The following is a 288358-nucleotide window of genomic DNA, read 5'->3' as shown; positions in this document are numbered from 1 at the left end:
TCAGGCAATAGTAGTCATGGATTTTAGTATTAATCAACCTGGACTATGTTGCCCTGCAGTAATAACCAGTCCCTAAGTTTTAGGAGCTTAAACTCAAGATTTGTTTCTTTCTTGTGTTCATTGGCTAGATTTACTTGCAGGTTTGCTGCACATGCCCTCTTCATTCTGCAATGCAGCCTGCATGGGTGCTCCTCTCAGGACGTCCGATTCTTGCTGTAGACTGTGCTTAGTCACTCAGTCGTGTCCAACTCTTTGTGACCCCATGGACTGTTGCCCACCAGGCTCCTCTGTCCTGGGGATATTTCAGGCAAGAATACTGGAGTGGGTTGCCATTTACTCCTCCAGGGGATCTTCCTGACCCAGAATTGAACCTGTATCTCCTGTGTCTCCTGCGTTGCAGGCAGATTCTTTATCCGCTAAGCCATTGAGGTAGCTCATTTTGCTGTAGATAGTGAGGTGCAAAGGGAAAACTGATGGGTCTTTAAGTTTCTGTTCAGTTAAGGAAATTTTCCCTCCTGCTCATGTTCCACTGGCCCAAGCAAGTCACATGGCCAAGCATCAGGTTGATGCCAGTAGAAGATATTACATGTCTTCCACCAGGAAAGAAAGATACATGCAAGGTGGCGGTGGGTGGGGTGGGGGGAGCGGGGGGTGCACATAATGCTACCATTCCAAGTGTAGAAAATAACAAGAAAAAGATTAAAATCTGCCATACAAATAGGAGCAACAATAAAATCTGGCAACTTGTCACTTAAGGAGGTGTCATAGTGCTAATATACATATGATTACTTAGTATAGAGGTCATGTAAGCAGCCTTGGTCCCTCTATACGTGCAACTGATGAGGTGGTTGTTTTTGAGGAGAGGGAACATGGGTTTTAACACAAGAGTCACACTGTCTTAGGGGAGAGGTGCACATTTGGGGAAGGCAGTTGGGAACCGAGACTGAGTTTCCAGGAGATGCATCATTCTCGCTTCATTCTATCCCCAGGGATAATCTCTACTGATGGGAACAGCAGCCAAAATCTTCCACACTATTGAATTTGGTATTGTTTTTCCTCCCTCTCTTTTAGTGTCAATCATATACAGTGAAATTACAAAAGTTAAATATTTGCCTAATGAAATTCCATTATTGTTGAGAGGTTATGCAAGCGTGTCTCCATAGGTGTGTCAACCGTGACACTTACTAACTCTTCCTACTTGACCTAGACCTGGAGAGCACAGAACAGTGTTTGCCACGTCTAATGGCTCAAAACATACGTGTGTGCTGGTACGTTCTGTCCTGTGGTATAGTGCAGCGTTTAAGGTGTGTACACTGGAGCCAGAGTGCTTAGGTAGCGTTCTGATTTTACTACTTACTACGTGTTTCTTAAGTTTTTTATGTCTCATTTTTCTCACCTGCAAAATAGTTTCTATTATATAACACTTATTAAGGGTTAAGTGAATTTATAATCATGTGTGTGTGTGTGTGTGTGTGTTTGTAAATATATATAGGCTTCCCTGATGGCTCAGTGGTAAAGATCCCACCTGACAATGCAGGAGACATGGGTTCAGTCTCTAGGTTGGGAAGACTGCCTGGAGAAGAAAATGGCAACCCACTCCAGTATTCCTGCCTGGAGAATCCCATGGACAGAGGAGCCTGGTGGGCTCAAAAAGAGATGGATCAAAAAGAGTCGGGCAAAACTGAGCAATGGCACATACACACACACACACACACACACACACACACACACACACACACTATCAATAATTACAGTGCTTCAGTTCAGTTCAGACGCTCAGTTTTGTCCAACTCTTTGCGACCCCATGAACCTCAGCACGTCAGGCCTCCCTGTCCATCACCAACTCCTAGAGTTCACCCAAACTCATGTCTTGAGTCAGTGATGCCATCCAACCATCTCGTCCTCTGTCATCCCCTTTTCCTCCTGCCCTCAATTTTTCCCAGCATCAGGGTCTTTTCCAATGAGTCAGCTCTTTACATCAGGTGGCCAAAGTGTTGGAGTTTTAGCTTCAACATCAGTCCTTCCAATGAACACCCAGGACTGATCTCCCTTAGGATGGACTGGATGGATCTCCTTGCAGTCCAAGAGACTCTCAAGAGTCTTCTCCAACACCATAGTTCAAAAGCATCGACTCTTCTGTGCTCAGCTTTCTTTATAGTCCCACTCTTACATCCATACATGACTACTGGAAAAACTATAGCCTTGACTAAACGGACCTCTGCTGACAAAGTAATGTCTCTGCTTTTAATATGCTGTCTAGGTTGGTCATAACTTTTCTTCCAAGGAGTAAGCGTCTTTTAATTTCATGGCTGCACTCACCATCTGCAGTGATTTTGGAGCCCCCCCAAATAAATTCAGCCACTGTTTCCACTGTTTCCCCATCTATTTGCCATGAAGTGATGTTACCAAATGCCATGATCTTAGTTTTCTGAATGTTGAGCTTTAAGCCAAATTTTTCACTCTCCTCTTTCACTTTCATCAAGAGGCTCTTTAGTTCTTCTTCACTTTCTGCCATAAGGGTGGTGTCAGCTGCATATCTGAGATTATTGATATTTCTCCTGGCGATCTTGATTCCAGTTTGTGTTTCTTCCAGCCCTACATTTTTCATGATGTACTCTGCATATAAGTTAAATTAGCAGGGTGACAATATACAGCCTTGATGTACTCCTTTTCCTATTTGGAACCAGTCTGATTTTCCGTGTCCAGTTCTAACTGTTGCTTCCTGACCTGCATACAGGTTTATCAAGAGGCAGGTCAGGCGGTCTGGTATTCGCATCTCTTGAAGAATTTTCCAGTTTATTGTGATCCACACAGTCACAATATGCTTTATTGACTATGCTTTGGCATAGTCAATAAAGCAGAAACAGATGTTTTTCTGGAACTCTCTTGCTTTTTCAATGATCCAGCAGTCGTCGGCAATTTGATCTCTGGTTCCTCTGCCTTTTCTAAAAGCAGCTTGAACACATGTATACCTGTGGTGGATTCATTTTGATATTTGGCAAAACTAATACAATTATGTAAAGTTTAAAAATAAAATAAAATTTAAAAAAAGAAAAAAAGAAAATAAAATAAAAGCAGCTTGAACAGCTGGAAGTTCTTGGTTCACATATTGCTAAAGCCTGGCTTGGAGAATTTTGAGCATTACTTTACTAGCATGTGAGATGAGTGCAATTGTGTGGTAGTTTGAGCATTCTTTGGCATTGCCTTTCTTTGGGATTGGAATGAAAACTAACCTTTTCCAGTCCTGTGGCCACTGCTGAGTTTTCCAAATTTGCTGGCATGTTGATTGCAGCACTTTCATGGCATCATCTTTTAGGATTTGAAATAGCTAAATTGGATTTCCATCAACTGCACTAACTTTGTTATAGTGATGCTTACTAAGGCCCACTTGACTTCATATGCCAGGATGTCTGGCTGTAGGTGAGTGATCATCTGGGTCATGAAGATCTTTTTTTGTACAGTTCTTCTGTGTATTCTTGCCACCTCTTCTTAATATCTTCTGCTTCTGTTAGGTCCATATCATTTCTGTCCTTTATTGGGTTCATCTTTGCATGAAATATTCCCTTTGTATCTCTAATTATCTTGAGGAGATCTCTAGTCTTTCCCATTCTGTTGTTTTCCTCTATTTCTTTGCATTGATCGCTAAGGAAGGCTTTCTTATCTCTCCTTGCTATTCTTTGGAACTCTGCATTCAGATGCTTATATCTTCCCTTCTCTCCTTTGCTTTTCGCTTCTCTTCTTTTCACAGTTATTTGTGCGGCCTCCTCAGACAGACATTTTGCCTTTTTACAGTGCTTGGGACACATTAAAGAGTCATAAGTATCAGGCATTATTATTCCAGATACATGTCTCTATTTCAGATCCAATCACCTAGAATGGTGCTTGGCATATAGCAAGTATTCAATATGTATTTGTTGAATAAATGCATAAACCCCAGGCTTGGTCCAGGTTATTACTTCTCTGACTCACTGCTTTTTAAGCCAGAAATACAGGAATTATCCTTGAAATCTCATTCTTCCTTATTCTCCAATTCCATCTATTTTTCCTCTACAAATAAATGTTTTTGTACATTTCCACTCCCACTAAATTGGTGCACAGTTCCATTATCTTCTCCCTGGACTAAGGAAGAGTCTCTTTCTTGGTCTCTGCTTCCTCCCTTGCCCCTCCAACCAATTCTCCATACAGCATGGAGGGAGATTTTCTTAAAGAGGTAGATGCTGTAATAGCATTGCCTTGCTTAAAACCCTCAATGATCCCCTATCTCTTAGAGTATCGTCTGAAATCCTCAGTATCTCTGACAAAGCTCTGCCCGCTCCAGTGTCTATCAGCCTCCTCTCATGTTTTTCTCTTCCTTTGTTTTTTCCACATTAGTCATGGACTTTTATTCCATTTCTTAAACTCTTTATACTGCATCTTTCTCCCTGATCTTTACAATCAAAGACTGGATTATAATCCAGGCAATATGGCTGGATTACTACTGCTTTATCTTTTCCACCTGTCTCCCCCTTAGCTCATCCAGAGCAATTTATAAAGACCGAGATTAATAGTTGATTCCCAAGAAAAACCTTCTGTCTTTAACAGGTAAGATGTGTTTCTTCAACACCTCTAGATACTTCTTATCATTTTCTTCTCTGACACTTATGCCAGAAATACTCATTTAAGTCATTTTTGAAATTTATTGAATAGATTGTTGTTGTTGTTTAGTTGATAAGTCATGTCTGTGTCTTTGTGATCTCGGGGACTATAGACCCCAGGCTCCTCTGTCCATGAGATTTCCCAGGCAAGGATTCTGGAATGTGTTGCCATTTCCTTCTGCAGGGGATCTTCCTGACTCAGGGATGGAACCCATGTCTCCTCCATTGCCGGCAGATTCTTCACTCCTGAGCCACCAGGGAAACCCATTGGATAGACCAATGTGGCTGTTTATTTATTTATGTTTTAAACCATGATTTAAAGCAGGGAGGCCTCCAAAATCCATATTAAAACCTTTCCCACTTTGATATAAACCTCTTCAGTGAATTCCCCATAAGAGTTTGTGCTGGATATTGCAGGAGTCCTCAAAACAAATATTTGCTGGAGTCCTAGATGTAAAGATTCAAAATGCATCTTCTAGTATAGCAGTTTGAAGACGATTAAGACATAGTGGTAAGCACAAATAATTTCCTAAGTAGGCTTATTCTCCTTTGCAATTAGTGTTTCCACGCTAGGTAACAGGAGACAAATAAAACAGATTTAACCTAGAAGTGTTACAGCAACTCCTGGGCTTGGCAGTGGATTGTGGAAGGACTCATCTGGGCACATTCTGAATTGTCTAAGCTATCAAGGAAGAAGACCTTTGGCAGACAGCCTCTAGGTCCAGAGCTGCACTAAGTTCCTTTGACTATTATCATGAACTTTTCCATAGGCTTCTTATAAGATATGCACTTGTATTAATGAATATTCATTAATATAACTTATGAGCATTTGGTATATGCCTACATTGTGTTTTCCAGAGCAAGAGCCTATTCCTCAGGTTTAATAACTAACAATATTTTAATAATTCATACTAGAAATATGGTATGACTGGCATGGATTAATGCTGTGTGTTCTTTTCTCAGCCCCCCATTTTTTGTTTAATTTTAACCAGAGAAACATCAACAAATATTTTTCACTGTACCTGCAAATATGGGAAATATGGGTCTCGAGTGAAGTTCTTCCTCAAGATGGAAATAGCAATGAACAAACTTTTAAACTTCTAAGAAATTACTATGTGCCAAGACATGGCAGTAAGAAAAAGACAAAAGATACCAGAAAATTATATCTTTAAGGCATGACCCTTTAAGTTCTCAAGAATAGTTTACAGCAGGGAGTCTGACAGTTGACCATTTTAGGACAAATGCAGCTGAGACTTGGTAAAGAGGTTATTTGAAAATTATTTCCCCCAATATTTGCTTTTTAAGTTAAAGGACCCAAAGCATATACTTTCTCCCTGCCCCCTTATATAAAATATTCAGTTGATCTACTTTTTAAATACACAAGTAGAATGTTATTGGGAAAGAAAAGTGACTAAAGCCTGTAACATCTTTAACTGGTGCTTAAGTTCAAGCAACTGTCTTTTCGCAGATAGCCTGGGTCTGAGAACCTCACTTAATGGAATGCTCAGGCTTTTGTTCTGAGCAGTCTCTCCCACTCTATCCTGGGAGCTAAGATTTGCATGCTTCTCCCAAATTAACTTCCCCTTTTAGAAACAGAAGTATGCGTGAGAAGCTTCTAAGATAAAATGCTCTTCTTGTTTCCTGAACTGAATTAAGTCCTGACTGAAATATTAGTTCATAAGTTTATATCTCAAGCTAATGGGGGACAGAATTTAGCCCCAAGCCCAACAGATTTCAGAAGCGTGGATGCTTACTGTCTTCTTACCTTCCTTTTCACTGTGGAATGGTCATGAGCAACGTCATCCTATTATGCAGTTTTTCTCTGCATTTTGAAAGGCAACGAATGCTTTTTAAGTTACTACATAAACCGTGTTTTGGTTGTCTCTAAGTGTTAAACCATGTTGATTGCGGAAAGATTTTCATCAAACCATAACATTTAAAGGGGTTCATTCCATCTTACTGTCTTGAAGAGGTGACAGTGTACTGCACTGGACTGCATTTTGCAATGAGGAGTTCATGGTCTGAGCCACAGTCAGCTCCTGGTCTTGTTTTTGCTGACTGTATAGAGGTTCTCCATCTTTGGCTGCAAAGAATATAATCAATCTGATTTCCGTATTGACCATCTGCTGATGTAGATGTATAGCGTCTCCTCTTGTGTTGTTGGAAGAGGGTGTTTGCTGTGACCAGTGCATTCTCGGGCAAAACTCCGTTAAACTTTGACCTGCTTTGTTTTGTATTTCAAGGCCAAATTTGCATGTTACTCCAGGTTATCTCTTGACTTCCTACTTTTGCATTTCAGTCCCCTGTAATGAAAAGGACATCTTTTTTGGGTGTTAGTTCTAGAAGGTCTCATAGGTCTTGATAGAACCGTTCAACTTCAGCTTCTTCAGCATCTACTGCATAGACTTGGATTACTGTGATGTTAAATGGTTTGCCTTGGAAATGAACAGAGATCATTCTATCATTTTTGAGATTGTATCCAAATACTGCATTTCGGACTCTATTGTTGACTATGATGGCTGCTCCACTTTTTCCAAGGGATTCTTGCCCAAATTAGTAGATGCAATGGTCATCTGAGTTAAATTCACCCATTCCAGGCCATTTTAGTTCACTGATTCCTAAAATGTTGATGTTCACTCTTGCCATCTCCTGTTTGACCACTTCCAATTTACCTTGATTCATGGACCTAACATTCCAGGTTCCTATGCAATATTGCTCTTTACAGCATTGGATCTTTCTTCCATTACCAGTCACATCCACAACTGGGTGTTGTTTTTGCTTTGGCTCCGTCTCTTCATTCTTTCTGGAGTTATTTCTTCAATGATCTCCAGTAGCATATTGGGCACCTACTGACCTGGGGAATTCATCTTTCAGTGTCCTGTCTTTTTGCCTTTTCATGCTGTTCATGGGTTTCTCAAGGCAAGAATACTGAAGTGGTTTGCCATTCCCTTCTCCAGTGGACCACATTTTGTCAGAAATCTCCACCATGACCCGTCCATCTTGGGTGGCCCTGCATGGCATGGCTCATAGTTTCTTTTAGTTAGACAAGGATGTGGTCCATGTGATCTGATTGGTTAGTTTTCTGTGATTGTGGTTTTCATTCTGTCTGCCCTCTGCTGGAGAAGGATAAAAGGCTTACAGAAGCTTCCTGATGGGAGAGCCTGACTCAGGGGAAACTGGGTCTTGTTCTAATGGGCTAGGAAATGCTCGGTAAATCATTAATCCAATTTTCTGTTGATAGATGGGGGCTGTGTTCTCTCTCTGTTGTTTGATCTGAGGCCAAAATATGGTGGAAGTAATGAGGATAAAAGAGATCTCCTTCAAAAGCTCCATGCTCACACTGCCGGACTCAGTGCCCCAACTCTGCAGCAGGCCACTGCCAATCCACTCCTCTGCCAGAGACTCCTGGACACTAATGGGCAAGTCTGGGTCAGGCTCTTGTGGGGTCACTGCTCCTTGCTCCTGGGTCCTGGTGCACAAGGTTGTTTGTGCCCTTCAAGAGTCTGTTTCCCCAGTCCTGTGTAAGTTCTGGTGGCTCTATAGTGGGTTAATGGCAACCTCCTCTAAGAGGGCTTATGCCATACCTACGTGTACTGCACTCAGAGCCCCTGCCCCTGCAGCAGTCCACTGCTGACCCATAGCGCCACAGGAGACACTCAAACACAGTTCTGGCTCAGTCTCTGTGGGGTCTCTGGGTCCTGGTGTGCACAAGGTTTGTTTGAGCCCTCTGAGCATCTCTGGCAGGTATGGGGTTTGATTCCAAACATGGTTTCACCCCTTATTCCATCCTCCTGGGGTGTCTCCTTTGCCCATGAACATGGGGTATCTTTTTGTTTGTGGGATCCAACATTCTCCAGTCGATGGTAGTTCAGCAGTGACTTGCAGTTTTGGAGTTCTTGCAGGAGAAAATGAGCGTACCTCCTTCTACTCCACCATCTTACACCACTCACTAGACCATTCAGGTATGACCTAAATCAAATCCCTTATGATTATATAGTGGAAGTGACAAATAGATTCAAAGGATTAGATTTAAAAGAGAGAGTGCCTGAAGAACTATGCACAGAGGTTCGTGACTTTGTACAGGAGGCAGTGATCAAGAACATCCCCAAGAAATAGAAATGCAAAAAGACAAAGTGATTGGCTGAGGAGGGCTTACAAATAGCTCAGAAAAGAAGAGAGGCTAAAGGCAAAGGGGAAAAGGAAAGATATACACATTTGAACAAAGCTAGTGGAGGTGATGGAATTCCAATTGAGCCACTTCAAATCCTAAAAGTTGATGCTGTGAAAGTGCTGCACTCAATATGTCAGCAAATTTGGAAAACTCAGGAACAGTCACAGGACTGGAAAAGGTCAGTTTTCATTCCAATCTCAAAGAAAGGCAATGCCAAAGATTGTTCAAACTACCACATGATTGCACTCATCTCAGACACTAGTAAAGTAATGCCCCAAATTCTCCAAACCAGGCTTCAGCAATACGTGAACCATGAACTTCCAGATGTTCAAGCTGGTTTTAGAAAAGGCAGAGGAACCAGAGATCAAATTGCCAACATCTGCTGGATCATCGCAAAAGCAAGAGAGTTCCAGAAAAACACCTGTTTCTGCTTTTTTGACTATGCCAAAGCCTTTGGATGTGTGGATAACAATAAACTGTAGAAAATTCTTCAAGAGATGGAAATACCAGACCACCTGGCCTGCCTCCTGAGAAATCTGTATGCAGGTCAGGAAGCAACAGTTCGAACTGGACATGGAACAACAGACTGATTACAAATAGGAAAAGAAGTATGTCAAGGCTGTACATTGTCACCCTGCTTATTTAACTTATACACAGAGTACATCATGAGAAATGCTGGGCTGGACAAAGCACAAGGTGGAATCAAGATTTCCAGGAGAAATATAAATAACCTCAGATATGCAGATGACACCACCCTTATGGCAGAAAGTGACAAAAAACTAAAGAACCTCTTGATGAAAGTGAAAGAGGAGAGTGAAAAAGTTGGCTTAAAGCTCAACATTCAGAAAATGAAGATCATGGCATCCAGTCCCATCACTTCATGGCAAATGGATGCAGAAACAGTGGAAACAGTGACAGACTTTATTCTTCTGGGCTCCAAAATCACTGCAGATAATGATGGCAGCCCTGAAATTAAAAGATGCTTACTCCTTGGAAGAAAAGTTATAACCAACCTAGACAGCATATTAAAAAGCAGAGACATTACTTTGCTGATAATGGTCTGTCTAGTCAAAGCTGTGGTTTTTTCAGTAGTCATGTATGGATGTGAGAGTTGGACCATAAAGAAAGCTAAGTGCCAAAGAACTGATGCTTTTGAATATCACTTTTTTTTTTTTCAGTATTACAGCTCCATTTTATTTATCACTCTTGAGTGTCCCTTGGACTGCAAGGAGATCCAACAAGTCCATCCTAAAGGAGATCAGTCCTGAATATTTATTCGAAGGACTGATGCTGAAGCTGAAACTCCAATACTTTGGCCACCTGATATGAAGAACTGACTCACTGGAAAAGACCCTGATAGTGGGAAAGATTGAAGGTGGGAGGAGAAGGGGATGACAGAGGATGAGATGGTTGGATGGCATTAGCGACTTGATGGATATGAGTTTGAGAATCTCCGGGAGTTGGTGATAGACAGGGAAGCCTGGCGTGCTGCAGCCCATGGGGTCAAAGAGTCAGACACGACTGAGCAAATGAACTGAAGGTACCACACTGGACTGATGTAGCTTTTTCCCTTCACCCAGTGATGTTCCCAACCCTGGGATCAAACCCAGGACTCCTGCATTTGCAGGCGGATTCTTTACCATCTGAGCCACCAGGGAAATGCAAAGATCTTTAGTGAAATGATTTTAACTGCACCCCTGCCCTCAAACATTGTTTATTGTTTGGCATGAAGATTAGAAGGATCAGCTCCAGCTGAAACTCTTTTTTTTTTTTTTTTTTTGTGAGAAATGCAAATTCCCTGAGCTAAAATGTCTCTGGTGGTGGGCCAAAAGATGTGTTTTAACAAGACTTCCTGATTATTGTTTTGTTTGTTTAAGTGTGGGGAACAATGGGCTGTAAAATACATACGCTGTGCACTGTGGATGGTTGAGTGTATGACTGTGGGTTTTAGAATGCCTGAATTCAAATTCTGTTGGGGAGTCTCATTAAATTGTGAACCTGCCTGGGTAAATTACCACTCTGTACTCCATGTTTTCTCATCTGTAAAAATGAGGTGTTAAAAACATCTAAACTCATGGATTTAAGTGAGTTAATACCCAGAGAACATATGGAATTGCACTTGGAATGTAGACAGTAAGTCCTCGTAAGTAGTTCTCATTATGAGAAGCTGATTTTATTTTACACAAATATTTGGCAACAATTCTGTGTTCAGCATTTATGGGAAACTCAAATAAAAATAAACCTTCACTAGAAATCCAAAGAAATCAGAAGGCTTTTTGAGAAGTGAAAAATATTTTGTCATTATTTATTCTAATGAAGAATAGCCTGTCTTCTGCATGTCCTGAAGTTCATGTGAAACAGAAATAAAGAATAAGAAAGAGAAAAACCAGAGAAAATGTGTATAATATTGCAGACTTAATTTTGGGAGTCAGAGTAAGTTTGAGTACAAGTTCTAACAGTTTGTTATTCATGAGACTGTTTATTTTATTTTATTTTTTTGCTTTGTTTTCTTTGTAGGAAGTGCTTTTGTATCCTTAGAAATATTTATTTATCTTCTAGGTTGCAAATATTTTTTTATGTTTCCTTCTGATAATTTTATAGTTATAGTTTTTTTTTTAATCTATAACCCATTTCAGTTAATTTTTGTGTACGAGTTGAAATTATGGTTAATGGTCATTTTTTTCCTTGTGAATATATAACTCTTCTTCATAACGTGTTGAAAGAAGACTCACTGAATTACTTTTCATCCTCAGTAGAGTATTTGTGCCTTTCTATTTCTGACCTCTTTGTTGATCATCTACACATCTTCTTTACATGAACACCACTCAGTCTTGAGAACTTTAGCTCTACAGTAAGTTTTGAAAATTAGTAATATAAGTCTTCTAATTCTGGCCAGACTTTAACATGTTTTTGGCTCTTTATCTTCTAAGTCGCTTCAGTTGTGTTCAACTCTTTGCAATTCTGTGGACTATAGTCCAGGCTGCTCTGTCCATGGGATTTTCCAGGTAAGGATACTGGAGTGGGTTGCCACTTCCTTTTCCAGGGGATCTTCCTGACCCAGGGATCGAAACCACGTCTCTTGCTTAATAGGCAGATTCCTTATCACTGAGTCACCAGGGAAGCCCCTCCCTCTGTTTACTTAGGTCTTCTCTAGTTCTGTCACCGATGCTTTGTATTTATTAATGTGTATCCCCCTCACATAATTTGTTAAATGTTCCCCTTGGTATTTAATATTTTGGGTGCTTTGACATTGGTATTTTTTTTTACTGTAAGTTTTTAAAAAAATTTATTTATTTTAATTGGAGGCTAATTACTTTACAATATTGTGGTGGTTTTTGCCATACATTGACATGAATCAGCCATAGGTGTACAAGTGTCCCCTATCCCGAAGCCCCCTCCCCATCCCATCCCTCTGGGTTGTCCCAGTGCACCAGCTTTGAGTGCCCTGTTTCATGTCTTGAACCTGGACTGGTGATCTGTTTCATATATGGTAATTTACATGTTTCAATGCTATTCTCTCAACTCATCCCACCTTCACCTTCTCCCACAGAGTCCAAAAGTCTGTTCTCTATATCTGTGTCTCTTTTGCTGTCTTGCAAGTAGGGTCATCATCACCATCTTTCTAAATTCCATATATATGTATCAATATACTGTATTGGTGTTTTTCTTTCTGACTTACTTCACTCTGTATAATAGGCTTCAGTTTCATCCACTTCATTACAACTGATTAAAATGCATTCTTTTTAATAGTTGAGTAATATTCCATTGTGTATATGTTCCACTGCTTTCTTATCCATTCATCTGCTGATGGACATCTAGGTTGCTTCCATGTCCTGGCTATTATAAACAGTGCTGCGATGAACATTGGGGTACACGTGTCTCTTTCAATTCTGTTTTCCTTGGTGTGTATGCCCAGCAGTGGGATTGCTGGGTCGTGTGGCAGTTCTATTTACAGTTTTTTAAGGAATCTCCACACTGTTCTCCATAGTGGCTGTACCAGTTTGCATTCCCACCAACAGTGTAAGAGGGTTCCCTTTTCTCCACAGCCTCTCCAGCATTTATTGCTTGTAGACTTTTGGATAACAGCCATTCTGACTGGAGTGAGATAGTACCTCATTGTGGTTTTGATTTGCATTTCTCTGATAATGAGTGATGTTGAGCACATCTTTATGTGTGTTTGTTAGCCATCTGTATGTCTTCTTTGGAGAACTGTCTGTTTAGTTCTCTGGCCCAATTTTTGATTGGGTCGTTTATTTTTCTGGTATTGAGCTGCATGGGCTGCTTGTATATGTGTCAATGGTAATTTTAAAATTTCATTTTCCAAATATTGCTCATTTATACAAACAAAAAACTCATTTTTTACCTGCTACCTACTAAAATAATTTATTCATTCTAGTAGCTTTTTGTAGATTCCTAAGGATGTTCTATAAGTACAAAAATATCCTCTAGGAAAAGATAATTTACTTTTTTCTTTTTAGTACATATTTTTTTCTTGGTTTACTGCACTCGCTAGGACTTTCAGTACAAAGATTAATGCAGTAGTAAGTGGCTGTTCTTGTCTTCTGGTGTTCCCACCTTGGGGAAAAATATTTTTTGTTTTTCCTTATTAAGCAAGATGCTAGGTCTAATTTTTTTTTAAATACTCTATCAATTTAAATGGATTATCTTCTACTCTTAGTGGGGAATTTTAATCATGAATTAGTATTAAATTTTCAAGTGTTTTTTCTACACTGATTGAGATGGTCATAGTTTTTTCCCTTCTATTCTGTAAATATGGTAAATAACATTAATTGATTCCCCAATGCTAAGCTAACCTTGTATTTCTGGGTGTCAACTGAAAAGTAAAATGCACAATGTGAGAGTTGAGAGTTAAGATTTATTTGAGTCAAAATGAAGAGATCACTTTGAGGAACTGCTCAGAAGAGGCAAGGGAAAGGTCAGTAATATATCTGAGTTTAGTGAAGGGGCTTACATGTGGTCAAGCACACCTTTTGGCAGAGGCTTGCTGCGAGTCGTGTCTCCATTAATGATTTAGTGCTTTTCTAGATAGGAGTAGATTCAGGAATTTGGACTCATGAAATCTTCTCCAGATATTTAACTATCTGAAGGCCCATTCTGCCAGTTTTTCCCTGAGCAAAAAGTGCCTCATACCTGATATCCACCCTGAACTCCTTTAGGGGGCTGTTGAAGGTCAGTGACTGCAGTGGCCGGTGAGCTAATCCTTAGAGGGGCAGATGGCAAGTGACAGGTTTTATTTGGCATGGAATAAACCCAACTTGTGTTATAATTTTTGTTGATCTGGAAGTGTTCCATTGTGTCCTAAAGTTTTATGGATCGTCAAAATGTTCTGGCATGTATCCTTTCATTTTATTAAATTTTGGTAACTAAAAAGGTGAATTTTCTCTTTTGTGAAAAAGTTTTTCAAGAAGCTGTAACCAGAAGCCAAGTAAAATGAAAGGTGGCAGCAATATATATTCTGAAGTAATAATCACCTGTTTATTCTCTCAAGAGACTTATTATGTCTATTGCTTTGTTCTTTAGAAAATCATTTCAGGACTTGGAATCTATAATTTTGTAGGCATATAAATTTCAACTTAACTCATAACTAGTTGAGATAATCCATGTAAGCCAGTGTAATTGATAGCCATCAAGGTTAGAGAAGGGATATATATATATCGCTGTTGTTTTTCAGTTGCTAAATCATGTCCAACTCTTTGTGACCCCACGGACTGCAGCATGCCAGATCTCCCTGTCCTTTACAATCTCTCAGAGATTGCTAAAACTCATGTCCATTGAGTTGGTGATGTCATCCAACCATCTCATCCTTGGTCGTCCCCTTCTCCTCCTGCCTTCAATCTTTCCCAGAATCAGAATCTTTTCCAATGAGTCAGCTCTTTGCATCATCAGGTGGTCAAAGTATTGGAACTTCAGCTTCAGTATCAGTCCTTCCAATGAATATTCAGGGTTGATTTCCTTTAGGATTGACTGGTTTGATCTCCTTGCTCTCCAGGGGACTCTTAAGAATCTTCTTCAGCGTCACAATTTGAAAGCATTAATTATTTGGCACTTAGCCTTCTTTAAAGTAAAACTTTCATATCTGTACATGACAATTAGAAAAGCCATAGCTTTGTCTATACAGACCTTTGTTGGCAAAGTGATGTCCCTGCTTTTTAGCATGCTGTCTAGGTTTGTCATAGCTTTTCTTCTAAGGAGTGAACATCTTTAAATTTTGTGGCTGCAATCAATGCCTGCAGTGATTTTGAAGCCCAAGAAAATAAAATCAAACACTTTCCATTTTTTTCCCCATCTATTTGCCATGAAGTGATGGTGCCCGATGCCATGATCTCAGTTTTTTGTATGTTGTATAAGCCAGCTTTTTCACTTTCCTAGTATATTAACAACTAGCATATCAATATTAACTAGTACATTGATAAGCTCTATTTATTCAATTTTAATTTGGAAAAATAAACATAAACCTATCATCAATAGCTTTGCCAAAACCATTAAGAAAGAAACAAACAAAACAACAAAAAATTCTTAAACGATCAAAGTAGGATCTACAACGGAGAAGCAAGCTATACAATATTCCCTCAAACAACCACTTTAGATAAATATCAGTTAATTCATATGTTGTCACAGAATCGCTAACTCCTAGATTTACTACATCAAGCATATTTCTCTTGGCCTTTAAAACAACAACATAAACCCTTAAAAGAACTAAAAGAAGTTAGCCTTAAACAGATATAGTTAATCTCATAAGACTTGTTCTATTTTGTCAAAAGCTACCACTTTAAACATTAGTTATAAATTTTTTTTTATTTAGAACAACATAAATTAAAACTGTCCATAGATGATATAGTCCTCCTTTTAAGTATCATGAAAGAGTGACCAGGCCTTTCTTTCCACTGTTATTTCTCCATCACCTAGTACAGTCTTTGGATGTAATGGAAGTATAACATTTATTAAAAAATGAATGAAAATGTATCCATTTTTTAAAAAACAAATATAGTTTAAACTAACTACTGTACTAAAATTTTTAATTTTATTCATTAAAAAATAGTTACACTAAATGTATATACACATATAAGTGATATATAAATGTTGTTTTGCTTGATTTGAATACTTAAAATTATATAATTAATATCCAATTATACAGTCCTCAAGTGACTTTTATTTGTTCACTCTAAACATTATATTTGTGAGATTTATTTGATATTTATTTGATATGATTTATAATCATAGCTCTAATTTATTAATTTTTACAGCTATATGCTGTTCCACTGTGTGGGTATTCCAGATGCAGTCATATAATTCCTAAATGAGGTTCCCTCTAATCTTTCATATCACCATTATCATCATCAGTATCATTCTCCTCCTCATTTTTGTATTAATATGATATATAAACAAACTTGAAAGATCTGTGATAGATTGTCCCAAAATTACCCCCAATGAACCCCACTTCTCTGTACTCACACTCTTGTGTAATCTCCCCCTGCACTGTATCTGGCCTAGCTGTTGGCATGGTTTAAGCTATTGGAGTATTATAGATACGATGGTGTCTTAGTTCAAAAGCCCAAACTTTATGGAACACTGTGATTTCTTCTTTTTGCCTCTTGAGGTCCCTGAAATGTAATGCCAATAAACCTGAGCTATGGAAATGGTGAGATCCTCTTATTGACTTTGAAGAAAATACTTCTAATGTGTTACCTTTTTCTCTCTCTCTTTTTAGAGGCAATCATGATAATTTAGTTTACTTCTGAGTATTTTAAATACAATGATGACAAATATAACAATTTTGTTTTCAAAACTCTCTTGAGGTATCAACTATTAAAAAATGGAGGTTTTATTAAACACACACACACACACACACAGGTTTACTGAATACTTACAGTGTTTACACCTTCAGTATTAATTCCACTTAATTTTAAAGGACAGAAGTGCACAAAACAAGGAGCTGGTGGAAACATCTTCAAAGTGGGAACAACCACAGGTGGAACCGTGGTGCCAGACACCAGCCCACCGTACGTGGTGGTGGTGGTGGTGGTGGTTTAGTCACTCAGCTGTGTTTGACTCTTGGCGACTCTTTGGACTGTAGCCCACCAAGCTCCCCTGTCTGTGGAATTTCCCAAGCCAGAATACTGGAGTGGGTTGCCATTTCCTTCTCCAGCTAGCATTTTCCTTTTAAGCGTAGTACTTTCTGTAATGCTCGTCGGGTAGCATCTAACAAGTTAAGACAGTTTCCAATAGACCATAGCTTACAAAAACTTTAGTTCTTTGGCCCATTTTTTTTATTGGTTCATTTATTTTTCTGGAATTGAGCTGCAGGAGTTGCTTGTATATTTTTGAGATTAGTTCTTTGTCAGTTGCTTCATTTGCTATTATTTTCTCCCATTCTGAAGGCTGTCTTTTCACCTTGCTTATAGTTTCCTTTGTTGTGCAGAAGCTTTTAATTTTAATTAGGTCCCATTTGTTTATTTTTGCTTTTATTTCCAATATTTTGGAAGGTGGGTCATAGAGGATCCTGCTGTGACTTATGTTGGAGAGTGTTTTGCCTATGTTCTCCTCTAAGAGTTTTATAGTTTCTGGTCTTATGTTTAGATCTTTAATCCATTTTGAGTTTATTTTTATGTATGGTGTTCGAAAGTGTTCTAGTTTCATTCTTTTACAAGTGGTTGATCAGTTTTCCCAGCACCACTTGTTAAAGAGATTGTCTTTTCTCCATTGTATATTCTTGCCTCCTTTGTCAAAGATAAGGTGTCCATAGGTGCATGGGTTTATCTCTGGGCTTTCTATTTTGTTCCATTCATGTATATTTCTGTCTTTGTGCCAGTACCATACCAATCAAAAAATGGGCCAAAGAACTAAATAGACATTTCTCCAAAGAAGACATACAGATGGCTAACAAACACGAAAAGATGCTTAACATCACTCATTATCAGAGAAATGCAAATCAAAACCACAATGAGGTACCATTTCACGCCAGTCAGAATGGCTTCCATCCAAAAGTCTATAAGCAATAAATGCTGGAGGGGATGTAGAGAAAAGGGAAGCCTCTTACACTGTTGGTGGGAATGCAAATTAGTACAGCCACTATGGAGAACAGTGTGGAGATTCCTTAAAAAACTGGAAATAGAACTGCCTTATGATCCAGCAATCCTACTGCTGGGCATACACACTGAGGAAACCAGAAGGGAAAGAGACACGTGTACCCCAATGCTCATCGCAGCACTGTTTACAATAGTCAGGACATGGAAGCAACCTAGATGTTCATTGGCAGATGAACGGATAAGAAAGCTGTGGTACATATACACAATGGACTATTACTCAGCCATTAAAAAGAATACATTTGAATCAATTCTAATGAGGTGGATGAAACTGGAGCCTATTATACAGAGTGAAGTAAGCCAGAAAGAAAAACACCAATATAGTATACTAACGCATGTATATGGAATTTAGAAAGATGGTAACGATAACCCTGTATGCGAGACAGCAAAAGAGACACAGATGTATAGAACAGTCTTTTGGACTCTGTGGGGGTGGGGGGATGATTTGGGAGAATGGCATTGAAACATGTATAATATCATATAAGAAACGGATCGCCAGTCCAGGTTCGATGCAGGATACAGGAAGCTTGGGGCTGGTGCACTGGGATGACCCAGAGGGAAGGTATGGGGAGGGAGGTAGTAGGGGGGTTCAGGATTCGGAACACGTGTACACCCGTGGCAGATTCATGTTGATGTATGGCAAAACCAATACAATATGGTAAAGTAATCAGCCTCTAATTAAAATAAAATATTTTTAAAAGCTTTAATTTTTAAAAATCTTTTCCCCATATCTATTGTAATGATACTTCTTTTTTCTTTCATCTTTTAGCATGGTTAGTTACATTTTCAAATGTTAAATAGTATTTTCATGTCTAAGATAAACCAAATTTTATGTACATTGCTACATTGTCTTTGCCAATATTTTATTTAGGATTATTATGTGTATGCCTGTGAATATAACTTTTGCATTAGTTTTCTTCAGTTTTTCCATATCTACTCTTGTGTTAAGACTGTATTGTCCTCATACAATTATTGCAAATACAGACATCCTTTGTTATTAATATCTAATACATACCTGGAAATATGTTGGACAGAACATATTTGCATGTTATGTGTGTGTTATATTCCATTTTTAAATGGTACAAATGCATTCTTGGATCATCCTAAGCTCTCACTCAAGTTGCTTCACATATCACTAAAACTTACTTTTTTTCAAAATCTTGTTTATAAATGTATTTTTGGCTGTGTTGGGTCTTCGTTGCTGTGTTCAGGCTTTCTCTGGTTGCAGTGAGTGGCGTCTCCTTCCCAGCTGCGGTGCCCAGGCTTCTCTTGTTGCAGAGCACGGGCTCTAGGGTGTGTGAGCAGTAGCTATGGTGTGTGGGTTACGTTGCCACAGCTTATGGGATCTTCCTGGACAGGGATTGCACCCATGTCCCCTGCACTGGCAGGTGGATTCTTCCCCACTCAACCACCAGGGAAGTCCCACTAAAGCTTTCTTGATTCTAAGCTATTCTATTCTATTCTATTCTAATCTAAGCTATTCTGTTCTATAATAGAAAGCATCTGAAACCATTTATTCCACTATTTTCACTGTTCAGTGATGACTCTTGATGCTGCTGCTCCTAAGTCGCTTCAGTTGTATCCGACTCTGTGTGACCCCATGGACTGCAGCCTACCAGGCTCCCCCATCCCTGGGATTCTCCAGGCAAGAACACTGGAGTGGGTTGCCCTTTCCTTCTCCAATGCAGGAAAGTGAAAAGTGAAAGTGAAGTCGCTCAGTCGTGCCTGACTCATAGCAAGCCCATGGACTGCAGCCCACCAGGCTCCTCCATCCATGGGATTTTCCAGGCAAGACTACTGGAGTGTGTTGTCATTGCCTTCTCTGCAGTGATGACTCTTAATCAGATATAAATGATACTTGAAAAGTGTACATTACAAAGAATATGTTCTAGCATATTAAAATAGTGAAATAATAGGTTAATTTTAGCAGAATCCATTTGCTTAGCATAATAAAACTATAATGCCCAGGGAATATGTGGGAACATGTAATGGTTAGGCAGAATCTTTTAAAATAATAGGAGATTAAAATACTATCCTTAGGAGACACATTGCTTTCTATGACCATGGGAGTGTACAAATTCAACATTTTTTTTTCCTGGTGTATAAATGTAGATTTTTAATAGAAAGTTTTGACTCAGATAATGAATTTGAGCAAAAATTTGTGGTTCATCATGTTGAATATTCATATCAAGAAAACTTGTGTAGTGAGGTAAAACTTGTAAAGCTTTAGCTTGTTTCACAGAGTTTTTTTTTTAAATTTTATTTTATTTAACTTTACAATATTGTATTGACTTTGCCATATATCAAAATGAATCTGCCACAGGTATACATGTGTTAACATGTGGCAATTTCATATTTGAATATTTTAAATTTATTCTAACTTCTATTATTTTTTGATTTAGTTATTTAGAAATGCTTTCTAAACTTTTCAGATGTTTCTTTATTTTTAAAATTGTCCATAAGTACACTGCTTTATCATTAAGAATGTGCTCTACATGTTACCTCTATCCTTTGGTATTTATTTCAGACTCATTTTATTATTTGATGCTTGATAATGTTTACGTAAATCTGTCTCGTGAGTTTGAAACATTGTGTAGTCTTTAATCTTGGCATGCAGTGTTCTATACATGTGTCTTCACGCCAAATTTATTAATTGATATGTTCAAATCACCTATGTTCTTATAGACTATTTGCCAAATATTCCAATTACTAGAGAAAATGTGATTTTTTAAAATGTCCCACTCTGGTAGTACATTTTTTAATTTCTCCAAATAATTGCCTCAGTTGTATTCTGAGATGTGTTCTTGGATACAAGATGATTTTAAACTTTGGTATTTTTCTATTAAGTATTACTTTCATTATTATGTAGAGAACATTTTTTTTCTTCTAATTGTGCTTTTTACCTTAAAGCATATTGTGCTTAGCCATGCTAGCTCTCTTTGGGTTAACATTTTCATGATATTTTAATACGCTTTTTCAAGTTTTGCATCTGATTAATTTTACCATCCAGTCCTCCTCATTGGTCAAAATTAGCTTCTAAATGATTTCCTTTAGTTGACTCTTCTTCTCTCTGGGAGTTTTAATTTTCAGCAAAGCTAAGACAGAACTTGTCACTCTGTTTTGAGTCAAAGGATTCTCTCAATATACTACTAAATCTTGCTTCAGAGGAAGCTTCTTTTTTCCCATTTAGTGGCCCTAATCCTAATTTTACCCCTCAGCTGAACCTCCTGACGATGACCCATTCTGTAACCCCATAGCAAAATCTCATGGGTTAATTATTGTTCATAAAAAAAAAAAATTACTTTTTAGATCTTAAGAAGCTTTACCTCTTAGAATCTTGGTTTTCTAGATGGATATAAAATTATGCCACTCCTTTTCCATTCCTTAGTAGATCTATTTGCCTTTCTAAACTGTATTCCCCTTATACAAAAGTCTATGGAGTCTATGAACTGATTTTGCTTTTTATCTTAAAGTTTAAAATTCACAGTACTTGGACCCTGCTCAGCATTACATATTTGCATTTGAGGTTCTCAGTGCCTTTGGAGTTAGACGGACTGGTACCAGGCTCGGTTGTTTTCTCATATGACTCCCTGGTGCCATCCACGGTGTTTTCCTTATTTCAATGTTATAGCTACCGTTTTCCATAGTAAATTGATTTACATACTTATCTCCATGTTTTTCTCCTCCCTCACACATTAAGTTTCAATTTCTCTTGATTAATTTATTTAGCCTCAAGGCAAATACATTCTCCAAAGAGAAAATTGTTTGAGCTTGACAATGCTTAGAGAATAAGATGGAAATAAGGAAGGCATTCTAGACAAAATGAATGGTGCCGAGGTAGAAATATAATATGTGACTAGGGAATATTACATGGAAATTGTAGGATTTCTGAAAGAAAGCAATAAAAGTTTGGGTAAAAATGGTTAGAATAGGGTACAAAAGTAGCCTTAAATTTCAAGTTGAAAAGTTTAGCTTATCCTATAGATTTTTAAATTTCATCTGAATTTGTTGAGCAGTGGTACTCAAAATGACATTTTAAAATGGATTTTAAAAGATTTTCAATCTTTAAAAAGATTACTGTGGAAATGACATGAAGAAGAACATGGGAAATAGACATCAGATACATAGATTTGCATAACAATCTGGACTACAATTCTAGAGAAGTGAGAAATACAAGAGATCCTAGAAAATGGGTGAGAATGAAGTGAGACAAATATGAAAAAAGAGACTTTGGTAAGATTTTTTTCTGTTCTTTGAGAAAAACAGTAAGGCTGATACACACAGGAAGTTACATTGGGAAAGTCGTGGCAGAATAAAGAATGCACTTTTGTTACCTGTGGGGAACTAGAGGCACTTTCAAGTAGTTTTGGATGAGGAGTCTATTAAATGATGCTTTATACTTGATAGTGGAGAAGGCAATGGCAACCCACTCCAGTATTCTTGTCTGGAGAATCCCATGGGCAGAGGAGCCTGGCAGGCTGCAGTCCCTGGGGTCACAGAGAGTCAGACACGACACAGTGACTAACACACAGACATACTTGATAGAGTTTGAAAGATACAATCAGCATCTTCCTTAATAAGGAGCAGAAATGTGTGATAGTTTAAGAGGAATGCTATATCATGACTTTCTGTTGTTTGAGCGATAGTAACCTAACTTGAACTAGTTTAAGCAATCAAGATTTATTGGAAGTGGGCTAGGGTAGCTCACACAATGAAGGAACAGCTTTGCTACAGAGCAAGGACTCACTGCCTGACCACCTAGAAGCCAGTACAGTGGCGCTGACTTTTGAAAAAAGAAAGGGCTTTAATGCAAGGTCAACGGTCAAGGAGACAACGGTTAAGGAAAGTGTGAAAGTGAAAGTGTAAGTCACTCAGTCGTGTCCGACTCTTTGTGACCCCATGGCCTATACAGTCCATGGAATTCTCTAGGCCAGAATACTGCAGTGCAGGAGGCATGGCCCAAATCTGTTTCCCCTACCTGGCGTTGGTCAAACTTTTATGAGTTAGGGAAAGAGATTACTATGCTGAAGTGCTGATGGGCAGGTTTTGATTGGAGGGCTCTGGAACATGGCCCTTTATGGTAAGGTATGGTTAAGAGACTTCCGGATTGCATCTTCTTGGACATTAGGCCCTTCACTTCAGAAAGGATCTGACATTCAGTTCCAGTGGCACCCTGGTCTTTTGATTCCATGAAGGGAGAAACCTTGGTTCTGGGTGTTATTTGAGGTCAAAATGTTCTCTTCTGCCCATGCTTCAGCTGTATGCCTTGCAATTGTGCTCTGTTGTCTCTGAAAAAGAAGGGCTTCCCAGATGGCATTTGTGGTAAAGAATCCAGCTGCCAATGCAGATTAGACATAAGAGACATGGGTTTGATTCCTGGGTTGGAAAGATCCCCTGGAGAAGGGCACGACAACGCACTCCAGTATTCTTGCTAGAAACAGGATAGGGCCAGATTGCGCTGGTTTTGTGGTTACAGTTTCAGGACTTGGACAGTTCTAGAGGGCTGAGGAATAAAGCTGGGGCTTGGCCATGACCAGAACTCTTGTCACTCTATCTCTGCGTGTTTTTCTCCCTTTGGTCCTATTTCCTTCCTTTGTAGACAAACTTTTCCCTTGTGGTAAAAATAGTAATTGCTGAACAGCTTTGGAATTACATCATGAGAGAATTTTTTCTAAAGAAGAATTTCTAGTTCCATAAAATCTGTGAAAGGACTCTGATTCCTTTGGTTTGGGTCATAAACCCATTCCTGGGTCACTCAGTGTGCTCATAGGTGAAGGACACTCTGGTTAAGATCCATCTCTGTGGACAGTGTTGGAGACCAGGGTAGGTCACTGTAAATATGCCTCAGTGGCATATTGATTATTTTAAATTAAAGTGACTAAAGAATGACCATCTCATGAGAAACACTGACTCTCCTTTCTGTCTTCCTGAGAATAGGAAATAGATATATTATGTGAAGGGTGGACTCCCTGAATCTGGGGGTAGAAGGAAACCTTATTGCCACATACAGGGAATTTGGGGCCAAGAGGTCTATGTAAACAAACCTTGTTACTTCTTTAACTTACTACCTGAAACCTACACTGTTTAGATTCTTCACTAATGGGGCATCCAAAACCTAAATTTCTTTGTTCTAGTAATTCCTCACAAATGTATTGTTTCTTTCTAAAAGCATAAAAACTGCCTACTTTGGCAACTTTTTAGGATCTGTTACTGAGGGGCATTAATTAAATTAAAATTAGTTTCTTTTTCTCTTATTAATTTGTCTGGTGTCAATTTTATTGTTAGTCCAGCCACAATAACTCAAGAGGGAGAAATGTCCCCTTCCTCAACAACAGGAAGGTAGAATGTATTACTAGAAGTGATGGAGGGAAATATGTCTACAGAGAAAAGAAACTACAGTTTGATTAAGGTGGCTTAAATTGTACCTCCCAGTTTTATGATACAGCAATGAATAAAAGGGATATACACCTGTATAATTGTGCTGATGTTAATCCTAATGCATGTTATGCTAGTTGACTGGCAAACTTCTCAGTGATGATTAAAAACATAACCATAAAAAACTTATGGGCTGACACTGAAGTTAAAAAAAAAAAGAACTAAGCAACTCCATACTGTGTCTTATAGCAAATGTATGTGCCTCTAAAGCAAGTAAGGGTATCATCAAAGGCATTGTCTTTCTTTGAAATAATTAGGATCAAGCATGATGAAACATCAAAGAAAGGTTTCAGGATGAGGCAGAGAAAGTCAGCTTCAGAAACAAACACAATTCATTTGGTATATATACCATTAGAGTAGGATGAAGTCAAAAGCATGAAGACAATAATCCATCAACCTGTGACAGGTTGACTCTGAACAAGTCAGAAAGCCGATGATGTAAGATGGGTTTATCTGTTACAAAAGCCATGAGGCAACTGATGTCTAGGGAAGGCAGAAGTTATGAGGCAGCCAGGAGCCGAATAGGAAGAAAGGGAGCATGTGGAGAGAGAGAAAAACAAATGGAGTTATCATTATGTCAGGGCAGAAGATATTTGAGTTAATTGAGGTGACACTGGAGCTGTTTGTAAAATCAGCATCTCACTTCTCTATGAAATTTGACTGCGTGCACACGTTAGTTCTTACTTTCCTATGGCGTTCCTTAGGATAGACATCTACTCACTAAAACAATCTCTTGGTATCTCCGTTCTTTCAAACCTTTAAGAATCCTAGTCTTACGTATCCTTTTCCAGGCAAATCTTTTGTTAAAGACAATAGGTTCCTAATAAAAATCTGTGAACTTTTCAGTGCTGTATCCTTGATTAATATGTATCTATGCAAATATGTATTTGCATATTTTGAGATTCAAGCAACAAGTACAGGTTGAATTAAGTTGACTTCATTTTCCAAATAATTTCTCTAGTTTTACAGGAGCATGCTAAAAAATATGATTTTGATATATTTAAATATATAATATGATTTTAGAAATTTTGGTTAAATAGACTTGGTTTTCAATTGGGAAAGAGTTCTTCTATGTCCTCAAGCACATTTTCTAAGCTTGAATTTTAACTTTTAAGTGGAGATAATAATAGTACCTCACTTCAGGCTGTTTTGAAGATTAAGTAGACAACATGTTTTCCATAGAATTATCATCATTATTAGTGCCCAAGAATTCTAGCTATTAATTATCATTTGACTGCTATTACCTCACATTAAATTATTGATCTGGAATTAATAAAATGAAATTTTGCAAATACTAATGTCTTATTGTATCTTTGAATAGGTTATTCAGATAATTGCTTTTTCATGCTAAAATTCTTATATGACAGACTGGCTGGTGAGAAAGAAAGCATGAGAAAAGAATGGTTTTCTTTCAGGTCCCTTGATTATTCCAAACATATAGACATATAGTAATGATCTTTACATTATTTATTCTCTTTAGTGATAAACAAATTTAGTAAAATATATTTTCTTCAAACTTGCAGGGCTTGGGAAGCCTAAGAAGCAGTACTATCAATTTCCTACCTGCAGATTTGAACTGACATATAAGGCAAAAGAATAAAGCAACGTTATTGGTAATACTGATAATGCAGATGGTGGCTTATGTCTGCAGGAAGGTGGGATGTCTAACATACAGCCACAGAATTATCTAAACCCACCCATAGGCAAGCCTGGCTCTGGGTCAGAGCGCATAAAAGCAAAGCAGAATGTCTTTTCCTGAAACCACGCTGGCTCCAAAGAGGAAGAAAAGGGGAGTCTCCACTTTTTCATTGCAAAATCACCAATCATTTTAAGTCACCATTTATACCTGGGGAAAAACAAGTAAGGAGACAGAGACGAGGAATGTTACCTTACTGGAGTCTCTTTCATATGAAAGGAAACACCAAGAGAGTGAATAAGTAGCGACTCACAAAACACATTTATTTACTCTGTTTTAGTCTTATACTTTTTTCCCTAAATACTTTTATCTTATATTCTTGACATGAGTAATTGCCAGAAAATATCATAGTATTACTGATTCAATGGACATGAGTTTGAGCAAGCTCCAGGAGATGGTGAAGGGCAAGGAAGCCTGGCGTGCTGCAGTTCATGGGGTTGCAAAGAGTTGGACACGACTGAGCGACTGAACAACAACAACCTTCTGGCTTAGACATGATCTAACTCAAATTTGATGCTGACACAGTCTATTTTCAGCTTGTCAAATATATATTGTGCATGTGTTTTAATGATTAAGGGGAACATAGACCAGAAGTAAAAATATTCATGTTAAAAATGAAGAGTGAATGCCTCTCTTCCTGGGATGTGGATGCTGCTGCTGCTGCTAAGTCACTTCCGTCATGTCTGACTCTGCGCGACCCCATAGATGGCAGCCCACCAGGCTCCCCTGTCCCTGGGATTCTTCAGACAAGAGTACTGGAGTAGGGTGCCATTGCCTTCTCCAATGTGAATGCTAGTATTCTTTAAATAAGAAGACTCCCTTCCCAGGTATCAAGGCCACTCTGACTTGTGGACATGCTGATCTGTTTTATAAAACCTTGAAATGATGTGTCCCTGACTTGTTTGATGTTATTTGTTCTAACGAGGTATAAAACTGTACTGAAAACCATACTTGCCCTGAGTACTTCTTCTGAGTTACCTGAGACGTTGTCTTCTGGGATAGCATCCGATATGGCTCAAAGCAAACTCTTTTATATTCCTATTACACATTGCTTATCGATGATTTCTATAGATAAGGCAATTTGTGGAAAAGTAGATCACTGTTTAGAATAGAAAAAAAAGAGTGATGATAGTGTTAAGTAGACTTTGGACAGATTACAAAAACCACCACCAAAACATAATAGCCTTAATGTCATTAATAGCAAAGTGAACAGGGTCAGAGTGGCTGAGGCAGGTCAGAGTGCATTGAGTTCTGCTGAGCTCCTGCATGACCAGGATCAGGGGAAAACTTAAACCTAGATCCCATGGAGTAAAGTACAGGTGCGTGAGTTGGAGAGAGAGTTTTAGTTTTGAATTTTCCTCCTTAGGAAATTCATTTAAATGTGACTAATTTTAGAGCAACACTGTCTTACCCAAAGTTGCCAAAATATCCATTTCCTCTAAAGCCAAGACTTTACCAGGGGCTGGGCGCTAACAGATGCGGGTAATGATTTGCATTGGGAACATGAGATGGTGTAGAAATGTATGGGAGAATCATTGATTCTTGGTTGAGGGTAATATTTCAGTATGGTGTGGTACTCATGCAATGGCAAGTGGCTAACAACTCACCAACAAATTTCCTCTTCTTTGATTATGCTATTTTTAGATTTAGAAAAGCTTGGGGCTTCTTTTACCTAACAAGTGGGGCCTTTTTTTCTTTTTCTTTTTTTTTTTACAACTTGTGAAAAATGTGTTTAGATGGTGAGATCTCAGCTAAAGGAGGCCTGGCTCCAATAGAACAGCCTCTGTGATGTGGAGTTTCCATCTTAGACATTGTGGGAAATTGTTAATAGATGAGCCTGTGTACTGGTGGTTAATACTATAAATTTCTCCCAGCTGTAATAGCTTAAGCTTTATTTCTCTTCCAATGGACCCAAATAGAAATGTCAAATTCATAGAGAGGTAAAATTGAAAAGTTCTAAAGGGTGGAATACATGAATTAAAACCTAAATTAAAGTCCTGCAAGAAATAAGAGGATATTGTGTTGTATGTAGTGAATTTTTTATTTTATTTTTTTCAGTGAGAATGAAATTGTTAGGTAATTGTTGTATTCTAACAATGATATTGCTTCCCTAGAAATTGTCTGGTTCTTAGTACAGAGGGAAACATGGTTGCCCTAAAAAAGAAGCATTATTAGAAAACATCAAATCTTTAGGGGAATTAGAAGAAAAGTTTTGAAAGTCACTTCTTGTAAAAAAAAAAAAAAAAAGACAATGTGATTTTCACTTGGATTTTGCTTTGCTGCTGAACTCACATTTCTAGTTTTTTGGGGTGACTCATGGTTTATTTTAGAAATGTACTGTTTAGACATAGATGAGATGCAGGGAACTTTCTTAGCAGAGCTGTTTTTCACAGCTGCATTGATGTTGAGAATTATTATGTGAGTTTTCCTCAATAATTAATTTTGATGATGTTAAATGTTTCTTTCTTTTTTTCCTCCAAATCCAATGAGCCTTCCATAATGAGCTCAAGTACGGTGCAGAAGGGGCTCTTCCATAAACCTAATGAGAGTCTGGGGAAGCATTTGTTATGCATCATTTCTGGTTTATGTGGAAGGATATTAGATATTAATTTCCTATTGACAATTATTTAATCATGGAATACTTACTATTATTTCACTTTTTTCAGAATTTAAAATTCCTACCTTCTAAAAATGTCAGTCTTTAACACCCAAAGTTGTATTGAAATAAATGGGGACAGCCGGCTAAATAGTAATACATAAAACTTGCCTCTTTTTGTATATGAAGTATTTATTTGATATAACTTTTCATTAATGTTGTTTGAGAAGATATTTAGCACACAGTCCTCTATTTTTTAAAGTTGAGAGGGTCTTTTATTTGGAAAATAAAATAATAATAATAAAAGCATAACTGTGCCATACTGTGGTGCTCTCTAGGCTGTCAGGTGACATAATTCTTATACAGAAAATACTAATTTAGACTGTTGTCTTATTTTGTGGGTCTTACAAGAGTATGGACTTAATAAACCCCAAAGGAAAACTGAGATAAGTGGATAGGTTATCAACATCTACTTGGTGTATATTCCTTCCTTCTTTCATCAAGACCCTATTAAGTTGTTTTATCTTTTTAAGATAGAAGAAGAGTCAGAGATCAAAATACTACTACAACTTTATTATTAACAAACTGAATTGGAAAATGTATTTCAGATTCATAACTCCAATCAGGCTTCCTAATATTCTTCCTTCAGAATAAAATCCATACACTCAGAAGTATAGTCATCTCCCCTTGACAGATGCAGCACCTGCCTTCCAAAAGAAAAGAAAGCCTGCATCCTGAAGCAAAACTGTTGGCAAGAAATACAGGAGCAGGGATTTACAGGCTCTGGTTCTTCCTCTATTAAGTCACCTCTCCTTGAGAAGGAAAGGGAGGCCCCCATGATCCTCCCCTTTTCTCTCCACGTTGTGCATTCTCCTCCCTTTGCAGAAAAAGTGTGAGACATGGAATTGAATCCAACACCCCTGTGTCTGCCCTCTCCATTAGCATTCATTCTGGGCAGGCAGTTTGCCAAAAGCTAAGATATCACAGCTAAAAAATTCAGCTTCCTTGGCCCTCAAACAATCTCATGTAGATGGGAAACTGATACCTAAAGTGCTAAGTGTCAAAGAGACATAAACTCTTCTTCCTTCTGGCCCAGATATTGGAAGAACATCAAGGTAAGGAGAGCTTGAAGCTGGGCTTTGGAAGATAAGTAGGATTTTGTCAGAAAGAGAAGGATGAAAAGGCATTAAAAAATAAGAGTGAACAAAAGGTGATTAAAAATCAGAATAATAGTTGGACTAGGGAAAAAAAAAAAGATGGTTGCAAGGCATTCTGAAGGAAAAATAAAGTAGTCAGGTATTCAATAGAGAACACAGAATAAGAATATACTCAAAGAAATGGGTCTTTAGAAGCTTAATATTTCTGGATTTAGTATTCTTGATTCAAGTATTTAAGAACTACTCCTAACATTTTGCGACAAAATTTGAATGGAATCAATTCTACTTCATAGGCTTATTGTGAATTTCACATGTGCTTATACACGTAACACCACTTAAAATAAATAGTAATTCTGTGGCCTGTAAACTTGGGCTCAGATCACTTAGCTAAAGACCAAGCCCAAAGCTCACTTCCAAAATAGTGGTTGATAAATAAGTGATTGGATGAATTCCCAAACATTTTCAATAAACCAGTTTCAAATGTCAAAATAGTGTACTCTCCTCAAAGAAGAAAGTGAGGATCTTGTTCCCTCAAAATCTCTGAACATTCTGAGTTTCATTCCCTTTGCAAATATTTAAATTGAGGCATATAAGAAAGAAAAGATGATACCATATTAAATATTCTTTAGTTTTTGAACTATTCAATTCAGTTTCAATCTCAACCCCTTGCCTTTTAGGAAAGCAAAATTTGTCACCCCAAAATGTGCCTCTCTGGCATGAGAATTAATTTACGCTGACTATTTTTAAGACCCAAAAGACTCAGGAAGAAATGTTAACCTTCCCCCTAGTCGCTAAGAGTCAGACACGACTGAGCGACTTCACTTTCACTTTTCACTTTCATGCATTGGAGGAGGAAATGGCAACCCACTCCAGTGTTCTTGCCTGGAGAATCCCAGGGATGGGGGAGCCTGCTGTCTATGGGGTCGCACAGAGTCAGACAGGACTGAAGTGACTTAGCAGCAGCAGCAGCAGCAGCTGCTTAAAGAAATGTAGATAGAAGACCTGTTCCAGGAAGGGAGCCATCACCACAGATAATTACAGTATGAACTAGGTGTATAAACAGGAGGAACCCAGCAAGGTCTATTACTTAAAATTCCTCTCTATGCCCCATTGTCTCTGCTTGGCCCAGCAAACATTCGGTTACCAAACATTTGCTTTTCCATCTCCATGTCAATTGCCTTCCTCCCCTTTGAAGTCCCAAACCACTACTCCTAAGATCCTTTTTTGTTGTTGTTGTTTAATTCTTAGGCCAGCCAGGGGAACCTATTAATAGAAGCAGAGGAAAATTTCTTCCTCCCTGGCCCTTTCTGCATGGACTGCTTCAAATTTTGCATGACTAGCTCCTACACACCATTCATGTCACAGCTCAAATGACACTTTCTTAGAAAATCCTTTCTTTTTTTTTTTTTTTTTTTAAATTTTATTTTATTTTTAAACTTTACATAACTGTATTAGATTTGCCAAATTCTAGTATACCACTCTGGGCTTCCCTAGTGTCCCAGATGGTAAAGAATCTGCCTGCAATGCAGGAGACCAGGGTTTGATCCCTGGGTTGGGAAGGTCCCCTGGAAAAGGGAATGGCTACCTACTCTAGTATGCTTGCCTGAAAACCCCATGGACAGAGGAACCCATTGCTCTAGAGTAGTTATTCTAAACTACTCAGAAAATTACTTTCTCTCCTACTTAAAGCATGGTATTGCAGCGGCATCTTTTATTTCATTCAGAGTACTTATGAAATTATCTTTTTTTTTTTTTGTCAACTTACATATTTTCTGTTTTCTTCCACTAGATGGAACTTCTTTGGGGTTGGGCAATATTTCTGACTCTGTACACTATTTCATTCTCAGCAAACAGAAGAATGCCTATCAGTCAACATGTATCAATAGCTTTTGGATGAGTGAATGAATCAATGAATATATCAATACGCCATCACTTTGAAGAACTGAGAGGTGTAAATCCTAAACCTTGGCCGATTTTGGTACCAATTAATCAATCTTTAATATATCTTTAAGAAAATAAGAATCCTTATACAATCAGTCCTGAGTATTCATTGGAAGGACTGATGCTGAAACTCCAATACTTTGGTCACCTGATGTGAAGAACTGACTCATTTGAAAAGACCCTGATGCTGGGAGGGATTGAGGGCAGGAGGAGAAGGGGATGACAGAGGATGAGGTGGTTGGATGGCATCATCGACTCAATGGACATGAGTTTGAGTGAACTCTGGGAGTTGGTGATGGACAGGGAGGCCTGGCGTGCCATGGGGTTGCAAAGAGTCAGACACGACTGAGCAACTGAACTGAACTGATGTAGATGGGTGGGTCAATGGCTATCCCGTGAGTTGCTTTCTTAACCTGATGCCACATATCCAATAAGGAGAATGGTTCCTGTAGGGACCACATTCCTTTGATTCACTAGGGTACTTCTGCTATCTTGTTCTGTGGCTGTAGAGCATTGTCCTCTGAGAGGACTATCAGAGGATGAATAAAAATATAGGAAAAACAACAACAAACAAACAGAAAAACTTGTCTGAGCTTTCAAAAATTTTGTTCTGGTGATTCGTTTCTTGAAACAATTGTGGAAAAACTTGGTAATTTTAAGTAGAGTTTTTAAGCCTGTATTACATATCTTTGATCACCCCAACTTCTACAACAATAGGATCAGATTCATTTGAGGAAAATATTAATTTGAAAAATTTGAATAACCTAGCATTTTAACCTAATTTTATAATAAATATTCATTTTAAAGTATCCAAAGAACTGCACTGATCCTGAATGGGTCAATTCACAATCACTATCAGTTTTTCATGTTGCTGCTTCCTCTGTACTGGGGAGCTAGAGACAAAAATTGTGATTCTAAAGCTATAGAAGCTATTTGAAGCTATATTTTCATCAGAATACAAAATGGGAGGTGTTTTTTTTTTCTGTTTTAACAAAACTTATTTTTTAAGAAACATAAATAGTAGTAATTTAAAGATGTTTTCTGATGCCCAAATATATATATATTTGGTCACTATATCTGAAGACAATTAACTAAAATCTATTGGGTAACTAATAATGCTTGTTCTAAATTCTCACAAATAATGTTTATACTTTCTCAAAATGTTGAGCTATCCTGATATGTCGTGATGTGAATTCACATCTCAGAAAAATTACTATCTTTACAGTAACATAATCTATTACATTGGAGCCTTTAAAAATGCAGAGGTAGTTCCATGACCCTTTGCATAGTAGAAAACCTTTGAATAATTTATAGTCAGCCATACAGGAGGAGCTACCCCACGCCTGAGGTCAGGGGCGGTGGCTGGGAGGAGCAACCCCACGTCCAAGTAGCAGTGGCTGGGTAGGCGCAGGAGGGCCAAGAGGAGTCACTCCATGTTCAAGGTCAGGAGGGGTGGCCGTGAAGAGATATCCCTCATTCAAGGTAAGGAGCAGTGGCTGTGCTTTGCTGGAGCAGCCCTGAAGAGATCCCCACTTCCAAGGTAAGAGAAACACAAGTAAGACTGTAGGTGTTGCAAGAAGGCATCAAGGGCAGACACACAAAACATACTCACAGAAAACTAGTCAATCTAATCACACGGACCACAGCCTTGTCTAACTCAATGAAACTAAGCCATGCCATATGGGGCCACCCAAGACTGGCAGGTCATGGTGGAGAGGTCAGACAGAATGTGGTCCACTGGGGAAGGGAATGGCAAACCACTTCAGTATTCTAGCCTTGAGAACCCCCTGAACAGTATGAAAAGGCAAAATGATAGGATACTGAAAGAGGAACTCCCCAGGTCAGTAGGTACCCATATGCTACTAGAGATCAGTGGAGAAATAACTCCAGAAAGAATGAAGGGATGGAGCCAAAGCAAAAACAATACCCAGTTGTGGATGTGACTGGTGATAGAAGCAAGGTCCGATGCTGTAAAGAGGAATATTGCATAGGAACCTGGAATGTCAGGTCCATGAATCAAGGCATATTGGAAGTGGTCAAACAAGAGATGGCAAGAGTAAATGTCGACATTCTAGGAATCAGCAAACTTAAATGGACTGGAATGGGTGAATTTAACTCAGATGACAATTATATCCACTATTGTGGGCAGGAATCCCTCAGAAGAAATGGAGTAGCCATCATGGTCAACAAAAGAGTCCAAAATGCAGTACTTGGATGCAATCTCAAAAACGACAGAATGATCTCTGTTCGTTTCCAAGGCAAACCATTCAATATCACAGTAATCCAAGTCTATGCCTCGACCAGTAACACTGAAGAAGCTGAGGTTAAATGGTTCTATGAAGACCTTCAAGACCTTTTAGAACTAACACCCCCAAAAGATGTCCTTTTCATTATAGGGGACTGGAATGCAAAAGTAGGAAGTCAAGAAACACCTGGGGTAACAGACAAATTTGGCCTTGGAGTACAGAATGAACCAGGTCAAAGGCTAATAAAGTTTTGCCAAGAGAACGCACTGGTCATAGCAAACACGTCTTCCAACCACACAAGAGAAGACTCTACACATGGACATCACCAGATGGTCAATACCAAAATCAGATTGATTATATTCTTTGTAGCCAAAGATGGAGAAGCTCTATACAGTCAGCAAAAACAAGACCGGGAGCTGACTGTGGCTCAGATCAAGAACTCCTTATTGCCAAATTCAGACTTAAATTGAAGAAAGTGGGGAAAACCACTAGACCATTCAGGTATGACCTAAATCAAATCCCTTATGATTATACTGTGGAAGTTAGAAATAGATTTAAAGGACTAGATCTGATAGATAGAGTGCCTGATGAACTATGGATGGAGGTTCATGACATTGTACAGGAGACAGAGATCAAGACCATCCCCATGAAAATGAAATGCAAGAAAGTGAAATGGCTGTCTGGGGAGGCCTTACAAATTGCTGTGAAAAGAAGAGAAGTGAAAAGCAAAGGAGAAATGGAAAGATATAAGCATCTGAATGCAGAGTTCCAAAGAATAGCAAGAAGAGATAAGAAAGCCTTCCTCAGAGATCAATGCAAAGAAATAGACAAGAACAACAGAATGGGGAAGACTAGAGATGGCTTCAAGAAAATTAGAGATACCAAGGGAACATTTCATTCAAAGATGGGCTTGATAAAGGACAGAAATGGTATGGACCTAACAGAAGCAGAAGATATTAAGAAGAGGTGGCCAGAATACACAGAAGAACTGTACAAAAAAGATCTTCATGACCCAGATAATCATGATGGTGTGACCACTCACCTAGAGCCAGACATCCTGGAATGTGAAGTCAAGTGGGCCTTAGGATCACTACAAACAAAGCTAGTGGAGGTGATGGAATTCCAGTTGAGCTATTTCAAAGCCTGAAAGATGATGCTGTGAAAGTGCTACATCAATATGCTAGCAAATTTGGAAAACTCAGCAGTGGCCACAGGACTGGAAAAGGTCAGTTTTCATTCCAATCCCAAAGAAAGGCAATGCCAAAGAATGCTCAAACTACCGCACAATTGCACTCATCTCACACACTAGTAATGCTCAAAATTCTCCAAGCCAGGCTTTAGCAATACGTAAGCCGTGAACTTCCAGATGTTCAAGCTGGTTTTAGGAAAGGCAGAGGAACCAGAGATCAAATTGCCAACATCCTCTGGATCATGGAAAAAGCAAAAGAGTTCCAGAAAAACATCTATTTCTGCTTTATTGACTATACCAAAGCCTTTGACTGTGTGGATCACAATAAACTGTGGAAAATTCTGAAAGAGATGGAAATACCAGACCACCTGACCTGCCTCCCGAGAAACCTGTATGCAGGTCAGGAAGCAACAGTTAGAACTGGACATGGAACAACAGATTGGTTCCAAATAGGAAAGGAGTATGTCAAGGCTGTATAATGTCACCCTGCTTATTTAACTTATATGCAGAGTACATCATGAGAAATGCTGGGCTGGAAGAAGCACAAGCTGGAATCAAGATTGCCAGGAGAAGTATCAGTAACCTCAGATATGCAGATGACACCACCCTTATGGCAGAGAGTGAAGAGGAACTAAAAAGCCTCTTGATGAAAATGAAAGAGGAGAGTGGAAAAAGTTGGCTTAAAGCTCAACATTCAGAAAACTAAGATCATGGCATCTGGTCCCATCACTTCATGGTAAATTGATGGGGAAACAGTGGAAAGAGTGTCAGACTTTATTTTTTTGGGATCCAAAATCACTCCAGATGGTGATTGCAGCCATGAAATTAAAAGACGCTTACTCCTTGGAAGGAAAGTTATGACCAATCTAGATAGCATATTGACAAACAGAGACATTACTTTGCCAACAGAAATCTGTCTAGTCAAGGCTATGGTTTTTCCTCTGGTCATGTATGGATGTGAGAGTTGGACTGTGAAGAAAGCTGAGCACTGAAGAATTGATGCTTTTGAACTGTGGTGTTGGAGAAGACTCTTGAGAGTCCCTTGGGCTGCAAGGAGATCCAGCCAGTCTATCCTAAAGGAGATCAGTCCTGGGTGTTCTTTGGAAGGAATGATGCTAAAGCTGAAACTCCAATACTTTGGCAACCTCATGTGAAGGGTTGACTCATTGCAAAAGACTCTGATGCTGGGAGGGGCTGGGGGCAAGAGGAGAAGGGGATGACAGAGGATGAGATGGTTGGATGGCATCACCGACTCGATGGACATGAATTTGAATGAACTCCTGGAGTTGGTGATGGACAGGGAGGCCTGGCGTGCTGCAGTTCATGGAGTCGGAAAGAATTGGGCATGACTGAGCAACTGATACATAAATATAGGGCTTCCTTGATGGCTCAGTGGTAAAAAAAACCCACCTGCCAATGCAGGATATACAGGTTGGATCCCTGGGTCAGGAAGATGTGCAGGAGAAGGAAATGGCAACCCACTTCATTATACTTGAGTGGGAAATTCCATAGACAGAGGGGGCTGGTGGACTGCAGTCCATGGGGTTGCAAAAGAGTTGGACATGACTTAGCGACTAGACAACAACAATACATAAATATGTGGTCTCTCCCTATTCGAATGTCCATATCAATGGAAGTTTCAAGCAACCTCAGGTCATGAAATACTGTGAAGTGAAGTGAGTGTTAGTTGCTCAATCATGCCTTACTCTCTGAGACCCCATGGACTGTCCCCACCAGGCTCCTCTGTCAGTAGAACTCTCCAGGCAAGAATAATTGGAGTGAGTTGCCATTCTTTTCTCCAGGGGATCTTCCTGACCCAGGGATCAAACCTGGGTCTCCTGTCTTATAGGCCATTATTGACCATGTGAGCCACCAGAGAAGCTCTCATGAAATTCTGTATTATGTGTTATCAACAAAAAAACCCACTGGTAAGTGGATCCATGCATTTTAAACCTGTGTTGTTGAAGCATCAGCTGCACTATGTATGTTAGTCAGTGTGTTGGAAGGAAGAGAAAGAAATTTTCATAAGATATTTGAAGAGTTTTGAATTTGATTTTCAGTTCGGAGAATACCAAAATATTTATTCTTGAAATATAAGCAGCAAGAATAGAACATAGAATTTTAAATGTTTCAAAAGGCATAAAATATAATACAGAAGAAAAAATGAGAAATGTGTTTTTGACCAGTGCAATTTTATAAATCATTGATAGAATTAAAAGGGTTAATTGGACTTTATGTGTTATTTCATATTTGCTATTTTTCTGTAATAAAAAGAAGGATGAGAAGCATGGTTACAAAAGAGAAGAAATTTATTTCGTTTACAGAAGAACTTAATTACAATGTATTTGCTAAATCCAAGTTTACTGAAATTTAAAGTCAGCTTTTAGTTTTTTGTACTCTAGATCCATGATAATCTTTTAAATCAATTGGAATTGAATTCTTAAGCAACAGCGGTTTGCTGGGAAATGCAATTTGGATGAGGTGTCTAGAAATCAATGTGCTAGCATTAAACCAGTTCTCATCTTTCTTTCCTTAGGTTTCTGTTTTATTTTCTCTTTTCCTGAACTTGTGATTTTCCCCTTTAGCTTGTAATGTCACTGTACTGTATTGGCATGTTCTATGAGGAAACAATATTGTTATTAGAAAAAAACATTGCTACGTGCATTAAACGTTCCTCACTTGGTTATGTAAGCTTGGAGATTTCAGCCTGCTCTCAGCTCTCAAATTGTATTTGCTTCACTGAATTATCTCTCTTTCCCAAAGTCCCTTGTGCCAAAGTACAGCTCCAAGATGGAAGTTCTGAAAGAGCAAACCATGAATCATAGTAGTTGGTACAGCTTGGAATAAAATGATGAAAACTTATAAGCAGCACCTTAGGGTTACTATAGAAAACAAGAAATGGTCTTGAATATGTGGTTTGACTTTTTTATTCTTACGTTGATTGGCAACAAAATATTCACTAGAGCTAGAGGGTAAAAAAAGAAATGAAAAAGGAAAGTCTGCCCATAAAATCTTGACAACTTCAGGGAAGAAACTTGGCATTTTCTTTCAGTATTCATGGAAGGGAATCTTGAGTTGCTCAAAGGCTGGTTGTTATTTTACAGTTCATTAATCATTGAGTGTTAAAGGGCTGTGGAGGAGCTGGGGGAAGCTGGGGTCAGCCAGCCTGTAGACAGCCCATAATAACGACAGGTGGCAGAGGTCTTCAGCTGAGGGCGGCCAGCCCAGGCGCAGGGACTGGGGTGACTAGTCACCATGACATGCCCTCTGATTTCAAAGAAAGCAGTGCTGAAACTTGCAAGTCCACTGATGTAATTATGTAATGCAAATGGCCTATTTTTCTAGATTTTTCAAAGTAATAAAAGTTGAGATGGACTGAAGAGATAATGACTAAATCAAAATGTACAAGAAAGTTTCCTCTCCTTAAATAATTGCCAGTTGATCTACAAAACCATTTCAGATTTGGCAAAATAATTCTCACTTGTTCAGTATTAAACATACTATTACAATTGTTTTACCACAGGTTTTTTTTTTTTTTAGTTGCCTTCCAATTCTTTTTCTTTTATTCTTCCCTAAATTCAATCTGCAGGCCTTGGCAATAAACATTATATAGACTTGATTTGCAGAGTTCTTATAGTAACAAATCCTGACTATAAATGAATAACAAATTGTACTGTAATTTAATCAATATAACAGTTGAATGTTGCTTATAAAAACAATTTAAAAACAACTAGCACTTTCTTTGTAAGAGTCTTGTAATAAACATGCCTTCTTTCACAGGGAAATTATTTATAAGTACCTAGAATTGAATGCCTTTCAAATGATAATCAGACATTTTTGTGTTTATTTAAAGGATTTGGTGATACTTTTTATGTTTTAAAATTTTACTCATCAATAATTATTTTATGTCTTAATGTAAAAAAGTGAAAGTGAAAGTCGCTCAGTCATGTCCAGCTTTTTGTGACCCCATGGACAATAGAGTCCATGGAATTCTCCAGGCCGGAATACTGGAGTGGGTAACTTATACCTTCGGAGAAGGCAATGGCAACCCACTGCAGTACTCTTGCCTGGAAAATCCCATGGACAGAGGAGCCTGGTGGGCTGCAGTCTATGGGGTCTCTAAGAGTCAGATTCGACTGAACAACTTTCACTTTCACTTTTCACTTTCATGCATTGGAGAAGGAAATGGTAACCCACTCCAGAGTTCTTGCCTGGAGAATCCCAGGGATGGGGGAGCCTGGTGGGCTGCCGTCTATGGGGTCACACAGAGTCGGACAGGACTGAAGTGACTTAGCAGCAGCAGCAACATCCTATACCTTCTCCAGGGAATCTTCCTGACCCAGGTTTGAACTGGGTCTCCTGCATTGCAGGAGGATTATTTACCAACTGAGCTATCAGGGAAGCACTTTAATAGAAAAACTCAGTATTACATGTATTTAAGTGGAAATTTTATTCATTTAGAATATATTGTCTTTCATATAGTACCTAACCAACATGAAGCTTGATTTTGCATTTCATGATTAGAAACTTCACTAAACAAAATGAAATATGCACAGTTAATTGCCAAGACAATGTTTTAAAAGAATTAGAATGTAATAATGAATGTTGTTTTTAGACATATGAAATTTGGAAGCATTCATTTACTTATAAATAATTGAATTCCTAATTATAAAACATTTTTCTATATATTCTATATACCTATAAGGAAAAATGCTAGCCTTTTATGGTCATTCACTTTGCTTGAAATGTATGACTTTTTGATTTATGAAAAAATTCTAATGTTTTCTTTCTTTTGATTAATCTTTTTCTTCATTGAAAGTGAAAGTTGTTCACTTGTGTCCGACTCTTTGCAACCCCGTGGATTATACAGTCCATGGAATTCTCCAGGCCATAATACTGGAGTAGGTAGCCTTTCTCTTCTCCAGGGGATCATCCCAACCCAGGGATCAAACCCAGGTCTCCCGCTTTGCAAGCAAGTTCTATACCAGCTGAGCCACAAGGGAAGCCCAAGAATACCAGAGTGGATAGCCTATCCCTTCTCCAGCAGATCTTCCCGAGCCAGGAATCCAACTGGGATTTCCTGCATTGCAGGCAGATTCTTTACCAACTGAGCTATCAGGGAAACAATAAACAAGTCTATTTATAGACACATTTAAAACTTATTTTGATGTGTGTCTTCCCTAAGGGAATTGGTTTAACTGTGGTAGCGATAGGGCATATTACCTGGATTTTGTTTCATTGCATCTTGGACACTATCAAGCCTTGATTCAGATCTTCTATCTACCATACTGATCACCCCAAGATGTACATGAAAGAAAAGTCTGATAAAAACTAATCTTAACAACTCAAAACCACATAGATACAAGGGTAATCTTTATTAAATAAGTCAGGAGAGATGCAGATTTACATAGGGGATGAGCATTGCATCGACCGTAAAGTGGTACATAGGTAGACTGACTTTAGGCAAAGCTGGCCAGTACAATCAAGCTGCTTCCAGGTAAAATCATCTTGTTTACTCGATTCTTGATTGGAAGAGCTCCGGCTTCTTATTGGAGCCCCCGCTTTGTCTATCCTTCGTCTCCCTGACAACTATTCAAATTATTTGCTGACATCCTGGTTAAGACTTACATAACTGATTATAGCAAGTGCTTTTGTCTTCCAAATTCTGCCTAGGGCAATAGGAAAACCCAGCAGATAAATTATGGGTTGAACAAAGGGAGACTTATTACATTTCTAAAAGGTTTCACCTCAGGATTTATTTAAATATTGGACTTCTCTAAGGCAATTGAAATAATTCAATTAACTTAAAAAGGACTTTCAGAAAGATATTCATGTTTAGTTTTGGTTAATTCTTGTCATGTAGCTATTAGCACAGTCGTGATGTTTTGAAATACCATTACAACCAAATGAGAGCTTTCCAAGTTCCTTCAATGTTCATAATTTCTCATAATTAAAAATATCATGAAATTATTCAGAAGTATTTATGGACTATCTAGCAAGTGAAAGGCAGTGAAAGAATGTAGAATAAACAATATATACTAACAATAAGTGAACATTTGGCTTCCTATATATTTATTAACATTAGTAAATAAATATATATTAAAATGCATGTGTCAGTAATTAAAGTGAAAGGTAAAATATAAGGATAATAAAATAAATGCATCCATAGGAATAAGAAAATGAAGGAAATAATTATTTATCTTTGAAAATAACAATGAAGAATAACTGAAAATCCACAGTATTGGTGGCATATATGGGTGAAAACTAACAAAGATAGTGCAGTAGAATGGACATAAGTTTGAGCAAACTCTGCGAGATACTGAAGGACTGGGAAGCCTGATGTGCCACAGTTTATGGTATCGCAGAGTCAGACATGATTTAGCGAATAAACAATAGGAGAATTTAGGAGTCTTAAAAATGTGATAAATTAATGTTTATTTCTGGAAACTTTCTACAATAGATTATTAAAAATTTTTTATGCCAGTTAATATTGTGTTTGGCTGCATAACTGAACTCTGACTGCTGTAACTTAATGTTCAGTTCAGTTCAGTCGCCCAGTCATGTCTGACTTTTTGCAACCGCATGGACTGCAGCACGCCAGGCCTCCCTGTCCAGCACCAACTCCCGGAGTTTACTCAAACTCACATCCACTGAGTCAGTAATGCCATCCAACCATCTCATCCTCTGTCTTCCCCTTCTCCTCCTGCCTCCAGTCTTTCCCAGCATCAGGGTCTTTTCCAGTTCTTCACATTAGGTGGCCAAAGTATTGGAGTTTCAGCTTCTACATCATTCCTTCCAATGAATATTCAGGACTGATTTCCTTTAGGATGGACTGGTTAGATCCTTGCAATATAAGGGACTCTCAAGAATCTTCTCTAATACCACAGTTCAAAAGCATTGATTCTTTGGTGGTCAGCTTTCTTTATAGTCCAACTTTCATATCATACATGCATGACTACTGGAAAAACCATAGCTTTGACTAGACAGACCTTGTTGGCAAACTAATGTCTCTGCTTTTTAATAAGCTGTCTAGATTGGTCATAAATTTTCTTCCAAGGAGCAAGCGTCTTTTAATTTCATGGCTGCAATCATCATCTGCAGTGATTTTGGAGCCCAAAAAATAAAGTTTGTCACTGTTTCCACTGTTTCCCCATCTATTTGCCATGAAGTGATGGGACCAGATACCATGATCTTCATTTTCTGAATGTTGAGCTTTAAGCCAACTTTTTCACTCCCCTCTTTCACTTTCATCAAGAGACTCTTTAGTTCTTCACTTTCTGCCTTAAGGGTGGTGTCATATGTGTATCTGAGGTTATTGATACACATCAATATTGTTTCTCCCATCAATCTTGATTCCAGCTTGTGCTTCATCCAGCCTGGCATTTCGCATGATGTACTCTGCATATAAGTTAAATAAGCAGGGTAACAGTATACAGGTTTGACCTACTCCTTTCTTGATTTGGAGCCAGTCTGTTTTTCCATGTCTGGTTCTAACTGTTGCTTCTTGACCTGCATACAGATTTCTCAGGAGGCAGGTCAGGTGGTCTGGTATTCCCATCTCTTGAAGAATTTTCTACAGTTTGTTGTGATCCATACAATCAAAGGATTTAGCATAGTCAATAAAGTAGAAATAGATGTTTTTCTCAAACTCTCTTGCTGACCACAAGACAACCCTGTCCACCCTCGCAGAACATAAAGTGTTTACTCCCTTTTTGTTGCTGACTTCCTCTTACTTACTGCTTTGTTGTCATTCGGTCACCAAGTCATGTCCGATTCTTTATGACTCCATGGACTGTAGCATGCCAGGCTGCTCTGTCCTCCACTATCTCCTGGAGATGCTCAAATTCATGTCCGTTGACTTGGTGATGCTCTCTAACCATCTCATCCTCTCCTGTCCTCTTCTCCTTTTGCCTTCAGTCTTTCCCAGCATCAGGGCCTTTTCTAGTGAGTTGAATCTTCCCATCAGTGGCCAAAGTATTGGAGCTTCAGCTTCAGCGTCAGTCCTTCCAATGAATATTCAGGATTGATTTCCTTTAGGATTGACTTGTTTGAACTCCTTGCAGCCCAAGGGACTCTTGAGAGTCTTTTACAGCACCACAGTTCAATAGCATCAATTCTTTGGCACTCAGCCTTCTTTATGGTCCAACTCTCACATCCATTCGTGACTACTGGAGAAAATACGGCTTTGACTATACATATAGACCTTGGTCAGCAAAATGATGTCCTTCTTTTTAATAGGCTATCTAGGTTTGTCATAGCTTTCCTTCCAAGGAGCAAGTGTCTTTTAATTTTATGGCTGCAGTCACTGTCTGCAGTGATTTTGAGCCCACAAAAGGAAAATCTTTCACTGTTTCCACTTTCCCCCCATCTCTTTGCCGTGAACTGATGGGACTGGATGCCATAATCTTAGTCATTTTAATGTTGAATTTCAAGCCAGCTTTTTCACTCTCCTCTTTCACCCTCATCAAGAGGTTCTTTAGTTCTTTTTTGCTTTCTGCCATTAGAGTGAAATCATCTGCATGTCTGAAGTTGTTAATATAGCTCCTTGGCAATCTTGATTCCAGCTTGTGATTTGTCTGGCATTTCACATGATGTATTCTACATAGAAGTTAATTAAGCAGGGTGATATACTCCTTTCCCAATTTGGAACCAGTCACTTGTCCCATGTCTGGTTCTGTTGCTTCTTTACCCACATACATATTTCTCAGGAGGCAGGTCAGGAGGTCTCTTTAAGAATTTTCCACAGTTTGTTATGATCCACACATAAGTCAAAGGCTTTAGCATAGTTAATGAAACAGAAGTAGATGTTTCTCTGGAACTCCCTTGCTTTCTTCATGATCCAACAAATGTTGACAATTTGATCTCTGGTTCCTCTACCTTTTCTAAATCCAGTTTGTACATCTTTAAGTTCTCAGTTCATGTACTGCTAAAGCCTAACTTGAAGGATTTTGAGCATAACAATGCTAGCATGTGAAATGAGAGCAGTTGTGCAGGAGCTTGAGCATTCTTTGGCATTGCTCTTTTTTGTGATTGAATAAAAACTGACCTTTTTCAGTCCTGTGGCCACTGGTGAGTTTTCCAAATTTACTGACATATTGAATGCAGCCCTTTAACAGCATCATCTTTTGGGATTTTAAATAGCTGGAATCCATCACCTCCACTAGCTTGTTTGTAGTACCACTTGATCTCACACTCCAGAATGTTCAGCTCCAGGTGACTGACCCCACCATCTTGGTTATCTGGCTCATTAAGACCTTTGTATAGTTCTTCTATGTATTCTTGCCTCTTCTTTTTCTTTCTTTTTAATTTATTTTTCTTAATTGAAGGATGATTGCTTTACAGAATTGTGTTGTTTTCTGTCAAACCTCAACATGAATCAGCCATAGGTATATATATATATATGTGTGTGTGTGTGTGTGTGTGTGTATCCCCTCCCTTTTGAACCTCCTTCCCATCTCCCACCCCATCCCACCCCTGTTTGAGTTTCCTGAGCCATACAGCAAATTCCTGTTGGCTATCTATTTTACATATGATGATGTAAGTTTCCATGTTACTCTTTCCATGTATACCACCTTCTCTTCCCCTCTCCCAATGCCTGTAAGTCTATTCTCTATGTCTGTTTCTCCATTGCTGCCCTTTAAATAAATTCTTCAGTACCATTTTTCTAGATTCTGAATATATGCATTCAGTTCAGTTCAGTTCAGTTGCTCAGTCATGTCCAACTCTTCATGTCCAATTCTTCCCATGAATCACAACACACCAGGCCTCCCTGTCCATCACCAACTCCCAGAGTTCACTCATACTCATGTCCATCAAGTCAGCGATGCCATCCAGCCATCTCATCCTATGTCGTCCCCTTCTCCTCCTGCCCCCGATCCCTCCCAGAGGCAGAGTCTTTTCCAATGAGTCAACTCTTCGCATGAGGTGGCCAAAGTACTGGAGTTTCAGCTTCAGCATCATTCCCTCCAAAGAAATCCCAGGGCTAATCTCCTTCAGAATGGACTGGTTGGATCTCCTTGCAGGCCAAGGGACTCTCAAGAGTCTTCTCCAACACCACAGTTCAAAAGCATCAATTCTTCGGCCCTCAGCCTTCTTCACAGTCCAACTCTCACATCCATACATGACCACTGGAAAAACCATAGCCTTTACTAGACGGACCTTTGTTGGCAAAGTAATGTCTCTGCTTTTGAATATGCTCTCTAGGTTGGTCATAACTTTCCTTCCAAGGAGTAAGCGTCTTTTAATTTCATGGCTGCAGTCACCATCTGCAGTGATTTTGGAGTCCCCCAAAATAGTCTGACACTGTTTCCACCATTTCCCCATCTATTTCCCATGAAGTGATGGGACCGGATGCCATGATCTTTGTTTTCTGAATGTTGAGCTTTAAGCCAACTTTTTCCACTCTCCAGTTTGACTTTCATCAAGAGGCTTTGAGTTCCTCTTCACTTTCTGCCATAAGGGTGGTGTCATCTGCATATCTGAGGTTATTGATACTTCTCCCAGAAAACTTGATTCCAGCTTGTGCTTCTTCCAGTCCAGCGTTTCTCATGATGTACTCTGCATATAAGTTAAATAAGCAGGGTGATAATATATAGCCATGACGTACTACTTTTCCTATTTGGAACCAGTCTGTTGTTCCATGTCCAATTCTAACTGTTGCTTCCTGACCTGCATACAAGTTTCTCAAGATGCAAGTCAGGTGGTCTGGTATTCCCATCTCTTTCAGAATTTTCCACAGTTTATTGTGATCCACACAGTCAAAGGCTTTAGCATAGTCAATAAAGCAGAAATAGATGTTTTTCTGGAACTCTCTTGCTTTTTCCATGATCCAGTGGACATTGGCAATTTGATCTCTGGTTCCTCTGCCTTTTCTAAAACCAGCTTGAACATCAGGAAGTTCACGGTTCACGTATTGCTGAGGCCTGACTTGGAGAATTTTGAGCATTACTTTACTAGCATGTGAGATGAGTGCAATTGTGTGGTAGTTTGAGCATTCTTTGGCATTGCCTTTCTTTGGGATTGGAATGAAAACTGACCTTTTCCAGTCCTATGGCCACTGCTGAGTTTTCCAAATGTGCTGGCATATTGAGTGCAGCACTTTCACAGCATCATCTTTCAGGATTTGAAATAGCTCAACTGGAATTCCATCACCTCCACTAGCTTTGTTCGTAGTGATGCTTTCTAAGACCCACTTGACTTCACATTCCAGGATGTCTGGCTCTAGGTGAGTGGTCACACCATCATGATTATCTGGGTCGTGAAGATCTTTTTTGTACAGTTCTGTGTATTCTTGCCACCTCTTCTTAATATCTTCTGCTCCTGTTAGGTCCATACCATTTCTGTCCTTTATCGAGCCCATCTTTGCATGAAATGTCCCCTTGGTATCTCTAATTTTCTTGAAGAGATCTCTAGTCTTTCCCATTCTGTTTTTTTCCTCTATTTCTTTGCATTGATCTCTGAGGAAGGCTTTCTTATCTCTTCTTGCTATTCTTTGGAACTCTGCATTCAGATGCTTATATCTTTCCTTTTCTCCTTTGATATTCACTTCTCTTCTTTTCACAGCAATTTGTAAGGCCTCCCCAGACAGCCATTTCACTTTCTTGCATTTCATTTCCATGGGGATGGTCTTGATCCCTGTCTCCTGTACAATGTCACGAACCTCATTCCATAGTTCATCAGGCACTCTATCTATCAGATCTAGGCCCTTGAATCTATTTCTCACTTCCACTGTATAATCATAAGGGATTTGATTTAGGTCATACCTGAATGGTCTAGTGGTTTTCCCTACTTTCTTCAATTGATCTGAATTGGCAATAAGGAATTCATGGTCTGAGCCACAGTCAGCTCCTGGTCTTGTTTTTGCTGACTGTATAGAGCTTCTCCATCTTTGGCTGCAAAGAATATAATCAATCTGTTTTCGGTGTTGACCGTCTGGTGATGTCCATGTGTAGAGTCTTCTCTTGTGTTGTTGGAAGAGAGTGTTTGCCATGACCAGTGCATTTTCTTGGCAAAACTCTATTAGTGTTTAGAATATGATATTTATCTTTCTCTTTCTGACTCACTTCACTCTGTATAATATGTTCTAGGTTCATCTACCTCATCAGAACTGACTCAAATGTGCTCCTTTTTATAGCTGAGTAATATTCCATTGTGTATATATACCACAACTTCTTTATCCATTCATCTGTCCATGGACATCTAGTTTGCTTCCATGTTCTAGCTATCATAAATAGTGCTGCAATGAACAATGGGATACATCTGTCTTTTTCAATTTTGGTCTCAGGGTATATGCCAAGGAGTGGGATTGCTGGATCATATGGTGGTTTTATTCCAAGTTTTTAAAGGAATCTCCATACCATCTTCCATAGTGGCTGTATCAATTTACATTCCCACCAACAGTGCGAGAGAGTTCCCTTTTCTCTACACCCTCTCCAGCATTTATTGTTCATAGACTATTTGATGATGGCCATTCTGACCAGTGTGAGGTGATATCTCATTGTAGTTTTGATTTGCACTTCTCTAATAATAAGGCTTCCCTGGTGGCTCAGATGGTACAGCGTCTGTCTGCAATGCTGGAGACCCGAGTTCTATCCCTGGGATGGGAAGATCCCCTGGAGAAGGAAATGGCAACCCACTCCAATATTCTTGCCTGGAAAATCCCATGGACAGAGGAGCCTGGTTGCAGTCCATGGGGTTGCAAAGAGTCGGACGTGACTGAACGACTTGACTTTACTTACTTTCTCTAATAATGAGCCATGTTGAGCATCTTTTCATACTCTTGCCTGGAAAATCCCATGGACGGAGGAGCCTGGTGCGCTGCAGTCCATGGGGTCTCTAGGAGTTGGACACGACTGAGCGACTTCACTTTCACTTTTCACTTTCATGCATTGGAGAAGGAACTGGCAACCCACTCCAGTGTTCTTGCCTGGAGAATCCCAGGGACGGGGGAGCCTGGTGGACTGCTGTCTATGTGGTCACACAGAGTTGGACATGACTGATGCGACTTAGCAGCAGCAACAGCCATCTGTATGTCTCCTTTGGAGAAATGTCTGTTTAGGTCTCTTTGCCACTTTTTGATTGGATTGTTTGTTTTTCTGGTATTGAGTTGTATGAGCTGCTTGTATATTTTGGGAATGAATCCTTTCTCAGTTGTTTCATTTGTTATGATTTTCTCCCATTCTGAGGGTTGTCTTTCACCTTGCTTATAGTTTCCTCTGCTGTGCAAAAGCTTTTTAGTTCCCACTTGTTTACCTTTGTTTTTATCTCCCTTACTCTGGGAGGTGGGTCACAGAGGATCTTGCTGTGCTGTGTGTCATTGAGTGTTCTGCCTATGTTTTCCTCTAAGAGTTTTATAGTTTCTGGTCTTACATTTTGAGTTTATCTTTGTGTATGGTGTTAGGAAGTGTTCTAAGTTCATTCTTTTACATGTAGCTGTCCAGTTTTCCCTGCACCATTTATTGAAAAGGATGTCTTTGCTGCATTGTATATTCTTGCCCCCTTTGTCAACAATAAGGTGCCCATAGGTGCACAGGTTTATTTCTGGGCTTTCTATCTTGTTCCATTTGTCTGTATTTCTGTTTTTGTTCCAGTATCATACTGTCTTGATGACTGTAACTTTGTAGTATAATCTGAAGTCAGGAAGGTTGATTCCTCCAGCTCCATTCTTCTTTCTCAAGACTGTTTTGTCTAGTCAGGGTCTTTTGTGTTTCCATATGAATTGTGAAATTTTTTGTTCTAGTTCTGTGAAATGGCCATTGGTAATTTGATAGGGTTTGCATTGACTCTGTAGATTGCATTTGGTAGTATAGTCATTTTCACAATATTAATTCTTCCTATCCAGGAACATGAAATAACTCTCCATCTGTTTATGTCATCTTTGATTTCTTTCACCAGTGTCTTATAATTTTCTGTGTACAGTTCTTTTGTCTCCTTAGGTAAGTTTATTCTTAGATATTTAATTCTTTTTGTTACAATGGTAAATGGGATTGATTCCTTAATTTCTCTTTCTGATTTTTCATTGTTAGTATATATAAATGCAAGTGCTTTCTGTGTATTGATATCGTATCCTACAACTTTGCTAAATTCACTGATTAGCTCTAGTAATTTTCTGGTACTATCTTTATGGTTTTCTATGTACAGTATCATGCCATCTGCAAACAGTGAGAGATTTACTTCTTCTTTTCTGATCTGGATTCCTTTTACTTCCTTTCCTTCTCTGATTGCTGTAGCTAGGACTTCCAGAACTATGTTGAATAATAGTGGTGAAAGTGGACACCCTTGTCTTGTTCCTGATCTTAGGGGGAATGCTTTCAGTTTTTCTCCATTGAGAATAATGTTTGCTGTAGGCTTATCATATATGGCCTTTACTATGTTGAGGTAGGTTCCTTCTATGCCCATCTTTTGAGGAGTTTTAATCGTAAATGGCTGCTTAATTTTGTCAAAGACTTTTTCTGCATCGAATGAGATGATCATATGGTTTTAATCTTTCAATTTGTTAATATGGTGTATCACATTGATTGATTTACATATATTGAAGAATCTTTCAATTCCTGGAATAAACCCAACTTGATCGTGGCATATGAGCTTTTTGATGTGTTGCTGAAATCTGCTAAAATTTTGTTGAGGATTTTTGCATCTATGTTCATCAGTGATATTGGCCTGCAGTTTTCTTTTTTGTGATGTTTTTGTCTGGTTTTGGTATCAGGGTGGTGGTGGCCTCATAGAATGAGTCTGGAAATATTCCTTCCTCTGCAATTTTTTGAAAGAGTTTTAGAAAGATAGGCATTAGCTATTCTCTAAATGTTTGACAGAATTTTCCTGTAAAGCCATCTGGTCCTGGGCTTTTGTTTTTTTGGGAGATTTTTGATCACAGCTTCAATTTCGGTGCTTGTAACTGAGTTATTTATAATTTCTATTTCTTCCTGGTACAATCTTAGAAGACTGAACTTTTCTAATAATCTGTCCATTTCTTCCAGGTTGTCCAGTTTATTGCCATATAGTTGTTCATAAGAGTCTCTTATAATCCTTTGTATTTCTGCATTGTCAGTTGTAACCTCTCCTTTTTCATTTCTAATTTTGTTGATTTGATTCATCTCTCTTTTTTTCTTGATGAGTCTGGCTAAAGGCTTGTCAATTTTGTGTATCTTCTCAAAGAACTGGCTTTTAATTTTATTAATCTTTACTATCTTGCCATCTCTTCTTAATCTCTTTTGCTCCTGTTAGATTCTTACCATTTCTGTCTTTTATCATGCCCATCCTTACATGAAATATTCCATTGATATCTCCAGTTTTCTTGAAAAGATCTGTAGTCTTTACCATTCTATTGTTTTCCTCTATTTCTTTGCATTGCTCACTTCAGAAGGTCTTCTTATCTCTCTCTCTTTGCTCTTCTCTGGAACTCTGCATACTTATTGCTTACCCACTCCTTATAAAGTAAACCTATTTTTAAAAAATTTGATTTAAAAATTTTGATTTCTAAGATTGAAGAGCTCTCCCTATTGCAATAGTCTTTCTTTTAAATAACATCTATTGTTATCTAAGTCCAGATTTGTTTCTATTTGACACTTCACTGTCTGGTTTGAGGGAATAAGGAGAAAGGTCAATATTGGTATTGGGTATTAGGTCAACATTCAGAAAACTAAGATCATGGCATCTGGTCCCATCACTTCAGGGCAAATAGATGGGGAAACAATAGAAACAGTGAGAGGCTTTATTTTTGGGGGGGCTCCAAAATCGCTGAAAATGGTGACTACAGCCATGAAATTAAAAGAAGCTTGCTCCTTAGAAGAAAAGCTATCATCAACCTAGACAGCATATTAAAAAGCAGAGACATTACTTTGCCAACAAAGTTCCGTCTAGTCAAAGCTATAGTTTTTCTAGTAGTCATGTATAGATGTGAGTTTGGACCATAAAGAAAGCTGAGCACTGAAGAATTGATGCTTTTGAACTGTGGTGCTGGAGAAGACTCTTGAGAGTCCCTTAAACTGTAAGGAGATCAAACCAGTCAATCCTAAAAGAAATCAGTCCTGATTTTTCATTGGAAGGACTGATGCTGAAGCTGAAGTTCCAACACTTTAGCCACCTGATGAGAAGAACTGACTGATTTGAAAAAATCCTGATTCTGAGAAAGATTGAGAGCAGAAGGAGAAGGGGACAACAGAGGATGAGACGGTTGGATAGCATCACCAATTCAGTGGACATGAATTTGAGTAAACTCCAGGAATTGATGATGGACAGGGAACCCTGGCATGCTACAGTCCATGGGGTTGCAGAGAGTCAGACTTGACTGAATGACTGAACTGAACTGTTCAGGTCATATGGGGTACCTGTGAAAGTTTATAAGCACTTTGCAGTGCTTAAGCAGAAGCTGGCCTATTTGCTGGTATTGTTATGTAAGGAAATCATTTATACATTGGGAAGAAGCTTTGGCTGTATGATCCGAGTGTTCTCTTCAAATCTAGCAGAGTGGGATTCTAAGCATGGTTCTCACAAATCCTGAGATTAGCTTTCAGGCAGAAATTCATGTCTTATTTTAATCAATTGGGAAAACATTTAGAGACAATAAAGTTTAAAATTAAAGTTTAATCACATGTAGGATTTTGATCATTGAGATAATAGCAGGACACATTTAGGCAGGATATGCTCAGGATTTGTAGTTCTTTGTCATATGGCTATCTGATATCTTGTATCTAGCCACTGGTGACTTCTCAACTCCCAACTTTGGTGAGGAGAACAACTAAATTCAAGATTCCTATACATGTTGATATTTTACCCCCAGATATACATTCTTTGGTTTAAAAAAAAATAAGAAAATCTACTCTATTATTCCCATTTTAGTTTAATCTAGTCTTGGTGAGAAAATAAAACCGGTTTGCAATTTTGTTTTCTCTTGATTTGATCAAAAAATGTGATAAAACTGTATCTCTAGCTCATCAAAAGTAATTTAAATCATCCAAAGTGTCAAATATCTAATAATGTTTGGAAATAAGATGTAAAAAAATGTCCTTCACTAATTCTCATGGAAAAAATAATCCTGGTTTATGGGTACTCTGAAAGGTGTTACTACAGCTTTCAGAGAGAAAATATATGTAATTCAGTGTACTAGCAGAAACCCTATGAGTAAGACAGAGGTTGTTAAGAGAAAGACATTGATAAAACTTGAAAATATTATTTTCCTGAAAACTCACCTCCCTTTTGTTTCATAAACACTTTTCAATCACATTAGCTTATTTGTTTTTTTCTGAAGAAGTGAAAAATTATCACATTTTATCATATGCTCATCTTAATAGTATACATTGACATAATCATTTTAATAAAAAAGGGAGCAGAAAATCATTTTGGAAGTTTTTGTCTAAGGTTTTAATTCTACTGTTCAATTCTCTTTACATACTTTTAAATAGACTTTTATTTCCTGATCTCAATCAGCAAATATTTTTAGGCAGGCACCCCACATGAAACATTTGTCTTGGTTCTAGGAATATAATAATTCTGTTAAATTTTACTTCTAAAGTAGCCTTAGTAGGAAATTTCTGCATTTTTAATTAAGTAAAATATATTTTTCTTTGTGGAGATATAAAGTTTCTTTTACTGATTTGTCTTTGTTTTGAAAAGTAAATAAATAAATGAATAAAAAGGCAAGATACACTAAGTAACATAACAAATACCAAGTGCCTACCATACAAAATTGGCCAATACTGACATGGTAAAAGTTTTGCTTTCTGTCTAAATAGGAATATAATGTATTTCCTCACTTATTCATCTTTTGTGTTCTTTAATAGTTTGTAATTTTTTCTTTGCAGGCCTCATACAATTTTTATTAGGCTTACTCCTAATGGGTACTAAGATAATTTTCTTTGCTTTGCAAATGTCTACACGTTACATAAAAATGTTCAAATTTGCTATTGCTTGTTTCTAAAAATTCTAATGATTTTAGTATTTTTTCATATTTGACAGATTTACTAAACTCTTTATTAGACTGAGTGATGTCTAGGATTGTCTTGATTTTCTGTGTAAATAACAACTATTTTGTGAATATTTTTTGCATTCTTCATATTTATTTATTTTTTAAATTATAATATTGGCCAGATCATTTAGTGCAACATTCAATAATTGAATGATAATAAAACCCTACTTTAAAATTTTTGATGTTAGTAGGAGTGACCCTTACTTTTTACTTTTAATATTCCTATAGATTTTTGTCAAAACTTTATTAGTTAAAAATGCACCATTTGATTCTTAAATACTAAATATTTTTCAAATGCTATTTTTTCTGCACCTATTTTTTGTTCATCATATAACCTTTCAGTTTAATAGATGTGTTATTTTGAAATGCTAATTTTTAAGATGTATCAACCTTGCATTCCAGAATAAAAACATTTCTTGGTGTTTTAAAATGCTCTATTCGGTTGAATTTGATTTCCATGTTTTCTTTTAATTTCTTCATGTATCTTTAAAAATGAACTTTAATTTTTATGCCATTGCCTAATTTCCATATATGTTATACTAGATACAAAAAATGATTAAGATTGTTTTTTATATATTTTTAAAGTCTAAAATATTTTAGTAATATCAGATCAGATCAGATCAATCACTCAGTCATGTCCAACTCTGTGGCCCCATGAATCGCAGCACACCAGGCCTCCCTGTCCATCACCAACTCCAGGAGTTCACGCAGACTCACCTCCATTGAGTCAATGATGCCATCCAGCCATCTCATCCTCTGTCGTCCCCTTCTTCTCCTGCCCCCAATCCCTCCCAGCAGCAGAGTCTTTTCCAATGAGTCAACTCTTCTCATGAGGTGGCCAAAGTACTGGAGTTTCAGCTTTAGTACCATTCCTTCCAAAGAAATCCCAGGGCTGATCTCCTTCAGAATGGACTGGTTGGATCTCCTTGAAGTCCAAGGGACTCTCAAGAGTCTTAGTAATATAGAAATTACTTATACTTACGGTCTGGTAAAACTTAACTCTGCAATGATCTGAATTGAATGACAATTTTAGACAAAGTTTTTTTTCCACATGATTACATTTTAATGTCTACTGATTTATTCAGCTTTTCTACTTATTAAATCAAGTTTTGTAATGTATTCTTTTATTTATTTATATACTTTTAAATTTACTTTTGGCTGTGCTGGGCCTTCATTGCTGTGTGGGGGTTTATCTAGCTGCAGTTAGTGGGGGCTACTCTCTGGTTTCAGTGAGTAGGCTTCTCATGGCAGTGGCTTCTCTTGCTGCAGAACATGGTCTCCAGGGCTTGTGGGCTTCAGTAGCTGCAGCATATGGGCTCAGTAGTTGGGGCTCCCAGGCTCTAGAGCACAGGGTTAGTAGATGTGGTGCACCCGCTTAGTTGCTCCTCAGTACAGGGAATCCGCTCTAATCAGGGACCAAACCAAGTCTCCTGCACTGGCAGCTGGATCCCTCCCACTGAGCCACCAGGGAAGCCCCTGTAATGTATTCTTTACACACGATTGCTCATCTATATTTTTAGATATATTGGCATAAAGTGGTTTATAATATTCTTTTATCAAAAATCATTCTCTAATGTACTATCACCATATTGCCCCTGTGAGAAATACTGTTTATTTGTATGCTTCTTTTGTTTTCTTTTTACTATTACATACTTTATCAATCTTGCTAGAAGAACTCACGTCTAAGCCTGTGACACATGTAACTTACCCAGCCACAATAATTATTTTAGGAATGGACATATTGCGGAAGGAGAAATTTTCGAGCAGTCTTCTAGGTTCTTCTGGCTAGCCTAAGAAACTGATGTGAGACAGATTAATAGAAAACCACACAAAAGTTTAATAACATGTATCTATGGGAGAGATTCAGAAAAGCTTAGTAACTCATCAAGATGGTTGAATCCCTCCCTTAAATACCATCTTCAGCTAAGGACAAAAGGGAATGTTGAGGGTAGTCATTTAGGAACTCAAAGGGGTAGAAGGCAATGGAAAAGCAAAATGTTTGGTAGGCAAATGTTTGCTGGACCAAGCAGAGACAATGGGACACAGTAAAGAATTTTCAACAGCAGACAGTGCTGGGTTCCTCCGTGTTTACACACCTAACTCATATGACAGTGATTCTATGGTGACAGCTTCCTTCATGGACTAAGGCCTCTGTATCCTTTAGGCAGTTAGAGAGATGGTCAGAGTTACTCCCTCAGTCTTTTGGGGCTTGATTGTTTTCATGTGGAAATAATCGCCATTCCAAAGAGATATTTTGGGGTGGCAAATTTTGCTCCCCTATAGACACATACTCTGATATACAACCCATGATAAAGGGGGACGGGCTTTCTGGAGCTTTTGGAAAATGTGTTCTTTCCCTTAAGAAACAGCTACAAAAAGAAATCGTTTCTTCCTTGTGAGCACTTTCAAGCACAGACGTGTTGCCCCAAACTGCTCTACCTCATTCATATTATCCTAATTAGAAAAGGCACCCAAATATGATGAAAGAGTTGAGCATGATTCAGGGAGAGTTAATCTTAGCTACTGGATTAAATCAACAATCTACCTCTGAACTCCAACAAAAGTCCTGCACAGTTTAAGCCACTTTGAAGTAGGGTTTTAGGCTTCCCTGGTGGCTCAGTTGGTAAAGAGGTAGGCTTTTACTTATTCAAATTCTAACTGTTCCACTACTGCTGTAAGAATGATCAAACTACCGCACAATTGCACTCATCTCACACGCCAGTAAAGTAATGCTCAAAATTCTCCAAGCCAGGCTTCAGCAATACTTGAAATGTGAACTTCCTGATGTTCAAGCTGGTTTTAGAAAAGGCAGAGGAACCAGAGATCAAATTACCAACATCCGCTGGATCATGGAAAAAGCAAGAGGGTTCCAGAAAAACATCTATTTCTGCTTTATTGACTATGCCAAAGCCTTTGACTGTGTGGATCACAATAAACTGTGGAAAGTTCTGAAAGAGATGGGAATACCAGACCACCTGACCTGCCTGTTGAGAAACCTGTATACAGGTCAGGAAGCAACAGTTAGAATTGGACATGGAACAACAGACTGGTTCCAAATAGGAAAAGGAGTATGTCAAGGCTGTATATTGTCACCCTGCTTATTTAACTTATATGCAGAATACATCATGAGAAACGTTGGACTGGAAGAAACACAAGCTGGAATCAAGATTGCCGAGAGAAATATCAATAACCTCAGATATGCAGATGACACTACCCTTATGGCAGAAAGTGAAGAGGAACTAAAAAACCTCTTGATGAAAGTGAAAGTGGAGAGTGAAAAAGTTGGCTTAAAGCTCAACATTCAGAAAACGAAGATCATGGCATCCGGTCCCATCACTTCATGGGAAATAGATGGGGAAACAGTGTCCGACTTTATTTTTTTGGGCTCCAAAATCACTGCAGATGGTGACTGCAGCCATGAAATTAAAAGACGCTTACTCCTTGGAAGGAAAGTCATGACCAACCTAGATAGCATATTCAAAAGCAGAGACATTACTTTGCCAACAAAAGTCCGTCTAGTCAAGGCTATGTTTTCTCCTGTGGTCATGTATGGATGTGAGAGTTGGACTGTGAAGAAGGCTGAGCACTGAAGAATTGATGCTTTTGAACTGTGGTGTTGGAGAAGACTCTTGAGAGTCCCTTGGACTGCAAGGAGATCCAACCAGTCCATTCTGAAGGAGATCAGCCCTGGGATTTCTTTGGAAGGAATGATGCTAAAGCTGAAACTCCAGTACTTTGGCCACCTCATGTGAAGAGTTGACTCATTGACTCATTGGAAAAGACTCTGATGCTGGGAGGGACTGGGGGCAGGAGGAGAAGGGGACAACAGAGGATGAGATGGTTGGATGGCATCACTGACTTGATGGATGTGAATTTGATTGAACTCCGGGAGTTGGTGATGGACAGTGACGCCTGACGTGCTGCAATTAATGGGGTCTCAAAGAGTCGGACTCGACTGAGCAACTGAACTGAACTAAACTGATGGGGCAGGAGCTTAGACAACTTTTGATGGTCTTTTTCTACAATAATAATTTCATCTCAGTAATGCCTCTTAGGATTTTATTTTCCATCTAAGCAGAAATGCTGCTGTGAGCCCTAGGGCATAGCTGGTGCATGTGATACTCTGCATAGTGTAACAGCCTTTGTTCTCTGAGCTTAGAGCTGGTGGAGGCTCATGCTAATTATGTATGAATTTCCTTAATTTTATCATTGGGAGTGCAGTGTGCATTGCCTGCTGGTTTCATAAATGATGGTGTTTTTTCATCTTACTTGCTAATAATTCAAGCTATGTATTTTCTATAGAAAGTGAACTAATTGAGATATTTCTTACTCAACTGTTATTTTCAAAGTAGAACTTCCAACTATAACTTTGAGGGGGAGGCTATTTAAAAGTTATGTCTTTTATTTTTATTCAGTCAATCTTTGTTTAATATGCATGTATCGGGTTTGATCCCTGAGTCAGAAAGATACAATGGAGAAGGCAATGGCAACCCACTCCATTATTCTTGCCTCGGAAATCCCTTGGACTGAGGAGCCTAGCGACCCAGAGTCCATGGGGTCATTAAAGAGTAGTACATGACTTAATGACTAACCAACCAACCAACCTTTGGGTGCCTATTATGTTTTAAGCACTGAAACAAGTGCAAATGATACCAAGATAAATAAGATTGATTCCCTTCTCTGAAGGAATTTACAATGTAACTGAGGGGTACAGACATTTAAACCATTCATTGTAAAAAAAACAAAACAATGAGTAAAATAGAAACACTAAGAGGGATCCCTGGCTAGAGACAAAAGTGCAATTCTGTGTCCTTGATATTGAAGGAGGGATAACAAACCACAGGGTTTAATTGGAACACCAAGACTTTTGATGCTCCTTAAGTTCTGATTCTAAAGAAGTCAGATATAGGGAGTTGGTTAAAACAAGTATCAGTCGTATTCTACCCAAGTAAATCAAACTAAAATTGTGAAAGGTTCACTCAGAGTACCTGAAGAACATTATGCATTTCAATGTACAGTGATGAAAGACTTATTTTCCAAAGTAATTTCTGTAATTTAGAGCTGTTAGGCATTACAATGAGGAATTATGGAATAAAGAGTTTCCAGAGAATGACTAAAGATCCATGGTTTCCTTATTTTGAAAAGGATGGGTTTAAAAAAATAATAAAAAGATGGTTTGTGTCAATAGACACATTAAGCAGTGGATGACTAATGAACTAGGAAGCAATTTTTAAATTATAAATTTAAGGTATGACAAATTTAGGCAATTTTATAAATTATGATAAAATTTTAGAGTATAAATATTCCAAGAACTTATTCAGTGTTTACTTGATAACCTTTCCATAAATGCCTTATTATTGTTTATCTCTCCCCCATCCCTGTTGTGATTCTTGGTAATCTTAATGTTCTTGCCTGCCCATTGATTTTGGATTGGCCATCTGACTTCCTTTGGCAGTGAAATGATGGTCCGTGAGAATGTACGGACTCTGAGGTGAAGCCACAAGGAACATTAATTAGTTTCTCTCATCCTTCTTGGAGATTCTTCTACCCATAAATGATAAGCACTCACTCTGGGTATTTGGTAGACTAGAATGAGAAATGCATGGTCCCAACCCTAATCTTAAATCTGAAATAGAGCTTTCCAGCTCATCTATAGAGCTGTAAGCATGAAATAAATTGTTTCTTTAAGCCATGGAGATTTGATGGTACTAATAAAGCATATGTCAGCAGAAATCTGAGAAATACAGATAGTTAACTCACTCTCTCTCAAGTCTATCTTTGCATGAGGATGATGAAGAGAAAGAAATTAAGCTGGTATAAATTAAGCTGTGCTAGATGCTACTTTGGGTATATAACACTTATTACTTCATTTATAGTATAGCTCAGTGATTACAGTCTTAAAAAGTTCAATTCCAAGATTTATCACTTACTATCTGTTTGTCCTTGGCAGTTACTTAATATCTTGCTGCCCAGATTCCCTGTTTGATATATAGGAGAAAAAAAACAGTCTCTGTCTCATTGGTTCTCTTATGGTTTATATGAGATTTTAAAAATACTAGAAGAAAATTGTCTAATACATAATAAGTACTCACCAAATGTTAGCTAGTATTACATGAATACCCTTTATCATAGGCCAATGGGACAAGTTTTGGTAAATCAGTTTTAAGGATTTAAAACAAAAAAAAAAAAAGAGGGTAAGTAATAGTACCAGTTCTTACGTGGTTTCAAACTCAGGTTTGCTTAATTATTGTCTTTCCTGGTGGTTCAGATGGTAAAGAATCTACCTGACATGCAGGAGACCCATGTTTGATAGCTGGGTAGGGAAGATTCCCTGGAGAAGGGAATGGCTACCCATGCCAGTATTCTTGCCTGGAAAATTCCATGGACAGAGAAGCCTGGTGGGCTACAGTCCATTGGGTTGCAAAGAGTTGGACATGACTGAGTGACTAACAGTAACTCTGGCTTAATTTTAAAGTTAATACTTACTACATAGATTTCTGATCTAGAAATCATCCCTACAAATCCTACATTTAATAAAAATCTATTAAGGTTTTTGCTGTTGTTTGATGCTATGTTGCTCTTGGGCCAATGTATCTAATTATTTCAATATGCTTTAAACCAGTGGTCCGCAACTTTTCTGGCACCAAGAATCCGTTTCTTGGAAGACAATTTCTCCAGCGACCATGGGGGTGGTTGGTTTTGGGATAATTCAAGCACATAACATGTATTGTGTACCCTATTTCTATTATTATTATATATAGTTCCACCTCATATCAGGCATTAGATCCCAGGGGTTTGAGACCCCTGCCCTGAAATATATGGAAAAAAATAACTAAGAAGTTGAGGAACAATTCCTCTGAGAAAATGTAAAAGGAAATGATGTTTCATCTGAGGAAAAAGGGGAAGGGGAAATGTGGATTCTCTCTAATGATATACAGCATTTTAAGAACTTTTATGTGTGTTTTTTTAAATATACAAAGGTAAAGATTGTCATAAACTCCAGTATACTCATACCCCAAATTTAACAATGAATGTTTTCTAGGCATATTAAAATTCAGTTAATTATAAGATGTAATAAAACACGTTAATTGCACTTTGCTATGGATATAAAAAAGAATTTTAGTATATATTGCTGTGTGAAGAATTGCCTCAAGCCTTTGTGGCATAAAACAACAAACATTTATTATCTTACAGTGCCTTTGGATTTATTTTCTGAGCTCAACTTAGTTGGGCGCCTATGCGTTTAGTTCTCTCCTGATGTTTCAGTCAAGCTGTCATTTGTGGTCTCATCTGGAGGCTCAAGTGGGCAAAGGTTTATTTATTTTTTGTTTTGAAGCTCAGTAGTGTGGTTGTTGATATTGGAGGAGGAAATGACAACCCACTCCAGTGTTCTTGCCTGGAGAATCCCAGGGACAGGGGAGCCTGGTGGGCTGCCGTCTCTGGGGTCGCACAGCGTCGGACACGACTGAAGCAACTTAGCAGTAGCAGCAGTGTGGTTGTTAATAGGATCAAGTTTCCCACAGAAGTCAATTGTTTGATGGCTTGTTAGCAAAGACTTTTCTCATTTCAGGTGGCAGAATTTAGTTCCTTAACATTTGCCAGCCAGAGAACTTCTTTATTCCCTTGCCTCGTGGTTCTCGCCATAGTATAGCTTGCCATAGTGTAACACATTGTGGGCAAGTGAGTGAAAGAACCAAAAAGAAGAGTTACCCAAGGTGGAGGCCACTGCCCTTTTTACAGCCTAATCTCAGAAATGAAATTCCTGTTACTCTTGCTGTATTTTACTAGTTAGAAGTCAGTAAATAAGTCTAACCCACACACAAGGGTTAGAGTGCAGGAATATCAGGAAGCAGGATGTTGGCCCCATCTTAGAGGCTGCCTCCCACAGGTGAGGTATAACTTTAAAGTCTAAGATGTCCAAGACACCAGGTCTATAAATACGGGCATTAAGCATTAATGAAAAATTCTTCTCTGACGTAAATGGTAGCTGTGTGATTGCCAGGCGACAACAGGGCTCTGGACATGGTTATAGAGTCTACATTCTCAAAACTCTTTAAGAGGATATCATTATTTATCTTTAACCAACCAGACCAGTGTTTTTCAATCAGTGATCTACAAAATCCTTGGGTGTTTACAACTATTTTCAGGGTTCTCTACTTTTAGAAACATGAGGTTTATAAAATCTATTATATACATTTTAAATCTATTATATTTTTATGGAAAAATTTACACAGCTAAATCTAAAAAAAAAGTTAAATGAATCACTGAATGAATGAATAAGTGAAACTTACTCATTTGTCTGTTAGACATGCTGATATGATGGTATAATTTCAGAGTCTTTGCTCTGATATTAATCCTACGAAGAAGGAGGTTCTCCTTGATTGAAAACTAATCCTTATTACTATATACCGCCTTACAAATTTTCCATGGACTAGAATATCTAGCAATTGACACTGTATTTTTAATACTAATTTTCTGTATGCATTTCTATACTTTTTTTTCAAATTATATTGACATTTTAGTTATATTTGAATGACATAATGATTTTCTATGAATTGTGAACAGCTAAGTTTTACATTCAGGCCTTAGTTGCATTTTCCCAATGATTGATGCCATTGTGAAGTTAGGTTTTTACCTTCCAGTGCAAAATCAATTTTTCAACTAGAGTAACCTGCAAATGTAATGAGTTTGGAAAAGTCTTTTCTGGTTTCATGCTGAGATGCCATTAGCTGCATTTAGAGACTGCTATGTACACAGATGCACAGTACCAATGGAATGCTGTGTATCTGTAGTTGCCCCAAACAATTCAGTGATGCAAAGTTTGAATGAATGTCCTGAAATTACAGCCTTTGGAGAGCCTTAAAAGCCTGGGAACAAATGGTGTAGTGTCAGTTAGTGTAGATACCTTCAAATCTGGGATTTTATTCTCCAGAGTAAATGTTTTACTTGGGAAACTTCCAGAAATACTAGGATTCTAGTACTCACTGAATTCTCCAACAAAAATATTCCTAAAATGTCTATGTTGAGAGGAAGTTAACTAATTCTTCATTTTTTTTTTTTTTTGGATATTCAACAATGCCAAAGCAAAATAAATGTACTGCATTTCATAAACTAGAAGGAAATTAGTATAAAACTTTATTTGCAAGTTGCAGTATTTTAGCATGAATATTTTATTCACATTGCCATGCTCTTTAGTGTGAATTAGTTAATTTAAAAATATTTGAAGTTGAGTCATTCAAGGGTTTTACAAGTAGCATTTATAGGAAATGTTATAATTTCCATAAGAGAAAATTTAATAAGTGAAACTTCAAATCTCTGTAGTCATGATAAGTACATTTTGCATAATTTTCCCCCCCATCTCTTTTTAAGGCTTTCTCTCTTTGATTATTGCATCCTCATGACACTAATATGTGTTTAAAAGCAAAATAACTTACTTGATCAATTAGTCTCCATGTTTACATAATGGCAGAATAATCCACTGATTATTTTTTTTTCCACAGAATTTCTGAAATCACTAGTATTCTCCATCCCATATGGTATTCACAGACTTAGAATGTTCAAAAAAATTGTTCCAAAGTTGACAAAAGGAAAGTCAATTTAGTACCTCTGAGGGGAAAAATAAATCTAGTGCAAAGCATACAACAAGAAGGAAAACCTGTGAAGAAATAATGTTAAAATATCCAGAGGTGAGAGCAGAGAGAAAATTGTATATGACCTTGCATTATCCATCCAACTGACGCAGGACTGCACAAAGTGCCGTTGAGTTTTCCCACTGGATACAACTCCCATCATGTTATCTATTAGGGAGGTGACAGACTCTCTCCTTATGCTGCCCTTGTGAGAAACCCCCTAGGGTCTTAAATTCAGTCCTGGACAGCTGAGTATTAGAGAAACAGATCAAGGGTTTAAACACACACACAACACATTGTATGAAATATCTTAGGATCCTGGGGCTGACAGGGACCCAGAAAGGGCATTTAATCTCCCAGCTTGCCTCTGGGCATGATTGCCTTTAAACCACTGAATCTCCTTTGAGAAAGTAAACTACAGAATTTCTACTGTTTTAATATTTCAGATGTATATTTGGCATAATAAACCTAAAATCGGGCCTCCCTAGTAGCTCAGATGGTAAAGCAGTTGCCTGCAGTGCAGGAAACCCCAGTTTGATTCCTGGGTCAGGAAGTTCTCTGGGGGAAAGGATAGGCTACCCAATTCAGTATTCTTGGGCTTCCCTGGTGGCTCAGACAGTAAAGAATCCACCTACAATCCAGGAGACTGGGATTCGATCCCTGGGTTGGGAAGATTCCCTGGAGAAAGGTGTAGCAACCCTCTCCAGCATTCTTGCGGGCTAGACATTAGGATCGCAAAGAGTCTGACATGACTGAGCCACTAACACACAGAACCTAAAATCACTAGACTATAACTTTTTTGTAAACGTTAAAAAAAAATTACATTGAACAAATTTTAGGTTTAAAGCTCCATGAATTTTTACAAATAAATGCACCAGTGGGATTACAACCCAAATCAAATAAAATACCACATTATCAGCATTACAGAGGCTTTTATCAATCCCTTACAATTCAGTATTTCCCCACCACCCCACAAATACACTGAATGTGTGTTTATATACCTATTAATTAGTTTTTATAATTATTTATATATGTATTATTATATACCTTATTTATATACATATTAATTTGTTTTCCTATGTTTGAACTTAATATAAACTTAATTACATATGTTGGTCTTTGTTTTGGGGTGTTTTTGTTCAATATTACATAATTCCACTTTGACTAAAGAAATTTTTGGTTCTATCATACTCCATTGTATGAAAATAGTATAATTTAGCCATTCTACTGTAGATAAATTTTTTTTCCATTTTATTATGAATAAAGTTGTTTTGAGCATCCCTATGTAATTGTTTGGTCAAGCTATGTGTGCATTTCTGTTGGGGAAATACATAGAAGGATTGTTAGATCATAATATTTATATATAATCACACACACTGAATTTATTAGCTTCAGTAGCATCAATCAAACTCTTTTTCAATTTATACCATAATTATCAGTGTATAAGAATTTCTGTTCTTTCACAATCTTACCACTATTGGTTTTATAAGTTATTTTAAAATCATAGCCATTCTGGCAGTGTATAAAGATATCTCATTGAGGTTCCAACTTGCACTTGCTGGGTTACTAATGCCCTGGAAGTCATTCCATGACAGTTAATTAAAGATGAAAAAAAAAAAGAGAGAGAAAGTAGGATTGCATGAAGATACATTTATTGGGAAGACCTGAAATTGATGTCACTTCTCCAAATATTGGGTTGGTCAAAATTTAATTTGGCTACAGGAGTTCCATTAACTGTAAGATGTTATAATTTTGTTGATTAGACAGGATGTAGAGACCACAGGTTTGAACACCTAGGTAGTCTCTCATACTAAAAAGTGATCTATAGAAAGGTTTTAGAAAGCAAGGCATCTCAGTATCATTATTAAATCAGCTTATCTTGACTGTCTCCCTATTAAAATCCAAAGCCATGTCTGTGCTTACCATTTATTTCTGATTTTGATACTGTGTATATATATACACATATATATGTATGTATGTGTGTGTGTGTATATATATACACATACATATGTATGATGAATTGATTCCATCTAACCTTTGTTAAATTGAATTCATCTCATATGTATTTTGTTATATTGATTCCACAGTTTTTTTTTTTTATAGAATCTCAGAGTGGAAAAAGACCACAGAGGTCATCTGGTACAATCCTTATCCAATGCATAAATCCCCTCCAGCTGGTTAAACTCATTTTTAATTCCAAAGCTATTCTCCAAGCGTCTAGTCATTTCATCAGCAAACTTAATTAACAGGGACTCTATTGACTCACGAGGCCAGCTTAACAAAATTAATAAATATATAATTTGGCTGACTGCACAGTGTGGTGAAAGATTTGGGAGTAATGTGCATGACTTCAATGCCTGTAATGCCTTTCATAACATTACCAAGCAATATTAGATAATCCTAAATTCACTTTGCTGTGAGAAAAATTTATCTAGTTACAACAGCATGCTATGGGGAGATCAAAAATATTGTGCTTATAAGTAAAATGTGCTACATGGGCAAATTAACATTTCAGACGAACTAGATGAAGCAAATAACATTTAAATCAGTAACTTTATTAAATTTTTCTTGAAGAATATACTGTTTTTAAAAGTTTCCATGACTATGGATCAAGCTGCAAATCTGAGGTGCCACGGCTTGTATAAACTGCAATGTGAAAAATATTTCCTGGGCTTGTGCAGTTCACAAACATTTGATCCTAAACAGTACATTCATGTATAAAACTCAACAAAGAGTAAAATAAAAAAATTTGAATCTGTATTATATAAAATTTCAAATTTAATTATGGTAACAAAGATGCTATTGAAAATACTTGACATCTACCTCTAAGGCAAATTGGGTAACTTTATTTCATATTGATGAAAGTATTTCCTTTTTCATTAGCATTATGAGTTTTCATAGGTCATACCATATCCAGTGAAGATGTCTGATTGATCAATTGCGTGTGAAAACTTGTTTCTCTACAGAGGCACAGTAAAACCCACACTGTGATGAACAATAGCTATCATAAATTACCTAAGGTGCAGATTATAATAATGAAAAAATATATTATCAACTTTGAAGTTTCTTATTGGTAGAGTGAATTTTTGATGGATTCAAAATGACTTTTGCAGACACAAAAGATTATTCAAAGGTCAAATTTAGTTTTAAAAATATATATTTCATCTTAAAGAAGCTAGATTTAAGCATTTAAGCTTACTTTACAACTATTTCTATTCTGTTTGGAAGTCTAGCAAATGTGAGCAATCACTTATAAGATGATTTGTTATTAATATGTAGTCTCCTTCCTCAACTTGAAAAATTAAGAATTATTATAAAAATTATAATTATAAACATTACAATATTAAATTTTTTTCTTTATGTACTTTAGTTCCCTATAGATAAGTCTTCTAATTCATTACAATTAATTTAAGAGAATCTCCACATGGACCGTTTTTATAGGGTAACTTTCTTAGATAACAAATATTACTTATTGACCAGAGATTTAAACCAGGAATACAACTTGAAGATGTTCAGTACCAGAGGGTCTTGTTTTTTTTTTTTTTTTTGTAATATTCTTTTGACAGCTCTAATGAAACCCTTCTTACAGCCCAAGACTTCAAAATTTACAGAGAACACTGGTTAGGTAGCACAAAAAGGAATGTTTGAGCCTTATTGTTGCCAAAATTCAGATTAGAGTCTAATCTTACTCAAGGTGATTATGCCACTGGTTTCATATGACTAGTGAATTTTCTAAAGTATTCAGCTCTGAATGCTGTATGTATTTTCTTTTTTATCTGTTAGAATCTTTCCAAAGATAATAAAACAGTATCTTGTGTTCTCAGTGGCTCAGTCATGTTCAACTCTTTTGCGATCCTCTGGACTATAGCCCGTCTGGCTCCTCCATCCATGGGATTTCCCAGGCAGGAATCCTGGAGTGGGTTGCCATTTCCTTCTCTAGAGGATCTTCCCCACGCAGGGACTGAACCCTGGTCTCTTGTCTCCTGCACTGCAGGAGGATTCTTTACTGCTGAGCCATCAAGGAGTAAACAGTTCCTTGTGTGTGTGCTTAGTCGCCCAATCCTGTCCAACTCTTTGAGACACCATGGACTGTAGCTCACCATGCTCCTCTGTCAATGGAATTCTCCAGGCAGGAATCCTGGAGTGAGTAGCCATTCCCTTCTCCACTGGATCTTCCCAGCCCAGGGATGGAACCCAGGTCTCCCACACTGTAGGCAGATTCTTTACTGTCTGAGCCGCCAGGGAAGCCCAAACAGTATCTTACTGAATTAAAAAAAATTTTTATTGATATGCCTGTGCTTTATAGTCCCAGATTTTAAAGTCATTATGCTGCTGCTGCTAAGTCGCTTCAGTCGTGTCCGACTCTGTGCAACCCCATAGACGGCAGCCCACCAGGCACTATAAAATTAAACATTTTGAATTAATTTTACATATATCTGATCTACTAATTTCATATTGTATGCCTAAGGTTAGAGTAAGGTAGATTAGAGAGTAATGATAGAGAAATGAAGTCACTCTTGGTCATCAAAACCTCCAAGTTATTATTCTTAGATTCCCTGGTATTTCATCTCTCTTATTGCTCCAGGTATATCTTCCAACTGGAGAAGGCAATGGCACCCCACTCCAGTACCCTTGCCTGGAAAATCCCATGGACGGAGGAGCCTGGCAGGCTGCAGTCCATGGGGTCCCTAAGAGTCAGACATCACTGAGCAACATCACTTTCACTTTTCACTTTCATGGATTGGAGAAGGAAATGGCAACCCACTCCAGTGTTCTTGCCTGGAGAATTCCAGGTATGGGGAGCCTGGTGAGCTGCTGTCTATGGGGTTGCACAGAGTTGGACATGACTGAAGGGATTTAGCAGCAGCAGCAGCAGCATATCTTGCAACAAACTTTCATGAAGTAGTGTAAGTTTTATATCACAGTAGCTCAGTGGTAAAGAATCTGCCTGCATTGGAGATCCCTAAGATGAGAAGATCCCCTGGGTCAGGAAGATCCCGTGGGTCAGGAAGATCCCCTGGAGAAGGAATGACAACCCACTCCAGTATTCATGCCTGGGAAATCCCACAGATAGAGCAGCCTGGGTGGGCTGCATTCCATGGGATCGCAAAAGAGTTGAATGTTACTTAGTGACTAAATGACAACAAAAAGTTGTAGCTAGAACACATCCACAAAGTATACTCAAACCCTCCCTGTTTATTCAGGGAAAACATCATACCAAAGCTCAGTCTGAGGGATTTCCTCGCAGTCCACTGGTTAAGAATTTGCTTTCCAATGCAGAGGGTGTGGGTTTGATCCCTGGTCAGGGAGCTAAGATTCCACATGCCTTGTGAACAAAACAAACATTAAAGAAAAGAAGAAGCAATATTGTAACAAATTCAAAAGAATTCTGAAATGGTTCACATCAAATAAAAGTCTTAAACACACACACAGAAAGAAAACAAAACTCAGCTTGAGTAGAGACCAAACAGAGCAAGGGAACATATTCCATGCAGCTGCAGTGACCTGGATTCATCTAAAAACAGACTTCAGAGTACCTGCAATCTTGCATTTCAAACTAGAGTACTTCCAGATGACAAATCATACAAGCACGTCAATGAGTTTTCACAGCTGTAGACAACCAAAGCACATTTCAGTTCAATGCCAAATTTTCCTGAATATTAAGAGGCAAAGAGTTTTGAGTGTGTACCCTCTTGAAAGGTATTTTAATGCATGCCAACCAATTTGCAAATCAGTAGAATCCCACTTCACTATGTCAGCCAATTTCATAGATATGATTTGACAGTGGGTTCTTTTATAATACTAGGAATTCCATGGGACAGTTGTATCAGTGTGAATAGAGTGTACTGTTTTAGAATAAGCAACACATAGCAATTATGGCATTATTTGAATTGAATCGATGCTGAATTGATGCTTTTGGATTGTGATGCTGGAGAAGACTCTTGAGACTCCCTTGGACTGCACAGAGATCAAACTAGTCAATCCTAAAGGAAATCAACCCTAATATTAATTGGAAGGACTGATGCTGGAGCTGAAGCTCCGATACTTAGGCCACCTGATGCAAAGAGCCAACTCATTGGGAAAGACCCTGATGCTGGGACTGAAGGCAGGAGGAGAAGGGGGTGACAAAGGATGAGATGATTGGATGGCATCACTGACTGAGCAAACTCTGGGAGTTGGTGATGGACAGGGAAGCCTGGCATGCTGCAGTCCATGGGGTCGCAAAGAATTGGACATGACTGAGCAACTGAACAATAACAACAAATGGGATGGAATAGCTATGCTGCTGCTGCTGCTGCTAAGTCGCTTCAGTCGTGTCTGACTCTGTGCGACCCCTCTCCCCCGTCCCTTGGATTCTCCAGGCAAGAACACTGGAGTGGGTTGCCATTTCCTTCTCCAATGCATGAAAGTGAAAGTGAAGTCACTCAGTCGTGCCTGACACTTAGCGACCCCATGGACTGCAGCCTACCAGGCTCCTCCTTCCATGGGATTTTCCAGGCAAGAGTACTGGAGTGGGGTGCCATTGCCTTCTCCATTGAATAGCTATAATAACTGCTTATTGAAGCTATCATATTGCAAGGCTATTTTAAAAATTTTATCACCTTGTAAACCAGTCTAATTATTATTTTTACTTCAATTACTTAGAGAAAAACTTGATTCTCAAGTATCTACTCATCTTTCTGTTGCAGTTACTGTAGATCAGATCATTTGTTTACTGTTGTGTTGCTTAGTTCCACTTTCTCAGTGTGATTTTGTTGCATCCATAGTTTACCATTTTACTATACCTTATTTTGAAAATATGTGTTAATTTGCAATGATAATTCAGGAATGAAGAAACTAAACAATGTTAGAAGTATGAGAATAGATTTCCTAAAATAAATAATTTATCAAAAGGTTCAAAGGAACATTAAATTATTAAGATAACAGCACAGACGTTACTGTCATCATTCTAATTATAACATGTGACTTGATGGTAGATGGTGATAAATAGTCAAGAAGTAGTAGGATATACTCTTGCCTGGAAAATCCCATGGACGGAGGAGCCTGGTAGGCTGCAGTCCATGGGGTCGCTAAGAGTCAGGCACGACTGAGTGACTTCACTTTCCCTTTCATGCATTGGAGAAGGAAATGGCAACTCACTCCAGTGTTCTTGCCTGGAGAATCCCAGGGACGGGGGAGCCTGGTGGGCTGCAGTCCATGGTGTTGCTAAGAGTCGGACACGGCTGAGCGACTTCGCTTTCACTTTTTACTTTCATGGATTGGAAAAGGAAATGGCAATCCACTCCAGTGTTCTTGCCTGGAGAATCCCAGGAACGGAGGAATCTGGTAGGCTGCCGTCTATGGGGTCTCACAGAGTCGGACACGACTGACACGACTTAGCAGCAGCAGCAGCAAGAAGAGGTTAGAGCTTCCCTGGTGGTTCAGACAGTAAAGAATCCACCTGAAATGCAGGGATACCTGGATTTGGTGCGTGGGTTGGGACGATCCCCTGGGGAAGGGCATGGCAACCCACTCCAGGTTGCCTGGAGAATTCACGGACAGAAAAGCCTGGTGAGCTACAGTACATGGGGTCACACAGTCGGACAGGACTTAACAACTAAGCACAGCACAAGAAGGTTAAGTTCTAGACTAGTATATGAGATTACCTTTTTAGGTACTTATTGTTGTAATTATTATTAACCTATTAAAGAAATGGACAAAAATATTTGGGTCAAAAAGAAGCAGCAAAACTGAAAATATAGAGTGTTTGTTAAACAATGCTATCTAATTACAATTTAAATGTAGTAAAAAACGTGGTTACAAATGTGATTCTGAATCTTTATTTACAGTTGGGTTACACTATTAATATAAATTACTTGTCTATTTTATCTATTTATATTTTTATAGTGATATCTGTGAAAACATGAAATTTTAAAGAATGGTGGATGATAAATTATATGATGAAAAAAGATAGGTTATGTAAAGATAATATTGAATCTTTAAAAAATTTATTTACTGAAAAAAAAAAGATAAATTTGCATAAAAAAGATTGGAATGGTAACTAACATTAAGATCATTCAGTTTGAGTTCAGTTCAGGCACTCAGTCGTGTCTCACTCTTTGTGACCCCATGGACTGCAGCACGCCAGGCCTCCCTGTCCATCACCAGCTCCCTGAGTTTACTCAAACTCATGTCCATTGGGTTGGTGAGGCCATCCAACCATCTCATCCTCTGTCGTCCCCTTCTCCTCCCACTTTCAATCTTTCCCAGCATCAGGATCTTTTCAAATGAGTTAGCTCTTTGCATCAGGTGGCCAAAGTACTGGAGTTTCAGCTTCAGCAACCCTTCCAGTGAACATTCAAGACTGATCTCCTTTAGGATGGACTGGTTGGATCTCCCTGAAGTTCAAGAACTCTCAAGAGTTTTCTCCAACACCACAGTTGAAAAGCATCAATTCTTCAGCGCTCAGCTTTCTTTATAGTCCAATTCTCACATCCATACATGGCCACTGGAAAAACCATAGCCTTGACTAGATGGACCTTTGTTGACAGAGTAACGTCTTTGCTTTTTAATATGTTGTCTAGGTTGCTAATAACTTTTCTTCTAAGGAGTAAGCATCTTTTAATTTCATGGCTGCAGTCACCATCTGCAGTGATTTGGGAACCCAAAAAACTAAAGTCTGACACTGTTTCCACTGTTTCCCCATCTATTTGCTGTGAAGTGATGGGACCAGATGCCATGATCTTCGTTTACTGAATGTTGACTTTTAAGCCAACTTTTTCACTCTCTTTTTTCACTTTCATCAAGAGGCTTTTTAGTTCCTCTTCACTTTCTGCCATGAGGGTGGTGTCATCTGCATATCTGAGGTTACTGATATTTCTCCCACCAATCTTGATTCCAGTTTGTGCTTCATCTAGCCCAGCGTTTCTCATGATGTATTCAGTATATAAGTTAAATAAGCAGGGTGACAATATACGGCCTTGACGTACTCCTTTTCCTATTTGGAACCAGTGTGTTGTTCCATGTCCATTTCTAACTTTTGCTTCCTGACCTGCATACAGATAAGATCATTGTGTATCTTCTTTACTTTTCTTCTTCAAAATTGTCTGACTATTCCTGTCTCTCTGCATCTTCTCTTCATTTTAAAAATCAATTTGTTATATGTCATGGAAAAATATGTCTAGAATTTTAATTGATTTCATTGAAATTATATATAAATTTGAAGGAAATTGATATTTTTGCATTATTGAGCCTTCCAATCTATGAAAATCCCTCCAACTATTTTTGCATTCTATAGTATCTCTCAGTAATATTTTGTAGTTTTGTGTATAAACTGGTTTTCTGTATTTTCTTTCTTTTACTCTCCTTACTTTAATCTTTTTATTTTTTTTAGTATAAATTTATTTATTTTAATTGGAGGTTAATTACTTTACAATATTGTATTGGTTTTGCCATACATCAACATGAATCTGCCACAGGTATACATGTGTTCCCCATCCTGAACCCCTCCTCCCTCCACCCTCCCCATACCATCCCTCTGGGTCATCCCAGTGCACCAGCCCCAAGCACCCAGTATCATGCATCGAACCTGGACTGGTGATTCATTTCATATATGATATTATACATGTTTCAATGCCATTCTCCCATATCATCCCACCTTCACCTTCTCCCACAAGAGTCCAAAAGACTGTTCTATACATCTGTGTCTCTTTTGCTGTCTCGCATACAGGGTTATCATTACCATCTTTCTAAATTCCATATATATGCGTTAGTATACTATATTGGTGTTTTTCTTTCTGGCTTACTTCACTCTGTATAATAGGCTCCAGTTTCATCCACCTCATTAGAACTGATTCAAATGTATTCTTTTTATTGGCTGAGTAATACTCCATTGTGCATATGTACTACAGCTTTCTTATCCAAAATCTTATTATATTCTACTAATTTATCTATCTCCAACTACACTTCTCTTTAGTTTGTCTAATGTGCTGTTAATTCTACCTACTGAGTTATTTTGATATTTACTGTGTTCTTTAACTCTTGGTTTTCCATGGTTTCCATAGTAATTCTTCATAGATCCTGGTTATGTGCCAAAATTAACCATATTACCACCCCCCAATTTTATTAAATATTTTAATTATAACTATCTCAAAGTCAAAGTCTGATATCTCTAAGATCAGAATCTCCAGTAGACTTTTAAAAGTCTTGACTGTAATAATTCATATGTCAAATGTAGTGTAGTCTATTGCTGTATCACATTATTTGTGATAGCATGCTGAAAATTGTATATGAAAAGTTATAGATACAATTTGAATCTTTTGAAGATCTTATGTTTCTTCATTGAGGATTTCCTCTGGCCTGTAGCAGGAGTTAGATTTGGAAAAATCATTGAAACCTATCATAGATTAAATTGTCTTTCTGTCACTGTGAAGACTGTATCTGATTCTCCATTAATTCTTTGGTGTAGCCATTTAAGAATCCAACTGAAAATTTGAGAATTTCACCAGGTTCCCTCCTCATTGATAGACTCTAGTTTTTCTTTTCTTTCCAGGCTTTTGAAACTGCTCAACCTACTCAGTGGCTCATCCATCACTGATGAAAATATGCTAAATGCCAGACTGTCCCTCTGCACTTCTCATCAGGATCTTAGGTATAAACTAGAGTTTTCTATTCACTCTCTCATTTTTTCAAAAAGGTGTTTTTAATGTGTATTATCCATCTTTTCCTATTGTTACTGGCGAGAGGATTGGTCTGATGCAAACTAGTTCATTATAGCCAGAATTAAAAGTGGTGCTTTTACCTCTTCATTTCAGATTTCAAGGAGTATTTATGTGAGACAGTCTCCATGACTAATCAATGGTTCCTAGACACTCATAGCAATAATATGTAACTTATCTCCTTACAAGAAGATGTACATCAAAATGTCTGCTATTGGTGATCTGTGTTATCAATATATCATGCTTTCAGTCATACTCTAGGCATCCCTTCTATGTGATCATATAAATCTCTAGCCACTTTTCCCCTCACATACTGAATTTTATTGTGGTTAAGATAATATCAATTTTAAAGAATAAAATTTTATATATTATAATTTTCTTAAAAAATACTATGAGTTATAATTATCACATCAAAGATATAAAAATGCCTCCTGATTTTAAAAATGCCAATATGTTAATAATATGAAACTGTAGGAAATATAAAACTACATTTAGTTTGATAAAATAGGAAAAAGTTTTTTTTTTTAATTAAACTTGGGATATCAAAATATTGGAAAACAAAGCAATAAAAAATCGCCTGTCATAAAAATCTGATACATAGTGTAGATTTTATTAATTCAGTCATATTTTTTGCAGTCAATGATGAACTAAAAAGCATTATTAGCTAATGAATTTTTTTAAAAAAAATTAATGATAATTAATGTAAAATCTTTGTGTTTTAAAATATATACGCAAACATATATTACGGAATAGGGTCCAAGATTTTTTAAAAACTACATACTGAAAGTTCTTTTGTGAAGGACATGAGAAATACTGATTACATGTTATGGATCAATTTTGAATCCTTCTAGAGATTCTTTAAAATCATGATCCTTTAATATGTATCAAGTTGTGGCTAGTCAAACATTATTATATCCCCCAATGAATGAAAATTTGTCTGAATGAGTGAGGATACTATAAGCATATATATATGTGTATCATTTTAGTTTCTAATTTTCATTAATTCAACACATGTTTAGTACCAGTGCACCAACCAGTATAATGAATGCTGAAATAGCTGAAATAACAATTCTCACTTTACTACCTGGTGCTGGTGGTATAGTTTTTGCTCCCAAGTATTTAACACATGGACCAATCATAGAGTTAATATCTATTCTAGAAAACTGTATAATAAAGAGTACTATAGCAAAAAAGAAAAACAAACAAAAAAACCAAGATGGTAAAGGTATAATTCCATAGAAGATACTCTAGTTCTCCACTGGGAGGTAAAATTCACTGGTCAAACATGCTATTTTTCCAGAGTTCTAATCTCTTGAAGGCAAAGAGATATGAGAAAGCATTGCCTATTTAGTATGAAATTGTTTGATCTGGCTAAAAGATTAGAATGTCTGAGAGTGAGAACTAGAAGTTAGCATTAGAGGAATTATCACAAGCCAGCTTAAGGTTTATGACCTTGTCATAAAACAAGGGATTGAGAATTTATCACATAGACTTAGTGAGTCTATTAAAGAAGAGTAGCAAGGGGTAACCATAGATATGATGGGATATGGCAGGCATTTTCCAAGATGTGCTAATAATAGAATTTGGCCCATGTGGCAGCAGTCTTCTATTCAAGGAAGAATACTACTGAGACTGTGACCGCCTTATCATCTTTGGCTTTGTTATAAGAGATAGTGTGAATTAAGGGCTTCATAAGTGCCAGGTATAGTTCAAAGTGTTTTACACATATAAACTCATCTGTTTGGCGTAACAATCCAGTGGAGCAGCCCCCATTCTTTCTTATCCCACTTAACAGATAGGACAGGCTGCAGGAAATTATATAAGTTGTCCATATTCACATAATTTGAAAATGTTGAATCTGGCATTCAGTAGACATTAAAACTCCAAAGCTTGAATTCACAGCCTGTCCCTTAACTACACACTTGCTACTCCATGGAAGTACATTAGCTTATCATTTCTGACACATTCACTGACATCTTTTCAAAGTTGTGGGAAATATAAAATTTCAGGCGCTGCCCAGACCTGCATTTTAAAAACATCTGCAGACTATGTACATGAACATGAAAGTTTGAGAAACTTGGTACCTCACTTCTGCACCCCAAGCTCTTTTTGAAGATCATTCTGGGATAATAGGCCCAAAATGCCATTTAATCCTATGGACTTTGTTCCAGTTTTTCAGTCATAGCCAGAGATTACAACTAAGTAATAAATATCAAGGAATCTGGATGAAAATTGGAAAACTCACTTTGGATATTTGTCTGCACAGTAAAAATGGCTGTCATATCTGCCTTATCTGCTTAAGTAGGAGCACCATATTTGGAGGTAAAATGGGCTCAAAAGATACATCGTGAAAAAAAATATAGCACTATTGTACTTCCCAAAGGATATGTTAAGTATCGCTGGATGTCAGACAGATCTTTTTAGGTGGTTCATGGACATGATGTTATACAGCAATGGTTGAGGAACATAACTCCATTTTCAATTCTCTCTCAATCCTCCGATCAACTCAGATCAAGAACTGTTGACACTCTATTTATCATAACATCTTTCCACCACTGTCCCTTTTAAAAAGATAGAAAACGAGCTTTGGGGCATGCAATAATAATAAAGTGGAATTTTTATAACTGTTTTGGTTTCGTTGCATTTTTATATACAATCATTTTATATTTATAGTTTTAAAGAATGATGGGTTTGAAACTCCCTTTGAAATAAAAGCTAAGTAAAAATCTATTTTAAACAAAGAAATTAAGACGCTAATAACATAATTGATGCATAGATATAACAAACACTGGGACGAATGTGTGTCAATCCTGAAGATTACAGATGTTCAGGAAAAACAGTGTTAAAATATTTAGGAAAAAAATCTAAGCATGTAAATCCATGACAGAGTTTATTATCAAAGAGTTTTAAGCAAGTCTAAAAATCACGTCAGTTCACAATGGCTTTTATTTCCCTTTGTCTGGAGCGTGGTGTTAGCTGAATGTCCTGCCAGGAGGGCAAAGTGTCTGGGTCACCCTGTGACTCACCGTTCTTCCTTCCAACCGAGGCGACACCTGAGTGGAAGAAGGAGCATGATGCGGTTGGTTGAGATAGGAACACATATTTCCTTTTGACAGGAGCACAGATTTTTTTCCCTCTCTGGGAGAATCCCTAAAGACAGAAGCTAGTGGCTGCTCAGCTCACCTCCATCACATTCCTGACCTTGTCTTTGTTGGAGGAGGACCAAGAAATTCCGGGATGAGACAAAGAGATAGATACACTATATGAAAGATCCTTATGTAGAAAAGTGCTATACAAATATTGCTGACGCATAATATTATTTTAAGGAGAAAATTATCTTCCCCGTATGTAGGTACTAAATGGAATAAGGGGCTATTTGGACTGCACTCTACAATCTTTTTTTTTAAATCCAAAACTTATTTAAATAACAACTAACTCCTTCTCAGAGCCACTAAGATCTATAAATCACTATATTTTTTAATGCTAAGTAAAATAAAATTACCTCTAAGTGCTTCAAATCCCAGCAGTGTTTTTAATGAACCAAGCTTGTTTTTAATCAATACTTAAGCTGCAGGGGTTTTATTTATTTATTTATTTTTATGGTATTGCTTTTAGATTTCTGTGCTTACAAAGAGAAAATAGCAGATGTCGCGCTTGGAGAAGGGAAGTGACTTTGATGCCACAAATCAATAAGAAGCATTGTTCAGCTAAGTATGACAGATAAACGTGGAAAAAAAAAATGCCGTTTCCCAATCTTAAAAGAAATCACCATCACGAGGCATCCTCAGGTAAGCACCAGAAAAGGTAGCTTTTGAGCCTGGAGCTTTAGGTTGTTTGCAGGAATCTTTTCAGGTTAATATGAGTCAAGTCTAATGCATTCCAGAATATTAAACCTGTCTTTAATTGTTAATCTCTTTTATTTGTAGACCATTCTATTTTGTACAAACTCCCTTTATCTCACATTATATCCTTTAAATCTCACAACAGTTCTGACAGGTAGACAGAGTGAGGTTTTATTATACTCATCTCGCAGATGGAAAATTGGAAATTCTAAGATATTAAGCAATTAGCCTAAGGTCATGCAAACTGGTAAATGGTAAAGCACAATGGGTACATAATTCATGTAGAGTGTTGAGAGAGAGGATTGTTCTTACTTCATAGCCAAAATGTTCCCACTGAGTATATTGAAGAGAAGGGGTTCAGTTTCAAATCTAAAAGTAATTAGATGCAAATTAAATTCTTTAAATCCCACATAATCTCTATTAATTTAGTCAAGGAATATTTACTGTGTGCTGACTGTATGCTAGATGTAGTTACGATGCTGAGAATGGGGTAAAACCCAGGACAGTAGCAGTCCCTGAGTTTGAGAAATTTACAGTTCCCTGGTGGCCCAGACAGTAAAAAATCTGACTGCAAGGCAGGAGACCTGGGTTCGATCTCTGGGTTGGGAAGATCCCCTGAAGGAGGGGATGGCAACCCACGCCAGTATCCTTGCCTGGAGAATTAAATGGACAGAGGAGCTAGGGGAGCTATGGTCCAGAGGATCACAAAGAGTTGGACATGACTGAGCAACTTCCACACACATACACACAGTCTAACAAATTATGGTGAAATGGGTTTTTTTTCACCACTTATATCCAGTTTTCCTGTTAATTAATTTGAAATTGTACATTCAAATTTAAAATAAATAAGATTTGACACAACAATTCTACTTTTAAGAATTTACTGCGTGGCCAAGGTTTTGGTATAGGAGGAGCCTGAGCTCATTTCCTCCCATAAGCACACCATAATTACAACTATTTACAGAATAGCTGTATGATAATGACCTAAGGACTAGCAGAAAAGATTTTCTGTAACTAGAAATATAAAGAAGGAACTATAATTAGATAGGTAGGAGGGGCAGGGATGTGAAATAGTCAAGACCTACACTCTTAAGTAGGCAACCCATAAATGGGAGGATAGTCATAATTGTGGACGAGACCTCTGAGTGACACTTAGAGTTATTTTATTTTTTTGTGAAGGATTATATATATTCATGGATCTATTAGCCTATGTCCTGCATAGAGAGTCTCGGAATTCCAACAGTCACCTTTATTTCATCTCATTTCTGCTCCTTTCTGTCCAAGCTGGCAGCATTTCTGCTTAAATGACTGATTGGATCCATGGGTTGCATGTCTAATCTCTCCAGAAAAAACTTGTACAGTCAGACCTTGGCCCTGTCTCAGATCATACTATCTGAACAGGCTGAAACTTTTCCAAATTATAAAGTTCCTTTTTGCTTAACAGTTCCTTTTATTTTTTTTTAATTTTATTTTATTTTTAAACTTTACATAATTGTATTAGTTTTGCCAAATATCAAAATGATACTGGATGCTTGGGGCTGGTGCACTGGGACGACCCAGAGGGATGGAATGGGGAGGGAGGTGGGAGGAGGGTTCAGGATGGGGAACACATGTATACCTGTGGTGGATTCATTTTGATATTTGGCAAAACAGTTCCTTTTAAAATTTATCTGTTGCTCTCACATTTGCTATAAGCAGCAATGAGAAACCAGGTTACATCTTCAACATTTTGCTAGGAAATCTCCTCAGCTAATTATCCGAGCTTATTGTTTAAAGTTCCACTTCCTACTCAACAGCAGAAAATAATTCAGCCAAGATTTTTGGCACTTTACAAAAGAATATATATTTTGAAGTATAGCCAAGATGGATTCAATGTATAATTCAGTGGATAAATTCCTGGAAATGCACAGTCTCCCATGACTGCATCAGAAAGAAATGTATAATATGAACACACCAATTTTAAAAAGTTTGCTTAAACTAATGTCCATTGAAACAGAGATGCTATCCAGCCATCTCATCCTCTGTCATCCCCTTCTCCTGGCTTCAGTCTTTCCCAGCATCAGGGTCTTTTCCAAAGGACCGGCTTTTCACAAGTGGCTAAAGTACTGGAGCTTCAGCTTCAACATCAGTAATTCCAATGAATATTCAGAGATGATTTCCTTTAGGATCGACTGGTTTAACCTCCTTGCAGTCCAAGAGACTCTCAAGAGTCTTCTCCAGCGCCACAGTTCAAAAGCATCAGTTCTTCAGTGCTCAGCCTTCTCTATGGTCCTTCTCTCACCTACGTACTTGACTATTGGAAAAACCATAGCTTTGACTATATGGAGCTTTGTCAGCAAAGTAATGGCTCTGCTTTTTAAACTCTGTCTAGGTTTGTCAGTCACTCAGTCATATCAGACTCTTTGCAATCCATGGACTGTAGCCTCCCAGGCTCCTCTGTCCATGGAATGCTCCAGGCAAGAATACTGGAGTGGGATGCCATTTACTTCTCCAGGGTATCTTCCTGATCTTCCAGGCCTGGGTTTCCTGCACTGCAGGTGAATTTTTTACTTTCTGAGCCACAAGGGAAGTCATAGCTTTCCCGGTTTGTCATAACTTTCCTTCCAAAGAGCAAATGTATCTTAATGTCATGGCTGAAGTCATTGTCTACAATGATTTTGGAACCCGAGAAAATAAAGTTTGTCACTGTTTCCAGTTTTCCCCCTTCTATTTGCCATGCAGTGATGGGACTGGACCACCTAATCATTTTTTTGAATGTTGAGTTTTAAGTCAGCTTTTTCACTCTCCTCTTTCACCCGCATCAAGAGGATCTTCAGTTCCTCTTCATTTTCTGCCATTAGAGTGGTATCATCTGCGTATCTGAGGTTGTTGATATTTCTCCCAGCAATCTTGATTTCAGCTTGTGATTCATCCAGCCCAGCATTTTTCATGATGTTCTCTGAGTATAAGTTAAATAAGCAGGGTGACAATATACAGCCTTGTCATACCCCTTTTCCCAATTTGGAACCAGTCTGTTGTTCCAACGTCTGGTTCTAACTGTTGCTTCTTGACCTGCATACAGGTTCTCAGGAGACAGGTAAGGTGGTCTCTTTAAAACTTTCTACAGCTTTTTGTGATCTACACAGTCAAATGTTTAGTGTAGTCAATGAATCAGAAGTAGATGCTTTTCTGAAATCCGCTTGCTTTCTCTAAGATACAATGAATGCTGGCAGTTAGTGCTGGGAAAACTGGATAGCTAAATGCAAAAGAATCAAACTGGACTAGTTTCTTATGCCATATGCAAAAATAAACTCAAACTGAATTAAGGACTTAAATGTAAGACCTGAAACCACAGAAAAGTGAAAGTGTAAGTGCCCAACCCTTTGAGACCCCATGGATTGTAGCCCACCAGGCTCCTCTGTTTATGGGATTCTCCAGGCAAGAATACTGGAGTGGCTTGCCATTTCCTTCTCCAAGGGATCTTCCCAACCCAGGGATGGAACCTGGGTCTCCCACATTGCAGGCAGATTCTTTACTGCTGAGCCACCAGGGAAGAACTCTTGAAGAAAATCTAGGCAATATGCTCTTTGACATTGCTCTCAGCAATATTTTTTGGCTCTGTCTCCTCGGGCAAGGGAAATAAAAACAAAAATAAACAAATGGGACTACATCAAATTTAAAAAACGTTTTCATAGTGAAGGGAACTATCAACAAAACAAAAAGTTCTCCTGCTGAATGGGAGAAGATATTTGCAAATGATGTATCTAATAAGAAATATTTAAAATATAAAGATAACAGATAACTCAAAATCAGAGAAACAAAAACTTGGTAATTCCTTCAACTTCAAAATATTCTCTTCTTATGGTTAGTTTCTTGCTATCAAAATTTGCTAAAAACAATAAAAAGTAAAGCTTCTTTGTCAACCACTCTCAGAACCATGGAAAAACCTATGTGAAGAATGTTGGTTGAGTGTTTAATTTATATTTCTTTTCAGGTAGAATTTTCCCATAGACAAGCAATTATTCCTCCTTAACTCCATCTAAGTTTCTTCCAGTTTCTAAAACCTGATCTTAACTTACACAATAAAAAAAATGCCAGCTTTGCCTTATCTGAGATGAATGCAGAAAAAAAAGATAATCTGTTTATTTAATACTTTGATTTATATGATTCAGATTTCCTGAATATTTTATTCCCCCTTTGGGAGCCTTTGGGTTTGGAAAAGTAGTTCCAAACTTCTACTCAGTAGAGGCTTCTGTAAATTCTCGTGTATTGTGTTTAGATTGTGAAAGGTGAAGCCTGCATCATTCTTTATATAAATGAACAGATTCTCTTACTGACATGGTACAATACATCACCAAAGATTATCTACTATATCTATGCCAGGGACTGGGAAAGGGGGGGCGGTGTAAATAAAATTAGAGAAGTGATAACTTCGGACTCCCAACCTCAGGACTCTGGACAGTGAACTGTTTACTCTCTGTGTTGAAAAGAGTCACAGTATATTGAAGGGAAATAAATGAGTGGTCTGAATTGCCGACTCCTCATCCAGGGAGTGGCACACATTTTGCAATTTTGACTTGGTCCAAAAGGTCTATGTTTTGTGGCTGACTTCTCCATTCATTATGGGTGCTTTAAACGGGAACCAGCAATCATTATTTGCTTTGATCAGAGCCATGTAATTATCATATTAGAATGACATTACTAACACTTTATTGGCTATTGGAGCTATGAGGAGGAAGACACTGAGGTCCAGCACAAGCTCATTGGCAGAATGCTAAACTCCATCAGTGGTATCTGCCATCTGCAAAAATAGCCCACATTTGCCCTCTGTTGAAGTTGCCAATTGGCACTCTACATTCTGGAAAGTTACACCAACCAGGCTTCTCTGGCTGGTGTATAAGAGAAATCCTTAAGAATGAAGATACTAGTGAGAATTTTCATTTTAGGAAGAAAACAAGAGGCAATTTGCTGTGGTAAGAGAAGACTCTAACCTAGGTACTTTTAATCTGTGTGACTTGCACAAGTTATTATAATTCTCTGTATTATTATTTCTTCACTGGTAAATGGGATTGTGCTTGTCTTTCCTCAAAAGGTTGTTACAAAGGCATTTTCCAAGGTTTTACTCTGAATCAAGTACTTTGCTATACATTGTATCTAGTTGAATAAACTGAGTCAAGTCCTAATAGATAAATTCTAGTGGATAATCTAGTTCTAATGGATTAAAAGTTTAGTGATATAGTGGGTTTTACTGACATAGCAAGGGTGGCAAATGGTCTTTTACCATCAGGCCAGATGTGTTACTCCTTGAGGCTTGTGGTCAAAGTATTACATTAATATCATCTCCGTAAACCTGGTGGCTTAGATGGTTAAGAATTTGCCTGTAGTGCAGGAGACCTGGGTTCAGTGCTTGGGTTGGGAGGATCCCCTGGAGGAAGATATGGCAACCCACTCCAGTATTCTTGCTTGGAAAATCCCATGGACAGAGGAGCCTGGTGGGCTACAGGCCATGGGGTCGCAAACAGTCAGACAAAACTTGGTGACTAACACTTTCACTTTCACAATAATGAGCACACTGGTTCTAGACCTTGGTTACCAAGGATTCTTGAAGAAATGGTCAAATCTAGAACTTGGTCAGGAAACATACAAGATGAGCCTGGAGCATCTTTAATTTCAGAAGCAGTACTACCACAAATGGAATGTATGATACAGGAGGCAGCTAAAGAGCTCCCAGTAGCCAGAGCTGGAGCAATTTGATCAGCCCGTTCTGGATTTTCATCCAAATCATTAATTAATATGTATGAGTTCATACTTATGTAAATAAATGAATAAATAAATAAATGGGGAATAGACAAATCTCTCACATAGGAAAATCTGAATAATCTATGTAGATATCTTGTCCTGAAGGAAGTGGAGTATAACTCCCCATTCCCTAAGTGTGAGCTGTACACAGGGACTTCATCCCAAAGAGTTAGTGTGGAAAGAGGGGAAAAGAGTCATTCTACCATAGAGAAGCCTGACAAACAATACCTCAGTCAGGTGATCAAGACTAACGTCAACAGTGATGTATTGACAGTATACACCCTTGAAGAACTCTGATGACAATGGTCTCTTTAAAAAATATTACCTCTCTGGTCTTTCTCCCCAAAACCCATAGCCAAGGTCAGACAAATCTCAATGAAGGCACGTTTGATGAAAAAATCTGGCAGTACTCTGCAAAATTACCAAGGCCATCAAAAATAAGGAAAGTCCAAGAAATTGTGACAATCAAGAAGAGGTTAAGGAGACATCTTAACTACATGTAATGTGCATCCTGGATGGAACCCTGAAGCTACAAATAGGCATTTGGGAACAACTAAGGAAATCTGAAAAAAATGGAGAGTTTAGTTATTAAGAACCTATCATTATTTATTCATTAATTGTAAGAAATGTATCATACTGATCTTCCTAATGGGGAAACGGAGGGTGAGGTATATGGAAATGCTTTGTACCATCTTTGCAATTTTTCTGTCATCCAAAACTATCCTAAAATTAAAATTTATTTTAAAATCATATTAATAGTAATATATCTTCCCCATGGGGATATAACAGAGTTCTTCACAATAAAATGAGAAAAACCAATGAAAGCCAGGACTAAAGTCAACAATTCTCATCCCTAAAAGCTAGACCAGAATTCATTCACTGCTTTCTCTCTTTATCTTACAGAACAAAGCAAGACTGAGAAATGAATGCCTGTTTCTGTCTTCACATATAATTTGCTGGGGGATTTTTGCAGAAGCTAAGGCCTATAGCTGGTGATTTGTTATGTAAGTGAATACTGAAACATCTCTGGTCAATATCATTTGGGTAACAAAAGATATACGTCTTTGGTCAGTCAGTGGTCAATAAGAGACGGCAGAAATTATGTGTGGATATTTACCTAACACTTGAAATTGAAAATTTTAAGGCAATAGGAAGTAAGACCTGATGAATTTTCTATAGAAATGTATCATAACATCTAAGGAGAAAATGAGGATTGGAGAGATCTTTTCAAAGTAAAGGGCAGAGACATAATAAGCAACACACCCAAATGACATTCCAGGATAAAGGAAGGAGTGAGGCAGCGGGGTCTAGCTCAGGGTGTGGAGTAATATCTTACACCCCTCCTCTTGCTAAACCTCTACATCTTAGGTAAATTGCTTACATCTTTGAGTAAAAAAAAAAATGCATAAAACTTCATTGGAGTCCTGTGTGTGTTCAGTCAGGTAGCAGTGACCCTTGAAGTGATAAACTTGCCCACCAAAAACTGTTTACGTAAAGGACATCACAGGCTACTCGTTGCTCATGACTTGCCTCTGCTCAAGATGATGCAACTTAAGGTGTCGGAAGTTTGATTGCTCATCCTCCAAGGATGCTTAGGGACACTTTGTGGGTCAGAAAATAACTTCTCAGACAATTTCCTCTCAGAAGGAAAAAAAACAGGAATACTTAAATAATACTTTGTCCTTTATTAATAGTTCAAGTAGGTCCTTGGTTATTTAAATGGCATCATGTACTTATCACCCTGATGGTAAAATTGAGCTGAATAGAAAGAAAGCAGGGCATACCCACAACCCTTCTACATCCCCAAGGACACAGAAACCCTTGGAGGTGCAAGCAGTCACCCTCAGAATGGCATGGGGCTGAGTCAGCTCTCCTGCCCAGCAGTCAGGCAGCAGGATTTGGCTTGTACGTGGCAGCTGGGAAAGAAATATAGATGTTCAAGTTTTACATGATGTGTTGAGTTTCCTCTCTCACTCAGAAACTTGGGTGTCCCTTTTGTCCCTTTTTTGCTTGATTCTTTTAGTTTGCAAAGAAAAGGGATACATAAAGGAGGTTTATTATATGAATATGCAGGAGGAAATAGCAGCTAGAACTTGTGAAAGGCAGCAATTGCCTTTAAGGCAGGCCTTACAGAGACTGGTTTGACATTTGGAAGCTGGAAGATTGTTCAGAGGAACTCACTGATTCCTCAGAAATAGGCTTTTTTTTTTTTTTTTTTTCCAAAGTATACTAGTGTTCTATGATTTGGGTGACTTTCTTCTGTTCTCCCCATCTCTCTGCCTCTAATATTTTGGGGTCTATGATTACTTTTTCACTATTCATCACACTGCTGCTAACTGCTGCTAAGTCACTTCAGTCGTGTCCGACTCTGTGCAACCCTAGAGATGGCAGCTCACCAGGCTCCCCCATCCCTGGGATTCTCCAGGCAAGAACACTGGAGTGGGTTGCCATTTCCTTCTTCAACTCATGAAAACAAAAAGTGAAAGTGAAGTCACTCAGTTGTGTCCAACTCTTCGCGACCCCATGGACTGCAGCCTACCAGGCTCCTCCATCCATGGGATTTGCCAGGCAAGAGTACTGGAGTGGGTTGCTATTGCCTTCTCCAATTCATCACACTAGCCTATTTTTTTCATAACATCTGCTTTCTCAAGGTTTTTGCAACCATTATCTGAGTCTCTCTGCATGCCTTAGAGTTACAGGAGAATCTGGTTCATTTGGAAATTCACCATCTGGTTCAAGGAATGCCCACTGGGCAGGGCTTTTTGTCACAGGAGACCAGTGACCATCCTATGTTTTGGTAAAGTCAAGGGGCATAGACAACATGCTTGTGGAAAACTGGACAGTGAGCACTAGCTGTTCAATATAATTCAGCTGAAGAAATTCCAGATTGATGCCTGCCCCTCAGAGAATACTTAAAGATGCTCAGTGCGTCAGAAAATGAAGGGAGCCTGTTAGGCGCAGTCAACTGTGGTTAAAGGGGAGGGCAGAACTGTCCATGGTCCTGGATGCCACTGTCTCAGGCAGAAGGCAGCAGTGGACATGTATATTTTCCTCAGGATGGCCTGTGTGCATAGCAGGCACTTGGGTTCTTTTTTTTTTTTTCTTTCTTTCTTCTTCCATTCCTCCTAGACTAGAAATAATTCAAGAATGCAATAATGAAATGTCTATAAAGTTTACTAAGATTAAGGACCAAACTGTGCTTAGAACAGAATTTTGTGGTACATGTACAAGGAAGCTTCAATTCAGTTCAGTGCAGTTACTCAGTCATGTCTGACTCTTTGTGACCCCATGGGCTGCAGCACACCAGGCTTCCCTGTCCATCACCACCTCCTGGAGCTTACTCAAACTCATGTCCATCGAGTAGGTTATGCCATCCAACTATCTCATCCTCTGTCATCCCCTTCTCCTCCCACTTCAAACTTTCCCAGCATCAGGGTCTTTTCAAATGAGTCAGTTCTTCGAAGCAGGTGGCCAAAGTATTGAAGTTTCAGCTTCAGCATCAGTCCTTCCAATGAATATTCAGGACTGATTTCCTTTAGGATGGACTGGTTGGATCTCCTCGCTGTCCAAGGGACACTCAAGAGTCTTCTCCAACACCACAGTTCAAAAGCACCCATTCTTCGGCACTCAGCTTTCTTTTAGTCCAACTTGAGAGGCTATGCATGACTACTGGAAAAGCCATAGCTTTGACTAGACGGATCTTTGGTGGCAAAATGACCACATACTATGGAAATAAAAGTTAATAGCCTCAGGACCCTCTTGACTAGTGAGACTAGTATGGCTGGGAAGAGGCACCCAGTGAGAGGTAAGTGATTTTCTTTCTTCTTTTTTTTTTTTTTTTTTTGCTTTGACTTCTTTTTCCTAAGTCAAGTTGCATTCCTTTCATTCACATTCTTTTTTTTTTTTTTTTTTGGCACTAGCAGTTAGTAGTTTATCAGGAGAAGGCAATGGCCCCCACTCCAGTACTCTCCCATGGACGGAGGAGCTTGTTGGGCTGTAGTCCATGGGATCGCTAAGAGTTGGACACGACTGAGCGTCTTCAGTTTCACTTTTCACTTTCATGCATTGGAGAAGGAAATGGCAACCCAGTCCAGTGTTCTTGCCTGGAGAATCCCAGGGACAGGGGAGCCTGGTGGGCTGCCGTCCATGGGGTCGCACAGAGTCAGACATGACTGAAGCGACTTAGCAGCAGCAGCAGTTTATCAGTGGTCTCCCTTACTTCTGATATAGTTTCCCTGCAAATTCTTAAAGATTCTAAACAGAGCTCTGTGGTTTATTTCTATCATTTAATTTCAATAATTAGTATATTACTTTTTTGTAATTGCAATTTTAGAATTTTAGGTCCTTCTTTTAATAAGAGTTGGATTGCCCCTGTTTGCATATGTGACTAATACTGTTTGGTGTGCACTGAGAGTATTTCTTAATGTTTTAATTAAAAACCATGCAAATAATTTTCATCCACTATTATATATAATAAATATTGGTATTAGATTAAACTGTGTTGTACAAACATGCCTTCAAAAGAAATTCCCTGTAATAGAGATTGGTTTCTCGCAGAATTTGTGTCAAAGAATACAGTAGTCAAATCTGAAATTGAAAAAACTCACCAAAAGTCAGAAGTTGTAGTTTCCTACCAAATCTTTCTAAATTATACTTTGTAAAATAATGCATAAAATTTAAAGACAAATGAGATATTATAACATTCAATAGACATGTATCTCAAAAAAATACTAAGTAAAAATAAGTAAGAGTGAGATACAAAAAAAAAAATTCTGTAGATATTCAAAGTACTTTGGACAACTTTTTGTTATTTTTCATAGGTAAAATTCTAATGCTAAGAATATAGCTTCATATTTTTGTAATGTAAAAAAGTTATACTTGTAAATTATGCCTGTAATGATATTACTATGGAGACATGAATCTCTTCTCTTTGTTTCTCTTTATATTCTATTCCACCACTGCTCAGAGATAATAAAGACCCCGGGCACTGCAGTACTTATTAACCTGTTTCTTTTAAGTGTGGAATTGGAAACAGTTCCAATTCCAGTTTGAGATGAATATACATACACATATCAAATCCAGCAAGTGTTTCACATATGAATTTACTTGTGATTGTTAACTGAAAGTTGATAATAATTGCTTTCACTGTTATTGTTAAAGTTGAGCACTTGAAGCCCTATTAACAATGTCATATTGAACATAAGGGTATTTTTCAAAGTCTTGATGGATGTGTTTCATGTTTTAGCTAGACAGAACACTTAAATGCAGACAATTTAAATGGATGAGCTGTTTGAATACTTTCCTTTCTAAAACTATATTCCTTCTAAAGCTTTTTCCACTGCTGCTGCTAAGTCACTTCAGTCGTGTCCAACTCTGTGTGACCCCATAGACGGCAGCCCACCAGGCTCCCCTGTCCCTGGGATTCTCCAGGCAAGAACACTGGACTGGGTTGCCATTTCCTTCTCCAATGCATGAAAGTGAAAAGTGAAAGTGAAGACGCTCAGTCGTGTCCGACTCCTAGCAACCCCACTACCAGGCTCCTCCTTCCATGGGATTTTCCAGGCAAGAGTACTGGAGTGGGTTCCTTTTTAATCTCTGACAGCTAGTAGTTACTTTGTATCCCTAAGCACTTAACCAAGGGTAGAAACCCTTCTAGGCTTAACTTCACACAAGTTCTGGTTTAGGAAACTGCTGCCAAGTTGGACCAATTCCCTCTTGGTGATTACATTTGTGTCCCCCTCTCTGTTCTCAGTGGACCAGCCTAGTTCAGGTCTTTACAGCCTTTTTCCTTGGAGTTTCAGTAGCCTTCTGGCTGAACTGTTCGCACTGTCTTACTCATGGCTGCCAAATAATGTTGTTCAAAACACATTTCCTGATCATGTCAATTTCATATACGTGAAATTAAAATGACTACTAAACAGTAGTCATTAAATTTATGTAGTCATTTAATTAAATTCAATGACTACTTAATGGTTTAAAAGATATAAGTATTTACTCAGTTCAGGAATTGAGCAGAGCCCTGCTAATACAAAGATGAATAAAACAGCATTCTTGCCTATAGATATTTACAGATTTCTAGGGAACAATTATATATATTATTTACTAAGTGGAATTTACTAGAAATTAAGTGTATAAATTTATAGCCCTATTGACATTGATGGGAATACCAGACCACTTGACCTGACTCTTGAGGAATCTGTATGCAGGTCAGGAAACAACACTTAGAACTGGACATGGAACAACAGACTGGTTCCAAATAGGAAAAGGAGTATGTCAAGGCTGTATATTGTCACCCTGCTTATTTAACTTATATGCAGAATACATCATGAGAAACGCTGGACTGGAAGAAACACAAGCTGGAATCAAGATTGCCGGGAGAAATATCAATCACCTCAGATATGCAGATGACACTACCCTTATGGCAGAAAGTGAAGAGGAACTAAAAAGCCTCTTGATGAAAGTGAAAGAGGAGAGTGAAAAAGTTGGCTTAAAGCTCAACATTCAGAAAACAAAGATCATGGCATCCAGTCCCATCACTTCATGGGAAATAGATGGGGAAACAGTGTCAGACTTTATTTTTTTGGGCTCTAGCATCACTGCAGATGGTGACTGCAGCCATGAAATTAAAAGACGCTTACTCCTTGGAAGGAAAGTTATGTTCAACCCAGATAACATATTGAAAAGCAGAGACATTACGTTGCCATCAAAGGTCCGTCTAGTCAAGGCTATGGTTTTTCCAGTGGTCATGTATGGATGTGAGAGTTGGACTGTGAAGAAGGCTGAGGGCCGAAGAATTGATGCTTTTGAACTGTGGTGTTGGAGAAGACTCTTGAGAGTCGCTTGGACTTCAAGGAGATCCAACCAGTCCATTCTGAAGGAGATCAGCCCTGGGATTTCTTTGCAAGGAATGATGCTGAAGCTGAAACTCCAGTACTTTGGCCACTTCATGCGAAGAGTTGACTCATTGGAAAAGACTCTGATGCTGGGAGGGATTAGGGGCAGGAAGAGAAGGGGACGACAGAGGATGAGATGGCTGGATGGCATCACTGACTCGATGGACGTGAGTCTGAGTGAACTCCAAGAGTTGGTGATGGACAGGGAGGCCTGGCGTGCTGCGATTCATGGAGTCACAAAGAGTCGGACATGACTGAGCAACTGAACTAAACTGATTGACATCTCAATATGCATATTTAAACACACATGTGTTATAGAATCACACAGATAGGTCTCGGATATGTCAGTTCAGTCACTCAGTCATGTCCGACTCTTTGTGACCCCATGGACTGCAGCACACCAGGCCTCCCTGTCCATCAACAACTCCTGGAGTTTACTCAAACTTATGCCCATTGAGTCGGTGATGCCATCCAGCCATCTCATCCTCTGTCGTCCCCTTCTCCTCTCACCTTCAATCTTTCCCAGCATCAGGGCCTTTTCAAATGAGTCAGTTCTTTGAAGCAGGTGGCCAAAGTATTGGAGTTACAGCTTCAACAATGAATATTCAGGGCTGATTTCCTTTAGGATGGACTGGTTGGATCTCTCTGCAGTCCAAAGGACTCTCAAGAGTCTTCTCCAACACCACAGTTCAAAAGCATAGATTCTTCAGTGTTCAGCTTTCTTTATAGTCTGACTCTCACATCCATACATTACTACTGGAAAAACCATAGCTTTGACTAGACAGACCTTTGTTGGCAAAGTAACATTTCTGCTTTTTAATAAGCTGTCTAGTTTGGTCATAACTTTTATTCCAAGGAGCAAGTGTCTTTTAATTTCATGGCTGCAGTCACCATCTACAGTGATTTTGGAGCCCCCCAAAATAAAGTCAGCCACCGTTTCCACTGTTTCCCCATCTATTTTCCATGAGGTGATGGCACCTTATACAATGATCTTAGTTTTTGAATGTTGAGCTTTAAGCCAACTATTTCACTCTCCTCTTTCACTTTCATCAAGAGGCTCTTTAGTTCTTCTTCACTTTCTGCCGTAATGGTGGTGTCATCTGCATATCTGAGGTGAGTGATATTTCTCCCGGAAATCTTGATTCCAGCTTGTACTTAATCCAGCTCAGGGTTTCTCATGATGTACTCTGCATATAAGTTAAATAAGCAGGGTGACAATATACAGCCTTGATGTACTCCTTTCCCTATTTGGAAGCAGTCTGTTGTTGATATCCAGTTCTAAGTGTTGCTTCCTGACCTGCATACAGGTTTCTCAGGAGGCAGGTCAGGTGGTCTGGTATTCCCATCTCTTGAAGAATTTTCCACAGTTTATTGTGATCCACACAGTCAAAGGCTTTGGCATAGTCAATAAAGCAGAAATAGATGTTCCTCTGGAACTCTCTTGCTTTTTTGATGATCCAGTGGATGTTGGCAATTTGATCTCTGGTTCCTCTGCCTTTTCTAAAACCAGCTTGAAGATCTGGAAGTTCACGGTTGATGTATTGCTGAAGCCTGGCTTGGAGAATTTTGAGCATTACTTTACTAGCCTGTGAGATGAGTGCAATTGTGCGGTCGTTTGAGCATTGTTTGGCATTGCCTTTCTTTGGGATTGGAATGAAAACTGACCTTTTCCAGTCCTGCAGCCAATAAAGATTCAAACCTCCTTAAAAGCACAGAGCGTAGAGCACGCCCTCTCCATCAGGCCAGCTGGGCCTGATGTCCTAGGGCCCTTGTCGGGTGCAGACTGCGCATGTGCCGCAGCTGACAGCGTTCAGGCCCTCGGGGTCCGTCCGGATTCCGGACAGTGTAGCAAGAGGACCTGCCACCGGCAAGAGAGCGAGGTGGGCTCTGTAAGCCACACTTGGCTGCCAGGGTCCAATGTCTTTTAAAAAGAGAGAGAGAAAGATTCCATGAGAGCTCCCGTGTTCCTTCTATCATGTGAGGACACGCTGAGAGACGGCCAGTTGTTGAACCAGGAACCTGCTCTCTCCAGACGCTGAATCTGTTTATTCCTTGTTTTTGGACTTCTTGGCCTTCGGAAATGTGAGGAAATCTTTTCTTTCTTTCTTTCTTTTTGCTTACTGGCCACCCAGTTTACGGTGTTTTGTTGCAGCAGCCCGAGGTGCTGAGCCAGGCCCTGTGAAGGGAAGGTGCTCACTCTTGCGTGTTGCCTAGTGTGCAGGCAGTCACTGAGGTGCCCTCCATCCTGTCTGGTCCCCTCCCATCTCCGATAAAACATGCTTTATTCACATCTACATGGCCATTGCAAATGTGGTTCCGCCTTCCTCCAGTTTCTGTTTGTTACTTCAAATTCTGGAACCTCTTCAAACGGTCTTTCTTAAGTGTTTTGTTTATATTTAATTTTTTCCCCCTTAACATGACTGCTAAGTGTTCATAAGTCAACACTAACTGGCTCCTTTTTCACCTTGCTTTCCATGTCCACAGTGATTGCCAAATAGCCCAGTCACGGTTCATAGAAGGGGGTGGTGGGGGGGAGCTGTGCATGAGGGAAGAAACAGGGCCAAGCAGAGGGCAATAGAGGGGACTAACAAGGGGGAATATCTACTGTTTCAGAAGTATTCTACCCCTTATGACACAGGTGATAGACATTAGAGCTATAACTGTGTGCTGACCCTGGTGTGGTAGTGGTAAAGAGTCTGTCTGCCAGTGGAGGAGACGCAGAGACACTGGCTCTGTCCCTGGATTAGGAAGATCCCTGGAGGAGGCCATGGCACCCCACTCCAGGATTCTTGCCTGGAGAATCCCATGGACAGAGGAGCCTGGCGGCTACAGTTCATGGGGTCATAGAGAGTCAGAGACGATTGACTTGACTTAGCACCTGTGCTGCAAAAGGAATCATAACACACTCCTGTTGCTTACACCACTTTTCAGATCCCATGGGCATGAGTAGCATGTGCAGAAATGCAGGGAGAGCCTCGGGATATACAATAATGGCAAACATTAACAGTATTTAGGTTTTTTCATCTAATTACATTGAACTCATGCTATTCGTTTGGGGCTGATATTCTAGACAGTATTTAAAAAACGTTTTTCAGAAAACCATAATGTGATATGGAAATCGAGCATTTCACTTTAAAATCAGTATCCACTCTGGTATATTATAATAGACTTGCCAGTTAAATATGAGCGGAACTCTAAGATTTTGATGATCTATGTTGCTGTCTAATCACCTATCTAAAATACATAATGATGGTAATTGATAATTCTTTTACTTATTGAGTGTTTATTTTGTTGCAATTATAAATGAAATTTTTAATATGAATTATCTTACTCAGTCCTCCACAAGCATAATATGATATGCATGCTCAGTCGTGTCCAACTCTTTGCCAACCTGTGGACTGTAGCTCTCCAGGCTCCTCTGTCCATGGAATTTCCCAGGCAAAAATACTAGAGTGGGTTGTCATTCCCTTCTGCACGGAATCTTCCTGACAGAGGGATCAAACCTGCATCTCTTGCATTAGCAGGCAGATTCTTTACCACTGCGCCACCTGGGAAGCCCTATAATGTGATATACTTGATTTTAATATATCCCTTTTGGAAATTAAAAATTAAACCTTAGAGAGGTATAAAACTTATCCAGAATTACACAGTTAATTGTGTGAGTCTTACCTGAGACTCTGGCACATATGTCAGGTTTTGGGGGGACAGAGTAGGGACAAATGGAAAGGAGTATGATAAAGCAAGCCCTGTGTTGCATGCTTTCTTTATCCCCAAACTGGCATAATAGTGGTATGTATCTCATAGAGTTTTGTGTATTAAGAATAAGTAATGTACCTAAAGCATTTAACATGTTGACTACACTTACAAAAAGCAATAAATGCTCTTCTGTCCATGGGATTTCCCAGGCAAAAATACTGGAGTGGGTAGCCATTCCCTTCTCCAGATGATCTATCCAACTCAGGGATCAAACCCGGTCTTCTGGTTGCAGGCAGTTGCTTTACCCTCTGAGCCACCAGGGAATCCCCAACAAATGCTAATTATTATTCTTATTAAAATTTTCATGAAATGAGTTAGAGGTAACTATATTTGGAATAATAAATGTACAAAGGTTTTATTTAAATATAAATAATGTGGTGTAAACATCACTGAGACATCACAAGTGGCATCTTACCAGTGACTAGCTATGGGACAGACTATAGTGCCACTGATGGGAATATCCCTTGACTATCTCTCTATTTTCGAATAATTTTTGTTATCTCTTTCTTTTCTTCATATACTCTATGATCCTCCTTACCACCTCCCTCTCATATCTTGCTCCATACTCTTCAAATGATCCAACAATTTTCCTTTATGTTTTTCTATGTCATTTACCTACCAGGCTGTTAACAATTGGCTAAAATGTTGCACTTAGGAGCCTGCCTGAGAGTTGTTGTTCTCATATAGGTCCTTAGGGATTGACCTCTCCCACCAAAATGTTAATTGAGCAAGACTGTATTTAACAGGCTAACATGAAAATATGTAGGAACACTCTCCTGCATTCAAAATCATGAGAATTCAGGATGAAAATTTTAATTTACTTGTGGGAAAATTGTTTTTCACTGTGGAGTCACTTTTCTCAAAATTATATTTATGTAAAGATATGTTTCATAATGACAATGACATATTTTGCTAGTAGATAATTTTATGATGTCACTTCCTGAGAGCAAGCTCCAGCTCTTGTCCTTGTGTTTCCAGTGCCTAGCGCATAGTAGGTGCTTAAAATTGTTGAAAGAATAGGGACGTAATTAATAATAACTAGTTATTCAGTTCAGTACAGTCGCTCAGTCATGTCCAACTCTTTGTGACCCCATGAATCACAGCACGCCAGGCAGCCCTGTCCATCACCAACTCCCAGAGTTCACACAAACTCATGTCCATTGAGTCGGTGATGCCATCCAGCCATCTCATCCTCTGTTGTCCCCTTCTCCTCCTGCCCCCAATCCCTCCCAGCATCAGAGTCTTTTCCAATGAGTCAACTCTTCGCATGAGGTGCCCACAGTATTGGAGTTTCAGGTTTAGCATCATTCCTTCCAAAGAAATCCCAGGGCTGATCTCCTTTAGAATGGACTGGTTGGATCTCCTTGCAGTCCAAGGGACTCTCAAGAGTCTTCTCCAACACCACAGTTCAAAAGCATCAATTCTTTGGTGCTCAGCTGTCTTCACAGTCCAACTCTCACATTCATACATGACCATAGGAAAAACCATAGCCTTGACCAGGTGGACCTTTGTTGGCAAAGTAATGTCTCTGCTTTTGAATATGCTATCTAGGTTGGTCATAGATAGCATATCCTTCCTGCCAAGGAGTAAGCGTCTTTTAATTTCATGGCTGCAATCACCATCTGCAGTGATTTTGGAGCCCCCCAAAATAAAGTCTGACACTGTTTCCACTGTTTCCCCATCTATTTCCCATGAAGTATAAGTATAATTATAGTAATAATTATGGTGTGTGAACCTGTACTCCTTTTTTGGAGAATATACCCATTGACAGTGTTTCAGCTCAGGCCTCATTGATTCTGGGAGACATATGTACGGAAACACATACACACTGCACAAACACAACCCACATCTAATTAAATCAATAATTGAAATATTTGCTTCACTCTGGAAGCCTAACATTGATGATGCTATGCATAAATCTATTTGACTTTCTAAAGAAGCCCAATGATGCTTTTCAGAACTGCTTTACTCCCTAAAAATGTCCTAGGGATAAAGCCTTAGTAGACTTTTTTTTTTCTGTTTGCAGGCATATTTTAACTGGCCTACTTGAAATACTGTTATGAAGCTTAGGGAATCCACGGTTATTATCTGTGAATTTCATGTTTATATCTTTGGTTATAGCAGAGAGACTTTAAAATTTGACTTATAAAGAAAGACTTCTGAAAAACAGATGATTAATATTTTTTTACAAAAACAAGGATCAAATTGAGACGCAAAGGAATTCATTACCCTTAGTAAAATAAAATGACTAATGTGCAAATATGGGAAAGGTCATTGTATTTGATGCTCGCATTATGCATAAAGAGATGAGACTTCTTTTGAAGTGTTTATTATGGTGATTTGCCATGGGACTGAGTTTTGAAATCAATGCATGTAATTAAAATGCAAAGTGTCTGAGTCCTGTGGTAACACAGTAGTGGCTTAACACAACCTAGGACACACACACTTGGTTATTTGTGACCATACTTTTTGTTTAGAGAAGAAAAGGAATTAGCCATCTATGGACAAGATGCGTAACCTCATAATAAAACAGAGACAGTTGACATCTCAATATGGTTTGACTTTCTCCTGTCTAGTGAAAGATCATTTCATGGGCTTTATCATGGGAGTGTTAAACTAAAAATTTATTAAAGGGAGCAGAGAGTGGTGACCTAAGGATTTGAGTCAGAACATAGGAATTCACATTCTGGCTTGCTTCCTTCTCCTTTTAATAAAACTAGGCCAGTATCAACCTCCTTCAGCCAGTGATTCTTCATCTTCAGTGAGGACTGGGAAAGCAGTATCCACTCTCCTATCACCAAATAATTTAAATATATATATATATATTTATTATATAAAATATAATATATTTAATTATATATATTTATATAAAATATAATGTATATATATAATTACATAAAATGCTAGTTAAGCTTCAAAAGTAATGATTTTCTGTATTACAAAGGATTGATAGGAGTGAGACATGCTTAATGACCACAGTGAGCTGGGGATGGATCTTAGGGCGCTTACTGACTTCTCTACAGCTCTTGCACAACCTTTCACAGTTGTGAAAGATGTTTGTGCAAATATGCCTTTAGTTTCAGTTCTTCTAGCACATTCATTATTTTTTATGTCACTTCTTGAGGGCCAGGTTTCCCAAGCATTTTACAATTTAACTTTTATGCGTCTATGCAAGAGATTTATGTGTGCTATTTTTGAATGTTTTTAAAGGAACTATTTGGAATAGTTTTATTCTTTCTATTGATTTTTTTTTTTTTTTGGCTCAGTTAATAGGTTGCCACATTACTTAGTGAGTCTAAAATTGAATATCCTGTTTGTATATCTGAAGCAGGTAATGGGTAATTATTGTCATTTTGAGGCTGGTAATGTTCACTTGAAAGTAAAAATTACATTGATTCTCTGACTTGAGTAAAAATACTTTCTACAGAAAATGTTCATGACACTTTGTTCTAAACTTTTTTAAAAAAAAACTCTGTAACAGTCTTATCTAAGTTCCACCAAAAAAATGAGTTTATAGTTGTACTGAAAGCAGTTATCTTCAAATATTATGTGTTTAGTTATTTAAATAATTTCTATAATTGAGAATATGTGGATTGGTTTTAGCTAATGACATAGTTTTCTAAATATTTTAATGGAAAAAAAACCTCTCCATGCAGTTCAGATATAACTAGATTATTTAATGAACTATGTGGAGAAAATGGATTCAGCAGCTTGTGTTACCAGCTGTGTAACCCTGAGGGAGTTAATCTCTCTAGCCCTCAGTTTCTCTTCCATGAAATACTGACCTAAATGATAATATCTAATCTAGTTGTACAGATTTATGGTTGAAATCAAATGATGCTTATATATTGTGTAAGGATGTACTATAAAGCATAAAATATTATATACTTTTTAGTACTAGCAAATATCTTTATCACACTAAAACATCATTTAAAGACATTTCAGTGTTGCAGGCTCTTTTCTTCTTGAAATGCCTTTGTTAAAAAAAAAAAGGCTACCAATTTCTATCTTTTTTTTAAAATTTTATTTTTAAACTTTACATAATTGTATTAGTTTTGCCAAATATCACAATGAATCCGCCACAAGTATACATGTGTTCCCCATCCTGAACCCTCCTCCCTCCTCCCTCCCCATACCATCCCTCTGGGTTGTTTGGTTTCTTTCTATTGTCTCCTCTCCTCTGTATGTCTCTTCCTGTGTAAATGTTAGTATCCTTTGGTATTTGATCTGCCCTCTTCACTCCTTATAGTCTACTGGTTGGAATTGTTCTGTAATTCACTAATCCATCTAGGGCATGACTGTCTCCTGAATCATATTTCTCATTGTGGAAAAGTGTAATAGCACTCATGCAATCACTGATCCCGGATCTATTTCATCTTTAACTTCTGTATCCAGCAGATTACCAAGGTTCGTTAAATTCACCACTCAGGTATTTCCCAGATCTCCCTACAGATGCTATCTTTGCTCAAGTCTCCCTCATTTGGATTGTTAAGAGCCAGTTAGTTTTGCTGGCCTCAGTCTCACCTCAACCCAGTCGAATACTCCACCACTCTGTTTGGATGAGTCTTCTCGAGTACTTCGTGGACCTTATTTTCACATGGTTTGTAATTCCACATGGTTTTTGATGGGTTCCTGTCAGGACAAAGTACAAACTCCGTATTAACGCAAACATTTTTCATGCTGTGTTCCCATATGCACCTCACTCCAGGTAAACAGATCTGATAGGATTTCCCAAAATTCCAACATTCGGGAATAGAGTATGAATTCCAAAACTCTGTGCCTTTGTGCACATCCTTTCCTTGAAATGGCCCTTCTCGTTTTCATCCCTCATTGCCTGAAAATGTTCACCTCAAACATAACTTTCTCTCTTGAATTTTCCTGTGCAAAATCACTACATTCCTTTGTGATTTTATGAACTCCTTTATAGTCAGGATTACAGCCTTTAAGAAGATACCTTTAAAATTATTTTTTTTAAGATTTGTGTTCCTCAGTAGGCTGAGCTTCTGGTCTGTTTTTCCTAATAAAAATGCTCGTTGAAAATGTTTATGAGAGAATGAATGAATGGTAATGCTGTTTTGGGTTTCATTTCTTATCACTTCCAAAATAATAAGGCAAGGAGAAGGCAAGGAAACTCAGGAAATGGGAAGAAGGCGAGGCCTGGTGATAAGCTGCCATCAGCCTTGACAGGAAGAAACCTCTTTTGCTGTTGGCTGTGTGCTTCAAAAGACATTCTTTATGACTCATGTTGTTTGTGACAAGTTACGGCCTGTCCTCTGTTCGTCTGTTTTTTCTTTAAAGTATATTTGTAGACACCATTGTGTAGTGAATATAATAAGTTTTTCTAAGTTTTTCTGAGGATTCAGATTAGTAAATAGTTTTCTTTTCATGCAAACATTAAAAGTTAGTGATTCTGACAAACACTGCTTCTCATTTTTGAACAATAGATTTCCTTTCTCCCTCTAATTTAAAGATCTTGTGAGCAAATTCACAGTTACTACGAACATCAGATAAAAAGATACTCTGAAAGAAATATACATAATATTTTTTTTATTCATGCTAGGTTATTTGTGACATTATATCTATGTTTAAGACCAAAAACAAATGTCTGATAGGACATTAATAAGATTTAAAAGCAGCATATGTTATCAGAGAAACCTGATAGTACTATGGTGTGATCATATTCCTGAAGCCCACGATCCATCAAGACAGGGAGCTGGTGTATCATATTGTCATGGCAACGGGATGTTGTCTTAGGTTTAAATTTGTTTGTGTTGCAGATCCATAACTTTAAAAGCTTATCCAAAGCTTTTAAAGAACAACTTGTATTGCTTCCGTGGTTCATGCTTATGCTAAAAATTCATGGCTATTTTGCAAATGGTAATTTGAGTATTCTTTACTTTTGTTCTCTTTGTGTCTAAAGTGTGCAGTTATCAGACTAAAATGATTATGCCTGAGTGTTTTGTTTTGTCACTTGCGCGGCTTCAATATAGAGGTGTGGAGGTAAAGATTTTCTTCCCTATCTTTGCCATGCAGAGACTCTGGCTTTAGGCTTTTGGATGTAAGCACATATATGCTTTCACTGAGGCAATAATGATGAAACAGAGACAGCTATTTTAACCTCCTGAATATTCCGAACCTAATAAGCTTATTGTGTTGTTCCAAAAAGCCAAACCTTGCAACACTCTCACTGCTTTCTGCACGGCAAAGACACCTCTCATGCCCAGACCTCCGTAAACACTGAAGAAAAAAGTGATCACTGGTCCTGTTCATTGCTTAGCAGAATGCCCTTGACACCCCTCGAGTTGCAGCACAAGGCTGACAGCTGGGTTCCCATTCGGAAGCCGGAAGCCGGGAACAGAGAATCAGGGGAGCAGGAATCACAAAGAGTGAGAAGGAGACAGTGAGGGAGGGCGGAGGGAGGGGAGAGAGACAAACAGCAGGAGAGACAGAGAGAGAGCTGGTTGTTGTTACTGTCTTTGCACCTGTTAACCCCTTGGAGTTAGAGGTGGAAATTTCCCACATCAGCTTGCCCTGTATTATCGCCTCCAGTGAAGCAAATTGTTTTTATAAGTTAGCTTTATTTTTAAAGACGCATACAGATGAAGGTTATGAAGTGAATGTGAAATAGAAAAGGCATTCTGTGATGGTGCTGATACCAAATTGAGAGGAAAAGCATCTGCAGAAGAAAAAAAAAAAAAACAAAACTAGGAACTAGACTCAAGTGGGTTCTGGTTTGTTGTTGTTTTTTTTTTTCTGCTACCAATTATTTGTCTCAGTGTCTTCATATTTGGGTGACAAAAAAGACGAGATGAAAGACATTCTGTAGGTTTTTCAAGTGGACCTCAGATGTTTGTTTTGTTCCTATTTTTGTTGTTTGATATTTTTTTTTTTACTTCTTCCTAGATGTAATAAAGATTACAAGAGTTAAAATCTTGCAATTTTTATGCCTGTGTATCTACTTTCAGCTTGCCAAGAAACATGATGACTTTTATAAAGTCAGTTCAATTATTTATAATTTGATTTTAGAAAACTCAATTTGTGGGTCTAATTGTAATTCTTTAGTATTCATAACTCCTTCTGGAGCCCTGGGTCATATGCTTTAAGAAAGAAAATGAGGAGTATTGAATAAAAAAAGCAACCCTTTGTTTGGTCAGCAAAAATTCGTCCTTCACTTCTATTGTTGGGAAATTGAGCTTCTAACATCCCTGGTGATTATAAAATATGCCTATTGCAGAAAGACAGACAATAACATTTTAATATCCCATCAAGCCAGATGTTAAAGGGCATGATTTACTCCAGCTGTGTGTTGGACATTTTTCTTTTTGTTTACTCAAGCCTAGGATTATTTATGACTATCAGAGACCCTCAGTTGATCTCTGGTAACTTGAAAGTGTAGAGCCTTGGTGTAAACTTCAACTTGTCCTAAGAAAATTGCTGTTGGTAATGGAAAACTTTTTTTAAAAAATATTTTTCTGTGGGGAATAAGTATCTGTTTGGAATATCTTGATAATATTAGGTATGCATCCTTAGAATTTTTTTCACAGAGCTGGGACTGGCTGTGAGCAAAGTCAGCTGGAGAAAAGGCCCGATGATGTGGTAATTGTGGAACTGCTGTCTTACATAATAGTTGAAAATTATTTTACTAATCCAGCACTATTATACGTTTCAACAGGACTCTGCCTAATAATTAAACTTGTGATTTTTGGAATTAGATAGACAGCTTAAAATTCTGGCTCTGAAACATATTCCTAGACTTGTGTGTTATCAAGCTTAATTTATCCGTACCTCATTTTCCACATTATTATTGGGATAGTTATAATAGCTACCTGAAAGAGTTATGAAAATTAAAGGAGGCCATGCATAGCAAACACTTAGAACAGTGGGTATTATGTACCAAGTGCTCACAATATGTGTTTTATTGCTACTTCTCTGTATCAAACCTTGGAAATCTTTACTATATTTTTTAGTATAAACCCAGAGAAGATGAAGAGGAACATGTAATAAGTTGGTATGAGTTGAGCATTTCCTGCCCTGCAATCAAGGTCTTGACAGAAATCTAGGGAAGCAATGAAATCTGGAAAAAAGGAATTGATTAAGATGCAAAGGAAGAGTGGATTTTTACATGAAGTGACAATTTTAACTTAAAATTTAATCAATAAAAATAAGGACCAAATAAAAGTCAGCTTAGAAAGCTAATAACATTAAAGAATTTTCATCAACAGAGGTCCTGAATTTACAATTACACTGTTCTCCAGGATAAAAGTTGTTGCTTTCAGTCACTTAGTCGTGTCTGACTCCTTGTGACCCCATGGACTGAAGCTTGCCAGGTTTCTCTGTCCTTCACTATACTCCGGAGTTCGCTCAAATTCATGTCCATTGAGTCGGTGGTGCTATCTGATAAAGCAAAACAACACTGCCCCATAATTTGCTTTTATGAAGTATTAAGATAATCAGAGGTAGAAGGAGGATTAAGAGCCATTAGCAGTATTTTGCGGCTTGGTGATGGGAAACACTAGTGGTTTCGTTCTTCTGAAAATACGAGAGACGAGTACCATTATTCTCAATTTATAAGTGAAGGTGTAGGGGAGGAAATTTTTTCCTTAACCCTTCTGAGTTCATTTGGCTGATCTAATTAAATTCACAAAGGACTGATTTGGGCTTCCTTGGAGGCTCAGACTATAGAGTCTGCCTGCAGTGCAGGAGGCCTGAGTTTGATCCCTGGGTCAGGAAGATCCACTGGAGAAGGAAGTGGCAATCCACTCCAGTATCCTTGCCTACAAAATCCCATGGACAGAGGAGCCTGGCAGGTTACAGTCCATGGGGTCGCAAACAGTCAGTCGGACAGTACTGAGTGATTAAGCACACAAGACTGATTTATAGGAGAAAACAAATTTAATTTCGTATATACAGGAGCCCTCCATACCTGAGAATCTCCCAGATGGTCAGGCAAATGAGGCTTATATGCCATCCTGAGCTAAGAAGGTAGGGATCAGGGCCTCAAAGGAAAGGAAGATAATTCACAAGAAGATGGGAAATGAGAATGTTTGCAGGACACGCAGAAAGCATAGGTTTGATTCCTGTATTGGGGAGATCCCCTGGAGGAGTAAATGGCAACCCACTCCAGTATTCTTGCCTAGGAAATCCTATGAACAGAGGAGCCTGGCAAGCTACAGTCCACAGGGGCATGAAGGATTGGACTCAACTGAGCGACTGAGCACTCGACACACACATGTCCATCCCAAACTCCTTAACTGTCTCTTCCCCTCAGCAACCATAAGTTCATTCTCTATGCTTGTGAGTCTGCCTCTGTCTTCTAAGTTCATCTGTATCATTTCTTTTTAGATTTCACATATAAGGAGTGCCATATGATATTACTTCTTCTCTGACTTGCTTCACCCAGTATGTCAATCTCTAGGTCTGTCCATGTTGCTGCAGATGGCATTACTCCATTCTTTTAAATGGCTGAGTAATGTTCCATTGTATATATGTACCACATCTTCTTTACCCATTCTGGCTGATGGGCATTTAGGTTGCTTCCATGTCTAGGCTGTTGTAAACAGTGCTGAGTTCTGTGGGCAGTTAAGGGGGAGGTAAAAAGCTCTTTGAGTCTGTAGATCCTTGAGTATCTTTAGCTCAAAGAAATCCATATTCCAAAGTGGCACAATCTGAAGCAGCCTGCCTAGACCCCATCAAAGTAATGGAAACTCAGAGAGGTTAAAAAAACTTGTCCAGTATTTCAGACTATAAGTGGTTTAAAAAGTGCTGACCACTTTACTGGAGTTTAAGGTTGAATTGATAATAATCGATAAGAAATCTGGTAGAACTGTTTTTTCTCTCTTTTGATCCCTGAGTTTAGTTGTCTTAGTGTATTTATTTGTGTTCTGGATGGTGTCATGGGGGAGAAAACAGAAAATCTACTCTACAAGGAGAGAAAGAGGTTGCAGAGGAGCTGTTTTCTCTTCCTTGGATTAAAATTCCTAGGGAAACAATTCAATGTGGATGGCATATTAAGTCATTAAGGCTCATCTCTGACGTCAGTTCAGATATCCTGTTACTTTGGATAATTTAGGCAAGTAAGCTAACAGATCTAGTTTCACTGGAAGCAGGAAATTCCAAGCTTCTGAAATTTATGCTCTTATTTTAGAGGCCATAAAACATGTAGTCATTAAAAATATACTTACAAGTGTGAAGATAATTTTAGACTTGGTTCTTGATATAAGCCATGAGATCCTTAAGCTGTGATCCCCAGAACAACAGCATCAGAATCTCCTGGGAACTTGTTAGACATGCAGATAATGGGCATGTCTCTAGAATAAAAAATCTCTGGGGGTGGGGCCCAGCAATCTGTACATTAACAAGCCTTTCAGGTGATTCATTAATGTTTGAGAACCACTGCCCTAAAGCTGCAAATGAAGCTTAAATAAAGGGACTGAGAATGGGGAAGATCTCCTGATGGGGTTGCAGAGAATTCTAAGGAAGAAACAGTGATAGAAAAATAAGCTTTAATTAGAGATGCGTCCACCAGAGCTAGCACATAGCATGCATTTGTTGTCTGCATGTATGTGTCCTGTGATCAGTCTTCCTTACTATGGAAAACAAGCAGTTTTTATAATTCCCCAGAATGAAAGCATCTGCTGAAACCCTACTTAGAAAGGGTTTATCTCCTATAGAATGTGCAAAAGCTCAAATGATACCCTCACTTCCCTTCCCCATGTGTAACATGCATCAATAGTTACCCAAGGCCTAAAAATTTCTTGTTCTGCCACCAATAAATCTTTGTTGGGCATTTCCCTGGTGGTACAGTGGATAAGAATGAGTCTGCCAATGCAGGGGGCATGGGTTCAATTCCTGCTCAGGAAAATCCCACATGCTGCAGAGCAACTAAGCCTGTGCATTGCAACTATCAGAGCCCATGTGCCTAGAACCTATGCTCCACAACAGAGAAGCCACTGTGATAAGAATCCCATGCACTGCAGCAAGGAGTAGCTCCTGCTTGCTGCAACCATTAGAGAAAGCCCAGATGAAGCAAGGAAGACCCAGTGCAGGAAAAAAAAAAAAAACACACAAAAAAACAGGTTGGAAACTGCAGAGGAGACAGGGCTTCCTGTACTGCAGCCAGCACCGATGTTATGGACTAAACTGTGTGTCTGCCCCACTCCCCCTAACCCTCATATTCATATGCTAAAGTGCTAACCCTCAATGTGACTGTTGGGTGGGTCTTTTAAAGAGACAATTAAGGTTAAATGTTGTCATAAGGGTGGAAGCCTAATCCAATATGACTGGTGTCCTTATACAAGGAGAAAAAGACACCAAGAATGCCAATGCACAGAGAAAAGGCTATGTGAGGCACTGAGTGTGATCCATAATGGCTCCTCCATATGGCAGGAAATATCCAAGATGCAGCCTTTATCCTGAAAACAGAGATTAAAGTAACTCTTATGTCACTGAAAAGGTCATACGTTTCCCTCTTTGCTGCTCTATTATTGCACATGAGTTAAGAGGGAAATTTAGGTCATGGTGGAGAGTTCTGACAGAATGTGCTCCACTGGAGAAGGGAATGGCAAAGCACTTCAGTATTCTTGCCTTGAGAAATCCGTGAACAGTATGAAAAGGCAAAAAGATAGGACACTGAAAGATGAACTACCCAGGTCGGTAGGTGCCCAATATGCTACTGGAGATCAGTGGAGAAATAACTCCAGAAAGAGTAAAGAGATGGAGCCAAAGCAAAAACAACATCCAGTTATGGATGTGACTGGTGATGGAAGCAAAGTCCGATGCTGTAAAGACAAATATTGCATAGGAACCTGGAATGTTAGGTCTATGAAAAAGGCAAATTGGAAGTGATCAAACGGAGATGGCAAGAGTGAACATCAACATTTCAGGAATCAGGAAATTAAAATGGACTGGAATCGGTGAATTTAACTCAGATGGCCATTATATCTACTACTGTGGACAAGAATCCCTTAGAAGAAATGGAGTAGCAATCATGGTCAACAAAAGAGTCTGAAATGCAGAACTTGGATGCAATCTCAAAAATGACAGAATGATCTCTGTTCGTTTCCAAGGCAAACCATTCAATATCACGGTGAGGCAAGTCTATGCCCCACCAGTAATGCTGAAGAAGCTGAAGTTGAAGGGTTCTATGAGAACCTACAGGACCTCTAGAACTAACACCCCCAAAAAGATGTTCTTTTCATTATAGGGGACTGGAATACAAAAGTAGGGAGTCAAGAAACACCTGGACTAGGGTAAATTTGGCCTTGGAATACGGAATGAAGCAGGGCAGAGGCTAATTGAGTTTTGCCAAAGAACGTACCAGTCATAGCAAACACCCTCTTCTAACAACACAAAAGAACACTCTACACATGGATATCACCAGATGGTTAATACTGAAATCAGATTGATTATATTGTTTGCAGCCAAAGATGGAGAAACTCTATACAGTCAGCAAAAACAAGACTGGGAACTGACTGTGGCTCAGATCATGAACTCCTTATTGCCAAATTCAGACTTAAATTGAAGAAAGTAGGGAAAAACTAGACCATTCAAGTATGACCTAAATCAAATCCCTTATGATTATATAGTGGAAGTGAGAAATAGATTTAAGGAACAAATCTTATAGACAGCGTGCCCAATGAACTATGGACAGAGGTCCATGACATTGTACAGGAGATGGGAGTAAGACCATCCATCCCCAAGAAAAAGAAATGCAAAAAAGCAAAATGGCTGTCTGAGGAAGCCTTACAAATAGCTGTGAAAAGAAGAGAAGCAAAAAGCAAAGGAGTAAACAAAAGATATACCCATGTGAATGCAGAGTTCCAAAGAATAGCAAAGAGAGATAAGAAAGCCTTCCTCAGTGATCAGTGCAATGAAATAGAGAAAAGCAATAGAATGGGAAAGACTAGAGATCTCTTCAAGAGAATTAGAGATACCAAGGGTTCATTTCATACAAAAATGGGCTCAATAAAGGACAGAAATTGTACGGGCCTAACAGAAGCAGAAGATATTAAGAAGAGGTGGCAAGAATGCATAGAAGAACTGTACAAAAAAGATCTTCATGATGTAGACAAACAGGATGGTGTAATCACTCACCTAGAGCCAGACATCCTGGAATGTGAAGTCAAGTGGGCCTTAGAAAGCATCACTACAAACAAAGCTAATGGGGGTGATGGAATTCCAGTTGAGCTATTTCAAATCATGAAAGATTATGCTGTGAAAGTGCTGCACTCAATATGCCAGCAGATTTGGAAAACTCAGCAGTGGCCACAGGATTGGAAAAGGGCAGTTTTCATTCCAATCTCAAAGAAAGGCAATGCCAAAGATGCTCAAACTACTGCACAATTGCATTCATCTCACACGCTAGTAAAGTAATGCTCAAAATCTTCCAAGCCAGGCTTCAACAATACGTGAACCATGTACTTCCAGATGTTCAAGCTAAATATAGATAAGGTAGAGGAACTAGATATCAACTTGCTAACATCTGCTGGATCATCTAAAAAGCAAGAGAGTTCCAGAGGAACATCTATTTCTGCTTTACTGACTATGCCAAAGCCTTTGACTGTGTGGATCACAGTAAACTGTGGAAAGTTCTGAAAGAGATGGGTATACCAGAGCACCTGACCTGCCTCTTGAGAAATCTGTATGCAGGTCAGGAAGCAACAGTTAGAAATGGACATGGAACAACAGAGTGGTTCCATATAGGGAAAGGAGATACATCAAGGCTGTATACTGTCACCCTGCTTATTTAACTTATATGCAGATTACATTATGAGAAATGCTGGGCTGGATGAAGCACAAGCTGGAATCAAGATTGCCGGGAGAAATATCAATACCCTCAGATATGCAGATGACACCACCATTATGGCAGAATGTGAAGAAGAACCAAAGAGCTTCTTGATGGAAGTGAAAGAGGAGAGTGAAAAGTTGGCTTAAAGCTCAACATTCAGAAAACAAAGATCATGGCATCCAGTCCTGTCACTTCATGGCAAATAGATGGGGAAACAGTGGAAACAGTGACAAACTTTATTTTTTTGAGCTCCAAAATCACTGCAGATGTTGACTGCAGCCATGAAATTAAAAGACACTTACTCCTTGGGAGAAAAGTTATGACTAACCCAGACAGCATATTAAAAAGCAGAGACGTTACTTTGTCAACAAAGGTCCGTCAAGTCAAGGCTATGGTTTTTCCAGTAGTCATGTATGGATTTGAGAATTGGACTATAAAGAAAGCTGAGCTCTGAGAGCTTTTGAACTATGGTGTTTGTAAAGACTCTTGAGAGTCCCTTGGACTGCAAGGAGATCCAACCAGTCCAGCCTAAAGGAAATCAGTCCTGAATATTCATTGGAAGGACTGCTATTGAATCTGAAACTCCAATACTTTGGCCACCTGATGTGCAGAGCTGACTCACTGGAAAAGACTGTGATGCTGGGAAAGATTGAAGGCGGGAGGAAAAGGGGATGACTGAGGATGAGATGGTTGAATGGCATCACTGAGTCAGTGGACATGAGTTTGAAAAACTCTGGGAGTTTGTGATGGACAGGGAGGCCTCGCATGCTGCAGTCCATGGAGTTGCAAAGAGTTGGACACGATGAAATGGCTGAACTGAACTGAACTGAATTATTTAAAATGTTTTTCATTAACAAATAACTATCTAATGTGCATCCTGGGATAATTTTCAAACTGCATATAATCCATACTACTTGAGAAAGACTTTCATTTTTAATAATTGCATCACACTTTTTGTAGTACAAAGTGAATTAAAAACTTTTAAAAATAGCCCCAAGGTAATGCAAATTAAGTATACCATCTTTATAATAGAAGCCCTACACAATTTTAAAACAATCCTTTATCTAAATGGTTAAACTTAGCAAACACCCAAAGTGTACCAGCTTATGTAATAAATGCAGAGACAGTAAGAATCTGAAATATGTGCTAAACAAAGAGGTGAAATAGCATCACACCACTGAGGCAGAGAGATTCACTTGGAATGATGATGAGTAGGTTCTGTGCTTGTATCTTTTTAGCTGTCAGTGTTTTGACTTTTAGTGCATTATTTTTAGCAAAACATTCAATACAAATTTCAGAATGACAAAAGCCACTCTTTACATATAGATCTATAATTCTAGACACCAGCAGGATGAAAAATAATAGCCCTTGGGTACCATTCCTAAAGGTTGTCAACTTTCAAAGATTCAAAGCATGCTAAAGATGTCTTTTCCTAGGTTCCTTGAAGTGAAGTTTTGCTAAAGTTGGAAATAAAGTTGCTGTGAAATCCTACTTCTGGTGAGTCATTGTGGTAGAGTAGGCAGTTTGACAATAACAAAAAGAGACCATTTTAATTCCTGTCTTGCAAGGAGATATCATGAACCCAATTCCTAGTTAAGGATACAGGGTCTGAGAGTTCAAATGACTTGATGAGGACCACCCAATGATAGGAAAGAGAGAATTCAGTCTCAAGCATATCTAATCTAAAAGTCAGGGCATTTTCCTACTCTTATCTGCCATATGGCCAGAAAGTTCTGATGTTAATTATTGTTTTTGTTCAGTCACTAAGTAGTGTCTGACTCTTTGTGACCCCGTTGACTGCAGCATGCCAGGCTTCCTTATCCTCCATCTCCCAGGGTTTGCTCAAACTAATGTCCATTGAGTCTGTGATGCCATTCAACCATCTCATCCTCTGTTGTCCCTTTCTCCTGTTCCCTTCACTCTTTCCCAGTATCAGGGTCTTTTCCAATGAGTCATCTCTTCGCCTCAGGTGGCCAAAGTATTGGAGCTTCAGCATCAGTCCTTCCAATGACTATTCAGGGTTGATTTCCTTTAGGATTGACTGGTTTTATCTCCTTGCTGTCCAAGGGACTCTCAAGAGTCTTCTCCAGCACCACAGTTCGAAAGCATCAGTTCTTCAGTGCTCAGCTTTCTTTGTGGTCCAACTTTCACATCTGTGCATGACTGCTGGAAAAACCATAGGTTTGACTATATGGATCTTTGTCAGCCAAGTGATCTCTCTGCTTTCTGATGGTACTTAGGAGGGTATTAAATTGTCAAAGGGCTCCTGGATGGAATGCTTTCCTGGTGCTTCCCTGGTGCCTCAGATGGTAAAGCCTCTGCCTGCAATGCAGGAGACCTGGATTCGATCTCTGGGTCAGGAAGATCCTCTGGAGAAGGAAATGGCAATCCACTCCAGTACTCTTGCCTGGAAAATTCCATAGACAGAGGAGCCTGGTGGGCTACAGTCCATGGGGTTCCAAAGAGTCGGACACAACTGAGTGACTTCACTTTTCTTTCTTTCCTGAATGGAAAATATGCAGCAAGTGTTAAAATTCATCCTTAATTCACTAGATATGGAAACAGTAAACAGCCACACCAAAACATAGAAGATCTTCACCATGAGGACTTCCCTTTCTGGCTTGAATGATAACTGTGTAAACCACCTGCAGAAAAGCAAATAAAAGGAACCTGCCTCTGAATATTCTTGCATACTGAATGTGTCCCGCATCCAAAGGAGCAGTCCTAGTCCATTAAATAGACACACCTATGGAGACACGTAAATCCACCTCAGTCATCTTCACACGACTTCCCTACATTGGGGAAGGAGGAGGACATTCCGAGTGGGGACTTCAGAAGTGAGGTCCTAAACAACTTAAAAATTTGATTTTAAGTTTTTCTCAATGTTCCTTGACCACATGGGCCTTGTATTGCTAAAAGGCTGTTTAAATGGGATGATTGAAGTTTTTAAGAATTAAAACCAGAAATTTCAGAAATTACAGCCTTGCATAAATATCAAAGTAATTAATCTAACATTAATTTTGCTCTAAAATGTGCTATATAGAATATGGTTACTGAGGACAGTGTTATGCTTATTAATGGGAAAGAAGGGATAATTATTGATATGCTCAATGATAAAATCTTATTCATAACCTAGAAATTATAATCTGGACTCTCACAGAATAAGATATGGCTGCTGCTGCTGTTAAGTTGCTTCAGTCATGTCCGACTCTGTGCGACCCCATAAATGGAAGCCCACCAGGCTCCCCCATCCCTGGGATTCTCCAGGCAAGAACACTGGAGTGGGTTGCCATTTCCTTCTCCAGTGCATGAAAGTGAAAAGTGAAAGGGAAGTCGCTCAGTAGTGTTTGACTTTTAGCAACCCCATGGACTACAGCCTACCAGGCTCCTCCATCCATGGGATTTTCCAGGCAAGAGTACTAGAGTGGGGTGCCATTGCCTTCTCTGAAGATACGGCAAATTCACCACCCATAGCTAATTTCTCCCGTTTCTTTATTAATATATCCCAAATTTGTTCCAGGAAGCAATATGCCCAGTTCAGATCTTTGCCTCCTGCAATTTCCCTTTAGCTATGGGTAGCTATATGATGAAGTTCTGGCAGGCATCTACTGGATGGGGCTCATGGGAAAACCTTGTTATCCTGAATAAAAGGGGGTAGACACACTTGTATGTCCCCTTGTCCTGTTCTGTGTGTGTGGCAGCTTTCTTTCAATAATTAGGGTAATGGACCCACTCAAAGAATGGCAAGGCAAAGCAAAACAAAACCAAACAAAAATGAATAGAAGTCTGGCATGTAGAATGGCTATGTTAATCAATTGATTCCCTTATTCCCTTCCTAGGCTTATTTTTAGGTGAGAGAAATAAACCTATCTGATTAAACCAAATTGTATTATTTGGAGTTGAATGCAGTCCCTTAAGTAATTCGTTTGTTGATATCCAGCAAAATCACAATATTGATAATTACCAGTGGCTCTGGATCAACCTCAGTAACATTTAAGACAGTAATTCACAGAGCTCTTTCCAAAGTTATTTGATGGTTTATGAGAACCTGGTAAAATAAATCAAAATCTATGGTATATGTGGATAATAAAAATGATATGATTCCATAAAAACACAGTGGAATTCAAAAGAAGACATACCATCAAGTAGGTACTAATAGTAAGGACAGTGATTTATAGCAAATACATAGCTTAGAGAAACAGTAGAGCTTTTTTTTTTTTTTTTGCATCATGAAGTAAATATAAATTGTTGTTATGATTCTGAGGTGAACAACTAATCTACTTACTAAGTACTTCCTACTTCTTACTAATATACTAACATATGCCTGAATGTCACAGGGAGGGATTGGAAGATACTCTTTCCATTCGAATTTGCATTACTCAGACTCTTCCTGGATTACTTCAAATTTCTTAGGGTTTTTCAACTGGGCCTGATATAAAACAGATTAGCAGGCAAACAGTACACAGGTTTATATTGTTTTACATGACATGGAAACCTTCATAAGGATTGAAGACCCGAAGACATTGTAGAACCTAACTTTTATCTTAGCTTGAACAAAGAGAGGAAATTGTGGAAAAGTGATAAACTATATGGGGAATGTAAAGAAATATGAGAATGATTTTCACAAAGTCTGTACAGAATTCCCTAAGTCTCAACCCCTCATCCTTAATAATACTACTGTCCTGGTAAAAAGACAGTATTTTTCATGTTGAAATGTCATCTCCTGGAAAGAAGATCCAAGTATTGTTCTTGTATTTGCTATTTTTCAAGTGTCTTTAACTCAAAATTGTCAGTATGCCCATGTGGGATATTTTGTGATGACATGCTCCAAACTCCTTCACTGTACAGCTTATGCGCATATTTAATCATTATATTTTAAAGAAATTCTGAGAAACTGAACAGAATCCAGAAGAGAGTGACAGTGACATAATGATTAAAGTGCTGAAAAGTAAGTCTTTCAAAGAAAGGTTAACAGAATTGGCATTTAGCCTGGAGGGGAGTAAGTTGATTACTGTGCTCAAACAGATGAAGTTTTTGGTGTGACGCTGTGGTAGACTAAAAAAGCAGTAGTCACTCTTAGAATTCTTCAGCGTCTATTCAGTATACATTTCTTGAATGTCAGTAAGAGTCAGGCCCTGGACTAAGTAAATAAGTCATTGTTCTTTGAGAATGTCACCGTACAGGATGAGGATAGTTGTATGTCTGAGGGTAAAGGCTAAGTTGCCCTATCAATAAGATCCTCAAATACAGTTATTCAAATACTATACAATGCAATTATCCAGACACAGCTGCTGTAGCTGACCTGCTTCAAGAGTTGTTAGGGAAATGGTCCTTCCCCCATGTCTCCCGCCCTCAGAGGTAATATGTTCATCTATGTGATTGAAGCTGAGTCATCGCCCACCCACAGAAGATGATGACCCCAAATGGAGGGCATTAGTTTATTAGGAAAGTGAGGAGAGGCTTGCTGTTAAGTTCACTGCCCTTATTATGAATTTAATCACCTATCGAGTTGCCAGGTGAATGAGAAATATTCTGTCTAGCTGGGCAGATGTATGGTCAGCTGCAGTCGTATTATTATGGAGGAGAGAGAGAAAGAGGTTCGGAAACAGCTAGCAGTTTTCCACAGATAAGAAATATTAGCATACCAGTATTTCCAGTCTTAAAAATTGTGTAGCAAGTAGCTGCAGTGCTGCTGGGAAGTTAAGTTATACTTTGCCTAAAGTCCAAAGGGTGAGTTGATTTTGTCTATAAAATGTGTTACAGAGTTGGAATTATTTTTAGTCATTTTTGACAACTTGGTTTTTAGTCTTTTTGGTCTCTGAGGATTGATCTCTATAGTAGTCGAGAGAATATCTAAAAGTCCTTAAATTCTGTAAGTGAAAAATAGGATCAAAGAGTGGATTTGGTCTTGAGTTTCTGTGTTTGTCTTCTTGCTATGAGGTTTCTCGTCCTGGGGAAACTCTTTCCCTAACCACTGTAGAATATTAAAAGCCAGTTATGTTCTACTCGCCTGTTTGTGTTGACAAGGCATTTGGGTCATCATATTCTCTTAACATCTAGTAAAGCTCAAACATAGAACTTTATTGAAGTCTCCCTATAGTGGATCGTCTTTATCTTGTGTGTATTTAACTTTTTCTTAAATTTAAGGAAAAGTTTAAGTGGTTATTTTCTACAAAATCCTATCTAATAATCCTGACATCATATGCAGTACATTGGAAAGGTCTCATATGATCTAATAACATTGTCAATCAGATTTATGTAGTTCACTTCTTACAGTTCAAATTCCATAAGCATTGTAACAAGCAACTTTATAAAACATGGCAAGACTTTTAAAATAATCAGTCCAAAAACCAGACTCTCAAAAATACTTCTAATAAAATTACTTGTAATTTATCCTTAAGAAGATATTATTTCAAACAGAATAAATCACATTCTGCATCATCATGTGTTGTATTTTTTTGCAGAATGACATATATACCCTGTGACTCCATCTTACAATAATAATTGGAAATAGGAATTCTTTCAAAGAAAACACTAATTATCAGATTAAATAAATGCTTAATATTAGATTAAATTATTAAATCCCAGTTGAGTATTTCTAAAACGCAATGATTTTTAAAAAAACTATTGTATTCACATAATATTCTTGAATGAAGTATTAATTTAAATAATCATTTTTCTAAAACAAAGGTTTTAGTAAAGACAAACAAAGTTAGTTTGATTTTTTTTTCTGTACAGATTGGCTAATTGATTATAGTCATTTGAGTCAAGCTGTTCATATTTATGGTGTGTACAGATAAAGCCTTTATATCTTGAAGTTCCAATTTTACTAATTCCCATCTAGTGCAGACACAATGTATATAAAGTCTTAAGGAATTGAGATTCAAATTATGTATTACTAAGTGATTTAGCCAATCGGATTTCTGCAGCTAAAATATGGTCCCCTGAAACTTTATATATTCAGAAATTATAGCCTTAGCCCTTGCGAGACTATTTTAAATAACCACAGAGGAGACAAAAACTTCATGTTCTGGGTATAGCTGGAAGTATACACATTGAAAAATTCAACCTGCCTTTTATGCACAGTTGAAGTGGTTCTTTTCAAATTTGTTTGGTAATTTTTAAGACAACTGCAACAAAATTCTTAATAATTCAGATCTGCCACTACAACATCCAGAATATGATTGCTGTCCAATTGTTTCCCCATCTTTTTGATTGTTTGACTATTGCCTAGATTAATGCCAAGATGATTAGAATAAGAGTGAGTGTTTCATGCTGGGGTTCACTGCTGAGAATAAATATTGTCACTACTAGTTTCTTGCATTTATGGTATTGTAGATAATTGAAGTATGTCCCTATACAGTGTTGAGACCAACTATAAAGATTTCTGGAGAGAACCGTGAGGCCTGGCAGTCCAGTCTGGCAGCATCTCAGTGAATCTGTTTTGTCATGGTTGAGGATAGGAAGGAAGGTTGTATTTGCTTGTTTACTTTTTTACCACCTTTTGCATGGGATATTTCTTATCTCCTCAGGTCTCTGAAAATACTCCCAGTCTTTTGCTGAAGCAAACTTTTCAGCAAAATTATCTGATGTAACCTTTTCTCTCTTCTTCCTCATCATCTCAGGACCTGAATATGGTTCAAATGATTCTTTCATCTCTTTCTTCTCCTAATGCCATGACCTCAGTCCTCTCCTTTACTAATTACTGCCTGGACTTGGCTCACGTTTTCTTCCCTTCCTCTGGCTTGGCGCCTGTGCTATGCTGGACTCTCTCTGGAGCAGGGGGATCATGTGAGTTCTGTTCTCATGCTCAATCCGGGTCTCATGTGCTCCAAGAATTCCATGTTATTATAGCCCAGTCTGTGTTAATTCTTTTCTAGGACATGCTTGGGACATGTAAAATTATGGGGGGAAAAAGTGAAAACAGGAAAAAAAAATTGCAACTGTAGGGTTGTGTTTAAGTCAATTATATGTATTACTGTATTCCCTGAAATATGAGCACTAAATATTCTTTGGAAGGACTGATGCTGAAGCTGACACTCTAGTACTTTGGCCACTTGCTGCAAAGATTGAGGGCAGGAGGAGAAGGGGGTGAAAGAGGATGAGATGGTTGGATGGCATCATTGACTCAATGGACATGAGTTTGAGCGAACTCCAGGAGATAGTGAAGGAGAGGGAAGCCTGGCACGCTGCAGCCCAGGGGGTTGCAAAGAGTAAGCCATGACGGAGAGAATGAATTAACAACGAATTCCCCCAACTGATAGATGTTTTCTGTTGTTTTACTTTCTCAGATTTTTGCAATTACAGAAAAATATTGCAGTGATTCGGTTCAGTTCACTCAGTCATGTCCAACTCTCTGCGACCCCATGAATCGCAGCACGCCAGGCCTCCCTGTCCATCACCAACTCCCGCGGTTCACTCAAACTCATGTCCATCGAGTCAGTGATGCCATCCAGCCATCTCATCCTCTGTCGTCCCCTTCTCCTCCTGCCCCCAATCCCTCCCAGCATCAGAGTCTTTTCCAACGAGTCAACTCTTTGCTGAAGTGGTCAAAGGATTGGAGATTCAACTTTAGCATCAGTCCTTCCAATGAACACCCAGGACTGATTTTCTTTAGAATGGACTGGTTGGATCTCCTTGCAGTTCAAGGGACTCTCAATACTCTTCTCCAACACCACAGTTCGAAAGCATCAATTCTTCAGCACTCAGCTTTCTTCACAATCCAACTCTCACATCCATACATGACCACAGGAAAAACCATAGCCTTGACTAGACGGGCCTTTGTTGGCAAAGTAATGTCTCTGCTTTTTAAAATGCTATCTAGGTTGGTCATAACTTTCCTTCCAAGGAGTAAGAATCTTTTAATTTCATGGCTGCAGTCACCATCTACAGTGATTTTGGAGCCCCCCAAAATAAAGTCTGACACTATTTCCACTGTTTCCCCATCTATTTCCCATGAAGTTATGGGACCAGATGCCATGATCTTCGTTTTCTGAATGTTGAGCTTTAAGCCAACCTTTTCACTCTCCTCTTTCACTTTCATCAAGAGGCTTTTTAGTTCCTCTTCACTTTCTGCCATAAGGGTGGTGTCATCTGCATATCTGAGGTTATTGATATTTCTCCTGGCAATCTTGATTCTGGCTTGTGCTTCTTCCAGCCCAGTGTTTCTCATGATGTACTCTGCATATAAGTTAAATAAGCAAGGTGACAATATACAGCCTTGACATACTCCTTTTCCTATTTGGAACCAGTCTGTTGTTCCATGTCCATTTCTAACTGTTGCTTCCTGACCTGTATATAGGTTTCTCAAGAGGCCAGTGAGCTGGTCTGGTATTCCCATCTTTTCAGAATTTTCCATAGTTTATTGTGATCCACACAGTCAAAGGCTTTGGCGTAGTCAATAAAGCAGAAATAGATGTTTTTCTGGAATTCTCTTGCTTTTTCGATGATCCAGTGGATGTTGGCAATTTGATCTCTGGTTCCTCTGCCTTTTCTCAAACCAGTTTGAACATCTGGAAGTTCATGGTTCACGTATTGCTGAAGCCTGGCTTGGAGAATTTTGAGCGTTACTTTACTAGCGTGTGAGATGAGTGCAATTGTGCAGTAGTTTGAGCATTCTTTGGCATTGCCTTTCTTTGGGATTGGAATGAAAACTGCCCTTTTCCAGTCCTGTGGCCACTGCTGAGTTTTCCAAATTTGCTGGCATATTGAGTGCAGCACTTTCACAGCATCATCTTTCAGGATTTGAAATAGCTCAACTGGAATTCCATCACCTCTGCTAGCCTTGTTCATAGTGATGCTTTCTAAGGCCCACTTGACTTCACATTCCAGGATGTCTGGCTCTAGGTGAGTGATCATATCATCGTGAATATCTTGCAATGATTGCACTGATTAGCCCTATAGATTTGTCATATTATACATATGCTTGTTAATTTGCAAAACAAATTATTGGAACTAGAGATAGATGCATCACACGGTAAATGCATTTTCATTTTAATAATCATTGTCCAGTGGCCTCCATAGACATTGCATAATTTTTTACTCTAGTAGTAGTTTATAAGAGGAATTATTTTCTTTCAAATAACCTAACAGAGCTTATTATAAATTTTAGATTTTTGCCATATCTAAATAGGTTAAAATTATATCATTGTATAGTTTGCTGTTCTTTTATTCTGACAGAGATTGATTATGCTTTCATAGTTTAAGAGACTTTTATTTCTTTTATCCTATAAATACTTGGTTTATATTATTTGTCCATTTTTCTATTGAATCTTGGTTTTTTACTTAATTTTTAAAGTTTCTTGTATATTCTTTCTGTGATGTTTATTAGGTTTGTTTGTAATTTGCTTTTCTTAGAGTGATTTTAATCTTGCAGAAGTTGAATTTACAGAACTTTCAATGGCTTGTGGAACTGAGGTCATAATTTGGAAGGTTTTTAGAGCTCCAGGGGTACAATCAGTGTGCAGTGTTGTACTTATCTAATTTGGAAGCTTTCTCTGCTTCAAGACTTTAGAAAACTTTGCTCATGTTTTCTTCTAGTATTTACATGATCTTGTTTTCCCTTCTAGACTTAGGTTACCATCTGTTTCATTGCTCTGTAACAATGCAGCAATTTATACTCTGACTCAATTTAGGTTCTTATTAAGAAAGAAGTCAATTCATAGTGTAAAAAAAAAAAATGGACTTCAGTTAATAAATATGCTTTTAAATCCGTTTAACATTGGAAAAGTAAGAAAAGGCTCCAGCATGCTGTAAAAAATGAAAGAAATTATTTCTTGTTGATTATTTTTGGATAACTAGTGGGAAAGTAAGTGTATCTTTGAAGTCTATTATAGAACTACACACACTGTTCTTTTCAAAATAGCTGTTTTCTGTGAAAGAAAATGGAGTCTATTTTCAGACAAGAAAAGACTAGAACACTTTTAACCACCTCCACATATATTCCTAGCTAGGCATAAAGAGAATGGTTGAGAGTATGGCACACCAGGCACGCCTCCCTACTGGTTATGTTACTTTGGGAAAGTCATTTACCCCTCAGCTGCAGTTTCTCAGAGGTGAGCTATAGAAAATAATGTCTTTTTCATAGCACCGAGAGGATTAAATGAGATGAAATAAGCACAGTGCCTGGAACATATATAGTTTGTGTGTGTGTGTGTGTGTGTGTGTGTATATGTGTGTGTGTGTGTGTGTATATATATATATATATATATATATATATATATATATAAAATAAGCAGCTTTCATTGGATTTTGAAATTAGATTTTATTTTAGATGACTCCATATTTTTAAAAAAGATTTTGATTTTGCCATACATCAAAAAAACCAATACAATATTGTAATTAGCCTCTAATTAAAATAAATAAATTTTTAAAAAAGATTTTGAAATATTAATATGAATATACACATTTATGTTAGCCAAAAGTAGAGGCAGCATTGGAAAATATGGGAATGTGCATCTTCGGACTGTCTCATTTCCTGATTGAAACTGGCAACATTGCTCTATTGGATGAGGCCTTGGAAATATTTCCAAGGTATCTGGAGACTATCCTGGCAAGAACTCACTTGCTGGTGACAGTTCAGTTGGTTCCACATCTTTCTAGTGGAATCTTGAGTAAAATATACAAAACCAGGTGGTAAATTTTGAAAGAGGCTCTGGTATGATGGCATCAGGCATTAAGTGTACATCAAGCTTTCTGGAGGCAACTCAAGATGGATGTTCAGTATGTTGGGGTCACGTTTGTAGACATGTTCCCAAAATCTCATTATTTTGTCTCTTCATTCTTAAATGTCAGCAGTTAGAAAAGCCCTCTCTAGTTCAAAATCCTGTGATATCTCTTTACCAGAAATTTAGATTCTTCGTGCCATTGTCACTTGCTGAATGCCCGTGTAAGAAATGTGTAAATCAGCAAGAGTTTTTGAAGTGTATTTTGGCTAAATTATCTTTATTTAATGAATAGTTCCAAAACAAAAGGCATGGGTGATAGTCATTATCCTACTTTTGTTCTTGTTGCCTTGGCAAAACTACAGAAGACGATCGGAAGCAATCAATTGTTCTAATGCATGAATAGTAATGGGTCTTTGTTACTGTGGCTTCTAGAATTTGCCTTTGTTAAAGCTACTGTTGGAGAGCTGCTTGCTGCTGCTGCTGCTAAGTCGCTTTAGTCGTGTCCGACTCTGTGCAACCCCATAGTTGGCAGCCTACCAGGCTCCCCCGTCCCTGGGAGCTATAGAAATATAAAGGTTACAGTAACAGAGCAAAAATGCATTCTCACATAGACACAGATTACACCTTGTGCAGACAGTGATTCTCTGTACTGAAATGTTGAACAGCAATAGGAAAACATTCTTAAAACTGCTATGTAAATACAAGAAGGTTTGCCAATTATTACTGTTAATAAAGACAACACAGCATTCAGCTTTAACACTCATGAATTGAATGAATTTGAAAAAAAAAAAAAATTGCTGTGAGCCTCCATGTGTTCAATGTGGCTAACAGTACCTGTCTCCTTAGATGATTATGAGAATAAAGTGAGAATATGCATCTGAAGCTGTAAGCCCAGGGTCTTGTCTATAGCAAGCACACAATTCTAGTTATTCGTGTAAAGAGAGAAAAAAGAATGCTTGCTTATATTATGGGCACAGATTCTTACTTTATACCTCTGTGTGCCTTCACGTGGGCTTATTTTAGACATGAAGCTTATTGACATACTTTTCTACTTATAGGTAGCTGATTTAATAACCATTGTCAAAATTAAAACCACATATAAATTCATATTTACAGCCAGTTTTTGGTTCTGAAAGTCTCTTTTTAAGTCTGTTCAGGGATTCAAGATTTGCAAAGGATCATTAAAGGTTATAGTTCTTTCTGCAAGTATGAATGTGACTGTATTCTCTGAAGCTTTAAAAAAATTCATGGTATTTCTTGCAAATACATGTTTTACATGGCAACTTTATCTAAAGTAGGCTACCCACTTTATCAACATTGAAAATGTGTGAAATCAGGTAATGTACCAACATGACGTTCTTTCACTTTAAGTCAGTGCTATCCAGGAAGATAGCTACTTACCACTTATAGCTATTTAATTTATTAACATATAATGATAATATTGATTTTTAAAATATTATTTATTAGCTAAGTAATATTAGAAATTTATTATAATCAGAAATGACCTTAGTCGTACTAGCTCCGTTTCTAATTCTCTCCAGTCACATGTGGCAAGTGGTTATTTTATTCACCACAGATGTAGAATATTGCAGGTACCATGGCCAGTATTATAGAATCTTAGGATCTACTCCATTATAGATGGAGTAATAAACTCTGACCCTCTGTGGCTTGAGATGTTTCTATAATCAGACCCTTCTCGTATCTTAAATTTAAGGTTTTGAATGAATTCCCAACCTCCTGCATTAACATTATACAGCTGGCATCTGGCAAGGATGCTGTTACCTTAATTCAGGGATTCTCAGTCTTGGCTGCACGCTTGGAGAGATTGGAAAAAATCTAGATCTCCAGGCCACATGCTACATCACAGACCAATTATAGTAAAACCTCTGGGGAGGGGTGAGTAGACATCAGGATTTTTAATGGCCTCTCAGTGAGTCCAGCATCTGGCACAGTCTGTGACTGCGGATCCAGCGACACAGATCTGGGTTTCCCTTTTGTAACTCATTCTTCTTCTCACTGGTGATTGTGTCGTATTGCAAAGGTCCACAGCTCTTTCCACACATTGCATGGGCTTACTGTTTTACTTTAAAGTAATGCTCCCTACTATTCTTTATGTACACGCATTATTTTTTCACAAATTACTTAATTTACTATTACTATTTTCATTCCAAATCAGAAGTCTTCTTTACTTGGAACTTTTCACATGCTCACTGCTTCTGTATTTTTGAAGTGCTGGTGAACTTAAGTTCACAAAATACATAACAACAAATCTAAACAGGAAAAAATGCAAAAACCAAAAATAGAATGAAGAAAATAATATGACCTTATACCACCCTCCTTCCAAATGCTTATGAAACCAGAATTAAGGTGCTTTGCCCTAGAAGGAGCTTTTATACATGCACAAAAATTCTTAATTTAAAAATTTAGAAATGTAGGAGCATCTGTATTGACATCCTTCCAACCAAAATGATTTTCTAGGAGTAAGTTTTAAGCTACCTGATTATTTTGGGAAGGCTCATGATGCAAAGAAAAGTTTATATTGAGAACTTTGGGCAAATGCTAACACTTTCTTAAAATAACAGGTGAGGAAAATCTGTGGATGGTGATAATTGAGAAATAAACTTCTTAAATAATATTTTAGGCCAATGTGCCACTGAAATTGTATTTTGTTCATTTACCAAAATAATCTAGTATGACAGAAACTGCTAGTTGTTCCCCAATATCTAGTCTTCCTTTTTTGCTAGTGATAACACTTTTAGATGACTGTATTAATCTTTCAAGAGAGAACAAAAAATAAAATTAAAGTTTTATTTATTTAAAGGACCAAATACTATGTATGTGTGTGTGTGTGTGTGTGTGTGTGTGTGTGTGTGTGTGTATGTATATATATATATATATGGGGGGGGAGGGGACAAATGCTGATTCTTTATGAGGATGAGTGAATACGTTAGTTTGAATGTTGGTTCATCTCAGTAGTAGAGAGCAAAGGTAATAGTGTTTTGATCAAAACGGAATTTTTTCTCTTTCATGTGAATGCTTAGGAAATTGGTCCAGGCTAGAATGGTAATTCTATAAATATGCAATATTCAAGCTCCTTCTGTTTTGTTGCCCTTTCATCTTTAACAAACAACTTCCATCTCAGCGTATAATATAGGTTTTGCTAGTCAGAAGAAGGGAGAATAAAAATGGAAAACAGAGGCTACATTTTTTTCCTTTATGGATGTGATTTGCAAATTGTCCATGGTAGCACCATTCATATTTCATTGGCCAGAACTTAGTCACAAGGTCCTGCCTCTCTGTGAGGGAAGTTGGGGAACATTGTTTTACACTGGGCGGCTTTGTGATTAAACAAAAATCCTATTACTATGTAAGAAGGAAAAAGTGGTTTCGAGAGGGAAATGTTAGTCTGTGCAGTAAGTCATACAAATACACAGATATTTCTCCTTCCTCCTTAAGTAGGCTGCCCCCAGCCTCCTCCTCAAACAAGAGATCTACCTACTGAACTCAGCTCAAAATCAAGGATTTCTAAAAGCTCTACAGTCTTCCTCTTTAGATCTCAAGCCACAGTTTAAAATAAAGATTTTATCTGTGGCCAGTTTCAGGGTCTGGCTTATTGTTAGCAAGAACCCATACAGAGTTAATTAGAAGGGAGAAAACATCAAGTGTTGCTGTTCAGACTTCTGAAAATAGTATTGTCCTTCTTGAGTTGCCTTTTGATATTTCTTATTAGAAAGTGGAAGTTAGAAGCAGTGGCAGTGAGACACGTAAGAGTTCAGTTGTCAAATCACATTTACAAAATCTGGAGATGTGACCCTATGTCAAATTTTTCTAATAGTTTAGAGGAAGTAGAGGTGAAATATGGTGAAGTTTGGGACTAATAGCACAGTATTCTATTAGTATGTCTTTCCTCATAGCACGGATATTTACCCTAGCCCAGATTTAATATATAAAGTCTCTAAGAATGTATATGGGGCCTTGCTTACACAAAGGGTGATGAGATGGTTATAAAGCTCTTCATTTTATACTGTTAATTATGTAACTGAGATGGCATTTTGTATTTGGCCAAGTCTCATAAGTGATAAATTCCAGGTTTATTTACCATTAACAATCTGCACGATCAAGATAGAATCTGTTAAAAACATGAGGAGATAAGAATTCTCCATTACGTTTGTGCTTGTAACTACTAGTAAAATGTAGTAAAATGTTTAATGAACATGTTTACTTAGAGATTTAATCAGCTCATTATTTGCGAATAAAGATAAATTATGCAAGGGAAAAATGTAATAGACCATATAATATAAAGCATAAATGTAGAGTGACTCCAGGCTCAGTTTAGATACGTTATTATAACACTGGGGACCCAAGTTCTTTGTTTCTGATCCGCAATTTCAGTGTTGACATCTATCCATAAGTTTGTTTCCTCATTGTCACCAGAAGGCTCCATAGCTCCAGGCAGGACATCCTCTTTTTATGAAAAACAAAAATGCTTCCCAGGAACCTATCAGCAAACCTATGTGTCCCACTGATGAAGATTTGGTCACATGTTCATGCTCTACCTGAAAAGGATTGAGTGACTATGTGGCATTTTCTGTGTCTATAGCAGAAAGTAGAATATACTAGCAAAGAATAGGGCAGAGGAAAGAATGACTGTTGTGTGAGCAACTGAAAGTGTCCTCCTATACATTTCATTTCTAGCAAAAAATATAAAGAGCAAAACTAGTGTCTTTTCTATAATTTTGCACAAGGCTTCCAAGCCCAGGGCTAATTTGCTGTACTGAACTTAGATGAAATTTTATTTAAAACTGCCATTGACTGGAAACATGGAGGGCTACACCCAAGGACTCACTTATGGATTTAACTCGGGAGATCCTTAAATTGAATGGATTTCTAAGAACAGATAAAAAGCAAGTCCAAAAGGTGGCTAAGGGGGATTTTTAGAATTGGGTATTATATTGTCCCTATTAGAATTCACCACTGTGAAAAGATCTATAATTTAAAAATCATGCTGATATAAGGTATGTAAGCTTACACACATTATGTGAAAAATAAACTCTAGATAGCTTTGTCATCATTGAACAAAGTAACCTGAAAATATTGTAAAATTCACAAAACTGTTATGCTGTAGATAATGATCCATACTTTTTAAGTAGGTCATATAAAATATTTGTTCAGTTATTTTAAAATATTTTAATCATTTTTATTCTTCATTAGTGTTACAGTACCCCTGGCAACTAAAAAGTTCATTATACTCAGCAGTAATTTTGCTCATATTAAAAGAGAAACTCTGTGACTTTCTCTTCTCTGTAATTGGGGCTCTCAGCTGTATAAGGTTACCCATGAGATATACCTGCAAATCAATATATAGTATAATAGTGATTCTTTAGCACACCTTTTTTTAAAATAAATTTCTCATTTTGATCAAGTTATCAACCAAATAATTCTACCTGGTTGCTTTCAAGCAAATGATTGCTTACAATTGAGGCAACACTTTTAATTAATCCCTGAATCGTGCCCCAAGATTGAGGGTTTCTGACAAGAGAACTAGAGAGACAGACAACTCTAGTTAAGCGGCTGTGGCTGGCTCACTGGAAGTAAGAAGGTACAACCATCTTAATGTAGCAATTGTGATAGAGATGCAGGACAAGAAACGACAGTGGAGGGAAGAGTGTGCTGTAAGAAAGGGCTTTTATGTTCTGAGCCTTTGAAATCTTTGTGGAAGCTGAAGAGATGATAGTTGTTATAAGATTCAGTGAGAAAGTGGAAGACACCAGTAGCAGATTTGGTAAAGAAAAATAAGAGGCGATTCAGAAAGTGACCTTACTTGTTACGACAAATGCTGTCTGTGGGATATAACATTGCGAGGTGGAAGACGTAAATGATGGGCTAAATCAATCTTGCCTTCCCACCTGCATTTCCTGTGTTCATCTGTTTGTCTTGAAGCACCTATTGCACTTTTTGCTCCTGCGTAGCTGATGTTCTGGCTGCTTTAAACTACCCTCCCTATTCTTGGAGCCCATTGCATAAAAAGGGAAACCTCTCTCTCACCTCTGCCTGCCTGAGTTCTGAAGTGCTTTCACAATGCAAATCTGCTACATCTTTTGCATAAATGACTTCATTGGCTTTCCATTGGTCTTCTGATAAAGAGCAAAATATAGAAAATGACCTACAAAATTCTGCATGACCTAACTCACTGCCCAGCTTCGTCACCCTTTTCTCCTTCCCTTTCTCTCTTCTGCTCCACTGGCCTCTCTTTGGTTTCTCCAGCACTGGCATCAAGGTCATTGTGCATGCTCTTTCTTCTGTTTTGCCTATCACCCTTTTTCCTCAGACTTCAGCTCAAATTTGCCTCCTTTTTTCACAGCACTTATCAGTATTGGTAACCATGCATTTGTGTATTATCTGTCTCACAACCAACAATGAGCCTATTTCTAGATACCATAAAAGCCTAGACATGCCCAGCAAGCAGTGAGGACAGGTCTAGTAGGAACTTACTTTCATGGGGCAGAGAGTATCCTTAGAGAAAAACTCATTCTAATGGATTCCTAATGGAGGTGGGATAAGGCATCATTTCTCTGAAGAGGCACCTCTGAAGTGCATGGTGGGGGACGGTCTTTAGTTGTTGCGTATTCTGGCATACCCTTCTCCAGAGATATGGTCCAGTGGATGCAAATACTGTAGAGAATTATTGTTTGTCAATGGTGCGAAGATGGTGTAAACTTTAGGACTTTGAAATGGAAAAGATTCAGTACCTCGTCCCCATTCTGCAGTCTTGGCTTCTTATTACCCTGAAGAAAATAGAAAGCAATCAGGAAATAAATTCCACCACATCTACCATGACATACCTATTCCTGTATCCCTGTGATCTATGTTCCCTGCTGTTACTGTGGATAACATGCTCCTGCTCCTGTCTAAAACTAATTTCTCCTGTTTGCTCACTTGATCTCACTCGGTCTTACTCACTGAAGAACATTTCCACACTTACTTCCCTCACTCTGTCCAGTATCTTTATTGTTCCTGATTGAGTGGTTTAATCCCACAAACATGAACACATACTGTGATACTAACCATGTTAAAAATAAAATGACAACTCCCTTGACCCAGTATCTATTTCTAGCTGTCCTCCCAATTCTCTGCTCATTTATACAACTCTTTGAAAAAGTCATGTGACCCCATGGACTGTAGCCCATCACGCTCGTATGTCATGGAATTCTCTAGGCAAGAATACTTGAGTGGGTAGCCACTCCCTTGTCCAGGGTATCTTCCTGACCTGGGGTCTGAACCTGGGTCTCTGGCATTGCTGACAGATTCTTTACTGTCTGAGCCACCTATACACTATGATTTTGTTGTTGTTCAGTGGCTAAGTTGTGTCCAACTCTTTCTGACCCCATGAACTGCAGCACGCCAACCTTCTCTGTTCATCATTATCTCACTAATTTTCCTCAAACTCTTGCCCGTCGAGTCAGTGATGCCATCCAACCACCCCATATACACTATACTCTGTCTGAAGTTTCTGTCCTCCCATTTTCTCTTGAATTCTCTCCAACTACTCTTTTACCCACACTACTCCACTAAAACACATTTTATCAATGTTACCAAAGACCTCCAAATTGCTAAATCCAGTCAACCTTATCATATAAAAACCTTGAAGAGAATTCAGCACTCGATTATCTTTTCTTTCTCAGAGGAAAATTTTCACACAGCTTCCAGAGCATTAGGGTTCTCCTCTTTTACTCATGGCTCCTTCTGAGCCTCTTCTATTAGTTCCATCTCATTACCCTCACCTCCCGATGTTGCTGCTCCACAGAGCTCGGTCATTGCACCTTGCTGTCCTTGCCCACTCTCTGGAGGGAGCTCATGGAGTCTCATGGCCTTAAAAAATCATCTGAAAGACCCCAAAGATTTCCAGATATATAGAAGCAGATTTATGTAACAGCCCAGTCTTTGGACAGGTGTACCTGGAGGTCTAACAGACACCTCAAACTTACTAAGTCCAAGACCAGACCACTAACGTTCTTTTCCCTTTTCCCAGCATGTTTCCACCACAGCCACCCAGCGGCCACAGAGGTCCCTTTAACATGTAAGTCAGGCAGTCACTCCTCTACTCAATGCTTTCACTACTTTCTTATCTCATGGAGAATAGCATGCAGAATACTTACAAGGGCTTATAGACACCTGTTTCAGTCATCTGCATCTTTTCCTTTTCTGGCCTTGTCTCCTACCACGGTATTTGAATTGTGTTTTCATAAATTTTCTATTTGTCCATTTGGCATCCATTAATCACAGGGCCAGTCTAACGATCAAATTTGCTTATATCTCCCTGTGATCCAGTTATTGCAGGCACTTAAAAACTGTATTACTAACCGTCTAATCTATACTGAGTCGATGCGTCCAACCACCTCTTTTATCTAATTCTCACACAGCACTTCAGGATTTCTCCTGCCCAGACCGGGGCCAGATACCAGATAACTAGATTAAACCCTAGTGTTCCAAAGTCCACTGGGATTACTCAGACCAGCCAGTCCTGAACTGTGCACCCTGCTTCCTTTGTCTCTCCCCCAGAAGCCCCGGGAAAGGCTGCATGCTGTGCTTCCCCTTCACTCACGCTCTGCCTCCTGACCAAACGCAGTGCTTACCCCTGTGGCTCTGTGTGATGTGGCAGCTTGTCTTTTCTCTGGAACTGTCAGCAGTAAATGCTTCTTTCAGTGACATTAGCCAACCTGTGTCACTCACTTATCTTTCTGAACCCAGACCTGGACACACATCACACTGTTCCCCTTGTCTATTCCCTTCCAGCCTCACTGGTAAGTCCCCTTAATGTTCCTTCAATGAACCAAGCATGCTCCCGCCTCAGGGACTTTGCTTTGCTCTGTCATCTGCCTGCAGTTCTCATCCCACAGTTGTCCATGGGGTTCAGTACTTCCTTTGCTTCAGGACTCGCTCAAACAAGTCATCTTACCAGCAAGGCCTTCACTGAGTCCTTTTCAAAGATTGTGTTTACCTCTCACCTTCCCTCACCCTAAATGGACACTGTTCCTCTTAATCTGCTTTATTTTGTTTTCCCAGAGAATGAATCCTCACTGCAAATATTACCTATTTGTTTTTCTAGAAACATAACTAGAATATAATCTCCATGAAGGAAAGAAGTATGTTCACAATGTGCAGGGCCTAGGACAGTATTTGGAATCAAGTAGACATTCAGGAAATATTTATCGCTTGGAGGAATGAGGGAGTGAATGGGTATGGCCACTCCCAGGTTAGTCCCATGAGGCTGTGGACAGGAACATCAGAAATTAAATATTAATACTTGTCTGCTTGTCTTTCTGTCATAATGACCCTACCTTGCCCCAGTTGCCATAGATACATACATGCTGCAAACTAACTGGAGAGGGGATTGGCTAGTCCATGACCATAGGAAGATGTATTATTCCCATTATGAAGGAATAACTAAAAGCGGCAGAATGGAACCTGGAAAGGAAGACCAACAGTCCGCATGGGGCTGCTCTGAGCTGTCTGATGCAGGGGCAGGAGAATCTGGTGAGCCCCATGGGGCCCAGGTGACATGAAGACACTAGAGGTTGACTTCAATTTTATCTGTCCCAGTGTCTTGCAACACGATATTGAATTGACCTGTGTTCAAAATGATTACATGTGATGAAACAGAAGTCTAATGGAAGTCTTAACTCTACCCAGTTTCTGGAGGTCTTCCTCTCATCAGAGATGCTGGACTCTCTGACAAAGAGAAATATGAACTGCTCTGATACTTTCTTTCAAAAGAAAACCCTGATTTGCATGTAAATTTTTTACTCTTTCTAGATGGTAGCAAGTTGGTTATCATATGATTTCTTCAGTTTTTCACCCAGATATAAAATATAATTTCTGGATTAATTTTCCTGCCTGTTTATTTGCAAAACAAACAAACATTTTCTGCCTTTAAGAACTTATGTTGACTCCAAAGATACACATTTTCACCTGTTATTCCTACCTATGTATTTTATATGTGAGCACCGAATGATTCTGTAAATTCCTATGGAGATAGGCCTTTTTGTGGCTGTGGTCTTCAGTTGTTCCTCAGCAGGGTCACAAAAACCTAAAACCAAGGCAAGTGAATCCCATTATCTTGTTAGTTAACACAGTGTTTGCAGCCTACAATTTCTTCCACACTTGATCTTTAAGAAAAACCCACCAATGACTATGTTGTGCCAAGCAATGTTACATACTACTTTATGGCAGTGAGAGTGAAACAGTCAGTGTTCATCTGTGCTGTTATCCAGGGGATGTATTTTTGGCCATTTAATATTACATAACACAGAAACTCACACAGAAGTTGAAACACAAAAAACTGATCGACGGAAAAGTGGAAACATCAAACTGATGTGGCAGGTGGTTTTAAGCATTGTGTAGTCATGGCTTCATTGTTTCTTTCTTCAACTCTCTTGTTCATTGTTCCCTCCATACTTTAATTTCCCTCTTCAGAGGTTGGTTGCTTTTCTTCCCATGCCCACTCTTTTTCCCTTTCAATTGTAATCTTTTCTACAGCTATAGAAGGATCTCTCTGCATTAGTGTATTAGTATGTATGTCCCTTCTAAAAACCCTTTGAAGATATACTATTGTCAATGACATGGAGCCTCATTCCCTAGCACAGAATCCAAAGCCCTCCCAACTTCATCCCACTGAATGTTTTTTTCTTTTTTAAGATTTATTTTATTTTGGCTGTGCTGGATCTTCATTGCTGAACATGGACTTTGTCTAGTTGCAGTGAATGAGCGCTACTCTATTTGCAGTGTATGGGTTTCTCATTGTGCTGGCTTCTCTTGCGGGGATTCTAGACACATGGGCTTTAGTAGTTGAAGAACACCGGCTTAGGTGCACTGCAGCGTGTGGGGTCTTCCCAGATCAGGGATCAAACCTGTGTCCCCTGCATTAACAGGTGGATTCTTAACTACTGGACTACCAGGGAAGCCCCATCCAACTGAATTTTGATCTCTTGTCTTTATCCTTCCTCTCGGTTACTTTTTCCTTAAACCGTGACATTCATTGTCCCCTCTAGAGAATGTGAGCTTTTTCTTTTTTAAAACTCTTTATTTTGCTCAAGCTGTTTTCTCTGCCTAGAAGGCCTGAATCCTATTCATCCTTTAAAATGAAGGATGAAGTAAGTCTTTCTAACTACCTCTGATTAAAACTAGCTTGCTAGAGTTTTTGCATAGAACATTTTAATAGCATTTATAACATTATCTTAATCGTTTGTCTCAATGGTTTATCACATTTCACCTTGACCTACATACAGTGAAGTTGCTCAGTCGTGTCCAACTCTTTGTGAACCCATAGACTGTCCATGGAATTCTCCAGGTCAGGATACTGGAGTGGGTAGCCTTTCCTTTCTCCAGGGAATTTTTCCCAACCCAGGGATCAAACCCAGATCTCCCAAATTGCAGGTGGATTCTTTACCAGCTGAACCACAAGGGAAGCCCAAGAATTCTGGAGTGGTTAGCCTATCCCTTCTCCAGCAGATCTTCCTCACCCAGGAATTGAACTGGGGTCTCCTACATTGCAGGTAGATTCTTTACCAACTGAGCTATCAGGGAAGGCTAGTTATATGTAATATAATGAAGTTAAATAATCTTCCCTTTGTTTATGAGTTTCCATATGTTCATTTAATTTTTTTATTTTTCCTGTCTTTGGAACAGCCTGGCTAGAAATGAGTACATACACCTCCCTGACAGGCCTTCTGTCAAGATTTTCTCACAGAGATCTAATTTTGAATGTTTAAGGTCTCAGTCTAGTGTTGTACTGAGTAATTCTTAGTGCACAGACCCAGGCTTCCCTTATAGCTCAGTTGGGAAATAATCTGCCTGCAATGCAGGAGACCCAGGTTCAGTTCTGTTTGGGAAGATCCCCTGGAGAAGGAAATGGCAACCCATTCCAGTATTGTCGCCTGGAGAATCTCATGGACAGAGGAGCCTGGTGGGCTACAGTCCATGGGGTCGCAAGAGTCAGACATGACTTATCGACCAAACCACTACCACCAATGCACAGATCATAAGGATCTTAGTAATTAGTGAAGGATGAGTGAATAGAAACACAATCCCCATGGGCGATGGCTTCATCTTTAAGTTTCCTGTGTTTGGTCTCAGTTTCCTCTTCTGTAATATGATGCGGATGATCCCTACCATCATTAAAATAATTTCCTACATTACCTGTGTATCCTGTTTGCATAGCGTTGTCCATCAAGACCCAGTCCAACTTCACCACTCTGATTTTCATATTTTAAAGCTGATTATTAAAATTGAGTGGGCTGTCTCTGGTAGCAGCACTGCATTCATTAGAGAGACAGTCACATCACCGCCATCAGTCCCCTTCTACTGGAGAAGAACAGATGGCTCTCAGGTAGGAACACGTCCATCCCCAGGCACCAGCCAGCTTGCCGGCATTGCTCTCATCTGTCGAGGGAACTGAATGAAACTGAGGATGTGAAACTGCTTAGTAAGGTCTAAAGCAGTAGTCACATCTAGTGGATCACTATTATTCATTTTGTCACCAGCTTTATAGTGAGATTATAAGGCCGTGACACTTTTGTTTTAAGCAAATTTACTATGAGTTATACCTCTGAATGAGTTTTAGCCTCTTCAAATAACATTTGGGAAGTTATCCACTTATCACAATGGTGTGGCTATAATGCTCAGACATGATTTAGAATCCATTCAAAAATAGACTCACTGATTATGGGCTTACTGGGATTTTAAAGAAGACTAGCTGTTCATGTTCATGCCGGAGAAGGCAATGGCACCCACTCCAGTACTCTTGCCTGGAAAGTCCCATGGATGGAGGAGCCTGGTAGGCTGCAGTCCATGGGGTCACTAAGAGTCGGGTACGACTGAAGTGACTTAGCAGCATTAGCAGTTGATCATGTGGCATAATTGCAAACACTTAAACTATATAATGCTAAGAAAATACATAATTTTGGACTATTAGACAGGTAATAAAGAAGAGGAAGAGGAACTTCACGTAGGAGAGACTATTCAACATTTTTTGCTTCTGGTTTGATAGAATCAGAAGAACTAAGAACTAAGTATACAGTACCACCTATGAACTATTTTTGCCAAAAAATGTGAATCTAAGTCTTATCAGCATCTAAATATGAAATTAAATGATATGGACAGGAGAGAGAGACATTTTATTGTAAGGTAATATAGTTAGCAAAATCTGTAATTTAGAAATTTCTATACGATTAGTAACTCAGTTTCTTTGACCGATCAAATAGATTATGGAAAGAAAGAGGATTTGGGAATTATTATAGATTGAAACATATTTGAGTGACAGATCAACCAAGTGCTAAATGTTGAACTTGTTTGGAGTCTAATTTAAGCAAATCAACTATTAAAAGGCATTTATGACACAATCAAAGGACAGTTAAACACTGATGGCATATTTGATGACACTAATAAATTTACTTTTAATTTACGTGTGATAATGGTTTTATGATTATATTACTAAAAAGAATGTATCTTTTAGTGGTGTGTACAGATATATTTGCTACAGAAATGTTATAACAAGTCCAGAATATGCCTTAATATGTTCTAATAATGTGGAGTGAAAGAAGAAAGTAAGAGATGAAATGGGAATGACAGAATATTTTAATTGATGAAGCTAAGTTATAGGTGAACTGCTGTTAGCTATCTATATCCTTTCCTCTAATTTTGTGTATAATTGAAAATTTTCATAGTGAAAAGTGTAAGAGAAAAGCATACAGTAGACCTATAAAGAGAAAGAAGAGGAGTGAGATCATTTCTGGACTGTACATTACCCCAGCTTACAGAAGACAGACCAGCTGCTATGCTGCCCTCGGGTTATACGAGATATCCTCAGACTTGTCTGTCTTTAAATTAAATTTGTACTAAGATTCGATTTGCAACTGCGATCCCTAATACATCAAACCAGCCAAAAAGAATGCTAATGAGCCTCCTTAGTAATCATATTAGAGAACTAAAAATATTTCAGGCCACTTTAAAAATACCCTGAAAAGATGTGCTTTTTATAGATATCACTGCTTCCATTCAAGTGTCAGTCATTTTCTTAGCTAAAGTTTCCTGGCCTATATATTGAGCATATTTATAACCTAAAGTAAAATGAAATACAATTGGGACTATTGAAGTAACACTAAGAAAAAATAATAATAAAAATAAGCTAGGAATACTCAAATCAGTGATTCTCAACCAGCAATAATCTTGCCTCATGAGAGACATTTTGCCATGTCTGTAGACAGTTTTGATTATTGTCGTGACTTTGGGGAGGGGATGAGAGGAAGCAGGGCGTCCTGTGAGGCACAGGACAGGCTCCCACCTTCCTCCTGTATACAGCTGGGGATTACCCTAATTTATTCAAAATAGCTTTTGTGATGAAACCATCACTTCACACATGGGACAGTCAGATACTCTTAGAATTCTTTTTTTTTATTTTAGCATTCTTAATTTAGTGCTATTTTATCACGATTTAGCACTGTTTCCATTATGTACTTCATACCTGAAAATATAGAAAAACTTTTTTATCTTTTATTTAATTTGGTAAACAGATACAACAACAATCTGAAAAAATTGATCATTTAAGGTTTCTTTCTGGCAAATCAAAAAATGTTATTTTCTATCTTTACACTCATTTGAAGTCACTAATTCTCTGCTAGCTCAATGACCTACATATGGTAATGTTGGTATCTGTCATATCTGTAGTTTGTATATATCTATGGTTAATTTCTATATTAATTTTCAGGTGACCTAGACATAATTTATCAAAAAAGTAAAAATATGGATTTTCGATGTTCCTAGTTGAAATTTTATTAGATTTTGCAGTCTCTAGATAAACACTATACTAATAACTTAATGAATATCAAAGTTTCTAGAAAAGTTATTATTTTAATGAGTATAATATTTATACGTGGTACAGAAAATGTACTAGTAAGGCTGTATCTTGTCTTTGTGGAGCCTCATTGTTTTACTTAAAATCCAATATATTTTTTAGATATTAAAACAAAAGGAAAAGAATGAATGTTTTCTCCCTGATTACCTATTATTACATAAACAATACATGCCACCTGTTAGTGACATGGGAAATGCTATTACTTAACCTGATTTTAAAAATGGTTTATAAAAATATGCTGTGGCATTTTAACGATATACCTAAAAATATTTTACTCTTAATTTTCTTACAATTCTTTTTCCAAACTACTTTTCAGCTGTACTTTTAGGTATATATTTTGTAAAAGTTATTGCTAGATTTTAGTTATTTAATCTTATCTATCTTTTCTACTCAACAGTTGAGTTTAGTTCATTTGATTTTTTAAAATAAATGGTATATTAATATTTGCAATTATTTCTGCCATCTCACCTGTACTTACTATGTTTCAGCTTCCTTTAGGTATTGCCTCATTATTTATTGCCTTTTTTTGAAATTGAATTTTTAAATTCCATTTTCTCCCTTCAATTAATTTTGGAAGTACACTCTCCATACCCATTATTTGTTCATCAGAGTTTTCACATACATACTTAAAATCTGTTGTCACTATCTCTATAATATTCTTAAACCTTGGAAAGTTTTAAAACCATCCACATCAGTCTTCTGTCATTCATTACAAAACTGTGATTCTGTTATTTTTTACCACAGCCTGGCTGGCTTAAATAACAGAAGTTCATTGCCTCACAGTTTTGTGTCTTGGTGTCCAGAGTCATGGAGAAGGAAATGGCAACCCCACTCCAGTACTCTTGTCTAGAGAATACCGTGGACAAAGGAGCCTGGTGGGCTGCTGTCCGTAGGGTCACACAGAGTCGGACACGACTGAAGCGACTTAGCATGCATGCATGTGCTGGAGAAAGCAATGGCACCCCACTCCAGTGTTCTTGCCTGGAAAATCCCATGGATGGAGGAGCCTGGTGGGCTGCAGTCCATGGGGTCACGAACAGTCAGACACGACTGAGCGACTTCACTTTCACTTTTCACTTTCATGCATTGGAGAAAGAAATGGCAACCCACTCCAGTGTTCTTGCCTGGAGAATCCCAGGGACGGGGGAGCCTGGTGGGCTGCCGTCTATGGGGTCGCACAGAGTCGGACACGACTGAAGCGACTTAGCTGTAGCTGTCCAGAGTCAAGGCATCAGCAGGGTTGCTTCTGTCTGAGGGTCTGTTTCAGGCCACTCTCCTTGTCTTACAGATAGTCATCTTCTCCCTGTTTCTTTGCATTATCTTCCCTTTTGCATGTCTCTGTGTCCAATTTTCCCCTTTTCATAAAGACTCCAGTCCTGTTAGATTAGAGCCCACTCCAATTTTTTAAATTGATTAGGGCCCACCTCATTTTAACTTGATTATCTCTGTAAAGACCCATCTCAAAATATGGTCACATTCTGAGCTACTAGGGGTTAAGGACTTCAATATATGAATACCAAGTAGTGGGGGAGATACAATTCAACCCATAACACTACTCAAATTTGACATATTATCATTATTAATTTTTACTGTCAAGATTTAATTTATCCATGTTTATAATTTTCTTTGTTCTAAAACGAAGTGTTAGATTCTGAAATATTTTTCAATATGACTCCTTACTTCCTCAAAAGAAGTTATTTTAAGGAGGCTTTATTTGTAATAAACTGCCTACCTTTATCTGGAAATGTCTTTATTTAGCCTTGGCTGTTGAATGATAATTTATCTGAGTGCCTGACTCTGGGATGACAGTTACCTTTTTACCTTTTTCAGAAGTCTTTTGGCTTCCTCTGTTTCTTTGTGAAGTCTCATGTTGGTGCCATTTTTATTTCTATGTACATATTACATCTTTTGCCTGTAATTGCTTTGAAATCCCCCCCTTTATGCATTTTTTACTGTAAAACATTTGTTTTGATTTTTATGTATCTAGCTTTGGATTTGTTAAGCTCCTTGAACCTGAAGAAATGCATCTCTAAATTCTAAATGTTTTCAGACATTATTTCTTTGAAAATTTTGGTTCTCTTTTCATTTCTCCTCTTTGAACTGGAAGACATTTCTCATTATGTCTCTCATATCTTTCCATCTTTCTTTTATATTTCCTATCTCTGTTCTTCTGTGACTTTGGAAATATTCCTAACCTTCTTGTGAAAGCATTTCTGTATTTGTAAGTGTTTGAATTATATCCGAAGTAGGAATTTTGTTTGATAAGGTTTTTAAAGAAAATTCATGTTTCATTTCTAATCTTTCCAGGGCTCAGGACAAGTATAAAATAGAGGTCTACATGGCATATATGTACATATTTAAATATCATGAGTTAAGCCATTAAATAAAATATGTGCTGCCATCCAGTCTTGACAAGTAAACATTTATAATGATGTGAAAAGCCAAGTTTGAATTTAGAATTCTTGGACTCATCATATATCTTTGCTAGAACGTGGTGGTACAGAAAAAGCCGTCTCCTAGCCCTAGGGTCCCTGGTCTGTAGCCTGCTGCCTACTCCCCTTCTCCATTCACCATTGCATGCCCTCATAGACAGTTCCCCCACTTGCATGTAGACGTGACATCCATAGATCCAAGCTCCATTCCTGCCCCCATAAACAGCTCTCCCTTAGTCACCCCTCCAGGCTGGGGATGTGCCTACCAGTGGTTCAGTCTGTTCTTAGGATAATCAACCCAACAAAGAGACACAAGATAAATGAGGTTTACGTGGGCATGGAATTTGGTTTCCTATTTACTGGGAGCATGAAGTAGAAAAGGAAGGCTAGAGACTCTGGCTGGGTAGGTCTCCTTGAATCTATATTGCTTACACTTTGAAGATGGGCTCAGCCAGAACAGGATCATTTCTTGCTGCCAAAGTGCGGAACTTGGGCATAAGCCTCTAATGGTTAGATCTGTGGTCATTATTGCTCTAACAGTCACTGACTTTTCCTTGGCCTCTGATTCTACTCAAAGTAATCTGCTTGTGGATGAAAAAATACACCAATGAATATAGCAGATATGTATCTAATCATGTGCTTCCCAGGTGGCACTAGTGGTAAAGAACCCACCTGCCAGTGCAGGAGACGCAAGAGATGTAGGTTCAATCCCTGGGTTGGAAAGATGCCCTGGAGTAGGGAATGGCAACCTACTCCAGTATTGGCTGGAAAATTCTATGGACAGAGGGGCCTGACAGGAGTCCATGGGGTTTGCAAAGAGACATGAATGAGTGACTGAGCACAGCACGTATCTAATCATTTCTCTTTACCAGGCACCAAGCTAGTGCTTATATGTATTTTCTCATTAAAGTCTTTTAGTTTAACCATTTCCTATCCATTCTGTTACTGATTCATTTAAGTGTTTATTATCTTTCTCCTGGACTATCGGAATGGGTTTCCCTGTCATACCTATTTTTAATTTATTTTCATGCTCTTTGTTGACTTAAAGATGAGATTCAAAACTAATGTGATTTCTAAAGACATGTGTGACATCAGCCTTAACCAGCTTTCCTACCCTAAATCCATGTCATCCCTCCCTTACATCTTCCAACCATATCAACAAAATTGTAGTTCCTCAAGTTTCTCTTTCCTAAGGCCATCTCTTTCTTTTCTCTGCTGCTTTTACTGGAGAAGGCGATGGCACCCCACTCCACTACTCTTGCCTGGAAAATCCCATGGATGGAGGAGCCTGGTGGGCTGCAGTCCATGGGGTCATGAAGAGTTGGATACGACTGAGCGACTTCACTTTCACTTTTCACTTTCACGCATTGGAGAAGGAAATGGCAACCCACTCCAGTGTTCTTGCCTGGAGAATCCCAGGTACGGGGGAGCTGGATGGGCTGCCATCTATGAGATCACACAGAGTTGGGTATGACTGAAGCGACTTAGCAGCAGCAGCAGCTGTTTTTACAGTTCTATATTTCATTTGTTCTATGAAGCATTTTCTTGACAAGCTGATAGAAATCTTTGTGCCCCCATTATATGCTGAGGGACTCAATCCAGTTCATTCGCTCAGTTGTGTCCAACTCTTTGCAACCCCATGGACTACAGCAGGCCAGGCTTCGCTGTCCATCACCAACTCCTGGAGCTCACTCAAACTCATGTCCATTGAGTCAATGATGCCATCCAACCATCTCATCCTCTGTTGTCCCCTTCTCCTCCCACTTCAATCTTTCCCAGCGTGAGGGTCTTTTCTAATGAGTCAGTTCTTTGCATTGGGTGGCCAAAGTTTTGGAGTTTCAGCTTCAACATCAGTCCTTCCAATGAATATTCAGGGTTGATTTCCTTTAGGATGGACTGGTTGGATCTCCTTGAAGTCCAAGGAACTCTTAAGAGTCTTCTCCAACACCACAGTCCAAAAGCATTCATTCTTTGGTACTCAGCTTTCTTTATGGTCCAACTCTCACATCTGTACATGACTACTGGAAAAACCATAGTTTTGACTAGATGGACCTTTGTTGGCAAAGTATGTATCTGATTTTTAATATGCTGTCTAGGTTTGTCACAGCTTTTCTTCCAAGGAGCAAGCATCTTTTAATTTCATGGCTGCAGTCAGTATTTGCATTGATTCTGGAACCCAAGCTGAGGGACTGCTGAGTGTTAAAAAATGGATTGTGTACTGCTACGTGTCTGTCTCCCCCTAGTGGACACAAGCAACCTGTCTCCACTGACCGGAGTTGCAGGGGCTTAGACCTTGTGAGTCATATACCACTCAGTAATTATTATTTAAGCAAGTGAATAAATCAGCCGTTGAAGTCTATCTTGCTGCCTGATTAATTCTAAGGTAGTATATTCCAGACTGTTCCTTTTCTCTCGATTTGAGTCCACCTTGTAGCATGGTATAGGGTAGTGCAAGATTAGGCAAAAGCAGCTGGTTATAGGAGTTGAATTCCTTAGGGCTTCTTGTACTATATAGAATCGGCAGTGACTTTGCAGCTGGGTTGGTTCTTGTGGACTCCTATGGAATAAATTTAAGATTCTCTCAAATTATTGTGGTTTATTTTTTTCCCCAAATTCTCTCTGTCTGATATTAAGGAAAAAATTATCAGATATATTACAAAGAACAAAAGTGAAAAATGTCACCTCTTTCAAGTCTAACTTAGAAAAAGCTTCCAGGCAAATCTTCCCAAGAAGAAAACAGTTATAATTGCCTTTAAGCCTCCAGAGAAAATGAGACCAAAGTATGCCTTTCCATTGCTGTTCCTTTTTTTCTTGTATATAATATATAACTGTCTGAGTGCCTTTTGCTATGTGCTATGGCCCATGTCATTTCAGTGCAAATGCTAAAAGTCTTAGTTCTTATGGATTAAATCCTATCTTAGAGACAAAAGTACATAAATGATAGTTGTAACTGAAGAGGATTTAGAAATCAGAAAAAAAAATTTTTTTTTCAGTTGAAAGAGTTTGAGGGGCAAAAAAGTAATTCATTTATTGCTTTCTTCTATTATATATTATATTTTACTAATAAACTCTGTGCTCAACCAAATATTATTTTGTTACATTTTTGTCAGAACATAAAGGGCCATTCTGTGACTTCTCCACACTGCTTTATAATGACCAATTTTGGGCTCTTATGAAAGGTTTTTGGGTGGCTTGGAAAATAGATGCCCATCACCAGGAGCTGTGAGCTATTAGAGGTGCTCTAGCTCCCAGCCCATAAAAAGTCAGGAAGTAGAACTTGGTTTAGCATCAGAATCAGATACTTAAGGATGCCTGTTACTCAGCTTGAGCACAATCACAGTCTTTACAAATTGATAGAATGAAAATGTTTACCCAATTCAATACTTCTGTATTTTATAAGCATGCTTGTAACTGCATCTGAGTCAACTGGAAGTGTGGAAAAGGCCAGTGAGCCAGAACAGAAGAGGTGAATGTTTACTGGTGACTTCCCAACAGCACTGCATTTGTTGAAGTCCCCCTTCGTGCTCCCGGCCTCTCGCCTCCTTGAGTTCACACTCCCGTGGCACCACGCATTCTGGCTGCTATGAGCACCTTCATTTTCTTGTGCTTACGAGTTCATTTAGGAAGCTTTTATTGTGGTGGTGTTATGCGTGGCACTGTTCTAGATGCTGAGATAATTAGGATGAACCTGGGAGAGGCAAGATTCTTAAGGTACTCACAATCTAAAAGGCCAGCTATGAATGCAAACAATTACATTGCCTGTAAGTGTCCTTAAGGACAAACTCTAGGTGAGCATGAGATTTCAGGAACCACGCAGGAGGGAAGTAGCAGTGGGATTACTGAAAGCAGATACCATGACCAAAATGTGGGCTTAACTCTCATGTTTAGGTTGATTGAGCAGCACTCAAAGTTCAAGTACAAGAAAAAGAGGAAGGGGATTTGGACATAGCTTCAAACCCCACACCAACCTGCATAGTTTGAACTCATGTGGATTAATGTGCAGATCATATGAGCCAAATCACACAGCTAAGTCAGCCCGACTCCTCTCTGTGGTGATCAGAGGGCAGCATCATGCATGTGTGCGTGTGCTCAGTAGCTCAGTTATGTCTGACTCTTTGTGATCCCCTGGACTATAGCCCAGCAGGCTCCTCTGTCCAGGCAAGAACACTGGAGGAGGTTGCCATTTCCTTTTCCAGGAGATCTTCCCAACAAAGGGATCGAACTCATGTCTCCTGTTCCTTCTCCGTTGACAGGAGTATTCTTTATAACTGAGCCACCTGGAAAGCCAAAGGGAGGCAAACGTAGGGTTAAAGGAGAGGATGAAAATAAAAGAGAAGCATGCTTCTAAAATATAATCATTTAAATGCCATCTGTTTGAAATAACCTGTCTTTTGGCTTCCCTGGTGGCTCAGATGGTAAAGTGTCTGCCTGCAATGTGGGAGACCCAGGTTCGATCCCTGGGTTGGGAAGATCCCCTGGAGAAGGAAATGACAACCCACTCCAGTACCCTTGCCTGGAAAATCCCATGGACAGAGGAGCCTGGTGGGCTACGGTCCATGCGGTGGCAACGAGTCAGACACAACCGAGCAACTTCACTTCACTTCACTTCTTCACTTTGCCTTTCAGTAAATGTTAGTAGAAGAATTCCCTCGGTGGCTCAGCAGTAGAGAATTTGCCTTCCATGCAAGAGCCATAGGAGACGAGGGTTTGAGCCCTGGATTGGGAAGATCCCCTGGAGGAGGGTATGACAACCCTTTTCAGTATTCTTGCCTGGAGAATCTCATGAACAGAGCAGCCTGGCAGACTACAGTCTATGGGGTCGAGCAACTTAGCATGCACTTATGAGATACCATCTTGTAAGGACAACACTGGTAAATTTGTTTCAGATATTACACTGTTTTATGCCAAAATACTGGAGATATCAGATTAATGATAATCAATTATGGAATGTGATTCAGCAGAAAGTAGAACGTGGCAAATGTGTTACAGTCCTCATTACAGGGTTTGATGTAGTTGGAGGAGGAGCATAGGATCTTTGTTAGGTTGTCGCATTAGGCAGAATAACTCCTGATTACTCTGAAATGAATTTACTATTTTATATTTGCTTTGGAAATACTAATGGGAGGTTGGGTTTGTTATTTCTGGAATGAAAGCTCTTAATAGCATATTGCTATTTTACAAGCAATTTTATTTAAATAATAATAATTAATGAAAAACCCAGAAGCATCAAAGTTTAGCACCACCACCTTCTCTGAAGAGTCAGTGTATTGCCTCAAACCACATTTTTAAAGTAAAGCTTTGTCTCAGATTCATTTTTGTTTGAACACTTGCAAAACCTTGTTCACTGTTGAAATTTTTATCCGCTGAGAATCAGTGTTTATTTTCTTCTAGACTTCATGTAATTCCAAAATGGAAATTAAAAAAAAAAAACCCAACTTTCTAAAAGGAAAGTAATTCATTTTTTAAAGATGTACATTTATTTTTTTTTCTCCTGCGAAGCCATATGGAGTACACCCTCAGACCTGTGCTAAGAAAAAGACAGCTGCTTTTTCCTATCCTAGTCATGTGCTGGGGATAAATGCAGTCTGAAAAGGGTGTGACTGTGAGCTCAGAGAGATCCTTAGAATTTGAGGTATGGTGATGGGGTATTATCATTTATTTTGAATAGCAAAGTAGTAGGCTGTAGTTAACCCTGCAGGGTATGAAACCCGCTGAAAGTATTCAGAGTCATCTGTTAAGATCTGCAGGTGCTTGGATCTCTGAGCTTTTTATCTCTGATTGTGAAAGACTTAAGTCTCCAGTTAAAGGCTGTTGGGAGTTTAATTTCCCTTTTCTTCTCCTTTGTCCTTGTTATTTTGTCATATATCTAGGAGTTGGTTTGTTTTCTGTTCCTGACAGCATCCAATAACAGAGATTATCATCAAATATAAGCCTCCTTTAGAAATCTAGGATGCAGAAGTGTTGCAAGAAGGCGGACCCCTTCCAGGGCCCGAAACTGGGCTCTTATCTAACTCTCAGAAATGAATTGTCCGAGGAGACACATGTGCTGACAAAGCAAGAGATTTTATTGGGAAAGGCACCTGGGTGTGGAGCAGTAGGGTAAGGGAACCCAGGAGAACTGCTCTGCCGCCTGGCTCACATTCTCGGGTTTTATGGTGATAGGATTAGTTTCCGGGTGGTCTTTGGCCAATCATTCTAATTCAGAGTCTTTCCTGGTGGTGCAGGCATCGCTCAGCCAAGATGGATGCTAGCCAGAGGGATTCTGGGAAGTGGACGGACACACGGTGTCTCCTTTCGACCTTTCCCGAACTCTTCCGGTTGGTGGTGGCTTATTAGTTCCGTATTCCTTATCAGGATCTCCTGTCATAAAAGAACTCACGCAAATGGTTACTATGGTGCCTGGCCAGGGTGGGCGGTTTCGATCAGTGTGCTTCCCCTAACAGACTGATGGATGTAGAACTTAAATTTGTCTTCTAGACCCATGGATTTAAAACTGGTTTTGATGCGTTAATGAATGGAGAAATTAATTTATGGGCTTGAATATCACTTTTATTGGAATAGACTAACAGAAAATATCACAAGGTATTACAAACAGAGTAGATTTCTTGTCAAATTTTTCTTTCAGTTATACATACAAATGAATGGAAAAGACTGCTGCATTTTCTCCCGATACCTATTCTCCTCTTCTCAAATGATAAGCAACTGCATTTTAACTAGTTTTCACAGTTATCCTCTAGCAACGTGGTCATCTAACTTTGAAGGGTACCAGAATATGCCTCCAGAAAATATGCCATTTTTATTTTGAGCTGAAGGCCACTGAAAACCAGGAGAGGCAGTAAAAGCTCTAAAAACAGGGTGCCTGTTTTTCCCTTTGTAAAGGAAATTTCCATTTTGTGAAAGATGTCTCCCTCTCACATAAAAGGAAGAAGAGAACTCTTAACAACCCATCCACTGAGAAGGCACCCACTTACATCTGCACAACAAGGCTTAAAAACAACCCGTTTACTCTACTTGTCTGGTTACCTTCTCTTAATCCACCTGCCCTACCTCAAAGCAGAAGCTCCTTTTCCTTTGTTTAGCCTTTGGGCTTCTCTTGTGTTTCAGCTGGTAAAGAATCCACCTGCAATGCAGGAGACCTGGGTTTGATTCCTGGGTTGGGAAGATCCCCTGGAGAAGGGAAAGGCTACCCACTCCAGTATTCTGGCCTGGAGAATTCCATGGACTGTATGGGGTTGCAAAGAGTTGGACATGACTGAGCGACTTCCACTTTTTTATCCTAAGATGGTATATATGCCAAGTTCTAACCAGTCCTTTGGGGTTGTGCCTCAATGGGAAGTCCTGCATGTATATGCACAACACACACATTCATAAACTTCTGGGTTGGTTTTTTCCTCTCTTGTTAATTTGTCTTTGGTCAGTGTAATTTACATGGTCCCAGTAGGTAAACCTAAGGTAAGTTGAGGATAAGATTTCTTTTCCTGCTTTACAATCTAGTTCTGGCTAAAGGGATAAGTCCAGTGCCCTGCTTTGGGATTGAGTCTTTGAAGGAATGAAATGGTACCTCTTCCTTCCTCTGACTCCTCCCTTAGCTGGAAAACAAACATTGGTGACAGCTGGAGTAGCCAAGGCACTAAATAGAAATCACATATTGTGAATGACTAGACAAGGAAGTTAAATGAGCCTACACCCTTAATGGTTACAGAACTTTCATATCAGCCCTGGACTTCCTCACTGTCTCCTAATTAAGAGATAAATAACCCATCTCCTGCTTCAACTTTTATTATTTCAGATTCTTTCTGACCATGATTGAATTGATATTCCAACTGGTGGCTCAGATGGTAAAGGATCTGTCTGGAATGCAGGAGATGCCAGTTCAATCCCTGGGTTAGGAAGATCCCCTGGAGAAGGAAATGGCTACCCACCCCAGTGGTCTTGTCTGGAAAAATCCATGGACAGAGGAGCCTGATGGGCTACAGTCCATGGGGTTGCAGAGTCAAACACAGCTGAGCAACCAACACACACACATGGTAGGCAGGAATGGGACTATAGGAGCAGCACCTAAGGACAGTACATGGCTTCAGCATTGGATGGGATGGAACGAAGACACAAATATTGGACTGGAAAGCTGTTGATAATATGTTGTGGTGAAACATTGACCACATTTCATGTGGACAGATCTTATATATAAGACCATGTGCCAGTCAAGCCTTTGATACATATTCTTGTTGCCTATTGGCTATTTTTTCCATATATATATATATATATATTTAAGTTTGCCATGTGACAAGGCCTATCAGAGAGGTGACTTCAACTTAGAACAAGCAAAGAGTAAAAAAAAAAAAAAAAATAGAGTGAGGCTCTGGGAAGGTAGGCTTTCTGTTTCTTTGGCCTGCAAACTAAATGGACTGAGAGTCTTAAAATACAGGGTTTTATAAATCAGTCCTGACAAGAAACAAAGATGTTTGTGCCCAAACTGAGGCAGTGATCAAATGAGTCTCTAACTCCAGAAACAGCCTTAGCAGGAGATAAGACTGGACAAACCATTAAGACTACCAGACAATGGGAGCCAGCCCAGGGGGAACATTAAATTAAGGACCTTCGCTTCCTACTGAAGCCAATTGTTTTATTTGGCCTTAAGGTGGCCACTATTAAATTGAGCAAGAGAGTGAATTATAGGGCACAGAGGCAAGTAAACAAAAGACCAGAATTTTGGCTAAAGAACTAACATACAGATGATAATTTTGTTTTTATTCGTTTGCAGTTAGAATTAATGGAAATAAGAGTCCAGGGACCCTCTAAATTTTTTGCTACAGTATGTTACCAAAGAAATCATGGGCCAGACTTGTAGACTTCTGTTACTTTTCACCCTTTAAAGCAAACTTTGTCTCCATAAACCTGTTTGTCTCACCAGCAGGAATCAGAGTACCAACATTCTGCAGTCCCCAAGCTGGGAACATTCTCTAATGCCTACTTGGTATGTGGCCATATAAAAACCTGTCTGAGGACAAAATCAGATACCGGCAGGACAGTGACCAAGGAGGTATGCCCCACAGAGTGGAGTCAAGAGCTGCCGGGTAGCATATTAACATAGGAAATTATTCCATGGCGCTAAGTCCAGTTACTATGAGCTATTCTTGTTCCTCTCCTTTTAGAGCTGATTTTTTTTTTAATATGTTCTTTTCTTATCAGCACTTTATATTAGGTTGGAGATGGGGACAGATAACTCCATTTTGGCTTCTAGACATCATGAAAAACCACTGCCAGTTTTGATAGACATGCACAGTACCCAGAGATGCTAGACTTGGAACAGGATGCATGACTCAGATGGGACTTTGGGGTTGTCTCTCTTGCAGAGTGCGAGGACAGGAACCTAGTCTAGCTATGAAAGTAAAGGAAACTGTGACCTGAATGGGTCATGAGGACAAATACATCTACTTTCTGTTACAAAGAAAACTCCCTTTCCACTGAAATCCATGCTCCCACGTATAGTAGAGTGTTGATCTTGGGAAGTGGATGCTTATCCAGGGACTACATTTTCTAGTCCTCTTGTATCTAAATGAGATCATTTAATGACTTGGTAAAAAATGCAAGCCCCTGTGACACATGGAGTCTGTCATTTCTTGGCCAAGTTAAGAAACACAAATACCTTTTTCATCCTCCTTCCTCACTATCCCATGGCTGGAAAGGAGATATAATCCTGTACCCCCAGAAGTAGAGTCTATATACTGAAGATGGCAGAGCCATCTTTCAACTAGTTTCTAAATATGGGCCAAACATAAATGGGAAGTGAATTTTTATTGTGTTTGTCCTATTTTGCATTTAGAGGCGCATCTCTTTCTCTCCCTTTTTTTTTAAATAGCAGCCAGTGTTACCCTACCTAACCCACCTTTTTAAATATAATAGAATATTATTTTGGCACATGTCTACCCAACTGAGGCCTGCATTTTCCAGCCCCTTTTGCATCTGGATGTGGCACATGACCAAGTCCTGCCTGTGGGGTAGGGACTGACGTATGTGTGTAACTATAACTTCTGTGACATGCCTTTTAAGAACATAGGCGTGTCTTTCTCTTGCCTTTTTTCACACTGAGTGTGGGGATGATGATAGGAAGTAAAGCTCCCATCTTAGACAAAAAAGTGGTCTGATCAGGAAGGAGGGACACCAAGATAGAAGGATGCTAGGTCAACATTTCAGGCCTGGGCGTCTTTGGAATTTTACATGAGAGAAATGAACTTTCTTGTTTAAATCATCATTATATAACATGTGTCTGTTATAGCATATGAACAGATAGCTTTTCTAATGCATGTACATATGTATGATTGACAATACAATGTATATGTGCTTTGGGTTATAGTTTTAAAATGTTTGAAGAGGCCATTGCATTGTATTAATTCTGTTAATATCCTTTTACTCTGATGTCCATTCATTCCTCCTAAGCATTCGCTTCTTTATGCCACCTCAGGAGATCAATGACTCATGCACTCTGTCTCCATGGCAATTATGCTGACCTCCTCCCCTATAAATGATCTTTAGTAAATGCATGGAAGAAAAGATAATCTTCCCTTTGCCCTTCTAAGTTCTTGGCTGAATCCTCTCCCCCTGTAATAAAATACATTAACAAGAGAAAGACAACCAGAACTTTAATAACATATATACCTTCTGTATACTTGGGAGATACCAAAGAAAACTGAGTAACTCCTAGAAGGTGAAGTTGCGGTGGCCCAAATCACTGCCTTAAATACTATCATCTCCAGCTAAAGACAAAGTATGTTGGATGTTGAGGGAAGGCAGTTATGAGAGGTTACCAGGGAAAGCACAGTAAGTCAGGATATGGTGATTGTGCAGATTTAAATATGTGCCTTCTTCATTGATAAGACTTTCTAGGGGTTTGATCATCCTCTTCTTCCTGGTGCAGAAAGGGAGATAGCTTTGCAAATGGAGATTTCCTTTATAAATGCAAGAAAAAAGTAACTTTAGCTTGGTTTTCAAAGCTTCTCCCTTGTCTGCAGTTTATTAAAAATAGCCCAAGATAAAATCTTATACCCTTATATTTGGGGGTGGCAAACCCTGCTTCCCTTCAACAGTTATTCCAAAGGCTTGGCTATGGAGAAAGGTTTCTATCTATTATGCCTAAAGGATTGGACTAGTATAGTAAGCTATGGGCATATTCAGAGGAATCTCCCCAGATGTTCCCTGTATGTAGGGGTAAGACCCTTGGAGATCCCATTCAATGATGAGTATAATTTAGGACTTCTGAATTCTAATGCAAGTAAAGCTGACTTAATTTTAGCTTATATCAATAAATTACCCAGCCCTTTTGAATAGGAATAAATAAATATTGATGAATAAATTAATAAATGAGTAGTGTTAGTGATGCTTATATATATATATAGCAAATAAGTTAAAAAACCTAACAGAAAAAATACTTGACTATGTGAAGCTATACTTCCTGCTAATTTATGATTTATTTATACTTTCTATATAACCCATTGATTGGCTGTCTTACTAAGCAGAGATCAAACTAATGTGGTTTAGTTTTTTTTTTTTAATTATAATATTCACTATGCAAGGACCAAAGCTTTTTTCCTTTTAAAATGCAGCAACAGCTCTGAACCTTATGGGAAATAAATATCAAAGGCTCATAAAGAATAAGTAGGCTAGTCTATAAACTAAGCACACAAATCAGTCAGTGCCCCTCACTCTTCCACCTTAATATCTTGTCTTCTACCAAAGGTATGTATGTACCTTAACATCAACACTTTTGTTGACTCATTTGTAACATGTGTTTTTCTACCTGGAGACTGGCCAAGTGATTCTTTACAAGATTGGGAAGCTTCTATGGCCTGATGTTACTGGGAACAAGATCTTGCAGAAATGAGGACATTTAATTTGGAGACAGGAGACTTGTGCCTTTTGGATCTGCCATTAGTAAGCTATAAGACAGGGCAACCTTTAGCAATATTGGACCCCCATTTCCTCATCCTTGCAAAGAGGGGCTTATGCTAGGTGAAATTTTGACTTACAGGCAGTAAAATAAAGTCAAAAAAGAAAGTGATACAGCATAAGGGCTGAATCCTATTTTGAAAGAAACAAATGTATTTAGATGTGTATGTATTTTGCTTTAGGGGAAAAAAAAAAAACCAAGGGTAGGAACAGGACTTCACACTTATCTGAGAAGCACTTTTATCACTCTCAATTTTTTCAGATTGTTACGGAATCTCACCTCTTCCTCTCAGCTCAACAGCAAATGACTGTTAAAATTATACCCCCAGATGGCAGTGCAGTATTCCAAGTTTAGAATGGTGTGGTCCAGCGCTCTGGAAAAAGGCAATGCAGACTGTCCCTGGCACATTGACGCTCCATGTTTCTTCCTTCTGGAGGAAATATGCTGTAATTCGGGCTTCCCAGGTGGAGCTAGTGGTAAAGAACCCACCTGCCAATACAGGATGCATTAGAGACTCAGATGTGATCCCTGGAGGAAAGCATGGCAAGCCACTCCAGTACTCCTGCCTGGAGAATCCCCATGGACAGAGGAGCCTGGCAGGCTTCAGTCCATGGGGTCACACAGAGTCGGACACAACTGAAGTGCCTTAGCACACCCACACATGCTATAATTCTGATGCAGCAAGACTTGAGTAATCAATCATTTCAAAGCGAGCACAGCAGCCATCTATTTTAATGCTTGTGTGGCCCCATGTCAAGTAAATAGGAAGTGAAACAGTCTCACCAGTCTAATGAAATGCTAGGAGTTTAAAATGTGTAAGTCAAAGAAATCCCCTATATTTAAATTTTTATTTTACATATTATTTTATCAGAATTAGGAAACATTTACTAAATGTAATAGGATTAAGTAACTTTTATCAGCAGTTTCTTTGAAAAGGTACAAATGAAGTGGTAGCATCGACTGTAACCATCATTCAAAGGACCGTATGCTTTTTGTTCTACTATGGTTGCTGAGACCTGCCTATGAGACATGTAAAAATAAACAAAATAGCACCACATGGAAAGCATGAAAAGAAATCAGGGAAGGAAAAGAGATACATTTCCATTTTATAGTAAAAATCCCACAGAACCATTTGGATCAAAACTGTATCTGGTCATTTGTATGATGGTCAAAGAGATTAGAGTGAATCCTTTAAGTTTCTACTGTTCATTGGAGACATTAAATTTTATAGATTTATAGTACTAAGGCAGTATTCATTGGTAATTCCATGAAAGCGGTGTAAGATAGGAAAGTAAAAAGGCTATGAAAGATCATCTTGAAAATATTTTATTTTCATGGCTGTGGAATGTGGTTACATTTTTATTTTCTAGAGATTCCTTTACCTTTAAGTTCTGTGAAGTCTTCTCTCTAGTTTTATGTTTCCTAGTAAGAAAAAGGATTCATGCCACAAAGATTATGAGTGATAAAAATAAGTTATTTTTTTTATCCACAGAGATGGGTTATTTTATTGGATCTACTGCTTAGGAATTGACTGTCTAACCTTTACCAGAAGCATCCCAAAGGAATAATCAATCACAGTATAAACTCTTATATATTTCCATATGTAGTTTTCTAAACTACTTCTTTATTCAGTTCAATTGAGGAAAAATTCATATATGCACTGTAATATTCTAATCACTGACAGGAATGCAGACAAAAATATATCTCTGCCTTTGGTGAGCTTGTACTCTAGTGGGATGATAGGCAAATTTCAAATAACAATGAACAGAGCAGAAATTGTAAAAGAGGTAATGTGGTAAGAATAGCAGGCTCTGGAGCCAGCGTGCTTGGATTAAAACCTTGGCTCTTCCTCCTGATGTCTCTGTAGCTTTGGAAAGATTATTTTTCTGATTCCTTATAAAGAAGATGATTGGATATTTATCTGAAGGAAATGAAAACACCAACTCAAAAAGATATCTGCACCCTCACATTCATGCAGCGTTATTTACAATATCCAAGATCTGGAAACAACCTTAGCATCCAGTGATGATGGATGAACAGATAAAGAAAGGGTTACAGAGAGAGACACACACACACATGCAGTGGAGTATCATTCAGACTTAAAAGAAGGAAATCTTACCTTTGTGATAATGTGAATGGACCTTGAGGGTATTATGCTAAGTGAAATAAGTCAGACAGAAAAAGACAAATACCATGTAATCTCACTTTTATGTTAAACCAAAAAAAAAAAAAAGAAGAAGAAGAAGGAAGGTACAATCTCAAAGGTACAGGGATTGATGGTTACCACGGGCTATGAGTGGGGCAGAAGGTGGGCAAGACGGGTGAAGGTGGTCAAAAGGTAAAAACTTGCAGTTATAAAATAAGGCATGAAGATATAACGTACAGCGTGGTGCCTGTAGTTAATAATACTGTATTGCACCTTTGAAATTTGCTGCAAGAGTAGATCTAGTTCTCATGACAAGGAAAAAAAATAATTATGGTGATTGACTTAGTATGGTGATTATTTTGTAATATATAAATATTAAATCATAATGCCATGCACCTGAGACTAATGTAATATGTCAATTATATCTCTTTGGCACCTGACAAATTCATTAACAGTTTAGAAAAAAAAGTTCCATCAGGTTAAGAGGAGGGAAAGAGCAGTAAAGAACTAACAGTGGAAATTAGACTTTAAAAATACTCTTTCAGGGCTGTCCGTGATTTGCTAAAGTGTGGGGAATGGAAAGGGCACTGTGGCCTAAGACAGCAATATACTGAATGTCAGAAGAAGAGACAGGAGCTTGGTCTGACTGCATGTGGAGTAGGAAGAAGGAAAATATAGGCTCAAACCTACAGGTAAAGGGTGATTGCACTAGGCTAGATCCCTGGGGTGGGAAGATTCCCCTGGTGTGGGACATGGCAACCTACTCCAATATTCCTGCCTGAAAAATCCCACGGACTGAGGAACCTGGTGGGTTACAGTCCCTGGGTTCACGAGAGACGTACATGACTGAGCAGCTGAGCATGCACACACAATCTGGAGATGCTTCTTATTGACAAAATAGGGGACAGCATTGAAGATTTTTTACACAAGTAATGGATAGTCAGATCGATGCTGTATACATATCATTCTGGTAGCACTGTGAGAATTTGACCCTAGGATGAACTAGAGATGGGGATATCAGAGATGAGAAAGGCAACATCACGCAGGAAGATAGAGCGGCCACAGACCTGGCTTAAGAATCATGACTGATTCGATTGCCACTGATTTAAAAATTGCATTATCTATCTTAAGGCCTTTTCAGGAGTCTACACATTTTTTTCTCTCTTTTCCTATCAGGATGCAGAATTCTATTCCTTTTCCCATATGCGTAGCATTTTAGATGCAGAGTTTAAAAATTCTGCTCACAAATAACTACATTTATCCACAGGCCTTCTCCCCTGCTCTCTGAACACTTCAAACCCAAATACAAAATGAACCTCATCTTTGCTTCAAACCGGTTTGTTTTGAAGAAGCTTGAACTGGTCAAGGCTTCTAAGAACAGTCTTATTTTTTGGCCACTTAGTTCGTTGTGGAAGTCCCATCAGTGAAACTGGACCTGCCAGCAAGAAACGTGTTAAATGGAGAGATTACAGGGTTTGCCATCCTCATTTTCTCTTCCTCTTATTTCTTTTTGTCTGCTTAATTTTCCCTTTCTATCTGCCTCTGATACGTTTCTTACAGATGCATGGAGACACCATCCACTTCTGTTTTCCCTGCTTCCCAAAAGTAATTAAAATGTTTTAGCACTTTCCTTCTTTCTCCCCACCACTGAAGCCAGAGGATCTTCATTTAGCTAATGGGCCTTGCTCTTCTGAACAATGTGATCTGAAATAAAGCAACAGGCCGTCCAGATGGGATAGTGATTCTTGCTCCCTGCTGCTCTTGGGGAAGAAGTACCTGAATTACTAAATTGGAACAGTGTAATCTGAACTTTTGAGTCTTCACTAGAGAACAAGTGCAATGATTAGTCTCTGGAGGAAGAGCAATAAATGGCCTTGATATGAGGTCTGCTGTAGGAACTTTCCCAACTCCCAGCTGCAATCAGAAGAAGACAACTGAAAGAAAGGCTTAGAAGTTTTAATTAATGAGAAAAGAAAACCAGGAAATCAAAACTTTCAGGAAGCCAAGCTGTTCCATCATATCTTACATTACATCTCTGGGGTCTCATGGTCTCTCTCCTGGGTACCGTGCCTTGATTACTCACTTCAGCACTTTGGTTTTATTTACTTTTACCGACAAAGGACCAAAGGAGGCTGCTCCCAGCTCCTAAATTGGCATGTCCTCAGTTCCAGAGGTCAGTGCAGAGAACAAGAACCTGGCCCAGCAAGAGTGAGCTACTCAATCTTGGTCCAATTAACTCGGGCTCTGAAGCCACCAGACTTGGCTCATAGGGACTGTATTGGTCATTGTGTGATGCTGCTGCAATTAAAAAAAAAAAAAAATCAGTGGATTTCCAGACTTTGGTTCTCCCATCTTGTCCGAGTTCTCCTCTGGATCTTCTGCAGAGGGAAGCTAAAGAATGAAGAGAGAGAGCAATAGGAGGAACTCGTGGAAGGAGTTTCAGGCCAGTCCTGGAAGAGGCATTCCTCACTTCCCCCCATTTTCCACATCAGGGCTCAGTCACTGGACCCATCTACATGCAAGGGAGGCCAGGGAATTCTACCCATGAGCTCAGGAGCAAAGGAAATGGAATTATTAATATCTTTGCCACAGGGACCATCCTTGTTGGTCAGCAGAGGAGTTGTTGAAGAAGAGTGTTGGGCACTGGCCAAGTACACCTAAGCTATCTTCTATTATGAGACAGCCACCTGGCTTTTCCTGGGGCTCCAGCAACGCCTTGGTTGGCTGGCTCAGATCCTGAAGCCTAGTTTGAATTACTTGTTTCTATGGGACGATGTTATTTTCTGACAGCGTTCAAGAGAATTAAAGAAATGACTTTACTCCCTTTCAGTGCTACTCATCTGGGTTCTCAGGCTGTTTATTGGTAATCTCTATTTCTTTTTAATGTCATCTCCAGGGGAGGAAATCCTATTTCAGCCAAGAGATTTCATTCTGTAATTACATCACAAAGAATCACTTCATAAGGAAGGCATTGACTTTGAATTTCTGTCAGCTTCAATTTAAGTAGATGGAAAACTATGGAATATATACTATAAACAACAATCTTTTTTAAGCTTTACAACCAGGAAGATGTTAGCTCTCCAAGTCAGCTGGTAAGCCTAGGACCTGCTCATCAATTCTCTGCCTGAATAGTTCAACAAATAAACACTTTGTTCATAAAACACAAAGTGGATATGATATTTCAGACAGAAGAGAACAGAGCCGTCTCTCAAAATGAGGTTTCATTGTTTCAGTACATCAAATTCCCAGCCTCCCTCACTCCAACTATCCTAGCAAGGCTAACTGCAATCGCTCTGTGTGCTGAACTTCCAGAAATCTATACTAATCAAACCTTTAAATTACCTCCTCTGTTTAACAGAAATCTGCCAGGGGATGTGCTGTGGGAGTGTGGAAGGAATCCTAGCTGTTAAAAACCATATCAGCCCATCACAGAAATGTGATTTCTACTATCATTATCATGCCCATATTAAAAATTGGGGAAATGAGCCTTTTTGGGAAATGAGCAGAAGTTACCCACTTCTGCTGCTAAAGTCAAAAGAAACCCCTTTGGTGTGCTTGCCATTGAAGTTCCACAGTGCATTGTGGGAGTACAGATCTGCATGCTTGCAAGACTGTAGATTCTGAATGTGCATGTCGCTATGTAGCCAGGAAGCTAATCCCTGGATTGTTTGTTTGGAAAGAACCCAAATACCGGGTGAAGGCAATATGCTTAAATGTATGCATCTTTTAAACTGTTTAAAACATTTGAGAATAAATACATTGGATTTCATGGGCCAGAGGCAACTGACTGAAGAAAATTTCTTATATATATATGAGAAGCTGAAAATAATATAGTGCTTTGTTTTGAATCATAAATAACATGTTTAAAGACACCACAACCTCCCCCATCCCACTAGCTATGCCAGAAACGTGAGAGGCATTCTTTCCTCATCTCCCACACCTATATGTTTATAAAGACCTGCTCCCGAGTCTGTTTTCTTCCCCCGAATCCACCTGCTTCTCTTCAGTCTCACTGCTGCTGCCTCATCCAGTCTCCATCGTTTCTTACCCCAGATCCTACTATTTGCTACTCAGAGGGAGGACCTCAGTTCATCAGTTTTAGCATCACTTGGGAGCTTGTTAGAAATATGGACTCTCAGGCCCCACGTGAACCTAGAAATAAGCTCTAGAAGATCCCTGATGGTTTTGGGAAACACTGATATAGCTCCCTGCCTCCAGTTTTGTTCACCTCCATTCCACTCTGAACACTGAAACCACAGTAATTATTATAGAATTCAAATCTGGTCATGTCACTCTGAAACTCTTTATAATTTCTTCTTCTTGACTTTTGGTTAAAGAGCAAAAGCTTCAAAATAAATTCCCAAGCCCTTTGTGACCTGGTTCCTGATTACTTCCCTAAGTTCAGCTCTTAACACTTGCCCTTCCCACACTTGTGCTGTACCCATCTTTGTTCCAAATATGACTTAAGTATCAGTTTGTTAGAACCCTGTCCTCTGACCCGCTAGATTTCATCACATCGTTTCTTGCCTTGTCATCATACTCAATGTTGTATAAACTTCTTCGATGAATGTACTTCCAAATAAACCTTAATTTCCATTAAGACAAAGACCATGTCTCTCTCGGGCAAAGCAGTAGCCCTGTGCTTAGCACAGCAACTGACCACATGGCAGTTGTGAAAGAGTGACCAAATGAACTAACTTCTCATGAAGACGAATGGGCAGTTTTCCACATCTTTAAGAATAACTGTCTTCCAAAATTATGATGCCCTGTCACAGGGAAGATGGATCAGACTTACTCCAGTGGGTTCCAGAGGGCAGGATGATACAAGCAGGGCCTGCAGACGACTGTACTGCCATATCTTAGCACACTGTTGCCAAAGCATCTGCTGAAAAAAGTGAACCAGAAATAATATATAAAAATGTTAGGGAAAGAGAGAAATTATTAAACAATTTAGTATCATTTATCAGATGCTAAAAAATGGAATTGATTGTTTTGTGAGGGATCTCAGACTGTATGACCATTTAACAGCAGTCTATGTACTAAACATTCTTACCTTAATAAAGTGGTTGAAGTAGATGATTTCTTACATCCTTTGCAACTCTAAAAATCCATTGTTTAATCAGTTCCTCTGTAAGGGGAACCAGTGTTAATTATAAGTTAGCCTTATTTTAATCATAAATGCTAACCTTAATTTTTAAAAATGTCACGTAATTGTTAATGATTGTATCACTAGTTTTATGTAGACACTGGTAGTTGCTCAATTATTTGGTATAAGCAAAAGGATACTGACACCAAATATTTGCCTCTTCTCTTGTAACTGCTCCTTACTCTCCACTGTTAGAGGGTCATTCATTGGAAGATATTCCTTCTCCAGGCACCAATGTTAGGAATGCAGATGTCACAAGAGAGGCAACATATTTGACAGTTACCAATGATCACCGTGTTTATTTGATATCTTTTATGAGAACCTACTGTCTACAGTGTTAGTCGCTCAGTCGTGTCTGACTCACTGCGACCCCGTAGACTGTAGCCCACCAGGCTCCTCTGTCCTTGGAAGTCTCCAGGCAAGAATACTGGGGTGGGCAGCCACTCCCTTCTCCAGGGGATCTTCCCAACCTAGGGATCGAATGCAGGTCTCCTGCATCGCGGGCAGGTTCTTTACCATCTGAGCCACCAGGGAAGCTCCTAATGATCATTATCTTTATTTGATGTATTTTATGAGAACCTAGTTTTTGAATTGAGAGTAAATGATGGAGGAGATATGGAGAGAATAGTAGCATTTAGAACATGAGAGGGCTTCAGCTAAAATAGCTTTCCATCAGAGACTGCTTTCTGATACCTCAGTCTAAATGATATATCCCTTCATGTGATTCTTTCCTGTATTCTTCATTCAGAATATATTTATCGAGTGCCTACTATGTGCTAAGCACTGTTCTAGGTGCTTCAGATACATTAGTGAACCCAAAAGACAGAAACAGACAAAAATACCTGCTGGTGTGAAACTTGCCTTGCATGGTAGTGAAGTGTGGTCCAAGGACCAAGAATTCCAGCATCCTCTAAAAGTCTGAGAAATATGGAATGTGTCACCCAGACCTACTAACTCCCCTTTGGCCTTTTAACAAACTCCTCAGGTTAATCTGATGCATGTTTAAGTTTGAGACACACTTTTCTAGTGCACCTGACTTTTATTTTGGAGTATTTTCATGATTTCAAATGACTTCTCTGTTTACTTGCTTAAAACCTGTTTGCCCATGAGGTTGTAAGCTGTTTGAGGTCAAGGATTAGTGGGCAAAGATGGAAGAGATGAGAAAATGTCAGTAACAAACCTCATCTGTTACTCAGCTCTGCCAAGGCACAGACTTCTCTTTTCAGTCTCCAAAGCTGATTCACCTACTGCTCAGCAATGGAAACCTCTGCAGGGGAATTAGCTAACATCTGTGAATTCTCCTCCACCTTCTGTCTCAACTTCATCATCTCTTGCGTTTTTAAAAACTCCCATAAAAAATTTACTAGCATAAGGATATTTGTAATAAAATTTGTTGGTACTCATTCCTATGGACTAAAAAAAAACCCAAAAAACCCTGTGGTTTGTGACAACCCTGCCTCTACTTTTGTCCCTGCAGTCCTCATTGATGATTTTCTTTTCTATTCTAATTTTATAACATAACCTAGTCCTCTTTAACATGGACAATATGTGAGTGCTCAGTTACTCAGTCGTGTGACCCCCATGGACTGTAGTGACCCCATGGAGTGTGGTCCACCAGGCTCCTCTGCCCATGGAATTCACCAGGCAAGAATACTGGAGTGTGTTGCCATTTCCTTCTCCAGGGGAATCTTCCCAACCCAGGATCCAACCCATGTCTCCTGAGTCTCCTGCATTGGCAAGTGGATTTTTACCACTGAGCCACCTTGGAAGCCCAGCGTGGACAATAGGCTTCAGTGAATGATGGGACTGGCCCTACACGGCACCTTCTGCGGCCCATATGTAGCAGGAGTCAGCAAGCTCTGTCTCATGCCCCAAATCTGGCTGATCATCTCCCATCTATTTTTGAATGACTCATGAAGAAAAAATTTTTTTTTATGTTTTAGATTATTGAAAAAAATCAAGAGAAAAAGACTTCAACATTCTTAAGTAAAGTTTTATTGGAATAGAACCATGACCAATCATTGGCTCTTGTCACTGCCTGATTTCATACTATAATGGCAGTGTTGAGAAGTTGAAACAGAAACCATATGGCCACAAAATCTAACATATTTACTCTCTGGACCTTCTAAAGTAAAGTTTGCCAACTCCTACTCTATTGTAACATTGTTCGGTAGAAATATAAGCACATGTGTAGTTTTACATTTTATGATAGGCACATTAAAAAAAAAAGTAAAAGAACCAAACGGCTAGGTGAAATTAATTTCAAAAAGATTTTATTGAGCCTAATAAATCCAAATGATTATTTCAATATGTAATAAGTCTTAAAAATTGTCAATATTTTGTATTGAGCTTCAGAGTCCATCGCACAGCTTGCCTTTACAGCACACCTCCGTTCACACCTGCTGCATTTCAAGTGCTCTCGGCACGAATGGCCAGTGGCTACCACTCTGGTGAAGTTTTAGAGGATGTAGCTAAGAGGTGAATAATTTATCTTAATGGTAAGTATGGATATAAATTTATTACTAAAATTCAATAATATCCATGACAAGTATATGGCAGAAGGAAATTATTCCTCATAAAGCACCCCCTTTCTGATGTATCAGAGAAGCAAAGAATCATGGGCACATGGGAAGTAGCACCATGAAAGCCGAGTGTCTCAACTTCTTGATCCTCAAGTTTGCATTGCAGAAAAGCTTTTTTTTCCCTTAGGTTTCTGGGGAGAGCAGCAGAACCTTGATAGGATGGAATTTTGTCAAGAGAAAAAGATGGACTTAATTTGTGGATTCAATTTTTCTGAAGGTTCTATAGAAATGAATGACGGGGGCAAAAAAAAAAAAACAATCCAGGGGAACTTCATCTAACAAAAAGCACAATTGTCTCTAATTACTCAGGATAATCTATTTTAAACAGACCACTGGAAGGACCACCCATTATTAAAAATAACTTGTTTGAATTGGACTCCTTGAAAACAGGTCACTGAGGATATTCTTAATATGGGCCACACTTTCCAAAGAGAACTATTTTTACAACCTCATGTAAGGCAGTATGACTGGCTTTCAAAGTTTGGAATCTCTTTCATACTTAACATGCAGAATAGCACCTGACAGCCTTCCAAGTTACTAAAGGAAGACCTCCATCTTCGTCCTTGCCTTCAGTTACCATCTGTTCTTTTTCAGATCATAGTGCCTCAGCTGTGCTGTGGAAATTGACAGAGTTAATGACTTCTAGCTCTGGCTCTTATTTCCAAGCACTAGGTAGCTCTAATTATCTTCCACTCTCTCAATTTCCCCAACTGTTAAATGGGGATAATGACGACTGAAGAATGGGTATGATGTGACCTGGAGTTAGAAGTGTTCTGTTTTGTCTGTTTGCTTAGATGGAGAGAACACGGTGCTGTTTTAATGCTGTAGAAAAGCCAGAAAATGCCCTTTGCTATTTAGCAACTCATATGCTTCGCCTGCTTTAAAAGATCCAACTTTCCTTAATTAAGTTTGGCAACAAATGGGCATCTCCTTCAGGTAGAACCTGCTTCATAACAAAAATAAAAGGATTTGACAGCGCGCTGGGACACTTCCCAGTTCGGTGCAGGGCATTAGAGGGTAATTCAATGAGAGGGATATATGGTCTGAGAAAGCAAAGGAGGACTCCTAATTTTATGAAGCAACAAAGCATGTTTGCAGCAGTCAACAGTGAGCCTCAAACGAGAGGGTTTTCCTGAGGAAAATCACTCACACCTGAAGAGAGCTCTGAGTTGTAGTATTTGTTCAGTGTGGCCCTATCCTGTGCTGACAAAACACATCCCTTTGTGGATCACTCTTTGCGATTCTTCGCTCTTAGGGCCCTGAGCCCTGTAATGATGTATCATCTCTACAGAGGGCAGGGTGTGCTTGATGATGGATGGGAGCACCCACAGTGAGGGAGAGTCATCATCAGTTCCAGTTGAGTTCGTTGAAATGACTCTGCCTGTGGCCGGTGACCTGAAAGTACCCTGTAAAAAAGAATCTGGATGTGGCAGGACAGGCACGTTATTTCTGGACTGTGGCTGACCCTGCCGTAAGAGCCTTAGTAAAAACGACTAACCAAGCGGTCAGCTAAAATGAGAAGCAAAATTATGAGAAGGCGACCTGTGTCAGTTTGGACCTTTGACTCACTTCAAGGAAAGAGTAAAATGTGAATTTAAAGAGGGCCCATTTTGTCTAACCAGGCTGCAGAGCCACTGAATGTGTCATAAAAGCCCCATTTGGAAATTTCTGAGATTTATAGCACGGTAGTGGTTCAGTTGCTAAGTTGTGTCAGACTCTTTGCCTCCCCTTGAACTGCAGCACACCAGGCCTCCCTGTCCTTCACCATCTCCCAGAGTTTGCTCAAACTCAGGCCCATTGAGTCAGTGATGCCATCCAACCTCTGTCACCCACTTCTCCTCCTACCTTCAATCTTTCCCAGGATCAGGGTCCTTTCCAGTGAGTGGGCTCTTCACCTTATGTGGCCAAAGTATTAGAGCTTCAGCTTCAGCATCAGTCCTTCCAATGAATATTCAGGGTTGATTTCCTTTAGGACTGACTGATTTGACCTCCTTGCTATCCAAGAGACCAATGATTTTGTTTTCATAGATCCAAGTTATTAGATAACTCAGATAACTATATCTACTACTGTGGGCAGGAATCCCTTAGAAGAAATGGGGTAGCCATCATAGTCAACAAAAGAGTCTGAAATGTAGTATTTGGATGCCATCTCAAAATTGGCAGAGTGATCTCTGTTCATTTCCAAGGCAAACCATTCAATATCAGAGTAATCCAAGTCTACACCCAGACCAGTAATGCTGAAGAAGCTGAAGTTGAATGGTTATATGAAGACCAAAAAGACCTTCCAGAACTAACACCCCCAAAAAGATGTCCTCTTCAATATAGGGGACTGGAATGCAAAAGTAGAAATTCAAGAGCTACCTGGAGTTAACAGGCAAATTTGGCCTTGGAGTACAAAACGAAGTAGGTAAAAGGCTAATAGAGTTTTGCACAAGAACACACTGGTCATAGCAAACACCCTATTCCAACAACACAAGAGAAGACTCTACACATGGACATCACCAGATGGTCAACACCAAAATCAGATTGATTATATTCTTTGCAGCCAAAGATGGAGAAGCTGTATACAGTCATCAAAAACAAGACCGGGAGCTGACTGTCGCTCAGATCATGAACTTCTTATTGCCAAATTCAGACTTAAATTGAAGAAAGTAAGGAAAACCACTAGACCATTCAGGTATGACCTAAATCAAATGCCTTATGATTATTCAGTAGAAGTGAGAAATGGATTTAAAGGACTAGATCTGATAGACAGAGTGCCTGATGAACTATGGAATGAGGTTCGTGACATTGTACAGGAGACAGGGATCAAGACCATCCCCATGGAAAAGAAATGCAAGAAAGCAAAATGGCTGTCTGGGGAGGCCTTACAAATAGCTGTGAAGAGAAGAGAAGTGAAAAGCAAAGGAGAAAAGGAAAGATATAAGCATCTGAATGCAGAGTTCCAAAGAATAGCAAGGAGAGATAAGAAAGCCTTCTTCAGCGATCAATGCAAAGAAGTAGAGGAAAACAACAGAATGGGAAAGACTAGAGATCTCTTCAAGAAAATCAGAGACACCAAGGAGAAGGCAATGGCAACCCACTCCAGTAATCTTGCCTGGAAAATTCCATGGACGGAGGGGCCTGGTGGGCTGTAGTCCATGGGATTGCTAGGAGTTGGACACGACTGAGCGACTTCACTTTCACTTTTCACTTTCATGCATTGGAGAAGGAAATGGCAACCCACTCCAGTGTTCTTGCCTGGAGAATCCCAGGGACGGGGGAGCCTGGTGGGCTGCCGTCTATGGGGTCGCACAGAGTTGGACACGACTGAAGTGACTTAGCAGCAGCAGCAGCAGCAAGGGAACATTTCATGCAAAGATGGGCTCAATAAAGGACAGAAATGGTGTGGACCTAACAGAAGCAGAAGATATTAAGAAGAGGTGGCAAGAATACACATAAGAACTGTACAAAAAAGATCTTCACGAATCAGATAATCACAGTGGTGTGATCACTCCCCTAGAGCCAGACATCCTGGAATGTGAAGTCAAGTGGGCTTTAGAAAGCATCACTACGAACAAAGCTAATGGAGGTGATGGAATTCCAGCTGAGCTATTTCACATCCTAAAGGATGATGCAGTTAAAGTGCTGCACTCAATCTGCCAGCAAATCTGGAAAACTCAGCAGTGGCCACAGGACTGGAAAAGGTGTTTTCATTCCCATCCCAAAGAAAGGCAATGCCAAAGAATGTTCAAACTACCACACAATTACACTCATCTCACATGCTAGTAAAGTAACACTCAAAATTCTCCAAGCCAAGCTTCAGCAATATGTGAATCATGAACTTCCACATGTTCAAGCTGGTTTTAGAGAAGGCAGAGGAACCAGAGATCAAATTGCCAATATCCACTGGATCATTGAAAAAGCAAGAGGGTTCCAGAATAATATCTACTTCTGGTTTATTGACTATTCCAAAGCCTTTAACTCTGTGGATCACAATAAACTGTGGGAAATTCTTCAAGAGATGGGAATACCAGACCACTTGATCCTGAGAAATCTGTATGCAGGTCAAGAAGCAACAGTTAGAACCAGACATGAGACCACAGACTGGTTCCAAATCAGGAAAGGAATATGTCAAGGCTGTATATTGTCACCCTGCTTATTGAATTTATATGCAGAGTACATCATGAGAAACGGGGGGCTGGATGAAGCACAAGCTGGAAATAAGATTGCTGGGAGAAGTATTGATAACCTCAGCTATGTAGATGACACCACCCTTATGGCAGAAAGTGAAGAAGAGCTAAAGAGCCTTTTGATGAAAGTGAAAGAGGAGAGTAGAAAAGCTGGCTTAAAACTCAACATTCAGAAAACTAAGATTGTTGCATCTTGTCCCATCACTTCATGGCAAATAGATGGGGAAAAAATGGGAATGGTGAGAGACTATTTTTTGGGCTCCAAAATCACTGCAAATGGTGACTGCAGCCATGAAGTTAAAAGATGTTTGCTTCTTTGAAGAAAAGCTATGACCAACCTATATAGCATATTAAAAAGTAGAGAAATTACTTTGTTAACTAAGGTCCGTCTAGTCAAAGCTATGGTTTTTCCAGTGGTGATGTATAGGTGTGAAATTTGGACTATAAAGAAAGCTGAGTGCAGAAGAATTGATGCTTTTAAACTGTGGTGTTGCCAAAGACTCTTGAGAGTTCCTTGGACTTCAAGGAGATCCAAACAGTCCATCCTAAAGGAAATCAGTCCTGAATATTCATTGGAAGGACTGATGCTGAAGCTGAAATTCCAATACTTTGGCCACCTGATGCGAAGAGCTGACTCATTGGAAAAGACCCTGATGCTGGGAAAGATTGAAGGTGGGAGGAGAAGGGGATGACAGAGGATGAGATGTTTGGAGGCATCACCGACGCAATGGACATGAGTTTGAGCAGGCTCCGGGAGTTGGTGATGGACAGGGAAGTCTGGCGTGCTGCAGTCCATGAGGTAGCTGAGTTGGACACGACTGAATGACTGAACTGAACGGAACAAAGGATAACCCTCTAAGTTTTCTACTTCAGTATGTAGAATGTAAACATACCTCATGTGAGTTCAACAAAACTAAATAGAGCAGCAATGTTGTAAGCCTAGAAAAAAGCTTCTAGTTGACATTGCATCGCTCTATAGCTAGGAAGCCTTGAGAAGTTTATTAGTCTCATCTGGGCTTTTCTTTCCTAAATTTTGATGTGAATATACACTGAACTTGATGAGTTTAAAGCTGAATAGTCCAGTATGGAAGCCACTAGTCATGTGTGGCTATTGAGCTCTTGCAGTATAACTTTTGCAACTGAGACTTACTTTTAAATATAATTTTAATTCATTTAAATTCAAATTTCAAACAAATGCAGTACAAATTTGAAATTGATTAGTTGCTGAAATCAAGTTCACTTCCCTGGAGAAGGAGGGTTACATTAGGAACTTAGGATTAAAATAAACACACTATATATATATATATATATATATATATATATATATATATACACACACATATACATACACACACATATATATAATGTATATATAATAGATAACCAACAAGGACTTACTGTATTGTATAGCACAGGGATCTCTACTCAACATTCTGTAATAACCTATATGGATAAAGAATCTGAAAAAGAATGAATATATGTATATGTATAACTGAAGCACTTTGTTGTATACCTAAAACTAACACAACATTATAAATCAAGTATACTGTGATATAAAATTTTAAAAATGTACACACACATATAAATATCTGTAAGAAAACACGTATACAAAGTTCATTTATCTTGTTTCTTTTTACTTCAACATGGCTACTAGAAAATTTACAATTGCATATGTGATTCTCATTATATTTCTTGTGGACAGTGCTATCCTAGGAAAATAAGTTGTGTTCAAAATCCTGCTTCTATGGACACTTATAAAAATGACTATAAATATCCAGTAGAAATATTAATGAGTTTATATTTGTTCTCCTTTCTATAAATATAATTTATTGTTTTTCCTATTTTAAGCTTGAAAGCAGTTTTTATAAGAGGGAACATATATTCTAGATGAACAGGGGTCAGAATATCACTTTCCTTAGGACTGTAAGCACTTCATAGTTACTCTTTATTAGTGTCTGCTCTGCAACTCCAGGTAGAGACATTTATCTCCAATTTCACTTTCCTCTTTTTAAGAAACTGCTTAAGATGCATCTTTTAACTATTAAAGACTACCTTTAATAAAGTTACTAATATAATAGTTCTCTCTTAGTTGAAGAACAAAAGTAATAAATGTTTGCCAACTTGGTGTCATTTGAGAAACATACATTTTCTGGATTTTGAAAGAATTGAGCTATTTGCTTTTTCTCCATCAGCAGGAAGGATCTTGGTGCCACTAGATCTTTAAGAGCAGTGTCTCGACCTTTCTTGCACAGCCCCTGACATTTAAAGGCCAGGGCAATCAAGTCCATCTCAGAGGTTAAAACTGCCAGTTCAAGGTTGCATATGCCAGCTTCTTCCCAATGCTGTATTCGTGGCTAGGGATTTAAGATCAGCCGGTCATAATTTCCAGAAAGACAGTGCAGAGGAAAATACACTTAGATGGTTTCATGTGGGCTGTATCTTTCCTGAACAAGTAAGATTGATACCCAAGCTGAGATCAGGCATGCTTGCCAAATGGCTGTGCTTACTAATTCAGATATTATTGTCATATGAAAATGCTTCCTTGGCTATGTAGTAGTTTGCCTTAGGAAAACATCTTTATTGCAGACAACTTATATTTGATCATCCAAATGGGAAGCTTGTCCCCTTTAGCTCAGAATAGTATACTATGTTTTTGAGGGTTGAGATGACTTATTTTGTTTTCTCGGGTATTTTTTCCATGTTTACAAAAACTGGGACTTTAACTTTTTGTGGCTGCCCTGAACCATGTCTAATCAGCATCATTCAAAGTTCTCTATTTAGTCTTTTGTCTGGATTTTGAGAGAAACCTAGCTGCTTTTCTGCAAACAATTTTCTTGTTTCTAATCATTGCAATTTCAACTAATTTCCTTGAAGATCAAGAAATATCCTTCACCCTAACTGCTTTTGAAGAGTTTCTAAAGGCTTATCACTCTAGAGTAAAACAACATTGCTCTAAGTGAATGCTTTTATATTTTTCATTTATGTATATTTAAATTTTTTGGAAGAAAAAAGGTAGAAATGATTTATTGAACTGAGAGTGTTTTCAAATTTCTTTTTCTCCCATTTCTTAGAATAATAATCACTGAAAATATCCTTTTCCAGGACCAGATATTTGTTTCTTCCCTAGCGTTATGACTTTCCAGGAAAAGCTGTTTGTGTTTTCCTGGTGTTACGACTTTCCTTTGTTTGCTGTGCTGGCTGATGACTTGTGTCCAAGGGAGATGAGAACAGACTATCTCTTCAAGGGGAAATCACTTCTCACAGGGAACTCAGAATGGCAGGCCTTGCAAATAAAGATATTGTGTTGATACAGATATGAAAACAAAGCATATCCATTGCCACAAATCAGTTGCCCAGTGTAGGGGGCATCTACCACTGCCTGCTTGAAGACTAATCATGTGCCTTCTAAAGATAGGATGGGAGGATTACAGGTGGCCCAGACCACAAACCACCTTTTTAAACATAGCATACAGTGAAGGCCTTGAAGATCTTCTTGAAGATCACAGTGGTAGAAGCCCGGCCCACTGTTCAATTACTGTGTGACTGTGCAACACAGCTAGAGAAGATATATCAGTATTTTATTTTCTTAACGCATTGTTCTGTTGCCTGGCATTTTGTAAAACCTATTGAGCTGGGGAAAATCTGTCCATATTTTAGTGTTTGTTAAAAAAGACTTCTCTAGTTGCAAACCATTCTCAGAAAGTGTATTCTGAAGTTCTTAGTAATATCTTTACCAGGAAATGTGATAAAATAAAGCCTGTTAATTCCTGCTAAGGCTACCAAGAAGCTTACTGGCATGGATGTTCTCTCTCCTTTCCCTCTCTTCCCCTCTCCCTCTCTTTTGCCCTTCCCTTCCTCTCTCTTTGTCAAGGTTTCTGACGCTAATATCATTTCTTGTCCACACTGCTTGATTGGGTGTATGAAAGCTTTTTACTAACACCACTGATGCCATACACCTTGTCACCTCCATTTAGTTTTGATGTGATCTATCAGACATGTTATACGGCAGTGAGTAGAACAAATAATCCTCATAAGTGACGATAAAAGGCCATTAGCAACTACCAGAAATGAAGCGAATACTGAGCTGTTTACACTGTAAAATCACTGTTAGTGCCAGCATTTCAGGATCAAAATGAGAAGTGAAGTGGGAAATTTGGGCTTTGAACCAAAGAACATTTTTCCCGTGTTTGGTTTTTCTCATTGGACCAGGAAGCAGTACTTTTTTGTTGTTGTTGGGGGGGGGGGGGAAGTACATGCTTCTTACAGAAAGGGAAATAATTATATGTGGTTTCACTAATTATATTCCTCATTCTTTCTTCTCTATGTAAGAACTTTCTAAAAGGAAAAAGCTCACATTATAAAGTCATGGATTAAACTTGTGTGTGATAATTTTGTTTAATAGAGCTGAATAAAATCAAGTTATCAAAGGGAATTTTTACAGCAAAACTATTTCTATGTCCTGTTACCCAGTACTGGTGATTGGTTCATCTTAAATTAACTCTTTATGACAAATTATCCTATTGAGTACATTTTTCAAAAGGTTCTGATATGTGAATAATGATGAGTCACTCCATCAAAATAAATCATCTATTTTCAAAGCATATTGAAGAAGGTATATCAGACAGAAAAGACTAGGTAATTCTGGGCAACAACTATAAAGTTATAGTGGCTTTACTGAGGAAAAAAGATTCATTTATTTTTTATGCTACATGTCCATTTCAAGGCAGCTGTGGTTTTACTTCACTTAATCTTATGACAGACAAATCTAGGCAGCATATTAAAAAGCAGAGATATCACTTTGCCGACAAAGGTCCATATAGTCAAAGCTATGGTTTCTCTGGCAGTCATGTACAGATGTGTTGGATCATAAATAAGAGTGAATGTTGAAGAATTGATGATTTTGAACTGTGGTGCTGGAGAAGACTCTTGAGAGTCCCTTGGACTGCAAGAAGATCAAACCAGTCAATTGTAAAGGAAATTTACCCTGAATGTTCATTGGAAGGACTGATGCTGAAGCTAAAACCCCAATAATTTAGCCATCTGATGCAAAGAGCTGACTCAGTAGAAAAGACCTTGATGCTGAGAAAGACTGAGGCAAAAGGAGAAAGGGACTACAGAGGATGAGATGGTTAGATAGCATCACCGATTCTGCACATGAGATTGAGCAAAATTCAGAAGGTAATGAAGGACAGGGAAGCCTGGCATGCTGCAGTTCATGGGCTCACACAGTTGGACATGACTTAGCGACTGATCACCAATAACAAATCTTTATTCAAGGTTCTATGAGCAAGGAGCCATTTTCTGGAACACAGCCAATTAATTAAATTGACAAAGGCAATGAAGAAAATGCAAATCATGCACTCATTGTTGAAAAGTGATACCTGTCACCCCACAACATTTCATTGGTCCAAACAAGTCACAAGGGCAAATTTATTAAAGAGATATAGCATCCTTCCATAAGGAGGAGCTGTAAAAGGAGGCACCATATATGTGTGAACAATAATAAAATCTTTTTAGAGATTATACATCTTGCTCGTATGAGATCAGAACTAAAAAAGAGTTAATGCCTTTATAGTTTTCCAAACCAATTTCTTTTCAAATGTTTTACCTTAGATACCTAATTGCATCAGCTATATGTATAACGAAAGGAAATCACCGTATGCATGTTACTAAAACCTAAACCAGAATAAAAGAATATTTTATGTCCAAATGTTAGGAGTAAGGAAAAAGTTGAAGTGTGGAGGGTGGGGTAGAATCTGACTGTCCCTCTATTAAGTTTAAAATTAGGATCAAGTTGTTATTGGCCAATATATCAAGTAGACTCTTGGCCCATTTCTGTTCCAGATCAGCTAGGTACAATTATTTATTATAACAGAATTTACTATAGTCCAGTATATTTTGGGATTAAAATAGATTGTTAAAAAAATAATAAAAAAATATAAATAAAATATATTGCTTATTTAATAACATTCATTTTGAAGATAAGTGTTAAGTATGGAAACAATTTCACATAAGTTTCTGTTAATTTGCCATAAATATTTGGTATAGTAAATATGAAAGGGGCTATGAAGAATTTATACACTTTTACAGACATTTCTTAATTACCAATGCAATTTTATACAGCTGTGCCTAACATTTGGAATATTTGGGAGAAATCTATTCACATTTGGAGGAACATATTCTCATACATGATGAGAAACGCTGGACTGGAAGAAACACAAGCTGGAATCAAGATTGCCGGGAGAAATATCAATAACCTCAGATATGCAGATGACACCATCCTTATGGCAGAAAGTGAAGAGGAACTCAAAAGCCTCTTGATGAAAGTGAAAGTGGAGAGTGAAAAGGTTGGCTTAAAGCTCAACATTCAGAAAACGAAGATCATGGTATCCAGTGCCATCACTTCATGGCAAATAGATGGGGAAACAGTGGAAACAGTGTCAGACTTTATTTTTCTGGGCTCCAAAATCACTGCAGATGGTGACTGCAGTCATGAAATTAAAAGACGCTTACTCCTTGGAAGGAAAGTTATGACCAACCTAGATAGCATATTCAAAAGCAGAGACATTACTTTGCCAATAAAGGTTCATCTAGTCAAGGCTATGGTTTTTCCTGTGGTCATGTATGGATGTGAGAGTTGGACTGTGAAGCGCCAAAGAATTGATGCTTTTGAACTGTGGTGTTGGAGAAGACTCTTGAGAGTCCCTTGGACTGCAAGGAGATCCCACCAGTCCATCCTGAAGGAGATCATCCCTGGGATTTCTTTGGAAGGAATGATGCTAAAGCTGAGGCTGCAGTACTTTGGCCACCTCTTGTGAAGAGTTGACTCATTGGAAAAGACTCTGATGCTGGGAGGGATTGGGGGCAGGAGGAGAAGGGGACGACAGAGGATGAGATGGCTGGATGGCATCACTGACTCGATGGACGTGAGTCTCAGTGAACTCCGGGAGTTGGTGATGGACAGGGAGGCCTTGTGTGCTGCGATTCATGGGGTCGCAAAGAGTCGGACACGACTGAGCGACTGATCTGATCTGATCTGATTCTCATACTTCTCTGTTTCTTTATCTGGAAATCACGTCATGTAATTTGGCATTAATATTCTAGTCCCAGGTTATCTCTGTGACTGCTTTCTGGAAAAACTGTCTATACAGTTCTGGATTCATGAATCTTCCTTAACTTCATGGGGTTGGGCATAATGTTAAAGTTGATAAATTTAGCTCCAATTTTATATATATATATAAAGCCATTTGATGGAGTAGGGAGCTTTGTGGTATTTCAAAAATTTAATACTATCAATGGCTGCTATTTTATAATATAGTACCTGGTAAAAATTAGTGTTTTTAAGTACTAGACTTGAAAGTAAGTCAATCCTTAGGTACATGGAAAGAGCTCCCTATTGGGGAAAATCTCAGAGTTCTTAAGAATTTGAATCATAGCCAAAATAAGTTGAAGAGTAATTGGGAATTGAGAAGTTGAATCGTTGTGGACTTCATTTTATTGCTTGGACATTTGTGTTCCTCTTATTATATATTTATGGAGCATGGCCAGGCTGTTTGGTGATTTATGACAATATATATGAAACATGAATCTCTACTCTCAAGAGCTCAGAAACTAAAAATAAATAAATAAAAAGAACGCCAGACCTGCAAATAAACTATGCAGTATGAAGAAAAGTGTGCCTCTTTCTATTTGCATTTAATTTTTCAAATCTCTATTAAATCATCTCTGTGCAAAATATTCACTGTCATGCTATCTTTCTGGCTTATCTTAACTGTATGGTTGTGGAAACAACAGGTAACTATTTCCTTTCTCCACAGTGTCCAAGGTTATCAAAGCAGGGCCTTGTCTTACCATCCTTAATTTTAGAGTTAGAAGTTGACTCTCATTAGACAGTTGTTCCTTATCTTGCATGAACTAAAACTCTGATTTTTAAACCATGACACCAGTTCGCAGCATATGATCTGTGGTGGCTAATCTGTCTTTAATGTAATGAGTGAATGTTTTATAATCTTAAATGTTTTGTTTAGATTATGTTATTTATTTATAAACATAAAATCAGATGAGATATCACAGTTGATGTTTAGATTTAAATAATCGAAACAGGTTATTTGAAGAGGGAGACTTCACAGTGGAGAATGAGGTGTGGATTTCAGGTTACAGAGTCCACAAATATTGAGGCTATTACTCTAAATAGACAAGAGTCGACTAATGAGAAAAACCCCGATGCTGGCAAAGATTGAAGGCAAAAGGAGACGGGGGTGGAAGAGGATGAGATGGTTAGATGGCATCACTGACTCCATGGACATGAATCTGAGCAAACTCTAAATAAAATGGACAGGGAAGCCCGGTGTGCTGCAGTCCATGAGGTCTCAGAGTTGGACACCACTTAGTGACTGAAGAACAATACAAGAGACACTTAACTATCTCATGGATATTACTATGTTGCTTATCTGTTTGAAACCAAAATTTAATATCACATTCAGGAAATTAAAGTAAATATCACTGAGTAAGAATGAGAAGCATAATGTGGTGTGGACCCTGTATAATTTTTTTAAGTGCAGTTTATTTATGATATGGTGTTGGTTAAGGGGTACAGCATAGTGATCTGCACATTTTTATAGATAATACTTCATTTAAAGTTACTTCATTGACTGCTTTCTGGTGCTGTATGATATATCCTTCTTTACTTTATACAACATAATGTACAACTCAATCCTGTTCACCTGTCTTGCTCTTCCCTTCTTCCCTCTCCTCAATAGTAACCACTAATTTGCTTTCTGTATCTGTGATTCTGTTTCTGTTCTATTAATTGATTTGTTTAATTTTTAGGTGCCACCTATACTATTTGTCTTTGACTAACTTCTCTAAGGATAACATCCTCCAGGTCCATCCATGTTGTTGCAAATAGTAAAATTTCATTTTTTAAATAGCTGAGTAGTAATCTGTTGTTTATTTATAGACCATGCTTCTTCTTTATCCAATCATCTGTTAAAGGAAATTCAGTTTACTTCCATATCTTGGCTATTGTAAAGAATTGTGCTGTGAACATTAGGATGCATGTATCTTTTCCAATAAGGGTTTTGATTTTCTTCAGATAGGTATCCAGGAGTAGAATCACTGGATCATATAATAGTTCTGATTGTAGTTCTTCTTTGCAGCACCTCCATACTGCTCTCCACAGTGGCTGCCCCCACTTACATCCTCACCAACAGCGCACAAGAGTTCCCATTCCCTCGACATCCTCCACAACATCTGTTACTTGCGGTCTTTTTGAGGATACCCATTCTGACGTATGTGAGTTGAGATATTCTGCTGTAGTCTTGAGTTGCATTTCTCTAATGATTAGTGGCGTTGAGCATCTTTTCATGTACCTGTTAGCCATCTGTATGTCTCCTTTGGAAAAACGTTTATTCAGTTCTCCTGCCCATTTTTTAATTGGGTTGTTTGTTTTTTTGATACTGAGTTGTATGAGCCGTATATATATTTTGGATATTAATATATATCAGTCATATCACTTGCAAACATTTCTCCCACTCAGTAGGATGTATTTTCATTTTATCCATGGTTTCCTTTGCTATGAAAAAGTTTTAGGTTTAAATAGTCCTATTTGTTTATTTTAGTTTTTGTTTCCTTTGCCTTGGGAGATATATCTAAGAAAATATTGCTAGAGTTTACATCAAATATGCTCTGCCTATGTTTTCTTCTAGGAGTTTAATGGTTTCCAGACTTAAATTTAGTTTTATAATAAATTGCTATTAAAAATAAGTGTTCAGTTATTTATTATTTATTTGAAGATTTATTATGAGTTTAATTTTGGGTTCTCTATTCTGTTCCATTGATCTATGTATCTCTTTTTGTACCAGTACCATACTGTCTTGATTACTATAGCTTTCTGGAATCGCCTGAAGTCTGGGGGGGATATGCCTCCAGCCTTGTTAAATTTTTATCAGGATTGCTTTTGAAATTCAGGGTTTTTGTGGTTCTATGTAAATTTTAGGGTTAGTTGTTCTAATTTTGCAAAAAAGATCATGGTTATTTTGATGAGAATTGCATTAAATCTGTAGGTTTCTTTGGGTCAAGGTATTAGTCACTCATTTGTGTCCAGTCCCTTGCAAACCCATTGACTGTTGCCCACCAGGCTCCTCTGTCCACAAAATTCTCCAACAAGAATACTGGAGTGGGTACCCATTCCTTTCTCCAGGGGATCTTCCCAACCCAGGGATTGAACCCAGGTCTCCAGCATTGAAGGCAGATTCTTTACCATCTGAGCCAGGGAAGCCTGGCCATTAAAAAAATATGGGTTCTTCCAATCCATGAACGTGAAGTATCTTTCCATTTCTTTCTATCACCTTTAATTTACTTCATCAGTGTTTTACAGTATAGGTAAAACAGTATAGGTCTTGCAACTCCTTGGTTAAATGTATTCCTAGATTTTTTATTCTTTTTGATGTGATTTTAAATGGGGTTATTTTCTTGCTTTTTCTTTCTGATGGTTTATTATTAGACAGTCAATATATTTTTGCATATTAACCCTGTATCTACAAACTTTATTGAATTTATTTCTTAGTTCTAGTAGTTTTTTGATGAAGACTTTAGTTTTCTGTATTTAGTATCATGTCATCTGTAAACAGTTTTACTTCTTTCCTTCCAAGGTTGATTCTTTTATTTCTTTTTCTTGTCTGATTACTGTGACTAGGCTGTCCATTATGGTGCTAAATAGAGGTTGTGAGAATAGGCATCCTTGGCTTGTTCCTGGTTTTAGAGGAGAATTTTTCAGCTTTTCATCACTGAGTGTGATGTAAGCTATGGGGTTGTCATAAGTGGCCTTTACTGCAGCCATGAAATTAAAAGAAGTTTGCTCCTTGGAAGAAAAGCTATGACCAACCTAAACAGCATATGAAAAAGCAGAGACATTACTTTGCTGACAAAGGTCCATCTAGTCAAAGCTATGGTTTTTCCAATAGTCATGTACAAATGTGTTGGACTGTAAAGAAGGTTGAGTGCTGAAGAACTGATGCTTTTGAACCGTGGTGCTGAAGACTATTGAGAGTCCTTTGGACTACAAGGAGATCAAACCAGTCAGTCCTAAAGGAAATCAGTCCTGAATATTCACTGAAGCTCCAGTATTTTGGCCACCTGATGCAAAGAACTGACTCATTGGAAAAGACCCTGATTCTGGGAAAGATTGAAGGCAGGAGGAGAAGGGGACAACAGAGGATGAAATGGTTGGATGGCATCACCAACTCCATGGACATGAGATTGATCAAGCTCCAGGAGTTGGTGATGGACAAGAAAGTCTGGCATGCTGCAGTCCATGGAGTTGCAAAGACTCAGACACAACTGAGCGACTGAAATGAGCTGAACTGAACTGTGTTGAGATTTACTCCCTGTATCCCAGCTTTGATGTGAGTTTTTATTATGAACGGATGTTACATTTTGTTGGATACTTTCTCTGTATCTTTTGAGATGATCATGTGATTTTTATCTTTGTTTTGTTAATGTGGTATATAATATTGATTGGTTTGTGGATATTTAACCATCTTTGTATCCCTGGAATAAATCCCACTTGATCAAGATGTATGATCCTTTTAATATATTGTTGAATTTGGTTTACTAATATTTTATTGAGGGTTTTTTGCATCTATCATCATCAAAGATACTGGCCTATAATTTTATTTTTTTGTAGTGTCTTTGTTAGGTTTTGGTATCATGGTAATGGTGGTCTCAGAATAAATTTGAGAGTCTACCCTCCTCATCAATTTTTTGGAATAGTTTGGAAGGGATAGGTACTAGTTCTTTTTTATACATGTTTGATTGAATTCCTCCTTTGAAGCTGTCCCATCCTGCACTTCTGTTTGCTGGGAGATCTTTGATTACTAATTCAATTTCACTGCTAGTGATCAATCTGTTCAGATTGTCTGTTTCTTCCTGATTCAGTCTTAGGAGTTTGTGTGTTTCTAGACATTTATCTGTTTCTACTACTAGGTTGTGCAATTTTTTGGCATAGAACTGTAGTATTCTATATGATTTTTTTGTGTCTCTGTGATATTGGTTGTATTTTCTCCTCTTTCTTCTTTTGTTTATTTGGGTTCTCACTCTTTTTATCTTGGTCAGCCTGGCCTAAAGCCTGACCCTCAGGGCCTCAGCTCCAGCATCTTGGCACCTGACCCTACTGCTGATAGAACGGTGATAGCCACTGAGCACAGGAGAAGCCCCAGCTCACACCTGGGTCTGCCTCTAGTCACTCCATCTGTGGTCTCAACTTCCACCAGTGTGATAGCTGCCAACATACTTTATCTGCAGAAACTGACAAATATTTTGATTCAGGAAAATATAGCAAAGGTGTTAGTTTATGAAGATTCAAGTGCTTTCTACTCTATAGAAATAGCAAGATGTAAGAATACATGTATTTACTTTTATATCACTAATAGAGTATATACACATTTTCTTTAGCATGTTAAAATAATACAATCACTTCATGATAAATAAAAGAGAAAAAAATTGCCAAAATAATTAAAAACCTGAAAAAATTAAGTTTTTAGTGAAAAGAAATTAATATGAGTTAATGACTGCCAGAAGCTGTTGACTATTCCCTTGTATTCAAAAGCAGAGACATCACTTTGCCAACAAAGGTCTGTCTAGTCAAAGCTATGGTTCTTCCAGTAGTCATGTATGGATGTGAGAATTGGACTATGAGGAAAGCTGAGCACCGAAGAATTGATGCTTCTGAACTGTGGTGTTGGAGAAGACTCCTGAGGGTCCCTTGGACTGCAAGGAGATCCAACCAGTCCATTCTGAAGGAGATCAGCCCTGGGATTTCTTTGGAAGGAATGATGCTAAAGCTGAAACTCCAGTACTTTGGCCACCTGATGTGAAGAGTTGACTCATTGGAAAAGACTCTGATGCTGGGAGGGATTGGGGGCAGGAGGAGAAGGGGATGACAGAGGATGACATGGCTGGATGGCATCACTGATTTGATGGACGTGAGTCTCAGTGAACTCCGGGAGTTGGTGATGGACAGGGAGGCCTTGTGTGCCGCGATTCATGGGGTCACAAAGAGTCGGACACAACTGAGCGACTGAACTGAACTGAACTGAGGAATAATGGAATTTTGAACTCTTGAAAATTCGCATTTGTTGTTTTGTAAGCATCACTTATATGGTCTGTTTTTCTGATACCTGAATTTCAAACAAGTGCAAGTTTTCTCCATATAACTGAAAAGGTATTGTATATGTACAACCATATGTGTGGACTCGTAAGTATTAATAGCATATAAGATACAGTATTTCTATTTTGCTTATCTAAGATTTTTATTCTGAAGCTTAAGCACTGTGCCATGGGCTAATATGTTATATGAGAATGGGATGTTTCTGTCTTATATTGAGAATCACTTTAATGATAAGCCTTACTATTATTAGGTATTAATAGAAAACTCCTCCCAGAGACTCCACTCAAACATTACCTCTTCATTGGACCACTTCAGGCCTGTCAGTCATCAATTTTTCATCTGTGTCTGTGTTCTTCTAGTATTTTATAAATGTCTTTGTTATATAACTTGTACTGTTTATGTGTCTTTATAACTTTTTTAAAAATATATAGCATTTTATATATGTCTTTATTAAATAACTCGTACTGTTTGTCTTTCTCTTTCATGATACATGGAGCTTCTTCTTATTTTTGACTCTTTCCTTCTTAAAATAATTTCTCTGCTTCCTAATTTAATGCTGTTAAGACTATTAGGTTTTTTAAAATGGTTATTGAATCATATATTAGATACTATTTCTATCATTTAGAAAATTTCTAGATATAGTAACTTTTTAAGGTAGAGGGTAATTATTATTCCTATTTTAAAGAGGAATCTTAGATATTTTCATGGGCTTATTGGAGGTGTGGTTTGTCCCATTTCAGACAGTTAGTAAGTATAGATTTGGAACTCAAGAATTACATATTTTGTCCCGAAAGCTTTGTCCTCTGAGTAGCTGAAACATGAGAATTCTCATTGATGCAAATGTTGATATTTAAATTGAAAGATAGAGGAAAATGTGAAACAGTAGAGCTTTAGATAAAATATTAAGACAAATAAACAAAGTTTAATTAAAATATTCAAGGGTCTGAAATGATTGTGGGTTGGTATGGATTTAGATCAAGATATTGTTTTTATTTTATAAAAATAATATTTCAAACTATTGGGTGGAATTATTATATTGTTTTAGTTAATCATGTAATATACATACTCCCTTCGTATTTCTGTTATAAGAAAAAATAATGATATTTTCAGTAACTTCCTTAGAATTCTCTGACTGCTTCTCAATGTGAAATATTATTGGATCATAGGAAAAAATGCATTCTTACACTGGGGGATGTCTTTGGATAGTGCAAGAGTTTCTAACAGAGAATGAAAATGAGAATCAGTGAGGACCCTGAAAGTTTAAGAAAAATTTTATATATGTAAATTTTGCATATGCATTTTTCTGGGAAGAAGTTTATAGCTTTGATGAAATTTTCAAAGTTGTTCATGACCATGTAGAGGAAAGAGCTGTGGAACAAGAATTAATTTGAATCCCATTTATAGACTCCTGTATATAAATTGCTTACCTTATGGGGCCGATGGGGAATTTAATGATACAGCAGAAGGACAGGTTTTGGAAGCTATAAAAATTCTTGCAATATATAGTATAGTTCTCATCTTCATCTATTGCTTGAGATTAAAGTCCAGATTTTCATCTTGGCATTCAACAACGTGGATGAATTTTATCAAGCTGCCTTTTCCGTCTTCTTTTCCCCATATTCTGTTCTCCAGTCAGACTGTGTTATTCACTCTCTCAGGATACCCACATTCTCACTCCTCTGGGTTCTTGTTAATGCTGTTCACTCTGTCCAAAGCCCTTCCTGCCAATTCATCTCTTCTAAATTTTGCCCAAACGTCAAGGCTCATTTCTGGGGGAGGAAATGGTGACCAACTAGTATTCTAGCCTGGGGAACCCCAAAAGCAGAGGAACCCAGTGCGCTACAGTCCATGGGGTCACAGACTTAGCAATATGGGGGGATATGACTTAGCGACTAAACAACAACAAGACACATTTCAAGAGCTACTGGCTCCATGGAACCTTTTCTGTTTTCTCTAGAAAGAGCTTTTAAAAATACCCCTCTCAATTAATAGCACTTTGTAACCTCTAATGATTTTTAATATATTTTATTTAACAAAAAGGAATATGTGTGTATCCTATAACTTCTCTCTTAGCCTATATGCTCCTTGGATCAAAGACCACATTTTCCTCAAGTTTCTATGCGCCTAAAACCCAGAATAAGAACTTACAATAAGCTAGCTTGCATGAATGATATAGATACTCAAATTCAAGAAATAAAATATATTCCTTTCTTTCATAAGAAAATCCAATGTACCTTGTGTAGCACTTATGTCAGTATCTGAGCCTATATATGTATAAAAAAGTGTTAGTCGATCAGTCATGTCCAACTCTTTGCTACCCCATGGACTAGCCCACCAGGCTCCTCTGTGCATGGCATTCTCCAGGCAAGAATACTAGAGTGGGTAGCCTTTCCCTTTTCCAAGGGATTTTCCCAACCCAGGATCAAACCCAGGTCTCCCCCATTGCAGGCAGATTGTTTACCATCTGAGCCACCGTTTATATGTCATTCAGTTGCTACGTCATGTCCAACTCTTTGCGACCCCATTGACTGCAGCATGCCAGACTTCCCTGTCCTTCACTATCTCCCAGATTTTGTGAATAGACAAAATCATGTCCATTCAGTCGGTGACGCCATCTAGCCATCTCATCCTCTGTGGTCCCCTTCTCCTCCTGCTCTCAATCTTTCCCAGCAGCAGGATCTCTTCCAATGAGTTGACTCCTCTCATCTGGTGGCCAAAGTATTGGAGCTTCAGCTTCAGTCCTTCCAATGAATATTCAAGGTTGATTTCCTTAGGACTGTCTGGTTTGATCTCGTTGCTGTCCAGGGGACTCTCAAAAGTCTTCTCCAGCATCACAATTTGAAAACATCAATTCTTCAGTGCTCAACCTTCTTTATGGTCCAACTCTCACATTTGTGCATGATTCCTGAAAAAGCCATAGCTTTGACTATATGAATCCCCCAACACATGCATTAAGTGTCTTAAAATGAATTTGTGTGTGCTTTTGTTAAAAGTCATTATATTATGTTTTATAAAGGTAGTTAACTTTGGCTTCAAAGTAATGAAACTTTCATTAATATCAACTATAGAACCTATAATGTTTTCCTCTTTTTTACTTTTGGTGATTCTTTTCTGAAATTACTTATGTTTCAGAACTGGCTATCCAGACTGCCTAATCCAATTACCACCCATTCCCTTCCTCACAAAGTACAGCTCCTTGATCTGCTTTCATTCCCAACTCTCTTTGTTTGTAGTAGCTGAATATTTCAGAATAAAGTGTCCAGGGAGCACTATTGTAGAATATTAAGAAATATCTTGTCAGTGGGGAGTCATTGCTCTTCTACCCCCTCATTATTCCACAGAGAAAGAACAAAAGTTCAAGATTTCTTTTTCCTCAGTAATACAGAGGTCTGTGCAAGTATAGCCTGTTAATAATCAGTGTTAACAGCATGCGTTGGTTAATGATTGGATACTCTATAGATGCAACAATGCAAGTGTTGACCTTTCACTTATATAAAAGGTCTTTGCTCTGTGTAGCTGGAAACTCAAATTTAAGTACATGCCTACTTTCCAGAGGTCAATATTTGGCAAAGTATTACCTATCACAGTTCCTAATTACCTCTAGTGTAGTTTTTTTCTCCTTTTACCTAAAATGATTCCTGAGGGAGAGACAGAGGCAGAGATAGGGTAAAATTGAGTTAGGGTAGCACTCAATGAACTTAGGTGGAATAAATTTCTTGCCTGTGATGAAAACAATCAATCTCAGGAACCCTGAGAAACATACTTATCGATCATAGAGAACATTGCAAGGGAAAAGATATGAGGAGAGGTTAAAGTTATCACAGAAGGACTAGAAATTGGCTCCCTTCTCTCAGTGAGTTGCCATACACTGTTTTTATCTGTTTATCAAAACACTATACTTGGAACAATAGGTGGAACTACAGGAAACAGAAAAAGCAAACACACACACACACAACAGATACACACAATCCCCAACAACCTTTTAGTGGGAAATAAAATCTTTTGATGAGAGTTCCTCTAAATCTTGACTTTAAGACAATGGCGTATTTAAAAGAAATGAGATTTTAATAGACCTTAACAAAGCTTGATTTCACCTTCGTTAATCAAGTCGCCTCTGCCTGAGAATGTGAAGGCTGCTCTAAGATATTTTTAGAACCATTTTATCACACATTTCATGCCTTTACAGCATGTAGTTGCTAATTTTCTTAATAAGGTCACCTTTCAGTAAATGGCGTGTATTTTCAAATTCATGTGGGGTTCTTGCCTAAAAATTGGGCCAATTTATGTGAGCTGGGGATTCTTATTTTATCCCTAGTGTCTTTCTTATTACAGTATGCCCAAATCAGAAGACATGGCTTTGGCAGCACTTATTCCTGTTCATTTCTGTCTTTCTTCTTACGGTCCAATGAAAGAATGAATGATGTAGGCATTAACTTCTTACCCAGGTTCTCCATACTTGGAGATCTTCAAAGGCAGGGAGAATTTTCCCCTTTCTTTTGTGCCGATACATAGTGCAACAGCACAGTCTCTCCATAGAGAAGAGGCTCAATACACCTTGTTAACAGGGGACTGAAGTCCCATAATCAAGTGGGGAAAGATGAAAGAAATACTCATACTGTCTCAACTCAAGGGGAGGCAGAGTGAGAACATAGGTCCTGTAACCCTAGCTGATGAGGCTTAGGAATCAAAGGCTCTCTCATTTGAAGAGCTGGCCATGTGCATTCCTAGCACCTTAAGGTCAGCTCTGCCCTAGTATATAGGCTCTGTTATTTTGCTAAAACAGCAGGAGGGACTGGTGATCACTTTCTCTGAGCGTCTTGGCCCACGTCTTCCTCAACTTGTAATTTTCATCCCCATGTGAGTCCCTTAATAAAAAATCCTAAACCTTTTGCCTCAGAACTGTCAAAAAATATATTTCAAGCTGATGAGTGTTATGGTTTCAAAGATAGTTTCTAGTAAAGATCATGAGTGTTCTAGAGTGCTAATTGAAACAGCAGGAGAGAATGATTATTTTCCAGATATCCCAGGGGAGTTCCATATGCCAAGGTGATGGTATAAATAAGCTAGACTAATGGACTTTGATTCCTTAAGCCACAGACCAAATGCAGAAATTTTAAGAAAGAAAACGTTTTTGTGCCATGAAAATTTGATCAATACCATTTATAAATTAATATAAAAAATCTGTTTAACACAGATGAAAGGACTCTTCCATATGGTAGTACTTCATTTGCTTAGAATCTGTCTGAGGTATAAATACTCTTATTTTGATGTATGCATTTTCTTTGATATAAAATCATTACTTAGTGGATCATTTTTTAATTTTTTTTTTTAGTGAAGGATAATTGCTTTATAGAATTTTGTTGTTTTCTGTCAAACCTCAACATGAATCAACCATAGGTATACATATTCCCCTCCCTTTTGAACCTCCCTCCCATCTCCCTCCCCATCCCACCCCTCTAGATTGATACAGAGCCCCTGTTTGAGTTTCCTGAGCCATACAGCAAATTCCCGTTGGCTATCTATTTTACATATGGTAATGTACGTTTCCATGTTACTCTCTCCAGACATCCCACCCTCTCCTCCTCTCTCCCCATGGCCATAAGTCTGTTCTTTATGTGTTTCTCTATTCCTGTCCTGTAAATAAGTTCTTCAGTACCATCCTTCTACTGCTACTGCTAAGTCGCTTCAGTCGTGTCCAGCTCTGTGCGACCCCCTAGATGGCAGCCCACCAGGCTCCCCGGTCCCTGGGATTCTCCAGGCAAGAACACTGGAGTGGGTTGCCATTTCCTTCTCCAATGCATGAAAGTGAAAAGTGAAAGTGAAGTCGCTCAGTCGTGTCCGACTCCTAGCTACCCAATGGACTGCAGCCTACCAGGCTCCTCCATCCATGGGATTTTCCAGGCAACAGTACTGGAGTGGGTTGCCATTGCCTTCTCCCCCATCCTTCTAGATTCTGTATATGTGTGTTATAATACGATATTTATCTTTCTCTTTCTGACTCACTTCACTCTGTGTAATAGGTTCTAAGTTCATCTACTGGATCATATTGGTTCACATTTTTAATAACTGAGTGATACAAAGAAACAATTTTGCTTGTAATGAGTTCATTCATGAATGAAATATTTACTGAAAACTGACAAAGATGGCAAAGTGAGATGGCAGTGGTGAATTAGACATGAATCCCGATCTAAGAACTTACAAATCAGTGGAGAGTAAAACAAGTATATATAAAACTATAGTGAAAGTAGAGAGTGATAAATGACATACAACAATACAAAGTGCTATTAATTTCAATGTTTTTGGTCAAAATTTTAATGAAAACTCATATCTCTATTTTTTTTTGACTTGTAAATAAAGCTTGCAATATATAATGGGCTATTTGAAATTAGAAAATCTGCAATTCTCTGATCATAAATATCAATTCTTATTATACAATAATATAGAAAATAGAAATACTCGAATTGAGTCCATTGTACCCTCATAACAATAAATGTAGCAATAATCATGCTGGAGTACCTGGGTTCTGCTTAGATAACTGAGTTATTTCTGTATTATATATCAGGCATTCTAAAATAATGAATAATACATTTGCCATTTGATTTTAAGACACACACACAGCCCACAAGGCTGAGTGATCTTACATATATTGAGGACTGAACTGTCATTATAAGAACAACATTATTAATTTAAAATTATTAGAAATAAAAAAGAACTTACCTGTTACCCCACAGATTGCTAGTATTTCCATTGCTTACAAGGAACAAGGTCTTTACCAAGGTTAAAAGAAACTGAGTTTCCTTCACTAAAGGCTATTAACACAAAATAAATTCAGCCCAAATGGAACTGGCATATAGAGGTGACATTGTGAGAGAATAGGATTTCAAGCTGGGGGGCCTGGGTTCAAATCCCAGCTGTGTGTGCCAGGCATGCAAGCCTACAGACTGAAGTCTATTGTTCCAAATCCACATCACAGGGTTCATAGCATTAAACACAAGGATGTTGGTAAAAGCAAATCGCAAACATTAGATGTTTTGTATTTATACTTGTTTCTTTCCTGAAATTCTTGTACATTTAATCTTTTTCTTTGCACCAAAATGAAGGCTTTCTCCCACAGAGGTAATGCCCTCTGACTACTATCTTTACAGGAGGGAAAATCACCTGTCCATCAGTCTGCTTTATCTTTATTAATTGATTCCAGAAGAGAAAGTGTTTGGAGTTCTAATGTATTTTATCACATTTTTAGGTATGTCATAACAAAGTGCCACAGACTATAGAGCTTAAAAAACCAGTTTTATCTTCTTCAGTTCTGAAGGCTGTAAATCCAAGATATATGCTTTCAGTAATTTTTTTTTAAATTTTTACCAAAACATTGACATTTTTCTATGGCATTTGTTGCTTTATAATTACACTATGGTTTGTATGTGAATGTGCTATCCTCTACTGAGGTGTAGGTTCCTTAAGATCAAGATTCAGGTCTACAGAGAAATACATGTAAAATACTGGGAAATATTTCTAACTTTAGACATTCTGTTCTATCTTTTCAAGTGGAATTATTGCCCCAAATCACAATTTCTTTCCATGAGCCAAGAGAAAAGAAGACATCTATTCAAATAGCAAACAAATCAGCAGGCATCTGATGCCAGGCTAGTGCCCTCTGGAGATGCTCTATATTGGCTAGCAATCTATTTTCTTCTAACCATATGGTTTTGTGCAGATGATTTAGCATGAAAATAACCTTCTTCAGTGAATAGTGGTGCCGTGTGCAGAAAGCTCACCCTTCCTTTTTAACCACTCGCAGAGGTGTAACCCGCCTCCCAGGAAAGGCACCATCCTCTGGCACAGTCAAACCAGAGGTTATAGATTTGACAACTCACTGAAATGTCACGAAGAATCATTTTCTAAACAAGAGTCTAGTATTCCTCTGTATTGAAGTTCAGAACTTCAGCAATGAAGCACAAGCTCTCTTGAGTTCTGTGGGGTTATTATTTCATTTCAGCATTTTAATATTTGATTCTGCTGGTCCATTAAGCCAAGGCAAATGATGTAGCTTGCTATTTTTTCTCCTTTTTCTTATCGGTTGTTTGTTTAAAGAATGGGAGTTCTTCATTCCAGTATTTATTCACTGTGTTGCCACAGAAAGTGTACATTTAATGCTCTATGTCCTAAGTCTCTTCCAGGTTTTATTGTACATTCCTGTGAGACTGGGAAAAAATGCAGTATTTTTCAAACTGTAGAGTTTATGTTTATAAAATGGAGGCAGGTAGAGTAAATTATAGTCAATAGCTAATAAAGAGATTAAATGTTAGCGCCAATGCTAAAAACTAAGTCAGCTTCCCATGGGCTGATTTCTAAATAACAGGTCAAAGATCCTGATTAACATCTGCCATAGTACTATTCATTCATCCATTCACCAAATATGTTTTGTGAGCTGTTATTCTACACTCTTGGGATACACCAATGAATAGAACAAAGACTTTTGTCCTCATAGATCTTATACTTAAACACAAGGAAATCTGCAGCTGATAATAATCATAAATACATAATTGATATAGTTATGTTAGATGACAACAAGGAAAGAGTAGAGCAAGTTAAAGTAAATTGGGCATTAATTGGGCATTGGGCATTGAGCAAGTTAATGAACTGGGCATTCAGAGTTGAATTTTAAACGAGTGGTCAGATAGGGCCTCAAAGGCAATTGTAAGCCAGACCATTGTAATAATAGAATAAATAATGCCTAAAATGAATCATTTTCTTCTTAATTCTTCTTTCTTAAAAATAAAATCAGTTTTCAGAATCAAGTATGAAAAGTTTAGCAAAACACGTTTAGCATTTCAGCTATTTGTTTCTGTAGCAAATTTGTATGTGTGTTTAATAAACGGTGATACTTTACTACTGTAGTTTTCCTTTGTCCCTCTCTGGGAAGCATGGTTTGATCTAGCTAACTAGTTTCCTGTCTCTCTCTCTCCAAACTTTAAGCCTGTTCCGCACAGTTCAATTCTCCATCTTTAGGCATGAGAAAGTAAATAAAACAGGGCATTTCTTTTTCCTTCCAGGCAACTTTCTGTAATCTGTCTAGATACCATGGGACATGAAAAGAAAAGAAGGCCAAACATCAAAATAAAAATTATCAGGAATACTATACTATTGAATAATCCCAAGGTGCATATTCATCCAGGTTAATTTGCTTTCAGCAATGCTGGGTGCTACCAACTAAAGTTTTTGTGGCTAGGTGTTAAAAGAAAGCACCTAAGCCTAGGAAATGTTAGCAAAAGGGCAGAATTGTATTTTTAATGAGAAAGGCTAAGCAAGATAAAGGAGCACAAAAGCAGAGAGGGTACTTTGCAAATATACAATGCTCTATGAAGCTGGCAAAACATTATGAGACATCTCATTTCAGCTGTCAAAGGGGCTCACATTGATTTTTGAGCTCACTGTGTATACTCTTAGGGTCCTCTAAATGGAGTCTTATTTATTTGGCTCTTCTGTAACCTATCTTTCTCAGGGGAAAGTTAATAGTACTTTCTAGGAGGAAAATAGGAAGTTAGTTTAGATTGGCATAGTTGAGAATCCATTTGGCTTCTGTTTAGATTCAAGAAAATGAAAAGGCTTAGACTTTTCAGGTAAAGAAAGCAACAGAAACCCAGAAACCCTAAATCACTGCTCTAAATGCGCATGTCTTTGTTCTCCTGCTCCATGCTTTTGTTACTATCTGATTCATCTATTTTCAGCCTCCCCAAACTCCGAATCGCACAAAACTACTTCTGAGAATTAAAGGAATATCATGACTCAGTTAAAAATAGTTCTGTAAAAAAGCATTTAAAAGCTGGCCAAACATTAAACCCAGACCCTGACCAAAAGTATCTGTTTAGAAAATATAATCTGCATTTAAGGATGATTCATCTCTGATGTTCCAAAATATTCTTTTCCTAAAATACCTTGGCAGTAGCTTATTAAAACAAACCATTTTACTATCTTACTTTCACAATATGACTTAGTTATTCTAATGGTCCTTATAAATAGAAAATGTAATTGTTTTCCTTCAGGCATGATATTTTCTTTTGTCATTTTATATTATGTCTGTTTATTGCAGACTGCAGGGTTTTGTCTTTGAAGCTCCTATAATGGGTTTAATGAATTATTTCAGCTTCTGATTTAATGTACAGTGTAATCCCAAATGTTACACTTTAGAATCTAGTCATGCTTCGACTGGTCTAATTGTCTCAAGATGAGACAGTTTCTGTGATATGAATTCATATGACATGTCAAGTGGTATTTTATAGTTTAAATACACCAGGAGGAGAATAACTTTCTAAAATTCTGAAATGATGGCTTTTCTGCAATCAACCAAACCATCAAATTGGTGGGAATGTTAGTAACCGTTGTGTTCACTAAGTCAAAATGTCGATCTCTGAGTACTGATGTATCTATATGGAACAGGGCAGTTTCGGGGTTTGCATTACATCATTCAGATCTGTTCCACATGTTTTATAGTGTAACCCACTTGAGTGGGTTCAAAACAAATTTCAGGAGGTTAAAAAAAGGATAGACAATGCAGAGATATCTCTTAGGATGCCTTCACTGGGGATCCACAAACCTTAAAAGACTGCTATCTTGGGGGAAAACATTCCCAATTTCAAGATACAGTAAGACCTCTTTTAAATGCAAAACGATTCTAGATTGTAAGAAGAGACATTTTGGGGATAACATGTTGGTCCTTTGAATTCAGTAACTCCTGGACAAGGGTGATAATGCAGCAATCTTGGAAAAGGGAGATGGAGAGTGTAGAAGTATTAAGCAAAGTCCAGTAATTGATGGAAAAAATAAGCCTACTTTTTTTACTTAAGAGGCAAACTTCTGCAGTATTTATGTTAAAAACCAACTATACCAATAGCTGGCCCTAGAAGAGCCAAAAAACTATATGTAGCATTCAGATGGTTTGGACTAGTATATCTTTTTCCTTCCTAGCATTTAAACCAAATGTAAAACTTGCAGTTCAGTTCAGTTCGGTTGTGTCTGACCGACCCCATGGACTGCAGCACATCAGGCCTCCCTGTCGATCACCAACTCCCGGAGTTTACTCAAACTCATGTCCATTGAGTCGGCGGTGCCATCCGACCATCTCACCCTCTGTCGTCCCTTCTCCTCCCGCCTTCAATCTTTCCCAGCATCAGGGTCTTTTCCAGTGAGTCAATTCTTCACATCAGGTGGCCAAAGTATTGGAGTTTCAGCTTCAATATCACTCCTTCCAATGAACACTCAGGACTGATCTCCTCTAGGATGGACTGGGTGGATCTCCTTATAGTCCAAGGGACTCTCAAGAGTCTCCTCCAACACCACAATTCAAAAGCATCAATTCTTTGCCTCCCAGCTTTCCTTATAGTCCAACTCTCACATCCATACATGACTACTGGAAAAAAACCATAGCTTTGACTAGACAGACCATTGTTGACAAAGTCATGTCTCTGCTTTTTAACATGCTATCTAGGTTGGTCATAACTTTTCTTCCGAGGAGAAAGTGTCTTTTTATTTCATGGCTGCAGTCACCACCTGCAGTGATTTTGGAGCCCAAGAAAATAAAGTCTGCCATTGTTTCCACTGTTTCCCCATCTATTTGCTATGAAGTGATGGGACCAGATGTCATGATCTTCATTTTCTGAATGTTGAGCTTTAAGCCAACTTTTTCAATCTCCTCTTTCACTTTCATCAAGAGGCTTTTTAGTTCCTCTTCACTTTCTGCCATAAGGGTGGTGTCATCTGCATATCTGAGGTTATTGATATTTCTCCTGGCAATCTTGATTCCAGCTTGTGCTTCTTCTAGCCCAGCATTTCTCATGATGTACTCTGCATAGAAGTTAAATAAGCAGGGTGACAATACTCCTTTTCCTATTTGGAACCAGTCTGTTGTTCCATGTCCAGTTCTAACTGTTGCTTCCTGACCTGCATACAGATTCCTCAAGAGGCAGGTCAGGTGGTCTGGTAGTCCCATGTCTTTCAGAATTTTCCACAATTTACTGTGATCCACACAGTCAAAGACTTTGGCATAGTCAATAGAGCAGAAATTTAGATGATTTCTGGAACTCTCTTAAACATTAGGTTGTGATAATAAGGATATTTTACTTACATTTTGTGGAGACATTTAAGGAACAAAGTATGGGAACTAATGCCCCTATAATGCCTGATGTGCTTTTATATATGTTACCTAATTTCATCATTAGATTAATTAACTCCCTGCATTAGGAACAGTTTCTTCCAGGTTAGACATGAGGAATACGGGGCTCAGAATTATGTGAATTGACTACTGACAGACTTATAAAGCAGTGCAGCTGATCATGGACCAGGTCAGAAAATGGGTACTCTTCCTTCCTCAGAATGCTATAGTGTGCTCAGAACTTGGTTTAGATTAAGTTATTTATGTCATAGGTTTAAAGGAGTGGTTCTCAAAACTCATGACCTAGAGGGTTGGGATGGGGAGGGCAATGGGAGGGCGTTTCAAAAGGGAGGGGATATATGTATACCTATGGCTGATTCATATTGAGGTTTGACAGAAAACAGCAAAATTTTGTAAAGCAATTTTCCTTCAGTAAAAAATAAATTAATGTAAAAAAAACTTCACTGACCATGAGAATCACATAGAAAGTTTTTAAAAAATCTTGATTTAAGGAATCTATGCCTATTTTGTTATAATCAGTCTTTACCAAAGCTCAGGATTTTTGCTTTTGTATAACTCTTCAGGTAACTTTAACCTACAATTAGAGTTCAAAAATACTGATCAGTGGACACTTTAAATAATTGGAAGAGCAGGGACTTGAACTATCATCTATTTTCTACCACTATGTGAAGCTGGTACCTAGGTTAGCTTTGTATGTTGCTATCAGTGTATTAATACTATCTAATTTAATGCTTACAGTAATGCTCAACCTAGACAGCAAATTAAAAAGCAGAGACATTACTTTGTCAACAAAGGTCCATCTAGTCAAAGCTATGGTTTTTCCAGTGGTCATGTATGGATGTGAGAGTTGGACTATAAAGAAAGCTGAGCGCTGAAGAATTGATGCTTTTGAACTGTGGTGTTGGAGAAGACTTGAGAGTCCCTTGGACTGCAAGGAGATCCAACCAGCCCATCCTAAAGGAGATCAGTCCTGGGTGTTCATTGGAAGGACTGATGTTGAAGCTGAAACTCTAATAGTTTGGCCACCTGATGAGAAGAACTGACTCACTGCAAAAGACCCTGATGCTGGGAAAGATTGAAGGCAGGAGGAGAAGGGGATGACAGAGGATGAAATGGTTGGATGGCATCCCTGACTCAATAGACATGAGTTTGGGTGGACTCTGGGAGTTGGTGATGGACAGGGAGGCCTGGCGTGCTGTGGTTCATGGGGTCGGACATGTGGTTCACAAAGAGTCCGACATGACTGAACAACTGAATGCTCAACGGTAAATGTTTATCTGCTGGTGCTTAGTGCTCACACATGTGTTGTATTTGTTGTTGCATGACATTTTTACTGCAAACGTATCAGCTTAAAATAGCACACATAGGAGCTTTCTACTTTCAGGAAGATAGAGTAGTTCTTTTTGCTATTCCTTCTGCCAAGTAAAAGTAAAATACCTGGACATTTATATATGAAGCAAGCATCCAGACTGAAAGGTGGAGAGAAGACAGACAAGCTTGAGAACGCAGGTCCTAAAGAATGACATGGCTGTGTGTTTTATAGGTTTCCTTCTGTTTCTTTGTGTACTTTTAAAAGATGTAATTATTTATTTCCCAACATGATATTTTATAATTTAATCATATGCACTTTAAAAAAACAGATATATGGAGATATAATTCATTTGCTGTACAATTCACCGGCTTAAAATGTGCAATTCGCTAGTTTATGGTATACTCACAGATATGTGCAGTGATTACCACAGTCAATTTTAGAATGCTTTCATTGCTGCAAAGAGAAACCCCAAATCATTTAGCTATTCTCCCCTATTTCATTATTCCCTGAACCCTAGAAAACCACTATTTTACGTTCCTATTCCATAGATTTGCCTGTTCTGGATAGTTCATATAAATGAAATAATATATTACTATTTTTTTCGTGACTGGCTCCTTTCACTTAGCATAATATTGTCAAGGTTCATTCATAGTGTGGCAGGTATCAGTACTTCACTTTTTTTTAAAAAATGGTTGAAGTATATACCTTTGTATAGATACATAACATTTTGTTTATCCATTCATTTCTTGATTAATGTTTAGTTTGCGTGAACAATACTGCTAGGAAAATTCGTGTGCAAGTTATTGTTTGAACACAATTCTGATTTTAATTCTTCAGATTGTGTATACTTAGGATTGGAATTGCTGGGTCATATGGTAATTTTATTTTTAATTTTTTAAGGAACTACCCAATGCTTTCCATGTCAACCATATCACTTGACAGTCTTACTAGCAATATGCAACATTTCCGTTTTTCCATATCCTCACCAACGCTTGTTTCTGTCTGTTCCTCCTCCTCTTTCTTCTACCACCACTGCCACTGCTGCTGCTGCTGCCATCCTAGTTGGTGTGAAGTGGTCTCTCATTGTGGTTTTGATTATTTCTCTTATGATTAATGATGCTGAGCCTTGTTTCACGAGCTTTGTTAGCCATTTGTATATCTTTAGAAAACTGTTTACCCAAGCCTTTTACCCATTTTTAAGTTGGCTTAGCTGTCTTTTGTTGTTGGGTTCTTCAAGTATTTTGAATACTGACAATATCTTATGAGATATATATAGTTTGGCATCATATTTGAAATTGATAACATAGAAATAAGACACTTTCCACATACTTGAAAAACTAACAGTTTATTTCTGAGTAATTTATAGATAAAGGACAACATCTTTTCTTTTTTAAGTTTTTTAATCAAAGGATAATTGCTTTACATAATGTTATGGTTTTCTGTCCTACATCAACAAGAATCAGCCATAGGTACACCCATGTCCCCTTCCCTCCCCACCTCACTCCCATCTCTCTCCCCACCCCACCCTTCAGCCTGTTGCAGAGCTCCTGTTTGAGTTCCCTGAGGCACACAGCAAGTTCCCATTGGTTATCTATTTTACATATGGTATTGTAAATTTCTATGTCACTTTCTCCATAAATCTCCCCTTCTCCCTCCCTTCCTCCCCCAAACTCATAGGTTTGTTCTCTATGTCTGTTTCTCCATTGCCACCCTGAAAATAAATTTGTCAGTGCCATCTTTTTAGATGCCATATGTATGTGTCAGTATACGATATTTATATTTCTCTTTCTGACTTACTTCACTCTGTATAGTAAGCTCTAGGTTCATCCATCCCATTGGAACAGATGGAAATGTGTTCCTTTTTGTGGCTGAGTAATATTTTATTGAATATATGTACACCTTCTTTATCCATTCATCTGTTGATGGACATCTAGGCTGCTTCCATGTTCTAGCTATTGTAAATAGTGCTGCGATGAACAATGGGGTACATGTGTCTTTTTCAGTTTTGGTTTTCTCAGGGTATATGCCTAGGAGTGGGATTGCTGGGTCCTATGGTGGTTTTATTCCTAGCTTTCTAAGGAATCTTCATACCATCTTCCATAATGGTTGTTATCAGTTTACATTCCCACCAGCAATGCAAGAGTGTTCCCTTTTCTCCACACCCTCTCCAGAATTTATTGTTTGTAGACTTTTTGATGATGGCCATTCTGACTGGTGTGACGTGGTATCTCATGGTAGTTTTGATTTGCATTTCTCTAATAATGAGAGATGTTGAACATCTTTTCACGTGCTTGTTAGCCATCTGTATGTCTTCTTTGAAGAAATGTCTCTTCAGGTCCCTTTCCCACTTTTTGATTGGGTTGTTTGCTTTTCTAATATTGAGTTTTCTCTAATATTGCTTTTCTAATATGAGCTGCTTGTATATTTTGGAAATTAATTCTTTGTCAGTTGTTTCCTTTACTATTATTTTCTCCCATTCTGAGGGTTGTCTTTTCTCTTTGTTTGGAGTTTCCTTTGTTGTGCAAAATCTTTTAAGTTTAATTAGGTCCCACTTGTTTATTTTTGTTTTTATTTCCATTACTCTAGGAGGTAGGTCATAGAAGATCTTGCTTTGATTTATGTAATCAAGTGTTCTACCTATGTTCTTCTCTATGAGTTTTATAGTTTCTGGCCTTACATTTAGGTCTTTAATCCATTTTGAGTTTATCCTTGTGTATGGCATTAGGCAGTGTTGTAATTTCATCCTTTTACACGTAGCTGTCCAGTTTTCCCAGTACCACTTATTGAAGAGGCTATCTTTGCTCCATTGTATATATTCTTGCCTCATTTGTCAAAAATAAGGTACCCATAGGTGTGTGGGGTTATCTCTGGGTTCTCTATCTTGTTCCATTGGTCTATATTTCTGTACCATACTGTCTTGATGACTGTAGCTTTGTAGTATAGTCTGAAGTCAGGAAGGTTGATTCCTCCAGCTCTATTCTTCTTTCTTAAGACTGCTTTGGCTATTTGGGGTCTTTTGTGTTTTCATATGAATTGTAAAATTTTTTGTTCTAGTTCTGTGAAAAATGCCATTGGTAATTGGATAGTGTTTACACTGAATCTGTAGATTGCATTTGGTAGTATAGTCATTTTCACAATATTGATTCTTCCTACCCAGGAACATGGACTATCTCTCCATCTGTTTATGTCATCTTCGATTTCTTTCATCAGTGTCTTACAGTTTTCCATATACAGGTCTTTTGTCTAAAGGAGATCATTTTAAGCGAAATTTTAAAATATACTTTGAGCTGAAAGAAATGAAAGTAATACATACTGATTTGTGCAATACAGCCAATCAGTGAGGAGACAGAAATTTGTAGTACTAAATATATGTGTTAGAAAAGATTAAAAGTCTCAAATCTGTAATCTAACCCCTCCACACTAAAGAACCTAGTATAAGAACAAAATAAACCCTAAAGTAAATGTAAAGAAAGAAATAGAGATGAGAACAAAAATCAGTAAAATTTATTGAAAACAGAAAAAGTAATAGAAATCAAAGACATATAGAGCTAGTACTTTAAAAAGATCAATAAAGTTGTTAAATCTCCAGCAAAACTGACAAAAAACAAAAGTCCACAAATTACTGATATCAGAAATGAATAGAGTGTATCACTACAGATTCCAAAGACCTTAAAAAGATAAATGAGAAAATAGTATAAACAACTCCACACATAAAACTTGACAAAAAGATGAATTCCTTTAATATACAAACAATCACAACTCATTAGATATAAAATAGATAACTAGAATAGACTTATAAATAGTAAGATAATTGAACTAATAATTTAAATTTCTTAAAAAGCAAATCTAGTCCCAGATGGTTTCACTGGAGAGTTATACCAAACTTTGAAAGAATTAATTCCAATTGAAATAGTCTCTTCCAGAGAAGAGAAAAAGAACGATCATTTCTAATTCATTTTTTGAGCTGGTATTGCCTCTATAGCAAAAACTAGACAAAGACAGTACAAAAGAAGGAAACCATAGACTGATATCTTTCATAGAAAAGATATATAATTCCTTAACAAAATAACTGTTAGAATTTAGTCACAAATAATTATATGGTCAAATAAGCATTATTCCTAGATGCAAGGCTGCTTCAGTATTTGAAAATAAATCAGTATAAACCACCTAAAGGAAAAGCCACATGATGACATAATCCAGTTCACACAAAGAATTTGACAAAATCCAGGACTCACCAGTGATAAGACCTTTCAGAAAACTAGTAATATGGGGGAAGTTCCTCAACTTGATTTAGAGTCTCTACAGAAATCCTACAGCTGAAATTAGGCTTAATAAAGAAAAACAGAATGCTTCCTTCTTTATTTTAAGCACAACCAAGGATGTCTGTTCTTACCACTCTTATTTAGCACAGTACTGGAAATTTTAGCCAGTGTGAGAATAAAAGGAAATAATACATACAGACATTTTGTAGAAATAGGATGTTCTAAAATTTATATATCAAAAAAGGGATAGGATCTCAAACAAGTGGAACAATTTTGTAAAAAGTAAATAGGAAGAATCAGCCTATCAGATTTTTAAGATATTATATAGCTAGAGTAATAACGATTATATAGTATTGGTAGAGATATATCAATGGATTAAAAAGAATAGAGGCCCAGAAATAGGCTCACACAAATAGCCAAATATTTTACAAAGTTGAAAAAGCAATTCATTGGAGAAAAGATAGCTTTTCTGACAAATGGTACTAGACCAGTTGAGGATCCATAGACAAAAATAAACTTTGGTAAAATACAAAATACCTATGCTTGATTCATGTTGAGGTTTGACAGAAAACAACAAGTTCTGTAAAGCAATTATCCTTCAATTAAAAAATAAATTAATAAAAAAAAAACTACTAAAAGATGACACAGAAGAAAAACTACATGACCTTGGATATGGTGACAACTTTTTAGATGCAACACTGAAGGCATGATCCATGAAAGAAATAATTGATAATGCAGGTTCATTAAAATTATAGACTTCTGCTCTGTGAAAATCAATATCAAGTGAGTTAGAAGATAAGCCACATACTGGGAGAGTCCACGATTTGCACAGGACTCATCCAATAATGATCTGTTACCCAGTTATGCAAAGAACTCTTAAAACTCAGCAATAAGAAAACAAAGAATCCAATTAAAAATGAGCCAAAGACCTTGAGACAGTTTATCAAAAAGATATACAGGTTGCAAATAAACACATAAAAAGATGCCCAACATCAGTTGTTATCATGGAGATATAAACAAAAATGTTACTGAGATGCTGCCAAATGCCTATTGTGCATGCGTGTGTGCTCGGTTGTTTCTGATTCTTTGGGACCCCATGTGCTGTGGCCCACCAGGTTCCTCTGTTTATGGTATTTTCCCAGCATGAGTAAAGAAGTGGGTTGACATTTCCTCCAGAGGATCTTCCTGACCCAGGGATTGAACCCGATTCTGCTGCATCTCCTGCATCGCAGGCAGATTCTTCACTGCTGAGCCACTGTGGACGCTTGACCATATACATATTAGAATGGCCAGAATTCAGAACACTGGTAATACCAAATGCTATTCATAGCAAGGATGTAAAGCAGCATGAATCCTTGTTCATTGCTGGTGGGAAAGCAAAATGGTACAAAAATTTTGAAAGATAGTTTGACAGTTTCTTATAAATTTAAACATCTTCTTCTTCTTCTTGTTCAGTCACTCAGTCATGTCCAACTCTTGGCAACACCATGGACTGCAGCTCGCCAGGCTTCCCTGTCCATCAGCAACTCCCGGAGCGTGCTCAAACTCATGTCCATTGAGCCAGTGAGGCCATCCAGCCATCTCATCCTCTGTCGTCCCTTCTCCTGCCCTCAATCTTTCCTAGCATCAGAGTTCTTTTCCAATGAGCTGGCTCTTTGCATCAGGTGGCCAAAATATTGGAACTTCAGCTTCAGCATCAGTCCTTCCAATGAATATTCAAAGTTGATTTCCTTTAGAATTGACTGCTTTGATCTCCTTGCTGTCCAAGGGATTCTCTAGAGTCTTCTCCAGCACCACAGTATGAAAGCCATCTGTTCTTTCGTGCTCAACCTTCTTCATGGGCCAACTCTCACATCTGTACATGGAAAAACCATATACAGTTTTTCTACTGGAAAAACCATAGCTTACCATATGATCTAGCAATTTTGTTCCTTGGTATGTATCTAAAAGAGTTGAAATTTTAAGACCACACAAAAACCTGCATATAAATGTTTATAGCAACTTTCTTTACAATTCCTTTACAATTGCGCCAAAGCGTGAAAGCAACCAAAATGTCCCTGAGAAGGTGAATGGATAAATTTGGTATATCCAGACAATGGAATATTGAGCACTAAAAAGAAATGAGCTATCAAGCCATAACGAGACATGAAGGAACCTTAAATGCATATTACTAGGTGCAAAAAGTCATTATGATAAGGTTGTATACAGTCTAACTAACTCCAATGATATGACATTCTGGAAAACTATGATGATAGCCAAATAGATGGGCAAATGCATGGCAGATAGATGGGGAAACAATGGAAACAGTGACAGACTTTTATTTTCTTGGGCTCCAAAAATCACTGTGGAAAATGACCGCAGCAATGAAATTAAAAGACACTTGCTCCTTGGAAGAAAAGCAATGACAAACCTAGACAGCACATTAAAAAGCAGAGACATTACTTTGCTTACAAAGGTCCATATAGTTAAAGCTATGGTTTTTCCTGTAGTCTTGTATGGATGTGACAGCTGGACAATAAAAAAGACTGAGTGTGGAATAATCGATGCCTTCAAATTTTGGTGCTCGAGAAGACTCTTGAGAGTCCCTTGAACATCAAGGAGATCCAGCCAATCAACCCTAAAGGAAATCAACCCTGAATATACATTGGAAGGAGTGATGGTGAAGCTAGAGCTCCAATACTTTGGCCACCTTATGCAAACAGTCAACTCATTGGAAGAGATCCTGATGCTGGGAAAGATTGAAGGCAGGAGGAGAAGGGGATGACAGAGGATGAGATGGTTGGATGGCAACACTGACCCATTGGACATAAGTTTGAGCAAGCTCTGGGAGATGGTGAAGGACAGGGAGGCCTGCCGTGTAGTCCCTGGGGTCTCATGACTGAGTGACTGAACAACAACATGATGATAGTTAAAAAAAATCAGTAGTTGCCAAGAGTTGTGGAGGATGAGGGGAGTTAGCAGGTAGGACAGTACAAATTTTTAGAACAGTGAAAATACTTTGTACTATACCATATTGATTGAAGCATGTTATTAGACATTTGTTCAGACCCATAATAGCTCAGTTGGCAAAGAATCCGCCTGCAATGCTGGAGACCCCGGTTCAATTCCTGAGTCGGGAAGATCCAGTGGAGAAGGGATAGGCTACCCACTCCAGTATTTTTGGGGTTCCCTTGTAGCTCATCTGGTAAAGAATCTGCCTGCAGTGCAGGAGACCTGGGTTTGATCCCTGGGTTGGGAAGATCTCCTGGAGAAGGGAAAGGTTACCCACTTCAGTATTCTGGCCTGGCCTATACAGTCCATGGTGTCACAAAGAGTTGGATACGACTGAGTGACTTTCACTTTTTAAAATTTTTTTTTCATAGAATGCTCAACACCAAGAATGAACAGTACCGTAAATTATGAATTGTGAGTGATTATGGCATATCATCGTAAGTTCAGCAATTGTAACAGCTGGTGGGGGATGTTGACAGGGGTGGAGGTGGTGCATGTGTGGGGACAGGGATGATATGGGAAATCTCTGTATCTTCCCCTCAGTTTTGCTGTGAATCTCAAACTGTTCTAAAAGAGTAGTAAGAGAAACGAACCTTGACCTGTTCTTACAACGATATAAAAGATTAACTAAAAATGGGTTTAAATATAAAACTATAACACTTTGAGAAAAAAATGTAGGAAGGGATCTTCATAATATAGCATTAGGCAGATAGTTTTTAGACTAGACACCACAAGCACAATCTATAAAAGGAAAAATAAATAATTTGTGCTTCCTCAAATTTAAAAATATTATCCCGAATAAGACTATGTTAAGAGGATGACAATCCAAACTGGAAGAAAATATTAGAAACCCTGTATCCGACAAAGGATTAGCATCTGAAATATTTAAGAACAATCAACATTCGAGCAAGCAAGCAATCCATAGATAATTGATGATGGGCCATTGTTAAATGGGCTTCCCTGGTGGCTCACGTGGTAAAGAATCTGCCTGCAATGCGGGAGACGGAGGTTTGATTCCTGGTTTGGGATCCAGATCCCCTGGAGAAGGGAATGGCAACCCACTCCACTGTTCTTGCCTGGGAAATCTCATGGACAGAGGAACCTGGAGAGCTATGGCTCCTGAGGCCACAAAGAGTCAACATGACTGAGCGATTAACACTTTACTTTAGTTGTTAAATGGAAATAAAGAGCCATTTCACTTAAGTGGATAACACAAATGACAAGAAAGCACATTACAGAATGTTCAACGTAATTAGACATAAGGGAAATAAAACCAAAGGAATACCACCGCATTCAGACTTAAATGCTGGTAGGGATGCAGAAAAGCTGGATTGTGTATACATTGCTGGTGGGGATGTAAAATAGTTTATTAACCCTGGAAAAAGATTTGGCAGTTTAATTTTTAAAGAAAACACTATGCAACTATGATATAATCTAGCAATTGCACTTCTGGGCATCTATCCCAGAAAAGTGAAAACTTATGTCCAGTGAAGGCTGAGCTGGATACTTACAGCCCCAAACTGGAAAAAATCTGATGTCCTTCAAGAAGAGTGGTTAAACAAATTGTGGAACTTTCATACCATGAAGTTGAGACATGGCACAACCTGAGTGAATCTGTCAGGAATTATGCTGAGTGGAAAGATACAGTCCAAAATGTTTACATAATGTGTGATTCCATTTATAGAATGTTTTTAAATGACAAAATTATACAAATGGAAAACATATGAGTGGTTGTCAAGAATATAGTAGGGAGTGAAGGTGAAAGGGAAGTGACCATGGCTACAATAGGGAAGCATGAGGTTTCTCTGGTTATGGACAGTTTTGGTACCTCTACAATGCTGTTTCAATTTTCTGATTGAGATACTATAGTAGAGCTTTGCAGAAATGCTTCCAGGAATTACTGGGCAACGAACACAGAGTATCTCTCAACAGAACTTCATACAACTATAAGGGAATCTATACTTATCTCAACATAAAAGTTTAAATATTCACATTTATTAGCTCACTTTTTTTCTTCTTTTTTAAACTTTTTATTTTATATTGGGGTAAAGCTGATTAACAATGTTGTGATGGTTTCAGGTGAACAGCAAAAGGAACTCAGCCATACATATACATGTATTCATTCTTGCCCAGACTCCCCTCCTGTCTAGGCTACTACATAACACTGAGTAGAGTTCCATGTGCTATACATTAGGACCTTGTTGGTTATCCTTTTTATATGTAGCAGCATGCACATGTTCATTCCAAACTCTGTCCTTCCCCCCCATCCTTCCCCCTGGGAAGCATAAGTTCATTTTCTAAGTCTGTGAGTTTGTTCCTGTTTTGTAAGTTAGTTTATTTGTATCATTTCTTTTTAGATTCCCTTTATAAGGGATATCATATGCTTTTTCTCCTTCTCTGTCTGACTTCACTCAGCATGACAATCTCTAGGTCCATTCATGTTGCTACAAATGGCATTATTCCGTCCTTTTTAATGGCTGACTAATAGCCCATTGTAAATATTTCCCACATCTTCTTTATGCATTCGTCCATATAGTGGACATTTAGGCAGCTTCTATGTCTTAGCTCACATTTTCTGTGGGTTAGAGGTCCAGCCATAGCTGACTTGGTCCTCTGTGGGGCTGCAGTCAAAACGTCAGGCAGAACTGGGCTCTCATCTAAAGCTTGGCTTGGCACACATCTGCTTCAAACTCAGGTAGTTATTGGCAGCATCTGCTTTTGGGAATTGTTAGACTGATGGCTTCCGTCTTTGCCGGCTGTCATTTGAGACTAACATTAGTAATCTGAGGTGCATTTCCCCAACATGGCCATTGGCAACATCGAAACCAGCAGAGGAGAGAGACGCTTAGCTGGACAAACATCATACTCTTATGCAATGATACAGTCGTCATGGCAGTGACATCTCATCCCATTACCATACACTATTGGACAAGCCCATCACACTCAGGGGGAGGGGCTGCACGGGGTCTTGAGGACCGGAAAGCAGGAGTGATGGGGCTCTCTGAGTCTCTCCTGAACATATGCGGGTACACATTCCTTCCACAATCACTGTTTTGGTTTAACTAGGAGTGTGCAAACTACCTTCTTAAATATTTGTCAGCTGTATAATATGATTTAAAATGTTATCAGTTACATTGTACATTTATAGTAGAAATGGACCTTAGAGAAGCTGAAACATTTTTACCATAAGAATTGAGATGTATTCACAGACTGGGAAATATTACATCTTATTTACATTAGATATTTTTAGATTATATGTTAAATCTTTTAGACTTCTAGAGAATGTGTTATATTGCTGTGTTTGTAACTTAGTACCCTAAAGAGGGTAATGTAATATCACCAAAGACAAGATCATTATTTATGTTCTGGAAGAAACTTTTTCTACTCTTTCTACATCTTTGAGGCAAAAATTGTCTTTTCTGGCAGCTTCTTAGTTGCCTTGAAAAGCTTAGAAATACTTTTAAAATAGAAAAAAAAATACTCCATGTGACATCTTTTGTATAGCGAATCCATTCAAGTTCCCAGTGACCTAGTATATATACTCAAAGTACAAATCATCATTTAAGAAGCACATTTTGGATTTTTTTTGGCAAAACTTTGCATTGCTGACCTCTTTTTATATACTAGAATATTTATTAGAAATATTAAAGTATTTTCTTTTTAGAAAATTACAATATGACACTTTCATTCTTCTTGTATTTCTTTTGTGCCTCCAAGGTTTCTTAAATATTCCTTATGGTACTTCTGAAAATAATTTGCCAATATTTCTTAATGCCAAAATAATGTAGATCATCCAGAAATCATAATGATGACAAAACTATCATCATCAGATGACTAATTCACAAATACCTGATACCAGGGTAGCTCTAATCTCTGTAACAACAACAAAAAAAGTCCAATCAGAAATGAACTCTCTCTGCTTTCCCTCTCCTCAAAAAAGAAGATAAAAAGAGTTCTCCTCCCTCTAGCATATTTGGAAAGAAAGAGGTTTCTCTTATATCACTAATGAGTCATTCCCCATATGGCCCTTGCTTCCCTGTGTTGTCTGGTCTAACCTGCACACTGAAGCTCAAGCTGCTTTGCTGCAGACTGAACATGGGCCCCTTTTGTATCATCCCTCATGGCTCCACTAACCAAGACTGCTGATGGGAACTGCCCTCTACTAAAATTTGGGAAGTAATAGGGCCATTTATGGCACATTACTGAAGAAAGAACAACTCATGATTGTGACAGTCAGGGTTCTTAAAAGTTTTCTTTTCTTTTTTTTTTTTTTTTAGCTTTCTCTGAGTTGGAGAATGTGTCTTTGGCCAATATTCTTATCTGATCTCTGCTCTTTGTGTGATGCTCAGCCTCCACTCTGATCTCTGCATCTCCTGTTCCAGCTGCCTGGAGGAAACTTCCAGGTGTGTTCTTTTATTCTGCTGGACACTCTACTGTCCTTCTAGGTCACATCCATAAGGCCTTGGCTTTCATAATTCTGAAAGAAACTAGCTAGCTGTTTTACTGAGTAAGAGTAGTTTGCTGCTTAAAAATAATTCTGGTATCTTCCCGAGGCATCTAACTCAAACCCTTGGTAGGTTTAAAAAGAACAACTTTTCATCCAGCTTCATAATAATAACCATTACCATTCACTAAGACATAAAATACTCATAATTATTGTTTATTGAGCTCTTCCATCATGCTGTGAAACTTGGCCATCGTATGTGTTTTACACTTTACATATTTTGAATCATTTAGTTCTCAAAATAACTCCGTTATTATTCCATTTTACAATATAGTGATTGTGAGAAGAGGCTGTGTTTTTAAAATCATGTGTATCCCCACAAATCTACCAGATGAAAGCTCTAATATCCCAAGATTTCAAAAGTAAGGAGACCCCATATATGGAATTTGATAACTTTCCAGCTAAATGGGAGAACAAGGTGTTTCTGGGTACAGAATCTCCCAAATTAATCACAAATTAATATAAAAACATAGAGAAAATTCTTTTGAAGAAAGATGTGCACTCTTATGATATTATTTGTTGTGATAGCTAGAATAATGTCCCCACCCCCTTACCCAGGTATCTACCTCCTAATTCCAGGAACCTATGAATGCATTGGATTACATGGCAAAGGGAAATCAAGATTATAGATGGAGTTACAGTCGCTAATCAACTGACCTAAAAATAGGGAGATTATCCTCGATTATTCCATGGGCCAGTGTCATTACAAGGGTCTTCTAAATGTGGTAGAGGGAGAGAGAAGAGTCAGAGTCAAGGTGTTTCCATGTAAACAAGACTTGACTGGCCATTATTGGCTTTGAAGGTGGGAGGAGGACTTGAGCCAAGGAATACAGGTGGCCTCAACAAAGTGGAAAAGGTGAGACAACAGAATTTTTCTAAAGCCTCCAGAAAGGAAGATCACCCTGCTGACACCTTTATTTAGCCTTATAAGACACACTTTTACACTTCTGATTTCTAGAAATAGAAGATAATTCATTTGTATTGCTTTAAGCTATTAAATTTGTGGTAATTTGTTACAACAGCAATAGGGAACCAATATATCTGTTTTAACTTTTTATTATCCTATTCCACTGTTCCCAGCTTGAAAATTATGCTTGATTGATGTATCAGTTGACACAGGACATTGAGACCGCTTCAGGTTTCCTTCCGCTTGACTTCCAAGTAGCAGAACTCATATTTTTGTTTCTTCTTGAGACGTACAAATTTCAACATCCATTTTGTTTATCATTTAAAGACAACGAGTCATCTTTGGAATTTAGGCTTCCATAATTTATTTCAGTCAAAGATAAAGTATAGCAACAAAATGTTCTTTAGATAGCATGAAGCCTGGAGGAGGTGAAGCACAATGAAACACAAAAACTGAGAGTATTTTTTTTTTATGTGGACATTTTCTAGGTAAAGGACATGGGCTGGGAGTATAGTGAAGGCAGCCACATGCAACAACATGGTTGAACAAGCAGATGCTGAAATTGGAAGATTACTGGGACAGACAATGTAACTAGGACAGGAAGTGAGAGATGGGATTGGATAGGATCATGACCTAGATTGAAAGGGGTGCGAATATCCTTCTAGGAAATTTGGATTTTATCTTAGAGGTTATGGGGGATTTAGGGGAACATTTAATCAAAAAATTCAACTATGAACTTGATCATAGCTGAGTTTGGAAAGTGAACGGTGGAGGCAGGGCAGTGAATGGAATTATGATGCAAGTCTGCTGCTGCTGCTGCTAAGTCGCTTCAGTCATGTCCGACTCTGTGTGACCCCATAGACGGCAGCCCACCAGGCTCCCCCATCCCTGGGATTCTCCAACCAAGAGCACTGGAGTGGAATGCCATCGCCTTCTCCGATGATGCAAGTCTAGAGATAGGGAAATGAATCAAGAGGTCTTTTGCTGCCCCTAGAGGATAACAGTAGTTACAACATATGGTGGTGGCCCTGGGGGTAGAAAGAAGTAGAGATTTGAATGATATCAAGACAGAATCAGTAGTACCTGGTGACTAAATGTGGACTGTGAGAATGCAAAAGAAATTATGTTGATGCCATCGACAACAAGATGTAAGTATGATCACCAATCTGGAGAATATAGAAGATTTGAGATAAGATGTCATGTTTGGTTTGGGTTGAGTCTGAGTTGCTCTGGTTCACGGTGTTAGAAATGTGAATCACTATCATTTTCTCCTGGATTTGTACTCAGTGTTCCTGTTGAGTAGCCTGTTGAGTTTTTAGGACCTAATTCTGGCAAGTTGGTAACTGATCAGTCCTCCTTTGGCATGTGTTGTCCCAGCCTCTGCAAGAAATCTGTGATCACGTGCAGAGACATCTTTCATTATTTTAAGTCCACTTTTGTTTGACTTGTTTGCAAATTAACAAAATAATTTAACTTTGGAACGTCAGAAAGACATAGTGGGAAACCACATAGAGACTTGATATTTAATAAAGAAGTAGCGGTACAGAGAAAGCTTAAGAAATAACAAACTGATACAGCTGAAGCAAGTAAAACAGACAACGACATGACAAGACCTCTAAGAGGTCAATATGACATTTGAGACAATCGGTGAAAAGGTTTTCTTGACTGCTTCAATACTTTGCTTCAGCCATAACAAAGATCTGTGAATGACATAATAATGTCAAATAAATGACAATGGAAGCTGTTGATCTCAGTCCACTCTTCTGTTTATTGAGCTGAATGGTGCACCTCACAAAGTAAAAATAAATTGCTATTGGACTTGTTCTAGTATTAAAGGCTTGTTTATATTTATTGAGGATTATCTATTAATGTCTAGTACTGTGCTGAATGTGATGGGGAAGGTAAGGAAAATATAATATGGGATCCCTATCCCCAAGGAGCTTACATACGTCTCTTAGGAGACACTAGATTAACAAGTAGAAGAAACCATGAAAGTTATTTTAAAAGACTAAATAAAATCAATTATCTATGTTTCATGTATAAATAATTCAATAGATGCTAGCTAAATTCACCTCTAGTATTTTGTTTTATTATTATGACAGTTCTAGAGAGCAAAATATTATTTACTCTATGGAAATGGTATAACTCCTTGAAAATATATTTCCTCTATGTTACTCGGAAGTTTGTAAAGAGGAAAGATTATGCACTGTTTAGCTAACCAACCAACGTATCAAAAAGGTACATCTACTAATTACTGATTGTGACATTTCTAGTGTGTAACTTTTGTGTAATTCATAAATAGCCTTTATAAATGAGAGCATATGATTAAGCCAATGTGATATGAATTGAGGTTTGGGACCTTTGAAAATCTGCCTTTATAAATAGCCACAGAAGAGTGACTTCCTGCAAGGGCAAAGGATGGATATTTTAAAAAGTCTAGGAGAGCCTGTCTAACATGTTAAGTCTGTGCTCTGCAGAGCAAATCCCTTGCTTGCCTTAAAAAAGATTGATTTTTGATGTAAAGGCACATTTAATCAGACCTTTGGAAGTCTGAAAAGTGTCTGTAAGGGTTTGCTTCTCAGTGGATTGGAAATCTATTAGTATATAGCCAAGAGGTCCTGAATAGCAGAAATAAGATTTTTCAAGAGTTCTGAGGCAAAATTTGTTGAGACATACCAAAGTACTGCATTTCTAAAAGCACAGCACTGAAGCTCTTCGAACAGAAATAAGACTAACAGAATACATCCTCATAAGTATATTGCTGTGGCCATGCTTCCTTTAGGTTGTAGTAAAAGTTAACCAAACTTGCAGACACTTAAAAAAAAAATCTGGGAACTTATAAAAAATATTACCCACTAGGAAATATTTTCATGGCATTGTCCATAATATTTAATGATTCTGGCTTCTTCCAAATCCATTATGGAACAAAGTATATATTTTATTGTCTGTCAGCTAAGTTGTATTTTGTACACATATAAGCTGTGTTCATAATGATGCTTTACCAGCCCACAAGACAGAGTAATGCCTTTTGTATCTTCTTTCATTTGGTTTAATACTGTTAATTTCTAAGTATCATCCCTGTTTTTTAGTTTGACTCCCTTTCCATCAGTTTTCCACTCTGTCATCATGATAAACTTTTTAAAACCTGAACGAAATCGTGTTACCCATTGCTTCAAATCCTTCCATCATCATTGTTACCAGCAGGATAAAAGCCAACACCAGAAGCAATGACGTGACTGGGGCAAATTACCTGCACAAGCAGTCAGTGTATGCACACCAGCTGGCCTCCACACTAGACCCCGAACACAGAAGGAGTGTGTAACCATCAAAGGGAGATAGCAATTGGGAGATGACAGTCTCGAAGGTGCGTTTTTTTATGCCAAGAGTCCAGATTAAGCAGATTCTGCCCATAAATAATATTTTGCTCAGTTTGTTATTTTTATATCACATATAATTGAAATATAAGTTATACTCAAATGCAATAGGAGTTGTTTCCTTACTATAATACTATACAAAGAACTGTTAAAAAGGAGATAAAAAGAAAGATAAGAAATGATGCATAAGATATTTCTTCAGTTACCTTTTTGTTAACATACTCTGATCTCTTCTCGTTTCTATCTTGGTGTGGGCTTAAAAAAATGTGCACAAGGTGAAAGTTGCGAGTTGCATTTTATTTGTGGCAAAAGGAGAACTATAAGTCAGGAGACAGCATTTCAATCAGAGAATCCTCTGAGAATCCGCCCCAAAGAGGTAGGGGGGACGGTCAGTATACATGTGACTTTAGTGGAGGGACAGTCCATGCAATCAAAAACATATATATCTATCTATATATTTTTATTTTTCAGAAAGTTTCTGCTAGTCACATGGAGTAGTCATCCCCAGGATGGATTTTAGTGCTTTTTCTAGATATGAGGAAATACAAGAATTGGGTTCATAAAATTGGCTCCTGAAAATACCTAACTACCTGAAGACCTGTTCTGCCAGTTTTTCCCAGAGCACGGAGTGCCTCATTTTTGCTCTCCGCCCTGATACCTTTTCAGAGTGTGTTGGAAGAGCCAGCAGTCGTGGCAGCACGTGGTTTAATCCTTGTAGAGGTAGACGCTGAGTGCCAGTTTGTACTTGACACTGGATATTAACAAAAGTGCTGCTGCTGCTAACTCGCTTCAGTCGTGTCCGATTCTGTGCGACCCCATAGACGGCAGCCCACTAGGCTCCTCTGTCCCTGGGATTCTCCAGGCAAGAACACTGGAGTGGGCTGCCATTTCCTTCTCCAATGTATGAAAACGAAAAATGAAAGGGAAGTCGTTCACTAGTGTCTGACTCTTAGCGACCCCATGGACTGCAGCCTACCAGGCTCCTCCGTCCATGGGATTTTCCAGGCAAGAGTACTGGAGAGGGGTGCCATTGCCTTCTCCACAAAAGTGCTACAAGTCACAAGTCGATATGTTTTTCTTCTCATTTTCTCAGTTTTTATCTCCGGAACTAGCATTTCTTTGTACTTAGTTTTTCCTGTTGACGTCTAATTTCCTCTGTGCTAACTCCTTCCTTCCCAAACTTGGGGTCCACATTCTTCCATAAATGTGTAATTGCTTGTCATTACTCTCCACAGATATTACTGGCTCAAGTTTCTCTCTTCTCAAAATCACTAAACCTCACATTTTCAATAAAATAGTTCAATATTCTCAAGGGAGAACCTAACATTTATGCACTCTCTATATATATCACTTTCTTTGCTACTTTGAAGTTACTTACCTACTTCCCAGAGAACGTTTTAATTCTTCTTTCCACACTGATTTCAATGTTTGTTTCATAGTTATTTATTCTATCCTGTTTCTGACTTTGTATCTGAGACTGCTAATTGTCTCCCAATTATGCAGACTCCCAATATGCAGTCTTTATTTCTTCTTTTTAATAAAGAGCTGCATTAGGTTTACTGGAACAGAGTCAGCCAGCCAGGGATATATATTTCAACCGTTCTTGCATCTGGGCAGCGGGCTGTGAGAATAGGAGCTGCACCACTTGCAGATCAGCTGCCATAAGCTTGTCTTTTGCTTCTTGCAAACTGATTCATGAACCCAATGGACAGAGGGTTTGGACTACTTGGAAAAGGAAAACAGCCTCGGGGATGGTAGAGGAATAAAATAGAGAGAACCTGAATTTCTGTATTATTTTGTAGGGTTAAGTTCCCACCAATACTCACCTATAACTTAGGGAGCAGAATACTTATTTGAGTGAGTGTATTTGGGGGGGTTGTTGTAAAAACAGCTTACCCAGCACCAACTTAACTGACAAAGTATCTTGATAACACTTCTAAAATCCTCGAGAATCTCTTCCTTCTATTCAAAGACTACCATATCTTTTTTCCATCTTAGCCATGCCCATATATTTTAATAACATCTGTATACCAAGAAGTGTAATTTCAAAATCCCCTCTTGAGTTGTGATTTATGGTCCTTAAGTGTTACATACTTTAATTCTCTTCTTAGCACCATAATTCTAGACTGACTTGTCTCCTTTATCTGCCTGGATGCCTATTTAGGAGTATCAAGAGACAGAATAGTCAAGGGAGAAAAACTAAGCATCTGTTTGAAAAAAGAAGGGAAGGTATTTACCAATATCACATGCTGCTGAGAAGTCAGGTAAAATGAAACCTATCAGACAAAGGTTGTAATTGGATGTAGAAAGTTCAGAAATGTGGTGAGTTTAGTAGCTGGATTACTTTGAGAAATAAGTAGACACAGATGATGTTATTAATTCTAGAATTCTATAAATGTAAGGGAAAAGCAAGCAAAATTTAATAAATCTTACTCTGTATCACATTTCAGAGACTTTCCTTACTCTTTAACTCCACTTTTGCTTCCCCTGTTCTTCCCCCAACACTTATTTTTACCCCATGCCTTGTCTCCCAGCTTATTCAGAAGATTGAAATGGTTTGACTAATCAGATTCCACTTCCTTCAGTTCAGAACAGTCTCCATGTACATGTTGACTGGAAAACATGCACAAAGTAAAAGTTCAGAGTTATGGTTTATTTGGTGGACATTCTTACGACGTCAAGTCTGGAAGGCAGCATCTCCAGTAACCCACAGAAAACTGCTCCAAGGAGGTGAGGGGGGAGCTAGGATATAGTTTTGCAATAAAGGGCAGGTGGTTGGAAGGTGTAAAGATTATTGTTAATAGAAGAAAGCTAGATATCTCAAGGAATTTAATGCTTTTCCTTGTATGGGAAGATGGAAGAGTCGGGGGCTCAATGAAATAATTCCTTTGATATGCACCTCAGCTACGTGGGGCCTGTGTATCCTGCATTTTCACATCCTGAGTTTTCTCAGGCTGCTCCCTTGGGTCTGGCTGCAGTCTAATGACTGCTATATGGCAGGTATCTTTTGTTTCCTTCCTGAGTTCCCTTAGGGCTCACCATCAGGAGGCTGGGATTGCTGATGACTGGGGCATCTTCTGTTTCCTGGTATGGCCGGCAGTATTTTATTTCTCACATGTATAATCTCACTGTTGTTTCCTTGCTTCAAGCAAGCCTCCCTCCCTTGTTGATGCTACAGTCTGCAACCATACACATGATTTGTCTTAGGCCACATCCTCAAAACTTTCAGCAACTGCTATCCGTTTTTCCATCCCCAGGCATTCCTTCTATAATGACCACCCTCTCTTTGCCTGTAGTAACAAATTCATGTCTCTTCACCCTCAGTAAGATTCATCCCTCAACCTCAGCTGCTTTCAGATGGCTTTCCAGTCCTTTCTTTAGTTATCAAACTTGTTGCAAGAAGAACTTTGGCTTGGCACTTCCTTTTTCTCTCACCATGCCAGAGTACCGTGTGATCTGACATCTTTCCTCGTGTTCTGTCTCAAAATTCACAGTGATCTCCTAATCATCTTTATGTCATTATCTGACTTAGCCATTCTGCATGCTTCTTTCTTTTAGCCTTTTTGTCCAAATTTTTAAAAATTTAATTTCTTTGTTGATAGGGATAGTATCTACTTTCTATAAAAAATTTTGCAATATGCAAAATTGACACATAATGTAAAAATATAACCAGATAGGGTTATTGTAAATTGTTTTGGTTTCCTTTGTAATCTCTTATCTGATCTATTTTAAAAGATGTTTCCATGGTTATAAATATTTTTACTGTTTTTTTGAAGATAAACATATATAAGCTCAATTCTACCAAGTACATGTTGACACTTTGCTCATTTTTATTTAATATTATAAATAATAATGTATATTAAATCTGCCAGTGGTGTGCTGTATCCATCAGTTACCCTTGAATTACTACAGATGCTATTTTATGCCTTGTTGCCATTTATTATGGGAAAAATATTCATCCCTATGGCCTTCATTTGTATTATTGCCTTCATTTATAAAATGTGACTTTGTGCATTTGAATCTTAAATTTTGCATTGTCTATTATTAATACTGGTACTTCTGTTGTTTTAAAATTCTGTTTGCTTATATAGATTTGCCCACAATTTTAATTCTGTTTGCTTACCATTTTCTATTATTTCCTTTCATCTACTCATTCATTAATTCCCTCAAATAATATTTTTTGTGTCAATGTTGTGCATTACACTAATGATATAATGGTGTATAAGATAGGCCCAGTGCATGCCTTCAGAGGGTTTATGGTCTAGTGGGTGATGTAAATAAGATGATTATAGTACAATTGATAAGCATAGTAATGGGGAAATTCTGATAAACAAATGATTATAGTACAATTCAGAAGAATAGTAATGGGGAAATTATGTGTATTTTGAACATATACAGTGTGCTTCTGAACTAGCACTGGAAGAGTAGGAAAAAGTGTCTAGCATGGGGACAAGGGGAAGAACTCAGAACAACAGGTAAGGAATAGGAAAGTAAACACCACACCATTCTTGATTAGCCTCTCAACTGTGTGAAGAAAGTTGAGTTTTATTCTAAGGACAAAGAGAAACAAACCATGAATCAAAGTCTTTATTCAAAGGAATGAAAAGATAAAAGGGGCACTTTAGAAAAGATAATTCTGAATTCCATATATATGCATTAGTATACTGGATGCTTGGGGCTGGTGCACTGGGACGACCCAGAGGGATGGTATGGGGAGGGGGGAGGGAGGAGGGTTCAGGATGGGGAACACATGTATACCTGTGGCGGATTCATTTTGATATTTGGCAAAACTAATACAATTATGTAAAGTTTAAAAATAAAATAAAATTAAAAAAAAAGAAATAAAAACTCAAAAAAAAAAAAAAAAAGAAAAGATAATTCTGGTCGCATTATGGAGAAGGCTTGGGGAAATACAAGTTCAGATGCTAGGAAAACTGTAAGAGGTTATTCAGATTATCTAGAAGTAATTAAGCCATTAGCTAGGTAGTAGCTTTGGGAGTGGAGAAAATTGAAACATTTGAGAGAAATTTAGGAGGGAGAATTTTTATCTAAATGAAGGTTTTATTAGTGGTTGAATATATGTGTCTGGAGCTTAGGCAAGAGACCTAAGCAGGAGACCAAAATTTGAGAGTCATCAGCATGTGTGGTAGACATTCACTGGAGCCTTGTGGTTAGATGGATAAGCACATCCAAGGAAAGTGCATAGAACAGAGGCCCTAAGACAAAATCTCAGAAAGTGGCAGCATTTAAGGATTTAAGGCAGGGAAACTCAAGCTGGCAAGTCCAGCTGGGGGATTCTTAGGGCTAAGAGAATGACCAGAGAACAAGTGGAGAATGTATGGTTTAAAACAAACAGCATATGATTTCTTTGTTTTGTTTTAATTCTACTCTTACTCATATTTATTTTTGAAATATCAAGTAATATTGTTTTTAAGAATAATAACAAGGAGTGAAATGTTTAGGCTATCCAAAGGAGTCTAGGTGGATTTTTAAGACGTGAGCCTCATAGCAACCTTGGCCAGAGGAGTTTGGAGTAAAAGGTCTAGGATTGAATGGTCAATAGGAGATGAAATATTTGAAGGCAAAGGTTGGCTGTGAAGAGAGGAGAGTGATATTGAGCAAATTAAAAGGGGAAGCAGGATTGAATCAGGGAGGTTTGTTCTTAAAATGGAAAACTAGAAAATGTGTAACTAGTGAAAAGGATTCAGGAGAAGGAAATAAAGTATGATCTAGAAAACAAGTCATTGCAAAAGAAGAAAAGGCATGTGAGCATTGTCTTCAGACAAAAGTTGTAACACCTCTTCTGTTGAAACTGGAGGCAAGGAAGAATGATTAAGTTATATGTAGGTTTCTGGATTTGGCCAAGTTTAGGATTACATTTTTTTTTTTTTTAAATTCTTACTGGTTTTATTTTTTTTTTAATTTTATTTTATTTTTAAATTTTACATAATTGTATTAGTTTTGCCAAATATCAAAATGAATCTGCCACAGGTATACATGTGTTCCCCATCCTGAACCCTCCTCCCTCCTCCCTCCCCATACCATCCCTCTGGGTCGTCCCAGTGTTTTATCTTAGAATTCTGCCTTTTTATAGAAAAATTTAAATAAATTTCACTGTTTTAAACCTATGATGTTTAATTAATTTTATTTAGATATGCATGTACATATATATCAGAGAAGGCAGTGGCACCCCACTCCAGTACTCTTGCCTGGAAAATCATGGATGGAGGAGCCTGGTAGGCTGTAGTCCATGGGGTCGCTAGGAGTCAGACACGACTGAGCGGCTTCACTTTCACTTTTCTCTTCCATGCATTGGAGAAGGAAATGGCAACCCACTCCAGTTCTTGCCTGGAGAATCCCAGAGATGGTGGAGCCTGGTGGGCTGCCATCTATGGGGTCGCACAGAGTTGGACACGACTGAAGCAACTTAGCAGTAGCAGTAGCAGGAGTACATATATATATGTATGTGCTTATATGCGTATGAATATATGTGTCTGTGTGAACATATATATTTATGAATGTGTGTGTTCATAAATGTATGCATGATTGTATATGAATGTGTTTGGTATAATGTACCCATTTTGTTTACATATGTGCATGTGTGTAGGTTGCAGGCAGCATAGTTTGAAAGTTAAGGGTAAACTCTGACAGGGACCATCTGCTTCTAATCCTGGCCTCACCGTCTACTAGCTGTTTGACCTTGGGCATGCTACCTCAGTTCCTCAAACTTTACTTTTCCATCTGTTATGATGAAGTAACAGTACTGTGTATTTCATATGGTAATTTTAAGGGCTAAATGAGATAAGCCACACAAACAGAAAGCAGAGCATGTAATAAAATACTGTCTGTTATAGTTATTTAAAATTTGTATGCTCTCCATATTTTACATTTTGTACTTTTGCTTCTTTTTATATATTTTTGTTTTGTGAAGACTCCATTGTTTTTTTATATTATGTACCTATTTTTGAAATTGGTATCTTATTTTTAATCAAATTTTAAAAATAATTTGCCCTCTCTCTCTCTGTCTTATTTTCCATGTTGAATGAAGACTCTTTAGTGTCTTGGAATATTTAAATATTTAAACTTCTGTTATCATCAAACTGTGCCTGGTTTTAGGTGACATATTCATCTTTAAAAATGTTAAAAATCTCTTTAAATAAAAACTGTGCATGCCTAATATTTTGCACACACATTTGCCACATTTTAAACTATTTCTACATTTTTTCTGTATGTTTAATTCTGTTCAATATCCATCACCAGACTTTTCTTCTACAGTTTACCATCCTTGAACTTGCTTGTTGCATTCATCAATCACCTATGAATCTTTTCAGAGAAACTTTTTAAAAATTGTTGTCTATTTTATAACACTCTATACAGGTATTATCTTCACATTTGAAGAGCAGCTAGCCAGAACGTGGAAATCATGGGTCTTAGTCTTTCCCTTCAGCCTCTAGGAATATTGTCCCCTCATGATTTGGTATTTGGTTTTGAAAGGAGCACTGGGCTGTCTTGTTTATTGCTTTTAGTGTGTTTGAAGCATTATTTATGCTTAGAGTTTGCCAGTGTCATCAGATTATTGTGTGTGTGTGTGTATGTGTGTTGTTTTTGTTATTCATTTGGTTGGAACATGACTAGTCTTTCAATCTCAAAACACAGATTTTTAGAAGCTGGATAATTTTTTTGGAATTTGTCTTTGATTACTGTTTAGTCTACTTTGCTTTCTCTTTGGAGATCTTTCTTACAGAGGTTGCGTCTGCATTTGCCCTGCCATTTTTCTCATTTTCTCTGTGTGTACCCTCTCTGCCCTTTTATACTCAGTTCCTCAGTTTATACTCAGTCCTGCCCTGGGCATCACTAATTCAATTTTCTGCAATGTCAGGTCTGCTAATTATTGACTCAGACTAAAATGTTTGTTTTTTTAATTCAATAAATGTGCTGTTTATCAACAGTTTTTCCTCATCTTTGTCATCTGTTTCTATTTCATAGGGGCAATGTTTCACCAATTTTTCTTTCTTCTGTTTTTTTAAGGGTAATATGAATTTACTGAGTCAGACTCTGCTCTTGTATTGAAACACTTTCTCATATGTCTCTTACTGGGTTTTTTTTGTGAAGTTACCTTTTAAAAAATAAATGTACTTTTCATATAGTTTTGCAATTATTGTAAATTATAGTATTACAATTATATGTTGCTCTGGGTTTTGTCACAAATTGTCACAATTCTCCATCCAAATCTATCATAGAGGATCCCCTCAAGTTGCCCTCAATCTTCCTCCTGAAAATCTTAATAGAGTGTCTCACTTTTCACATTAAATTAACATGTCCAAACTAGACTAAGTATCATCTTCTTCCGAAGTCCCATAGCAATTATGTTATCATTCTGCCAGTCATCCAGGATTAATCAGAGTATCTTTCACTCTACTTTTTACCCTTTTTAAAAGGCAGCGTTCTCAGTGCCACAGGGCCCATGTGCCGTTTCCTTACATGTGGGCCACTCCGTGTCATGTTACGCGTTTAATATTTGAATATCTCCTTGGTCTTAGCAGCTTTTTCTTAATGCTCAACTCTAGTAACGCGTTTCTTCAGAAACTTTCAGGTACTGAAATAAGCAGTCAGACAGACCACCGTACAGAGCAAACAGGAACTGGCTGTAAGCCAGGTTTTCAGCTCCTAAACTGGTCAAAAAATTATCAGGAGTACACAAGGTTCACTAAGTGGAGGTTGAGAGAGAGTAGAGAGGAATGCTGTGATGTGAATCTCAGCTCCACCTCTCACAGGGAAAGCTGGGGATGTTTTTTCTTCACCTAAAGTAAAGCTGGGGAGGGAGGAGCCCCGAGACCACCCTGATATTTCAGTGGGCATCTTCCGCAATTTTGGGGGGACAGACAGAGTGGGCAGATAGTTGACTCCTACTTCCAGAATTTTAAAAGCGGGGGAAAAATGATACCAAGTCTAATAGCTAGAGCAAGGCAGCCGTTTTGGGTGTGGCAAGGAGTGACGAATGCTTGAATATCCAGGAACCACAGGTAGGTCGGCGCTAAAGGTGGTCTTTCGGAGCCATCTTGTGTAAAGCGCTGCCTGCAGCTGTCCGTTTCTGCGGTCTGGATGGTGTGGGGTGTAGACAGTCACTGAGGACCCAGAATAGAGATTCTTTTGAATGGGTTTAGGGAACCACAGGTGAGAGATTTTCAGTGACTGAGCAAATTCCTGAAAGCCCATGAACACTCCAGTGAGGAAAAGGGTCTGCTATAGACAGTTGCCAAACTCAGTGCGTGCAGCTCAGGACAGTAAGGCCTGTCTTCTCTTCCCTTCTGCTCCACCCTTCCTGGGTTTAACTCTGCTGTGATCAGAAACTGGAGCCTATTATACAGAGGGAAGTAAGCCAGAAAGAAAAACACCAGTGCAGTATACTAACACATATATATATATGGAATTTAGAAAGATGGTAACGATAAGCCTGTATGCGAGACAGCAAAAGAGACAAAGATACATAGAACAGTCTTTTGGACTCTGTGGGAGAGGGAGAGAGTGGGATGATTTGGGAGAATGGCATTGAAACATGTATAGTATCATATATGAAACGAATCGCTAGTCCAGGTTTGATGCAGGATACAGGATGCCTGGGGCTGATGCACTGGGATGACCCAGAGGGATGGTACGGGGAGGGAGGTAGGAGGGGGGTTCAGGATGGGGAACACGTGTACACCTGTGGCGGATTCATGTTGATGTATGGCAAAACCAATACAATATTGTAAAGTAATTAGCCTCCAATTAAAATAAATTTATATTAAAAAAAGAAAAAAGAAAAACACCAATACAGTATACTAACGCATATATATGGAATTTAGAAAGATGGTAACGATAACCCTGTATACGAGACAGCAAAAGAGACACAGATGTATAGAACAGTCTTTTGGACTCTGTGGGAGAGGGCAAGGGTGGGATGATTTGGGAGAATGGCATTTAAACATGTATATTATCATATGTGAAAAGAATCGCCAGTCCAGATTCGGTGCATGAGACAGGGTGCTCGGGGCTGGTGCACTGGGATGACCCAGAGGGATGGTATGTGGAGGGAGGTGGGAGGTGGGTTCAGGATGGGGAACACGTGTATACCCGTGGTGGATTCATGTTGATGTATGGCAAAACCAATACAATATTGTAAAGTAATTAGCCTCCAATTAAATAAATTTATATTTAAAAAAAAGAAACTAACATACCATCAGTTTCCACTTCCTCCCTGCCTCACTGCCCCACAGTGCATCTTTTTGTGGGAGGAAAGGATCTATGTCAGTATTAAATCAAGTTGGACATGATATTTTATGTATAAAACTGAAATAGTAATTTTGATTCAAGATGATCATCTCCTTTGAATGACCAAAAGAATCATAAGATTGTCTGAGTTTTCATTCAGTAGAAAAGAAACAACTACATACATTCCCCGAACAATGGGAGACTAAAATTGTTTCATGATCACATCTTATGAGTCATACTTATCCAGTGTACTGGTTACGTAAAGAAGTTTTAAGAACACCAATACAGTATACTAACGCATATATATGGAAATTAGAAAGATGGTAACAATAACCCTGTGTACGAGACAGCAAAAGAGACACTGATGTATAGAACAGTCTTATGGACTCTGTGGGAGAGGGAGAGGGTGGGAAGATTTGGGAGAATGGCATTGAAACATGTAAAATATCATGTATGAAATGAGTTGCCAGTCCAGGTTCGATGCACGATACTGGATGCTTGGGGCTGGTGCACTGGGACGACCCAGAGGGATGGAATGGGGAGGGAGGAGGGAGGAGGGTTCAGGATGGGGAACATATGTAAACCTGTGGCGGATTCATTTTGATATTTGGCAAATCTAATACAGTTATGTAAAGTTTAAAAATAAAATAAAATTAAAAAAAAAAAAAAAAAAAAAAAAAAAAAAGAACTTACCTGTATTTGAGAACTATTCTCAACAGGCTGAAAGAATAATAATCTCAAGTGGGAAAGATGAGTCAGGAAGATCATCTCTTCCTGTCTAAGTCTTCTGTATCATCAAGATACCACCTCAGATGTTAAATCACCACTGATTTTCTTCCACCACTTTTACTGTCCAAAGTTGATCACTCATTAACTCAGTGATCAGTAGATATTAATTAGGTGCCTACAATGTTTCAGAAATTGATCTGATGCTTGGCATGCATCAAAGAATGAAACATAAAACTCTCTATCCACAGGAGGTTTACATTCTAGTTGGTAGAAATGGATAAGAAATAAGACACATGATGCCCTAGTAACTTCTGCAGTATACCAGAAGATGATAAGTACAATAGAATAAAGAAAACGTTAAGCAAAGCCATTTGAGTAAGGCAGAGTCATTTGGAAAGGAAGGATTGGAGATAGAATTGTGACTTTAGATAAGGGAGTCAGTAGGCCTTCTTTTGAAGATGAAATTTAAGTCAAGTCTTGAGGAAGGTGAGAGAGTTAACCATGATGGCATTTGGAGAAAAGAGAGTTCCGGAGCCTCAGTGTGGGATTGCATTTGGTTATCTGAAACAGCAAGCAGTCTCAGGTGGCTTGTTGGAGAGGAAGAAAACGTTATTCCTCTAGATTCTTTTGTCCAGTCTAAGAATTGAATTGACATGAGACAGAGTAACAAGAGAAAATAAAATGTTGTATGTATGGGAACCCCACATACATGAGAGGTTAGAGACAGAAAGGTAAAATGAGCTGTATATGCCATCCTGAGCTAAGGAATAGGACAGGGGTCTAGGGCTTCCAAGGGTAACGTTCACAAGAGGATAAGAAGAGCAGATGTTTGTAATGAGAAATTTTCCCTGCCATTTAGATACAGTTGTCCTCAGGTAATAACTCTTTCCTGGGAAAAATCCCTGATTTAAATTATTCTATGTAGTTAATGAGTAAGGCAATAATTCTTCTTGAACCCAAAGGGTCTCAGTTGCCTTTAGTTCAAAATAATCCTCATGCAAAAGAGACACCTTTTGGGAAGGCTTACTCTGAACCCTGACAAGCTGAACAGGGTGAGCTAGTGTGAGCTCAAGCTGAACAGGGTGAGCTAGTGTGAGCTAGGAGGAGGAGGAGATAAAGTCAAAGATGTAATAGCAGTCAAAATGTGCAGAACCTTGAAGCTCATTGCAAGGACTCTGATGTTTCTACTGAGTGAGGCAAAAAAGAGCTAAGCAGGGGAGTAACGTACTTACTCTCTGGCTCATGACCTAAGAGAATTGTTCCTTTCATCCTCTGTAGCCTTCTATACTGATCATACTGCATTTACCAGAGCTGATTTTTTTGCAATATGGTTATTTGTGTATGTTTCCTCTTTTAAATGACAAATGCACAGATGAAAGTCTAGGGCTTACTCAGCTTTGTATCATGTGTCGTGAATGGTCAGTACTTTGTGTATAAATAATGCTCGGCCTGCATTTGTCAGACTTTGGCTTTATATTGGTTTAGGTGAAGGATACTGATGTTGTTTGGCATTCAGAGAATTTTTCATCAACTAGAATATCTGATTATCCTGGCCTCATTTTCTTATGCCAAATAGCATAAAATTGCATTTTTTGTAGATTTGACTATCCTGTATTCTCTAGAATAGCAAATGGTTCTTTCAGGTCTCGAATCAGAATGGGATCTAACTTTTTATTTTAAAAAAGTGTGTGTTACTGTCTTAAATTTCTGATTTCCCTATAGGGCTTGAGCTTCCTAAATATCTTATTTATTGTTGACTCCTTAGTGTCTCATTCACTGTTTGACACATAGTTAAGTGATCCTAGACATTGTTGAATGAATACATAAAAGAATGAAAATAGTGTCACATTATCATAACATTCTTTATGACCATAAAGGATACTCCAATTGAATGTGAATCATCCAAGTTTATTTCCATATGTCTTATGGCTAAAGGCAGACTTCTAGAGTAAATTATGACATTTTATGTTGCTTTGAAAGAACATAAAAAAGAATGAATGAAAGAAAAACAACATAAGGAAGAGGAAGGAAGGAAGAGAAAAAGAAGGAAAGGAGGGAAGGAAAGAGAAAGGAAAGAGGGATGGAAGGGAGAGAAACAGTGACAGCTGAAGGGAGTTGAAGGGAAGCAGAATTTGCCACCTCAAAATATGCCTCTTTGGCATAAGGATTATTTTAAGCTGGGTGTTTTTTAAGGGCAGTTGACTTGAGAAACACTCTGGAAAGCAAGTACAAGTTACCCTTTTATATCAGACAATTACATTTATAAGGGAGATCTCCTTTTGCAAGGGTATGACCCTCTCAGTACCATGGAGAGAAGGGTAACTAAATCTCTATGAAACCTTATCTGTAGAAAAGTCTTGGACTTCAGTCTACACAGCAATCGTACCCTTGTGCTTTGCCTGATAATTTCCCATTAACAGACCTTCTCCCACCTCATAACCCCCCACCCCACCTCCTATGTATCTTTTGTCATTAGCTACAGATGGTATTTAACATTGTGGCTTGGGCCTTTTCAGGAGTTAGCTGTCCTTGGTCACTCCCTTATAAACAGGAGGTATGCATGTAATTAAATCTCTATTCATTTTTCTCCTGTTAATATGATGTTTTATCATGAGGGAGCTCAGCCAAAATCTAGAAGGGTAGAGGGAAAATGATTTTTCCTCCTCCACTGAGGAAAAAAGGAGAGAAGAAGGCAGGGAAAGTCCTCACTTCTGCTGAGGCTGCTTCTCTCTCCATATTCTTGTAAGTTTTTCACTTTGCCCTTTGCATGCACTATATTCCATATTACTTTGCACCCCACCACTCTTAATGGTTAAGCAGGGAAAGGTACATTAGGAAATAATATTTCTGATTTGCTTGACATTGAGTGATCAAAAAAAAAAAATCCATTGCTCAGTGGGATTTTTAGTCTGTAATAAAGAATAAAAAACTATAGCCGCTTGTCAAGCAACTGGTGAGATTTACCTTGACTCTTTTACATATTAGACAGCAAGCATGCAGAGCAAAGCAGCCAAGAACCTAGTGATTAATGCAGCTGGCTGAGGAAATCAACTGCAGTGAACTTACTTCATCGTAGAATGCTTCTAGGCCAGAACTTAATAGATACTTTCAGTGTTTTCACCCAGTCGTTCTGCTGCGTACAGGATGAATGCAGGTTTAGCTAGGTTCATTCTATCATAGGTTCGTTCTATCATTTGGGATGTTCTGCCCCAGAGAGGTCCAAATTTTAGGTTTGACCAATTCAGGTTCCTATGACTTTCAGAGATGGCAAGGCACTATTTCTAGGGAGATAAAAGGCCTACTTCATGAAATCAGGTGTTCTAGATCCCTGACCATTAAATCTTCTTACATAAAGCAAGAGACCTGGGCCATTATTTCAATCAGAATGGAAAATGCAGGGTCCCCAAAACATCAAAGCGCTGAAAGCTTATCCTGCCAACATCTCACACAGTCTTGTAAGGTGTCAAAAATATGTTATCCGCGGTTCTTTTCAGAATCTCACATGATAAATATAGCATAAGTTTTGTCCAGAAGGTAAGGAAGGAATCCTGCAGCAAAGCATAAGAAAGAGGTAGAAATACAGAGGTGAACGGAACTGCTTTTCTCAGCAAAATATCATTCAGCCTTCTTCAGCTAAATTATCCAGACATTCTTTATTTTCTCTATTATGTATACAGTAACAATGAAAAGAAAATATAACAGGAAAAAACAAGAACAAAATGAGCCTTTTTATCAGCAATTTTGTTGATATGAATCACAGTATTTTTTTCCATAATACAGTCCAGTTATTTAAAGAAATGGTCTGAATGATTTTCATCTGTATTTTGCTCGAACTCTATTACTGGCGATACTTACCTGACCTTATTGGATTTATTAAGACACCAGCTTTTATGTCCTGTCATTGTATCAGATGCCAAGTAGACAAGTTCTCATAGGTTAGAGCATTTATCTTGGAATTAGACAACCTGAATTCCAAGGCTGAGTTAAATTCTGACGTGTCCTACCACCCTCCTTTGGTGTGACTTTGATAAATCATTCGTTGTTCTTATCATCAGCTTTGACTTCTATAAAATGAGGCTAAGGATAAAACTGTCTTTAATAGTGGTTATAAATGTTGAAAAGAGAGAGAATATGAAACCCTTTTAAACCATTACAAAGACCTCATGTGTGTAGGGGATTACTGGCACCACCAAATGGCCAAACCTTAGATCTATGTTACTTGTGATCGTGCGTTTTCCACCTGTTTACTCTCAATCATCGCTGTAGTGAGCTAGCCAGGATCACCAAGACAATATGCATCCAAATCACAGTCCTTGAATTGTGAATGAGACCTTCTATGGAAAGGGGTCTTTATAGATGTAATTAAGTGTCTTGAGGTGACGCCATCCTGATTTGGGTTAGGCTGTACAACAAGAGATGGGAATACCAGACCACCTGATCTGCCTCTTGAGAAATTTGTATGCAGGTCAGGAAGCAACAGTTAGAACTGGACATGAAACAACAGACTGGTTCCAAATAGGAAAAGGAATACGTCAAGGCTGTATATTGTCACCCTGCATATTTAACTTATATGCAGAGTACATCACGAGAAACGCTGGACTGGAAGAAACACAAGCTGGATTCAAGATTGCCGGGAGAAATATCAATAACCTCAGATATGCAGATGACACCACCCTTATGGCAGAAAGTGAAGAGGAACTCAAAAGCCTCTTGATGAAAGTGAAAGTGGAGAGTGAAAAAGTTGGCTTAAAGCTCAACATTCAGAAAATGAAGATCATGGCATCCGGTCCCATCACTTCATGGGAAATAGATGGGGAAACAGTGGAAACAGTGTCAGACTTTATTTTTTTGGGCTCCAAAATCACTGCAGATTGTGACTGCAGCCATGAAATTAAAAGACGCTTACTCCTTGGAAGGAAAGTTATGACCAACCTAGATAGCATATTCAAAAGCAGAGACATTACTTTGCCAACAAAGGTTCGTCTAGTCAAGGCTATGGTTTTTCCTGTGGTCATGTATGGATGTGAGAGTTGGACTGTGAAGAAGGCTGAACGCCGAAGAATTGTTGCTTTTGAACTGTGGTGTTGGAGAAGACTCTTCAAGAGTCCCTTGGACTGCAAGGAGATCCAACCAGTCCATTCTGAAGAAGATCAGCCCTGGGATTTCTTTGGAAGGAGTGATGCTAAAGCTGAAACTCCAGTACTTTGGCCACCTCATTGCGAAGAGTTGACTCATTGGAAAAGACTCTGATGCTGGGAGGGATTGGGGGCCAGAGGAGAAGGGGACGACAGAGGATGAGATGGCTGGATGGCATCACTGACTCGATGGACGTGAGCCTGAGTGAACTCCGGGAGTTGGTGATGGACGGGGAGGCCTGGCGTGCTGCGATTCAAGGGGTCGCAAAGAGTTGGACACGACTGAGCGACTGAACTGAACTGAACTGTACAACAATGACAAGTGTCTTCTTAAGAGAAAGCTAGATGTATAGCCACAAAAGGAGAAAGTGAAATATGGAGGCAGAGAGTGGAGTTATATCACCCTAAACTGAGAAGTGCCAAGGGTTCCTGACAGCCACCAGAAGCTAGAAGAGAGGCAAGGGATGAATTTTCCCTCAGAGCCTCAGAAGGAACCTACTCTGCAGACACCTTGATCTCAAACTTCAGGCCTCCAGCATCGTGAAAGAGTAACTTTCTATTGTTTTAAGACACCCAGTCTGTGTTGATTTGCTCCACAACAGCTCTAGCAAACTAATGCAATTTCCATGATGTTATTATTAGAGTAACCATCCTGGACTATTTCAGAGCTCAATGAATGTACTCTGGATTCAAAGTTAATTTCACATATTTTTAAATTTTATTTATTGATTTATTTTTGGCTACATCAGGGGAGGCGGGCCTTAGTTGGGGCATGCAGAATGCAGCACATGGGCTCTCTATTTGAGGCGTGCGGGCTCTGTATTTGCAGCACACAGGCTTAGTTGCCCTGTGGCATGGGGATTTTAGTTCCCCAGCCAGAGATTGAACCTGTGTCCCCTGCATTGGAAGCTGATTCTTAACCACTGGATCACTAGAGAAGTCTCTCAAAGTTAATTTTAATTAGAGGCAAAAGCCGACTCCAAGATGCTTTTCAAAGTACATTACATTTTACACCAAAGGATATGCATCTGTTTGGGTAGAATGATTTCACTGTGTATGCTCAGTCACTCAGAGGGGTCTGACTCTTTGCGACCCAGTGAACTGTAGCCCGCCAGGCTCCTCTGTCCATGGGATTCTCCAGGCAAGAATACTGGAGAGGGTTGCCTTTCTTCTTCCAGGAGATCTTCCTGACCTAGGAGTAGAACCTGTCTCATGTCTCCTGCATTGGCAGGTGGACTCTTTACCACTATACCACCTGCGAAGCCCCGATTTCACCTTGGAGATTCTGAAATTTGTTCTTTCTTTCAAACATCATGTATAATTCAAAAAGATACATTTCATGTTTGAAATAATTTGAAGAAATTTAGGTTCCTTTTGCAACCCCTTCTAAAGCAAACAGCCCATCGTTTCATTTGTGGTATTCATAAATATTCCAGACACTATTTTATGTGCTCAGCATTATTTGCAAAAATAGTTCTTAAAATCACATTTTTCAGATCATATTACCTTACTAATAGACTTAATTATTATTATTTTTATTTTATTTTTTAACTTTACAATATTGTATTGGTTTTGCCATATATCATCATGAATCCACCACAGGTATACACATTCAGGATAGGGAACAAGTGTATAGACTTAATTATTAAATGTTATTCATTAGAGTTAACTTTTAATTTTTGAAATAATACATGTTAATAAAATATGTGACCTGTTCACATTTCTTAACATAATAGGTATATGTTATCATAAGGTGAAGGTTTCTTCATTTTTCTAATGCTTTCTACACCTTCCATAATAAGCCATGCTCCTGATTCTGTCTTTACTCTTAGAAAAAAATGAATTAATTAGGTGGGAAAAGTAAAATGGGATCAGCTGTTTTACTAATCACATTTATTGGATTTGTTTTCTTTTTAACTTGTGTAAACAGCCCTTGCTGACCCCGTTTCATTTATTTTTAGCTCTGTATGAAATTAGGAAGGAGCAAGGTGGGAGAGGTTTGTGTAGACATTCAGCAAAAATACTACCAAAGTTCCTGGCTCTTTTTCTGGATCAGAGAGGGTTTTGTGAATGAGTCATTGTACAGATAAAGAAAGGTTCTCAAAGACTATTATGAAAGTCTCTCAGTTGTGTCTGACTCTTTGTGACCCCATGGACTATACATTCCATGGAATTCTTCAGACCAGAATACGGGAGTGGGTAGCCTTTCCCTTCTCCAGGGGATCTTCCCAACCCAGGGATCAAACCCAGATCTCCCACATCGCAGGTGGATTCTTTACCAGCTGAGCCACCAGGGAAGCCCAAAGATTAGAGTTCTGAAAATGGATCTGTTTGAATCTTGTCAACTCAGAGGAGCTCCAGGGAGGATGCTCAGTCAAGTCCCTGGGCCTGTGCTCTTCTTAGGTTTAACAAGAAGGATTAGGCCTGAGGATCTTAATGCTTTTTGTACCAGGTACCCCTTTTCAGTCTGAGGAGGTCTATGGATCCCTTCTCTAAATTATGCTTTTCTATTTTTTCTTTTTATTGAAAAATACTTTTTTTTTAAATTCCCTATATTTTTTTATTTTATTTTATTTTTAAACTGTACATAATTGTATTAGTTTTGCCAAATATCAAAATGAATCCTCCACAGGTATACATGTGTTCCCCAGCCTGAACCCTCCTCCCTCCTCCCTCCCCACTTGTACTTGTAGACACACAGGAAGTTGCAAAAATAATACAGTCTGTTAATTCTTCATCCTGCTTTCCCTTAGTGGTGAGATCGTAGGTAACTGCAACACAAAACCAGGAAATCTATGTCAATAGTACTATTAGCCAGAGTGTAGAGCTTACTTGATTGTCATAGGTTTTACTTGCAGTCATCTGTATGTCTGTATATGTATCTATCTGTGTATCACATTTTTTTGTCCATCATTGCTGAGGTTGTTGACTTGGAATTATTGTCTCCTACTTCATTTCTCTTATCAGATCCAAATTTATCATCCAGTTACACTTTCTGCTCTATATTGTCATAATATCTTCAGTCAGTTCAGATGTTCAGTCATGTCTGACTCTTTGGGACCCCATGGACGGCAGCACACCAGGCCTTCCTGTCCAGCACCAACTCCTGGAGCTTGCTCAAATCTATGTCCATTGAGTTGGTGATGCCATCTAACCATCCTATCCTCCGCCATCCCCTTCTCCTCCTGCCTTCAATCTTTCCCAGCATCAGGGTCTTTTCCAATGAGTCAGTTATTCCCATCAGGTGGCCAAAATCCTGGAGCTTCGGCTTCAACATCAGTCCTTCCAGTGAATATTCAGGAATGATTTCCTTTAGGATTGACTGATTGGATCTCCTTGCAGTCCGAGGGACTCTCAAGAGTCTTCTCCAACACCATGGTTCAAAAGCATCAATTCTTTGGCGCTCAGCTTTCTTTATAGTCCAAATCTCACATCCATACATGACTACTTGGCAAAGTAATGTCTCTGCTTTTTAATATGCTCCCTAGGTTGGTCATACCATTTCTTCCAAGAAGCAAACATTTTTTAACTTCATGGCTGCAGTCACCATCTGCAGTGCTTTTGGAGCCCAAAAACATAAAGTCTTTCACTGTTTCTATTGTTTCACCATCTGTTTCCCATGAAGTGATGGGACCAGATGCCATGATCTTAGTTTTCTGACTGTTGAGTTTTAAGCCAACTTTTTCACTCTCCTCTTTCACTTTCATCAAGAAGCTTTATAGTTTTCTTTGCTTTCTGCCACACATATGTCATCTGTGTATCTGAGGTTATTGATATTTCTCCCAGCAATCTTGATTCCAGCTTGTGCTTCATCCAGCCTGACATTTTGCATGATGTACTCTGCATATAAGTTAAATAAGCAGGGTGACAATATACAGCCTTGACGTACTCCTTTTCCTATTTGGAATCAGTCTGTTGTTCCATGTCCAATTGTAACTGTTGCTTCCTGACCTGCATGGAGATTTCTCAAAAGGCATGTCAGGTGGTCTGGTATTTCCATCTCTTTCAGAATTTTCCACAGTTTCTAGGGATCCACACAGTTCAAAGCTTTGATGTAGTCAATAAAGCAGAAATAGATGTTTTTCTGGAACTCTTTTGCTTCCAGAAAATAATATCTTGCTAACATTTTTATAATTGTCTCAGATCTATAAATGCTGATTAAAGTTTTTTGATGAGAAAATGATAAGAGAAAATTAAAATGTAAAACATAGATCAAATATTCAATCCTCCTGTATATATGCAACACTTAAGAGGTACAAAAAAATTTTGCTTAGAAACTAGGAGATGGTCTTCCACACAGAAAAATTCAATGTCCATGACAGAAGCTATTAGAAATAATTTGCCAAAATAGAGAGGAGAATATTGTTTATGGTAAGAATCTTTTATTATTTTCAGGCTATTTTAAAGTTTACAATTCAAGGAATATTACTTTGATTGAACACTTGAATTTAAGACCCAGTTTTGGCTCTGTGGCCTGAGGTAACTCATTTAACTTCTTAGAGTCTCAGCTTATGCAGCTGCAAAAGAGGAAACTGTGCTTCAAACTGTGCTTCTTTGACTGTGTGGATCACAATTAACTGGAAAATTCTGAAAGAAATGGGAATAACCTGACCACCTGACCTGCGTCTTGAGATATCTGTATGCAGGTCAGGGAGCAACAGTTAGAAATGGACATGGAACAACAGACTGGTTCCAAATCAGGAAAGGAGTACGTTAAGGCTGTACATTGTCACCTGCTTATTTAACTTATATGCAGAGTACATCATGAGAAGTGCTGTCCTGGATAAAGCACAAGTTGGAATCAAGATTGCTGGGAGAAATATCAATAACCTCAGATATGCAGATGACACCACCCTTATGGCAGAAAGTGAAGAAGAACCAAAGAGCCTCTTGATGAACGTGAAAGAGGAGAGTGAAAAAGTTGGCTTAAAGCTCCACATTCAGAAAACGAAGATCATGGTATCTGGTCCCGTCACTTCATGGCAAATAAATGGGGAAACAGTGGAAATAGTGGCTGACTTTATTTTGGGGGGCTCCAAAATCACTGTGGATGGTGACTGCAACCATGAAATTAAAAGATGCATACTCCTTGGGAGGAAAATTATGACCAACCTAGACAACATATTAAAAAGCAGAGACATTACTTTGCCAACAAAGGTCTGTTTAGTCAAGGCTATGGTTTTTCTAGTAGTCATGTATGGATGTACGAGTTGAACTATAAAAAAAGCTGAGCACAGAAGAATTGATGCTTTTGAACTGTGGTGCTGGAGAAGACTCTTGAGAGTCCCTTGGACTGCAAGGAGGTCCAACCAGTCCATCCTAAAGGAAATCAGTCCTGAATATTCATTTGAAGGACTGATGTTGAAGCTGAAACTCCAATACTTTGGCCACCTGATGAGAAGAGCTGACTCATTGGAGAAGACCCTGATGCTGGGAAAGATTGAGGGCAGGAGGAGAAGGGAACGACAGAGGATGAGATGGTTGGATGGCATTCCCGACTCGATGGACATGAGTCTGAGTGAACTCTGGAAGTTGGTGGTAAACAGGGAGGCCTGGTGTGCTGCGATTCATGGGGTCACAGAGTCGGACATGACTGAGTGACTGAACTGAACTGAACTGATGTGCTTTAAAAATAGTATGAACACAGAAGTTTTTTGCTGTTGTTGTTTTCCAGTAGCTATATCAGGTGTCATTCAGTGAAACCAAAAAGTAAGAAAGGTTCTCTTTGGGGTTCCATATCCCTTCTCATTGTACCTCTTTGAATTGCTGCTTTTACTAAAATTTTTTCCTTTCTCTTTTGTTGGGTTTAGTTGATATACAATATTATATAAGTTTCAGATGTACAACATAGAAATTCACAGTTTTTAAAGGTTATATTCCACTTGTTGCAAAATGTTGGCTATATTCCCTTGTGTTCAACAAGGTATTTCTTGCTGTTTTTGCATCCCTCCTTTAAATATCCTACCATTGTATCCTATTATCTAGCTGACCTTTGTTTTTGAAGCATGATATGTCCCAAATAATACTTGACTGCAGACCTCTTTACTCCTTTAACCAAAAGTCATCACCAAGCCACTCTGGGAAACACTTCCTCAGCCTTTCTCTTCAGAACATTTCCATTTTATGAAACTATCTCACCAGGAGATGTGTCATAAATATATTCATTATATTCCAATATGGGAGGTTGGGCAGGGTTTTTACATGCAGTTAACTTATTTTCTTTTTAAAAATCATAGACTTCCCAGAGAAAACGTTGTAATGGAACAGTCTTGTCTTCCATAATTGTATTCTATAAAGTATGACCTGTAGAACTTTGGCTATGAAAGAAAGTCTTATTATACAAGAGAGGCTGTTTGTAGGCCATCTACATTATTCTACCACTTTTATTTATGCATATTGATGTGTTTTTCTTCCACGTAGCTTTCATCTTAGAAAACTTTTCACTCTCATTTTTGACATTAAACAAGTCTGATTCCATTTAATTTTTCAGCTAACAGAAATCCATTTTTCTGCCTGGGTAGGGGATGGAAAGAGACAAATCAGACATTTTCATCATGGCAGTTCTTACTCTCTTTCTTGGCTTTCCCAGGAGCTGATGTTGTCACTGTGTGATTAGTGACACACTTGATTTAGGACTGAGACTCTCCCACATTTTACATACCACTTCCGAGTTCTGCATCTCACAGACCCATCTGACATCTATCACAGTGGCCTCCTGTCAGCACCTCCAGTACATTATCCCTGTAAAGCTCTTATACATACATTATATCCTATCGTTCTCACAACTATAATGATCTGAAAATTTGACTTTCCAGCCTCTGCGCAGACATGCTGGTTCCTGATAGAAAAGACTGTAATTTTTGTGACAACCAGAAGGCACACAAGATCATCATCAACTCTTTAGCTATAAGACACCCATGTCAATCTGACACTTTTCCTTTCTTCCATTATCTCCCCAGTTTCGCAAACCATTCTTGAGAGCGGTACAAGGCAGGTAGCATTATTCTTTACAATCACTTGGAGGCATAGAGAAATTAAATGACTCACTCATTACACAGCAAACCTGGAACTAGTCAGTTCTCCTGTGTTTGAAAAAGGAGTTTGAACTGTAATATCTTCTAGTGCCCCATCTCATGAGACAAATCATGCTTCATGTATGAGAGTAAATTTCAGCTTATAACACACTCATGCCATAGCAACCTAATATGTTCTACAGTTCCATCACAAGTATGACTCTACTTAAAATCTGTCAATGCATCCTAATATTTTTCAGATTATTTTGCTAAACCCTTACATGATCTGCTCCATCCTCCCTGAATTTGTGCACTGCCTACTACTTTTACCCTCCGTCTGTGTACGCATAACTCTCCCCGCTTTGATATTTTTCAAACATACAGTGCACATTTCAACCTCAGGGCTATTGTACTCACTGTTCCCTCTGCCTGAGTCATTCTTCTCTGGGATATAAACCCCTCAGATAATTAAATGTTTCCTTCTTAATGAGTCCTACGTTGTTGTTCACTTCTTTTAAAATTATCATCCCTTCCTTCACTTCAGTTCTCACCTTGCTTTATTTTTTCCATTGCACTGATCATCTTGAATATACTATGTTATTTACATTTGATGTATTTATTGTCTGTGATCTATTTCCCTCAACTAGAAGTTAAACTCTTCTGTGGTTGGGTTTCTTTGTTTGTTTTGTTTGCTGATGTATCCACAGCACCTGGTGTGTGTGTATGTGTGTGCATGTATGTGTGTGTGTATGTGTGTGTTAGTTGCTCAGTCTTGTGCGACTGTTTGCAACCCCGTGGACTGTAGCTTGCCAGGCTCTTCTGTCCATGGAATTCTCCAGGCAAGAGTACTGGAGTGGGTTGCCTTTCCCTTCTTCAGGTGATCTTCCCAACCCAGAGGTCGAACCTGGGTCTGCTGAACTGTAGACAGATTCTTTATCATGAGAGCCCACCTGATTCACAGCACCTAATACAGCTCAGTAAATGTAGACTGAGTTAAGAAACGTATTCTCTGCCAGGTTATCTGTGGGTTTGCAGATATCAGCTCCCTTTAGAATGCATTTTTGGGATACAGCCTGTATTTCCTAAGGTACATGGTTAATTACCCGGAGGCTCCCTCAGAGAAGATAGTGGAGGGACAACAGGCTTACTTTTGCAGCTTGAGGGAAATCCAATTTAAAAAGGCACCATATTCTATAATAGAATATAGCTTGATAAAAGATTTGGAAAATAATTTAAAAGCTTCCTGGTCAGCATTACTTTTATCAGCTGATATATCTCTACTGTAGCTCTTCTTTTCTGCTTGGAAATTGTAAAATGCTTCTTTTTCCCTGACTCTAAGTTTGAAGAAAACAGTGTCTAAATGCTATTTCCCTTAAGGTGGAGTAAACTATGGAGAGACTTGCTGCATTCTACTTTTAACTCTTCTCACTAACTCAAAGCATTGGCTAAATTCATGGGACTAGTTTGCAAAGAGCCAGGCTTCTCCAGTTAGACGTGTATGTGTAACTGTCTTTGTCTTTGTGTGTGTGTATATTTGGTGAATTTGTCATTTAAAGCTCTAGTATTTGTTTCAGTGCCTGGAAGAGCTTTTAATTATTTTCGTCCTGCAAGAATGCAGTCTCTTTAGAGAGGTGAGCTTCACTTCTCATGCAGAATGCAACCTCACTACCACAGAAGCTCTTCCAATCAGCCTAAACAGTGATTACTTAAAACAAATGGGAAATTTTTAAAGGACTCTTCTTTTAAGAGATACATAGGAGAAAAAAAGACAGCCACTTAGATGTCATCCTAACAAACACCATCCAAAGGATTCCTTTCCCTTTCATCAATTTACAGCTTCTTTTCCTTAAGATGTCGCCCAGAGACAAAGGGGAATAAGGGAACTTATTTCAGCTGGATTGCCCAGAGGAGATGTTAATTGAGGGCAGTGGTGTTATGTAGCAATTCACTGTTCCTGTCATCTGTTCAAATTTGTTGATTTACTTGGAAAATGAGAAATGGAAAGGTGCATTTGTGGATAAGCACTTGCACTTTTTCAGATATGTGTTGGTCACTGAAAATGGAGGTGAGGAAGTCAAAGATCACACACACACACAAATACAAACAACAGGCATGTCTCAGGAGGACTATCTTTTCCAGTAAATGACATGCTGATTTTCTCTCTGAGTATTATATTTTTGTTCTCCCTGAAGTTTATCATCAAATAAATGATAATGGAAACTTACTCATTCCAGTGTTTCATGAAGCCTGAGAACAAATCTCTCTCTCTTTTTTTTTTTTTTTAGCCACTCTAAAAAGAAAATTGACTTTATTTCAAGATGCATATCAACAGGAGGAACAGTGTACTATGAGGCACAAGCATTAGATGCTCTTTCAAGCTATTTCTCAACATAGCTCATTTTCTTGAAAAGTCAGCTTAAATTAGTTAAATCACAATAAGGAGATGTCTACAGTTTTAAAGTCAATTGTAGTGATTCTGAAACATTTTTAGAAGTGTGGTGAATTAGGAGAGTGCTGGATCTGGCCTTGGAAACATGGCATTATTTTGGAGCATCACACTGATGGGCTGAGCTAACATCTTCTTCCCGTGTGATGCCTGGGGATGTGCCATACAAAGTGACCCCACCCTGGGAAGGTGGGAGTGGGGGGTGGAGCAGGTTGGAGAAGTTTTGAAGAGAGTGATCCTTTCCCATCGTGCATGAAAATAAAGATGATCCTTTGTTTTTAAGGAAGGATGGGCGAACCTTTTCCATAGAGGGCCAGATAGGAAATATTTTAGGCTCTGCTGGCCGTAGGGTCTCTCACATTTTTTCAACTCTATCAAACTATACTGCAGAGTCTGAGTTCCAATAGAACATTATTTATGGACATCGAAACTTGTAATTCTTCAAATCTCATAATATCCTCCCTCTAAATTTTTTTCAGCAGTTCAAAAAGATACAAATGATTCTTAGCTCCCTGGTTGTATAAAACCCAAGATTTAGGCCAGGAGCTGATCGCTGGGTTGCTGACCCCTGTTCTGAGGCAACAATCGATATGTGCAAAGACTAGTAATGGATATCGGTACATTTTTAAACCCAACTGGACATAGGTTGAGTTTTCTTAAAAAATCAAGTTAATGATGGGCACTCTATGTTACTGCTAGTCAATCTGGCAAAAGTTAAAAATTTCAGTGGTCCAAAAATAATAGTAAAAAGAATTCATGCCTTTTGTGGATTACTTTAAGCCCCAGTGACCATTCTCGGAAATTTTAGTTACACATCCCTCTTATAGGAAGTAAAGAGAGTTATATAGTCTCCTGTATTCATACCCCTTGTTTCAAATATAATCTCTTTCTCTACCTCTATAGCAGCAGTTTTCATTATTATTTAGTGATTATGTGCTAGGCACCATAGTAAAAACTTCAGAGATGTCATCATATTTAATCCTCCCAACGCTTTATGTTTTTAATTCTTGCTCTAGAAGTGATGAAACTGAGTCTTATATGGGTTACATAAAGTGCTCAAAACCACAGTGCTATCACAGTGTGGATCTGGATTATAGAATATGACTTTCTACTTCCAAAACCCAATTCTATGATTTTTTTTCCCTACAGATATCAGTGCAATATTAACATCTCTATAGGTCTCTAAGGACCCTTAAGATCCTTAGATTGTGAAAGTCTAAAGACATATTTCATTAAAAAAATGATTAATATATTAATTTAAAATTTTGACTTTACTATGTAATCGACACTAGGGCTGATCAGATAAATGAATGTGATCCCTGTCCCAAAGGATTGATCATTCTAAGCCAGGAGATAAAGAAGTATAGTTTTCTACTCCAGCAAAGGTAGGTATAGAAAGTAGACATAGAAACGTAGATTCGTGAGTGATTAACTGAGAAGAATGGAGGGTTGTGGGGACGCTTCATGGAGTTCATAAGTGAGCACGATCTTGTAAGAATGGAACACGAATGAATGGTTTCTGCCCACTAGACTTGATTTGTTTCTAGCTGTGGTTTCTACTTACCATAGTTAAGGCAGCACTTGGAACTGTAATATTTGTTTCAATTCTTCTGTAAGAATTGTTTTCTGGGTGTGGATTTTAAAGAAGAAGCTAATTATTTTCTACCCAAATAAGATAAAATACCAAAAGCTTTCCAAACCAGGTCAATTATTAATTCTCTTTCTGTGGTCTCTCTATTCAGTTGCTCAGTTGTGTCCAACTCTTTGTGACCCTATGGACTGTACCCCGCCAGACTCCTCTGTCCATGGAAATTTCCCAGCAAGAATACTGGAATGTGTTGCCATCTCCTCCTTCAGGGGATCTTCCTGATCCAGAAATCTAACCTTTGTGTCCTGGATTGCAGGCAGATGCTGTTATCAGTTAGAACATCAAATGAGTACTTATACTTCTGAAAAGCACCATAAACTATTGGAAAGAATAAGAAGGCTAACAGTAAAGTCCTGTGGCATTTTTTTCATCCATTCGATCATTTATTCAGCCAAATACTTATCATAAGTTCTTGTTAATTGCTCATGACAATTTTGGGAGATGGAGATGTGGTGGTAAAATAAAAATTTCCTGATTATATGAGTTTACATTCTAGCATAAGCTAAATAACAGCCCATAAGACATGAAATAAGATTTAAAGAATAGAAAGCTCTGAAAATTTAAAGATAAATAAACTATGGCAATAAGATAGACAGTGAACTAGAAGGAGAGGAGCACTTCTGATAGGATAACCTGAAAAGGCTGTTCTGAGAAATGATACTTCAGGGATGCCAGTGGATTTAAGAACTCAAGTATAGGAAACCTGGGCCAAAGTTTTGTCAAATACCAGGGAAGGAGCTTGGTGGTATCTTTCAGAATCAGAAGAAGGCCTGCTTAGTTGAATATGCTTTTTAAAAGCAAGGGAGATGGTTATGAACTAAGCTAGAAGGTGATGTTAATATTTAACATTATGTTTAGTTTTTTTTTTCTTTTTTTGAAGATTTTTTTAAGTTTATTTTTTATTGAAGGATAATTGCTTTTGACTTTAATTGCACTAGGAAGTTATTGAAGGGTTTCATGCAGTCATGTGGTATCTGATGTATAATTTATTAACTTTTCTATTGAATGGAAAAATAAAATGTAGTTAAGTAAATGCAGACGTCAACTGTAGTTGACTATTAATTCACACTATGGATGGGAATACTTTGTGCCAACTGTCTGAAGTAATAATGGTAGTAATTTTTATGTTTCTGAACCAATCAAAATATTTTCTTGAATTTTGGGGTAAAGAGAATTGGCCAATTTGTGAATAAATTTGCCTATTGGAAAATGTACCAATTTACACATGGGGTATTAATATTCATAAGAAGACGGACCTACATCTATCCTAACTGAAACCTCACTAAGATGCTTATGGAAGCCAAATACCAAGATTCTAGTCAAAACGTCTTATTTGGACAAAATGCTTTGATTGGGCCAACGAGAATATGAAACTACTTACTATGAAATCCCTGTCTTTAAGAGTGTGGTGCTTTTGTCTGTGTTTATTGCAAGTTTGCCAATTCCCTTCTTGATAAATCAAACATTTTAGCTGGCCAGCTCTAATCAATGCCCCATTTCCAATAATATCTTTTGCTGTGGCAAGTGTCACTTTAGTGTATTCTCTCAAGATCCTTCACTTGGCACAGTTAATGTTGTTTTGACAGCCCTTTATTGCCACAATTATAGGTTCTTCATTCAGTCCTGGTCTTACCGCATCTACTGGCTAAGTGCCTGGTGTATAACAGGTGATCAGGAAGTGTGGGAATGAGTGATACCAGAGGATATGTAATAACAGCTGATATGTATTCTGTGCTTATTAAAAGTCCACGACTGTCCTAAATGCTTTTGCAACTCTTCTTTCCTACTCCTAGTAGATGAGGAAACCGAGGAACAGAAAATATAAATAGCTTTCCCAAGTTCTCCCAACTAGTAAATGAAACTGGTATTGAATCCTGGCACCCTGACCCAGGAGACTCCAAACAGCCGGGTCCTCTGTTCTTTGTCTCCAAAGCTCTGAATTGGGAAGATATCCTGCCCTTTGAGGAACTTCGCAAGTGGTACCAGTGGTAAAGAATTGCCTGCCAATGCAGGAGACATAAGAGACGTGGGTTCAATCTTTGGGTCAAGAAGATTGCCTGGAGAAGGGCATGGCAACCCACTCCAGTATTCTTGCCAGGGAGATCCCATGGACAGAGGAGCCTGGTGTGCTACTGGAATAAGAATTTGCTTTAAATGCAAAAGGAAGACAGTGGCATTGTGAGAAACTCGGAATACCAGTGGACCCTAGCATGTCCTTTGTTACTTGCATTTCTTCCCTGTATTAACCAACTATTTATACTGAAAATGATTACATACAAAGAAAGAGAAAGATGGGGCAAGCCATAGTTCCTTTTTCTTTCAATCTTCTTTCCTTTAGTAAGTCTGAAAGTAGAGAGTGTTGGTAGACTGTGTGCATATCAAAGAATGAAATAAAAATGGTTGAGTTAGGTTTTTGCAGCACCTGCATTGTAAGAACAAAATATATACGCACATACAATCTGCAAAATACAGTTTGCATAATTCAGTGACTCAGCACAGGAGTTAAATGCTCTTACATTTTCAATTAAAACATATTGCAAAAAATAAAAAGGAATGGCACAACTAATGTTTGTATTATAAAATTTTAATTCTACTTAGAATGACATTAAATAGTAAATAATAAACATGATGTGAAAGACAGTGAGAAAAAGACTTTGAAAGAAAGAAAAGCTTTCTATTTTAGTATCTTTAACAACATTTTCCTCCCTGCCTTTTTTTTTTTTCCCTCCCTGCTTTTTGAATAGAGGGCCCAATGCCATATTTTCATTTATCACCAGGTCCCACAAATTACAAAGCTTTGCTTAACACATACTATTCGTATAGTCAGCAAGCCAGCTTCCCCTACCCTACCTGACAAACAGGCAAACTTATGATCTATCCCAGACGATATCGCCTCAGTAATTTTTTTCACTATTTGGCAAAATTAAATGTTTCATTTTCTGTGAACTCACAATAACCAGTACTTTCTTACTCATTCATATTCATTCATTATATAAATTTGTGGTACCTACTATGTGCCAAGTGCTGTTCTGCATGCATTTTATACCTTTCTTAGTGACTTCTGTTGTGTTTGACTTTTTATCATTCCTGCTAAATATAGTGTCCTTGTGGATAAATACTGTCTTTTGCAGTTGTCAATTTATTTATTCATTTAAAAGGCTGTTGAGTGCCTACTACATACTAGCCACTGGGCTTCATTGATTTATTTTTTAATCCCCTGGCACAGCAGTGTATGAACAGAAATCAATAATAAATAAATATTTTGTAGGAGACCAAATGGATGAAATAAACAGGAGCCATAAATGTAGCTGAATAAAACCTAATCATCATGGGCTTAAGTGGGAAGAATAAACCTAAAGTAAAAAAAATGTATTTATCCATGATGATTTTATCAGTTATCTTTAATCTACATCTTACTTCAAGCCAGAGACTTCAAACAGGCTTCTGATGAGTTCCGTCAGTTACTTCCCAGTCATCAGACGACAGACTTGGAACAGCAGTGGCAGAATCCTGGATGGCAGGGCCTCTCAGCCGCGAAGCCGGTCCTGCTCGCCTTGAATGCCCTGAACCTGATGTGGGCAAAGGGCAGATAACAGCAAGATACCCAAGAAGTTATTAATACGTAAGAAGGGAAAAAACTTTTTTTTAATTAAAAAATGTCCTGAGGGCATCCTGGAGATAACTTTAGTCAAGAGAGCGGAGCTGTGAAACGTTGCGGCTAAGAACAGCAGGGTACACAGTAGGTCAATATACACCATCAGAAAAAACAGTTTTTTTTGTTTGTTTGTTTTCTTTTCTTTTCTTTGATCAAAGTATCCAACAATGGATGAAAAGAGGTCGAACCACAGGCATCATCAAGTTGTCTTGAATTCAGGCACTGTAATTACAACCCAGAGGGATCTCTTACTTTCTTCATGAGAAAACTATCCTAGGAAGAAAAGAAGCAAAGTGAAACAAAGTGGGGTGAGAGCTGGAGAGGGGTGGATGACGGAAGGTGAGTCTGAAGAGCCGTGCTGATGTCAGACTGTAGAGCCTCTTATATAGTGTTACTGAGATATTTACCTGTATTCTGAAGTCAGGGAAGGAGTTAGCAGAGGGGTTTTAATACTTGGATTAAGTGATTATGTTAGCAGAAAGGCAGAGAGATAGAGTACAGTTGTAGAGCTGAATGAGTTTTAAGTGAGCCAAGTGGATATTTTGGGAATAGCATTTCAAGCAGAGGGAACAATAAGTACAGCTATGGGGTCGCACAGAGTCGGACACAACTGAAGCGACTTAGCAGCAGCAGCAGCAGGAAACCACAACGTAGGTGAAATGGCTGAAATGGAGTGATCAAAGGGGAGATCTGTAAAAATAAAATATAAAAATCACGGAGGGAGTCCAGAGGAACCACATCACAAAAGAGCTTGTATGCTGTGGTTGGGACTTTGATTTTTGTTCTAATTGCAATGGGAAACCATTGGAGTATTTTGAATGGTTGAATGGCATATCTGTTTTCTATTTCAGAAGAACTAGTTTGACTGTTCCGCATAGACTCAAAAGTAGTAGCAGAGAAGTTGGTGAGATGGTTAGAGACAATAATGGTTTGTTATCAAGATTTTCATCACAGAACATTGTTGATACATAGTAAGATTATAAATATACATTGAAAATAAACCTGACAGTATTTATTGATGATTAAATGTGGAATCTACAAGAAAAAGAGAAGGTGAATATAGCATCAAAACTTTGAGCTGTTAGGTGAATGTCCAGGTTGAAAGGACAGTGGATAGAGTCGTGGAGTATGGGCAACTCGGTGGCAATGGGCTCATGGGAAATTTTAGCTTCTTACACATTAAGTTTGAAGTGCATGTTAGACAACCCAGGAGAGATGTCACCTGGGCAGTTGTATGTGATTTGCACTGGAGATGAAACTATAGACAGAGGAGTTCGGTTAGAGAATGTTATGGGAAAGGAATGCACGCAGACAGACATACACTCACACAATAGGGAGATAAGGTATTTTAAGTCTATTAGGTACCAGAATGGACTTTTACTTAAATTGTATTGTTTAATCCCCTTAATAACCCTATAAGAGAAAGTAGTATCCTGCTGCTACAGACAGGGAATCTGGGCTGCAGGGAGGTTTTAATTAACGAGTGGTGGATTTGTTATCCTAAAACCTTTGTTGCTGTCATGACACCTGATTGCCTTCTCAACAGTGAAGGAAGAAGCAGTTATGGTAGATAGCTGAGGGTAAAGTGAAAAGTGACAATCAAAATGAACAAACAAGTTACAAAGTTTGGAAACACCCATTCTCGTGGGGCCATGGTGGTGCCAGTGGTGAAGAATCCACCTGCCAGTGCAGGAGACATGGGTTCCATCCCTGGGTCGGGAAGATCCCCTAGAGAAGGCAATGGCAACCCACTCCAGTATTCTTGCCTGGAGATTTTCTTGGACAGAGGAGCCTGGCGGGCTTCAGTCCATGGGGTCGCAGAGTCAGAAGTGACTGAGCATACACACACATGAACCTGTGCAGGGGCACATGGAATAAAGATGGGTTATTCTTGGAGTTTTCCTATAAATGTTTGCCCTGACTGAAGTCAGTACTTCCCAGCTTCTTAATGGTGCTTTACTCTTAAGAAGAGAGCAATAATTAGTGAAGACAAAAAAAAAAAGACGTAGAGCACAACACAGATTATAGGGCTTCTGATTAGGTCTTTATCTCTTCATGAGTGTCTGCCCATTTAATAATTGTATATTTGTGGTATTACTTGATTATTTCTGCATCATCCGTCATAACTGAAGTTGTCTCAGGACAGACTTTTTTGGTTCAACCACAACTATAACCCCCGCCTGCAACAGAGTGCCTGATGTATTTTAAGCACTTATGCATTGAATGAACTAGTGAGAAAATAAAAGACTTTGGCAAGCTCACTTAGGTTTCATGGAACGTCCTGACCCTGCCTTTCTCTGGGATTGTCCTTGTTTATGGCAGAAGACCATGTGGGACTCCCTTTCCAGTATTCTACTATGAGAGTCAAGGCCCTAACCAGGAGAAAACAGAGAGTAAATTTTAATTTGATGATTGTGAATGACAGTGTTTATAGAAACAAATTTAATAAGTCCTTTATGCATATTATTTTATTTGTTTAGCACCATAAGCTTGACTTCTTCATTTCCTATTCCCCTTTCCTAAAAGAGAGCTTGGTTCAAGTCTCCCAGGATATTCTTAGTAAACATAAGTTGAATGAATAAATGCATGGGAAATAGATGGGGAAACAGTGGAAACAGTGTCAGACTTTATTTTTTGAGGCTCCAAAATCACTGCAGATGGTGACTGCAGCCATGAAATTAAAAGACGCTTACTCCTTGGAAGAAAAGTTATGACCAACCTAGATAGCATATTGAAAAGCAGAGACATTACTTTGCCAACAAAGGTCTGTCTAGTCAAGGCTATGGTTTTTCCAGTGGTCATGTATGGATGTGAGAGTTGGACTGTGAAGAGAGCTGAGTGCCGAAGAATTGATGCTTTTGAACTGTGGTGTTGGAGAAGACTCTTGAGAGTCCCTTGGACTGCAAGGAGATCCAACCAGTCCATTCTGAAGGAGATCAGCCCTGGGATTTCTTTGGAAGGAATGATGCTAAAGCTGAAACTCCAGTACCTTGGCCACCTCATGTGAAGAGTTGACTCATTGGAAAAGACTCTGATGCTGGGAGGGATTGAGGGCAGGAGGAGAAGGGGATGACAGAGGATGAGATGGCTGGATGGCATCACCAACTCGATGGAGATGAGTTTGAGTAAACTCCAGGAGTTGGTGATGGACAGGGAGGCCTGGTGTGCTGCGATTCATGGGGTCGCAAAGAATTGGACACGACTGAGCAACTGAACTGAATTGAACTGATAGAATCATGTACTGATTTAAAACTCTGAAAAGTATAACAGCTGTAGTTATATAACAGGTTAAAATAAACGCAGCTGTTATCATAGGGCATATGCTGCGTTTTATACTGTTCTTTACCTTGTAATAACAATCTGAGGGATTAGATATTCGAGGACTTCTTTTGACCTGCCTAAACCTCCTCTGATGTGTGAAATTCTCAGAGCTATAACATAAAGCAAAAGTTTGAATATAACTTATTCAAAGAAAGAATGTAGCTGTGATAGGACAGCATGGGCCTTGCAGAATTTTTTAGCGAAGTGAAAAAAGGCTTTTCAAAGCCCAGCAGTTGCTACGATGTATTCCACCCAGTGTTTCAGCCTTCAATTTCAGATGTTGTGCAAACTTGGATAGAATATACTACCACCAAAAGAACAGTGTTCTCTTCCTGAACCTTGCCTCTTGCTGATAAAATATAAAACAGCAAAGAAAACTTTAGGCTGAGACTTCACCTTCAAATGACAAAAGACATGTGGGTTACTTCTTAGCAGGTCTGAAACATACACATTTCAATGAGAAAACGGGAAGCCAGAGGTCATATTTGCTGTGGAACACATTTCAAGGTGGAATCAATATCAAAATGATCATTAAAGGTACCATGGAGGGTACAGAGGGCCAGAGCAATAATGTTCAGGACTCTAAAAGAAGTGAGAGAGGAAAAGCTTTCTGTCTGCCCCATAAATGTGCTTTTATTTTTTTGAAAGTTTATCATGAAATATAAGGCACCACATAGCCTAACAGTTGCAAAAACACTTTTTAACAAAAATTCCTAAAAAGGGTATAGCAATACAAATATCTCTTGTCTTATCAAGTACTATGATCCTAACCCATACTCATTAGGGCTTAGCAATGACTGATGAGGTGGATTTCATGTGGAGCATTGAGGAGTCAGAAGGAGGAATTAAGTATGTCAGGCAAGACTCTGACTTGGGCAGCTGGTTAATAGGTGATGCCATTCACTGAATGAGGCAAGACAGGAAGATGAATGGATTCTGGTGAAAGATGAGGCTTTCTTTTGGACATGGTCTGTTTGGGGGTATTTGTTTTGTTCCCTACTGAATTACCAGTGCTTAGCAGAGACCTGGCACTTAGCAGTTGCTACATAAATATTTGTCCAGTGGATGAATGAATGGCATAATGGAACTGTTAAAGATAGATTGGAGAGATTTGGGTGGGAGACATAGATTTGGGGATCATCAGTACTTAGGCAGTAATTCATGGAAATTAAAAAAAAAATGAGAACAGACAAGGTATAAAAGTGAATGACAGTCTTTTAAACTAAGCTATGTTTTCTTATAGGCAACAGAGGATATCTCTGTAGTCCCTAGAGTTGGGTAGACACCTTTTAGGCCTTCATCCAAATGTAGGACTTTCTGGAAATGCTGCCATTGAGAACAAGAGAATGTGCTTGGAGTCAGTCTTGTGCCATGAATGAAGGGCAAAGAATAGGAAGAAGCAAAAGAACAAGATACACATGTGGAGTTCCTGTTGATATTGTGCTGTTTTAGCTTTCACAGCAAGTAATTTAATCACCATATAAACACTGTAGGGGGAAGGAGGGCAGATATTAAAAAATACATTTACCATTGATGTCTGTTCTCGTTGGCCACACTCCTGAGATGATTGATTGGTACTTGAACTTCACTAATTACTAACTTGTCTGACTATTATCCTTGAAGGTAGGCACTGTCAGTCAGATTTCACAAAAGAGAAAAATGACGCTCAGGGACTGAAAGTCCAAGGTCACAGTATTTAGAATTTTTGTATTTCAGCCGAGATGTGATAATCTGCTGGACATTTATCCAATCAAAAGCTTCCCTCAGCTTCTTTCCTGGAGCTTCCAGCTCCCTTTGTCTTCCATCCTCCATGGCAGAGAAGAAACCAGGTACTGAGGGTCCAGAACTCTATGTGGATGGTGGTCTCTGTCACGCTTGCCTCCTGGATGAAGATATACTTAATGGGTTAGTAGTTGTTTCTAGCTGGAAATTCTCATGAAATAATCATGGAGTTGCTTATGTCTGTGTTGATTTTTGGAGTCTGCCTTCATCCTGGTTGGTTCACCTTCTTCAGTTCAGTTCAGTTCAGTCACTCAGTTGTGTCCGACTCTTTGTAACCCCATGAATCGCAGCACGCCAGGCCTCCCTGTCCATCACCATCTCCCGGAGTTCACTCAAACTCATGTCCATCAAGTCAGTGATGCCATCCAGCCATCTCATCCTCTGTCGTCCCCTTCTCCTCCTGCCCCCAATCCCTCCTAGCATCAGAGTCTTTTCCAATGAGTCAACTCTTCGCACGAGGTGGCCAAAGTACTGGAGTTTCAGCTTTAGCATCATTCCTTCCAAAGAAATCCCAGGGCTGATCTCCTTCAGAATGGACTGGTTGGATCTCCTTGCAGTCCAAGGGACTCTCAAGAGTCTTCTCCAACACCACAGTGCAAAAGCATCAATTCTTCGGCGCTCAGCCTTCTTCACAGTCCAACTCTCACATCCATACATGACCACAGGAAAAACCATAGCCTTGACTAGATGGACCTTTGTTGACAAAGTAATGTCTCTGCTTTTGAATATGCTCTCTAGGTTGGTCATAACTTTCCTTCCAAGGAGTAAATGTCATTTAATTTCATGGCTGCAATTACCATCTGCAGTGACTTTGGAGCCCCCAAAAATAAAGTCTGACACTGTTTCCCCACCTATTTCCCATGAAGTGATGGGACCAGATGCCATGATCTTCGTTTTGTGAATGTTGAGCTTTAAGCCAACTTTTTCACTCTCCACTTTCACTTTCATCAAGAGGCTCTTTAGTTCCTCTTCACTTTCTGCCATAAGGGTGGTGTCATCTGCATATCTGAGCTTATTGATATTTCTCCTGCAGTTCACCTTACTTTATCTTTTAAGTCACTGAATCTAAATAAAGTATCTGAAACTCCCCTCCTTTGCTCTGCTCTATTCTGCCTCCTTGTGGTTGCCACCAAACCAACACAAAACCCATTTTAAACACAGTTTCTTACCAAACAGAATAAATCTTATGAAACAAAAGTAACTGCAAAGCAGACACTTGCTCTCTGTGCTCCTGAATGAAGTCTAGATGTAATAAGTTTTAAGCTTGTAGACAATTATGGAAGTGATGTGCCTGTAAAATACTGAGTAGCATAGTTAAATGGGGTCTGGAATTACTCTGACAATGAATGTTCAGACACATATGACAGCTACTTAAAGGGATTCATTTAGGTAATTTAAATTGCTTGCATTTTGTGTATAAAACACTCTGTCTTCTTTAATAATGAACAATAAGTTGAAAGACTTAATGGAGTAGGTAAGACTGAAAAAAAAACCATTTCCAAAGAATCCTTTGATAAACTTCATTTAAAATTTACATTTTATATTTAGTCAAGCAGAGTTTTGAATTAGTTTCATACTAAAAATTCCAATTTGTTTAAAATGCCTTTTGTTGAAACTTCTTTCAAGCTGTAATTAAGGATATTTTTTAACAGTTAAAATCAAATAACAAAAATCCTTTAGATAGAGTAAATAGTCTGTTCAAGGACTCATAGGAATAACTTTTTAAAAAGTTTCTGCTAAAAGATTAACTGTAATGGTAATAACAGTGTCATAAACTCACAATTCTAATTAAGATAGCATTAATTAGCAGTACATTTTGATAGATTAAAATCCAAGAAAATGTATGTCTGTGTGCTTATGTGAGGGGGTATTAGTGCAGGTTTCTTAGTATTTTCATAGTTTTGATTATTTCAGAGAGATTTAACATCTACTCATTTGGATCTAATGAGCCTGGAGTCTATCTGAAGAAAGTGTGAGTTATAGCCTGAATATATGTCTAACATCAGGCCCAGTTATGCATATAAATGCAAATCTTAGGAACAGTGGAAAGTAGGAATTCCAGCATCAAACCCTCTGTCTTTCTCCCCTTCCACGCTCAATCATTTAGATGCCCAGGAGATTTCTACTAAATAAATGATTTTGCATGTTCTTTTCCTCATGAACTCTTTCAGTTTAATTCAGGCTATAATCTTTTTAAATTTATTTATTTTTAATTGAAGGACAGTTACAATATTATGTCCATTTCTGCCATGCATCAACGTGGTTATTATCTTTTGACTGCATTGTTAGTCTGTCCTCACCTTGATTCTTCGGTCTACTACCAGAGTTACTTTTTGTGTGCATGTTTTGTTTGTCTTCCATACTAGGCATTCAGTTCCCTTTTTTTTTTTTTTTTTTTTTTTTTTGGTCTTTTCGACGAGGGCAGCAAATTCTTCTAACCACAAAATTGTTTTGATGGGCATTTTGGCCAGTCCCGATCAGTCATCCTCTTTCTGCTGTTCCCTCTCAACTCCCAGCACATTAATTTGTTCCGGCTGTTAGCTGAAACAGTACAATCAGTTTGACCCCTGGAACGTGCAGTGTAAGCTACAGAAGAAATACACTCATTCTGCTCAGGAGAAACAGTAGGAGGATGAAACTCCAGAGCTGTTGGTAGTGGTCTGGTCACTTGAAGGAACCTTGAGATTTAGAAGAGAGCTGTGGGAAATGGACAGGGTTTCCTTTGGGATGAGTATCTGCAAAGAGCATCACTCCAACTCGCTGGCCGTTTTCTTGCCACCAGGTGGCGCCTGAGATAAACGCAGCAGGGAGGAAAGCAGAGACCTCAGAACAGTCTTGGGGGCACATTTTGACCTCCCGGTTCAACCAGCTAATGGAAGCTACTCCCGTGAGAACAGTTTTCTTTGAGATTTCTATCCCTTGCAACAAAATATTCCATAACTGTCCCCTCTTTAAACTAAGAATAAACCATTTAGTAGGACATTCAAGTCCCTTCACAATGAGACTTCAATCCTTCTTTCAATATCATCTTTCTGTGCTCAACAGATACACAGTTTATTCCCAGGAAGGCTAAACTTATCAGTTTTTAATTTGTTAATATGTGTCTTTGTATACTTGGTAAACTCTTCATCTTCTGACCAGCTCAAATATCACCTTTTCCAACAGTATTTCCCCAAACTCCCCCAGGAGAAATTACTCTCTTTTTTGATTCTCAAAGTTTGGGATCAAATTTCTTTTATTGTGCTGAAAATTTGTCTGTTTCTTGTTATTCTCTTCTACTTATAGCCCTGTAATTGCAAAAGTAACACCTTGTTTATTTTCATATCTCTACTGCCTGGTATAGTAACTGGGACAGCTCAGCCTGGTGCTCTAAAGGTGGCTGAATAAGTTTAAAAAAATGTCCAAAATTCTCAAAATTACCGTCTTACCTTTGGTATTTTGCCATTGAATGCTTTGTTAAAATGCAAGTGAGATTTTGAAGAATGTCCATTTAGCAGTTCATAGCCTTTTGGATTTATTTTTTAGCTGACTGAGCCCTAGTCTTCCCCAGATTTATTGTGTCGGAATCACCAGGGAAGCTGATTCAACACTGGGCCTTACTTACTGCCAGACACTGGGATTCAGCACATCTAGAGTGGGGCCAGATCTATGCATGCTTTAAAAAATACCTAGATGATTCTGAGTCTCAGACAAGCTGGTGACATATCCCACTGACACAGTTAGGAAATGGCACTTTAAATCGAGACGCTTAGTTGATGGAGTCAGAGGATCAAGAAAATCTTGAGAAGTAAATTGACTTGGAGTAGGAGAGGGTTGCAGGGAGCCGGCACTTGGCACTTAGAGGAAAAGGAGCAGTAATGAGGGGCAGGAAGAGAAAAACCAGATGGAACTGGTGTCAAAGACATTTATTTCTCATTTTCCCCTCTTAAATCATTTTTGATTTTGCAAAGAATAGTCTTTTTCATGTATTTTTGAAATATAAAATCACTAATCTGTGGTTGAGTTTAGAGAAGTCACTTATAATTTTACTTAACTTGCTTACCATTACATCATATATATTATAAACTAAGCTGATTGTGGAACACTTGAGGTTAGTTTTTAATGTCTTTTTTTTTTCTTTTTTATTGCATTTGTAAATTGAAATCTCTGTACTGTAAAAGACCCTGGAGGTTATAGCAATGCTATCAGAGTAGCAAGAAGAAAAGTCACTAAGTTTCTCTGGTCGTCTGTTGATAGCTTCAGATCTGAGAATATTTTGTGAATAAGGTTTAATGTCCTAACATTTGGGAAAAACTAGGGGATTAACTTTTAATCTCATTAGTTCTGTAGATGATTAAGAAATAATGCCCAATTGCTAAAAATAGTGAAAGAAGAGAGTGAAAAAGCTGGTTTGAAGCTTAACGTAAAAAAAGCTAATACCATGGCATCCAGTCCCATAACTTCATGGCCATTGAAAGGGGAAGCAGTGACAGATTTTATTTTATTGAGCTCCAAAATCCCTGCAGATAGTGACTGCAGCCATGAAATTAAAGATGCTTGCTCCTTGAAAGGAAATCTATGACAAACCTAGAAAGTGTATTAAAAAGCAGAGGCATCACTTTGCCAACAAAGGTCCGTATTATCAAATCTGTGGTTTTTTCAGTAGTCATATTAGAGTTGGACCATAAATAAGGCTGAGCACCAAAGAACCAATGGTTTTGAATTGTGGTGCTGGAGAAGACTCTTGAGAGTCCCTTGGGAAGCAAGGAGTTCAAACCAGTCAGTCCTATGGAAATCAACCCTGAATATTCATTGGAAGAATAACAGAATCAATTCCTAGGTAGGTTGATAAGAAGTCTGGGGTCCCCAAAGAGGAGAGAGGGGTCTGGAGCTATCAAGGAGGAGAAAAGGACAAATTTTTTGTTCTTTAAGCCCAGAGCTGATGATTGCACAACAAAATAATTCATCTTGCTCAAGGATATGTTTTCCCTTAAATTCTGTACCAATGGTTTTATAACAGTGTATCCTGCTTGAGGACATGTTTCTTCTTTTTAAGAGCCTTCTGACTAATCCTGTTATCTTAAAATGTAAATTGCAGGAGTAGGTCTGTTAAGACCTTTACAACCTTGAGACATTATTTTGATTAACTGTAATAACCAATTGAAAAAGTATGTAATTCCCTTGCTGAGACTAGCAAGTGGGGCACTCTCTGTCCCCCTTCTGATGTCTGTGTCAGAAGCTTTCTCTGTCTCTTTTTATACTTTAATAAAACTCTGCTACACAAAAGCTCTTGAGTGATCAAGCCTGGTCCCTGGTCTGGAAGCTAATCTTCTTTGGAGATCATGAATCTGACATCCTTTACCATAAGCTATCAAGAACTGATGCTAAACGTGTAGCTTCAATCCTTTGGCCACCTGATGCAAAGAGCCGACTTGTTGGAAAAGACACTGATGCTGGGAAAGACTGAAGGCAAAAGGAGAAGAGGGCAGCAGAGGATGAGATGGTTAGACAGCATCACTGACTTAACGGGCATGAATTTGAGCAAACTTTAGCAGAAGGCAATGGCACCCCACTCCAGTACTCTTGCCTGGAAAATCCCATGGACGGAGGAGCCTGGTAGGCTGCAGTCCATGGGGTCGCTAAGAGTCGGACACGACTAGGCGACTTCACTTTCACTTTTCACTTTCATGTATTGGAGAAGGAAATGGCAACCCACTCCAGTGTTCTTGCCTGGAGAATCCCAGGGACGGGGGAGCCTGGTGGGCTGCCGTCTATGGGATCACACAGAGTCAGACACGACTGAAGTGAATTAGCATAGCATAGCATAGGAGAGAGTGGAAGACAGAGGAGCCCGCAGGCCATGGAGTCCCAAATAGTTAGACAAGACTTAGTGACTGAACAGCAACAGCAGTTTATCATGTTCTGCTTTCCTGTGAAAGTTACTAGGGTAACTAGCTTTGCATATATGCACCTTTGTCGCCAAAGTGATGCCTCTGCTTTTGAATATGAAGTGTAGGTTTGTCATAGCTTTCCTTCCAAGGAGCAAGTGTCTTTTAATTTCACAGCTGCTCTCACCATCCACAGTGGTTTTGGAGCCCAAGAAAATAAAATCTGTCACTGCTTCCACTTTTCCCCTTCCATTTGCTATGAAGTGATGGGATGGGATGCTATGATACTAGTTTTTAATGTTGAGTGTCAAGCCAGTTTTATTTTTTTCCCACTCTCCTCTTTCACCCTCATCAAGAAGCTCTTTAGTTGCTCTTCACTTTCTGCTGTTAGAGTGGTATCATCTGCATATTTGAGGTTATTTATATTTCTCCCAGCAGTCTTGATTCCAGCTTGTTGATTCATCCAGCTGGCATTTTGCATGATGTACTCTGAATAGAAGTTAAATAAGCAGGATGACAACATACAGCCTTGTTGTGCTGCTTTCCCAATTTTGAACCAGTCTGTTGTTCCATGTCCAGTTGTAACTGTTGGTTCTTGACCTGCATACAGGTTTCTCAGGAGACAGGTAAGTTGGTCTGGTATTCCCATCTCTTTCAGAATTTTCCAGTTTGTTGTGATCCTCACAGTCAAAGGCTTTTAAGCAGAAGTAGATGTTTCTCTGAAATTCCCTTGCTTTCTCTATCATCCAACAAATGTTGGGAATTTGATCTCTGACTCCTCTGCCTCTTCAAAACCCAGCTTGTAGATCTGTTAAGTTTTCAGTTCATGTACTGCTGAAGCCTAGTTTGAAGGATTTTGAGCATGACCTTGCTAGCATGTGAAATGAGCGTAGTTGTATGGTAGTTTGAACATTCTTTAGCATTGCCTTTCTTTGGGATTCGGAATGAAAACGGACCATTTCCAATCCTGTGGCCACTGCTGGATTTTCCAAATTTGTTGACATATTGAATGCTGCACTTTAACAGCATCATTTTCCAGGATTTTAAATAATTCAGCTGGAATTCTGTCACCTCCCCTAGCTTTGTTCATAGTGATGCTTCCTAAGGCCCACTTGACTTTGCACTCCAAGATGTCTGGCTCTAGGTGAGTGACCACATCATCGTTGTTATCTGGATCATTAAGACCTTTTTTGTATAGTTCTTCCATGTATTCTTGCCACCTCTTCTTAATATCTTCTGCTTCTGTTAGGTCCTTACCATTTCTGTCCTTTATTGTACCCATCCTTGATGAAATGTTCCCTTGGTATCTCCAGTTTTTTTTGAAGAGATATCTGGTTTTTCCCTTTCTACTGTTTTCCTCTGTATCTTTACATTGTTCATTTAAGAAGTGAAGTGAAGTTGCTCAGTCGTGTCTGACTCTTTGCGACCCCATGGACTGTAACCTACCAGGCTCCTCTGTCCATGGGATTCTCCAGGCAAGAGTCCTGGAGTGGGTTGCCATTTCCTTCTCCAGGGGATCTTCCCGACCCAGGGATCGAACCCAGGTCTCCCACATTGCAGGCAGACGCTTTACCGTCTGAGCCACCTTCTTATCCCTACTTCCTATTCTCTTGAATTCTACATTTATTTGGGTGTATCTTTCCTTTTTCCTCTTGTCTTTTTCTTCTCTTCTTTCCTCAGCTACTTGTAAAGGCTTCTCAGCCTAAATATAGTACTACTGAAATAGTATTTGGCTCTACTTGTTGTAAGTTTTACTTGGGAGCCTGTGCAAAATTGAAATAGTGAGTTTTCTGTTTTTCCTATACATTTGCTATACCCAGGCCTGTATAGCACAGTTTAGTTTGAAGAGGGAATATAAACCTTTATTTTCTAAAGGGATGGGTGTTTCTAGTTAAATGGATGAATAAATGAGTGCATAAATGCATGAATGATATGAAGGCTGCACAATATGATGGAAATATCAGTGGTTGCCCTTTTATGACAGTCTTTAAAAGGACTAGAGTATTGATCAATAGAGCTCTTAAATTGCTTTTTTTGGTAAAGGGAAATTTAACCCTGGTGCGGAAAGCCTAACTAAAGGTATTTCCCTTGGACTCTGTCTTTGATACCAAGCCTGTTTGGTCCACATGATGAATTTATTGATTGGATATAGGATGGTATATGTTAAATCATGAAAACACTGGCCTTCAGAGAATATTATAAATTATTTTGGGGATAGAAATAAAGTTATTTGAGAAGGAGAGACTGAGAGAAAAGAGATAGCAAAAGAATAGAGAGGGAGAGAGCACTTCAGTTGAGAAAAGTCCTTTAGAAAAGTACATGAAGAAAAAATATACATATGTAACTAAGAAAAAAATATATGTAAACAGGTCTATCATATCTCTATAATTGTGGTTATATCTGTATTTCAGATATTTTTTTTTCCTTCTTGTCTTTGTATTTAGTTTGTTTTCTGTTTTGCTTTAGCAATCAGTGAAAAACAGAAATGAATCACAAACCTTTTGAATGAGAATATCTGAAGTTCAGTAAATAGTTTAAACAGTAAAGGCCTGATGGTTAACAGGTTTATTGCTAGGAAGCCAGCATATATGCACCCTGAGGGGCAGAGTCCAGGCTCCTCCACCCCTCTCTCTGTCCCAGCAGACCTTCCAGCAGGCAAGGGGGCTCCCCAAGGAGAAGGCCTGCTTGAGTGGACCCTCTCTCCTTCAGATGCCTCCCAGGGGCGTCAGTCCTGTCCTGATGCCTTCTCTCTGCCATCCTATCTGGCTATATGGAGATCTTTTTTGCAGTTTTGGTTGTGTAAGAGGTCTTCTGCCAGCTTTCTATGTGAATTTCTCTGCATGTAGATGTATTTTTGATGTATTTGTCTGGAATGTGAACTCCACATCCTCCTACTCCGCCATCTTGATCCTCCTCCACTTTCTTGTTATTTTTGAGTTACTGAACCAATATATCTTTTTACAAAAAAGATAAGTTGTTGCAAATTGTATTTTCTCACAGTAAGAAATACGCAGAGCAGTAGTTAGCTTATTTTGGATAATAAAATTCCCAGGCATATAAAAAGGCATAAAAATGATATGAGTACCTGCATAAATACTACTTTAAGAAAAAAAATATACAATAAAACTGAGTTTCCCTAGTCCCCTCCTACTCCTCATCTACTACCTTTAAGAGGTGGTGACTTGAATTTCAAAACTTCAAATACGGGTTTTTTACTGTTAGTATTTTTTTGTGAATGATATGACTCTGCATATGTCCATCTGTACTCCCATTTCCCTCCTCAGTCATGTGCTTATCAGCTCTGTCTTAATGTTTTCAAGGCTACATGATAAAAAAATATTTGGGGTGAGTAGCAAACTAGTAACTTTCTGATGTGGGTGTCTTTGTACCGATTAAGGCTTAATTTGTAGCTTAATATGTGATTAATTATCATAAATGTTCCATTTGTTCCTGAAATCTATCTGTCCTTTGATTTTTGAATACTTCTCTGTGTGTCTAATACATGCACATGTTTTCCTCCTGTTGGTCCAGTCTTCCATAAGCTCATGATTTTATTTTGTCTGCTCATCTGTTAGCTCCTAAGAAATATATTTAATTTTTTTCTGCATCCAGTACAATACAAATTTCTCATTTTGACTTAGCTTCATTAATGTCTTTTTGTAATTATTTCACTTTTTGCTTCATGTCCTTTTTAGTTTGTATTATTAAGTAGTAAGTGATTTAGAATTACTAAATTATGTCTTCCTGACTAATTAAAACTGTTTAAATGTTATATTACATTGTCTTATTTTATCTTTAGCAATGTGTTTCTTTTTTAAACTTGGTCTGTTTGATAGTAATATAGCTATACCTAAGTTTCACACTGGAGAAGGAAATGCCACTCTGCTCCAGTGTTCTTGCCTGGAGAATCCTATGGGCAGAGGAGCCTGGCAGGCTGCAGTCCCTGGGGTTGCAGGAGTCGGACACAACTGAGCAACTAGACCACCACCACCAAGTTTCACAGACTTGGTTTTTAGTATTTTGGGGCCCTGTGTTTCACATATGTCTCTTTAAATGACATAGGATGCTTTAACACAACCTGAAAATGCATTTTGTTAACTGATGAACTGGATTACTTTATATTTATTGTATTTTGAGTGTATTTGCATTTATTTTTTCATTGGGTCTCTCAGGTGGTGCTAGTGGGAAAGAACCTGCTTGCCTTCCAATGCAAGAGACATAAGAGATGCAGGTTCTATCCCTGGGTTGGGAAGCTCCCCTGGAGGAGGGCATGATAACCCACTCCAGTATTTTTGCCTGGAGAATCCCATGCACAAAGGAGCCTTCAGGGCTGCAGTCTGTGGGGTTGCAAAGAGTCAGTTATGACTGAAGCAAAATTAGCATTTATTTACCTATATACACACACATACTTTTTTAGATTATTTCCCCTTATAGGTTATTACAAAATGTTGAGTAAAAATCCTTGTATTATACAGTATTATACAGGTCTTTGTTGGTAGTGTGAATACGTTAATCCCAAATTCCTAATTTATCCCTCCCCCTGCCACCTTTCTTCTTTGGTAACCATAAATTTGCTTTCTATGTCTGTGGGTTTATTTCTGTTTTATAAATAAGTTCATTTGTACCTTTTATATTCAATTCCACATATAAATGATATCATGATATTTGTTTTTTTTTTTTTGTCTGACTTATTTCACTTAGTATGATAATCTCTAGTCCTTCTGTGTTTCTGCAAATGGTACTATTTCATTCTTTCTATGGCTGAGTAATATTCCGCTGTGTATATATACAACATTTCCTTTATCCATCTATCTGTTGATAGAAATTTATGTTGCTTTCCATGTCTTGCCTATTGTAAATAGTGCTATAGTGAGCATTGGGGTGCATGTATCTTTTTGAATTATAATTAGAGTTATCATCAGATATATGCCCAGGAATGGGATCATGGGATCATATGATAACTCTGTTTTTATTGTTTTACCTAATCTAGATACTGTTCTCCATAGTGTGTTGGGGAAGTATTTGTCACTCAGTCACGTCCAGCTCTTTGTGACCTCATGGACTGTAGCTCACCAGGCTCCTCTGTCTGCAGAATTCTCCAGGAAAAAATACTGGAGTGATTTGCCATTCCCTTCTCCGGAGGATCTTCCCAATCCAGTGATCAAACCTGGGTCTCCTGCACCGCAGTCAGATTCTTTACCATCGGAGCCACCAGTGAATGTTTTCCATAGTAGTCTTACCAATTTATATTCCCAATAGTGTAGGAGTGTCCCTATTTTCTCTGCACCTTCCCCAGCATTTGTTATTTGTAGACTTTTTAATGATGGTCATTCTGACCAGAGTGAGGTGGTATCTCATTGAAGTTCTGATTTGCATTTCTCTAATAATTAGTGACATTGAACATTTTTGTGTGCCTGTTGGCCATCTGTATGTGTTTTTTGGAGAAATATCTATCTAGATGTTTTGCCCATTTTTTGATTGGGTTGTTTGTTTGTTTTTGATACTGTGCTGTATGAGCCGTTTGTATATTCTGGATATTAATCCCTTGTAGGTTATATCATTTGTGAATACTTTCTCCCATTCTGTAGGTTGTATTTTTATTTTATAGTTTCCTTTGCTATATTTGTGCTTATTTTAATGATACTTTTAGCTTTCAATTTATTCTGTTTTTCCTTTTTTTTAATACTAGAATGCCTTCTTTGGAATTGTTTGAGATATTTTTACATTTTATGGGGTTGCGAAGAGTCAGACATGACTGAACAACTTCACTTTCACTTTTCACTTTCATGCACTGGAGAAGGAAATGGCAACCCACTCCAGTGTTCTTGCCTGGAGAATCCCAGGGATGGGGGAGCCTGGTGGGCTGCCGTCTATGGGGTCACACAGAATCGGACACAACTGAAGCGACTTAGCAGCAGCAGCATACTGATTTGGAAGTTATACTTTAATTCTTTAATCATCACCCTTAAACATTTAACATTCATATTTAACAAAACAAAGTTAATCAGTGTCCCTGTGCTCCTTCTGAATAGTATAGCATGCTTTGTCTTCCATTACTTTCTTTCAATTTCCATAGAACTGTTTTCCAGTGTTCTTATTCCACAAAAGCAATTTTTATTTTTGTCTTCCAAGTTATTATTAATGCTGTCACATTGTGTGGTTATCATTTGGTTAGATTTACTCACACATTTATGATTTTCTTTGATCACTATTACTTCTTGCATATCACTTTTTCTTTTTGTTCATTTTCTTTCTAGAATTTCCTTTATTGAAGGCCTATTGATGTTTAATGCCCAGGTTTTGCTTTTCTGAAATGTCTTTATTTCCTTTTCAGGTGAAGGTATACATTAGTACCTAATTCTAGTTTAACAGTTATTTTTATTCAGAACCATGTAGCACTTCATGTTGCTTCAATCTATTTGTTTCTTTGATGTATCTAGAGACTGACAGAGAAAATTAACCATCAGGTCCCTTAGGCATCCTGTACTCAAGAAGCTGCAACTCATGCCCAATTCTCTGTTATAGAGAAGTACCGTTCCCTCATTTGCATGGATTTAAAAGTGAATTAACCCCAAGAGTACTGGAGAGTTGTATTAGTAGGTCTTCAGCTTTACACTTTCGGCTTTACATATGGCCACCAACACCACCCTTCATTAACAGTGAGAGAGTTGAAATCTTTAGATCAGAAAGCTCAGCACTGTTCAGGTATAGTCTCTCCATTGGCCATTATATTGGGAGTGGGCATCCCTCTGAAAATTTGTCAACCAGCAGCAAAAGTGCAGTACCTTTTGCTACTAGGAGGAGCCTGGAAAATAGTCCATCTTTTTTATTTAAGGTGTGGTTCACCAACTGCATCAAGACGGGGCCAACCTAGACTAAAATCAGGCTTGAGCCATTTGAAAGAACCAGATATGTAATAGTGAGATTTGAGAACCACAAAAGGGAATTGATTTGGCTTCTCTGTGTGCAGTATATCAACAACTTAGGCATTTGTTTTCTGAATCATCAGGGTGTGTTACATTCAGTACCAGTTAGAGAACACAGCAATGGTGCGATTTCTCATGACTTCCAAAGTGGGTAAAGAGTGTATACACCTAAATTAATGACAAGATTATTTTGTACCTAGACCCCTCAGAATTCCTTCCATTGTCTTTAAAACAACATGTATAAAGGAAAGGCATACATGGAGATGACTTGGGGCATCTCACAACTTCTTGTTTCTGTCTGTCCTTTATCTTCTCTAATTCTAAAGGGGTTACATTGATACTTAGACTGTTTTCTCAGTAACTCACATGCTATTCATTAAGTTCATTTCATTTCCAAGGAATTTATTTAGCACCTGAAATAGTCGGTGTTGTTATTACCCCTGCAACTACAGGTAGGTCTAGGGTAACACTACTTCCCAGGGAAGCCTCTCCTCCTTGAAAGGGGAGCTAGCTAGCAGGGAGTCTCTATAGATGGGTTACCTTTATGTTGTTTAGTAGCAATCTGCTTCCTGCTGCTATCATTAACCTCATTTTCTCTCTCATATAAATGGTACTTCTGATCATCAGTCACACTGTCCTAGCAAGACATTTCTTCAGCATCCCTCATTGCTGGCCAATCACGGTGTCTTACGTATCTTTTCTCCTCCCCTCACAGCGCCAAAGACACTAGCTTTACATTTCTTGGTGATGCTTTCATCTGTTTCCTGGGTTCCCTGTGTTGTGTGTATGTGTGTGTGTGTGTGTGCGCGCGCGCGTGTGCGTGTGTGCATGCTTGCTAAGTTGCTTCAGTTGTAACTGACTCTTTGCAAACCCATAGACTGTAGCCCACCAGGCTCCTCAGTCCATGGGATTCTTCAGGAAAGAGTACTGTAGTGGGTTGCCATTTACTCCTCCCGGGGATCTTCCCAAGCCAGGGACTGAACCTGCATCTCTTACATCTCCTGGCAGTTTCCTTCCACTGGCACCACCTGGGAAGCTCTATGTGTTACTTCTCTTTAACTTAAGCCTTCGTCTAAACTGAGCAGTCATTTTCTTCTTATTACCTAGACTAGATTTTATCATGCATTGAGCAGTTGTTCTTTCTTCCCCAGACGACCTATAATTTTCACCTTTCCAGTCAGACTTTTCCATCACTTCATATTTTTAATTGCTTGCCTTTGTTTGTTTACTGAGTTGTTTGGGGAGGAGGAAGAAGGGAATGACTCAATAATTTCTATAATCAAAATCATTTTTTTTGTTTTCCACAATGTTTGCCATTTGTATTATTGTCATCTGAGACATTTGAGTCTTTAAGTTTTCATCAGTGGTTTAAATAAACAGAATCATTCTCAGAGAAAAAGACTTCTTTAACACTAAGCTGCATGAAATAGTACTGAAAAATGACCTGCCACCTCTCTGAGTAGGGCGAATGCTTGAGAATTTTATCATGAACATCAAGAAGAAGGAATGGAGTTTAGGCCTGACACAAAATCAGTGTCAAGGTCAATTAAAGCAGTTGATTAAATGGAAGCACTTTATAGAACCTATGTCAATAAATAAAGTAGGTGTAGACTCACGAGATTTGAAATGGAATTCTTGGCAGCAGCAGAAGACTTAAGAGATTTGAAATGGAATTCTTGAGGATTTTAAAATACTTCTTGAGGCATTTCTTCCCCAACCCCCTGTTGAGAACCCAATTGAAATAATTTTGTGGCACATTTGCAAAGTAAAAATGGAACTGCTTGAATTATGCGCTGTGTTCTTAACTGCAAGTAGGTAGAACCATTGTCACCTACCCCCACATCTTGTCTCTACATCCACAAAAGAGATGATTTGTGCTATTACATGCCATATTGAATTACAGGAAAGAAATATGCAGAATAGCCAACTCCCTACATCCCAAACTGAAGCACTAAAGTTGCACATTGAATGTGTTGTTCAGACAAAAACCAGTAACTTCCCTTTGATTTTTACAGTAGTTTATGCTGTCTGGAAATTATGGGCTAGCATTTCAAAGTTACATTTTAAAAGAGGAAAATGAGTATTTTGGAATAATATTTCTTTCGATGAATACTATGTCACAATGCATTTTTTTTTTTAATTGGTGAAGATCCCTGTTTGCTGGGTTTTGTCTCTGAAGGCAGAAGAGATTGGAAAATGGCATGTGACTTAATTACATCTTTTTGTGTCTTAACTTCTAACCGTTTCTTCATAGAATTACCTGTGAGAGATTAATTTTACTGCTACTGAAAACTGTCTGAAGATGAGAGTCAGTTTCAGTAAGAAAAGCAGAGAGTAAACAGAGCTAACATATCAAATGCGAATGCCATGAAGCCTGAATAGAAGACAACACGGATAAACTGATTTGTTCCACTCCATTAAGTTACATTGAAGTTGCAGAAGTTTGTAGGACTTTGATGTACATAGAGGTAAAAGTGCATTTTTGTCAAACTGTATACTGATTGCAAGGAGATCCAACCAGTCCATTCTGAAGGAGATCAGCCCTGGGATTTCTTTGGAAGGAATGATGCTAAAGCTGAAACTCCAGTACTTTGGCCACCTCATGCGAAGAGTTGACTGATTGGAAAAGACTCTGATGCTGGGAGGGGTTGGGGGCAAGAGGAGAAGGGGACGACATAGGATGAGATGGCTGGATGGCATCACTGACTCGATGGACATGAGTCGGAGTGAACTCTGGGAGTTGGTGATGGACAGGGAGGCCTGGTGTGCTGCATTTCATGGGGTCGCAAAGAGTCGGACATGACTGAGCGACTGATCTGATCTGATCTGATGTTTCCATGTGTGTGTATATACACATGTATATTTAGGATGCTGGGACCCCAAGTTCAATCCTTGGGTTGGAAAAATCCCCTGGAGAAGGGAGTGGAAAGCCACTCTAGCATTCTTGCCTGTCGAATTCCATGGACAGAGGAGCCTGGTAGGCTACAGTCCATGGGGTTGCAAAGAGTAGGACACGACTGAGCAACCAACACTTTCACTTTCACCTTTTAGATTGCCAAGTTTGAATCTTTTAGAGGTCTGAAGTGTAATCCTCTCATGGAGTAGCTCTGTGTTTGTAGAATTGTACTAGCCTTACTATTTAGTCAAGTAACATAATGCATTTTATCTGTGTCCTACCTTATCCAACATGTGCAGTACTTTGCCTTATTTGGTTGTGCATGAATATAGAGAGACTTACCTGAAAGGCATATCTCTTTTCTGAAAGCTTTTTACTTGTAAGAATATATTATTTTTTTGAGAATATATTATTATACAACTTATTTGGTGAACATACTACTTAGTCTTTTATTTATCTTCATCTGTATCCACTAAAGTATACATGTGTATTTACAAACTATGATAAAAAAGACACTTGCTAAATACTAGGCAGTCTTCTAGGTGCTTTATGTATGCTAGCTCATTTAATTAATTCCTGTCACAGGCATATGATTTAAGTACAAATTGCTGTTCTACAGAGGAGAAAATTTTGGCACAGAAAGGTAAAGCCATTTACCCAAAGACACATGCTGCTGCTGCTGCTAAGTCGCTTCAGTTGTGTCCGACTCTGTGCGACTGCATAGACAGCAGCCCACCAGGCTCCACCATCCCTGGGATTCTCCCGGCACGAACATTTGAGTGGATTGCCATTTCCCTCTCCAATGCATGCATGCATGCTAAGTTGCTTCAGTTGTTTCCGACTCTGTGCGACCCTATGGACAACAGCCCACCAGGCTCCTCTTCATGGGATTCTCTAGGCAAGAATACTGGAGTGGGTTGCCAGTTCCTTCTCCCCAAAAACACATAGCTAGATGTATAAAATAGATAGGCAGAGAGGGTATAGCGTATAGCACACTGAACCATAGATACCAATTTTTAATAACCCACAGTGGAGTATAATCTGCAAACATGTTGTTGTTTTCAGTCACTAAGTTGTGTCCGGCTCTTTGCGACCCCATGGACTGCAGCATGCCAGGCCTCCCTGTCTTTCACTGTCTCCTGGAGTTTGCTCAAACTCATGTCCATTGAGTCAGTGATGGCATCCAACCCTCTCATCCCTGTCATCGCCTTCTCCTCCTGTGCTCAGTCTTTCCCAGCATCAGGGTCTTTTCCAATGAATTGACTGTTTGCATCAGAATCTCTTTGCTTAGCACCTGAAGCCAACACTACAAATCAACTCTATTTCAGTTTTTTTTAATTAATTTATTTTAATTGGAGGCTAATTACTTTACAATACTGTAGTGGCTTTTGCCTTACATTGACATGAATCAGCTATGGGTGTACATGTGTCCGCCATCCTGAACCCCCTACCCACCTCCCTCCCCATCCCATCCCTCAGGGTCATCCCAGTGCACCAGTCCTGAGCACCCTGTCTCATGCATTGAACCTGGACTGGGGATCTATTTCATATACAGTAATATACATGTTTCAGTGCTATTCTCTCGAATCATCCCACCTTCTCCTTCTCCCACAGAGTCCAAAAGTCTGTTCTTTATCTCTGTGTCTCTTGCTGTCTTGCATATGGGGTCATTGTTACCATCTTTCTAAATTTCATATATATGCATTAGTATACTGTATTGGTGTTTTTCTTTCTGACTTACTTCACTCTGTATAATAGGCTCCAGTTTCATCCACCTCATTAGAACTGACTCAAATGCATTCTTTTTAATAGCTGAGTAACATTCCATTGTGTATATGTACCACAGCTTTCTTATCCATTCATCTGCTGATGGACATCTAGGTTGCTTCCATATCCTGGCTATTGTAAACAGTGCTGTGATGAACATTGGGGTACACATGTCTCTTTCAATTCTGGTTTCCTTGGTGTGTATGCCCAGCAAGTAGGATTGCTGGGTTGTATGGCAGTTCTATTTCCAGTTTTTTAAGGAATCTCCACACTGTTCTCCATAGCAGCTGTACTAGTTTGCATTCCCATGAACAGTGTAAGAGAGTTCTCTCTCGAGCATTTATTGTTTGTAGACTTTTTGATGGCAGCCATTCTGACTGGTGTGAGATGGTACCTCATTGTGGTTTTGATTTGCAGTTCTCTAATAATGAGTGATGTTGAGTGTCTTTTCATGTGTTTGTTAGCCATTTGTATATCTTCTTTGGAGAAACATCTGTTTAATTCTTTGGCCCATTTTTTTATTGGGTCTTTTACTTTTCTGGTATTGAGCTATAGGAGCTGCCTGTATATTTTTGAGATTAATTCTTTGTCAGTTGCTTCGTTTGCTATTATTTTCTCCCATTCTGAAGAATGTCTTTCACTTTGCTTATAATTTCCTTTGTTGTGCAAAAGCTTTTAAATTTAATTAGGTCCCATTTGTTTATTTTTGCTTTTATTTCCATTACTCTAGGAGGTGGGTCATAGAGGATCCTGCTGTGATTTATATCAGAGTGTGATTTGCCTGTGTTTTCCTCTAGAAGTTTTATGGTTTCTGGTCTTATATTTAGATATTTAATCCATTTTGAGTTCATTTTTGTGTATGGGGTTAGAAAGTGATCTAGTTTCATTCTTTTACAAGTGGTTAACCAGTTTTCCCAGCACCCTTGTTAAAGGATTGTCTTTTCTCCATTGTATATTCTTGTCACCTTTGTCAAAGATAAGGTGTCCATAGGTACATGAATTTATCTCTGGGTTTTCTATCTTGTTCCATTGATCTATATTTCTGTCTTTGTGCCAGTACCATACTGTCTTGATGACTGTAGCTTTGTAGTATAGTCTGAAGTCAGGCAGGTTGATTCCTCCAGTTCCATTCTTCTTTCTCAAGATTGCTTTGGCTATTCGAGGTTTTTTGTATTTCTATACAAATGGTGAAATTATTTGTTCTAGTTCTGTGAAAAATAACGTTGGTAATTTGATAGGGATTCCATTGAATTTAGTGGCAACCTACTCCAGTACTCTTGCCTGGAAAATCCCATGGACAGAGGAGCCTGGTAGGCTGCAGTCCATGGGGTTGTGAAGAGTCGGACACAACTGAATGACTTCACTTTTGCTTTTCACTTTCATGCATTGGAGAAGGAAATGGCAACCCATTCTATTGTTCTTGCCTGGAGAATCCCAGGGATGGGGCAGCCTGGTGGGCTGCTGTCTATGGGGTCGCACAGAGTTGGACACGACTGAAGCAACTTAGCAGCAGCAGCAGCAGCATTGAATTTATAGATTGCTTTGGATAGTATACTCATTTTCACTATATTGATTCTTCTGATCCATGAAGAAGATCCATGATTCTTCTTTCTCCATCTATTTGTGTCATCTTTGATTTCTTTCATCAGTGTTTTATAGTTTTCTATATATAGGTCTTTGTTTCTTTAGGTAGATTTAGGAGGAGTCTGGTAGGCTGCAGTCCATGGGGTCGCTAAGAGTCAGACACGACTGAACGACTTCACTTTCACTTTTCACTTTCATGCTTTGGAGAAGGAAATGGCAACCCACTCCAGTGTTCTTGCCTGGAGAATCCCAGGGACGGGGGAGCCTGGTAGGCTTCCATCTATGGGGTTGCACAGAGTCGGACACCACTGAAGTGATGAGCAGAGCAGCAGCATTCCTAAGTATTACATTTTTTTCATTGCAATGGTGGATGGAATTGTTTCCTTAATTTCTCTTTCTGTTTTCTCATTGTTCATTGTTAGTGTATAGGAATGCAAGGGATTTTTGTGTGTTAATTTTATATCCTGCAACTTTATTCATTGATTATCTATAGTAATTTTCTGGTGGAATCTTTAGGGTTTTCTATGTAGAGGATCATGTCATCTACAAACAGTGAGAGTTTTACTTCTTTTCCAATCTGTATTCCTTTTATTTCTTCTTCTTCTCTGATTGCTGTGGCTAAAACTTCCAAAACTATGTTGAATAGTAGTGGTGTGAGTGGGCACTCTTTTTTTGTTCCTGACTTGGGGAAAATGCTTTCAGTTTTTCACCATTGAGGATAATGTTTGCTGTGGGTTGGTTATATATGGCTTTTATTATGTTGGGGTATGTTTCTTCTATGCCTGCTTTCTGGAGGGTTTTTATCATAAATTGATGTTGAATTTTGTCAAAGTCTTTCTCTGCATCTATTGAGATAATCATATCCTTTTTATCTTCCAATTTGTTAATGTGGTGTATCACATTGATTGATTTGCAAATATTGAAGAATCCTTGCATCCCTGGGATAAAGCCCACTTGGTCATGATATATGATCATTTTAACATATTGCTGCATTCTGTCTGCTAGAATTTTGTTAAGGATTTTTGCATCTATGTTCATCAGTGATATTGGCCTGTACTTTTCTTTTTTTGTGGCATCTTTGGTTTTTATATTAGGGTGATGGTGGCCTCATTGAATGCATTTGGAAGTTTACCTTCCTCTGCAATTTTCTGGAAGAGTTGAGTAGGATAGGTGTTAGCTCTTCTCTAAATTTTTGGTAGAATTCATGTGTGAAGCCATCTGTTCCTGGACTTTTGTTTGTTGGAAGATTTTTGATTACAGTTTTGATTTCCATGATTGTGATGAGTCTGTTAAGGTTTTCTATTTCTTCCTGGTTCAGTTTTGGAAGGTTATGCCTTTCTAAGAATTTGTCCATTTCTTCCACATTGTCCATTTAATTGGCATATAGTTGCTGATAGTAGTCTTTTATGATCCTTTGTATTTGTGTGTTGTCTGTTGTGACTTCTCCATTTTCATTTCTAAATTTTTTTTATTTGATTCTTCTCCATGTTTTTCTTGATGAGTCTGGCTAATGGTTTGTCTATTTTATTTATCTCAAAGAACCAGCTTTTAGTTTTGTTGATTTTTGCTATAGTCTCCTTTGTTCCTTTTTCATTTATTTTTGTCCTAATCTTTTATAATTTCTTTCCTTCTACTAACCCTGGGGTTCTTCATTTCTTCTTTTTCTAGTTGCTTTAGGTGTAAAGCTATGTTATTTATTTGATTTTTCTCCTGTTTCTTGAGGTAAGCTTGTATTGCTATGAACCTTCCCCTTAGCACTGCTTTTACTGAATCCCATAGGTTTTGGGTTGTTGTGTTTTCATTTTTATTTGTTTCTATGCATATTTTGATTTCTTTTTTTATTTCTTCTGTGATTTGTTGCTTATTCAGAAGCATGTTGTTTAGCTTCCACATGTTTGTATTTTTAATATTTCTTTGCCTGTAGTTGGCATCTAATCTTACTGCATTGTGATCAGAAAAGATGCTTAAAATGATTTCATTTTTTTTAATTTACCAATTTTTTTTTAAAGGACACATAGCTAGTAAGTGGTGAGTCAGGAATGAAACCCAAGATGCATATCAGAAAAGTATATCTATAATTGGATAAAGTGTTCTACTATTCTAGATTTTCAACTCTTTCTACATTGTTCAGAATTTTTGATGACAATTATGAGAGATCAACTTCAAAAAGATTAAAAATAGAAGAAATTTATGAAAAGAAAGTATAGGATAGAGATTTTTTTATGAACCTGAAGGTAGGAAAGATCTCAAGCTTTGAAAAGAATTACAGTTCACTGGCTGACCTTTAGAAATCCTGTAGTTTATTTATGAATATCTGTTGTAAGTTCTTGGTTTCTATTGTTTGTGGAAGTCAGTTGGTTTACATCTGCTAATTCACATGAACTTAGTTTTCACATTTGTAATCTTAGGAGAGAGAAACTCAGTGAAGTTTGGGTCAAATACACAATTAGAGTTTAACGAAACTTGAACACAGAGCTAAGGTTTTAGAACATAAACAGGATTCCCTAGTTGCTTCCTTTTCCTGTTTTTAGGAGTTGAATTAAAGAATCATGAGTTAGGCTGACACTACAGTGGGAGTTATGTACTCTTCATCACTTTCCAGTGTGTCAAGAAGAACTCTGTGTCTCAGACCTTATAAGAGGTACAGTATTAATTTCATATTTACTCTGACTCCTCTGAAACCCGTTTTCTTCACTGTATTTATGTTCTAATCTTTTATCATAGTTACTTTCTAAACATTTTTTTGTGATCTCTTCCAAAATTACCTGTGATTACTTTGAATCCTATGTCTGCATTCTGTTGGTAGTATGTTTAAATCTGAATATGCTGCTATTCTTAATTTTAGTAAGGTACTATTTATTCCAATATCTCATAAATATCTCACAAGACTCATAAATACTATAATTGACTCAGCTTTTAAAATATTACTTATTATATTGTTCTGAACAGATATACATATACTACAGCTATAACTCACCAGGTGGTGCCATTTAAACTTATGCAACTAAAGCCAAGACATAGTAAAAATCATTGTGTGTGTGTGTGTGTCTTTAGTGGGTACCCACATCTCTTAGGATCTTGCAGATTCTGCATAGGTTTTAAAACATGAGAATCAACTGAAATGAATATAATCATCTATTACAATGTCTATTTGAGAACAGTTACAGAAGTTTGAGGTTTTCATGACTGTGTGTGTGTGTGTACTAAGTTGCTTCAGCCATGTCCAACTCTTTGTGGCCCTATTGGACTCATCTGTCCTTGGGATTCTCCAGGAAAGAATACTGCAGTGAGTTGCCATTTCCCTAGAGTTCTATTGTTATAATTTTCTTGGAACACTAGTTTCCTAGACTATGAAAAGGTTCCTACTGTCTCCTTTAGTCAGCTCTCTGTTTAACAGGAGCTGGCAATCTACATGCAGCTTGAGCTAGTGAGACTCCTGAAAGGACGTTCAAGGACATCTGTTGCTAATCTCCATTCCCTCAGTTTCCCAAAGATTCATTCCCCTTCCCCACCTCTTTCTTAGCAAATGATTTTATTCACAGCTTCCCTGAGGAGATGAAACTTACCTAGCATGATTGCAGCATCTTTAGTCTGTGTTCTCGGTCTCATTACTTCCTGTATCTGCTGAGACTTCACTCCATCAAATATTCTAAACTTACTCTTTTTTTCCTTTTGTTGAATAACATGAATAGATTCCACATGTTATAAAAGATACTCCCTAACGGTGACATATCTTGACTTACTGTGGCAATCAATTTGAAATGTATAGAAATATCAAATCACCATGTTGTCTAGTAGGAACTAATGTAGTATTGTAGGTCAACTATACTTCAGAAACAAACTCCTGGAAAAATAGATCAGGCCTGTGTTACCTTCGAAGCAGGGATGGGGTGGAGGGGCTATCAAGGGAGGAGAAATTGGGTGATTGAATGAAGACAGTCAAAAGGTACAAACTTCCAGTTGTAAGATAAATAGGTACTAGGGATATAATGTGTAACATGATAAGTATAATTAGCACAGCTGTATGTTACCTATGAACATCAAGAGGGTAAATCCTGAGTTCTGGTGGTGGTTTAGTCACTAAGTCTCATGCAAATCTTGTGACTCCATGGACTACAACCCTCCAGGCTCCTCTGCTGTGGGATTTCCCAGGCAAGAATACTGGAGTGGGTTGCTATTTCCTTTTCCAGAGGATTTTCCTGCTCTAGGAATTAAACTCGCTTTTCCTACATTGCAAGCAAATTCTATACTACTGAGCTACCAGGGAAGCTCTTAAGAGTTCTCATCACAAGAAAAAAATATTACTTACTTTTCAGTTCCTTTAATTTTTACTTGTATGAGATGATGGCTATTCACCAATTCACTGTGACAATAACTACATGACATCTGTAAATCAGATTGTTATGCTGTGTACCTATAACAATATACAGTAACTTATACAGTGCTGTATGTCAGGTATGTCTCAATAAGGCTGGAAGTAAGTAAATATATAAATAAGATGTTCCCATCTGATCTCTTAAGTTGCTGCTCTACCTTACCCTTTCCCTTCTTCATCAGATGCTCTAGTGTAAATGTCTTCACTTAACTGCCCCTACTTACTCACTACCTGCATTTTAATTGGGCCCTTACAATCCAGCTTTTACACACTTTACTTTAAATTTTTTTTAAACCAGGTAACTAACTCCTATCATAATTTTCCAGTGCTTAGTACATATATACAGAGAAGGCAATGGCACCCCACTCCAGTACTCTTGCCTGGAAAATCCCATGGATGGCAGAGCCTGGTAGGCTGCAGTCCATGGGGCCGCTAAGAGTTGGACATGACTGAGTGACTTCCCTTTCACTTTTTATTTTCATGCATTGGAGAAGGAAATGGCAACCCACTCCAGTGTTCTTGCCTGGAGAATCCCAGGGACCTCGGAGCCTGATGGGCTTCCGTTTATGGGGTTGCAGAGTTGGACATGACTGAAGCGACTTAGCAGCAGCAGCAGCAGTACATATATAAGGTGCTTCAAATTTTTATAAGAATTTAGTTTTAGAAAAAAAAATGACAGTGTCAAGGAACTTTAAAAATGTGTTGAGAATAAGATTATTACTTGATTAACTTAATTACAACATATTGTAAAATAACATCCAATAAGAAATAAAAATTTCTGCCTAAATTGTAGTTCTATTATCATAATAAACAATTATAAATACAAATAACTGAAAACAAATCTAATGAAAACAAGGAATATTGGTACATAGCAGAGTTGTAATATCTAAATTAAAAAAGAACCTGAGAGGCTTAAAAATTTTCCACTGAGTCCCTTGCAAGCCCTTGTTACCTGCAGCTGTTTCTTTCAATCCCCTAGCAGCTGTTTCTTTCAATCCCCTATTGAACTTGAACTTACTAATTGTTTCTTGATAAATTAAACTGCCAAAACCATGACTGTTAAAGTACAGGAACAATTTCTCCCTCTTTAAAACAAATTATGACCCACTATTCCTGAAACTAGCTGAACTTCAGATGACTCCATTGCTAAAAAGCTGTAAAAATTCTACGTTTTTTTTCCCCCAAAAGATAATCTGTGGCATTCTGAATAAAAGCTTATAATTACTAGTGATCTGTTTGATTTTTTCCCTACAAACTGTAAGTTGTTTTATGTATCTTCTGTGGAGTCATAACAGAGAGGTGAGAAGAGGGTCTGTGGTTTTGGTGTCCTATCTAAGAAACCATTGCCTAGATCATTGTCAACAGACTTTTATTCTATATTTTCTTTTAGGTGTCTTACAGTTTCAGATCATACATTTAAGTCTTCAATCCATTTTGAATTGATTTTTATGTATGCTATAATGTAAGGGTATGGTTTTATTTTTTGGATGTAGATATCCAATTATTTCAACACCATTTATTGGAGAAGCTATACTTTGCCCATTGTGTGTTCTTGATACCCTTCTCTGAATTCAGTTGATCATATATGCATGGGGTTGTTTCTGGGCTCTTATCTGTTGCATCAGTCTATGTCTTTCTGTAAATGCCAGTGCCGTACTGTTTTGATTACTTTAACTTGTTACTATAGTTTGAAGTGGGGAAAAATGATGCCTCCAACTGTGTTCTTCTTCTCAAAGTTACTTTGGCTCTTCATGCTATTTGTGGTTCCATGTAAATTTTAGGATTCTTTTATCTGTTTCTCTAAAAATGTGCCATGGGATCCTAATAGAGATTGTATTGAATCTGTAGATTTCTTTGTGTAGTATCAACATTTTAACAATGTTTCGCCTAACCCACAAACATGGCATGTCTGTTTATTTTATATGTGTTTTACAGTTTTCAATGTACAAATCTTTTACCTCCTTATTTATGCCCAAGTAGTCTATCTTTTGATCCTATTTTAAATGGAATTTTTTACATAATTTTCTTTTTGGATAGCTCATTGTTAGTGTATAAAAATATAGCTTATTTTTGTGTGCTGATTTTATATCCTGCAACTTTTCTGAATATTTATTAGTTCTAGTAGTTTTTTGTTGGAGTATTTGACTTTTTCTACATGTAAAATTATTTCATCTTAAAACAGATATAAGTTCACTTCGTTCTTTCTGATTTGAGTGCTTATTGCTTTTTCTTGCCTAATTGCTCTAGATAGGGCTTCCAATATTATGTCGAAAGAAATGGCAAGAATGGGCATTTTGCCTGTTGCAGATCATAGAGGAAAACCTTTGTTTTTGACTACTGGATATTACAACAACTGTGGGGTTTTCATATATAGACTTTATTGTGTTGAAGTAAGATCCTTCTATACATAATTGAGATTTTTTATCATGAAAGGGTGTTGAATTTCGTTAGTTGAGTTTTCTACATTTATTGATATGGCAAGTGATTTTTATTCTTCATTCTGTTCATGTGGTGTGTATCACATGGATTAGTTGGTAAATAAATTTTGACAATTTAATTATATTTTGTTTTGGTGTAGAACTCTAGATTCAGTATTTTGGGAAATTTGGGGGTTTCATGTATCTGGATGTCTATTGTTTCCTCGTTAGATTTGGGAAATTTTTAGCCATTTTTTTCTTTAAATAAGCTTCTTATCCCTTTGTCTATTTTTTTTTTCCTTCTAGAACTCCCATGATGTGATTCTCTTTGATGGTACTCTATAGGTTCTGTGGGCTTTATTATTTTTCTCTCTTTTTCTTTATGTCTCCCTGACTAGACAATTTAAAATAACTTGTCTTTGAGTTTGCTATTTCTTTCTTCTGGTTGATAGACTTTGCTCTAATGATCTCTATTGAATATTTCAGTGCAGTCTCTGTATTCTTCAGATTCAGAATCTTTGTTTCTTGTTTATATGGCTGCTACCTTTTGAACTACTCATTTTTTAAGGTATTGATTTTATGGTTTCATTTACTGTTTGTTTTTTTGTGTGTTCACTGAGCTTCATTAAGATGACTAGTTGAATTTTTATCATGTAATTAGTTCTTTTTTCCTGTAAGTTCAGTTCCTAGAGCTTTATTTTGTTTCTTTGGTGGTGACACGTTTCTCTCCCTTTTCATGATCCTTGTAGCTTGCATTGTCATTTGTGCATTTGAGAAAGTACTCATCTCTTTTGATCTTAACCCTGAGTTTGGAAGGTAAATTTCTTCATCAGTTAACCCAGCCTGAGACTTTGGGCAGGCCAACTGGAGGAGTCCGTGAGTACTGGGCCTGGTGCTAGGGTCCATGAGGTTTTTATAATTTGAAACGTACTAAATTCCATTGCCTTTATTTTACTCTAATAGTTATCTTGAGGTCCTTTTCTGAGAATACAAAGTATCTACAACATTTTCCTATGAGAAGGTAGTGGAAAAGGAATATGATTTATTTATTCTTAAAATTATTTTTATTGTCAATATTTGATACAGGTAAAAGCATACATAAAAAATATTTGATACATATATATCTTTATTAAAGATACTATCTACTCAGGTATATAGGAAAAATAAAATTTTTTGATCAACTTTGAATACAATCTCATAAGTTACATCATGGAATTACTTAATCTGCACGTACAAATCTGGGTTCTAAGAATCAGACAAATCAAAAAATAGAGTTCATAAATTTGGCTACTTTTAACTCTTTGCAGTTATGAAATAAGACAAATGGTTGGGAATTTTGTATATCACTACATTTATTTAATTTTTTGAATGTAACAAACCTACCTATCAATTGTATGAACGACTCATGATCTTTCTTGGCATCCCACAGCTTTTGTTTGAATTCCTGTTCTTGAAGTGTTCTGAAAAATAGTCAGTGACTTTGTGGAAAAGTAGCACAAAGAATATATTGGAATATGTTTTTGCCTGAACTTGTTTTTAGTAGGAGTCTTTAGGAGATGTCCCTTGCATCCCAAAAGAATGCATAGAAATACTTTGCATGTGTCTGATGATAAAATGAAACATGGTCTGCTATATAGGGCAAGCAATAAAAAGATGGTCTTAAAATGCTGTTTTTTTTCCTTCAAAGATACATTTTTAATTTAAGTTCATTGTTGATTTTCATTATGTTTGTGTATCATTTGTTGGAGATTTCTTTATAAGCCTACTTCCATACCTTTAAAGCTTTACAAGAGGATTCCAATTCAATTCCAATATTTTAAAATACAGTTATGTACTCTGCTATATTAGTAATACATTTGTTTATTGCAGAATTACTCAAATCCAATTCAAAAACATAAATATTTTATGACTCAGGTAGCTGGAAAATGTGCGTATCAATAAGATTATCAATCTCACACTAGTAAAAAATATATTGACAATATATTTATTTCACAATATATTTATATCTTTATTTCACTGTTAATTGTTAATTAGTTGGGGGCAATGAGAACCTTTGGGTAAATTCTAAAGTCCTGTAAGTCCCCATAAGTTACAGAAGGCAAAAGAAAGGGGGAAATGAGGTTCCTGGCTTCCATGTTACCTCCTATTCAATCCTTTGAAATACCTTACTCCAATTATTATCTCTTTGGGGAAAATCTAATCAAAACTCAACCTCCTCAATTTTAGGGTGAAAATAAAAGGGTCCAAAGTACTAATAAGAAGGTTTTCCATCTTCCAGCTAACTATTTTGCTTAGATTTATTTTAGATATTATGTGCATATTATAGGTATTAAGTAAATAGGTGTTTGATTTTTGAGAGAGTTGAACTCTATTATATTCTCTATTTACTCTTCAATTCTTTTGAGAAAAAAACTTGAAATTTTCTTCTTTTGCTTCCTGAAGAAATTTATCTCCTGTGAGTCTTGGGACAACATCTTGAAGCTCACCACTTTTACTTCCTTACCATTAGATAAATGGTTGAGGCCAGTAGAGGCAAAACCTTACATTTCATCATTACTTGCTTCCTGGTTAAATTTGAGACAACCTAACTATTCATGATTTGATTTTTTTTTAATTGGAATATAATTGCTTTCCAATGTTGTTAGTTTCTGCCATACAACCCAGTGACTCAGCTGTATGTATGCATATATTCCCTCCCTGTTTAGTCTCCTTCCCACACACCCCAGTCTGCCCCTCTAGGTCATCACAGAGCACCGAGCTGAGCTCCCTGTGCTATACAACAGCTTCCTGCTAGCTATTTTACACATGACAGTGTGTATATATGTCTATGTTACTCTCTTAGCTCATCCCATAGTTTCTTAATTTCAAAGGAGACACTTTCTTTTTAGTGTATAGGAATCATCATTTAAAAAATCAATCAGGTAAGATTAGTGTAAAATATAAACAGTTAAACTCTTTGGATCATGCATTCCAAGTTTAAAAGCTATATGCTTCATCTGGATCAGCTGGGGCTAACTGTTTCATATGACTCGTCTGTATACAATTGGCCCTTGAACAACATGGGTTTGAACTGTGCAGGTCCACTTACACGTAGTGTTGCTTTTTTTTTTTTTTTTCAATAAGTCGGAACTACAGTACTACACAATGTGGTTGGTTGAATCTGTGGATGCTGAACTGAGGATCAAAGGGTCAAGTTATAGGACTATTTTTGCAAGGGAATTGGGACCCCTAACCCTTGTGTTGTTCAGGGGTCAATTATACTTCACATGGAACAAATTGTTTATCTTAGTACAGAACTTCACCAAGTGTTTTCTTCCTCCAACAGGAAAGAAAGAGGTCATTAAAATGTTCATAACAAGTTGGCTCAATTTAATTGATTAATATTGTTTACAAGTTAACTTCTATCCTTGTTGTATTAATCATAAAGCTCTTATTAAACTCCACAAGGGAAGAGTATAAATTTTGATATTTATATGAAACATGAACTTAATGAACAAGATTTCAGCTTTGCTGTATTCAAGTAATCATTTTCTTAATGTAAATAAATGACAAGCACTTCTATAGATCTTAAAGAATGAAAGTCATTACAGATCATCCCTGATACAAAACTTTCTAAGTTGTTCCCTAAAATATTTCCCACAGAAGTATCTTTCTCATACTAGCCTTAGGTCAAACCAACATACTTATTTTGAAATAAAGCCAAGGATTTCTAGGACATTTGGGGAATCATTATTAAGATAAATATACTAATTGTGTAGAGGAAAATGTAAGTGACTTGATATAATTTTATAGAAAATGAATGTTGGTTTGGACCTTATCATTACGCACAAACTAGTTTTGCTTTTAAAAAGATACCAATAATGAGAGGCAGTTGAATGAAAACAGTCGAATTGTGTACTGGCAGCTCTAACTGAAAGGGAGATTAAAATAAGGCTCATGTACAAAGTTTACATTTTATGTAAGAAGAAAGAGAGGATTCCTCCTTTTTCAACACCTAAATGTGTTTGGCCCAAGGCAAGGCAAGGAATTACACCCATGGACTTTTTCCCTCATAAACAAAGGTCTTGCTCTTTCACCTCTATGGCAGTTTTCTAGGCTATGTTTTTATTGTTTCTGCAATGGAAAAGAAAGATTTCTGTTGTAGCTCTGAAAGCAGGAGAATCATTTTTCTTGCCACAAGCATACTGTATTATCAATTTGGTGTAAGGCTTGGGGAAACTGAAGTGGTCACTTCTTAGTGCAGAGAGGAGAAAGCTCTAAGTCTGCACGAATAAGCACTGTTTTCAGCATTTATAGAGATCATCAATAATTCATAAATCTTCAGGCGATATTTGAATCAGAAATGGATGTTTTCGTCTTCTTCTATTATGTTACTTGAGTTGGATATTTTCAGAATGGCTCGTGTTATTAACTCTCTATTCATCAAATCATTGTCCTTAAGAAGCTGTCCTCTAATAGAAATGTCACTTTGTTTTTCTATTCCCTTAGATGAGCCATTATTGCAGCTAATCAGCAAGTGAGTACTATACGTCTTTTCTACACCAGATAAACTCTAGGTATGAATCCCAAATAATAGCTTTTAATATATAGAGGAGACAATACAAAAGATCCTGAAACAGTTGGCAAAAATGTAAGATAGTCTATTCACATTATGCAAGTTCTATCTATTTTTAAGTACTGTATAATAAGATATAAATGTATGACCATATGTTACAAAATCAAAATCAGGGCCCACATACCAATAAATAATTTTTGATTTGCTATTGGGTGGTAGAAGCTGTCTGAGAAAGGTAGTGTAAGTGCTCAATAATGGAATTTTCAGGCTATTTTAATGACTTATGGGGATAGCAGATATTTGCAATTAGTTTTGTCCCTAAAAACCTGATATATAACCATACTATGGATATTCAAATATAACAAAGAATAATGAAAATCAGAACCTGACTATTCAGGTTTTATATTCATACGCCCCATCATAAAAGATGTTTTTCTCATTTGTCCTGTGTTGTGAAAATTTTATCATGAATCAGTGTTTGAGAAGCTGATATTGGAAGTAGTCCAGTAAGACTCTATAGACACAGTGAGCTGGATTTCTCAAGCAAATTGGATTTTGGTGGACAGAGAAAGGATCAGAAGACATTTCAGGATGGGGGATGAAATGTTTGAGGAAATAGAGTGCGGGAAGAATCTAGCTCCTTTGTAGAACCATTTAGGTAAAAAGTACATATTGTTGATTAGTGAACATGAGGAATCATCAGTGAAATGAATTAGGAGTATGCATCTTGGAAAACCAAAGTTTAGGCATGGTGGATTACCTGGGTTTATACATTCCTGTTGCAGCAAAACATAGAATCAAATGTAAGAAGATTATGATGATATTGCACTCCTTCAAAAGTTATGTTAAGGATATATTGGTGTATTTCATGATGACTATACTTTGATACTGTTCTAAAATTTGAGTTCCTTTTCTGATCACCTAAAATACATCAAACCAACTTCTTTACCTTCTCTTTTTCTTACTACTTGTCATCCTCCTATCCTATTTGTCTCTCTCTGTTTATCTCTCTCTCCACATACAAATGCATATGTATACACATATAGAGCAATCAATTAAACTTGACTAAATATAAGAAAATCAGTCACTTTCACTGTGTTTATTTTATCTTTCTATGATACTATAATTTTTTCCCTGAATAATAGAACAAACAAACAGAACAATCCCACTCTAATTATTGGGAGAGGTTTCCCAGATGGCTCTGGGTAAAGAACCTGCCTGCCAATGCAGTAAACTCAGGAGAATCTCCTGAAGGAGGTCCTGGCAACCCACTCCAGTATTCTGGCCTGGAGAATCCCATAGACAGAGGAGCCTCGTGGGCTATAGTCCATAGAGTTGGAAAGAGTCAGACATTACTGAGGCAACTAAGCATGCAATTATTGGGGGAAGGTGTAAGGAGATGAATATGTGTGAAGTAAAAATTACTTGATAATCACTGATCTGGTGTCTCACATGCACACATCCGTTTAATCTTCTAATCAGCCGCAGTAAGAAAAAAATTATCTCCGTGATACAGATAAGAATATAAAAAAAATCAAAGAAGTTAGTCAGTTTACCCAAGAGTACTCTGCAGGTATCTGTCAGAGGCTGGACTTGAACCCAGATCTGTCTGGCTCCAAAACCCTTGTTCACTTCCCTGGCCAGCTTTTTGCTCAGAAAAAAAAAAAAAAAAAAAAATACTACCACCATAAGGTTCAATAGCTATGAGATTAGAATTTCATTAATCTGTTTGAAATAATTCAGTTGTGGACCATGAAATAGTTATTTCTAAATTGTTTCAATGGGGGAAAAAAAGCCCACAGCAACTGATTAGAGTCCTAATTTATTTATCAGAAGCAATCACCCCTGTTAGTAGTTAGCAGAGAAAATAAACTACAGGCAGTTTTTCTGATAATAAAAAGTAAAAGCAAGGGTCTGGTAGGAAAAAAAAAGTAAACAAAATAGAATGGGTAGGAAAAAAAGGTAAACAAAATAGAATGGGTCCTCTTCTCTTTATGACTCTCTTCTATCCATTTTCTTACTTCTAATTCCATTGTTATCTGAATAGAGGAAGAGGAGAACAGAAAAATCACAGAGAAATAACATGCTGAACTTTAACCATCGTACTCTGCTCAGTGAATTTCCTGTATAATCAATGCCTTCCTCATCTGCTTTGTCCCTGTCTATGTATCACTACTCCTAACCTGAGTAGTTTATTGAGGAAAAGGTAAAACAGGTAAGCTTTTCTCAATTCTTTTGTTCTATGCAGTAATTTTCATTCTTGCATCATTCACCTACCCCAATTACTTCCACTGCTTTTGTTAGAGAAATAATATCTGCTAGCATTTGTTCAGCTTTTAATTACATGTGAGGCCCTGCTTCAAGTACCTTACACAGGTAGCTGCCTTGTTTCTCGTACTTAACCCTATAAGGGTCGTGTTCTTTTGTCATGCGTTTTACAGATGGAGCTGCTGCTGCTGCTAAGTCGCTTCAGTCGTGTCTGACTCTGTGCGACCCCATAGACGGCAGCCCAGCAGGCTCCCCCATCCCTGGGATTCTCCAGGCAAGAACACTGGAGTGAGTTGCCATTTCCTTCTCCAATGCATGAAAGTGAAAAGTGGAAGTGAAGTCTCTCAGTCGTGTCCGGCTCCTAGCGACCCCATGAACTGCAGCCCACCAGGCTCCTCCATCCATGGGATTTTCAGGCAAGAGTACTGGAGTGGGTTGCCATTGCCTTCTCCAATGCATGAAAGTGAAAAGTGAAAGTGAAGTTGCTCAATCGTGTCCGACTCTTAGCGACCCCATGGACTGCAGCCCACCAGGCTCCTCCGTCCACGGGATTTTCCAGGCAAGAGGACTGGAGTGGGTTGCCATGTACAGATGGAGAGCCTGAGGCATAAACTGGTTGTGGAGCAGGAGTTTGATCCTGGGCACTCTGACTTCAGAAACCAAACGCTTAAACACTTCATTGTTACTGTACAATCTAAATAAACTTCACCTGCCTCATTTCTGTTATTGGTGATATGTGTACAGTATTTCCTTGGCTTTCCAACTGGTGCTAGTGGTAAAGAACTGCCTGCCAATGCAGGAGACATAAGAGACTCAGGTTCGATCCCTGGGTCAGGAAAATCCCCTATAGAGGGCATAGCAACCCACTCCAGTATTCTTGCCTGGAGAATGCCATGCACAGAGGAGCCTGGCGGGCTACCATCCATGGGATCGCAAAGAGTCCTACGCGACTGAGCATGCACACACATGCGTGTACAGTGTTTCCTAACTTTCAGAATTATCAGGATTAAATTAGGTAACTTATTAACTAATTTAGTTAATGGTGCCTGACACAAAGCATTTATTATATGTTTAATTTACTTATGTTATTGTACTTATATAATATTAGGCTTAATTATATATTAATAAGTGAAGTATAAGTAATAGATTTATTATCTTCACTATCATTGTGACATGCCAGTTTCCTTATATTACAGATACAGGATAGAATTTGGTATTCATTTTTGTGCTCAAGGTACATGGTCCAGCATGTAAAATATAGCAGCTAGTTAACACATGTTAATTGAACCAATTAGAAATGTACAAATTAGCCAGTGTCATGTATTTTTAAAGATAGTTTCAAAATTATTTATACTTTACATACATATTATGAAGTCTTATGGAATGAAAGAATTTGATGCTCTGTATAATTTCTTAAGATGAGATATACTGTATGTCCTTTAATTAGGGGTAAAAATGGTAAATTCAGTTCATTAAATGGATAAATGCTAAATATTGAAGAGTATATAACAATGTTCTGGTGATGGTTCCTATCAATGTAATAGGCCTCCTAAGAGTGCAATGTGTAGGAGCTCTCACAAATATAAAGCCTAGATGTTTATTTCACAGTGGTTACAAAGTAAGATTTGGTTTATCCTCTTAAAGCTAAATAGCAGTAAAGTACTTCCTGAGAGTATTTTAATTTAAAGGGAAGGTACTGTCAGTTGATGGAATAGATTTTTAAAACTGATATGTTGGTAGTTTAACATTTAGCATCTAGAAATACAAATGTCAAACACTTGCAGTATTGTAACTATATTATAGTATCATATATTACTGACAATGTTGTAAAGAAGTGAGAGTCTTATCAATTTGTGTATTTAGAGCAAAATCAATGAAAAAGGTCTAGGGCCTATGAAAGAGATCAGTGTGGTGGCACAGTACTGAAACTAGTAAGTGAATTCAGAAGCACCTGAGTTTTTGTCTTTATTTTTACTTTTCCACCTCATTCACAGTCTCATTCAAGAGTGAAATTTCTTTTTGTTATCCCTTTTCCTCCCATCACTCATTGTTGTTCAATTGCTAAGTTGTGTCCCACTCTTTGCAACACCACGGACTGCAGCACACCAGACTTCCCTGTCCTTCGCTATCTCCCAAAGTTTGCTCAAACTCGTGTCCATTGAGTTGGTGATGCCATCCAACCATCTCATCCTCTGTCGCCCCCTTCTCCTCCTGCCCTCAATCTTTCCCAGCATCAGAGTCTTTTCCAGTGAGTCAGTTCTTCGCATCAGGTGGCTGAAGTGTTGGAGTTTCAGCTTCAGCATCAGTCCTTCCAATGAATATTCAGGGTTGATTTCCTTTAGGATTGACTGGTTTGATCTCCTTTTTTATAATTTTGTTGCTTTCTCGAATGTTCAGAGTGGTAGTGACATATATACATTTGTATAGTCACTTAACAGATGTTTATTGAATACCCACTAATGGATGGATTTTAGGGGTGAGACATTCAAGGGTTAAAATCTTGACTGGATAACAGAGCAGCTGAGTGATTTTTTTCTAATTATCTAATTACCAATTTCCTAATCTCTATAATAAGGCTTCCCCAGTGGCTCAGCCGTAAAGAATCTGCCTGCAATGCAGGAGACACAGGAGATGTGGGTTTGATCACTGGGTTGGGAAGATCCCCTGGAGAAGGGCATGGCATGGCAACCCATTGCAGTATTCTTGTCAGTAGAATCCCTTGGACAGAGGGGCCTGGTGGGCTATAGTCCATGGGGTTGCAAAGAGTTGGACATAACTGAAGCAACTTAGCACAAATGCATGCTCAACCTCTGTAATGGATAAAGTGAAATCAGACACCCAAGGTTGTTGTGAGAAAGAAAATATTGCCACATGTGGCACATACATACATACAAACATATACATATTTATGATGGAATATTACTCAACAATTAAAAATGAAATAATGCCACTTGCAGCAATGTGGGTGAATCTACAGATTTTCGTATTATGTGAAGTAAGCCTGGTAGATAAAAATATCATATGATATCACTTACATGTGGCATCTGAAATATGACACAAATGAAATTATTTACACAGCAGAAATAGACCCACGGACATAGAAATTTATGGTTACCAAAGGGGAGGCAGGGGGAGGATAAGCTAAGAATTTGAGATTAACATATGCACACTGCTATATGTCAAATAGGTAATCTACAAGGAGCTACTATGTAGCACGGGAACTATACCCAATATTTTATAGTAACTTAGAGAAGAATCTGAAAAAGAACATATATATATATATATATATATATATATAATCACCATGCTGTACACTTGAAACCAATACAGCGTTGTAAATCACTATACTTCAATAAAAAAATATTGAGCACATGTGAACAAGGCAACTTGAAATCAACCTGGAATGGCAGAAAACACACAATAGATGTGGAAGGATGCATTCTTTAAGCTGTACAGAACAATTCAAATATTTGAAGGAAGAGAAGTAGAGGCATCTACCCATTTTCTAGGGAAGTGTGACATTTCCTACTTGAAATCACTGTTGATGATCTAAGTCAGAGATTACATAAGTAGGAGAAAGCTCAGAAATAAAATTAAGGAGTACATTTTCTAGGGAAAATTAGATATTTATAATAATCAGGATATGTCAATAAGGTTTTAGGGAAAGAGAGATTGTGGAGTAGTATTAAGCACATGTCTCTTATACAAGGTGAGAGCGAACATGCCACTGTAGCTGGGCTTCCCTGATGGCTCAGTTGGTAAAGAATACGCCTGCAATGCAGGAGACCTGGTTCGATTCCTGGGTCAAGAAGATCCACTGGAGATGGGATAGGCTACCCACTCCAGTATTCTTGGGCTTCCCTTGTGGCTCAGCTGGTAAAGAATCTGCCTGCCATGTGGAAGACCTGGGTTGGGAAGATCCCCTGGAGAAGAGAAAAGCTACCTACTCCAGTATTCTGACCTGGAGAATTGCATGGACTGTATATCCATGAGGCTGCAAAGAACGGGGTAGGACTGAGCGAATTTCACTTTCACTTTTGGCACTGTAGTGAGCACATGGTGTGTTCCTACAATTAAGATGAGACTGCTAAATCTCATCTTAATTCAATTAATCCATTTCATATTTGTGTGAAAGGCTGACTCCATCAAGAGTCGAGTGGGGCCACAAGGAGAAGGGGGCTTTCTTTGTAAAGGGCACAAGAACATCTAGGATTAAAAACACTCATCAAAGTCAAAAGTGATTCCTGAAGCTGACTATTATTTGTCTTTTATTATATTCAGCATCCATTTTATAACTGACCTCATAGACACCTTTTATAAAAAATAATTGTCACAAACATGCCTGACTCTTTCTTCCTTCTTTCAACTCTCTGTACCCTCTCTGTCTCTCTATTTCTCTCAAATATTTTGTCATGAACACTGGCATGTACAACAATCAGTAATTCTCCAGTGGATATTTGAACAATTTTAGTACTTTGGGCAAAACAGTGTGATATGTACTCATCTACTTTAAAGTAAACTTTAAGGAATGTATGAAACTCCAGGAGACATACATAGAGACTTAATTCACAGCTATTGAAAATGTATTTAATCACATCTTTTAATGTAAATTGCCCTTTCTGTCTGAAAGCGCAGGAATATGTCAATAAGGCATACTAATAAATCCTGAGTGCCCAGAAAAAATCTTATGTTTTATTTTTCCCCCTAAACTGTGTTTAGACTGATCAGGAATATATTATTCATGCATCCTTAACATTCCCTTTTCACCAATACGGACAGCATCTTCAGACATGTAGGAAAAATATACTTATTTAAGAACATTATGGAGTGAATGCCATAAAAATAGAGTCAGGGAAACAAGGGAGGCCATTATAACTCGACAACATGACTTTGGATTTTACAGCTTCTACTATAAGGACTAGAATAAGGTCCAGTTAGGCTCTTCAAAGAATGAAAGTGAAAGAATTCTAGAAACCTCTAGAGAAAACACCCCATGTCAAACGGCTTAACCTAAACATGAAAGGCACCGCCTTCACAGAAATAAGAAAAACAGAACTTCTTATCTAGAAAGATCTGGAAATGACAAGAGAAGGATGGGGAAGAATGTAGAAACAAATTACCATGATAGTAGCTGGACTGCATAAAGTGTGAAAGAAGAGATATTAGAGTCACAGAATGCTTTAAGGACTTGAGAGGAATCCTGGTCTTAGGTTGGCTGTATGGCTTAAGAAATCTTCCCCACTCTATCTTATGCCACGTGCTGTCCAGGACTTGCTTACCCTTGTGATCAGGATAAGCACAAATCAAATGCTCCACAATATATACAAACTAGAAGGACAGCTAGAAACGCTCCTCTGACTCAAAATGCTCCTGCTATAGATCTGTCTTCAGAGGTCCAATTCTTTGGGTTATTGAGTAAACTCCTTTAACATGCAATAGTGTTGGGAAGAACATGTAATAATAATAATAAGATAGACTTGCATTTGTGTTGTTTTTCCAGTTTACAAAGTGTGCTTTTTCTTTTTCAAATTATTTAATGCAACAGTTCTGGTTTATTATTTTAACTTTGTAGATGAGGCAAGAGATAAGGGGTAAATAATGTCTCCAAAGTCATGCCGGGAATACAGAGTAGAACCAGGACAAAAATAACAGGATTTATTATTAAAGGTATTTGTACTTTTCTCAATTCATTCAAGAAAAACCTATTTAATATCAACCTCCAGCCTTGTGCTAGGCACTGGGAAACCACAGAAAACAGGATATGCATAGTATGCTGAAAAATCATACAACCATATAGGAGGGAAGAATATGTGTTAAAGTAAAAGCCATTTTTCTCATTCAAGGAAGAAAGATAAAAAGAAAAAGAAGAGGGGAGGGAGGGAGGGTGGAAAGGAAAGTTGAATTCCATCAATTATCAGAAAGGAAAGGAAACTGAGAGAAGGTAAAATTAGATTTTCAACATAAAGTTTTCTGTCAAATTATCCAGCATCCTGCCTCTTCTCCTTGTTGAGACCCCACGTCAAAGTGCTAGAAATCCCAGTGATGTGTAGGGAGTTCACAGAATAAAACAGCTCTACGGTGCTCCGAGGGAGTAGCCCAAAAGACAGCACACCTCGAAGAAAGCACTAGACAGACTTAGGCTTGAAAGTAGGGATATCCCTGCTGATGGAAAAGTAACATCCTCCCAATTTCACCATGGTGTGGTCTTTAAAAGTAGACAGCAGATGGTTCCAGATCAAGACAAAGGGGACATTATGACTATAGGCCATACTGAAACAGCACAATAATGATAGGAGGTATCTCATAATGATATTGACCAGAAGAGATGGTTTGTGCTTTCATGGAAACTAGGAAATGCAGATGCCAGCATTTGGGCCAGATTCCTCCCCTAACCATGGTCCACATCAAGCTCGTAAGTTGCCTTTATTTAGCAAATTAACTCTTCCATAGTAGTTTGTACTGTGTACTTCAAGAGTTATATATAGAGGAATTCAAGAGTTATGGTTTAAAAAGATGCATTATATTTGATTTTTACTCAACTAATTGAGCCACTGTGCTAAAATTGATAATGAATAAAAATATCATCATACTGAAGAGTGAAACACTAAAAAACATTTTTCACTATATTCAGCAATAAGACAAGAATAACTGCTATCATTAAAATTATTCAATACTGTTCTGGAAGTTCTATAAAATGCCATAAAAAAAAGAAAGACCTCCTCCCCTTATATCTGCAGATAAAGCAGTTGTCTCTTAGAAAACCAAAAAGAATTAACTGAAAAATCTTTTAGAAATTGTAAATCAGTCCCCAAGCTGGCTGGTTACAAAGTATACATAGAAAGATCAATATATATCATACTATTCAAGAGAACATGATTAAAGACTTAAATATAAATAGCAAAGCTAAAAAAATTAGGTGACACCACTGGAGAAAAAAAATCTTTATGAGTTTTAGTAGATAAATCTTGAAGCAAAGATTATTTTTCTTTGAACCTTTTTTATGTTTCTATTTGATCATATATTTTAATCATATGTTTCAATCTAATTATATATATATGTTCATTTCAGACTACATGACTAAATTAGACACACATTTGTAAAATTAAGTAGATTGATATATATGATTAAATAAATCAAATGATGTTCAGACACAAACATACTAGGAGAAAATTTTTGTAGTATACATCACAAAGTATTGGTATTCTGAACATGTGAAGAGCTTTGCATACAGTAGAGCAGGTGAGTGCACAGACTCTGGAGCCACCCAGTTCAACTACTTACCAGCTGTATGACTTTGGAAAACTCCTTCAACCTTTCTAGGCTCAGTCTCCTCATTTTGTAAAATGGAAATAAAAATAGTACCTACCTCATAGACCTGGTATAACAATTTACTAAATTCATATTTGTAAAGTTCTTAGAATATTATCTTGCACATAGTACTATTAAGTATGTTTGTTAAATAAATTAATAGCTAGTAAAATTATGAATAACCTACTAAGAATATGAAAAATCACCTCTTAGAAAAGATCCATATGAGTATCTAATAACAATATGAAAAGTTTCTTGACTTCAACTAGTAATAAGAAAAACTCAAGGCAAAAATCCATCAGACCGACAAAAGATTTTAAATGAATTAAATGAATGAAAAAATGAAAAGATTTTAAATGAATGATTATTAAATGTCTCAAAGTAAGATAGTAATTTAGAACCAACATTTGAAGTTTTTATCTAAATTTAAAATAACACAAAATCTTAATATCTAAAGGAAATATTCACACATTAAAAAAAAATGTGCAAAGATACCCATAACTTTACAAACTATAAGAGCAAAAGAGTGAAAATGGCTTAATTGTCCAGTGACAAAATATAAAATGGGACAACCACGATACACAACACTGTGCAGGGGTTAAAAAAGAAGAATGGGAAAAGTATGATATATATCTATAATATAATATACTTTAGGAAAAGCAGGTCATAAATATGCCTAAATTAAAGAAGAAACTCAGCAAACAGTACTATGAGCTTTCTATGACAACTTTAATATTTTAATACACAGAAAAAATTAATTATTTAATTATATTATTATATTATTATATTATATTAATATATTATAATTATTTTAATTATATTAATAAAACTTATTTCTGGGGACATGCTATTCATAAATCAGCATTAGAAATTAATGAGGAAAAAAGCAAGTAAACAATCTTATAAAACTCCGCATATTAGTGCAAAAGACAAATACATTGAGACATACTATGATTTTGGATTGAAGATTCAGTAATGAAAATAGACTTTCTCCCCTAAATTGATTGATGCTGTATAAGAATAGCAATGTTAATTTTGACCTTGAAGAATATAAAGTTCATGAGTAAAAATTAGGAAGAAAAATGGCTAAGAAAAATATTTCAAAGGAAAATATGGCTATAGAGCTTATATTGCCAGATATTAAGATATATAATAAATACATATAATTGAAACATGTGTACCACAAATGTAAGAGGGAGCATTGCATTGTCTGTAAAGGTCTGTGTTAGTTTTCTATTGCTGCCGTAACAAATTACCACATAGTGGCTTAAAAAAACACAGATTTTTTACTTTACTAGTCTAGAAGTCTTAGTTTTGCCAGACTGAAATCAAGATATTGGACAACTGGGTTCTTTATGGAGATTCTAGGAGAGGATTTATTTCCTTATCTTCTCCACTCCTTGAATTTTTCTGCATTCTTTGGCTCATGGCCCCTTCTTCATTTTTAGAGCCATTTCAAAGCTAACGTCTTCATATCTACATGGCATCACCCTGGCACTTGTTTTCATCATGATAGCTTCTCTGATTTTTAAGGACTCTTGTAATTACATTGGACCCATGTGGATAATCCAGGACAATAGTCCATCTCAATGTCTTTGCTTTATGTAATCATGTATGCAAATTTTTAATAAAAAAACTGCCAACTGTATTCAAAAGGGGTTGTACTATTTTATATCCCCAGTAGGAATGTAGGAAAGTTCCAGTTGTCCCACATCTTTGGCAATATTGTGTATTGTCCATGTTTTTTTTTTTTAATTTTAGACTTGTTTTGGGGTTGTGTGGTAGGATAATCATGAAACCATTACTATAAGCCATTATTCTGAGTATCTTTTCACATACCTATTAGACATTTATTGTTCTTTTATTATTAGCTCATGAGTTCTTTATATACTCCAAATATAAGACCTTTGTCAACCATATAATTAAATATTATTTTCTAACCTGTAACTTACCTTTTCATTTTTCTAAATGTCTCTTAAAAACAGAATTTTAATATGTTTTTGAAATTTAACTTTTTTATTTTATTAATTTAAAATTGATTACTGTCCTGCCTTAGCAGTCTTTACTTACTCTGACATCGGGAGGGTTTTCCACTATGTTTTCTCCAAGAAGTTCATAGTTTTAGATTTTATATCTGAAATCTGATACATTTTGTGCAGAATTTTATATATTCTCTCTGGTGTGATAGGATTCTAAGATGTCCCCCAAGCTTCTGCATCCCTCGGGTGTACACCCTGCAGAATCCTCGGATCTGTGAATTTGTTGTGCTTTGCTCCTATTGTTATGGCACAGTTGACTTGGAAATGGAGAAATTATCCATTGGGACTCACCTGATCACATGAGCTCCTTAAAAGCAGAGAGTTTTCTCTGGTGGAAGATGAGGAAGACAAGGATATTCATGGGTGTGTGAGGGATATATCTGAGGCAGGTTATCCTTTGCTGAGTTGGAGGGGACTATAAGACAAGAACTGGAGATTGGTCTATAGGAGCAGAGACTATTAGCTGCTTTCTACCTTTCAAACAGAGAAACTGAAACTCCAAAAACTTTAGTTGGCATACAACTATTAAAAACACTGATTCAGAATTCAAAATCCTTTACTCTAAATAGAATGCCTTTCCATTTTGCCACATTGACTGCCAAATGTTTAAATTCTCAACTCTGATGTATAAAGTGCAACATTCAAGGTATAAAAATTCCTAAATTATTAGATCAGACTATCACACAGTGTAGCAGAACACTAAACTAGTATGGGTATAAAGAAAGAGGGAATATGAAGAGTCTAGGGACACTTTGTTTCTCAAATTTCAACTCTCCACATTACCACCACAATCTGATGCTACGCATTTCTCCACTGGTTCACAGTTTCCTGTCAGAAAGGAATAACAAAAACACTTGAGGCTAGTTCCCTTGTGACTCAGCTGGCAAAGAATCTGCCTGCAATGCAGGAGACCTGGGTTGGGAAGATCCCCTGAAGAAGGGGAAGGCTACCCACTCCAGTTTTCTGGCCTGGAGAATTCCATGACCATATAGTCCATCAGTTCAGTCACTCAGTCGTGTCTGACTCTTTGCAACCCCATGAACCGCAGCATGCCAGGCCTCCCTGTCCATCACCAACTCCTGGAGTCCACCCAAACCCATGCCCATTGTGTCGATGATGCCATCCAACCATCTCATCCTCTGTCGTCCCCTTCTCCTCCTACCCTCATCTTTCCCAACATCAGGGTCTTTTCCAAGGAGTCAGTTCTTCACATCAGATGGGCAAAGTACTGGAGTTTCAGCTTCAGCATCAGTCTTTCCAATGAATATTCAGGACTGATCTCCTTTAGGATGGACTGGTTGGATCTCCATGCAATCCAAGGGACTCTTAAGAGTCTTCTCCAACACCACAGTTCAAAGGCATCAATTCTTCGGTGCTCAGCTTTCTTTATAGTCCAACTCTCACACCCATACATGACTACTAGAAAAGCCAAGGTTTTGACTAGATGGACCTTTGTTGGCAAAGTAATGTCTCTACTTTTTAATATGCTATCTAGGTTTGTCATAGCTTTTCTTCCAATGAGCAAGCTTGTTTTAATTTTGTGACTACAGTCACCATCTGCAGTGACTTTGGAGCCCCCAAAAATATAGTCTCTCACTGTTTCCATTGCTTCCCCATCTATTTGCCATAAAGTGATGGGACCAGATGCCATGATCTTAGTTTTCTGAATGTTGACTTTTAAGCCAACATTTTCACTCTCCTATTTGACTTTCATCAAGAGGTTTTTTAGTTCCTCTTCACTTTCTGCCATAAGGGTGGTGTCATCTGCGTATCTGAGGTTATTGATATTTCTCCCAGTAATCTTGATTCCAGCTTGTGGTTCACCCAGCCTGGAATTTAGCATGATATATTCTGCATGTAAGTTAAATAAGAAGGGTAACAATATACGGCCTTGACGTACTCCTCTCTCAATTTGGAACCAGTCTGTTGTTCCATGTCCAGTTCTAGCTATTGCTTCTTGAGCATACAGATTTCTCAGGGGACAGGTCAGGTGGTCTGGTATTCCCCTCTCTTGAAGAATTTTCCACAGTCTGTTGTATACCACACAATCAAAGGCTTTGGCATAGTCAATAAAGCAGAAATAGATATTTTTCTGTAACTCTCTTGCTTTTTTTTTAAATTTTATTTTATTTTTAAACTTTACAATATTGTATTAGTTTTGCCAAATATCGAAATGAATCTGCCACAGGTATACCTGTGTTCTCCATCCTGAACCCTCTGCTTTTTTGATGATCCAGTGGGTGTTGGCAATTTGATCTCTAGTTCAAGTACTGTTGAAACCTGGCTTGGAGAATTTTGAGCATTACTTTGCTACCATGTGAGATGAGTGGAATTGTGCAGAGTTGACTCATTGGAAAAGACTCTGATGCTGGGAGGGATTGGGGCCAGGAGGAGAAGGGGACGATAGGATGAGATGGCTGGATGGCATCACTGACTTGATGGACATGAGTTTGAGTGAACTCTGGGATGGTGATGGACAGGGAGGCCTGGCGTGCTGCGATTCATGGGGTCGTAAAGAGTCGGACACAACTGAGTGACTGAACTGAACCGAACTGAACAGGGCATTCTTTGGTATTGCCTTTCTTTGGAATTGGAAAGAAAACTGACTTTTTCCAGTCCTGTGGCCACTGCTGAGTTTTCCAAATGTGCTGGCATATTGAGCACAACACTTTCACAGCCTTACCTTTTAGGATTTGAAATAGCTCAACTGAAATTCATTACCTCCAGTAGCTTTGTTCATAGTGATGCTTCCTAAGGCCCACTTTACTTCGTACTCCAGGAAGTCTGGCTCTAGGTGAGTGATCACACCATCATGGTTATCTGGGTCATGAAGATTATTTTGTGTAGTTCTTCTGTGTGTTCTTGCCACCTCTTTTTAATATATCTGCTTTTGTTCAGTTCAATTCAGTTCAGTCACTCTGTTGTGTCCGAATCTTTGCAACCCCATGGACTGTAGCATGCTAGGCTTTCCTGTCCATCACCAACTCCTGGAGCTTATGCAAACTCATGTCCATTGAGTCAGTGATGCCATCTAACCATCTCATCCTCTGCCATCCCCATCTCCTCCCACCTTCAATCATTTCTAGCATCGGGGTGTTTTTTTCCCAATGAGTCCATACAATTTCTGTCTTTTATTGTGCCCATTTTTCCATGAAATGTTCCCTTAGTATGTCTACTTTTCTTGAAGAGATCTCTGGTCTTTTCCATTCTATTGTTTTCCTTTATTTTTTGCATTGATCAATGAGGAAGGCTTTCCTATCTCTCCTTGGTAGTCTTTGGAACTCTGCATTCAAATGGGTATATCTTTCCTTTTCTCCTTTGCCTTTAGCTTTTCTTCTTTTCACAGCTATTTGTAAGGTCTCCTCAGACAACCATTTTGCCTTTTTGCATTTCTTTTTCTTGTGGATGGTCTTGATCCCTGCCTCCCAATGTCAAGAACCTCCATCCATAGTTCTTCCGGCACTCTGTCTATCAGATCTAATCCCTTGTCTATTTGTCACTTCCACTCTATAGTAGTAAGGGATTTGGTTTAGGTCATACCTGAATTGTCTAGTGGTTTTCACTACTTTCTTCAATTTAAGTCTGATTTGACATTAAGGAGTTCACGATCTGTGCTGCCGTCAGCTTCCAATCTTGTTTTTGCTGAATGTATAAAGCTTCTCCATGTTTGGCTGTAAAGAATATAATCTATCTGATTTTGATATTGACCATCTGGTGTTGTCCATGTGTAGAGTCCTCTCTTGTGTTGCTGGAAGAGGGTGTTTGCTATGACCAGTGCATTCTCTTGGCAAAACTGTATTAGCCTTTGCCCTGCTTCATTCTGTACTCCAAGGCCAAATTTGCCTGTTATTCTAGGTATCTCTTAACTTCCTAATTTTGCATTCCAGTCCTCTATAATGAAAAGGACGTCTTTAGGGGTATTAGTTCTAGAAGATCTTGTAGGTCTTCAGAGAACTGTTGAACTTTAGCTTCTTCAGCATTACTCATCTGGGTGTAGACTTGGATTACTGTGATATTTAATGATTTGCCTTGGAAAAAACAGAGATCATTCTGTCATTTTTGAGACTGCACCCAAGTACTGCATTTCAGACTCTTTTGTTAATTATGAGGGCTATTCCATTTCTTCTAAGAGATTGTTGTCCAGAGTAGTAGATATAATGGTCATCTGAATTAGCCCATTCCAGTCCATTTTAGTTCACTGATTCCTAAAATGTCGATGCTCACGTTTGCCATCTCCTTTTTTGACCACTTCCAATTTACCTTGATTCCAGGTTCCTATGCAATATTGTTCTTTACAGCATTGGATTTTATGTCCATCACTAGTCACTTCCACAACTGGGTGTTGTTTTCACTTTGGCTCTGGCTCTTTATTCTTTCTGGAGTTTTTTCTCTTCTAGCATATTGGGCACCTACAACCTTGGGAGTTCATCTTTCAGTGTCTTATCTTTTTTCCTTTTCATACTGTTCATGGACTTACGTATAGTTGGATTATAAAGAAAGATTATATAGTTGGACTATAAAGAAAGCTGAGCGCCGAAGAATTGATGCTTTTGAACTATGGTGTTGGAGAAGACTCTTGAGAGTCCCTTGGACTGCAAGGAGATCCAACCAGTCAATTCTAAGGGCAATCAGTCCTGAATATTCATTGGATGGGCTGAATGCTGAAGCTGAAACTCCAATACATTGGCCACCTGATGCAAAGAACTGACTCATTGGGAAAAGACCCTGATGCTGGGAAAGATTGATGGCAGGAGGAGAAGGGGATGACAGAGGATGAGATCGTTGGATGGCATCACCGACTCAATGGACATGTTTGAGCAAGCTTTGGGAGTTCATCATGGCTGGGAAGCATGGCGTGCTGCAGTCCATGGGGTCGTAAAGAGTCAGACATGATTGTGTGACTGAACTGAACTCAGCTCTTCATGGGGTTCTCATGGACTGTGTTGTCCATGGGGTCACAAAGAGTCAGACATGACTGAGCCATTTTCACTTTACACAGTAATCTACACTCTCTGTTCTTTCATGTGTAAATGGGCAACCTGAGGCTTTTGTTAAATTATAGATTTGGGTTCAATAGTTTGGGGATGGGCCCAAGAGCCTGCATTTCTAACAAGCTTTTTGGTAATGGAGATACTACTATTCCACAAAATGTATTGAATGTCGAGCAGTTAAGAATTTTCT

At 38.2% G+C, this 288358-nt stretch overlaps 3 long non-coding RNA genes across 4 annotated transcripts; 2 read left to right on the top strand and 1 right to left on the bottom strand.

Annotated features, from left to right (window-relative positions):
* The first annotated feature begins 91779 nt into the window (after window positions 1-91779).
* LOC129656482 (uncharacterized) lies at window positions 91780-205174 on the top strand. Of its 2 annotated transcripts, none has more exons than XR_008716357.1 (3): window positions 91780-92052; window positions 171667-171802; window positions 205026-205174. It is a non-coding gene; the product is annotated as an uncharacterized LOC129656482 (long non-coding RNA). The 2 variants fall into 2 exon arrangements; XR_008716358.1 differs by lacking the exon at window positions 205026-205174 and adding an exon at window positions 173205-174052.
* LOC129656498 (uncharacterized) lies at window positions 151092-154043 on the top strand. Its single transcript, XR_008716360.1, has 2 exons — window positions 151092-151300; window positions 151876-154043. It is a non-coding gene; the product is annotated as an uncharacterized LOC129656498 (long non-coding RNA).
* LOC129656491 (uncharacterized) lies at window positions 152772-155727 on the bottom strand. The gene is made up of 3 exons (XR_008716359.1): window positions 155662-155727; window positions 155404-155490; window positions 152772-152906 (listed from the first exon to the last, which is right to left on the bottom strand). It is a non-coding gene; the product is annotated as an uncharacterized LOC129656491 (long non-coding RNA).
* Window positions 205175-288358: the final 83184 nt, after the last annotated feature.

The sequence above is a fragment of the Bubalus kerabau genome, chromosome 1, assembly GCF_029407905.1.
Source record: "Bubalus kerabau isolate K-KA32 ecotype Philippines breed swamp buffalo chromosome 1, PCC_UOA_SB_1v2, whole genome shotgun sequence".
Lineage (NCBI taxonomy): Eukaryota > Metazoa > Chordata > Mammalia > Artiodactyla > Bovidae > Bubalus > Bubalus kerabau.
The sequence above is the reverse complement of the archived record's forward strand: the minus strand, read 5'-3'. Positions and strand labels throughout refer to the sequence as shown.